The sequence below is a fragment of the Lissotriton helveticus genome, chromosome 7 (genome assembly GCF_964261635.1).
Source record: "Lissotriton helveticus chromosome 7, aLisHel1.1, whole genome shotgun sequence".
Classification (NCBI taxonomy): Eukaryota; Metazoa; Chordata; class Amphibia; order Caudata; family Salamandridae; genus Lissotriton; species Lissotriton helveticus.
The window spans coordinates 1915746812-1916027003 of NC_136068.1; the positions used below are offsets into that span (position 1 = coordinate 1915746812).

The 280192-nt window shown below is 45.9% G+C and overlaps 2 protein-coding genes across 3 annotated transcripts; one reads left to right on the forward strand and one right to left on the reverse strand.

Moving 5' to 3' along the window:
* Positions 1-141131: 141131 nt before the first annotated feature.
* Positions 141132-181914, reverse strand: LOC144770891 (uncharacterized). The gene is made up of 8 exons (XM_078655680.1): positions 181685-181914; positions 175094-175220; positions 174329-174433; positions 173196-173297; positions 171607-171717; positions 158428-158544; positions 157585-157704; positions 141132-142437 (listed from the first exon to the last, which is right to left on the reverse strand). The coding sequence occupies exons 1-8, from the start codon at positions 181724-181726 to the stop codon at positions 141485-141487; spliced, it is 1677 nt and encodes a 558-aa protein (XP_078511806.1). The 5' UTR covers positions 181727-181914; the 3' UTR covers positions 141132-141484.
* A 574-nt stretch (positions 181915-182488) lies between these two features.
* On the forward strand, positions 182489-219803 carry LOC144770892 (zinc finger protein 786-like). 2 transcript variants are annotated; one of them, XM_078655681.1, is made up of 6 exons: positions 182489-182768; positions 202104-202230; positions 202622-202735; positions 204274-204372; positions 206506-206601; positions 217012-219803. In XM_078655681.1, exons 1-6 carry the CDS (start codon positions 182727-182729, stop codon positions 217740-217742), a joined length of 1209 nt encoding a protein of 402 aa, XP_078511807.1. In that variant the 5' UTR covers positions 182489-182726; the 3' UTR covers positions 217743-219803. The 2 variants fall into 2 exon arrangements, with proteins under 2 accessions (XP_078511807.1, XP_078511808.1); XM_078655682.1 differs by having other exon boundaries at positions 217015-219803.
* Positions 219804-280192: the final 60389 nt, after the last annotated feature.

A 280192-nucleotide genomic window follows, 5' to 3' on the forward strand; every position in this document is an offset into this window, starting at 1 on the left:
CGTAACGTATTGCCAGAAGCTCCTTCTTGGCTATGGTGTAATTTGCTTCGGCCTCGTTCAATTTCCGTGACATGAACGCAATGGGATGTAAACAACCAGTGGTGTCTTGCCTTTGTGAAAGCACTGCCCCTATAGCGACGTCCGAGGCGTCCACCTCTACTATGTAGGGCAGGGCTGGATTCGGATGGGTGAGAACTGGAGCGGTGGTGAAGGCCATTTTAAGGCGGTCAAACGCCCTCTGGGCTTCGTCCGTCCAACAGAATGTTGTTCGTTTCCGTGTTAGCTTGGTCAACGGGGCCACATGTCAGAGAAGTCTCTTATGAACCTCCGATAAAAGTTCGCAAATCCCAGCAGGCTTTGGACTTCCTTGACGTTGTGCGGACAAGGCCACTCCTCTATGGCTTTTACCTTTCTCTCAGCCATAACTTGTCCAGAGGGAGTAAGCATGACACCCAGGAATTCCACAGTAGACACATGGAAATCACATTTGGTGATTTTGCAGAACAAATGATGTTTTCGTAACGCCTGTAGGACTAAACATACGTGATCCACATGCTCCTGTTCTGTGGCCGAATACACTAGTATATCGTCGATATACACCACCGTGAAGACATCCAAGTATTCTCTTAACACCTCGTTTAAGAAGAATTGAAAGGCCGCAGGGGCATTACATAGCCCAAAGGGCATCACCAAATACTCATATAGCCCGTACCGCGTCTTGAAGGCCGTCTTCCACTCGTCGCCTTGTTTGATGCGGACCAAGTGGTACGCCCCACGTAAGTCCAGTTTAGTGTAGATGGCCGCAGCTCTCACCTGCTCCAGGAGCACTGGTATGAGAGGAAGGGGATACCTGTTCTTGATAGTTATCTCGTTAAGCCTCCTATAGTCGATGCAGCATCTCAGTTCTCCATTAGCCTTCGGTATAAAGAAGAGGGGAGAGGCAGCTGGCGATCTGGATGGACGGATGTATCCTAGTCGTAAGAACTTATCCAGATACTCCCGTAAGTGGGCGTTTTCCGGCCCCGTGAGGGAATTAACCCGACCACATGGTATCTCCGACCCTGGTACTAGGTCAATCCGGCAATCGTAGTTTCTGTGTGGTGGTAACACCTCGGCCTTGGTGTCATTAAAGACGTCAGCAAAGCTTTTATAACATGAGGGCAGTGCTACTTCTTTTTCGGCAGCTGTAGTAACATGATGTTCGCTACGGCCTTTGCCCTGTTGTTGGGTCGTGGCTTGACAATGGTTCTTGCAGTACATAGAATCGAACTTGAGTGTCTTTTTTCTCCAGTTCACCGACGGTTCGTGTTTCTGCAGCCACGGAAGGCCTAATATGGCTCCATACAGAGGGGCTTGGATTATGTTGAATGTTATCGTCTCCCGATGATATCCATCATACGTCATGTCACACCCCTCGGTTTGATACAGGATGGGTCCGGAAGCCAATTCCTTTCCATCCACAGCGAATACCAGTTCAGGCACTTCTTTCTGTACGAGGTTCACCCCCAGACGTGACGCTTCTCCTTCGTCCATAAAACACCCCGTTGCTCCCGAGTCCACCATGGCTGTGATGTCTTGGGCCACATTCCCAACCATGAGAACCAGAGGGATAAAGAAATGTTCTTGCTCACTAGAAACTCGGATGTTTAATGAAGGGACAACACAACCGCTCGAAGAACCCCCTTCTGTGTCCTTCAAGCTTTGTCGTTTCCCTCCTCCTTTCCAACCTTCAGAACCACCGCTTGTCCCACTTTTGTTCTTCCGTACTTCGGTTTAACGGGACACTCCATCAAAAAGTGACCTTTTTTGCCACAATAGAGGCATAGACCTTGTTTCCGTCGGTGATCTCATTCGCTTAGCGTCAACGATGCTCTTACCGTTCCGATATCCATGGCCTCAGCTGATCCAGCGGCTTTTTCTGTAACTGTGGTTTTTTCACTGTATGGCGTTACTCTGTCCTTTCCTTTGCTCTCCCCACGGCGTTCCCGCAGACGATGATCCAGCCTTAAAGTCAACTCGATGAGCGCTGAACACGTCGCTGGTTGGGGATCTATCTGGGCTAAGACGTCTTTAATTTCTTCCGTCAACCCACGGTAAAACACAGCGGACCTCTTGGCTTCGGGCCAGTCGGTTTCGGCAACCAAACGCCGAAAGCTGTTCAGGTATGTTACCAACTCCGTGTTGCCCTTACGTAGTTCCAGTAGGTCTCTGTCAGCAGAGAAAGTTTCCGCCCTTCTATCAAAAGTGCGTTCGAAGCTGGCCCTAAACTCATCCCAGTCGTATAACAAAGGGTCATCTTGGCGTACGATAGGAACTGCCCATTGTGCCGCTTCCCCACCCAGATAGGAAATGAGGAAAGCTACCCGGGCTTGATTGGTGGAAAACAGCTTAGGTTTGCATGTGAAATGTAGCAGTACTTGTGTCAGAAACACCTGGACCTTTTTAATGTCCCCATGGAACCTCTCGGGAGGGGCTAGCGGGACCTGTACTGGCATCTCTACTACTACTGGGGTGGGACGAACAGTCGCCCCAAAGTCAAAAGGGTTTCTCTGCAACTGGTCTACCCGAGCGTGTAACGCAGTGGTTTCTTGGCGAGAGGCGGTCAATTCCGCCTGCACCAATGCCAAAGCTGCCACCATGTCATCTATGGTAGCCATCTTACGTGACACACAACCAGGAGGGATACAATTCTTGGGCCGATAATTCTGTCAAGGCCTTCCGAATGCGGTTCCTCAGGGTTGTGTGATGCTCTATGGGGGCCCACCTCTGAATCGACCCAAGTCCGGTTTGCAATAAGCACAGACTTTTGGGCGCGATTGAGCGGGGGAAAAAAGAAGGGAGGGGACTGCGGGGGATGGAGACCTGCAAGGGCGACAAAAGCAGACAACAAAGATCATAACCTGCACACTCCTGTCCTGACTGTTCCCACCCTTAGTATGTCAGGGCTAGGCTCATACCTTGTACGGAAAATAGAATACTGAGTAGAATGAGGAGAAGAGAGAGACTGCAATCTCTGATTAATTCTGGTCTCTTTACTTCTCCATACTCAAAAGTAAAATGACAATGGAATAAGAAGGTCAGTTCCAGGCAATAGAGGTTGCTGTCTTCCTCAGTTAGTTAAGTCATATTACTTTAGACAGTAGAACCATAAAACCTGAATGCACAAGTTCTGTTAGCTTTGAACAACTTGAAAACCAATGTTTCTTTCCCCAGCAGAAGCTAATCCAAAGCAAGTACGTAAGCCTAATGAGCTCTTAGGAATACGTGTAAACAACACAATATAGTCACGAAGAAGCTGTAGAAACGAGGGGGCAGCTTTTCGCGGGTGTCTTTACCGCCCTGCAAGCGACCAACCGGTCTCAGCCAACAGAGAGGTAGAACTACCCAAGCGCCTCTATGTGCGCACTCCTCCTCTGCACAAGTACGCAGGAAAGTAGCGTCTCTGCCAACAGAGGAGAATAAAGCTGCCCCTCAGGATACCTGATATCCAGGAGCCCGGAAGGAAGAGGGTCCGAGAGCATCCGATGTCCCGGCGTCCCCTGGCCAGAAGTCTCAGCAAAGTAATCCTATAGGAAAAGTTGAGCAAAATAACGGAGGTCCGAACCCAGGAGTTTTCGTAACCGCAACCTGCGAGTTACACAAGAATTATCGGCAGCATTTTTGGCTGGCTTGCCGTCTTTTGTGCTTCCGTATGCGTCATTACGGCATCACGTGGTACGCCGCCTATGCTCTACGCTTGGAACCCGAGGAACATGGGAAATGTAGTCTTTCCCATGTTTCCCGGCTAAGTCCCACGCAGCTAGCGTGGTAACCGGCGCGTTGCTAGCGCGGTTCGTGACAGCACCCATGGATAACAAAGTACCAGAGTTACCTATCCCAGGGAAGCCGGGTGCATAGGGCTGAAGTGGTGTTGGAAACCGCAGTCGTTCTCAATGGGAGTCTATAAAGAAATGCCACTGCTGGACAGAACAAAAGTGTCCGGTGGAACCCACAGGTGGATTCTTGATGGAAGGACTGTAGTTAAGACTAGCCAGATAGCTAGTCCAGTCACGCACTGTTCACGTGGTGTTGTCCCACACCTTTAATAATGTTTAAACTCAATCAATAAATTGTTTCAATAACTTTTCATACATTTAATTTTGCTTAATCACATCAATTAGTTCACGTTTTAAATCACATTATTTGAATCAATACCAATGAATTTTATAACCACAGTTAATTCCCAGAGAATCAATTATCATCATATTTTTTCAATAGTTTCAAGCGACTTAAGAACATAACACATCTTTGTTGCGAGCCTGATGCATTTCGGTACTCAAATGGTACCTTCCTCAGGGCCGTTCTGGAATGAAAACATAAGGGATGATATATTTGTTGTGTATGCCCATGGATGCTGATGGTATATCTAAATGAAATATATGTAGTCATACCTGTAGTCAAGTGAGTTGCTGTACTGTGTGAACCTCTGCAATGAAGAGAAACCTAAATGAGGCAAGGCGCAATTTACTACACTCACTTTGTTGAACGGAAGCGTTTTTATATGTATATATCTTAAAGGTTTCTTACCCGTTATTTCACGGATATGTCAGCGATGTGTACTGTGAATAAAAGTAGACAATCAATGTCTAATGAATATATGAGAACCAACTGTTTTGATAATAATAACCTGTACATCTGAAGTCACGATGTCCAACGCAAATTATCAATTGTCATACCTGATTGTGTCGACTTTTGACACTCGATCTAAAAAACGGCAGAAAACAGTAAAAAACCATGTCAGCTACTTAAATAATGCTCAATAAACGCTGCTCTTTCTGACCAAATGTTCGAAACACATACCTTAAGTATGTTCTGTTCCCGAGTCTACAAAATAGAGAAATTAAAAAAACGACGTAAGTATCCTAGTACAAAACTATTCATGTGCTAAGAAACAATGACCAGTTAACGGTCTGGTTCGTACCTTGATGCGCCGTAACCACACTAATCCCGAGGCGCTCTAGTATCCAAATACCACCGCGGACGCCATATTGTAACGTAACCTAACCGGTGTTGACCCTAGATTAACTTGTATTTAAATCCCGGCAGTCAGTGTAAGGTTCCCGTTTCCGTCCAAAATGTATTTTTGATTGCGTGGTGATTTCGAAAAACTCATGTTACGTAGTGGCTAATATCTGTCCATTGTCAGCCAATCGGCCGCGACTGATTTTAGAAGGAATTTAAATGAGATGTCAAAAGCGATCAGGAAAATAAATTGCGGTCTAGTAAATGAGAGATAAGAGGGAATTAGATATGAACTGCCTAATGAGAGCAAATGGATATATGTTGTTGTATAATATTATTGTAGTGTGGTGCCTAATGTTGTTATGCCATAAGATATTGTGTGATATCTTGCTGCCCAAATACTTATAATGCGTTTCATATACGGTAATACGCAACAATACAAATAACTGAAAATTATTTCAACTTGATATTACAATGAAACATTGCATTATATATCTAGATCGCATTTACATTTGTATTTCATCCTATTGAAATTGTCTACAGGTAACACGATAAATCATATCTATCATTGAGCCCTATGGGGGACATTGTTTTCAATGTTTTGATCCAATATAACTCCCCTTGGAGTAATTTCTGTCGACTGTCGACTCATTGTTTAGGTATGACTTTTTCTATAATGAAGAAACGTTAAAAAAAAGGGCTACAACCAACGCAACAGCCAGGAGCATCAGGCGAAACCGCCCAACTAGGAGAGGAAACGGCAGGCAAATCACTGCGGAGCGGAAGGACGTGGTCTAAAAATAAATATTTCATCCACAGAGTTGTCACACCATCAACTTAAAGTTCTTAATAAAGGATTGACGTTTGTACCCACCACAAAAGCTAATGAAATTGAAACGGAAGCGGCTCTATATCGATTTATGTGAACTTTGCGCTTACGTCATTTCTTCACCAATGTAGTTGATACAACTCTTCAGGAGACACACGAACAAGGAAGACGGTTTAAACCTAAAAGCACATACCAACCACCAGTGTCACACAAAATGATTGATACGTTTGAAATTATGGTGAAAAAGGACATAGAGGCATTGGATTTTAAGAAAAGAAAACAACAAAATCTAACCAAATTTGAACTACACACTTTACAAAATCTAGCAAATAATCTAGAACTTACAATACACCCTGCTGACAAAGGTGGAGCAATAGTGGTCATGGACACTCATTACTACAGAAAAGAAGTTGATGAACATGTCTTGGATGTAAACACTTACCTTCCACTTGAAGTGGAACCTACTCAACAAATACAACAGATGCTCAGTGAACTACTACAAGAAGCAATCAACCAAGGGTGGATAGATGACAACACTCGAGCATACCTCACCACAATACATCCCAGATGTCCAAAACTGTATATGATCCCCAAAGTTCGCAAAAATCCCATTGACCCTCTATTCAGACCAATCGTCTCGGGGTGTGGGTCAGTTTTTGACCCCCTCGGACGATATTTGGATTACTTCTTGCAACAATTCGTACAAGGTTGGACCTCGTACATTAAGGACACAACTGATTTTCTTAATAAACTTTCAGACTTGACTCAAGATTATGATGAAAATTGGATTTTGTGTACCATTGACGTGGTAGCACTATATACCTCTATTCCCCATTCAGCTGGCATAGAATCTGTAGAATGGGCGTTATTACAGATGGACGATTTACAGACAAACAAAGTTTTTGATACTGCAACTACTTAAGTTCTGTTTACAAAACAGCTATTTCGAGTGGAACAACCAACATTATGCTCAACTAACGGGGACATCGATGGGTTTTTCGGGGGCACCCGCATATGCGAACATTTTCATGGCCCAATTTGAAGCGGAGAACTTGATGACCACAGAGTGTTGGACTAACATCAGGATGTATTGTCGATTCATCTATGATATATTCCTGATCTGGAAGGCATCTGAGGAAGAATTGGAACAAATGATAAAGAATCTGAACATAGTGAATCCAAGAATACAATTCACACATAAAATTGACAACCGAATCATGGATTTTCTGGATGTGAGGATTGTCAAAACTGAAATGGGCTTCCAAACTGAACTATTCTCAAAACCCACGGATCGGAACAATGCATTAGCTTACACAAGTTTTCACCCGAGAAGTTTAATCAGAAATCTACCTTTTTCACAACTAATACGCATAAAGCGGATCTGTTCTGAACCACAAACTTGTTTGACGAAAATTGAAGAACATCAGCTGAAATATAAAGACAGAGGATATCCAGAAGAGGTACTGAGACAAAGTAAGGACAGAGTCTTGAACATCAACAGACAGGACCTTTTACAAACTAAAGTCAGGACTACTAGCAAAAAGATGGTTTTCGTGTCCAAATACACAACTCAGTCTAAAGCAATCAAGAGAATAATTAACCAGAGATGGGAACTACTATCCACTGAACCTGATTTCAAAGGCTTATTTCAGGAGGAACCAATACACACATATACAAGAGGTAAGAATTTGAAGGAACTATTGAAAGGGCCAACATTGGCAGCAATAAAACTACGCACAAAGGCACAGTTCGATGTCAGAATTGCATCCATTGCAATAATGTTATCATTGGCAACACATTTAATCACTCAACAACTGGCCAACCGGTAAAACTAAGACACACGAGCGACTGCAATACGCAGAATGTGGTCTACGGCATCAAATGTCCATGTGGCATGATGTACGTGGGCAAAACGGAACGTAAATTGAAAATCAGAATTACAGAACATAAAATAAAATTAGGAACCAATCGTTGGCATCACCACTAGCAGTACATTGGAAGGATTTGAAACACTCAATCTCTCAGTTACGTTTCTTCATTATAGAGAAAGTCATACCTAAACAAGGAGTCGACAGTCGACAGAAATTACTCCAACGGGAGTTATATTGGATCAAAACATTGAAAACAATGTCCCCCATAGGGCTTAATGATAGATATGATTTATTGTGTTACCTGTAGACAATTTCAATAGGATGAAATACAAATGTAAATGCGATCTAGATATATAATGCAATGTTTCATTGTAATATCAAGTTGAAATAATTGTCAGTTATTTGTATTGTTGCGTATTACCGTATATGAAATGCATTATAAGAATTTGGGCAGCAAGATATCACACAATATCTTATGGCATAACAACATTAGGCACCACAATACAATAATATGGAGGTCATTATACAACAACATATATCCATTTGCTGTCATTAGGCAGTTCATATCTAATTCTCCCTTATCTCTCATTTACTAGACCGCAATTTATTTTCCAGATCGCTTTTGACATCTCATTTAAATTCCTTCTAAAATCAGTTGCGGCCGATTGGCTGACAATGGACAGATATTAGCCACTACATAACATTTTTGAGAATGTTTATGTTATGTATGAGTCTTTCCAAATCACCACGCAATCGAGAAAACATTTTGGACGGAAACGGGAACCTTACACTGACGGCCAGGCTTTAAATACAAGTTAGTCTAGGGTCAACACCGGTTAGGTTACGTTACAATATGGCGTCCGCGGTGGTATTTGGATACTAGAGCGCCTCGGGATTAGTCCGTCGTTCATGGCATGAACGGAGGTGACGCAACATCACAATCTAAAGAGGAAGCAGAAGATGGTTAGTTACGAAGGAGTTTGGCATTGAAAGTAGAGCGTGGTTACGGCGCATCAAGGTACGAAACAGACCGTTAACAGGTCATTGTTTTTTAGCACATTATTAGTTTTGTACTAGGATGCTTACGTCGGTTTTTTTTATTTCTCTATTTTGTAGACTCGGGAACAGAACATACTTAAGGTATGTGTTTCGAACATTTGGTCAGAAAGAGCAGCGTTTATTGAGCATTATTTAAGTAGCTGACATGGTTTTTTACTGTTTTCTGCCGTTTTTCAGATCGAGTGTCAAAAGTCGACACAATCAGGTATGGCAATTGATCATTTGAGTTGGACATCGTGACTTCAGATGTACAGGTTAATATTATCAAAACAGTTGGTTCTTATATATTCATTAGACATTGATTGTCTACTTTTATTCACAGTACACATCGCTGGCATATCCATGAAATAACGGGTAAGAAACCTTTAAAATATATACATATAAAAACGCTTCCGTTCAACAAAGTGAGTGTAGGAAATTGCGCCTAGCCTCATTTAGGTTTCTCTTCATTGCAGAGGTTCACACAGTACACCAACTCACTTGACTACAGGTATGACTATATATATTTCAATACCATCAGCATCCATGGGCATACACAACAATTATATCATCGACCAGAGGTCACGGGCAAGAATGCCCCACCCTACCTCTACTTCTGGGGTTCTGCACCCTCCCAGGGAAGCACCCACCAGAACACAACTCTCCCACCACTTCAGGACCTCTCTCCATCAACTGGTCTACCACCTGGGATCTGGAAACTATTTCACTTCGGATGTACAAAGCACACAGCACAGTCCCTCTTCAAGCAGGTGGGGGGACACAGCACACAGCAAGTCCCCTTTCCTCTACCTTAGTGGAAACAACAAACTGCAGGTGGGCCCCAGAACACACAGCAAGGGCAGCCTCCTCAGTCTCTTCAGCTGGTCTACTTTGGCAGAGATTCTTTCTTGACCTGGAAGTTTCCTAAATTCCCAACCTAGGATCTAAACCCTCAGGTTGCACCGGGGTCAGAAGTAAGGAAACCGTCCCTCTGCACCCCCTTCCAGAGTTCTGCACCCTCCCACCTTGGAGCGGTACCCCTGGAAGCCAAAACCAGTCAGGACACTGATTACAGATGCCCTTTCCTCCAGGTCAGGCTGAACCTGAACCTGCCCCCCCCCTTCTCGGGGAACGACCTCCAGAGGCCCCACAAATGGTCAAGCACTCTAGACGGTCAAATGCCCAGCGAACCAGGACTTCTGCGCCCTCCACTTAGGAGCGGTACTGCCCAAAACCAGGACCGCCGGAGTACTGGTTACAGACACTCCCCGTCCTCTAGACACAGGAAGATCCTCCTCAAATGACCTGTAAGTACAGCCTAGGCCCCTGACCTGGCGCTCCCTTAGGGAACCCTCCAGGCCCTGAGACAGGGTTTTGGGCCAACGTGGGACACACCGCCCCACACTCACTCCACCTCCACTGAGACAGGACGTGAGCCCCTACACCCCTACCATCCTACTGGGACCTAGCTGGGCTACACATGAACCTCTTCCCCTACACAGGATCATCAGATACACAAGCCACTACTTTTAGAATCACTCCCCAATGCCTCTGCAAGACATCTAGCACACCACCAGACATCCACCTTCTCATCCAGTGCCTCTGCAGGACCTCCTGCACACCACCAGAGGTAAACCTCCCGTGCAAGCTTATTTTATCACACAGAAAAAACCTCACACCAACTCCTCCAGTTCAACACACCACTCATCCACACACTCCCCCTCCAGACTGGTGAGACAGTTCCTCACTGTCCCTGACTCTCAACCTGTACCCCTCTTACTGAGCACCAGGCACCATACTCTGGGAACTGGGAATGGGACTACATGCACTGGACACATTTTAGCTGCCACCACTGGATCCTACCATACAGGGGAATCCAGACACACACACTGCACTCAGGAGATAACCACCCTCCAGAGCAAGCCATTTCTCCTCCACACTCCCTCTCTTCCATCTACCCACACAAGGACAGGAACAGGGATTGAGCACGCAAGGGATTCCTAATCTATGGGAACCTCCCCCTCTACTGGCGTCCCGCCCTGTCATTTTCTCTCATCTGCCACTAAACATAAGCGCAGGAACACCATTTGAAAATGACACTCTTGAGGAAAAACAAAATCATAAACAATAATCCCAAACATGTGAAAAATGCAGAGTTTTGTAATGTAGCCAGTTGTTGCTGTGGCACTGCGCAAACACAAGTCCTAATCCCACCGCTGCCACCAATGTTAGAACTGGGATTTCTGGATGGCTAAGGCTGACGCCAAAGCCAGGCAGAAACCACCATTCTAGTCAGGGCAAGGGAGTCACACGCCAATATTCACAAGGGATTATGTACAGGACATATGGGCCACTGTCATAATCAACACTTTTAGAAATAGCACTTTTAGAACTTAGAATAAGTGTAGCACAAAAGAACAATTATAGGTCACAACCAGTAACTACTGGTAAAGGTAGGTACACACTACGCAATACTAATAACCATAGGCCTAGATCACGCATGGACACATAACCTCTCTAGTATAACTCTACTAGGCAAAACACAACCACCTAAGAATAACATACATTTAGGGGTAGAAGCAAGAACACATTACACATGATGCATCACAACATTCAGAGGTGTAGGGAAGGAAAACACATGATGCATAAAACCACATTCAGAGGTGTAAGGAAAGGAAACACACGATGCCCAAAACATTCAGAGGTGTAAGAACAAGGAAGACACATGATGCCTAAAAACATTCAGAGGTGCCAGAACACAACTCAATAGCGCAAAAACACATGATGCCTAAAAACATTCAGAGGTGCAGGAAAAACCACACAATTGCGCAAAACTACATAAGCCACCACCTGTGGCAGTCCCTAGGCCAACTGGCCTTGTTGGGGCTAGGACGCCCTGTGTCCAAAAGTCAGGGGCCTAAACGTGGCAGCTGCCCACGAAGTGCTCGGCAGCTGTGATGGGGCCAACGTTGGAGCCTTCCAGGCTCTGAACAAAACACTTGTGTCCCCCAAGAGCCTCACTGGGTTCTAACATCATGTGGGCGGTGAGTCCCTCTGGACTCTAAATATAAAATGCCCTCAAGAGCCTCTCTAGGTTTGAGCAAACAACAATGGGGGCTGTGAGCCTCTCGGGGCTCTCTAATAAATGCTGGTGCCTTCGGTGGAGCCCCCCCTCTGGGGGACTCAAAAGAACAAATGCCCCCGGAGCCCTCTCAGGGCTCTAAACAATATTGCAGGCAGGGAGCCTCTCGGGGCTCTCAGGAACAACTATCTCGCAGGCAGGAGGGGGCAGGCACCGGCAATGTGCCCCGACGCCCCCTCTAACTAAAATGGCCCCCGGAGCCTTCTCGTGGGCTCTACTAACAAAAATGCCCCGCAACAGTGGGAGCGGCACGCTATCAAGTGGGGCCGCTCGGGGTGAAGGCACCGGCAGAGCTCCACCTCACTCCTTCTCCCCCCCAGCCGCCTTTGACTCATCGGCTTCCGTGGGGGGGGGGATCTTCTCTCCTTGCTCCGGTCTCTGCTCCTCCTCACCTGCAGCTGCGGGCGGACTCCTCTGCAAACAGGCCGCGGGCCGGGGCTCTGCCCGCACACAGGGCTCTTCACTCGAGCCCCGGCCACGCTACCTCTCGGCTCCTCTTCTTCTCTCGGGGCTCCCTCAGCACACGGGAGCCCCGCAACAGGCCACACTTCCTCTTCCCTCCTTCCGCCTCAGGTCCCGGGCCGGCAGCCAATCACAGCGCGACCCGGGAATGACGTCACGGGGGTGTCCCGAGCCGGCCGGCGGTGATTTCTCGGGGAAGTACCGAGAGGTGGGCACCCTCAAAATCATTTTAAAATATAGAAGCGAGGTGGGCACTCGCTAAGGGGCCTATAAACGGGAGAATACCCGTAATTATAAAAATAAAGTACACACAAAGCACTCGGGGTCACACAAAGGGCAGGAGCGCTTCACCCCTGGGGTAACCACAGCGCTCTGCCTGAAAATGAAAATTAAGCACTCCAGTGCGCAGAGAGAGACCCAGGGGCATTTCAAAACAACGCCAGCACTCCCAAGGTGCTGGGGCAGCCCCCAAGTCCCTAGGGCTACAAGCAGCCCAGCAAAACGGTTCCAGCAGTCCTGGAGGGTGTAAGGTGGAGCAAAAAGCAGCTCCCAAGAAAAAGGAAAGTCCTCCAGCCTCCAAGTCCATCAGGCATCCAGGGGCTGGGCAGGGCCCAGGGAAGCAAGCCTTCCCCTGGGCCCAAGCAGCAGCACGCCCCTGGCAGGATTCAAGTCAGAAACAAGAACATTTTGTAAGGGGACACAGCCCCTTTTTATACCATAAAATCCTTTGTCTAGCAGGGTGCAGGCAGTGTGAGAACCAGCTACAACTGGTTATAGGGAACTCCTTTCAGTGTGAGGGGCAGAGGCGACAGCCGCCCAGCAGGAGGTGGAGCCGGCATTGTGGCAGGCAGGCACAGCCCTACTCACTCCCAGGTGCTATCTCCTCCCACCACTCTAGTTGCAGATGCAGTCATTCAACCAAGGGCTGACTCAGACAACCTCCTGGGGGCTCCCCAGCCCCTGTCACCCTCAAACCAGACAGTCATCCACAAGCAGGCCCAGGCACACTCCTGGAGCCAGGCTCCAGCCAATCACATGCCAGCAGTTTCACTACACACGTGCACCCATGTCCAGAAGTGGCACTTCCACACTAGACACATCCATGACACATACATCGCTACGCAGCATTCAATCTCACGAGTTCGCACATACCAAACTCGACCCTGCACTCCCCACACATCAGGAACTACCATGGTCACACATATTCCCCATGCATTCCTATGGGAGGGCAGGTCACTCACCACACATACACAGAGAGCTCACGCACTTTACACTGTACCACAGTGAAAAAGTGCGCAAAGGCCTAAAATCACCAACACCAGGTTCCAGAAACAGGCTAGGGAAAAGCAAAAAGTTTCGGCGTGAACCTGCCAAAAAGGGCCAGGTCCAACACATCTCTTATGTTTTCATTCCAGAATGGCCCCTGAGGAAGGTACTATTTGAGTACCAAAATGCATCGGGCTCGCACCAAAGATGTGTTATGTTCTTAAGGCGCTTGAAACTATTGAAAAAATATGATGATAATTGATTCTCTGTTAATTAACTGTGGTTATAAAATGTATTGGTATTGATTCAAATCATGTGATTTAAAACATGAACTAATTGATGTGATTAAGCAAAATTAAATGTATGAAAAGTTATTGAAACAATTTATTGATTGAGTTTGAACATTATTAAAGGTGTGGGACAACACCACATGAACAGTGCGTGACTGGACTAGCTATCTGGCTAGTCTTAACTACAGTTTATCCAAGGAGTGACAACCCTTAACAGTCACTGCACCATTTGATTAAGAGAGTTTGAGTTTATTGAAATTGGAGTGCTCCTCGCACACATCTCTATTATTATTCTTGATGGAAGGAACCAGAAAGCAGAGAGGACAGAGTCTGGGTCACTCAGCAGTGACCAGGGGCTAGGTAAACGAATGCCCACCGATGTCGGGTGCTTCGGGTATGAAGAGGGATTCCTTGACTCTACAGCTGCAGGGACCAGGAGACATCGAGGATGGCCAGGAGCCAGATACTAGCTGTCCCGGGAAGGATGTCGAGTGCAGAGGGGTCCGTGTCCGGCAGGAGCACCAACAAGCCTTGGCAGCGGCAACCCAAAAAGGCGGTCAAAGAAAGTTACATTCTGGTCCAGCAAGGACCAGAGGACTTACCACAGCAAGGGGAGTCATGGCAGGCCTGGAGCAACCAGGGGAACCCAAGTAAATCAATGTTGTTGTCCCTCAAGTGGACCCACAGGCCGAAGACACAGGAGTCGCGAGGGGACCGCTAGCAGTTTCATGAAGTCACAGCTTGCAGGGCACAGAGTGCGAGGAAGCCAAAGTACTTTGTACAAATTGAGCACAGAGGTTGAGGCTATCGATAGCCCAATGCACTTAATTGGGGAATACCAAGAAGCATATGCACTGGCAAAATTATGCAGTGCCAGGGGTCCAGGTTATGCGGGCCCCACGAGAGATACTGCCCTCAAACTCAGTGAGAAGGCAGCTCAACCTCAAGGAACTTTGTTGCTGCAGCCTTCGGAGTCCGCAGGAGCCCAGAATCAGCAGACCGGTCAGTTGCGTTATGATGCCTGCAAATGCAGGGGAGTGACTCCTTCACCCCAGGGGAGATACTTCAGTTGTCCTTGATGTTCCACAGGTCCTGCACGGAGCCTGTATGGTGCACAGGCACAGACGATGCTTTGGATGGAGAGGGAGACAAAATTGGGCCCAGTCAAAGTCCAGCGAAGTCCAGAGTGTCCAGATGGTCGAAGGTCAGTGGTTTCTTGATCTGAATCTTGTCAACGTTGAATGTAGGGTCTTACAGCCAGGTAAGCCCTTTTGCACCCACAAGAGAGGGTTGGCCAGATTCAGGGGGCCCTCCCAAGGGAGGGTCAGGACAGTGGGGAGGTTACTCCCATGTCCTTTGTCCAGTTTTGTGCCAGAGCAGGAGGCAACGGCTCCCAGGACTGGTTTGAACTGGAACAGGCACAGGGACACCAAATGTGCCACTCGTGCAGACTTTCAAGCACTTTGGAAGTGCACTGTCACACCTGCCAGTTTTCGGACCAACTCGCGCAGGTAAACAAAGATGGAAGCATGGAAACACGCATGTGCAAGGGGGTCAGGCAGGATTTCAAAGCCTGACTTCCCCGACACACCAGTGCTTCGCGTTCTAGTTTTCCACGAGTCTCGTGTCGCGTCACTTCCGCTTTAGCCGTTTTCACCCGGGGTTAGGAATCGGGCTTCGTGATCCCCCGTTCCTACAGCCTATGCCTTTGTCATAGGATTATCGAGGTTCTGAATCCTAGGCATTTCTGTTGTTGCTGCCGACCACACACTCTTGTTGGAGAGGTTTTTGCCCCTCACCCTTCGTTTCCGCTCTTGCTGCTAAAACGGACACGAAGTTCCCAGCTTATCCTCCTGGTGCCGGCTATCTTCTGCTCCCTTTCCCCCGGGAGACTAACCTGCTACTCCCGGTTCCGCCCGCCGGCCGGACTTATTGTTCCGTTGGTCGGCCGGACTAGGGCAGAGCTAGTGTTTAGTTCGTCCTGGGGCATTGTGGTAGTTGTAGTCCGCCCAGAGACCCCTTTTTTGTATTCTACACCTTTTTTGCCCCTTATATTTTGGATATCCACTGGTTCTGGAAACTAGATGAGAGTCGGATATCAACTGACAGTAGTGCACACAGACCTCGCCAAAACTTGGATATAAATTAGGATCCCCTGTCGGTGATTAATACAGAAGGGAGACCATGTAGCCTAACCACCTGTTGGAGGAACACTGTTGCCAACTTCCTTGCAGTGGGAAGACCCGTCAGTGGTATAAAATGGGCCATCTTGGTGAAGGTGTCTACAACTACTAATAGGGTATTATGTCCCCTAACTGTGAGGGGTAGTTCTGCAATGAAGTCTAGGGTAACCGTATGCCATGGGTTCGGGGTGTAGGTAACGGACGCAAAAGCCCTGCAGGGTTCTGGTGTGAGGTCTTACTTTGGGCACATACGTAACAGGTCTGGATGTATTGTTTGGTATCTTTTCCCATCCCTGGCCACCAGAAATACCTTTTTAGAGTTTCGATAGTTTTCTTATATCCAGGATGACCTGCTAATTGATGAGCATGACACCATTCAACAGCCTGACGCTGTAACTCTGCTGTCGGGAGAACAAGGCCACAGTTGACATAATACTTGTCTTCTAGGGTCACAACCTCATGATTATGTGCGATCTGTTCCATCTCAACTGACTCCTGCTCGGTCTTCACCTTAGATAAAAACTCTTCTGCAGAACAAACCCCTCCAATGAATCGTTCAGGGGTTAGTATGAGAGGAGGTTCTACCTTTTCTTCAAGGGAATCATAGCCCAATCTCGAGAGGGCATCTGCTTTGCCGTTCTTGTGTCCTGCCCGATATTTGATTGTGAAATCCACCTCAGTTGTCTCATTGAGAGAGCCCTGGCAGATTTAAGGAATTGGAGGTTCCGGTGGTCGGTTAACACTGTCACTGTATGGTTTGCCCCCATTAACTACTGCCTCCACTCCTCAAAGACTTTCTTTATGGCCAGTAGTTCCTTGTCTCCTACACAATAATTGATTTCTGCAGGGGAAAGCTTGCGTGAAAAAAAAGCTACTGGATGATAATTCCCGGTCTCTGGGTCTGCTTGTGAAAGGATCCCTCCTACCGCGACTTGGGAAGCGTCTGCTTCTACCAGAAATGGGTATGCTGGGTTGGGATGGCGCAAGATCGGGGCCTGAGAAAAGGCTGTCTTTAAAGTTTCAAAGGCTGTAGTAGCTGCGGAAGTCCAGTGGAAGGAAACCCCTTTCTTTAACAACTGTGTGATGGGGACCACTATCTTGGAAAAACCTTCTATAAATCGGCGATAAAAGTTAGCAAAACCTAGTAGGCTCTGAACTTCTTTAACACACTGTGGAATAGGCCATCTATGGATTGCTTCTACCTTTTGGGGATCCATACGTAAGCCCTCATATGACACAATGAATTCAAGGAAAGCTACTTCCTGTACATGGAACAGGCATTTCTCGATCTTGCAATAGAGATTGTTGTCCATGAGCCTTTTGTAAAACCTGTCGTACATGAGTTATATGATCCGACTCAGAGGAAGAAAAGATGAGTAGATTATCGATATATGCGATCACGCATTCCTCCAATAGGTCTCTCAATACCTCATTTATGAAGAATTGGAATGCCGCGGGGGCATTACAAAGCCCAAACGGCATTACAAGGTACTCGTACAGTCCATATTTGGTACAGAAGGCCGTCTTCCACTCGTCCCCCTCCCTGACGCGTACAAGATGGTAGGCTCCCCTTAAATCCAATTTCGTGAAGATGATGGCATCCTTCACTCTGTCAAGGAGGGCTGAAATCAGGGGAAGAGGGTACCGGTTCTTAATGGTTATGCCATTCAATGATCTATAATCGATGCAGCACCTCAGGCCTCCCTCTCTCTTAGAAATAAAGAAGAGAGACGAAGAGGCAGGAGACCTAGATGAACGGATGAACCCCATCTTAAGCATCTTATCCAGATAGTCTCGAAGGTACAGGTTCTCTTACTCAGTGAGTGAATACACTCGACTGCATGGAATCCTTGACCCCGCCTGGAGATCAATACGGCAATCATACGATCTATGCGGAGGCAGACTCGTTGCTTGCTCCTCATCAAATACTACCCGAAAGTCATGATACGCGGAAGGAAAGGAAGAGATCTCAGAAGAGGATCCGCTGTCCTCAGATTGTAGTTCACATATAGCCCCTACAAAATGATCCCTACAATCCTCGGAATCGAAGACTAAGGTGGAGGCGACCCAATCTATACGGGGGTTATGTTTACGGAGCCAAGGTAACCCAAGCAAAACGGGGAACTGAGGAGACTGTATTAGATCGAATTCTAAGCTTTCGCTGTGACCGTGTACTAAGTCCATTTGTAAGGTGATGGTCTGGTGGGTGATAGGACCAGAATGTAATGTGCTACCGTCTATGGTGGTGACTCCTTCACAGACCTCCTTAAGCTCTTGATCTATATGGTGTTGCAGAGCCCATTCCTTGTCCATAAAATTCCCTGTAGCTTGAGAGTCTAGCATTATGTGAACCTCCACCAGTCTGTTACCCCATGTCAAACTAGAAGGCACTGAGAAGTGACTAGTACATTCTGTTTGCACATCGATGGAAGAGACTATCAAACCGGAATTACCCGAAACCCCAGTCTCACAAGGCTTCAGGCTCTTTAGTTTTCCGACTTCTTAGATTGTGAGGGTTTGGTGGGACAGGTCCTCAGAAAATGACCGGATTTTCCACAATAGAGGCAAAGCTTCTGATCCCTTCTCCTTTGCCTCTCTTCAGGACTCAAAGGTTCACGTATGGTTCCAATCTGCATAGGTTCCACTTCATCTAGGGTCTTGTCAGTCTCTATCTTTTTCTCATGAAAAACATAAGTTTTGGTGTCAGACCGCCCTCTCTCTCTCTTTCGTTCTTGCATCCTGTGATCCAGCTTTACAATTAGATCTATGAGTTCAGGACAGCTGTCAGGTGGGTCAACTACCTGTGACAAGGCGTCTTTTAAATCGTCTTGCAACCCCTTGTAAAACAAGGCGCTACGTTTCTCTTCGGGCCATCCGGCCTCTGCCACTAATCTATGAAAGGTGGTGATGTAAGCCAACAGTTCTTTAGAGCCCTGTCTTAAGGACAGCAATTCTGTATCAGCAGAATGAGTAAAGGTATGTTTGTCGAAGAGTTTTTTAAGTTCCCTCCTAAAAGCTGAGTAGTCCTGTAACAAAAGGTCATTCCTTTCTATTAGGGGTATAGCCCAATTAGCTGCTGACCCGCCTAGATATGACACAAGAGGTGTAGGGGGGACGGGTTGGGCTTGTCTACGGTTCCTGGCACTCCTGCAGAAACGTCTTGTGTATCCTTACATGCACCCACCGAGTTCCAATACTCTAAATCCTGCTTGGGAAGTGGTCACACCTCCCTCTGACAGGATGCCTATTATTCCTCTGCTCGAGTTTGGCTCAGCACCAGAAGGGCAGAAATGTGTCTCTGGTCTGCAGCAACCATTTTGTGCTGTCCAGGTATAGAAAGCTGGCACAGGGAAGACCAGGGACCCCACAAAGCTTGCTTCTGAAGGGTGGAATCATATCTCCCACGCCGGTTACCGGTGTGAAGGTATTATTCCAAGTTGTTTGATACCAAACACAACATGGTTTGTTGCAGCCGTTTTTGAGATAGCATTTTCGTGAGCATATGATGCACCTCTACCTATATGTCTGGCTGCGTCACTGACAACTCGGGAGAATGGTCTCCGAAAGCTGCAGGTGTGCTCTGCTCATGAAGGGGCACCCTCTCATGTAAAACCCAGCACCCTGCCTTCAGGATTGTCAAGGCCTGCTATAGGAGTGACATAGGTTTTAAGTGTAGTGACCGATAGATATAGTAAACATATATCTGAAGTAAGTGGTGCATGCACCATCTTACACAGGCTGCAATGGCAGACCTGTAGTTCCATTTTGCATGGCCTCTCATGGGTGGCATAAAACATGCTTCAGCCCATGGGAGGCCTCTGGGGTACCTAAGCCCTGGGTACATGGGTACCATTTACTAGGCGCTGACAAGGGTACCCCAGTATCCAATTTGGAGTGTGCCTAAGTACAGGACATAACATTTTAGGGAAAAAGCAGACAGACTGGGGTCCTGATTAGCAGGATTCAAGTCAGACTAGTCAAAAACAGTGTAACATCAAGCAAAAAGTGGGGTGACCATAAGAAGCAGATCATACTTTCCTACAATCAGTCAGCTCTAACAGCGGTAAAAACTGATTGCTACAAGGGAGAACATCCTCAGAGGGGCACGAGAGCGATGAAGAAGTTACAGCCAAATTAGGGGTTCTATCTAAGGCCCCATTTTACGGTATTGATATAGACTGTGTATTTGATTTTACAAACATACTGTAAGTTTGAAGTGTTTGACATAAGGGGGCTCGTAGTTGGTAAGACAGCGGGAACCAAAGATGAATCAGGAATTAGCGACTCTTCTCACTCAACCAAAATGCCATGTATTCGATGGATGGCACAATTGGTCCCTGCCGCTTTCAGTGCTTTTTTTGTTTTATTAGTTCTCGAAGAAACGCTTTCACCCTCCGAAGCTTGTCTTTTGCCCATAGTGGTACAAAAAGATGGAACAGCGAAAGACAAAATAAAGTAACGGCTTTCCAAAACCAGAAGGAAGGCCACCCACTGGTAATCACACAATGAAGAAAGCAGTGTAATCTTTGCGGGCGTCCAATGGGCCAGCCAGGGAATCACCTTGAGTGCACCAGAATTATTTCAAACTCCAACAGTGAGAGAGTACCTGTTCATAAGAAATTGGAGCACAAAAGAAGAATGTACCTTAGGTGACAAACATTAGAGGGGTGGCCCAGCCCAGCCTCCTCTGGGCTCCTCCAGGCGGAGCAGGCATGCAAAGCGTTTTTCAGCACGTCGTCGGAGGCCCTTCCCCCCTTCCAGCAACAGCATGCAGGTGAGACCCCTGCCACGATGAATATTGGGGGGGGTGGGAGGGTTGTAGTCCCCAGCTCAGATGAGGGTCCGGGGGGTCACAGAGCCCAATGCAACACACCAAGGTCCTTTCAACTAAAATGTCCCAGAGATGGGATATGTTGGTTTTCAGTACAAGCCAATAGGTCTTTTGAGTCTGCAAATGGTTTTTAGCCATGCTGCAGAACATGCCTGATGCTGTGCAGCATGGCTAAAATAAAAAAATAAAAAAAAGAAAGGGAAAAAATACCTTTGATGCGGCAACCAGCGTCATTGTAGATGCGCACACACCACAGATGCATGTGCCTACAAAATTATGTGGGTGGTTTTTTTTTTACTAAAAAGAAAATTCCCAACAGCATTTATTTTCTTGATGAGGGAGAGGTTGGAGGAATATGGAAGGAACATGGAGTATGTGGAGGAAAACTGAAACAACACCAGGAGGCTGTTGGTTAATGTAGAAGGAACATGGAAGGGACATGAAAGCAACGCAGGAGGGCTGGAGGGGGTGCAAAACCACAGGAAGGGAAGGAGGGATTTGAAAGGAAGACGTAGGGTTAGATTAAAGCAATACAGAGGGCACAGTGTGAGGTAGAAATGGAGAGATACACACAGGTGAGCGCAAGTGGTAGGTGCAGGGAGAAGCAGACGGGTGACAGAGAGAAACACAAAGTGCAGGGGAGAGACATGCCTGAGGCAGAAGGATGGAAAACACATGCAGTCTCATGGAGTGCTTAACACAAAAGAAAAAGTTAGTGCTTGAAAATTAGGCAGAGAAAGCAGAAATGGCAGCCAAACAATGGCATTTTCCAAATTATCCAGACCATGACATTGACTAGGTCATAAGTTTTCGAGCCATTTCGAAGGAATGTTGCAGAGATCTGTGGATGTCTCAGTTTTGAACAGCTGTATGCAGTAGATCCGCAAAGATTTACATGATTATTAATGCTCTGCAAATATCGCTGTGGAAATTGGGAAGCTAAAGGGATTTGGTGCTTGGGACTGTATTGGTATCTCCAGGAAGGGTGATCTGCTTGAGGGGGTGCCCTGATATCCTTTTCATCCCTCAAGAGGGAGCATCAACTGCATGATACGCAATGCTATAAATATCTACAAATTAAACGTGCGTGGAGAGAAGAAAATGTCTCCTAGAGTATGCACCCCAAGAAGGTAGGATCTTGATGGGGGAAATAACGGAGAAGGCAGTTTCCCAGTATATAAAATGATTAATAATAATGTGCCCAACACCCAAAAGAAACTTAGGGGCATATTTTCAAGGACGGAGTTAAAATTATCGCCGCTTTAGCGGCAGGAAACTGCCTCTAAAGTGGCGATAATGGGCTTGTTAATATGCCTTTGAGAATTCCAATAGAAGCCCAGGTTCACACCAAAACATGGGCTTCTATGGGAATTCATAAGGGCAAATTATCAAGCCCATTATCGCCGCTTTAGCAGCAGTTTCCTGCCGCTAAAGCGGCGAATATTTTAACGCCGGTTCTTGATAATATGCCCCGTAGTTGTAAAATTGGAGAACAAAATGGAGGAAGTGGATGACATTGACCGGGAGGCTGCACTAATGCTCCCAAGAGAAATAGACATTAAGCCCAGGCTGAAACTTATCCAGTTCAAACTCCTCCACTGGATTTACTAATATAGGGCATGTCTACATAAACTCGGAAGAGCAGTTTTCACATACTATGGACCTGCCCAGTCATACACTCATTTTGGCAAAAATTGCTTCTTGAACCGAGTAAAGTAATAGGGACATCATAATCTAAAGACCCTAAATGTGTACATCTAGGTGTGCCTAATGATCTGGACCTGCCACAAATGAAATTACTATTCTGCAGCTTGGGACTGATGCTAGCAAAGAGGGATCTAGCCAAACACTGGGGGGCCCCTGAGATAACAACTAAGATGAAATGGAAAACAGGAATGTCCTTATACATGACAGTGGGAAGAGATACATATAAGAGCAGGAGTTGCGCATGCAGATTCCACACAATCTGGGGTAGCTGGATCAAATATTATGAGCTGGATATCTAGGAATTATGTGAGTGCCTTCTCAACCCAAAACAATCCCTGAGCCTGATTTATTATGACCTGTAAACTTGCTATTGATTCTTTAACTTCTCTTGCATTGTTATTATTGACTGATGTGAACACACCTGAGGTACTGATGCCCTTCTGCTTTGATTTCTTGTTTGTATTTGGCACCTGTTTGTGCTCCTTTTGTAATAACTCTCAAAGCCAAATCAAAACATTTAAAATAGAATGCCCTGAAAATAGTAGTGGGATATCAGCACATGCTTATGTTCAATATAGTACAGAAAGGATTTGTTAGAGTTCTGTGTATGCACCAGCAGGAAATGCTGTGAGTGTGAAGGGCGTCCTCTATCTTGCAGGCTATTGGATATTTCAGAGCTACAATCAATTTAAAAGCACAAGTGATCGGCGGGCCAGATAAAGAGCCTTGAAGGGTCACATGAAGACTGGCAGGCCATGTGTCAAACATGCCTGCATCACAGTGTTGATTTTATGGATCAAGAGGTTTTATAAAATAAATCTATTTGACTGTCAATAAATACTTACTTCTGAAGACCCATCTAACTTTATCCAGTGTTATTGAGGGTACCAGAAAGGCAACAATTTAGAGGAGACAGTCAGGCTGTGGCTGTCACATTCAAAAGGATTTCTACAGAGGTTTACGGTCAAGACCAGCGGCGGCTCATCCGCTAGGCGGAGGAGCACTGCCCCATCGCTTTTCAGCAGTGCAAAAAAAAGAAATATAAAATGACAATAACACAATGTTATTATCATTATTTTTTCTGCAGTGCCTCAGTTGTAGGTGCGGGTTGGGCAGTCAAGAACAGGGGGAGGAGTGGTGGGCACTCTCTAAGTGTGCATGACAGTTTTGCCAGCCATATTGCACAGCTTAAGTGGAGAATATGCACAGGCTCCCACTCCCTGTCTGCCAAATTACAGCGTTCAGACCAATCACAACGCTGCTAACAGCAGCATTGTGATTGACTAGGAGAGCCTGCTTCTGGGAGTCATCAGGAAGAGAAGCGGAGGAAAGACAGGTGGCTGTGAAGAGGGAAGTGTTAATATACATATATTTTTTCACTCCTGCCCTGCCTACCCTAATCCTTGCCAGACACCACTGGTCAAGACCCTCTTAGACCGGGCCATGAAGTCATTATGAGCACACTGTAAATTGTGACAAAATGTCCTACCATAATACGTTGATTCTGTGATTATTTTAACCTTTGCTTTACTCAAATCATCATACATCACTAATGGCAAGTAGGTACCTAGGGTGAGCACCTACGGTAAACACCCTGGGTGAATATCCTTTTAGCCTACATCATTCTACATACAACTCTGAGCGTAGAGGTTGCTACATTTTTCAATAAATTGAAATACTATTCATTATTTATTAAAACAGAGCCACAGCCTGAAGGGAATGGGCTCAGATTCTGCAGGGCATCAATTCACATTATAGATACCTTTAGTTTATTTTATTGTATATATTGTATAGCTCAGTTTCACCAGGCAGCATTAGTATGCTTTATGTTCAAGTGGGCAGAAAGGGAGATTATGCATGCAGAGTTTTCGCAATAGAACAGTGCATCAATGGAGAAGTGAGTAGGAATTTAGTGTATTTAGGATCTGTAAAATCACCTTTATGGGTAAGTAGCCGATCAACAGATCTTTAACTTCCTTAGGGTACGATAAACAATTGGGGATTAAACATACTGAAAAGCATAACAAGCTAGTTGCTTTAGATGTTCACTTTGAGTAAATCTATCTTCAATCCAAGTATAAGACACGAAGCTTTGCAGATGCCTCAGTTTCTGACAGCTAGACATATGAGTGTTATAGATCAGCAAACATGTACATTACCAATGCTCTGCAAATATCGCACTACTGGGATAGCTTTGCATGCATAAAGTATAGAATGACTCTGTGAGTTCTGAGATGATCAGCAATAAATACAAGGATGAGGGTGTATTGTTAGTAGTCCCGGGGGGTGTTTGCCAAGTTGCGCTACGCGGAACTCCTCAAAGTCGCCCAAAAAAACTCAGCCGCACTGCGTGGAGTTCCGCTTGCATGTGGAGTTTCCCGGCTCACCTGTTTGCGTTGCAATGGAAATGCAGAGTAAGTTCTCACATTTCAAATCACAAATGAACTGCATCACACAGTTCTCATGTGCGCCCTAGCATTCCAAATAATGCACAAACGGCACCACGCAATCTGCATGGGCATGGCCATCTTCTTTTTCTGCTCTCTGTTATGGTGCTAGGCCTAAATCGTAATCCCTCTTTATTGACTTTAATCCTCCCCCTTGAAAACAAATCTACTCCTTATTTTTATTTCTTATATTAGTTTGTGTGTTTGTGTATTTTACATTTTTGGGAAATTGCTTGGATGTTTTTGTGACTTTTTTATTTTGTTTATTTCTCCCCTTCCCTCCCCTCCTCCCCCCTCACCTCCTTCCCTTCCCTTCCCTTCCCTTCCTTTCCCTTCGATTTCTTTTCCTTCTCTACCCCATCCAGTGCCATGGTTTAGGGACGCCTCCCTTGTGGATGGAGGCACTGCTCAGCTGTGCAGCCTCAGGCGATCTTTACTGAGGAGGAGGTGGCAGCATAGTTTTGTTTGTGCAGCACCACCTCCTCTCCATGCTGGTAGCAGGTGACAGGCCCGGCAGTGGATACAACTAGCAGGAGTATCGGCTGCACTGGGTAAGGGTGCACCAGTGCTTGCGGTGCACCAGCCACGTTCGGTGCACCATGCAGCAGCTGACGCACCGCTAGGCGGATATTTTGGACGACGAACAGGACCTGCCTGATGAAAATGCTTCCCCTTTGCCATTACCCCTGCTAGCTTATAGAAGGAATAAGAACCTCAGGGATATGCTAGTGCATACCCGGCAGGTAGAAAGTTCTTCCTCAGATGGCTTGCGTTCCATCACGGGCCTTCCTGCTGTTTTGGGTAACCACAGATGTGGCTCTTGCCACGCCTGTGATTCAGCTATCACATCTGAGGTCATCAAATGTAATGATAAGGAAATCAAACTGCGTCATTTGACAAATTGTTGTAGTAGTAATATCATTTATATTCTGTTCTGCAGTTGTGGTTTGGCCTATGTGGGAGAAACAGGCCGGGAATTTCGTCTCCGATTCAGTGAACACAAGTCTGCCATCAGAACCAAGAAACTGATGGCACCCTTGGTTCAACATTGTCGAGATATGAACCACAATGAGCAAGATATTAAGTGGTCTATCTTGGAAAAGGTGCTACCAAGAACAGGCCAATCAACTGAAAGTATTCGGAAGAAACGCGAAACCTTTTGGATCTACCACCTTGATTGTTTTAAACGTGGCCTTAATGAGGAGATATCTTGGTAGGTTACAAAATAGATGTCCTCCTTTTATACATAGCGAATATCTGTAATTCGAACTTATTTGAGCTATTTTGGCTTTTTTGAGCTATGTTAACATGATTGACATCTTGATCTCCCCGCAATTACTGTTGTGCACCTTTTATAGTTAGAGTGGCTCATTTGTCCAGTATCTTTTCTGGACACTAGTTATCATACGAGTGTATCCCAAAAAAAAAAACTTCTTTTGGAGTCTGCATTAGACTCGTAAGTCCCGGAATATATAGCATCATATAAACAATGGCAATTTGAGACTCTTCTTTTATCAACTCATGGTCGTTATGGTTCCTTAGAAGCGGTCGTTAGGTGATTTATGACATCCGTTTATCATCTTGTTGTTTCTTTAAGGATAATCGACATTGTCCTTAATGGTTGCCCTTTATATCTGTCGATACCTTCGCGACGACATAGAGGTGAATTGCAGTCCCTCATTTATTTTTAGTTTTTCCACACGCTCGAGATTGCGTCGGGCAACTGGGTAGTATCGCGTTAAGACATGCTTCCGTCCAGGGCTTAAAAGTTTGAGACTCAGCCTAGAGTGCCGTTTGCAACAAGGATATCAGGCGGAGGAGAGCGTTGACCTGCACGACGTATAATATTTTGGTAAGCAGTACTCTTGCGGGGCATAAGACTGGATAGATAGAACTATACTTTTCTGCCGTATTTAAACTCGCTTTTGAACGATTAGTGCAATCCTCGCTCTTGATTTCGCGTTTCTTCGTCCTTCGTGATACATATTTTGTTTTCTCGTTTTAGATTTCCGACGGGCAGAGCAAGCCATCTTTGTCCCCATCAACTTAATACATTTTGGAACACTATCTTTAATCTGAAATAGAGAACGGAATCCACTGCTTGGTTAAAAGGTGTGTTCCCTATTATACGTTATTAGGTCATATATGATAGTAAAACGTTTGCGAGAAAGCCATATAATCCTAACTATTGGCGTATTTTTGTTCTAGTTGTATTGCCTTGTTGAAGACGAGACATGCATTATCACAAAGAATTGATTTGATGTTAAGATCTGGCCCCTCGCTGCCTTTAGATTTGGTAAGAACAGGCTCCAAAAAGAAGGGCGGGCTTTGGATGCCTGAACTCATGTGATTAAATGATTACTTAGAGTGGGGCATCTCTTTCTGTTTCTTAGGTGTCTCAAACACGATCTTTACGACTAATCATTTAAGTTGGTTGTCTTACATGAGAATATTATTCATGGGATAGGAACAACAATTTGTTTTTAACCGTAAGTAGACCCATGTTCTCTCATAACATGTTGTGTTTCATGCCCTCTGGTGGAATTTCATAGAAATAGATATCTTTTTTTCTAAAGATATGTACTGCAGCAGTGTCTGTAGAAAGGTGTAACTATCATAAATATTGTCTTACTGATTAGCAGAACATTAGGTGTCTTCACGATAATTCATTATATCTCTCATGTACGTTTGATAACTTTGTCTTATGCGCATTCTCTGTAGTTTGTGGTCATGTGAAGAGCTACTATGTTAATCTGAGCAATGTTTTTTTACCTTGTAGACTTAGTCTTTTTCTCTCACTTCAATGAGAGAATATTTGGTGACAGTATATATTTTTTTATATATATATTTTAGGTCCCCTGACATCTCGGATTAGACTGTATGAAAGAGGTCCTGGGGAAGGTGGCCTAGAGCCGCCGAAACGCGCGTCGACCTGGTGCGGGGTCTCATACTGGTTTTTGAGACCTTTAAATTGGCGTGAAGATTCTGCCAACTAAGACTCAGTTCTTCCTTTTTTTTCCTTTGATGGTGTGGTTTGAATGAAGTATGGGTGTGAATGTGGTAGTATTTTGAGATTGTGTGTATGAGATCAGGTGGTGTTTCTCTGAAGTACATTGTGTTATTTCTTTGTATATATTTATTATCTTTTGTATTTGGTATGAATTTTGAAAATGTTTATAAAATTGAATTTGTGATTAAATGTTTTTTACAAATTAAAAAATAATGAATAATATTAAATGTTGGACAAATTGAAAATAAAAAAAATTATAAAATAAAATATGACTGTCATATATCTGTCACCTAGTTCAGATTAATATTAGGATGTATACTAGTATTTGAAGATTAGGGCCAGTGCTGGAACAACCTTTTCGTAGTGATGTCTTTCTCTTCCCCTCTGTTCCTTGGCCACTTTTAACCTTTTGAGGGGGTCCCACCATACCTGCTATCAGGACCTGCTTGACCAGCTAGGCGCGAGTTATAGGGGCACAGTGAGTATTAATTTTTTATTGTGTTTGTGTTCTACAATTCTAACCTTTTTTTAAGAAAAAAATAGTATGCTGCTCACATTCAGAGGTAAATTATGTTTAGTTTACGTAGATCATTATATGATCCAGTTTCTAATTTCTGCTAGGCTGGCGCTCAGCAGAAATACCTAATCATGCTCATTATTAGCAATTGATTTGGCTGATTAATTAATAGGCCATTGCAGACTGTTCTCTTGTCACCATAGTGAATTAGTGATAGCTGGGAGTTAGAGTTCTCTCCGTGACTTTGTTTATGTAGCTCATACAGTCCCAGGCTAACAGAGATGTGTCGTATGCATCTATGCATTGCAAAAAAGAGAGAGTGAGTTGGTCCATTAATGGGGTTGAACTTCATTTTGAAAAATGAGAATAGAGTCAAAGATCATTCATTGCAATGCATTACTTCGGAATGTGCTTTTTGTTAAGGAAATCTCTAATAGGGATTTTACGATTAGAATGGGCAACTCAATGATAGTCGGTAGTCTCAAAACTAGCACTATAGGTGACCTGTTTTAGAGAAATACAATTATGGGACTACGTTTACCGGTCATAATAATCTTTTGGTGATTAACTGAATCACTAATACATTTTTGTAAAATCTAAATATTATCTTACATCAGCACCCAAGGGCACAAAGAGGGACGTTGTCGACGGTCTGGAATAAGCTGTTCAGGAGGTGCTGACCACCAACCCCACTCCAGAGGGCCCTGCTAACCTTGCTAAGTCCTATTATTTCCCTAATGTTGGGTTTTGTTAGGATTGTTGTGAGCTCAGGGCAGAATCAGGGGCTAAATTGGATTGCTGGTTCCAGGATGAGATTTGCTTACTGGAGGCTGGTGAGAAATAAAGTTTCTGACACCATTACCTGCAATCTTCTTTACATGGTGACAGAGACAGGATACAAACCTATTTGTGCAAAGTACAATGGATTCAATTTTTGATCCATTTCTGTTATCCCTGTATTATCTTTTTTTTTCTTGAATGGCTTTCTTTTTTGGCAGCTGACTTTTTTCGGTCTCTAGTTAACTAAGCTATCTTCTGCTTTATTGGCAATCTTTCCCTCTCTCCTATATATCTTCTGGTACTGTAAGAGTAAGACTAAGAATAACACATTTGTTTGGTACCCTACTGTCTACCATGAAGATTGCAAGCCCAAGTAAGCTAGTATTATAAATAATATTCACCATGACAGAAAGCTTTAATTTTCCTGCTCATGCTCTACCAGTTGAGTTCACGAGAAAGTGCCCATGATCTCATGGACCTCCCCCCCACCCCTATCTTGTGTGCTGTCTCGTTAATTTTCATTCATTACAGCAGTTTTCCATGCCAGTGCAGCATGGCTGGAAAAAAGTATGAGGACCCACTCCCATTGCAGTTGCCAATCAACGCCATATGTCTTTCATTGAGCATTATTCCAAATCTGGCTTGTCTAATATTGTGTGAACCAACCAAATGCCCAAAGTGATACTCTTGTTAGAAGATAGTGCAGTTGTAACCAAACTGTAGTGATGTATTTAAGTTGTATTTTTTGATTGAAAAAATTAGAGGGTGGTGTTTCAGGCATCTAAATATGTATAATGTTTTATTCTACCCACACAGACCACCAGTGACGCCGGCTCCAGTGACACTGCAGGAGGCGAGTCATTTGGAGGAGCAGAAGCAGCAGCAGGAATGGGCACGAGTAAGTCACATAACTGTTTGCTTATTGGCAATTATTCTCACTAGCTAGTACCAGGGCTTCTTCAACATGTGACCGTGAACTGCCCCCAGCTTTACCAGCTGCAGTGGTGGTTGAGTTATTATGGCCTTTTCTTTCTGCAACTCACCAAAAGCTTGCATAATGAGCATTGATGGCTTGAGGGAAACGTGAAATAAGGGAAGGTTAAAAGAAAGGATAATGGTATATGAGTGAAAGGGTGGGTGGGGGAATGGGTGTTTGGGTGGGTAAATGGATGAATGGGCAAAAGGATAGTTGGAAGAAAGGGTGGGTATTGAATAGATGGATAATCGTTTGGAAACTTTGGTGAAAGACTGGATGAGAGAAAGTAAAGTCTAATCATGGTGGCCATGGGTGGATTAGAATGAAAGGATGAATGAATATGTGCATTGTTTAGATGAATGAGCAAGGTAACTCTTCTCATCGAGAGAGGCATGCACAGGCGAGTTTGGATTGCGGAATCATTTAGATGATGCCCTTCTCTGAGCCTGCCTTGAACAACGGATGGGAGAGAAAGCCTCATGCCCCCATCGATACCTCATTATTTCGGATATGTGAAAGACATAACCTATGCCTATGCTGTGAGGTGCTGCTGCAGAGTCGTAGCACGATAACCGCCCAGAAACCCCACCCTTCTGGAACCGGCACCTTGGTGCCTATTAGACACCGCTGAGCCGCTCTTCCCCCCCCCCCCTGAGACAGACCCGCACCCTACAGGACCTCATTCGCCCCATGCTTTCACCCCGGAGTTGGAGGCTTACCTCCGCAGACACACATTGACACTCTTCTCAATTCACTAGCCCTCTTCCCTCGTCCTCCTTCTTTAAGTTATCTTTTCTTTTAAGCCTTTCCCCCAACACCCCATAACGTTGGAGAGCTCTTTCTCTTCATTTTGTCCCACCTTAATCTCTCCCTGTTGGTTAAGTTCGGGTGTCAAGGCAGTTTTACCTTCGACATGCCGGTTACAAAGTAGTGAATATTGTATTAGTTACCAATAACCCTCTACCCCGCAACATTCTTGATACGACCTCATACTGGGAGATACACTACTTGCTAGCTATCGGGAGAGACCCGGGGATGACGCGCAATCGCAAGAACATGCCGCCTCACATCACATCTCATCCCCGTACCCCAGGCCACACTGCTGTCAGCACCATGCGACATCACACTCCCTAAAGCCTCCATTTCTTTTCATGTATCCCATCAGCTTTGCCGAAAGCACTGTGATATGAGTTCAATAACCCACTATGTATTATCATTATGCTGTGTTGTCGCTATGATGTTATACAGGTTATGTGTGCCATTTCCCCTTGCTCAATACATAATTGTGTACTGAAAATAATGTGTTGAAAACTAATAAAATATATTCAGACAAAAAAAAAATCGAGAGAGGCATGCTGCTCACCTACTTTGCTTTCTTGGCTTATGTAGGGTTATCATTCTAAGCTATAGTTCTAAGTGCGGGGTATTTTTTATTTTTTTGTTCTACTCCTTTGACTCAATAACATTTTAAGTAATTCAGATGTATTCCACCCATCATTCACCCCCCACCACCCATGATATTTGTGACACCTATGACTGAAGTGTAGTATGGGTCAGTTTGTGACTGCAGTGGTGACTGTGAAATGTATGTCTGTTTCAGTTAATGCGCCATTTACAGAGTTTGTAATGCATTGCAAGCCAAGCACACAATGTGTGTTTCCCTTCCCCACTCAGTCACCTCTTAGTTCGTCACTCCTTAAATTTTTCTAAGTTCTTCCATCCCAGCCTACAAAAAATTGGAAAATCCATTCTTGACATGTGGCACATTTGATTTTACCATGTGAAGTGAAGTGATTCCAGAACATATTTCATGGTTTCTTATTACAGATTCCTTTAACACCTGCTCAGATTTACCCTTTCGATTTCCGTTTTCTAGTACAGTGACTGAATAAGCCGAAGATGATGAATCAATGATCAGTGTATTGACCCCTCTATTTTTTATCAAAAGCTATACCCTACCCTGCAGTAGAATACATCAAGTTTCCTCTCCTTACTTAATGCCCAGCTAATAGATTTGTCAGAAATAATATGTGGTGGTGGGCGAGGCGAGTGAGTAAAGTGGGAGTAAGTGCATGATTTGATGTCAAGTTTGGTGTATGGGGTACAGTGTGAAGAACGTACCAAATACAATCTATATAGCCCGTTCCTTTCCTGTAGTACAATCCATAATTTTTCCCAATGTCTACTTACAGCAAACAGTATAATATCCGATTTCATATGTGAGGTGTGTGGCGTAGTATTTCATTTTTTTTATTCATCTGCCTCTTTGGAGTAAGGCTAGAAAAGGAAATGTATTTAGAGAAGAGCAGGGCCATCGGAATAAAAATTAAAACTATAGCTGCCCCAGCTGCAGGCAGTAGCAAAATACCTGCTCACTAGCAAAGAGCATGGCTCTATTATTTTAGCACAACACACAATTTGTACTCCATAGTGCATAATGCTGCACTCATTAATGAGAGGTGATCTGTTTTTCTGCTCAAAGTGTCTGTTTATTCATACTTACCTGGAAAAGCCTTTAGGAGAAGAAAAAAATGAAATCATTTTTTTTTAATCCGGTGTTATTCTGACTTAATAATGTTCTGCCACACAGTCAGTGCTTTCAAGGCATGTGTGGGTAAAACAAAAGTGGCCATGTGATTCTCCTAATCATGATCACATCAATAATTTTCAATGGCCCCAGGGGACCAGGAATGTACTGCTCCTGTGCCACCCACTAATTGAAAAATTGGAAAAAAAAGTGTTTTCACATATCAATATTTACAATTTGTCTTTTTATGTTTTTTTTACAATATAGCTACACCTGCTGGCCCACCCTTAGGTCCCATCAGGCAGTAGATAGCAGCCCATCTGGAGGCTAGAGCATATACAGTGAGAGTACTTGCAGCTGATGGTCCTGGAAGGGGAAGAGGAGGAAATAAATGCCTCTCTGCTGGTCCCGCTCTGACTACAGCATTCCGGCCATCCCCTGCCAGCCATCTGCTGCCACCCCCTCCCACACTGACAACAGCAGGACATTAATGCACTGTATCCTGCAGTGGCTGCTCACCACTTGAGGTGGTGCAAATCTGACTGGAACAATGTAGGGATGCTGCAGGGGATTGGACAGTTTGAGATGTTGCAAGAGTGCTTGGCAGTGTTCGTAGTGGAAACAGCTTGGGGAAAAAAGTTGGTTGTGTCAGGCAGTGCAGGAGGTCAGGAAATAGGTGCTAAATTGGATGAGGCTAGAATTGGGCGTTTATATATTTGAGTAGAGTCACAGCACGAGAAAGGTCTGGTAGGAAGGATTACTTGTACGCCAATTTGGAATGCCAGTACTAGTAGATTCACTTGAGTAGGACCTAGCACAGGGGATATGGAGTTGGAGGAAATCTGACAGAATTGCATACTGGATATTGGGACTGCCCATGTAATAGCGATCTCTGACTTGGCTTGACTCTTTCGCTGTTTGCTGGTTTATTAAGTATTCATTGCTCTGATTTATTTGTGGTTCTCTTGCACCGATGTTGATGCATTGTAAAAAGCAAATGCAGTGTGTGACTCCTTGCCATGCCTGAAGGGTATATTGTGTTGTGTTTTGGTGCTTGGCTTCCACTTCTGTCTTAGTGTTTGCCAAAATGAAGGTTTTCTTGTCTCCGATCTTTGCTGCCTACGTTTGTGCCGTTCATGTTTCTAATTAAGTGATTTTATTGTGTGCCTAAACAATAATTGCAATTAATGTTATGAGTAGATTTTCATGAACTGTCTGAAGTTTGAGTGTAGGTCTTGCATTTATATAGCGTTTCTACCCCTGAAGAGATGTCGAAGCACTTTTTTGGCAAGTTGGACGCTATTCCAGAAACCATTAAGGATTAGTAGTGAAATTGCATAGTGAAATATGAATGTAATTAGAACGATGGATATGTTAGTCTGTTATTTGGACTGAGAAGGATAGTGTAGGGAAAAGGTTTGCATTTATACAGTGCTTGCTAGCCCTGATGAGGTGTTGATGCACATTTTAGGTGAGTAGCATGCTACTCCGGAACCCATAAAGGAGTAGGGGTGAATTAGTATATTGAAATATGAAGTAATATGAGTGGTGGATATGTTAGTCTGTTATTTGGATTGAGAATGATAGTGAAGGGATAGAATAGGGAAAAAGGATTACATTTATATGGTACTTGCTACCCGTTTCTGAGGTGTTGAGTCACATTTTTAGTGAGTAACAACCTACTCCAGAACCCATAAAGGATTAGTGGTGAATTAGTATAGTGAAATATGAAGGAATTTGAGTGGCGGATGTGTTAGTCTGTTATTTGCCTTGCGAAGGATAGTGGAGGGATAGAATAAGGAAAAAGAATGTCCACTACTCAAACTATTTGCATATTTGGCTATGCTAATTCCTACTAATCCTGTTTGGGTTCCGGAGCAGCATGCTACTCACTAAAAAGTGTTTCAACTCTTCATCAGGGATAGCAAGCACTATATAAATACAAATCTTATTTGTGGAGGGATAACAGAGGGAAGGGTCTAGTTTTTTTTTAGGAGTTTAAAGTCATAGGAGGGGTTTGGGAGGAGTAAAGGGGAGTTGGAAGGGAGGTACTATAGGTAATTATAAAAGTAATGTGAGAGGTGAACACGTTAGTCTGTTATTTGGATTGAAAGGGAATAGTGGAGGGACAGAAGAGGGAAGGTGGTGTAGAAGACTGAAGGATCTAGAGTTCCTTTGTTTTAATTCATAGGTGTAGGAAGGGTTTGGGATGAGTAAAGGGGAGGTGTAAGGGGAAGAGTCAGAGGGAAGGATTTGGAATGGCTTGTTTATGGGATCTCAATAATAAAAGAGGAATGAGATGATGCAAGGATGGGTAGAGAAAGGAGAAGTCTAGAAAGGGCTATTTTGGGCATCATTGTAGTGGTATGCAGTTTGGGATGAGAGAGTGGAGGTAGAGGATATATTGAGTGTCAGAGAGTTGAGGTAGACGATATATTGAGAGTGGCACAGGGTGAGAAATAAGGTAGTGCATTGGATATGCTGATTTAGAAGAAAAGTAATACATATATAGATACATAAGTACATGGAAGGTATATATATATATATATATAGACATACACACACACACATAAGGAAGGTAATATATGTAGATTAACGATGCATTTAATAAACTCTGGATTTCAAGTGTTGTACTTAGAAAAAATGTTGGGGTAATTCAATAGTGAAGCAATTGTATATAAATAGTTATGATAAAAGATTTACTTATTTATACAGTCACTTATATACCTGCTGAAAACATAGAATAATGTAACTATAAGTCATATGACTGGAAAAAACAAAGATTAAAGGGATGCTATAGTTAGGTGAAAGTGTCAGTCAAAACGTACTGCTTAAATAACAAAACCCCTGAAATCCACCAACTACAATTATCTCAAGCATCTACAACTTGTGTCCCGACTCCCGCCTAAGCCGTGCACAGTGTTGTCATCAATAATGTCATTTCAGATGTTGCAGTGATGTTATTAATGATGTCATAGAACATGTCAACAGTGATTAAGCATGGGCGGATTTTGCGGATCCACGATTCACGAATTTGCGGATTCACGGATCGTGGATCCGCAAAATCCGCGGATTTTGCGGATCGGCGGATTTGGGGGCGGGGCTTCCTCGAGTGTGTGGGCGGGGCCAAACGGACGGGGCTTCCATGCGAGCGCACATGCCTCTTGTGTGTATAAAAGGTCAGAGACCGATCAGAGCAGCAGATTAAGAGACAGAAGCTCCTGGTCACAGGAACAGCACGGGGATTGCGCTCGTGAAAGTCAAAGATGCAAATGCCTCTGGCCAGCATCACAGCGGATTTTCGATGGTATATTTGGGAAGAAGGCACACCTGCCCAGCCCCCACAACGCTCACGATTGTTTTTGGGCTGATGAATGAGTCACTGAATTAAAGCTTCAACTAGGGCACATGCTTTATTGATATCCGCAAGTGTTTCCTGTTGAGGTTTATTTTTTGTGCCAGGACCGTCGTGCCTGAATGAACCCTGCCCCTCATATTTATTCGAGAAGACACCTCCGTTTTTCACCATTGTACATAATTTACGATGGCGCCGGCAAGCTGCCGGCGCCATCCTGCAAAAGTTACTTAATTAGCTTCAACAGGAAGCTCCAACTGATAAAATAAAGCAGGCGCTCGAGCCCCTGCTTTATCTTATCTATTAGAGCTTCCTGTTGAAGCTAATTAAGTAACTATTTGAGGATGGCGCTGGCAGCTTGCCGGCGCCATCGTAAATTAGGCTGGCTTGAACTTTTGACCGCAAAATCCGCTCCGATCGCGGATTGCGGATTTTCGGTAAATTCGCGAGAGTTCGCGGACCGCGGATTTACCGAAAATCCGCAAAATCCGCGATCGGAGCGGATTTTGCGCTCATGCTTAACAGTGATGTAATATGTGAGATAATAACTAGTGCATGGCTAGGGCAGGAGTTATAGTTACCTTAGATCATGATCCACAGTCACCTGAGACAACTGCAACCGGCCAATTCCAGTGGTTCTGCTAGTCAACACATTGTGTTTCAACTGACAGTTTTACCTAACTACAACATCTTTTTCTTTTAACAAAATGTTAATTTGTTTTCAACAAAGAAGGCAAGACATCGGACAGTGGAAGTCCACAGATTTCCCCCATTCTGCAACATGACCTAATACACATTGTAAAACCAAAGGGGATGATGGACGGAGTGTTCAACATTGCAAGCACTCACCCCCAGTCAACTGATCTGGGTTTAATCCATCATCAATGTGATGGTGGGCGGTCGGCTGGCTGGAAAAGCAGGCAAGGAGGCCAGATATAGCGTGCAATTGTGTGGTTTATTGATACACTGACAATCCGTGCAACAGAGTCCAAGGGGTGTGAGGGAGATCAGAAGTGGGATTCGAGTTTTGCGAAGAAGGGACGGATCTTGGGATGTAACTCCGGGTCCTCAGATGCAGTGCCGGGTCTCGGGAGTAGTGCCGGGTCTTGGGTGTAGTGCCGGGTCTTGGGTGTAGATCCGGGTCTTCCTCGGGGAGTCCACCAGTCCTCGCACCACTCGTCTTCTTCTCCGCCGTAGTCTCCGCTCACTTCTTCCTCTCCGGTCGCAATCTCCTGCCACGATCTTCCGACCCCTTCTGGTCCTCTGCTTCCGCCTTTTCTGTCTCCGGCCGGCGTCGGGGAGGCTGGACTTCCGGGGTCAGATGGTTGTACTTCCGGTTCCTGAACGTTCCGGATTGGTTCCTGCAAAACAGAGAGGGGAGGGGTTCTGGTTTGACAGGGACGCCGTTGCTGCCGGATCCGCCGTGAAAGGTGAGAGTTTTAACGGGGGTAGCCCCGATGGTGTATGGGACAGGGTCCCGGGGGTCGTCTCCCGAGGGGCCATTTCACAATCATTCTTTAGCTCACTCCGCCACCCCAGTTCAGACATGGCTATATGCAAATCAGTCTGACCCTGTGCCTCGTGGGAACAGTCTAGCCCGAACTGCCAAGCCATGTCTTCCCTGGACCAGAAACAAGCATCCTGGGACCGGTTTCTGGCTAATCAGCCATCATCAGCCAGGCTAGCTTGAATACAGTGAGCAAGGGACCCACGTCTGGGCATACCCTGCCAACTTAGGGAGAACAAAGCAAAACCGAAGGGGATGATGGACGGAGTGTTGAACATTGCAAGCACTCACCCCCAGTCAATGAGGCACAGGGTCAGACTGATTTGCATACTCCAAAATAAATCAAACTGAACATATCGTCTAGTGTTAAGTACTGGCGCTAAGAGACTCCTTCAGATGAGAACACCACCAATCGCCTTGTCAAAGATGGCATCCACCCATCTCAAAGCTCATCAGCAGGTCCACACCTCTCAAGCTCCGTTCACCTGGAGAGCCTCAGAATCCCCCAGGGAAGTCACCAGTGACAGCGGGTCCAGCTTATTCAGGCAATCAACAATAGGTTCTCCCATGCACATGCCACATCAAGGAATCCATGACCACGCTTCTCCTCCCTCAACAGCACACCACTTTCAAATCATGTCCACTTTACAAGCGCTCTGCACCATTTATCCACCCTGAGTCCCTGATTGGCCTTTCAGTTCAGTGTGATCTCACGTCCTGTAAGGACCATGGCCAAATCAATGAAGCAGCTACCATCCCAGTAAACATATGCCAGTATCTTGCAGAAGGGACATGGTGTGAATGTATATTTATAATTTGTATGAGGTTCTATTCATAGACATGCAGCAGAATCGGTTTGGTTCTTTTTCAAGTGTCCTCTCAAACTCCCTGTCTTTGTGTAAAGTGACGCTTATTACAGCTGGTAGCACTGGGGCTGGATCCAAGCAGGAGTAGACACAAAATGTGAACAATTAAGTCTGAGATCTCTGCAAATGGCTGTCATTCACCTTTCTGAAGCAGCTATTAGGGACCGACAAAGTGTAAGCCTGACCTAGAAATTTCACCGCCTTGAATAAAATAAACTACAATTGCACACAGAAGTGGTTCCCATGCTCACTGTGGCGTTAGAACCAAGCAGCAGCTGACTGAACAGCCCTAACTAGGGCCTGACTGGTCTTGGGCTTCTTGTGTTCTGGTACACAGAGGACTTGGCTTGGCACTTTGGGCTGGCCTGTTCCTACTGCAGCAGGATCAAGACTGATTTCAATATAACTGGTTCTAATCATAGGTGACTTGGTAGGTGGTGATGTGAGAAAAATAAAAGATGGACTAGAAAGCAGCCCCAAATGATTACCAATAGGTGAGATTAATTCAAGCTAGCCACCCATTACTATTTTATTTAACTCAGTACAAAGGGCATGCCCAGATGGAGATCTCATGTTCAGTGTTGATTGTGGGTTTCTAATTGTGGGTTTCTAAAGCACTAGAATCGACTCCCGAAGGAGTATCTCTGCGCAGTAGACCGCTGGGGAACCCGTCCTGGCTTTCCCTGTGAGATGGTCCCTACTGGGTATCTCCAAGGTGAAACCAGGCATCCCCGGCGTATGTGGGGGGCCATTGTGGAGATGAGGCAAGCTAATGCCCAGAGTTGCCGAGTGTGATCCCTAGTTTAGAGTAGGCACCGAGGCGAGAATTATCAAGTCCGCTGACCCTGGTCCACGACCCTGCCGCGTCAGGAATTGAACCCTGGTCCCGGGCCATCCTCTGCTCCCGGGTCTGCCGCCTCTAACCAGTGAGCCACACCACTCCATTAGAAGTGCCACTGGAACCAGTGATGAAGGGCGCCTAATAGGGGGATACTGGTCTTTAGATGCTTGCGTTCCGTTTCAGAGAGGACCTGACTTGGCAGTTCGGGTGGACTGTTCCTATTGAGCAACATCAAGGGGTGATTTGCCCAAGGCCCAGTCTAACCTGAGAGGGCATGGTGGCCTAAAGAAGATGGGCTGGGAATAAAGCTCTGAGTCATTATTTTTGCCATATATTCCTAATGGTATGCTAAGGAGGTTACCACTGCCTTAAAGCAGAGCCTAAACCTCTTGATATTGCACTATAGATGTGTCTAGCCATTACTTTATGCTATCAGACCTAGAGTAATCACTTGTTCTTTTAAAAGCGGTGGACTAGGGGTAGCCTTTTAGGGGACAGACTGATTTTAGTGCTTATCAAAGGACCTAATATAGCACTCTCTCACATGCAAATAATATTGTTTTCTTCTACTGTTCTCCTCCTCAGATTGCACGCTCTCTCAGAAGCCTCCTCTGTATTCTCATGAAAATTGAACTTGACTTAAAATGTTCATTTGTTGTCTCTCCTTATCTTTCACCAGGCAACACAGAGAAATTCCCATTGCCTCCCAGAGGTGGCACATTGTAAAATGCTGTTTCTAACATTCATTGAAGCTGACCTCCCAAGAAAAAGGTAAAAGGCAATCCTACAGTGGTTTGAAAAATGAATATGCAGCATAAACAAAGTTTGAGACTAGGTGCCAACTGAACTACTTGGGGCATATCAACAACGAATAGAGATAAACATCGCTAAGCGTGTTTAGCGATGTTTATGCTATCGCTGGATTTCATAGCCGTGATAGCGCTGTATCAACAACACTTTTCACATCGGTGATAAGAAATCCAGCGATAGCGGAGAAATCGCCGTTTGCAGGGAACATCGCTGGTTTTCCAGCGATGTCCCATGCAAAACAGCTATAACCTTGCTGATGTGGCCGTATCAGCATAATTCACCCCCTATGTTAAGCACAGGTAAGTCAGGATTTTAGCACACGTTAGTTTTTGGTGAAAACCGCAGTTTTTGCCGAAATCTAACATGTGTTAAAATCCTGTGTGCTGCCTTGCAAATATTGCGATGTGCACATCAGCGATATTTTACAAGGTAGTCCATCAGGGGTACGCCCAGTGACGCCCACTTTGCATCTCACTGGAGATGCAAAGGGAGGCGTCAGGGAAAAGGGTGCTAACATGCAATTATGCATGTTAGCTCTCTCTTGTAAGTAGGGCGATAGTTTTATCTCCGCTTTTTTTTACTTTGAAAGCCAAAAAAGCGGAGATAAAGCCCTGGTTAATATGTCCCCATGTTCATGGTGACTCTGCACAGCTCATTTATGGTACATCACTTGTAAGCAATATAACAACCTGTTGCACCTACAAAAAAAGCACTTGAATTTCTGTCTCACATTGTTTTTCCATTCTGAATGCATCTGTGCACCTTCTATTGCATGTCCTTCGTCAGCCATCCCAGTGTGGTTGCAGGGTGGTTTATTTGCACTTCACAAATCAAATTAAAAAAATACCTTTTGTGCCCAAGGCACATTTGCTGTTTACATTTTCTAAATAAAGAATATGAAACTTTGTCAACATGCAGACCTCGACAGTCTTGACTGGTTGCTCTAGTGCTACACAAAAACGATGAAGACAATAAAAATGGAACAACATACACACACTCCTAAGCTGTGTTGCTTTGGAGGTTCCTGTACAGGTGCAAATGCTTTTCCCAAGGCTGGCTGGCGGTTCACAGCCTTACCAGACACAAAAGTTACAAATGGCAGTCATGACCCCTTCAGGTGTGGTGCAGTGACCTGGACAGCTGACTTGGAGCACAGAGCTCACGGTTCGATCCCCGGCTCCGGCGGCAGCTCAGCTCAGCACCATGTGACTCTGGGCAATAGCTCACTTAATTTCCACAACAGACCCCAGAGCCTTGAGACCCGTAAGGGTGGGTAGTTTGCACTTTACAAATACGGATTTACATTTATTTTATATGTAAATGCCTCGCAACACGGGCTGCACCCTGTCATGTTTAACTGTGCTGTAGTCACGGTTAACATTAGCGTGAAAGCTAGAAACAAATAGATATTAAAAAAACAGAAAACCCACCATAAATAAAATGTGGATGGGGCCTCTGCTCTGCGTGGCCTACCTGAGGAAAAAGTACCAGTGGCTACGCAGTTTCCGCCATACCAAAAACTCTACACAACATTCATCCCGGGTGACAGGGAGGGTAGGAAAAGGAAGGGGGTCGATAAGAGGAGGGAAATGGAGCAGCAAGAGAGACCAAATAGTCCCTCACATGCAATGGCTCTGCAAAGTCTGACGTCAGCAGTGGAATGGCACCCCAATCAAGGGATTGATTAGATCTTGGTGGATGGGGGTTACTCCATCACAACGGTGACAGATGTCCCATCCGTCGAAATATAAATCCCATTATATCCTATCCTTTTGACAGAGCGAACCATCTGCACAGATCTAAATCAATCCCTAAGACTGAGATGGTTCTGAGTAGGACAATGCCAAGATTAGGTGAGAAAGCAATCTACTCAACAGCAGGGAAGCGAGACACACAACAAGGCCGTCCAATCAAGACCAAGTAGCTGACACAAAGTCTACTCTATGGAGCTGTAATGAAGTGGAATGAATAGATGAGGCCAATATATAGCAAAAAACGTCTGGAGCGGATGCCTAATGAACCTCCAGCTAAAGGAAACCTGCAAAACTGGGGTACACTCAGCACCTCCACCTCTTCAGTCACAATGAAGGATATTCAGGACATCTCATTGTCATATTCTCTGCATCCCCAAAAAGACTATCTGGGCTCTTATCATTACTGCACACGATCGTGAATTGTCCATTTTTCTGTATCTTATTTCACGTGTTCCTAAATCATCATTTGAGTTCATGACTTGCAGGTTTCTGATCCATAGGCGCGATTACGTAGCACCTTCCGCTGCTGGCTATTTATGTTTTCAGCAGGTCAGGTAAAACTTCCCTTTCAATAAGCAATTTTCTATGTGCTGTCAGTATGGCTTCTCAATGTGACCTGCTCTTCATGGTAAAAGGTTTCCATTGAGCATGGCACGTGCAGAAACAAACAGGCATTGATGAAGACAATATGGCTTGGCTTGAAATGCATTATTTGATCTTTTCGCTTTGCCAATGGATGGTGCCAATAATGAACTGCAAAAAGGTCAAGGAGGTATTTTGTAGAGGGGCACATGAGACAGCAATATCGAGCAGAGGGCTGGAATGTTTGGAAGGGGAGAGAGCATACGAGGAAGACAGGAACATGGAGCACAGGAGCTGAGGGTGGTTTGTGTGAGGAGAAGCAAACAAGGACAAGAGAGCAACAGACGTGCAGTCTGGGTGGATTGCAAAGGGGAAGCAAAACAGAACCCATGGGTATCAGTGGCAGTTTTACAGTGTGGAGAAGCACAAGAGGGAAAGAGCAACACAGAGCACAGGGATATGTAGGTGGAACCCAGCTGGAGCATGGGCAGGATTGCTGCAAGGATAAGCACACGAGGGAGAGAGCTGGAAAACACATACACTCTAATGGAGTGCTTCAACAAAAATTAAAAATAAAAGTGAACAGTGGGAGGATGCAAGTCTACCAATCATAAGGAATGTAAGGAGGCTCTGCTACTGTGGAGGGACAATAGAAGCAAACAAACAGAAGTGACCATAAAGAAGGTCAGTGGTAAGCAATGGAGGAATGTAAGTCTTCTGTAAGAAACAAAGGATCTTTTGCAACCAGACAGCTAGCCCTTGCTCCTAAGTAAACCTGAAAAGGGTTGTCAACAAGACACGGAGGCAATTTTCTCTAAGGAAAACATATATTTTATAAATGTCAATACAGAAGGTCAAAGAGGTAGGCCTGAGTTGGGATGAGATCAGCAACTATTATGTGATTCCCATTCATGGCCATTATGAGGGTGTACATGGAGGGCAGTGGCAGATGTATGCTGCAAGTTAAAAAATATCTGCTTCTCAGAAGGTGGCGGGGGTAATGCAGCTGAAACCTTTGCTTCTAATTGTAGGTGGGAAGGAGCTCTATTATTTCTAATCTCAAATCAGGAAGTTGCATCATCGATTGTTAGACACTTAGGGCCCGATTATGACTTTTGTTAGTGGGGGAGGCAGGTGGCATGCCACCACCATGACCCTGCACCGCCAAGAGTTGCTGCCGCCCAATCACAACTTGGGGTTCTGGTCTGGTGAGCGGGCACCATGACAGTTTCTGCAGCGGTGCCTCTTTCAAAGATGCAATGGCAATGCCACACATGATTCCTGCACAGCATGGACTGTAACGCCCATGCCATGCAGCAACTGGTGTGCATGCACGTGTTGTGCTCCCCTGTGTGCATCATTATGACGTAAGGCACCAGGGGGGCCCCTCCGCCTGCTCTCCGCCATTAACTACTGTGTTCCCGCCAAGCATATTGCGGCCTCAGGATCGCTGCACCACCTTTAGGGTATGTGGTTCCCTGAATGTCGTGGTCCCATGGTGGTCAGACCACCCAAGTCATAATGGAGCGGTGGGATCGCCAGTTTGGCAGTGGCTGGACTGCCACGCCACCTTGAGTCTGACTGTGCTCAGACGGTCAGACTCGTAATTGGGCCCTTAGCCAAGGCCCATAAATCAAAGTTGGTGTTTGAGGAATGCTAACTCTGTCAAAATTTAGAAGGACTGAGAAGGCTTTGATGCGGGTGGGCCCTCTACTTCACCAGACTTTGAACTAGACTTGGCGAAGTAAGTACGATCCCGCTAACTTCCCAAGACTGCGAGATCGCTTTACCAACTAAGACCACTTTCTAATACATGAGATTTAGTCCCTCCTTTTTCTTTCTGTGTGTGACTACAAGGACCGACCTCCCTTGTAAACCCCAAGATGCCTTAATAATAATCTAGCCTTGTGGATGAATAGTATTTGTACGGTTGTGTGTCTTTTAATTTCACTTTTTAAAGTCTTGTGAAATGTGTGTGTTTTTATATGTTTTAAACATTTGTCACTTGATGCAAAGAGGGGCATTTGACTGGTTTGCGGCATGTTTTTTACTGCACGATAATTGGTGCCACAAGCAACGAGACATCCTAATACAGAATCTATATCAACTCTTTTACTGACATATATTTCTTTTTCAGCAATGGCCATACCAGAAAGAGTCCCAGCAGTATGGTCTGTATCTTGCGTGCATGCTTCATAGAGAAATTAGATAAAGGCATACATTTATGATAATTAACCCTTTTTGTGCAGGGTAAATTATCAATTTAGGTTCTGAAAAAAGCCGACTGACCCTAATGGGAAATTATACGGCTGAAACATGTCGATCTATGGATGTTAAGGATCATAGAATCCATACAAACATTTCAATGCTTTAAACCTTGCCCTAGACCTCATACATCAACACTCTAACAGAGGACCTATGGGCATGTTTAACAAACTTAATTCCCTGCACATACCTCCTAAAGAGCTGCACTTGCAAACGTGTAGAGCCTGCCCACTCACACTAGGTGATCTGGGTGTGGGTCTATTGATGAAGCAAGCCACAGGTGGTGCCTGTGGTTAACGACCCAAAAATATATATACATGTATATCCAAGAAATGTGGCTTGTGCACTAATTTACCTGGGTGACATCCACACAAGCGCTTGTGATATCTGAAACATCCACGCATACCACTCTACAGTAGGTGGTATAGAGGATAAATGGGGTGTACCCTCCCTTATGTTAGTTCTAGAATGCTAACACTGCCCTAACCCAAGCATGAGCTGGACTTCCTCCACAGACATGTAGAAGCGTTCTTCTGCCTGATGTGAAAGCATGCAGGTCCCATTGTCACACTGACCCCTGTGGGACACCGCAGCCTAATCTACTCTCTGTCAGCTGGAAAACAGCATATCGAGTGAAGCAGCTAGCCTGTAAACAACATGTTGGTGATGGTCTTCATTGCAATGTTGTGCTCAGTGGTGTTGAAGGCGATTTGAAGCTCTAAAAGGATGAATGCTCCAACATTGCCCCTTTGAGCAATTTGTGAAGATCACCCGTGACAGAGCACCACCACTTCTCTGCTGTTGCTTATGCAGGCATATCTGTCATGGCTGTAGAATCGAGCTTGATGTCAGTCACCACCTGAGGTGACTGCTGCAACCCAAACATTATGTTAGATAAAGAGAGAAGGATCCTAATGGATATTTATGATTATACTAGCTTACCCGTCGCACGTTGCTGCGATCTCCGAAGAAAGGAAATTCAAGGAAACTGTTTATGATAACATTCAATTTACACTGTGTCATTTTTATTGAAACGTATTCATTTTAATATGGAAAACATTTCAAGGTGTCGTTTTAATTCTATTTATTTATTCGAGTGCTTGTGGATACACGATTTTTTGTTTTTCCGTCTGGTGCGTACATCAGTATTTGAAAGATAATGAGGGCCCTGGGGGGCCGATATTTAAAAAAATGTATGCCAGAAACCTTCGCGGGAGTGTACTCAACAACTTCTTAAAGTTTCCTGGCGATCGGATGAATGCTGTTTTAATTCTATTTATTTATTCGAGTGCTTGTGAATACACGATTTTTTGTTTTTCCGTCTTGTGCGTACATCAGTATTCGAAAGATTATGAGGGCCCTGGGGGGGCGATATTTTAAAAAGAGTTATGCAAGAAACCTTTGCGGGAGTGTACTCAGCAACTTCCCAAAGTTTCATGGCGATCGGATGAATGGTGTTTTAATTCTATTTATTTATTCGAGTGCTTGTGGATACACAATTTGTTGTTTGTCCGTCTGGTGCGTACATCAGTATTCGAAAGATTATGAGGGCCCTGGGGGGCCGATATTTAAAATAAATTTATGCCAGAAACCTTCGCGGGAGTGTACTCAACAACTTCCCAAAGTTTCATGGCGATCGAATGAATGGTGTAGTAATGCATAAAGGACAAACAGACAGACAGACATACTTTAATGTTTATATATATAGATTAAAGGTTTAATGGCATAGTAGAATATATATCACATTTTACAGGCATGAGGAGGTGGGGCATATTGAGTTTATTGTGTTACACATCTTATTGCAGCATAGTATCTTTGTTCCATATTTTCTGTCTAATTTGTGTCACAGCTCTTTTTACATCCTTGTTTCATAAACTGTAAACAAAGGGATTCAATACAGGAATGACAACAGTAAACAGTATAGCAAAGAACTTGTCTTTTTCCAGTGAATACCCTGACGTGGGTCTCATATAAAGACCAAGCTCAGTCCCATAGAACAACAAAACTGTAGTCAGGTGAGAGGAACAAGTGGAGAATGATTTTTGTCTCCCTCTGGCAGAAGGCATCTTCATTATATTTGAGATAACCAACACATATGAAGTTATTGTTAACATAAATGGACCCAGTCCTGAAATAGCACCTAAACAAATGGTTGCAATATTGATATAATATGGATCCGAGCAAGAGAGTTTCGAAAGAGAAGTGAAATCACAAAAGAAGTGTTTGATTTCATTGGATCTACAGAATGATGAATTTGTTATAAACATAGTATGTGGGATGATGTTCAGAAATCCAAGCACCCAGGAGGCAACAGCCAGCAATGCCACAACTCTCTTGCTCATTATGAATGTATATATCAAGGGGTTGCAAATAGCAACATACCTGTCTAGTGACATGACTGAAAGCAAGAAGAACTCTGTGCTCACGAAGGAAAAGCAGAGATAGAACTGAAGAATGCACGCAGAGAAACTGATAGATTTGTTGCCTGTTGAACAGATTGACAACATTTTTGGGATTGTGACTGATGTTAATCCAATGTCCAGGATAGACAAATTCATGAGAAAATAATACATGGGTGTTTGCAGATGTTTATCAAAACATATTATGGCCATAATGAAAAGATTTCCATGCAGGGCCATGAAATACAGGAGCGAAAACATAATAATAAGTGGGACCTGAAGCAGAGGATGTTGTGATAGCCCCTGAATCAAAAACTCTGTTAACAAAGTTTGATTAAATAGTTCCATAACTCCAAAGTTTCTTGGTTATACTTCTCTGGTTAGAATGAAGACCTGGGGATATAAATAAATCACAACATTATGAGACATGAAGAAGATTTTATTATTCCCAGAAGAATATTTCCAAATAAGAAGCTTAATCACAGTGTGTAATCTACTGTTATAAATTTAGAGAAACAAAATGTGCATAGCCAGCAGATGGTACACAAAGCATCTAAATTTGAAACAAACTTTTAGGTAAATGCATTTGGGGAGCTGAAATCCAAATTAAATTGCCTGTCACAGAATCAGAAATGGAAGACATTTGCTCTTGCAAATGGAATAGTAGAACATGTACATTTTGTTGCTGTTGAATTTGTAAAACAGCACATATGATAGTAACAGGTTTCTGGGAATTCAAGGTAAGTCCTGGATATAAAAGTAGATGACATGGAAAGGCGGCAAACAGAAATCAGAGCATGAAAGCAATCAATTAAAAAAGTTATCCCAGAATTGAAACTCTACAACCGTAGAGCCATGAACATTGCATATAGAGATTGGTACATTGATTATGTTTAGAGTCAAAAGAAGTCATCTACCCTCCTCATCTTAAAATTCTTGGTGGATGTCTAGAGGTAAAGATTAATGAAGAAAAGTATGAAACCTTTTATATGCTTAGTAGCTGGAGAACAAGAAACAGGCCCCATCCATTGTCCCTTCAAAGAATTCGTATCTTTTTTCTGAATTATGCGTTTCTTGCAGTAGAGCAATCTGACACTTAGCCTAGATAAATGGGTTGGAGCATGCTTGTTTTTAATGGGGTTACATAGACCCTTGTTAAAGTCTAGACCAATATACAAAATCTTTCCAAAGGGGACAGGTCTTTACAGGATAGTGAGCGTGAAAGGAAAACTCACGGAATATGATTACAATACAGTGCAACTAATATGGCTACACATTGATCCACTTGACTTTTTCATCTGAGTTTAGTAGGTTTTAAATTATAAGTTCAGAAACAAATCAATGTAGATCAATCTCAAGAAAAAGTACAAAAATATCAGCAGAAGTCTGAATCGCCTTAAGAGATGAACCCTAAGTATGCAAAGCAAATGACTAATTCTAAGATGATGACACAGACAATCAGGAAAAAGAAATAAAGGTTAAATTGCATCAAATTATTCTCTTCAATGAGAATGAGCAAACTAGCTTTCCACGCATGCAGCGTCCTAGGTCTAAATGAATGAATATTTAACTTGTAGAGCGCGAACAAGGCCTAAAGGTGTCACGGTGCTGCCCTAAGATTAACTCTCTCCCTCACTAAACATGGCACATAATATCAACTGCAGTAAAATTGACAATCCAACGTGACTTCTTCTTGAGAAATTTACCATAGCTCTGGCACACCTTGATACATTTATCATCTTTCCCACCTAGATAACGCATATTCTCTCCTCCTCCTTGGTCATTCCTTTCCCATGAGAACTCATCTCCTCGCTTGTTACTGCGATTTCCTCAGCCTACACTTCTTCTCATGCTTTACTATTTACTAAGACAAAACTCTTTTAATCTAACTAATGAAGATTCCCCACCCCTGCAGTAGAAACAAAATGTGACTAAACATTCCACAATCAAGGCTGAACGTAGACAAAACATTAGATTACAACGTGGGCTTGTACTGAAACAGGGAACGTTGGGGTAAAATGAAATAGCACATGAAATTAAGCTAACATACACATTAATCCGCCCTTTAACTGCCAGCTTTGACTAATACGCTGAAATACAATTATATGGCAATTTTTACAAATGATATGCATTAATATAATGCTACAACTACAAAAGTGTCATTATAATTATACCTTGCTCACATCCTAGTTAAATATCTCACAAAATGACATTTCATGTTAATTTCTCATGTCCTGTTAATATTTAAATTATCATGTAACTTTATTGATCATGTTCTAAACACATATACTTCAAAAAGAGTACTTTCAGTATGGAATACTCCACTCTTTTTAGTACATTATTTACAACAGTGTATATTCTAATACTTGCTATGCTTGAGTATGATGCACTCCTACATTATCTCAGATGGGATCAAAATTACACTTCTTCACCCTTTACATTCACAAGACAATGCATAAATTACTCAAGTTATATAATCAGGAGGAAAAGAATATAACTCAACTTGAATGATCATAGTTGAGAACAAATAGGAGACCATACAAAAGGCAGTCATAAGGAAATGCATTAGAAATCTAGGAGACTAGACTAAGTGGATAATGAAAGAGAGAGTCAGGATAGAATAGAAGAAAAAAGGATAAAGGGGGTAAAAGGAGATGCAAGAGAATTTGGAGAACTCCCATTTTTTGAAGTCGAAGAAATGGCAAAAAGCTGAAATACTTTAACCATGTGGGCACAGAGAAAAAAGTAAAAAAAATAGTAGTAAACATGGAGGGTTGCACAGTTTATATGTGGAGGATGTCCAAGGACCCACCACCCTGGAAAAAGAAGACAGATATAAAGTAAGGTAAGGTATGGCTAGGACAAACGTTCGGGTGATATACAAAAATATATAAATATATACAGGAGCTCCTATCAATACAAGAAACACAACATAAATTGATGTGTGTAGATGTGGGGAGACAATAAAAATCAAGACCACAGGACACAGCGATCCAACCTCAGAGACATACAGAGGGCCTGTAAAGACAAAGAGAATAAAGTGATAGCACACACTGTATGACATTATGGCAATAACAAACAAACACAACTTGAAGAGATTTATAATGAAGCATGACAATAATACGATAAACAATTTCAAGGTTTTCCATGATCAAATCCTTCTACTTTATGAGTATGGATGAACTTCTTTAGGTCCTCTGGGTTTTCAAATATGTAGGACCTGTCTACATGACTTTAAACAGACAAAGGTGAAGGAAGCCAACATGAGCACGCATGGATCTCAGTGTAGGGCAAAGATCCAGAAACTCCTTTGGTTGAAGAACCATTGAATGGCTACTTCTTGTGTAAATAATATCCTCTGACCTGATCATAACATTTGCTCGCATTGTTTTGAGGATGAGAGCCCAATCATGAGGTTCGAGTATTGTTGAAAGTATCCTATGGGTGAGCAGAGTTGGATTTAAAATGAGCTGGTGAGCCTACACGAGGATCTCACTGTATATTAAGAGTGGGACTTCCCTTAATTTTAGGAATAGTGAGTTGTAGGCAAGAAGTCATGTTGGAATCCTCGTCTTTTTCAGGAAGGCCATATATTCTGAGATTATTATGTCTAATATGGTTTTACAGGTCCTCATTGTGCATTTTGTGTTGAGAGGGATAGCCTTCAACATGAAGTCCACTCGAGCCATAGCATCTTGGGCATCGCTGATTCTTTGTTCGGTGTCAGAAACCCTTGAATGCAAATTGAACCACTTCTCCTCAATTTTTTGAACTGTGGCTTTAGTTTCAACAATTAAAGATATAGAGTGTTTTTAAATTCACCTTTTTTATCCTCCAGAGTGAGGGGAAAGGAGATTTAGTTGGTGACCCAGTTTTTTTTTTGCCCATTTGTTAACATTACCATTTTGTTCCCTCTGGGATGTCAGTGAAGGGCTAGGAGAAGAAGGGTATTTAGATATAGATGGCAGCTGATGATCCGTGGTTAACAAAGTATGCCCACTAATTGCGTATGAAAAGACGGGTCATAATTAATTCATTATTGAAAAAATTGAATGAGGACCCAAGTGGGTGTGGCAATGTACTTAACATTTCGCCATTTTGTGGTGAGTTCATGTAGAAACAATGACCAAGAACTTTGTCATTAAAAGTGAGTCACTGAAGCTGGAACACAATGTCATACTATAATGTCATGTTGCTAGAATCAAATAAATATATCTCCCATTAAAAATAAAGGCACCACATGCAGCGGTTGAAAAGTCAGTGATTGCTCATTTAGGGAGTGACTGCTGAGGAGCTCTGATTAAATGAATAGAGAAACATAATGGCAGCCCTTGATGAGGAGCAGTGTCACCAGCATGTTAGTAATGAGGCAGACCTTAAGACGGTCTGAAAACATGCCTCTCTTGAGCTGTTCCACAGTCACCAAAAGATGCCAAACTCCAGCGAGAGTATCGCAAACAGGCTGCTTTCTCTGGGGCAACAGGAGAGCTAAGCCACAGCTTCCATCTTGAGGTGCTCTGACCACACGCTAATACTCTTTTTACTGTAGAGAAAGAAATCAGGCAGGTACTAACCATAGGTTTCATGGGCGTTATAGTTAGTTGGACATTTCACTCGTACAAAACCATAGAAATTCCCCTTTTATAGTTAGTTCAGCTAAGTATAACTCGTGCCTCCACAATGCACTGCTGATGATGTTAGATATTACATCACTCATGACATGGTCAGTGACATCACTGATGAAATCTCAAATAACATCACTGATGACATCATCCATGTGATAATTTCATGCATCTTCCCTCACCCTAATCTAACTTTTGATACACCCACTCTAAATTACAGACTGCCATTCTCAAAATCATATATTGGTGTCAGGTTATGGAAATCGATTCAGTTTGCAGGACCCGATGAGGCTTGCGTCTTGGAACATTCAGGGGTAAGCGTCTGGGCATCTTTGTGGTTACTCGATATATAGATTGGATAAAGAAAGGGAATAGTCATTTACACGTATTTTTTATCCGATAGCTGAACTTGTCTCAAAAACAGGACTCCACGAGCCACTGGATATTGCATCCATGAGTTTTTCATCCCTTATTTAAAAATAAACGGTTCTAATTGTAAATAAAATTTAGTTGGAATTGTGGTTATTTTTACAATGTCCAATAGTGCTTTTTTCACATTGTTTTATAGGCTCCTTGTGTTTGAGTTTGACACACCCTCTTTCTCGATGAATTGCATGGGTTAACTGATATGATGTGTAAGTTCTAGATGTTTAAGTAATTAAATCTCGGCGCCATTTTGAATACTCATGATACAAAACACAGGTTACTAGTGCAAGGATTTCGAATGGCCCAGTGACATAGTGCGTTCACTATTCATCTTTCTGTCAGGTTCATTCTCACATTAAATGTTCAGCTTGTATTCATCTTTTTCTTCTTTCCTTTTTTGAAAATCGGTTTCATTACTTTTTTACTCGTAGTCTTTCAATGAAAACTGTATTGAGTGACACTATTCAGCATACATCAATTGATGATGACAGTGTAATATTGATTGAAATGCTAAATGCTGTGTGTTTTACCTATTGCAGAAAATAGGCCCCTGATGAAGGGCAGGGCACGAAATGCATTGGCCGTATGATTTGAAACATATGATGAACACAATCATTGTTTAAGAAATAATTTGAAGACATTTCTGAATAAAGACATCAAAGGAAAATTGAAGAAACAACTGTTTAAAAATTATTGAAGTATTTTCTAGAGTGCATCTTGGTGACGTTTTCCACTACATTGAATAGCACAAGTCACAGTATATCCAAAACCCTTGCACTCAGGAGGATCAACCAAGCTGCACCAACTCACCATTATTACAGGGTTTATATATGTTTTACCAAGGAGTGCGATTGTTCTAAACTAACTGGACCATTTTTAGCTTACTGGAGGTACCTGGTGGGCTAGTTGTCCCCCAGGGACCTCCAGTATAGAAGGGAAATTAATTCCCCAATTTAAAATGCACCACAGGGTGCGTTTGCAGAGTATTGCTGGGAGGGGCGGGGTCTCCGGCACGATCACGGTCTTGTCTAAAAAATGTTTTTAGATGGGGGCTGTGTGGCCCCCATTCTTTTTACTTTCTTTGGGCCCTTTGAGACCCCATCCCCCAGGGCCTGACCCCTTTTAAAACAAAATATATGAACGGGAAGGGGACGTGTGGGTGGTGGTCCCAGGGGCAGCAGGGGGGCCATGTGCCCCCTCACATATATAAAAAAGCCCCGGTGGTGGGGGTCCCTGGGACTTGGGGGGGCAGTGTGCCCCCAACCCACATTAAAAATAACAAGCCCCAGGGGGTGGCAGTCCCCGGGGCTGCCGGGGGCCGTGAGCCCCCCGCAAATATTTAAGGAAAGCCCTGGGGGTGGCGGTCCCCAGGGCTGCGGGGGCCTCCTTGGGCCCTCCCAATTACAAGATTGCATGCCCCCGGGACTTGGCCCACCCGGTTGCTAAATAATAACAAAGCGCGGGAGCCGAAGATTTGTTTTTTTTTTATTTTTGGCCGAAATCCGCTCTGGGTGCGTGAATATCGCTGTGTTTTTTTCTTTTTTTAAATGCTTTTTGTGCCCATGGGGGTCCTTGTGGGACCCCCTGAGTGGGCCTAGGGGGTCAGGGTGTTTCTACCCTGCCCCCTTTTCTTTTTGTTCACCTTTGTTTCACTGTTTTCTTATGACTCAGTTCTACTGAGTCACAAGATGGCTGCCAACACTTCCTGGTTTGGAGTGTTGACAGCCAATTAGAATAAAGCTCGGGTTGGGAGGGTCCATGGATTCTAAATATCAAAACTTTTATTTTTTGATTTTCTCAGCAACTACTGAACAGATTTACACCAATTAAAAAAAAGGGCGCTTTCTAAACCAAGCACTAACTTTTTGCCAAATTTGGTGTAATTCCATTCAGCAGTTCGAGATGTAGCTGTGTCTAAAGTTCCTATGGGAAATTCATTTTCTGAAAAAAAAAAATAATTTCTCAGGAACTACTGAATGGATTTACACCATTTAACAAAAAGAGTTCTTTCTGAAACAAGGGCTACCTTTTTGCCAAATTTGGTTAATTCCGTTCATAAGATCGGGCTGTAGCCATGTTTAATGGATAAAGAACCGCCCGCTTTCCGGGGCTCATGTCGAGCCTTATTAGCATGACATTTTCACAGCGCTACTATCTGAAGATGAAAGAACGGACTTCGTCTCCCAGAGGGCAACATACTGCTCATACAGAGCATTCAATTACTGGCGTATGATATGGCTAAATAAGGAGGCATAGTTTGACATGCGCTGTGAGACTGTACTGCCACTGAAGAGAGCCCGCAAAACACGTCGCGCAGCAGGCTGATGCTTTTAAAGTTACTGTAAAGCTGGTCAGTTTTGTACCAATAAAAGCTGTTTGGGGAAAGGCTGATTTGTGTTAGAGTGCGGCTCTACTGTTGGACATTCACCCTGGAGCTGAATATATATATGTATATATATATATATATTCACTGAAAAAACCATAGGTTTTAGGGGTGTTATAGTTGGGAATTAGCTTTTAAAAAACTTTTGAAATTCCCTGAAAAAAAGCATAGGTTTTAGGGGTGTTATAGTTAGCTGGACATTTCACTCGTACAAATCCATTGAAATTCCTCTGATGTGGTTAGTTGTATTAACTATAACTCGCGCGCCCGCAATCCACTGCTGATTATGTCACATATTAAATCATTCATGACATGGTCAGTGACATCACTGAAGACATCACTGATGACATCTCAAATGACATCACTGATGACATCATCCAGTGAATGTGGTTTGGTTTCATATTTAAATAAGTATTATATATTTATAGCAATGTGCATTGAAGACTCAGTGGATGTATAAGTGTCTTAGTGGAGGATTTAGTAGTACTGTGATTGACTGTCTAAGTGAATAATTTAAAGTATTTTTCCAAATATATGGGATAGTGATTAAACAATGTGAATATCTATATCACTCCATCTCTTGTTGCGTAAACTACTACATAAGTTGGTTACCAGCTATTTGAAAGTCTATATTACTTATTAATTAGTTAAGTGAGTATTTGTATGGGATAGTGAATGTGTGTGTAGTTGGGTGGGAGGTGTTTGACTGTCCAAAGATGTGTAACAAAGCCCCTAGTTAAGGAAGGTCGTCAAGGGTCGTGGAGGAAAGGTACGCCGGAAGCCTTTGACATTGCCTTTTCACCCTTGTTGTTGGAGGGGGAGCTAGACAGCAACAGGGCCTTGGAAATATGGGATGGAGAGGTTCAGAAGGCCCTGGACAGCATCGCCCCGCTAAAAGTAAAAGAGAAATCGGCACCTGCGCCCTGGTACTCGGAAGAGCTTAAAGCAGAGAGGGGTAGATGCAGAGGCCTGGAAAGAAAGTGGAAAAAAACAAAAGTCCTGGACAACAAGTTAGCTTTCATTGTGGCACACAGAGCCTATTTAGACCAATCTAAAATGGCTAGAAGAGAACATCTGAGTCGGCGGATAAGTGAGGCTAAGACCTCGTCTCAGGAACTTTTCAAGATATTAAAAGAGTTCACCAACCCTATAGTAATTAGGGCGGCAGCCCCCCATACCCAACAACTCTGTGACAATCTAACCACACATTTTAGGGAATAGATAGACAAAATATATAACTCGCTGGGAGGAGCAGAGACCTCTAGTGTGCTTACTCCACAGTCAATAGATCCCTCACAACCTAACCTGGATTCATTTGCCACCATCACCGTGGAGCAAGTAGAGGAGGCACTTGCATCAACAAAATCAGGATCAGAGTCAGACTGTGCCCCGCCTTTCATCATGGTAGAGTTAGCCACGAGCTTCGCTGCCTCTCTTTCGTCAGTCTGTAACATCTGCCTGGACACTGCCACCTCCCCGAACAAGTGGAAGAGAGCCTCGATTAAACCTCTCCTAAAGAAATCGTCTGCAGACCCAGCAGAGATCAAAAATTATAGGCCGACATCTCTGTTGCCATGTTGCTCGAAAGTCATGGAGAAGATGATCAATAAACAACTGACTGATTATCTAGAACAACACCAATTACTGGATCCTGCCCAATCAGGCTTTTTCGTGCAGGTCACAGCACGGAGGCAGCCTTAATCGAAGTCACGGACAGCATTAGGATGTCCTTAGATAAAGGGATTACCACCATGCTAATGCTCCATGATCTCTCTGCGGCCTTCGACACCATAATACATAACATCCCGCTCTGCAGATTACAGGGTATCGGTGTCGGAGGTCCAGCATTGGCCTGGCTCCAGAGCCTCCTGGCAGAGAGATCTCAGTATGTTAAGCTAGACGCATTTGTGTCATCCGTCACCCCACTTGACAAGGGAGTACCTCAAGGTTCCATCCTAAGCCCCACTATGTTCAACATATATGTGGCCCCGTTGTCCGCTATCATAAGAGCACATGGCTTTGACACCATCTCTTATGCGGACGACACGCAGATGATCATTCCTTTTGATTCAGACCCTGCTGTCACCAGATTCAAGTTCAGGACCTGCATGTTGAACATAGCTGAATGGATGGGGGACAATTTCCTCCAATTGAACGCCAATTGTCCTGTTTGGGAAGGCAGAGGATCTTTGGTCACAGGACTGGTGGCCTACAGAGCTGCGGGAACCTCTTTCCCCTACAAAGCAGGTCAGGAATCTGGGTATTCTACTGGAGAGCAAATTGTCGTCTGAAGACCACATAAAATCACTTTCTGGCACTTGCATTGGAATTCTGAAGATGTTGAGAAAGGTATTTCCTTGGATTCCCCTGGGTGCAAGAAAGACCCTGATGCAGGCACTTATTGTAAGCAGGTTGGACTACGGTAATGCCCTATTGGTCGGAGCCAAGGAAGAATTGTTCACAAGGCTCCAAGTGCTGCAAAATTCGGCAGCAAGAATTGTCTTGAACAAACCCAGATGTGACCCTTCGCGACCCTTGCTTCAAGCCCTACATTGGCTGCCCGTAAAAAAAAGAGCAGTCTTTAAACTCCTCACACTGGTGTTTAAGGCAACTCGAGACCTGGGGCCAGCTTACTTAAGGAAGAAGACGAGGCCTTATGTTCCCACTCGCCTCCTCAGGTCAAGTAATCAAAACCTGCTAGTGCCTTGCAAAATTAATACATCCAGAATGGGAGGGCGTGCATTTTCCTATCTGGCCCCCTTCCACTGGAACAGGCTACCGGAAGAGATACGTCATTGTACCTCTCTGGGACACTTCAAAAAAAGCTTAAAACATGGATGTTTTAGGGGTCTGCATTGCTCTTGGTCTCTGTCTGTTGTCATGCCTAGGTGCCATGAGATCCCCCGGGGATGATACGATGCGCCATACAAATGTTAAATAAATAAAGAAAAGATGTGTAAATAGTTGATTTAGTAGGTATATGAGGTCAAGACTGTATGTGGAAACAGTTGTTTGGATGAGTGAATGTCTTTATGGATGTGTTGATGAGTAAATATATTTCTCAATGATATATGTCCAACAAACTAGAAATATAAAAGGCAGTGTATGTGACAGGTGTTGTATATAAATAAGTATACATAAGACTCAGTGATTGTATTAGTAACTGTACCAAAAACTTTATACATGCAATAGTGATTTCATAACACACTAATTATGAGTTACTATCTGAGTTACTTTATGAATAATTAAAGTTTAGTAAAAGTAAATATGATCAAATATTTGCATAAGTGAGTAGGATGACTGCATAAGTCAATATGATGTGTGCTGGTGTGTCGATGTAGGTGTATAAATATATTTAATAGTGTTCTATTGATCTTTGTTAACATGTATGAGTGAATCTGTAGGTAAGTGTTTAGATGTGTGTGTAGATGTAGTAATCACTGAGTGGGTTTTTAGAAACTTGTATTGGTGTGACAATGGTTTCAAATATGGTACTCCATATTTTATAATGCGTGTTGGAAGGTTATACTAGTATATGATGAGATGTATCAGATTGTCACGTGGATGATGTCATCAGTGATGTCATTTGAGATGTCATCAGTGATGTCACTGACCATGTCATGAATGATGTAATATGTGACATCATCAGCAGTGGATTGCGGGCGCGCGAGTTATGGTTAGTACAACTAACTATATCGGAGGAATTTCAATAGTTTTGTACGAGTGAAATGTCCAGCTAACTATAACACCCCTAAAACCTATGTTTTTTTCAGTGAATCTCAAAGGTTTTTTAAATGCTAATTCCTAACTATAACACCCCTAAAACCTATGGTTTTTCAGTGAATTTCAAAGGTTTTTTAATTGCTAATTCCTAACTATATCAGGCATCAAACCTACGGTTTTTTCAGTGAATTTCGAAGGTTTTTTAAATGCTAATTCCTAACTAAAACATGTCTGAAACCTTTGGTTTTTTCAGTGAATTATAAAGGTTTTGTAAATGACTAATTTTAAATGTTTTAATTGTTATATTTATTTTTTGATACTGATTTACTACAATTTTTAACAACATTTATTTTTAGATATTTTATTTTTTAAATTACATTATAATTACATTATACATTACATTACAAAATATACCTTCTCAGAATGATTTACTTTAGTTTAAATACTTGGGAAATAGGCAATAGACTTTTAAGTACAGTACTTACAGTTGTTGCAATGGGCAACACGTTTTCAAATACAATGCAACATTGAGCTCAATGTGAATTTCTAGTGAAATGCAATTAGTTACTTTATGAATTATTTTTCTAACCACAGGACTGGATCCTAGATTCAGTCCTTGGACATCTCCTGTAAACAGTTGAGTAAAAGCGTTTTGGTTACAGTAGTGATTTTTAAGGAATATTATTGTATTTTAAAAGTTGACACTTGAAAACTTTTTCACATAGAATTACCAATGTAATCCTATGACAGGAAATTCAATTAGCTGGTAAGTAGTGTTATCGTTACTTTTTCTTACTCAGTGGTGGATCCTAGATCCAGCACTGATGCATCTCCTGTAAACAGTTGAAAGAATGCGTTTAGGTCATACAGGCGATTTTTAAGGATATTTGTAGTTAGTGAAAATCAACACTTAGAAACTTTTCTTGTGAAAACCAGACAATTGATTCCTATGGAAAGAAATACAAGTTACTGGTAAGTACAGTTAGAATTACTCTTCAGGTTCAGTGCTGGGCTAAAAAAATGCAGCACTGGGTTCTCTCCTGATAACAGGTGAGTAAATCAGAATTCGTTGATCGGATGATTTTAGGTGAATATTTCAAAGTTCGAAAACTCCACACTTGGAAGAATTTCCAAGTGAAACCAATCAATGTTAGCCAATAGAAGAAAATTCAAGTTACTGGTAAATATGATTAGAAATACTTTTCAGGATCAGTACTGGGCTCAAAGATGCAGCACTGAGGTCACTCCTGATAACAGGTAAGTAAATCGGAATTCGTAGTACATCCAGTAAGCTCCACAGAGCTGCGTAACAGAGAGATGTAAAAAGGGGCACGGCCTGCACCACCTCTCTGCAACGCAGCGCAGTGGCACTTCCTGGAAGCACCTGGTGGGCTACCTGGCCCCCACGGGCCCTCAGGTTTGAAGTGGAATTTTTTCCCCAACTTAAAACGCGCGAAGGAAGGGGGCATGGACTGAGGTGATATGTCTGCAAACACGCCATGTGGCGAGTTTTAAGTTAGAGAATTAATTTCCACCAGAACCTCCAGTATGTGCCAGGAGGCAGCATTGCAGAGAGGTGTTCAGAGGCCACACCCCTTTTTACAACACTCTGCAACGCAGCTCCATGGCGCGTACTGGAGGTACCTGGTGGGCTAGTTGGCCCCCAGGGACCTTCAGGATTGACAAGGAATGAATTCCCCAACTTAAACCTTGCCACAGGGTGTGTTTGCACACATGTGAACTCAGGCCCCGCCCCCTCACTTCACCACTGTGCAAACGCGCCCCGTGGCACGTTTTAAGTTGGGGGATTAACTCCCCTTGAATACTGAGGGTCCATGGGGTGCAACTAGCCCACCAGCTACCTCCTGTAAGCGCCACCGAGCTGCGTTGCAGAGAGGTGTAAAAAGGGGCATAACGTCAAAACACCTCCCTGCAACGCAGCTCCCTGGCACATACTGGTGGGCTAGTTGGCCCCCAGGGACCCTCAAGATTGAAGAGGAATTAATTCCTCAAATTAAAACGCACCACAGGGCAGTGGTGTTTGGGTAGTGTAGGGGGTCGTGCCGGGGGTAGTGTTTTAGGGTTTAGGGTAGCGCATTGGTGTTTGGGTAGTGTGGGGGGTCGTGCCGGGGATAGTGTTTTAGGGTTTAGGGTAGCGCAGTGGTGTTTGGGTAGTGTAGCAGGTCGTGCCGGGGATAGTGTTTTAGGGTTTAGGGTAGCGCAGTGTTGTTTGGGTAGTGTAGGGGGTCGGGCCAGGGGTAGTGTTTTCGGGTTTAGGGTAGCGCAGTGGTGTTTGGGTAGTATAGGGGGTCGTGCCGGGGGTAGTGTCTTAGGGTTTAGGGTAGCACAGTGGTGTTTGTGTACTGTATGGAGTCGTGCTGGGGTACTGTTTTAGGGTTTAGGGTAGTGCAGTGGTGGTTGGGTAGTGTAGGGGGTCATGCTGGGGGTAGTGTTTTAGGGTTTTGGGAAGTGCAATGGTGCTTGTGTAATGTATGGGTCGTGCTGGGGGTTGTGTTTTAGGGTTTAGGGTAGTGCAATGGTGTTTGTGTAGTGTAGGGGGTCATGCTGGGGGTAGACTTAGTGTTTAGGGTAGTGCACTGTTTTTATGTAGTGTTGGGGGTAGATTTAGAGTTTAGGGTAGTGCAGTGTTGTTTGTGTAGTGTAGGGGGTCATGCTGAGGTAGTCTTTTAGGGTAGTACAGTGGTGTTTGGGAAGTGTAAGGGGTCGTGCTGGTGTAGATTTAAGGTTTAGGGTAGTGCAATGGTATTTGGGTAGTGTAGGGGGTCGTGTTGGGGGTGGATTTAGGATATAGGGTAGTGCAGTGGTGTTTGTGTAGTGTAGGGGGTCATGCTGGGAGTAGTGTTGTAGGGTTTAGGGTAGTGCAGTGGTGTTTGTGTAGTGTATGGGGTAGTGTTTTAGGGTTTATGGTAGTGCAGTGGTGTTTGGGTAGTGCTGGGGGTTGATTTAGCGTTTAGGGTAGTGCAGTGGTGTTTAGGTAAGGTAGGAGGTCATGCTGGGGGTAGATTTAGGGTTTAAGGTAGTGCAGTGGTGTTTGTGTAGTGTTCGCGGGTTCGTGCTGGGGTAGTGTTTTAGGGTTTAGGGTAGTACAGTGTTTCTGTAGTGTAGGGGGGTCGTGCTGGGGGAGTGTTTTAGGGTTTAGGGTAGTGCAGTGGTGTTTTGGTAGTGTAGGGGGTCGTGCAGGGGGTAGTGTTTAAGGGTTTATGGAAGTGCAGTGGGGTTTGTGTAATGTAGGAGCCGTGCTGGGGGTAGATTTAAGGTTTAGGGTAGTGCAGTGGTGTTTATGTAGTGTAGGGGGGTCATGCTGGGGGTAGATTTAGAGTTTAGGGTAGTGCAGTGGTGGTTGGGTTGTGTAGGAGGTTATGCTGGGGGTAGTGTTTTAGGGTTTTGGGAAGTGCAATGGTGCTTGTGTAATGTATAGGTTGTGCTGGGGGTTGTGTTTTAGGGTTTAGGGTAGAGCAATGGTGTTTGTGTAGTGTAGGGGGTCATGCTGGGGGTAGACTTAGTGTTTAGGGTAGTGCACTGTTTTTATGTAGTGTAGGGGGTCGTGCTGGGGGTAGATTTAGAGTTTAAGGTAGTGCAGTGGTGTTTGTGTAGTGTAGGGGGTCATGCTGAGGTAGTATTTTAGGGTAGTACAGTGGTGTTTGGGAAGTGTAAGGGGTCGTGCTGGGGTAGATTTAAGGTTTAGGGTAGTGCAATGGTATTTGGCTAGTGTAGGGGGTCGTGTTGGGGGTGGATTTAGGATATAGGGTAGTGCAGTGGTGTTTGTGTAGTGTAGGGGGTCATGCTGGGAGTAGTGTTTTAGGGTTTAGGGTAGTGCAGTGGTGTTTTTGTAGTGTATGGGGTAGTGCTTTAGGGTTTATAGTAGTGCAGTGGTGTTTGGGTAGTGCTGGGGGTTGATTTAGCGTTTAGGGTAGTGCAGTGGTGTTTAGGTAAGGTAGGAGGTCATGCTGGGGGTAGATTTAGGGTTTAGGGTAGTGCAGTGGTGTTTGTGTAGGGTTCGCGGGTTCGTGCTGGGGTAGTGTTTTAGGGTTTAGGGTAGTACAGTGTTTCTGTAGTGTAGGGGGGTCATGCTGGGGGAGTGTTTTAGGGTTTAGGGTAGTGCAGTGGTGTTTTGGTAGTGTAGGGGGTCGTGCAGGGGGTAGTGTTTAAGGGTTTAGGAAAGTGCAGTGGGGTTTGTGTAATGTAGGAGCCGTGCTGGGGGTAGATTTAAGGTTTAGGGTAGTGCAGTGGTGTTTATGTAGTGTAGGGGGGTCATGCCGGGGGTAGATTTAGAGTTTAGGGTAGTGCAGTGGTGTTTGTGTAGTGTAGGGGGTCATGCTGGGGTAGTGTTTTAGGGTAGTGCAGTGGTGGTTGGGGAGTGTAGGGGGTTGTGCTGGGTTAGATTTAAGGTTTAGGGTAGTGCAATGGTGTTTGGGTGGTTTAGGGGGTCGTGCTGGTGTAGTGTTTTAGGGTTAAGGGTAGTGCAGTCGTGAATGGGTAGTGTAGGGGTTCGTGCTGGAGGTAGAATCAGGGTTTAGGGTAGTGCAGTGGTGTTTGTGTAGTGTAGGGGGTCGTGCTGGGGGTAGTGTTTTAGGGTAGTGCAGTGGTGTTTGTGTAGTGTATGGGGTAGTGTTTTAGGGTTTATGGTAGTTCAGTGGTGTTTGGGTAGTATAAGGGTTCGTGCTGGGGTAGATTTAGGGTTTAGGGTAGCGCAGTTGTGTTTAGGTAGTGTAGGGAGTCGTGCTGGGTGTAGTGTTTTAGGGTCATGCAGTGGTGTTTGTGTAGTGTAGGGATTGTGCTGGGGGTAGTGTTTTAGGGTTTAGGGTAGTACAGCTGTGTTTGTGTAGTGTAGGGGGTCGTGCTGGGGGTAGATATAGGGTGGTGCAGTGATGTTTGTATAGTGTAGGGGGTCGTGCTGGGGTAGTGTTTTAGGGTTTAGGGTAGTGCAGTGATGTTTTGGTAGTGTAGGGGTCGTGCTGGGGGTAGATTTCGTTTTTATGGTAGTGCAGTGGTGTTTGGGTAGTGTAGGGGGTCGTGCTGGGTGTAGATTTAGGGTTTAGGGTAGTGCAGTGGTGTTTGTGTAGTGTTTGTGGGTTTGAGCTGGGGGTAGTAAAACATGTCCTCATTTTTCCTTCTACTGCACTAACCATAACTTCTATGACAAAATAAACCCCCTTATTTTGTTCCTTTTTAAATTAAATGTTTTAAGTGTTACCAGTTTATTCCAATCGAGATGGCTTCAGGTGTGCTATATTTTTGTCATAAGTAAGGCTGTTAGCGCTCTAGTTGTTCTTTAGAACGCTCAGGGAAGCTGCAGTAGAACACAAAGAAATCAACTGACAGTCTCTGCCCTTGTTGGATGTACATGTTTTACTGAGCATGTCAGACTTCGTTATCACATAACTGAGAAAGATAATGTGAATTTACAGAAAATATGCTCTCATTTTAGCTTCTGGAGCACCTTCCAAACCTCTATGGGACAAGCATGAGAAAATAGTTTTCTCTCAAACATGATTCATGATATCCCAGCAGAAGGCTTTTTCACATGGTAAAATCACCTTGGAACACACCGCAATTCCTAAAATGAGTATGGTACCATCAACAAATGATTTATAATGCAACTAAAGTCTTAAAACCTTCTATTAACTGCAATGCTTTTTAATGAGGTGCTACCATGTAAATTGGTCCCAAGATGGCTGCCAACACTTCTTGGATGAAGTGCTGACAGCCAATCAGATCTCACAATGAGATGTGTGGAGAAGTGTGGCTCACTGGTTAGAGGAGGCAGACCCTGAAGCAGAGGTCAGACCCGGGACCAGGGTTCAATTCCCGACGCGGCAGGGTCTTGAGCCCAAATGTCTACGGACTCGATAATTCTCGCTTCGGTGCCTACTCGAATCGTGGGTTCACATTCTGCAACTCTGGGCAATAGCTTGCTTAATCTCCACTACGGCCCCCCGCGGCGGGATGCCTGGCTTTCCCCTTGGGGATTATCTCACAGGGAAAAGCCAGGACGGGTTCCCAAAGCAAGCGCCTTGAGACCTTGGGGTGATAAGGCGCTATATAAGAACCTTTGACATTGACATGTGTCGTTAGGCTCTGCCCAGATATATATGTACTTTTTCCATTTAATATCTCAACAACTACTGAACAGATTGACACCATTTAAGCAAAAGGCACAAGTCTGAACTGAGGACTACCTCTTTGCCAAATTTGGTGTAATTCTGTTCAGCAGTTGGGGCTGTAGTTGCGGCTAAAGGTCCCTATGGAAAATTGCATGGGGAAAACACGTTTTGGGATCCCCTTTTTTCTCAACCCCCACTTCACGAATCACCCCGAGACTTTCAGGATAGGAGCGGATCAGACCTGGACATTAGTTTTGAAACTTTCGCGAAGATTGGTCAACCGGCGCCAAAGTTACTCCAAATAGAATGTTGTAGATTTCCTATGGAAAATAGGTCCTAACTATATCTACCTACTGGCGACCGCAAGTAGGTAATTAATATATATATATATTCACTGAAAAAACCATAGGTTATAGACCATATATAGTTAGGAATTAGCATTTAAAAAACCTTATTTTACTCACACAAAACCATTGAAATTCCATATATAGTTAGTTGCACTAACTATATATCGCGCACCCGCAATCCACTGCTGATGATGTCACATATTACATCATTCATGACATGGTCAGTGACATCACTGATGACATCACTGATGACATCTCAAATGACATCACTGATGACATCACTGATGACAACATCCAGTGACTGTATGTTTCTGTAAAGTTAAAATATGTCTTACATATTGAAGAATGAGTGGATGTATAAGTGTCTGGATGAAGGATTTAGTAGGTGCATGACTGACTGTATGAGTGAGTGATTAAATGTGTCTCACTGAGTGCATGGGTTAGTGACTAAACTGTTTTAATTTGTGCATCATTGTGTCTGTTGTTCTGTAATCTGCTGCATGTGTTGATCATTAGCTATATGACTAACTATATGGGTTATTGATTGGTTGCCCAAGTATTTGTATGGGAGACTGAGTGTGTGTGTGGGTGGCTGGGAGGTGTATGACTCTGTGCATAGATGTGTGAGCAGATGTATGGGTTCAAAAGTGCACGTGGAAACAGCTGTATGGGCGGTTGACTGTGTGCATGAGTGTATTGGTGAGTGAATGGATATCTCAGTGCTACATGTCAAAGTAAGTACATATGTAAAACACAGTACATGTGAGAGTTGACATATATAAATAACTGTGCATAAGAGCCAGTGAATGTGTGAGTGGCTGTATGGATCATTAATAATAATCCACATTTGTAAAGCGCACAATCACCCGTAAGGGTCTCTAGGCGCTGGGGGCCGTCGGGAAGATTAAGCAAGCTATTGCCCAGAGTCACATGGTGCTGGGCTAACCTGCCACCGGAGCCGGGGATCGAACCCGGATCCCCAGATTCCAGCGTCAGTCGCCCTGGCCGCGGCGCCACACCTCTCCCCTCATCATTGTGAACTTGTATCAGGGATTGTATAAGAGAGTAAATATGTGTTAGTATATGTTTCAATAAGTAAGGTGAGTATAACTATATAGTTGAGGAAATGGAGGTGTGATTGATTCTTTGCAAGACTGACTAGGTGTGTGAGTAACTCCATGGATGAGTGACAGTCTGTGAGTGTCTGTTTACACTGAGTGTATCTAAGGTTATATTAGAGTCTGAAGAGGTTCATCGTATCATCACATGAATGATGTCATCAGTGATGTGATCAGTAATGTCAAATGAGATGTCATCAGTGATGTCATCAGTGATGTCATTTGAGATGTCATCAGTGATGTCATTTGAGATGTCATCAGTGATGTCATCAGTGATGTCACTGACCATGTCATGAATGATGTAATATGTGACATCATCAGCAGTGGATTGCGGGTGCGCGATATATAGTTAGTGCAACTAACTATATATGGAATTTCAATGGTTTTGTGTGAGTAAAATAAGGTTTTTTAAATGCTAATTCCTAACTATATATGGTCTATAACCTATGGTTTTTTCAGTGAATTTTCAAGGTTTTGTAAATGCTAATTCCTAACTATATATGGTCTATAACCTATGGTTTTTTCAGTGAATTTCAATGGTTTTTTAATAGCAAATATCATAAGCTGTCGAATGTCAAGTACGTGGTAAGTGAAAACATTTTCGTGTTTATGCACACTGATCTGCTTTGAATGGTGCCCCCCCCCCCCTCATTTCTATTAGGAGTACTCTCTCTTTGCAGATAGTGAAAGGTAGTTAACGCAGGCCTTTGACCCAGGTTGTAATACGTCGTGCCTGCTTCTCTCTCCATTTGATTGACTGTTATCCAAGCATTTACTGTTTTAGAATTGGTTCTCTTTGGTTCATTCTCTATTTACAAACAAACACAGAGTCGCAATACTCTGTTTAGTCTTTGCAGATAACGAAAAATCGTGTAAAAAAAAAGAAAAGGAATCGAGCAAAATCAGTAGGCCACTAATGGGATCTCTTTTTGACCTCGCTAAAATAGAAACATTAGGAACAACCCCTCATGACAAATACAAAACTAGTGAGATGAACTGAACTCCACACAATGATGGCTGCAAAACAGCTTGGCTCCGCCACCCACCCCGCCCAAAATAACGATAAAGAGCGGCTGCCATGATTGGTTGCGGAATGGCCACGACAGAGCTACGAAATGGTGGTGCTCTCATGCTAACCCCAGCTTCAGTCTGAAACATCCAGAAACACTGTAGACTACCAATTCGATCAGTTCCGGTAGCGCCCCAATGTAACCCGGTAGAGAAGAACTAGCCCTCCCCTCTTTGACTGATGGTTCTTGTTGCCTGTCCCTTCTGTTGTCATTTAACAGAACTATTTAGCCTGCTGAAAGGGGTTGTGTTCCGACCGCTGGTTGGTGGAGACATTTTGACTATATTCTGGACCTGCGTTGTCGCGTAATGCGTCATATGACGCGCCGCGTTAGCACATCCGGAAGTCATCCGGGGCGCGACGCGCAGCGCGTAACGTAAGCATAACAAGTCATGTGACTTGTTAATAAAACTTTTCATTGGTTCATTTTACTTTTCTTATTCTAATGATGAAAGGCTTGGTCATATGACCTAAAAATTACGCTTTTTATTACTTCCGAACATTATTTTTTCTTAAATATATGTTATAATGTTCCAGGCTAATGTACTTTCCCGGAAAATTTACAACTGTCCTGCAAGTAAAATATATTCTTTTTTCGAGAAAAAGAGCGTTTCTTCGTCCCATGACGGAGCCGTTGAGCAAAAGAGTGTCGACCTGCTGTCTTAGTCGCCGATACGCCTGAATATGAGATTCTTATCGATCACTTTATGTTGCAGGAGTAGAAAACACAACAGCCCTTGACCATTTATCTTTACTGCGTTCCTGCGTATTATACCTTTTACCCTTCATGTAATTGGTCTGCTTTATTTCACTTGCCTTTTAATGATTCTAAAACAGTGACTATTATTAAAAACTTTACCAATGTATATACTACTACCATGTTTTCTTTTAAAAACCTTTATTGTGAAAATTTCATTATACAAATACGAGCCTATAACCACGTGGGCCGGCCACGGAGCAAACTGTAATCGTATATGATGAGTAGACATTTACACTGTAGAGGAACGTAACGGGCGGGCCATTAGGTTGCAAGAACTAAGGTGTCTAACAGTTGCGGAATCGGTGGACGTACATTTTATAATTAAAATACGACAGGGCCAGTTACAATAAAATTATCTAGATATACATTTGCGGGCAAGTACCATGGGTGACGTTAATTCGAACTTTCAATAGTACAGTAATCAATAACACATCAGAACTTAATATCAATAGGGATGTCGAAATATTCAATCAATTCTCGTCCCCGCCCGCCATATGCTTCAAAACTGCATACGTATCTCGTGATTTCAAGGTTCTGCAACCAGTACACAACAAGGAGTTACGAGTCCCATTTATTCTGGCGCCATTTTGGGCGAGGACGGGCAGGTCCAGGATATAGTCAAAATGTCTCTACCAACCATCGACTATGATGATGTTCATATGCTGTATTTATTAGAGTAACACTCATCTGTCCACATGAAATTAATTTGCCACAATCTAAACATGTAATTTTAATCTTTCCAAAGTTCTAAATATTTGGGACCATTTCCCTTGCCTCTGATGCTGTCAGTGCCACTTCTTTGATGAATGTACTGGCAGGTCGGGGGTTCTCCTCCAAATCTCTCTTTCATGCAGCACTATAATTAATTGGTGCCACCTCTCCATATGACGATGCATGGTATAGTTACCATAACTATATTTTTTTTCGGTTCCTCTGGAGAGTACATCGTGGCAGATGAAGCGTGTAACGTACCGGGAATTTACCTTTTTTTGCATGTACAGGAAAGGAAAAAAAAAAATCGAGCGTCCGAGTTCTAAAGTGTCCCAGGGCCATTTTAGTACACCAGGCCCAAATCCAAAGAACAGGCCGCCATTTTGAGAGTCCTGTTGCAGCCGCCTGTCGCTGTAGCATCAAGAGCGGCCGAAACTCAGCTGAATGGCAACTGAAACAGTAAAGGGGCACCCCACTACAGCAGACGAGCCTCCACCTAGGAAGGCCCGTTCACGCCGCCTCTCCCCCCCCCCCTTCGGGCACCCCACGCCGTTATTCGGAGCAGTATTGTAGGATGGCCACACCAGTGCGGCAACTTGCTAGACATCACCTCGGTGGTAACCGAATCTCAGCGCCTTCTGGTGTCTTCTCTTCAGAAAATATTCTTGCGCTACCTTTGCCCCATTCGCACATCGGTCCGCTACTGACGCCATCTCACAGGCTAATGGGGCGCCCCACGCCGAGTTTCAGCATTGTAGGATGACCACACCAGTACAGCAACTTGCTAGACATCACCTCGGTGCTATCCGGATCTCGGCGCCCCACTGCAGATGAAGTGCCTCTCAACTATGAAACCACCACGGTGCCATCCGGATCTTGGCGCCTTGTGCTGGTTCCGGCCTATTCACACATCGGTCCGCTACTGACGCCATCTCACAGGCCAACGGGGCGCCCCACGCCGACTTTCAGCATTGTAGGATGGCCACACCAGTGCGGCAACTTGCTAGACATCACCTCGGTGCCATCCGGATCTTGGCATCTCAACGCCTAGTGGTATCTTCCATACAGAAAATATTGTTGCGCTGCCTTTGGCCCCATTCGCACATCGGTCCGCTACTGACATCATCTCACAGGCCAACAGGGCGCCCCACGCCGACTTTTACCATTGTAGGATGGCCACACCAGTGCCACAACTTGCTAGACACCACCTCGGTGCCATCCGGATCTTGGCATCTCAGCGCCTTGTGGTGTCTTCTATTCAGAAAACATTGTTGCGCTGCCTTTGGCCCCATTCGCACATCGGTCCGCTACTGACGCCATCTCACAGGCCAACGGGGCGCCCCACGCCGACTTTCAACATTGTAGGATGGCCACACCAGTGCACCTTACTAGACACCACCTCGGTGCCATCCGGATCTTGGCGCGTTGTGCTGCCTTCGGCCTATTCGCACATCGGTCCGCTACTGACGCGAACTCACAGGCCAACAGGGCGCCCCACGCCGACTTTCAGCATTGTAGGATGGCCACACCAGTGCTGCAACTTGCTGGACACCACCTCGGTGCCATCCGGATCTTGGCGCGTTGTGTTGCCTTCGGCCTATTCGCACATCGGTCCGCTACTGACGCCGCCTCACGTGCCAACGTATTTTCTCCGCATTTTATACCCTATGCCGCATAACAGGTCATGTGACTTGTTTATAAAACTTTTCATTGGTTCATTTTACTTTTGGTTTCCTAATGATGGAAGGCTTGATCATATGACCTAAAAACAACACTTTTCATTGGATGAAAACTTTTTTTTTTTCCCAAACGATGAAAGCCCCACCTTGTTTCTGGATGTTTCAGACTGAAGCTGGCGTCACCATGAAAGCACCACCATCTCGTGGCTCCGTCGTAGTCATTCCACGAGCAATCATGGCAGCCGCTCCCCACCAGAAGCCTGCAGGAGTCGGGGGCCCCCAAAACTTTTGATGAATCCTCAAGGCGGAGGGAACGCTTTCGAGAATGGGGTCCAAGACCTAGCAGACAAGCGTCCGATTTCCAAGGTGTCCCAGGGCCATTTCAGTGGACCAGGCCCAAAAAGGAAACAGCCTGCCGCCATTTTGAGAGTCCTGTGACAGCCGCCTATCGCTGCACCGCAAGAGTGGGCGCAACTCAGCTGAATTGCGACTTTTGACACAGTGGACCAAAAGCGGACGGAATGGCAACTGAAACGGTAAAGGGGCGCCCCACTACAACAGACGAGACTCCACCTGGAGAGGCCCGTTCACGCCGCCTCCCCCGGGGCGCCCCACGCCGTTATTCGGAGCAGCATTGTAGGATACCAAAACCAGTGCGGCAACTTACTGGACATCACCTTGGTGCCATCGTTCTGCTGCCTTGGAACTATTCGCACAACAGTTTGCTACTGATGACCCACCCCCCGCGACGCCCCACGCCGGATTCCGAAATCAGTGAAATCTGGACGTTGTGCTGCGTTGGGACTATTCGCACAGCCGACCGCTACTTCGTTGTTTTTCCCTAAAAATGTTTATATGTTATTACTGTTTTTGTTTTCTTGTATATATTTATAAGTTATTAAAGTTTTATAATCTTACTACTTTGTTGGAGTGCTATATATTTTTAATGTGACACATAATTGTAAAAACTTTGATGTACAAAGAGTCATCCCTGGAATCTTCCGCTTCAGGCTCGGTCCCCTCCCCAATCACAATACAGGATGGTTTTCAGATAATAGGAACGCGTCTGCTGTGACGGATCTCATCGAGTGTGGGCCTTGATCTACTATAACTCCTTTGAAGAGGGGTGATTCTTTACAGCTGGGGCCATAAACTACATCTGCAGGGCTAGCTGATAGCCTAGGACCGGCCTGGACAATCGGACACAGAGGAAAAGGAGTGTCAGAGGGTGCGGTAGTGAATAGGGCGAAAGGGAGGTGTCGGGCGGGCACAGGGTGTGATTCTCAGGGAAGAGCAGCGCAGATGGGGGGTGGTTTATTACCCATGCATAAGACAGAGAGCGGGGGTGACCACTGCCTGGGGGAGATGCTTGCGAGGGTGGGGAGCCATGCTAAGGATCGACAGCGTGCAGAGAGTGCGTCTGGTCAAGGCATCTAAAATGACTGCCGTGCACGACAAAAGTGTGGCATTTGAAAAAAGGCAAGATGGCGCAGACAATGTTTTTCAACACTTCCTGATTTCCTTCCACTCGAACGTTAACAGACGTTGGGGCATATTACCAAAGTTAAGCGATATTTATCCCTAACGATGCTTAGCAACGAATTATTTACCTCTAAGCATCTTCAGAAATTATCGCAGATAAACCTTGCTATTATCAAGGTTTATCGCAAATACGATAAAAAACGACCGCAATGCATCAATATCGCTGAAAACTCAGCGATATTCATGCATTACCGAGCTAATGCTCTTAGCCATGTTATCCACCTCCCATTGGATAACATGGCTAAGAACTGCTCAGGGCAGGTGGTAGCTTTTGGAGATATTCGCGCTTATCGCGAATATTTCCAAAATTTGGTAATAGGAGATAGCGATGTTAGCGACTGTTTCCAGTCGCTAACATCTTGGCATGCCCACTTTGCATGTCATTAGTGATAAATATCACTCACATGCAAAGTGGGGCCCAAGATGGTCGCTATCTCCTACTAGCCGTCGCTAACTGGTGTTAGCAACAGCTAGGTAATACAGAGATAATTTTATCTCCGCGAAGCGGAGCGCTGTTACAGATATATATCTTGTTTTTGAACGTTAATTTCTCAAAATCCACTGAAGCACATATATTGAGACCTAGCAAAGGCACATCGAGCTACCAGTCCCTACAATTTTGCCAAGTTTCGTGCAAATCCATTCAGCCGTTCGATTATTATTATTATTTATTTTTTTGCCCCGCGGGGCCCTTTTAAAACCTCCACATCAAACCTAAGAGGTCAAGGAGGATCTACTATGCCCCCTTATGGTCATTTGCCCCTTCGCTTTGGCCTCCTCTTGTCTCTCGATCCTACCGAGAGACAAGATGGCGGCCGCTACGGACTGTTTGCAATGTTTACAGACGCCGGAGAACCAATCAGCTTCGCAAACCTCCGTTACGCGAAGCGGAGCGCTGTTACAGATATATATCTTTTTTTGAACATTAATTTCTCAAAATCCACTGGAGCACATATATTGAGACCTAGCAAAGGCACATCGGGCTACTACCAGTCCCTAATATTTTACCAAGTTTCGTGCAAATCCATTCAGCCGTTCGATTATTATTATAATTTTTTTTTTTGCCCCGCGGGGCCCTTTTAAAACCTCCACATCAAACCTAGAGGGTCAGGGAGGATCTACTATGCCCCCTTATGGTCATTTGCCCCCTCGCTTTGGCCTCCGCTTGTCTCTCGATCCTACCGAGAGACAAGATGGCGGCCGCTACGGACTGTTTGGAATGTTCACAGACGCCAGAGAACCAATCAGCTTCGCTTCACAAAGCTCCGTAACGCGTAAAGTCCGCGAACCGGAGCGCTGCCCGGTCCGCTGTTACAGATATATATCTTTTTTTGAACGTTAATTTCTCAAAATCCACTGAAGCACATATATTGAGACCTAGCAAAGGCACATCGGGCTACCAGTCCCTACAATTTTGCCAAGTTTCGTGCAAATCCATTCAGCCGTTCGGGCTAAAAGTGAGGCCAAGCGCCCTATGGAAAACTCAATGTTAAAAACACGTTTTGGGACCCCCCTTTTTTCTCGGCCCCCCCTTGACGAACCCCCCCCCAAATTTTCAAGGGCTGCTCAGAAACAAAATGTGCCATTTTCCTGAAACTTTCAGCCAATTCCGTCCACAAACGCCAAAGTTATTAGACATAGAATTTTCAAAAATCCCATAGAGAAAAAATCCTAACTATATATACCTACTGGCGACCGCCAGTAGGTAATATACATGTGTATATATATATACATGTGTATATATATATATATATAAATATATATATATATATATATAGAGAGAGAGAGAGAGAGAGAGAGAGAGAGAGAGAGAGAGAGAGAGAGAGAGATAGATAGATAGATAGATAGATAGATAGATAGATAGATAGATAGATAGATAGATAGATAGATAGATAGATAGATAGATAGATAGGTAGATAGATAAAGATATGCATCACAAGACTCAAGCAAATTCACTGCCTGAGAAGAAAGCCCTCCAAACGAGAATGGTTTGTAGCAGCTTCTTTTATTTATAGCAGGCAGCTATGTTGCGGTCTGCCTGCTATGATTAAAAGAAGCTGCTACAAACCATTCTCGTTTGGAGGACTTGCTTCTCACGCAGTGATTTTGCGTGAATCTCTTGATGCATACATTTAGCAGTGACGTCCCTATCAAGCCCCGATCAGCCAGGATGGGTGTCTGTTACCATCAAGGATATATATATCTATATATATATATATATATATATATATAGATATATATATAGATATATATATATTGTCCAACAAAGCAATGAGAGGGCACACAACGGCGTTCTCCTTCAGTGACAAGCCTCGCTGCAGCTCGCCTACCCTGCTCCCAGTAATTATTTCACGAAGCTGATGCATTACGCCTCTTCTTCTTGGGCTGGCAAAATTACACTGTGGGCACACCATTTCAAGATTTCTTTTTATTGGCATAACGGCTCTTAGTAGGAGTGGCACATTACATTTGCCCAATAGTATTCAATATTCTCCTTTAGTAGGTCCAGTGCATAACATTTCTCTTTTATTATCCTTTTTACTTCCTTAGTAGGATTGGGTTCAGGAAAGTGAGCTTTTTTTCATTCATGAGAGCGCCGTGCTATATGATGTGGAACCGTTCCACTCCACAGCCTTTTCGTCGTGTTTGGAAGATGGTGCTCCTCCCCATGGTAAGAGGTTCCGTGTAATTATTTTGTTCTACTAAGAGGCGTTAGGCCAACAAGTTAGTTTAACAAACCGCGCGCAGACACTGCAGTACAGGCCTAAGTTCTCTCTTTAGGGCTACTTGTGTGGGTGTCACAATTAGTGCTGCAGGCCCACTAGTAGCATTTGCATTACCTGCCCTGGCACACTCAGTGCACTTTACTAGGGACTTTACTAGTAGGACAAACATACCAATCATGGACAAACAATTACCATTACACTTTACACAGGGAGCACTTGCACTTTGACACTGATCAGCAGTGGCAAAGTGCCCAAAGCATCTAAGTTGGCAACACTATGTCAGAAAAAAGGTCTAGGGGGAAGGAAAAAAGTTTAGGGAACTTTAGCCAAAAAGGGCCAAGTCCAACAGTGGGGATAGACAGAACACACATATTATCTTCTAGGGCCATCAAATAAGATCCCTCAATGTAGTGGGAAACATGCCCTTCATCCTAAAATAACACTCACGGGTCTGTTAGTTTACCGCCCCCCTGGGCCTGCAAATGCCTGGGCTTCTCAATTGACTGATTTTATTGCCTCCTTTCTCACCAATTCTAACACTCTGTTGGTCGTAGGTGATTTTAATATACATTTGGATGACCCCGGTAACACTATTGGCAAAACCTTGATCGCCGATCTGGAGGCCATGAACATTACTCTACATAATCACGGCCCCACTCACAAAGGTGGTCATCTCCTTGATCCCATTTTTTCTAATATACCGCTTTTACATTGTCCCCCTGCCTCCCCTGTTCTTTGGTCCGACCATTACTTAGTCAGCTTCACAGTTACCACCATGGACGTGTCGCGCCATTATAGAAGCACTCACGCTGTAAGTAGGAGGGAATGGAAAAAGCTGGACATTACCTCACGTGCTTGCTACTCACCTTCCCATTGACCGACTTATGTCGGCTGACGTTGAAACAACAGCGGAGATAACTAACTCTTGGCTTCTAGATGCCATTGACATCTGCTTTCCCGCCGCCCTCAAAAGGATGCACCCCATAAGACTCCAGCCCCCTAGTATACCGAGGCGCTAAAAACGGACAAGTCCCACTGCAAAAAGCTTGAACGCATTTGGCGTAAAGACTATTCCCTTTCAGCAGCATGTGCTTATAAAAGTGCCTTAAAGAGCTATCATAAAGCCTGTGCCTTGACCAGGGCCAGCTTTGTCACCAAAACTATAACAGACGCAGTTGACAAATCGAAAGTACTGTTTGGCCAGGCCAAACATCTCGCTGGCTGTTCTAACACAGCAAAACACCCTCCTTTGTCCAGCAGCAGATGTGATGAAATTGCTCAGTTCTTTATTAGCAAGATTGACAAGATTCACCAAGACATTTCCCTGCAAAGTGGCAGAAACAATCTTTTAGCTTTATCCACCAATTTAGTGGGCACCAACTTCTGCTCGGTTTGCACCTCTGGTCCTTTACTTGTTTGGCCTGAATTGCTGCCTGCCGCCCTCCATGAAACCTTGGGCAAGGTAAAATCTGGCTCCCCTATTGACCCCCTGCCCATCTCTATACTTCGGTCATTAGACTCCCCCCAGCTTTCTTTGATTTGCACCACTCTGAATCTTTCTCTTAGGACTGCTACTGTCCCGGCAAGGTGGAAGCATGCTATGGTTACGCCATTGCTGAAAAAGCCTACTGCGGACCCTAAGGTCCTTTCCAATTATTGCCCCATTTCCTTGCATCCAGGTTTTTCCAAGGTCCTGGAAAGACACATTCACCACCATTTGTCTCAGTTTGTCACCACCAATAAGTTATTGCATCCTTCTCAGTCCGGATTTCGTCCAGGTTTCTCTACAGAAACTACGCTTCTGGGTGTCACAGAGAACCTCCGGGCCCTGCTAGACAGAGGCGAGACTGCCTCGCTGATACTACTCGATCTCAGCGGGGCGTTTGATATGGTCTCGCATAAGATTCTTCTCGAATCCCTAGCCGTCATGGGCATTGGAGGTTTAGCCCTCGATTGGTTGGCTTCATCTCTAACTGACCGTACGTTCCAAATTTTCTCCCACACAGCTACCTTTAATATCTATCCCCAACCTCACGGTGTTCCCCAGGGTTCCATCCTTAGTCCTTTACTTTTTAACCTTTATGTTACTCCACTGGCCCACATCGCTGACAGCGTCGGACTAACCTTGTTCACGTATGCCGACGACTCGCAGGTTGTCTTCTCTCTTTCTAAATCTGACAAGGCTTCCACCTCCCTCCTTCAGTCTGGTCTGGGGGAAATCGCCAGGTGAATGAACCAAAATCTTTTCAAACTGAATGGAGGGAAGACGGAAGTCCTCGTCCTTGGGGCAAGCAAGACCTTTCGACCTCTAGGCACTGGCCTTCAGGGCTAGGCCCGCTTCCATCTCCATCGGAGCATGTGCGCAACCTGGGGGTGCTCATAGACAGTGGTCTGACAATGCATTGTCTGGCTAATAAAGTCTCGTCCACCTGTTTTACCTGCGCTGGCTGAAGAAGATTCTATGGATGCTGCCAGCTGATACTCAGAGATCTGTGGTGAACGCCTTGGTCACCTCCCGGTTGGACTATGGGAACATTCTCTACCTGGGGGTGACCAAGGCAGTCACTCGACGCCTCCAACTTGTGCAGAATGCCGCGGCACGACTGCTTAGTGGCTGTCGCAAAACTGATCATATTACGGGACGTCTCCGTGACCTTCACTGGTTGAGGGTGGACAGTCGAGTGAAATTTAAGGTGCTCAGCTACATGTTTAAGATCAGGAAGAACATTGCTCCTAGTTATCTTCAAACACTTGTAAATATCTATTCTCCTTCTCGTTTCCTTCGTTCCTCCTCCCAAAATATTTTTACTGTCTCTAAGTTCAGACTGTCCAGAATGGGCGGTAGGTCGTTTGCTTTTCTAGGGCCTAAGTTATGGAACTCCCTTCCTCTGGATATTCGGTCCGAGGACTGCTACGCTAGTTTTCGCAAAGCCGTTAAGACCTGGATTTTTAATCAATAACTGTGTTTTCTCTTTTCGCCTTTCTACTAGTTGCAATTTCTCAGCGCCAGGAAACCCTTTTGGGTAGCTGTCGTGCTTTAAAAGCCAAATAAATAAATAAATAAATAAATACAGGTGTGGCCAGAATGCTACATTTGACTGAGACCTGTGTTTTAGAACTCTCAGTGATGCAAAAACAGAGAGAAGCAGTCAACAGATGTTACGTGTTGGCGCAGGTGTGGAATGGCCTAGCGCAGTAAGAGGAGGGCCACTGAAATTATGCAGAACTGGAGGCTGAAATTATGCAGTAGGGTGACTAAATTATAAGGAAAGGGAAGCAAACTATGCAGTAATAATCTGAGTCTTTTCTCTTAAAAGCAGCTCAGCAGAGCAGTATATTTCTTTCTTTATTTCTTTATATCTTTATTTCGACAATTTGTTTGTCATAAAAGAAGAATTTACAAACATGTATTACATCTAAAATAGTTAAAACAAGGATAAAAAGTTAAAACAATTCAACAAATCCATGTACATTAGACGGTAGAAAGTGCATGATACATAGTCTCTCTTACCCCAGCAGAGGTAGGAAGGGCAACCCCCAATGGTCCAGTCAAATAGCCGCAATTCAAATCTCAGAGGGTAACCAACAGTGTCCTCCTCATGTTCCACATTGCTACTATATACTTAGTTACAGCAAAGACCACAACCGACGAGAGATCGGACTGAAGAATCCTGTATGCTTGGGCACAGTGAGTTAACCCCAGATTTTTACATAACGGGGCAACCCACTTCCTCCTTAGCATAAGCTGGGCAAAAAAAGACAACATGGACCTCACTTTCTAAATTGGCTGTACAACCTGGGCAATTCCCAGGGGATGAAGTGCTCCACTTTGAAGTCAGCGCTCTAATAGGAAGAGAGCCGTGCCGCCATTGTAGGAAAAGCTTCCTCGCAGATGCGGGGCCCATATCATCCAAAACTTGCTCATAAAAATAGCAGTCCTTTATTGCTAAAAACGTGGCTGTAAGTGTCCCCTTTTGGTTGTTAGACAATAAACGTGCCTTTTTATTTTCCCGGTGTCATATAGCTACTGTATATCTTTATAATGCGTTAAGTTAGCATAGGCTCATTACAAGTTTAAACGCCATTTTTTCCTTTTGCTGCTTCTGCACACGCCACTTAATTGTTGATTTAGCTTTCAACCTAGTAGTTCGTTGTGGTTTACACGAGAATATTATGTTATTACTCTGATATCAGCTTTGCTTAATAAACTATGTCTGTACAGAGAGTGCTGAAGCTTCAGGAATAACACGATACAGAATTGTTATGAGGTATGATCTTCGCGCCTTCATAGACATAACATAAGTGCAGCTTCTGCCAACTTTAGGCTTTAGGCGGGTTTTATATTGCTTTGCTTGAAGCACAAACACACACTTGATGCTGTTCGCATGCAGAGAGAGAGCTGGTGTATGCTGATGTGATCTCTTCATTCTAGGATCCTGAGGTATGGGCCCGCCCTGCTAAAACCCAAAGAGACCTTCTTAGCTATTAATATAATATGTGTGTTAGGGAGGGTGAGAAATAAGTGTTGTTAACTCTTATTCATTACAGCATGTTAACATGCTGTCACCATTTGCTTTCTATGGACTAGTAACTATGCTGATAACTTTGCTTCTGATAATATGTTTCCTTGTATTATCTAAGATACTGCGCCTGAGAAGACGGCATTAGTAAATAAATATTTCAAATGTGCACGTTTCCTCATTTACTCCACGTTCTGGTTTGAAATGATTATATAACGAAAGAGTGCTCATGTGTTCCACGTAACCTGAGGTATTGTAAGCTCATGTTCTGGTTTGTCTAAACATTGGGAGTTTGTTATGACCAATGAGACACTGTAGCTAGCTCGGTAAGGGGTTTGTTGGGTACTAAGGTGAGTTTTGGGTCACCCTAATTCGCTGAGGTTCCAATCCTCTGTGCACAGTTCTGTGGGAGAACAGAAACCCTGCTACATGGCGCCCATACGTTGGTGGACTTATATCATGACACTCGAGTAGTATATCGTTCAAACCTTAACCCCTTCACTGTCGTTTCCGGAAAACGGTGGTGTCGGTGAAACCTACCTATTTTTTGAAATAGGTCTTTTCAAGCTTGAATCTATCTAAAACGGTTTCTTTGAATTACTACACAGTTTTGCTACAAAGTTTCCTTTGTTTTTCAGTAATTCCGGTGCAATCATGGCGCAGGCTGTGGCCATCCCGCGGCATAGTCGCATTGCGGTGCGCAACCATTTACAGGCTTTCCAAGTCCCGTTAGATGGTTTGGCTGTGATTTTAGTGGTGTGTGCAGATCCGGCGTACCCTTTCGAACTGTTTTATTCGTGGGTAACGTTTCCGGGAGTGGACGCACATTCTGGTGTGTTCCACACCTACACACCATCACCTGTACCGGCTGAATATACACCGTACAGGGCACTGGAAATACCTATTGATCATTGGCAGCATCGCGTTTGGTTTGATGGCGCCCTACCCCACTCTTTGTCCGCTGCGAGGTTGGGTCCATTGTCCATTCCAGGCACAAATTGGCCTGCATTGGGTGGATTCACACCGCACCCGAATCACGGCGCTTGTCCCTTAGCGGATATTCGCAGACTACATGTTGTCTCGATTGCCGTGATTCGTGCATTAGTGCAATACATTGGTCGTCATCTCCCGGGTGGTCCCCCGGGGGGGTCCGGCCGTTCAAACGGAACATGGCGGTTTAAGGCTCAATCCGGTTATGGTCAATTCGGTTTTTGGTAAGCGTCCCGATGATAAAGATGATTTCCCTTTCTGGCTTGCCGAGAAATTTGACCAACTGGAGGCTGTGTTTCCGAATTCTACTCCTGCTGATAAACATAGAATGTTGACGATTACTTTGCCTAAGGATTTAACTCCTGAACTCGTTGACTGTGAAAGTTGGGGGAAAACTTTTGTGGCCGTTTATACGAGGTGTTTCGGCACCCCGTCTATGTCCGTACTGCCTACGATCGTTAAGCGTGTTCAGGATGATCACGGACCGGAAGCAGCGGTTGAATTGGGTATGCGCCTGTGTGGTTCTTTTGAGATTGTTAGCGATCTCATCCTCTCCAATATAAAGGGAGATGCGGTGAACTTTCAGGTGTCGAATGCTTTGGCTGCTCTGCCCGATGCCGAAAAACCCCGACAGTTAGCGAAGATTGTTGTGGCCGCTAATAAAACTATAGGTCGCACAAGTAAAGGTCTGAAATATTTTCCTATCAAGGAGAAAAAACCACCACAAGGGCAGCCTGCTACTGCAGATGTCCAGCCCAAGTCCAAAAAACAAAATTGGCCTCAAAAACAGAAACAGGGGAAGCAACAACAGCAGACTCAGGATTCTTATCCTGCGCCACAAGTTCCTGCGCCGACAGAGAGAGTTTATGATTTGCGCGATCGCGCAATGATTAAATCACCTGATCGATTTCAGGTTTCTGAAAAACGCTCTCCTCGTTCCTTTCAGGACTCATCGGCCCCGAAGACCGGTGGAGGAGGAGGCGGTAGGGGGCGTGGTGGCCAACAAGGACGTGGCCAGTCCCGCCAGACAGACGGCGCAGCGAAGCAGGAGGATTCTATGCCAAAGAGACCGCAGTTTGCGAAAAAGAAAGTCGCAGCCTTAACAGCGCATCGATATGCCACAGATAGTGAGAATGCGGCTTCGGAATCTGACGTGGGCTCTGACCTTGCTGGACAGCGCGGCGGAGATTACCATAGTGAGAGAGGCGCTGCGTCCACTACTGAGGGTGACAGCGACTTATGTCTACGTTGTAATTGAAACAGCCGATACGAGACTTGCTCCCCCTGAAAGACTTTATGAAATTGTCCTGTTAATTGAAGGTGACATACAGCGTACCATTAAAGGGGTATTTTGGAAAAATCTTTCTTCTACGTATGATATTTTGCTTTCGGAGGCTGACTGGCCCCCACCTTTTGTGCTCGCGGCGCCGCGAGGGGAGGAGGTAATCCTCCCCAGTTTCGCGAACACTGTCTCGAAAGAGCATGCGCAGCATTTTGCAGAAGAGTGGGCTCGAGCTCTCGCACCGGCTCTGTACCGTAACCAATGTGGTTGGGATAAATTGTCCCCTTACCACGAAATACCCTTGCTGTCTCAGGCGCAGCCTCAACCTCAATATCCCATTTGGCGTGAGGCAAAAGCTTCTGTCGCGGAAATCCTTGAACAATTGGAATATCATGGAGTTATTGAAACATGTGTGTCACCGATGAATAATCCTCTTTTTACTGTGACCAAGCCTGACGGATCAAATCGTTTGGTATTGGATTACCGGCATTTGAACTCGCATTGCCGTAACTGTGCAGTACAGAATACTCACGGCTCTGCCTTAGTGGATAGTCTAGTGCATAAGCGTTTTAAAACAACGCTTGACATATCCAACGGTTTCTATGCCCACAGATTGGACAGCTTTAGCTCCCAATGGACCAGTTTTACATGCGCTGGGGTCAAAAAACAATTCCGGCGTCTCCCAATGGGCTATAAGAATAGTCCTGGTATATTTACTGCACGCATCGTCTCTCTTTTGGAGAGAATTGACCCAGATGCTTGTTCGTATGTGGATGACATATATCTCACAGACAACGAAATTTGGGAGCATCTGTGTCGTGTTAATTCAATTATTTGTAACTTTGCAGATATGGGTTACAAGTTTAACTTTGCAAAATCTCACATTGCTGAGTACACAGTGTTGTTCCTGGGCTATGAGCTCAACAATGAAGGTAGAGGTTTGGCTCCTCACTTCTTGGAGAAATGCGCACATTTGCGCGCTCCTACAACACTGAAAAAATTACAGTCTTTACTGGGCTTTTTGAATTTCGGGAGGACATACATTCCGGAATATGCCCAGCGTATCAAGCCTTTGTATGCTTTGATACAACCAACTTTTTCCAAATCATGCTGGCTGCCTGAGCACTCAGCCATCTTGCAGTCCTTGCAGGCTGATCTGCTCGCTTCTAAGTTCTTACTGACTCGTGATAACCATACCAACCTGGTGATAAGAATAATACCGGGGACAGTGGGTTTCACGTACCTCACTTTTAATGAAGGAGACACAGTACCTATTGCTTACAAGTCACACTTGTACACTTCGGCTGAGATGCGGTTTCCCACTGTGGAAAAGGTTTTAACAGCTGTGCAGATGGCGATTCTTAAGGAACGGGCTCTGTCACAGGGGAAACGCATGTTGGTTGTGACACCCTGTCCTCATTTGGAGGCAGTCACGAAAGCCAGTGTACCAAATTCAAAACCTTTGCACCCTCGGTGAATTCAGTGGGCAGCGTCCTTGACGTCCACGGATGTCACGTTTATTTTTGACGCCTCGTTGCGGTCGCAAGAGTACTTGCAGTATGAATTTGTTCATTCTGCTCCTCTAGCTATGCGACCTTTGGAGGACTTCCATTGCATCATTTACACTGATGGTTCGGCGCAGGTTGCGCATGGCTCTAAACATGCCTACGTTTCCGCATGCGCCATTGTGGTCGGTGCTATGTTGAACGATCAGTTCATCTCCAGGGAAGTGCACACGCTGCCACTGGGAGATTGCACCGCACAATTAGCGGAGCTTCGTGCTCTCTTACTAGCGTTGGAGTACGCTGATCCTAGTGTTACTACTCTTATTGTAAGTGATTCTTTCTACTGTGTCCAGTCTTACAATGAAAACTTGTTCTTTTGGTTTCAGAATGACTTTCGTGATTCCAAGGGTAGCACAATAAAACATAAAATGATCTGGGTTCGAGTGGCGGAGCTTAAGGCTACGTTGCCGCTCATTTTTGTAATTCATACTCTTGGCCACCAGCGTGTTGGAGTCCACGCTGTCGGTAACTCGCTTGCTGTTGAAGCAGCGAAATCAGCGGTGTCTACATACTTAGTTGCAGCAGTTACACGGTCCAAAAGTAAGATTGATAGTGACATCTTGGCGGCTGTTGCTGCCACTGAGAAGGGAGGTAAACATCCTACGGGGTTCCCTTCGAAGTACACATACCACTTAAGTCCCGAAAAGGTTCCTTTTGTGAAAATTCCTGATGTTGGGGAACGTTTGATTCCCAACTCGGATCGCAGGGCTGACTTGATTACAGCGGCTCATGAAGGTGTGGCGTCTGCGCATGCGGGCGTCTCGGCCACTGTAACTCAATTATAACAACGTTTCTGGTGGCGGGGACTGTACAAACAGACGCGTGATTATGTCCTTCTTTGTGACATTTGTCAGCAGATTAAACCTTCGACTGCTGCGCGTCCGCCACAGACACAGTTGTACATTTCTAATAAACAGCTAGGTTGTGTTTATTTAGATCACTGCGGTCCTTTTTCCTCTGATACTGCGTATAAGTACATCTTAGTTGCAGTTGATTCATGCACACGCTTCGTGTGGGTCTGGCCCCATCGCAGCGCTGATTCACGGACTGTCATTAGAGATTTGCGCATCTTTGTAGGGATTTTTGCCTGTGGTACCTTCCATTCGGATCAGGGTCCGGCTTTCGCCTCTAAGGCGTATAAGGATGCCATGAATTCGATGGGGGTCCAAGTCAAGTTTTCGTCTCCCTACAGACCTGAGGGTAATAGTGTAGTGGAGCGAATGAACCGTGATTTAAAGCAATCTTTGACAGCTCGAGTTATAGGCACTGGCAGAAACTGGCTGACCCACCTCAATGGCGCGCAGCGTGCTCTTAATAATCTCTCTAGAAGGTCTCTGGGTGGGCGGACCCCATACGAAATGCTCTTTGGCATCAAGATGTACGTCCCTGACCTTGACGGTCTAGACGGCGTGGCTCACGCCACAACCTTTGACGTAGATGAACATTGTGCTGTTTTACAGGATCTACAAAAGACCAGAGACAGTCTTGCAAAGGAACACTTGCCCTCCACGTCTGATGCTGCGTTGCAGATCCCGGTAGTCGGCTGGCTACCCCAAGTTGGTGAACTGGTTCGAGAGAAGATCGATAACAAGAAAGAATTTGGTCCTTCCTATCGAGCTCCGGTTCCAGTTCTTGGAGTGAAGGGCACGAGAACAGTCATTTTACCACCATTTCCTGGTCGTAAGGAAAACAGGTTTATCTCAATTGACAATGTCAAGATACACAGAGTGGCCGATTCTTCTTAGCATGACACCGGCTGTTTCCTGTCCTTCCATTGTGAGAAATTCAGTTTTGCCCACTGCTTCTAATCATGAAACTGAAGTGGCAATCGAGTTGCCTGCTATTTCCAGTCCTTTATTAAGTACTTTGCCCGGTACGGACCTTGCTGAAATAGACTATACTTACCCCACTGACTTGTCCATGCCTGACCTGCAAGCCCGTTTGGCCACAGAATCCAGATTTTCATTTGACACTGTTTCCAATGCCTCGAAGAAACCCTCACGTTTTGCAGTTTATGCCAGCTTATTTAAAAAACATGTTTTAATTCCCCCTTGGACATATATTTGGCTGGTGCTTTTTTCAATTTACCTTTTTATGTCAATTGGGTTTGTGTTTTATTTTTTCCGACTTATGAATGGACACTATGTCGAAGAAAGAACATGCATTCGACATCTAAATGGAACTTTTACCCCCTTTTCCTCATCGCATTCTGCACACAGATTGAAAAGAGACTTGACGTTAGTTAACATCACTGCTTGGCCTGTCCTTGATGGGATAGTGTGGGATGCCGTTAGGTTTCAAATCATGGCCCTACCGAGGTTGTTAGTGTCCCTAATGTGCTCAGAGTTAACATGGGTGATGTAGTGAAACAAAACATACGTTCTGATGATTGGGATGTTCAGGCCGTAGAGTCTTTGTTTTCTGATTTGAAATACTATGCTGCCTTTTATGCTGAAGATTTGTACTTCGAATCTGCTAATTATGGTGATTTGTTTTGTTTTCAACATTTTGGCAATCACTTCTTACATAAAACCACTTCTAGAAGGAATTCTGTAAATTATACACAATGGGAGCATTGCCCAGCTCCTAAATAAGGCAGTTCAAGTACTTTTTTAAAGAGGTACACTTATTTCACTGACTTCAATCAGTCTAATCCCGAGTCCTTTTATTTCAAAATGACACAGAAGCCTATGTCCAAGGTTAGACTTACCGACACCAAATTAGTGTACTCGAAGTCCTTTATTGATCAGCTGGCTATTGGCGGCTATGAATTATGGAAGGAAACTATTGACTTAAAATCTGTTTGGGGTTCTAAAAACTGGCAGGTACAAGGCACAGAGGCTTTGCACCGTGCTTGTCTCATCCCGAATCAAATGTTGTTTTTGAATTCTTCTATTTCACAGACAACATGCTTTGGATTGGCTGCTTCTAAAAAATTAAATACTCCAACCATCCCTGAGTTAGAGGAATATTCTGGCTGGGGTAATTATACTCAGTTTTCGATTAGGGACTTGCAAAGCCTATTGTTAAATTCCTCCTTTAACATATCCAGTATGGATCCAAAAGGTTGGCTGGTGTGGCACAGAAGTGCTGATTTATGCCAGCACCGTTTTCTGGGTTTATCTGATGGCTTTACACAGGTCAGACCTGATCCACTTTTTGAAACCGAGCATTCTGTCACAACTTACTCTGTAGGCAAATTGTGTCAAAATTGGCTGAAACATTCAACATTGTCTGCAGTTAAGTTACATCTTGCAAAGCTAAATGATGATGTAGATTTAAACGATTTCATAAAGGGCCCGGCTAGTGGTAGATCAAAAAGATGGATATATGCTGTTTACAATGAAATCTGGAAGACATCACAGATTGAGGCTGCGACACGCCTTAGAGCTATAGATCAAGCAAATCTAGAAAAAGTGCTTGCTGTGGTAGATAATAGTATTAACATGCTTTCTTCCCGCATTTACACTTTAGATAATATTGTGTCTTCTGTAGTAGATATTGTGCATGATGAGGTGTCTGTGTTATACCATGGTCAGAATCAATTACGTTCTATCATGCAATTTGCATGGACCCTTCAAACGTTGAAAGCTGGCAAGGTGCCATGGACCTACATGAACGTTTCTTCTCTCTTTGCCCCTTTTAATTTGACTGACAAGCAGCGCTTGCTTTCCATGCGAGATGCTTCGTTTTCTATGTTACATATTGAGAGATTGGAGTCCTTGCCTTTTTCTGTGGCAGAGGCCAACGATGCAACGTGGCTAATCCACGGTTTGATAACTTTACCTTTTGCATTGTATAAGTTTACGAATTGTATGAGATATGTTGCCATAGGTCGCTATGAACCCTTGGGTAGCGCGTTTCTCCATGAAGTCTGGTCCCTCCCTTTCACTTATAGATGTTTGAAAGACGGACAGGAGGTTTATCTGAATGGGGAGGAGTGTACAGAAACACCAGACCATTTGCTAATGTGTAGGCATATACAATTGCACGGTTCTTGTAACCAGGACCGGCCTAACTTAGCCTGTGTTTTGAAAGGGACTCCAGTTCCTGCAATCGCCCCGACTTTTAACCTGTTGGGAAACGCAAGTTATTTGCTTTTAAATAATGAAGATTGTTGCGGGTTAATTAAAGGTGTAGCTTATGTGGTAACCGTAACTGAGCGTGTAGTTTGCTGCAGAAATGTCCTGTACCCACCCACGCATGAAAATAGGGCTGTTTCCATCTGGCCGCGCATCCCAACCTTGAAAGCAGAATTCAGCGGCATGAGCAGAATAAGGGCTCTATTGTCCCAGAAAGAAGTGGCCTTGAGTTCGGCTAGGGAGACTTTCGTTCTTCACATAGCAAATACACGGACTGAGGTTCAGGCCCTTTTAAATACTGATTTACCGTTGCATTTCAGCGAGATGGTACATTCTATCTTTAACGTGTCCTCCACAACTGGCCTGGCGCATTTTTTTAAATCTGTTAGCAGTGGTCTTGTAACTTCATTTGAAAAAATCTTTGGAGTCATCCCTGCTTTCTTCCATTCCATTTTTTCGAGTTTGTTTGGTGGATTCCGGGTTATCCTGGCACTAGCGGCAGCCGTTCTAGTGATTGTTTTCTTCCTTAAATATGGATGCCCCACATGTGGAAGGAGCAGCCCAGCCCCTCCTGGCGCTGTTTCGCAACCGGATGCTTGAATATTATGGCACGCTGCCGCTTGCGATTTTAAGCACGGCATATGGATTATCGTTTCGGTTTTCCTACTTCACCTGTGCCCAGCCTGTGTTTCATTGCCTAAGCTGTGATTTTGACTGGGCCATTGATTTGTGTCTCTGCGGACCGGTTTCTCCTGAAGTCGACTTTAATCAGCTGATGAGTCCCATCGTTACTCACGAGTTGGTTTGCACTGGCGACAGGATTATGGCCTTAGCAGCGATACATGGACTAATGGGTCCTTGGAATATTCTTACAGCAGCGCAAGATTTCTTGGCACTGAGCTTTCTTGAAAACCCACCGAGTTGTCCTCTGATGGTGATAGAGGCTCCAGTATTGGGAGAACACGTTTGTTCTTTTCCTCTTTTGAATTGGATGGCTGAACTGTTTTCGGATGAAGACGGTGATTTCCTGTTGGAGGCTGTTGCTGCATATTTTGCATATTCTGTCTTGCCTTGATGAACCTTATTGGTTTATGATGATGCCCCACTTTTTTGCATTTTTTCACCTCCCAGTCCTATTGGCTTGAGTGCTGTTGAATTCTGAAATTGACATTTTTAACATTTTGATTTGATTACTGAAGTTTTTTATACTTATAAGATTGTTCATGGTTCTTGAACTCTGCTTTCATGAAGTTACCCTGATCTTATCTTATCTTATCCGTCCTCGGATCATGGGGGGGTGTCATATAGCTACTGTATATCTTTATAATGTGTTAAGTTAGCATAGGCTCATTACAAGTTTAAACGCCATTTTTTCCTTTTGCTGCTTCTGCACACGACACTTAATTGTTGATTTAGCTTTCAACCTAGTAGTTCGTTGTGGTTTACACGAGAATAATATGTTATTACTCTGATATCAGCTTTGCTTAATAAACTATGTCTGTACAGAGAGTGCTGAAGCTTCAGGAATAACACGATACAGAATTGTTATGAGGTCTGATCTTCGCGCCTTCGTAGACATAACATAAGTGCAGCTTCTGCCAACTTTGGGCTTTAGGCGGGTTTTATATTGCTTTGCTTGAAGCACAAACACACACTTGATGCTGTTCGCATGCAGAGAGAGAGCTGGTGTATGCTGATGTGATCTCTTCATTCTAGGATCCTGAGGTATGGGCCCGCCCTGCTAAAACCCAAAGAGACCTTCTTAGCTATTAATATAATATGTGTGTTAGGGAGGGTGAGAAATAAGTGTTGTTAACTCTTATTCATTACAGCATGTTAACATGCTGTCACCATTTGCTTTCTATGGACTAGTAACTATGCTGATAACTTTGCTTCTGATAATATGTTTCCTTGTATTATCTAAGATACTGCGCCTGAGAAGACGGCATTAGTAAATAAATATTTCAAATGTGCACGTTTCCTCATTTACTCCACGTTCTGGTTTGAAATGATTATATAACAAAAGAGTGCTCATGTGTTCCACGTAACCTGAGGTATTGTAAGCTCATGTTCTGGTTTGTCTAAACATTGGGAGTTTGTTATGACCAATGAGACACTGTAGCTAGCTCGGTAAGGGGTTTGTTGGGTGCTAAGGTGAGTTTTGGGTCACCCTAATTTGCTGAGGTTCCAATCCTCTGTGCACAGTTCTGTGGGAGAACAGAAACCCTGCTACACCGGAACAGCTGGACCAGCTGCAATCTCGAAATCCCTGCACATGCTTGCTCCGGGTCGGACCACATTGCCTCAAGGCCTAGATTCTCGAGTTCCCCTCTAACATGCTTAAGCCAGGGTAATTTAGCAGCATTAGTTAGTTGCAAAATCTCAGTTAACTCTCCCCTGTATACACTCAACTCCGGAGACACCCAGGGCCGCCTCCAAAAAGTTAATGGTCTTAGGGCCAGCTCTTCTTCTATTGGCCGTAAGCCCAGGTCAAGTCTCAGTGGGACCAAGGGCGTGCTTGGAGGTAGAGCTACCAGCTGCCTAAGGAATCTGTTTTCCGCAATTGCAATTCTCGGGGCAACCTTGAATCCCCACAGCTCCGCCCCATAGGTCACTGCCCCACGTGCTCTCAGTTTATATATTTCAAGATGGGGGCCAAGCGGCTTAATTGATGATTTATTCAACAGTTTGAAAATGCCCCCGGCTATCTGGGTCAGCTTAAGTTGTGATCTTACTTGGTGATGAGCCCAGTTAAATGATTCATTGAGGGTCAGGCCGAGATAATCAAAGGTGTAGACCCTTTCAAGCCGTACTCCCTCTACGACAGGGTTTGGACAGGTTTTAGCAAGCGGGTTAAAAATCATGAATTTAGTTTTTGTAGTGTTGATTTCAAGGCCCCGGTCCTGACAGAAGGAAACAAACCCGTCCAGGACTCGCTGAATACCCATCGGCGTTTTTGATAATAGCAGGGTATCGTCCGCGAACAAAATTGCGGAAATCCTGGACCCTGCAAGCTTTGGGGCATCGGTATCCGCTACGGACTCCAGGTGTGCGATTACCCCGTTGACATAGAGGCAGAACAGGGTCGGTGCCAAGACACAACCCTGTCTTACCCCCCTGCCAACGGGGAATCGAGCTGTTAAAGACCCAGCACTACCAGATCTGACCTGGGCATAGTTTCCTGCATGGAGGCAGATCAGGATATTCAAAAGTGAAGGCGGGATCCCTAGTTCGCCTAATACAGTCCACAGCTTCCGGAGTGGGACTAAGTCGAAAGCTGCGCGAAGATCTACAAAGACTGTATAGAGCGAACCTCCAACAGCCTTCACAACCTCCCAGAAGAGCATATTGAAGCGGAAAATTTGATCTGTTGTGGACACATTCTTCCTGAACCCGGTTTGATAGGGGCTCAGAAAGGATTGTTCCTCGGTCCAATCTAATATGCGATTTAGAATTAGCCTAGCAAAACGTTTTTGAGGCACGTCGATAAGACTAATTGGCCTATAGTTGACTGGGAGCAGAGGCGATCCCTTTTTAAAAATAGGGACGATCTCTGCCCCCAGCCAAGTATCAGGCACTGACATGCCTCCCCATATTGCGTTAAAAACAGATGCTAGATAAGGTGCCCATACCCCATAGAAGGTCGCCAGGAACTCTATCCAGCCCCGGGGCTTTCCCTGACGGTAGACTTAGAACCGCCATCTCCACCTCCCCAACGGAAAATTCGCCACCTCTAGTACTACTTTGGTGAGGGGGGACAAGTACTTGCCACTCAGGGTTATCACAGACATTATCTCCCTGGTAAAGGTTTCTATAATGCTCTTCCCATACCTCCGCGGCGATGTTGGGTGCAACAGCAGCCACAGGATCGGCTGAACCTGTGTTTACAATTTGCCAAAAGTTACGGGCATCTTTCGCTGCCAGCGATGCAACCAATTTCACCCAGTGGTCCACCTCCCACTCTTTTTTTGCGTGGTGAATAAGATGGCGATATGATGCCCTTTTTACTTTAATTTGGTCCCTGTTTTGATTATGCTTCAGAGCATGAATAAGTTTGGTTTTCGCCTTCTTGCACGCCTGGTTATACTAGGAGGGTTTTCTACCTGGCTTAGTCCCTCCTCCTATGGTGTTAAAAATCCCTGCAAGGTTAGATGTCAAAGCCTGGTACAGTGCCCCCAATTCGGCAAACAAGGAAGGGGAACTGCCCCTGGAAAGCAAGGCACCAGCAGCTTCCAATGCCGTAACTACATGGCCATAAGTCTCAGCCAACAACTCTGGGCGGGTTACTGCTTTATCCCATCTAATCCTTCTTCTATTACTAGATAGGTTTGTTCGATTGCCCAGTCCACTCTCTAATTGGGGGCTAGAAAAGGCAGTAGTAGGGAAATAAAAAAGTAGTATTAAAGCGTTATGGTCACTATCACCTCGCTTTTCCACCCTAAACTCTTTGACCCTGGCCCATGCCTTCGTCTCTACGAAAATATAGTCCAGGCGCGCCTTCTGTCTAGGCTTGTTATAGGTGCACCTGGCTGGGATATCTGGGGATACCCGACCATTGCACGCCCTAATTGAATGGGCTAAAGTCAGGGAAGGTAATTGTACATTCAAGGGCGCCCAGGATTTTGGCGGCTGGCCCACCACCCGGGGGATTTCCCAATAATCGTCCTCTTCCAAGATCAGCCCATCAAACTGATCTACCAGTGGCTCAAAATGTGAATTGAAATCACCACATACCAGAAGGATTGCATCCTGGGGGACCTTATCTAAAAACCTAGAGAGTTCGTCAATTGTTTTTGACTCTGCCGTGATGCTCACCGGCCTAGAATAAACATTAACCACTGCAAGTTTGGATAAGTTGGGCCACTCCAAAAGGATACATTATATATCCTCAGAGGCGGTATCCACGTTCTTAATACTACAGCCTAGGTGGACTTTCACCCAGATTGTTAAGCCCCCTGACGGCCTTCCTCTCCCTCCCCACTTCCCTGGAACAAAAAAAGAGACAAAACCAGAGCGAAATTCCTCCTCTCTTGCCCAAGTCTCCTGGAAGAGGCAGATGTCATTATTATCGATGAATGACCCCCAATCTGGGCATGCCACTTTGTTGCCTAGCCCAGCGATGTTCCATGACAGAATTTTTAAGGGCAATCTAGCTATACTGGCCGTTGGAGGCCTTGGGGGGGTTCTCAGAAGAATATGTTATTACCCTCGGCAGAGAGTTAATGATAATAGACCCACAAGAGTGCTCCTGCACCTCCCTCGGGTCTTCAGCTATGGAAGTGACAACTGACAAAATGCTTTGCGAATAGGTACAACCCCCCTCATTAAGTGAGCCCCTCACACTCCTCTGGGGTTGATGTCAATCTACCAGATCCAAGGTGGAGTATCTATTCTCATGAAGATAGGTAATTGGCGGCGAAGGGGCGACATAATGAATTGACCCCGTCCCCCCATGACGCCTTAACCGAGCCACCCTCGTCCAGCCATCTTCCCTCTTACTGTCAAATACATTGGCCGGAGTAGGGTAGAAGTACGCCAGAGGTCGGGTCTGGATAGAAGTATTCCCTGCAGCCCCCGCCCAGTTGCAAATATGGGAGACAATACCTTCGTTCCTAAAATTGACCAAAACATAGTCCCCTTTAATATTTTTAGTTGTACATCCCACCCATGGTACCCTTCTAGCCATAACTATTTCAGTCGCTTTATGTGAAGGAAGGGGCCTGTGTATATTTAACCAGCTAATGACTTTATTCTTTACGGAAGGAAAGGATTCTGGAACAGAACCAGTAAGCTCGGGTACTCCGGTGAGTACCACTACCAAAGGGGCAGCCGCAGGGGGTAAGTTAACAACCTTGTTCCACCTCACATTGCCTCCCTCAGCTATGGGACACATCTCCTGGTGGTTGCCCATATCCGTAGTACCACCCGGGTTGGCCCCGTCGCCACCAGCCGTCGCTATATCCACTGTGGAGATAAGTGGTGAAGCCCCATTTACTACTTGAATGGAGGGTCTAGGTGCAATCAGCCCCTCCCCTGTAATACCTTTGGGCCTTTGGATACTAGGTGCTGAATTAAGATGATTCATCATCTCTCCGGATGCCTTTTCCAAATTTTTTAGGGTGCATTCGATGTGGCTGAGTCTATCCGCCACAGGTTTGAGGAGGGCTTTAAGCGTGTTACCCATGGCAAGAAGTAAGTCACCCTCCCCCTCCCGGACTAAATCCCCAAATCTAAAGGTAGTAGGTTGAGTTATCAGGTGTTCTTCCGATACCGGAATTGGAGGATCCTCAGTTATAATGGGGGTTGCCCTGTCTTTTTGTATGTCTGAAGGGAGATTTGATTCACCTCTTGTATCTATCTTTGCCTTTCCCCCCCCCCCTCATCTGTGGGCCCCGTTTCCTCTTTTGGACCGCACCTTCCCTTGTACCCCGGGACTGAGATTTTGCAGAATCCACCCTATCACTAGGAACCCATGTAGATACACTAGGGGTTATGGGCGGTGGTAATGCCTCAGAAATAGGTAGCAGCAAAACTCTAGCACCCCTGGGATTGCTGCCAAGATCTTGTAAAACAGCAGTGATAGCTTGGTCAATGCTACCCAAGAGAGCATCAGCAGATCCCCCCTCCTTATCAGGCGTCCTAGCACTAGCTAGGAGGCCAAGTGATGATCTCCTTGCACTATCTATGCCAGCGGACAAACGTTTCTCCACCACATTAAGCTCATTGTCCAATATCGAACTGGCCCTTATTAGGAAATTGTCTAGAGTACCTGCAACCACAGTGCTAGACGCCGTGGCTTTGCTTCTTGTCTCACGGGTTACCATGTCTTCGTCAGGGACTAATATCCGCACTCAGATGATCCTTGTAATCCTCGGAATATTCGGAGCCAAGAGGGGTGGCCCGGTCCGGTCCCGCCCGGTCTGTAACGGGCTAGAACGGGCCCGCCCTTGGCCCGGGCTTCGCCCGAGCGCGTCCCGTGGGCCGGATATGGAGGTGTGGTTTAATAGGATGAGGAGACACGCCCCTTTCAGCAACACACAGGTAAGCACAGTCCAGCCCACGATTTAAGTGCTCAGGGAGGAGGCGGGAAGAGGACCAGGTGTGGCGAGTTAGAGCACACTGCCCGCTGGTCCTCGCAGTCCCGCTGTGGGCCTCGTTGGTTTTAGCCCCAGGTCCAATCCAGCCTTTATCGGCGCAACTCCCTCGATGACAGCACATGAGCGGCTCCCGCGAAGCGGGGGCCGCGAGGAACGGGTTCTGAGGCACGAAACAAAATCCACAAGGGAGTCAGAGTCCGGGACCTATGCAGCACGCCCCTTTCAGCAACACACAGGTAAGCACAGTCCAGCCCACGATTTAAGTGCTCAGGGAGGAGGCGGGAAGAGGACCAGGTGTGGTGAGTTAGAGCACACTGCCCGCTGGTCCTCGCAGTCCCGCTGTGGGCCTCGTTGGTTTTAGCCCCAGGTCCAATCCAGCCTTTATCAGCGCAACTCCCTCGATGACAGCACATGAGCGGCTCCCGCGAAGCGGGGGCCGCGAGGAGCGGGTTCTGAGGCACAAAACAAAATCCACAAGGGAGTCAGAGTCCGGGACCTATGCAGCACGCCCCTTTCAGCAACACACAGGTAAGCACAGTCCAGCCCACGATTTAAGTGCTCAGGGAGGAGGCGGGAAGAGGACCAGGTGTGGTGAGTTAGAGCACACTGCCCGCTGGTCCTCGCAGTCCCGCTGTGTGCCTCGTTGGTTTTAGCCCCAGGTCCAATCCAGCCTTTATCAGCGCAACTCCCTCGATGACAGCACATGAGCGGCTCCCGCGAAGCGGGGGCCGCGAGGAGCGGGTTCTGAGGCACAAAACAAAATCCACAAGGGAGTCAGAGTCCGGGACCAATGCAGCACGCCCCTTTCAGCAACACCAGCAGTATATTACATTTCAGGTTTATGATTTACGTGTCTTGCTAAAGTAATTAAGGATTTCAGAGAATAGAAAAAGATGAAACATATAAAACATCATTTGTCTACAGTCTGAGTGTCTATGTAAAAATAACTGCAGTTTTGAGATTGATTTTAAGTTAAAGAACAAATTTAAAAAATCTTGACTAGGGAATCATCCTATCCACCGTGTTTGAATTACTTTTAAGTACTACTTGTTTTTGTTTCCTGCTGCAGACAAAAAAAGTGCTTTCTAGGTTCATCAAATGGGGATCCTTACAAGTGCTGAACCACACTAACTTTTTAAATAGTAGTTTCAACAAGCAATGACTGAAGGCGAGCAGTTTACATACATCGACAAAGTGTCTGGGGTAGACACTGCATTTCGTGTCAGGAGCCTGTAATAACTTTTTATCCTTTTGAGGTAGAAACTATATTTTTGTGCAAAATGCAGCACATTAATATTTGTTTTGCTTGAGGATCTTGCTTGAGCCCCACATTATTTGTTTCCCTTGGCCCTGAGTAATCAGAACAGAGACTATTGTGCAGGAATTTGTGAAAGAGACAAGCCACAGTCAGGAGCCTGAACCGCTAGAAAATACAGTGATGGACTCTGAGTGACAACCAGAATTAAAAGTGCCTAAAATATTAAGTGCTGGAGGAGGACTTTACAGAAACATTCCAGTTTAATGACTTATTTTAACCTTAATGACACTTTGCATTTGCACAAAACATGCCAGCATTCTTTGCACAAGGGCACACCTGTCACCTCACAAGGCAGTAGGACTCGCAGCAACTCTCTGCCAAAATTCCCCACTGAGGATAAACCAACTCAGGAAGCAGGAGCGACCCGCCAGAAAATAATGGGAATCATAAAAGGTGGTTGTAAAGTGAGTGGGGTTACAGATTTGGGTCAGGCTAGAAACTAGACCAAAGTAGAGGAAAGCAAGAGAGGACATTGCAATTGGCAGCAAGAGAAGGGAATACACACATTTGGAGAAGGCACAAGAAACAGGCATAAATAAAGCTAATCTAACACAACTGCCTCGCTGGAGAGAAACAGCCTTTATGCAGTGGGAAGAGAAAACGAGTGGGAACAGACATAAGAAAGGAGACTATAGAAAAAGGTCTTAGCCCAGAACAGGTCAGGAAAACAAATCAAGGAAACCCAGGAGCCTCTCCTAAGCATCGTCCCAGCAGGGGTGGCCTTAGGCATGTGCAAACTGTGCACCTGTACAGGGCCGCCAAACACCAGGGGCCACCACGCCAATATATATCCTTAATATAATAATCCTCTGAGGATGAATACATATTTGCGTGGCGGCCCCTGGCAGGGATTTGGTGGCCTCCAGCTCTGTTCCACTACCAAACACCTTCCTGAGCTCCGGAGGGGGGGGGGGCTATGCTCCGCCCGGACCCCCTCTTCTGGAGCCCCCTACCTATGCTCCCTGCCTAGGGCCGCCATGAGCTTAGAGCTGCCCCTGGTCCCAGAGCTGAAATAACCAAGCGTGCCTTCACTACGGACTGTGTGAGTCAAACACAATACTTCCTTGAAGTTGACAACGGCAATAAGTAAAGAAAACAAGCATTGGCATAGCCGATAGGTCTTGCTTTTGGGACCTTATAAGTATTTAGTTATGCAGCATAATATCCTTGGTGCAACAACATCAACTGTTGCATGGCTAAACACTATCGGCTATGGCAATGCTTGTTACTCTTCACAACACTCACAAAGGTCGTAAAAAGGTTACTTTTAATTTTGCAAGTGAATCAACCGTTTTTAACTAGATTATTAAGACTATGTAAATCCGTGGTGAGCAATACTTTTAATCATCAGTTGTATACCTCACTTTCAACCTGCTATTAGTATGTCACCATAGCACATCTCGGTGGTAGCTTGCAGTGTACGACTTTCCAAAAACGTTCATTGTTTTACACTGATTTTGCATGCTGCCTGAGTTGGTCCCGGTTGAGAGAGGTGGGGTTGTTTCTCCAGGTTCTTTCCATGGATCTAAGGTGTCTTCTTTCATCATTAATGTCAGTGGAGAACCAAGACCTGGAGGGGATGCTTCTGGGTTTTTTTTAGTTTCAGAGGTGCCAGCTGATCCAGGATGAGCTCCAGGTTGGAATGGTAGAGCGAGGCGAGTTCCGTGGTTGAGAGGAGCTCCGTCGAGTTCGGGAGGAGTGAGCTAAGTCCTTCTTCTAGCTTGTCTAAGGGGACTCTCGATGTGTTTCTGACCCACTTGGGGGAGGTTTGAGTAGGTGGGAGGGATAGGGCCGAATGGTTGATATGAAAGAGAATGACGTGATGGTCTGACCAGTCCACCGGGATGATGTGATCAATAGAAATTGCATTTTTGTCCGCAATAATTGCATCCAGGATCGCTCCTCTATGGTGTGTTTCCTCTGAACAGTGCTGGATCATATCGTAGTCTTGCAGAAGGGTGGTGAGAGATTGGATGAGCGTGTTTTTGGTTTCATTCCATCTTAGGTTGAGGTCGCCCAGAATTATTCTGAAGTCGCTATTGAGTGCGGCTTGAGTGATCAGATCCGCCAACTGAGCGCCAAATTCGATAGAGTTGCCTGGAGGGTGGTAAAGGAGAAGGCATTGAAGTGGACTGTGGTAAGGCAAATTGAGGTTAACCAAAAGGCATTCAAATGAGTTATACAGGTAGGAGGGAGATTCAGTGATGGAAAGGTCACTTTTGTGAATAATTGCTATGCCGCCACCTTTGTGTACAGGCCTGTCTCTGTGGATAATTGAGAAACCGGGCGGCACCAGCATGTCCATAATGGGGAGGGATAGAGTGTTTAGCTACGTTTCCGTGATGAAGGCTACATCCAGGTCATGGGAGAGGATGGCTTCGGCTATTTCCCTTGCATGTTTGATGGCGGATCGGCTATTGATAAGCATACAGTTAATGGGAGGGTCTTCATTTGATTTCAGATTGTCAGGTTTAGCTCTGGGTATGGAGGAGAAATAAGTTGGGGGTCTAGCGGCTTTTCGGTGGGGCGGGTCCCTACCCACTCCAGTGATGACTTGAATCGAGGAGTAGGGAGAAGAGTATAGGGGTTGGGCTTGGGCTGGCTGGTTAGAAGGGGGTTTGTAAGATGAGAAAAAGGCGCTCACTTCCTGGGGGGAAAAGGAGGGAATAGTTCTTCTAGGACTGTCTACTCGTGACTCAGTCCGGGGTTTAGTGAGTGGAGGCCGGGAACCTTGAGGGGCAGGGACCCGATAGGGGGCAGAGAGTCATTCCTAATGGGAGGCGGATAGATGTGGGGTGGTGCGACGTGAGGGGAGGGCTGCTGGAGTTTCTCTAGGGAGGATAAGGTTTCCTTCAGGCCATAAATCAGGATAGCGATCTGCGCTTCTAGACGGTCAAGGCGTTGCGTCAGCTTGAGTGCTGGGGAGGGGAGGGGAGGGGAGGGAGGGTGGAACTGAGCCCTGAGTGAGAGGGGCATTGGGGCAAGTCGCTATTGGGGGGTATAGTAGGAGTTGGAGGATCAGGTTCAGGTTTAGAGTTCGATTGTGAGAGGGCTAGAGAGGGAGAGAGGCTTTGGGGCGAGTAACTGTTAGGGGGATAACAGGATTGGGAGGATCTGATTCAGGTTTCGAGTTCGATTGTGAGAGGGCTAGAGAGGGAAGGGGGTTGTGGTCCCTTTGGAGGTGATAGTGATCTTCACTGAGGGGGAAGATCTGAACTAGTGGCGTGGGGGTTGGCGCAGGGGGCTGTGACTCGGAGTTGCTAGGTGGTCTGGGATCTCTAAGGGCGGGAGACTGAGAACTGGGAGTGCTTTGGGAGACGTGGGGTGGAGGGTTGGGAGTCGAATGGGTAGGAGGGGGGCAGAGTTCTGGAAGGTTGGGTGAAAAGGGAGGAGGCCGGGGGTTGGAAGGTAGGGGGGGGCTAGGGCTGGGGGAGACGTATGACTGGCGTAGAGACTAAGCACGGGGGATGGGATCGTTGAGGTGATGGAAGCATGCTCAGAGGATTTGGAGTTTGTAAGGAGCCGATGGGGGGGGGAGGTGAACGGCTGGTGAGGGTAGTGAGCAGTAGCCATCTTTAGTGTGGGGAAGAGGGAGTCGAAGAACTCTAGCTTCTCGTCTTTTACCTGAATTAGAATGGTGTCATTCACGAAAATGGTGATTTAGATGTCTCCGGACAGGGACTGTTGGTTCAGGGGGGAGATTGTTAGTTTACGGTTGTGTTCTGTGAAGGTGGTTTTGGAGACAGCGAGGAGTGAGTTAAAGATAGTGACCCACAGGTCAGGCCTGATGGCATGGAAAATGAAGTCCATTTTCCTCTGCCATCTGGATGAGCAGTGGTAGGTGTCAACAATTAGTGCCAGATGTAGATATCCAAATACCGGTCGGTAATGGCCGAAAATACCGATTTTTGGCCGTTACCGACCGGTATTTGGATACTGAGATGTAGGGCCACCCAAAATACAGATTCGGTCAAATTACTGATTCTGTAAAATTACCGAATCTGTATTATGAGATGTAGGTAGCACTGTAATCAGTGCTACAGGGCTTCAAGAATTCGTAATTTACCACCAGCTAGAAGTTGGTGGTAAATAATGAAAAGCCTTGAAAAAAATTTTTTTTGCTTTTCAAACGCTGCCATGTGCAACAGGCGCACCCATACACGATTGAGGGGTGCAACAGGGTGTCAAAGTGACACCCTGCCACCCTTCAATGTTTCCCCCACTTACCGAATCGGTATTTACCGAATCGGTAATTGACATTCATTCCTATGGGCCTCCAGGCCCATAGGAATGAATATCAATTACCGAATCGGTAAATACCGATTCAGTAATTACCGAATCTTACCGATTCGGTAATTTAAAAAGAGAAATTACCTACATCCCATTTACCTACTCTTAAATACCGAATCGGTATGATTCGGTATTTAAGAGTAGGTAAATCGAGATTAACTACATCTGGCCCTTAGTGTTTCGGGGTGTTGCCTAATCAAATTCTGTTTAAAGCATTTTTTTGCTTTGAAGGAGAGACGTGTGGGAATGTTATAGCGGAGGTGTTCTGTCCAAGTGAGGACAAGTGGTTGAGTGACGGGCAGGGATGCGTGTCCATTTGCACGGCCGAAGGCATCCTAGTAGGACTAGGGGGGACGTGGGACCTCAGATGGGGTGGTCTGGAGGTGGGAGGCGAGGAGGGCGGCCGAATACGTAGGCGGAGGGGGGGAATAGGAGGAGCGGTCAGGGGGCCTCTCTGCGGGCGAGCCCTGAGCTCCAGCAGGAAGAAGCCCTCAGCTTAAATGGGTAGCTTAAGTGGTCAGCACAGAGATCGGGTAACACCTTTGAGAGGGTGGGAGCTGGGACTGAGTGACCTGCTCCTGACCTCACTGGTCGCGTGGGGTGGGGTCGAATTGTTGGTGCGGGGATTGGCGATCAAGAGTTCGAGGGGGAAAGCAACGGGCTTCTAGCTCCTTGGACGGACACTTGGAGTCTAAACAGGTCGACTCTTTACAGTCGGGCGACCAACCTGCCTAGAGAGCTTGAGGACGACGGGCGTGGCGGTGCGTTAGTTGTAGGGACAGGTGGCCCTTGGGGAGTGAGGCCGCTAGGTAATTGGAGTGTCCGGCCTTGTCAGTAGGGGGGGTCTTTGCTGCAAAATCAGGAGAGAGAAGCTCAGCCTGAGACCACCATTGCACCTACATTGGGAGAGGATATTCCGCCTCTGAGTTAAAGCTCTTTGATTTGAGGAATCGGGCAGAACATGTCCGATGTGGCGGCCATTTTAGGGATAGGCCTCCTTTAAAGTGTGAGGTGAGACAGGATCATGAGAGGCCAGCGTTTCCCATCAGAGCGAACTCTGCAACCTAGTCCAGAGAGGAGACGCTCCCTTTGTTAGGAGAAATTACTATATTGAGGTTGAAGCAAAGAGACACTTGAAATTGGGCAGAACAAGTCCGCTTTTCAAGTTGATGTGATGTCCGAGGAGGCGGCTATATTGGCGCCAGGCGGCCCTTAGCAGGTGAAGATGAGCTGGTACTTGCGTGGGGGGCAGGGTAGGGTGCCCCTGTAGATCGGCGCTTGGATCCTCTGGTCGCGACGTCAGGCTGGCGATGCGGGGGCCCAATTGGTGTAATTATTGCTCGGATTCGCCTCGTTAGCCTTTAGCTTCAAAGGCGGGCGGCCATCTTAGAATCAGGCAGCCCCGGCGGTTTGTAGCATCGCAACGGACCGGCGTAGGGCCCACGGCATCTAACTATGGACTTCCCTTGAGCAGTCGCAGCGAGAACCAGCGTCCCTCAGCTGCAGCTCCTAGCACTCTTCCCGGCTCGGAGCTCTCCCCCGCTCCCGCGGAGTTGCGAGCCCGTCCGCGCCACTACCGGGCGCCTCACCGTCACCTCTTACACCGGTAAGTGGAGATTACTCATACCGGAGGGAGGCTGCTGCTGGTAGGGGAGCGGGGCAGAGCTCCGGAGCAGGACCAGGTGGGGCGGAGGTCTCTGGCGCATCCTCTTGACCCTAGGGGCGGTTCCTGGATGCAGGACGACAGCCGGTTAAGGGTTCTTTCATCGGAAACTTTGCTCGCCGTGCCTTAGTCAAGAGGGGGATTCGGTGGGGTCGCTCCGGTCGGGATTTGCACAGAAAGTGATCCCTTGACCGGAGCTCATCCCAGTCACTCCCTCCTTGCGGCCATCTTGAAGAGTAACAGATCACTTTTTGTGGCTGCTTCTTGGATGTCTGCTCCGTCAGGGGGGCTACGATGGTACCATACCCCTTGACAAACCGGTGGTAATATCCAGGGAGGCCGAGGAAAGCTCGGACCTCAGTTTGGGTTTTGGGGGCTCCCAGGCCATGATGGTCTCAATTTTGGCCTGGAGCGGTTGCACCTTACCCCCGCCCACCAGGTGTCCCAGGTAGACTACAGATCCCTGTCCAATCTGGCACTTACTGGCCTTGATGGTGCGGCCAGCGCGTTGCAGAGCCTGCAGCACCTCCTGGAGATGCTGCAGATGGTCCTCCCAGGTGCTACTGAAGACAGCTATGTCGTCCAGGTACGCCGCTGAGAAGGACTCCAGGCCAGACAGCACCTGGTTCACCAACTGCTGGAAGGTGGCCGGAGCATTCTTAAGCCCGAAGTGCATCACCCTAAATTGAAAGTGGCCCTCAGGGTGGAGAACGCTGTCTTCTCCTTTGCTCCGTCGGCCATGGCAATCTGCCAGTACCCTGATGTTAAGTCGATGGTACTGAGGTACCGGGCTGCTCCCAGCCGGTCAATCAACTCATCCGCCTGTGGGATCAGTGACAGAGTTCAATACCCGATAGTCCACACAGGACCGAAGTTCTGGTGTGGTGCCCGGTAGGGCCTATTTCGGCACCGACACAATCGGACTAGCCCAGGGGCTGCTGGAAGGCTCGATCACCCCCAGCTCCAGCATTTTGGCCACCTCAACCTAGATGCTGTTTTTGACTTTCTCGGACAGCCGGTAAGACTTGGTTTTTACAGGAGGGCTGTCCCCTGTGTCCACATCATGGGTACACAGATGTGTGATTCCAGGCGTGAGGGAGAACAACGAGGCGTACTGCTCCAACACCTGTCGGCAGTCCCTCTGTTGCTCTGGGGTCAAGGACGGGGAAAGGACCACTCCCTCCACCGATCCTGAAGGTCAGGAAGAGGCTCACTCTCTTCCTCCTCGCTCGCATCTGTTACCATGAGGAGAGCAAGCTCAGATCGCTCATGGTGTGGCTTCAGGCGGTTGACGTGGAGCACCTGATGGGGCTGTCGGGGTGTCTTCAAATCGCAGACATAGGTGGTCTGGCCTCGTCGCTCCACAATCTCGTACGGACCAGTCCACCGGTCCTGGAGGGCACTAAGCCCCCCAGGCTCCATGACCCACACCTTCTGTCTAGCGTCCAACTCCACCGTCTGAGCATTGCGGTCATACCACTGCTTCATGACGGCTTGACTAGCCTCCAGATTGTCTTGTTGTAGTTTGACAGCAATTAAGTTGAGCGTTAGCGAAAGAGTTCTGACTGTTATCTTGACGTTTAGCAGCGTCCATTTTGGATTCATGGCGGCCATTTTGTCTGCCATATACTGCCTCGTGCCAACCATGTCCGTTGTCCTATCTTTCTACTCACGGCCGTTGAATCTGCCCGGCAACAGGCTAATAATAGCATCTCTATGCTTTGCCGCTGACCGTTAGGGTCCACATCTGCTAATGGTTAGCCCTAGATTGGAATGTGTTAGCCGAGACCCCACGACTGTTAACTCCTCCCACTGATCGATTGTGCTTCTCGATATTACCTTGTATGGTCATAAAATGTGCTCTTGTGCTTTGTACCGCCTTCTTTTGAGCCCCTGTGTGGGTATAAATAAACCATGTGTCCGGTAGCCCTTTGTGCTACTTCTCATAGTGCCGAAGGGTACTGTCTGAACTTTAGCACCACTTCATGAAGTTTAATAAATTCTATGTTTTGCATTTCCAGTTTCCGTGCCAACTTTTTCCTTTGGGTCTGAGGACTTTGTGCGCAGAAGGGTGAACCCTTTGCACTATCGGGCCAGGCTGAGGCCTGTACGACAGTCTGAGGCTTCCTTCCACAGCTTGGCCATCTGGCTGCGGAATGCCATCATGTAGCTGACGACATCACAGGGAAGCTTCGTGGAAGTCTTCTCCCACCCCTCCTTTACAAGGCTATGGGGCCCCCTAACGGGGTGGCCATAGAGCAGCTCAAAAGGCTGAACCCGACTCCCTTCTGTGGCACCTTGCGGTATGAAAATAGCAGGCAAGGGAGGAGGACGTCCCACTTCCGTCTCAAGTCCTCTGGCAGTCTCTGGATCATCCCCTTCAGAGTCTTGTTAAAGCACTCTATGAGCCCGTTAGTCTGGGGGTGTTAAGGAGTGGAGAACCAGTAGGTCACTCCGCACTCCTTCCACATGGCCTGCATGTAGGCCGACATGAAATTCGTGCCCCATCTGACACCACGACCCTGGGGAATCCCACTCGGGTAAAAATCCCCATCAGGGCCGCGCCACCAAAGGTGCAGTGATATTCCTCAGAGGGATAGTCTCCGGGTACCGAGTGGCGTGGTCCACTAACACCAAAATGAAGCGGTGTCCCGAAGAAGTCAGAGGGTCCAACGGTCCAACAATGTCAATTCCGACCCGCTCAAAAGGGGTCCCAACCACCGGGAGCAGTTCCAAAGGGACCTTCACCTTAGTCCTAGTTTTGCCACTCACCTGGCAAGTCTTGCAGGTCTAAGTGTAAATAACAAGGACCCCCTGGGTAATGCTATAATAGACTCCTAGGGCAGGGTAAACAACCTGTGTGCAAAATTTCCTAGGCAGTCAAAGGCTTTCAAATAAAATAAACAAGTGAACGACCCAAGACAAGGACAATTGAATAGCTGAAAAAACTGATCTAAAATCATCAAATTTTAATAAAAATGAACATATAATTAATACAAAAACAAGACACCTGCGGTGAATCAATAATAATGAAAACTAAATAACACAATAATAAAAATTACAAATAAATAATACATTTAAAAACATGGTACAGTAAAAAAATTATGACAGGAACACCAATCATGGGGGTGTCCAACCGAATTAACAATGCAATACTCAACGCGCGTTTCGGCGAATTAACGCCTTCTTCAGGAGCCACAAAGCAATCTGAAATTATACAAAACATAACATAAGATACAATACACTTTACATTTCTGAATGTGGCAATAATAAAACTACGAATGAGTACCCAAATTCGCATATTTTGATTATCCTAAAAAAGTTTAATTTAAGGACCATTACATCATAACAGCTAGTACAGTGGCCTTGGAGCGATGGGTCTATAATCTAAAAACTTTGTTTATTTTATGTTCATTGATAGACACATATAGGCTAATAGTCTAAGAGTACAACTCACGCATTGTCCATTAGGCAGACTATTGATATCACGTATCGCATGTCACATATTTGATAAAAAGTACAATCATATAACCAATTTCACTGATGATACATTCTCTACTTACTTCGTAAAAACCAGGGATTAGTTCGGGCAATGCTCATAAGTAAAATTTGATATACCAAATTGGATCTAGATAGAGAAAAATGCATAACATCATTCCAATGTTCCCATTAGTTTGAATAAAAGTGAATCAATTGAGCACAAGTGATGCCATCGATATAGGCAAACAAGAACAGATGTCGGGTTTAAAACACACATGTACGATTGCCAAGGATCGTCATACATATGAAATAGCTAATCGGTTCTCCACATGTTTAGGGGAGAAAAAGCAGAATGAGGATGATGTACACCACATGTTAGTACCTGATGTAAATACACGTAGACTGCGATCCTAAATAGGGTATGCTGTCTGTTGGAGGTTCATATTAAGAGCCCGAATAGGGATGAGTCTGTAAGAAGGTAGAGAAGTATCCATTTTATTCTATATACTTTGGTCGTCTCGAGATTAATTGGGCACACAAAGTGATGGCACAATAATTCAATTTACCTATAGAACGATGTTTCTAAGACTGGACACTTCTTCTATGGTGGTGCCGAAAACGATAATCACGACGTTTAGATCAAAAAGACTAAAAACACCTAAAGGCAAATATCAACATATTACTGGATGTATATCACAGTTTGATCATAAAATAGCAGAAATTCAATGCACATGATAATGTGAAGTTATAAAGAGAATGATAAAAAGCGGACTAGGGCACGCGAGAGTTCAACCTATGAAAATAGGTAGTAATATTCCACATAGTTAAAGCGTGCACAATGTCTCTCTGTTGTTAAGCTATTTAGGTAAACGATATTTCTAAAAGCTGACAATAGTCGTTACCTCTCAATGGAGTTATAGTGTTCGAGTTCAGTTTATTCGAGTTGAAATTGATCCAAACAATATGAAAAATAAAATGTCAGGATCTGTAGCGGCGGATAGGACCTGCAAAATATAAGTAAAACTGTCGGTATGGAAACCATCCAACAAAAGCGTCTAATACACAACGTGGTCTTAGTTAATGAAAGACCGCTAGAGGACTTAGCAGTATCTGTCGAGCACGGGGGGCGGAAAAGGAGAGAATTCTCACCTGGCTGATGCAGGATACAAAAAGTAGATGCGTCTTCCGTAGCGCGAGTGATGCGGCTTACCGGGTGTCGGGTAGTGATCAACTGACACCCGGATGGCGATTTATTTAAATATCCTCCCTCACCTGAAGGGCTACTTAATAGGCGGGGCTTGCTACACTCGGAGCAAAATAGTAAACATAGATGAAAGACTCCGTCATCTGTGATGTTACAGTCTATACTCGAATAGTAAATTATGAATAAGAAATTCGTGCAGTATATAATTCCCACTACCCGCTACGGATCCTGACATTTTATTTTTCATATTGTTTGGATCAATTTCAACTCGAATAAACTGAACTCGAACACTATAACTCCATTGAGAGGTAACGACTATTGTCAGCTTTTAGAAATATCGTTTACCTAAATAGCTTAACAACAGAGAGACATTGTGCACGCTTTAACTATGTGGAATATTACTACCTATTTTCATAGGTTGAACTCTCGCGTGCCCTAGTCCGCTTTTTATCATTCTCTTTATAACTTCACATTATCATGTGCATTGAATTTCTGCTATTTTATGATCAAACTGTGATATACATCCAGTAATAAGTTGATATTTGCCTTTAGGTGTTTTTAGTCTTTTTGATCTAAACGTCGTGATTATCGTTTTCGGCACCACCATAGAAGAAGTGTCCAGTCTTAGAAACATCGTTCTATAGGTAAATTGAATTATTGTGCCATCACTTTGTGTGCCCAATTAATCTCGAGACGACCAAAGTATATAGAATAAAATGGATACTTCTCTACCTTCTTACAGACTCATCCCTATTCGGGCTCTTAATATGAACCTCCAACAGACAGCATACCCTATTTAGGATCGCAGTCTACGTGTATTTACATCAGGTACTAACATGTGGTGTACATCATCCTCATTCTGCTTTTTCTCCCCTAAACATGTGGAGAACCGATTAGCTATTTCATATGTATGACCATCCTTGGCAATCGTACATGTGTGTTTTAAACCCGACATCTGTTCTTGTTTGCCTATATCGATGGCATCACTTGTGCTCAATTGATTCACTTTTATTCAAACTAATGGGAACATTGGAATGATGTTATGCATTTTTCTCTATCTAGATCCAATTTGGTATATCAAATTTTACTTATGAGCATTGCCCGAACTAATCCCTGGTTTTTACGAAGTAAGTAGAGAATGTATCATCAGTGAAATTGGTTATATGATTGTACTTTTTATCAAATATGTGACATGCGATACGTGATATCAATAGTCTGCCTAATGGACAATGCGTGAGTTGTACTCTTAGATTATTAGCCTATATGTGTCTATCAATGAACATAAAATAAACAAAGTTTTTAGATTATAGACCCATCGCTCCAAGGCCACTGTACTAGCTGTTATGATGTAATGGTCCTTAAATTAAACTTTTTTAGGATAATCAAAATATGCGAATTTGGGTACTCATTCGTAGTTTTATTATTGCCACATTCAGAAATGTAAAGTGTATTGTATCTTATGTTTTGTATAATTTCAGATTGCTTTGTGGCTCCTGAAGAAGGCGTTAATTCGCCGAAACGCGCGTCGAGTATTGCATTGTTAATTCGGTTGGACACCCCCATGATTGGTGTTCCTGTCATAATTTTTATACTGTACCATGTTTTTAAATGTATTATTTATTTGTAATTTTTATTATTGTGTTATTTAGTTTTCATTATCATTGATTCACCGCAGGTGTCTTGTTTTTGTATTAATTATATGTTCATTTTTATTAAAATTTGATGATTTTAGATCAGTTTTTTCAGCTATTCAATTGTCCTTGTCTTGGGTCGTTCACTTGTTTATTTTATTTGAAAGCCTTTGACTGCCTAGGAAATTTTGCACACAAGTCTTGCAGGTCTTACAGTAGGTGTCAGAGGCGATTCTCATCCTGGGCCAATAAAAATGTGGAACCGACCGCACAAAGGTCTTGTCCTGGCCCAGGTGTCCAGCCAAAGGTATCTCAGGCGCCAATTCCAATAGGAAGGCCTAGTAGCATTGGGGGACCACTAAGGCCCTCGAAGATCCATGCATCGGAACCTTAGGCTCACTGTAAAGGAGGCCATCCTCCCAGTACACATGATAACTGCCGGTCTCTTGGTTGGTCGCTTGGGCTTCGACCTGCCGCCGCATCTCTTCCAGCATGGGGCACTCTCTCTGTGCCCGACAGAATTCCTCCCGGGTAGGCCCTCTTTCCACATGCCACTCGGCAAGGGTCGGCAAGTCCCCCATGGGAACAACCTCCACCTCCGCGGGTACCTACGCGGGCTCCCCATCCATCACACCGGGTGTGTCCTCCACCACATTCTCTTCTTGACCAGCATTGCGTTGGGCCGTAGTTTCAGGCTCCCACCCGGGTTGAGTTCCTTGCCGGGCAGCCATGGACCTCGTAACCACGCAAGTCCATCCTGGTAACCCCAGCATCTCACTGTGGGCTTTAAACTCCACTTCCTTCCAGGTGGTGTGTTCTAGATCATTTCCTAGCAGACACTCCAAAGGCAAAGCAGGGCTTACAGCAACTCTCAACGGGCCTTTGACCCCTCCCCACTCAAATGGAACCTGAGCCACAGGATAGTGACTCAGACTGCCGTCAGCCAACGCGGCCGGATGGAATACGTCAAGGATCACTTGCTCAGGGGACACCAGTCGCCTCACCACGGTGGTCATGCTAGCACCTGTGTCCCTCAGAGCCTCCACCTCCTGTCCGTTAACCTGGACCCTCTGCTGGTATTTAGCAGTGTTCAATGGTAAGGGCGCCACTGGGACCATCTCTCTATCCCCGACTGAAACCAGGGTCAGGCCTGTCCACTCCCCTTCCTTATCTAGGGGCATCTCCATCACAAGCGCTACACTAGCCACTCAGGGACTCTTGGCTTCTGTGGGGCCTGGGGGTCTCTTGCGACACTGGGGATCCCCCTTGTAGTGTCCAACCTCCCCGCATTTGTAGCAACGGACAGTTCTTGGCTGTTGACCCTTGTCAGGGTAAGTGGGCTTTGGGGAACTGGACTGAGGTGGGGTACCTACTCCTTTCCCAAACTGTCTATTTTGTGGGCCTCGTGAGAACTCTTTCTTTTTATCTCCCCCCTCTCTCTTCTGGGGGAAACCCTGTCTGCCTTTCGGGCCATCTCCCCCGGGGCCCTTGTGAGACTAACCCAAGTATCCACCTCCTCCGCAAGCTCACGGGGATCGGTCAGCTTGCGGTCCACCAGATGTTGGCGCAGCTCCGGAAAACACTTATCCAAGAGGTGCTCTCTCAAAAATAGGTTGTACAGGCCCTCATAATCATGCACCTCGCTGCCACGCACTTAACCATCCAGAGCCTTTCGGGCATAATCAATTAAATCCACCCAGTTTTGCGCGGGCAGCTTATGGGCCTCGGAACCTCTGGCGATACCTTTCTGGGTTGAGGCCAAACTTTTTAAGTAGCGCCTCCTTCATGGGGGAGATATCTGAATTGGTCCGCCTTATCTAAATACAGAAGGGTGTCCCTTACTGTGGGAGGTATGTATCAGTACAGGCCACCTCCCCAGTAGTTCTCAGGCACCCCATGGGCTGTCATACGCCTCCAACTACCTGGCGATGTCATCCCCCACAGTGTAACTCGCTATCACCTCTTTGGATAAATAAAACTTAGGCTCATGTAGAGCCTCTGGTACGCTGCCACCATTAGGCAACTCCAACTCCTTAAGCTGAAGCTTGTGCGCCAGCTTCTTCTCCTCCATTGCGAACCTTTGATCTTCCCTTTCTCTCTCCCTCTCGTGGTCCAGCTTCGCAAGCTCCCATCTCAATTGCCTCTCCTCCCTCCTGTCCTCATATTCTTCTGGCGACGCACTCCTCCTAGACACTACACTACTGCCTGCCCCGGAACATCCCTGGTAGCAAGTTTTCAGTAACATCAATACACAGAAGGTCTAGCTCTTCCTATGTGCCCGCCTCCTGTTGTGTGCCCTGCCCCTCCTGTCACCCATCCCCTCTCCCCTTTGGGTGGGCCCTTACCCATGCCCTCAAGGCTGTACGGAGCTCCTCTCCTTTGGCTCTCCGCCCAACAGGCACCCCCACCCCCTGACAGAATTCCCTCAGCTGCACCACTGTATACCCTTCAAGGTTGGCTAGCTGGAACTCCATTTTGACAGGTGGGGACCCAGATAAATCAAAGGGAAAGACACTAGGACGTAGGTAACAGTGTCAGGTCAAACCCGGAATCTGCACACTCAGTTTAGACAGTGGGGGTCAATTGATTAGGCTTTCATACACAATAGGTGTCTAGTCTACTTGTGGCACACACTGACTCACGGGAGGGTGCTGTATAGCCACAGGCCCTTATCCCACCGCTGCCACCAATGTAGGAACTGGGGTCTCCAATCCCACAGTGGGTAGCTTGGCGCGAGCAGGTAGGCACCCGAAAGCTTAGGTGTAAAGTGACCATACAGCACACACAACCACTGAGCCAGTAAAGACACAAAATGACTGACACCACACCAGTTCGCTTGAGTAAAATCAATAAGCTTTTATCTAGAATCAAAATCTTGCTGGCAACTCATTCAGGGCAATTTCAGTAATCAAGGTAGCAATAACTCAATAGTTCATCTCATTGGGGGGAGTAACTATTTCATCGGGCAAGAGCAAACCATTTCATCTGGTAAAGATAAGAATCTCATCAAGTAGGAATAAAACATTTCATGTGGTAAAGATAAGCATTTCATCAAGTAAGAATAACGATTCCAGCAATCAGGAATACACGTCATTAGAAACCAGGCACCATCTCAGTAAGCCAAATGCAACCTTCTCGTGGGTCAGAGCCCAGCCGTAACTGGTATGATCTAATCCCCCAGCCAGGGGTTAACTCTAATCAACTTAGGCCCCAGGGGTGTCTTTTGGGGCTCTGGCCCAGTTCCAGCGCTTAAAGGGGCCAATTAGGGCCAACGGGGCCCAACTTCAGCTTCCCCTGGGGAGGGGCGAACTTGGGGCCTCCTTCGGCCTTCCGCCCTCCTCCCCGGGGGTTTACCTTGTCCTTCGTGCCTCTCCGGTCCCTTGCGGCGGCTGATGGTGGGAAGGGAGGACTCCGGCCTTCCCGGAGGCCTCACGTGGCCTGGGGTTCACTTTCGGCCCCTCTGGGGCTTGCGCCGGCTGGTGTGGAGGGCCTCCGGTATCAGCAGGCTGTTCCCGGGCCTTCCGTGGCTTCCAAGGCCCGGGAACCAATCTAGAGGTGGCACAGGAGGGACCCGGCCTCAGCGGCCAATGGCAGAGCAGCTCCTGGGGGCGTGGCAACGGCAGCCAATAGCTGCGCGGCGCTGGCAGGGCCGGTGACGTGGCCGGCACCCCCCGTCACGTGGGGCTGATGTCGGCTTCGCGGGGCCTATTATGGAAAAGGTACTCGATACCAGGACCGCTCCAGTTCCAGTACCCACATATTTCATTATCGAACTCCTGAAAATAGCCATGATAAAAAAAAAATTATGTTCCAACAAGAGTTCTTTTTACAAACTAAGGGAGTAGCGATGGGGGCTACCTTTGCCCCAAATTTGGCTATACTATACATGGACGACTACGAGAGCCGGGTCATCTTCAGTGACATGAACCCTTTCGGACACCACATGGACATGTGGGTCCGATACATAGATGATGTGCTCTGTCTATGGAATGGCGCCAAAGAAGATCTTATGTCATTCCATACATGGCTTAACACACAGAGCATGGACATACAATTCACCCTTGAGGCCAATCAGGCGAAGATCGCTTTTTTGGACAGAACCATCTTTGTTAATCCTGAGACCAAACTCCTTGAAACAACCTTGTTTCGCAAACCCACTGAGCGGAACTCATTACTTGAGTATAACAGCCATCACCCCAGGGGACTACGGGATAATCTCCCTGTGGGACAGTTCCTCAGAATTCGACGAAATTGCTCCTCAAAAGAGAACTATATGGTGGAATCACAAAACCTGACAGATCGATTAACAGCACGGGGTTATCCAACACGTTTAGTAAAACGGGCACGAAAAAGAGCCTGGTATAGCCCCCGGGAGCACCTATTGAATTGTGAAAGCAAGGCAGAGTCAGCCAATGAACGTGTCATCTGTGTTACCACATTTTCCACCCGCAGTAATGACATTAAGAAAATTATCAATAAACACTGGCGGTTGGTAGCAGATGACATTGGACAACAATCACCACCATTACACTCTTTCAAAAGAGCACGTAATATCAGGGACCAGGTTGTACAATCATTTCTTCCAACACCTCCGAATCCTACCATCCAAACACTATGGCACCTTCCACCGGTTGTGGGACACTCCAGATGTGGATCATGCACGGCGTGCGCAACCACAATCCAAACTAAAGATCTGACGTACAGAGGCAAAACTTACGCATTGAAATCACATACTAACTGTAATTCTTCGAATGTAATTTACTGGATCAAGTGTCCGTGTGATTTAGCATATGTAGGTCAGACCCAGCAAAAGGTCAAAGCCCGCATTTTACAACACGGCAGCAGAATCAGATGTAGAGTTCAGGGTGCCCCCCTAGTAGATCATTGCACTCTGAAAGGCCACACTCCAGAGACCTTACGGTGGCTGGTATTAGAGAAGATCAACCTGGGCCCCAGGGGAGGGAACATCGCACGAGTTTTGACTTTGAGAGAATCCAAATGGATGACCATTTTGGATACTATCCGAAATGGCCTGAATGAATCAGAGAGTAGCCATGCTCAGTTAGCTAGTTTCGGTCGCTAACCTTAGACAGCGACTGCCAACTCCCCTTAATGGTACTCCAGGAGGCTGCCGGAAATGTTTGCTTTTGACCCTCCTGTGTGAGAGGTCCTGAGCATTAAAAGATGTACTTGTCTTAATCTTGCTTTCAGAGTGATACATGTATCGACCTCCTCTACTGACCAATACAGGATAATTGTTAACATCTGATATTTTAGATAATGTACTCCAGTGTTAGTTGTATAAAAAGAGATCTTCACCCTCATGCCTGAGAGGTGCATCCTTTTATTAACATGTAACTTGCACTGAGTCGACTGATATCTGTATGTACATCTATTATACAGTGTTCACTTTTATGAGTCAAAAGAGACACACTTACAAAGATACGATGTTTTTAGAAATCACAATTCAGATATATTGTTTAGTAGAACACGGAGTTTGATGACATTTGATTTTTATCGTACGGTGACCACTCCTGATATTGCATCTAGGACATTTTCACGAATTTGTACGTAAGACACTGTGATCAGTTCAAATGTTGAGGCCGCCAGTCCACTTTTGTGACTGCGAACTCAGAACGGCACTTTGGGCATACATTTGCTCACATTGCATCTAATACCCTTGAAGCAGTAGGTTGCTACCAGCAACAATCCGGGTGTCCCTCCTTTGTCTTTACGATCCTTCCTAAGTAGCCCTTTAAGCATCAGGTTGCCCGGAGCAACGCTCGTGACTCCACGTCCGTTTTCTCTTGTTATAACCCATCAAACTGGCCCCGCCCACTTGCTTGCAGTCTGCAACCGCGGGAAGGCTACGATGCAGAGCTCCGTGTAATTCACTAAGAAGGTGAGATTATCCCCTCTGTTTAGACGCCCCACACTACCGAGGAGGTCTTACTTCCCCACCGGTTCCTCACCCGTTTTACTCCCTTATAGATGCGGCTGACTTGATGCGATCCGCTGGGACGCACCGCCAATGTCCATTAACGACATAGGATTCTCCCTACTATCGCGGGCTTTTAAGGTAAGCCCCTTTCCCCACTGGATGTCGTTTATTTACTTATGTAATCGTAGTCAGTTCGGTAATAATAGTCCCTTCACCCACAGATATCACGTGTGGAATCGATGTGAACAAAGCTATGCGACTTGCTCGACTCGAGCAGGTACGTTTTTCGGCATTCAATTTCATTTAGCGACTTGAGCCCTCGAGTTTGTTGCTACAGCTCATTCAGATTGTTATAATCATTGCATGCTAATCTAGCCTACCAAATAGATGCTTTTATGACATCATAAACCACGCATCGTATACAGGTTAAGCGAGACAAAATACTCCTAATTGGACCGTTGGTTCCCCTGGCCGTGTCAGGATGTTGGTGTTTGTGTATGTTTACCAATACGGTTTTTGAATAGTTACCATTTATTGGCCATACAGAATATGAGAAATATTTTTAATGGCATAACCCTTTAGATTTATTTCGTTTTTATAAAATGTGTACATATTGTAACAATTGAATAAGTTGCTCCACAATGTCTGTCCGAACGCAACCATGGTAATACTAGTAGTAATGTGTTTACCGCTCACTACGGTAACTTTACATTGAATGTTGGCCCTCAAATTTATACCGTATTATTTTTATATTTCTAGATATTGTAGTGCTCCCCTGTTGTTTACCCTGTCCTGATGAAGACCCCGATGTAAGGCACTAGATACGCCTACACATGTAGCGTGGGGTCGAAACGTCGACGGCTACCTCCATCCTTTGTTCAGTTGACACTCCCGCATTAATTTGAATATTCCTGTGTCAACAGAAACTGATTTACCTTTCGGGATATGTTACGATCCCTTGTTCTTCGGCTCAGAGATCTGAAGCCATGTAATCTGTATTGTAATTTGAATTAATTTCGCAATACATAAGTTGTCACCAACTTTATTTCCTCACTTTCCTCTTCCCTCACAGCATCACGCTATCCCACCCCCTTTCCTCTCTGGAGCACTGTCATTTACCAAATAATATGGGTTATTCATTGTGATTAAGTGACATTGTTTGGTATTTAATTTTTACTGCTCTACAATAAATTTAATCAAAATGTACTGATTTCCACTGGGACCCTTCTTTACTACACCAGGGCAGTCCAGGGGGCACAAACTGGGCAGGGGAGCGTAGAGATGACACAGCGCCTTTACCTGGTTGATCCCCAGTAGTCCTTGATAGCACAGGGGTTCTTCTTGGCGGTTGGTGATTCATGCGCCCTTGGTAGATAGTTTCTTAAAGGGGGGGGTTAGTTGGTGGCTGAAGACAGGTGGGTCCTTGTAGGTCACTGCAGGTGGTCCCTGGGGTCCCCTCCCGCCGGGCCAGATCAGTGGGCTAGATCAGAGTCCCTTACACAGCTTGGCAGGCAGCCCCTAAGCCCTGTCACTCCCAGTGGTATAGGTCCCCCTCTAGGCCCTACTGCCTAAGTCTCCTGCGTAGGTTCCCCCAGGTCAGTGATGCCCCAACTGACTAAAAAGTTTCCCTCCTTTCCTTGTATATGCCCAGGTCAGGTGACCAAACTCTAATGCGGCAAAAGCAGACCCCTCCACTGTTCTGGAACTTTCCAGGAGCTTCCCTAGGCTAGCTATGGGGAAAAAGACGGGCTGGGGTTGCAACAGTATCTAGGGTCTCAGCCAGCTCCTGGCAACTAGGGTGCTACTAAAAAGACCACTCTGCAGTAGCAGGGGCCTGTGGCCTGTGGCAGCCATGTTGGAAGAAGAGAGAACCTGCACCTTAGCAATGATCAGCATGGGAAGGCGCTCGGAGACCTAAGGCCAACGAAAAAGAGGGTGGGAAAAACGAGGCAAGGGTGATAAAAACAGGGAAAGACCACCCTAGGGCTGACAGGTCTAACAGGCTGTAATGACGAAGCGTAGACTGATGTAGGAGGTCATAGGTTTATTCATGGAAAAGAGCCGTCCAGCTTGAAGGTGAGAAGAGCAGCTGCAACTGCCGCACAGGGAATCAGGGAAAAGAATGCTCTAGCATAGGAACACTCAGGTCATGAGGATACTACAGATTACATCATAGAATTCCAGTAATAGAATTATAACAAATGGTAACTAGAACAGATCACCACACACCTCCCTCCTTTTTGAGAGAAAAGAAAAATTCCTGTGGATAAAATGGTAGTAAATAAAAAAATTTAAATGTAATCACGAAACTTGTTTGGTCTAACAGTTATTCTTGAACTTTTTCTTAAACCATTTCCAACATCAACAATTTTGGGAGAAAAAACAGTTGTACGGGAAGGATCTTTGGCAACACGAGAAGTACTCCACCAATTACCATTAGACAATTTGACTGCATTTTTGCGAACTTCGACCACCTGTTGAGAATCAAGAAACTTTGAAAAACCTTTCTTAACAGTGACAGGATTCTTGATTCTGACCCAATCACCTGCTCGAATATTGGGAAGTAATTTTTTGCATAAATGTTCATTATTGGGTAGAGAATTCAAAGATTTTTCGTTAGCACATTGCCACACTTTTTCTAAATCACATCCTTTGTGGGAACTTTTGGCCATCCAAAAAGGGAAATCTTGGGAACAAGCTTTTCTTCCTCTCATGAGCTCGAAAGGAGAAAAACCAGTGGCAACATGAGGAGAAATACGATAGGACCAAATGAGATCTTTTACAGACTGAAAAATACTATTGCCTGACCTGAAAGCAGCTTGTACACATTCTACAATAACTCTATTGAATCTCTCAGTTTTGCCGTTGCTCTGGGGATGATATAAGGGAGTTCTAGTATGTTTAATACAACAATTTTTTAAGAAAATGCTCATTTCTTTGGAAATGAATTGTACCCCGTTGTCAGTGAGAATTTCTTCTGGACAACCCTCCCTCAAAAATATTTTACTCAAACAGTCAATGACACTTCTCGAGTTGGGAACATTAATGGGTTCAACTTCAACCCATCTGGAAAGATGATCAACAAGGACTAGGAAATACTTCGAAGTATTGGGAAGTACATGAAATGGACCTAAAAAATCCAGACCAATTTTCTGCCATGCTCTAATGGGAGGAGGAACAACAGAATTGCTAACACCCTCTAAAATAAGAACTTTATCACTGGTATTGCACTGCGTGCAAGCTTTGATGGCTTCAACAATTTGATTGTCCATTTTAGGCCACCAAAAATTTGACCTGACAATTCTCTTGGTAATAGTGGCTCCTAAGTGTCCAGAATGCGCATTATTGATTATTTTCTCCCGGTAAACAGAAGGAGGAATACATTTATTGCCTCTAACAACTTTTCCATTTTCTAATGAAAGTTCAGGATTAATTTTCCAATAGATCTGAAGTTCGGGAGAAAGAGATTTTTCTTTGGGCCAACCTTTCTGAATAAAAGAAGATACATCTTTAAGTACAATATCATTTTCAACTGCTTTGATCCAATCACTTTCGGCAAAGGAAATAGAATCTTCAGAAATGTTGGCTACAAAGCATTCTTCAATCTCATTTTCCCAATCTTTATCTTCAGAATCTTGTATAGGTAATCTGTACAAACAATCTGCCCGTTTGTTTTTGCCACCTGGAATGTAAATGACTTTGAAATTGGATTCTAATAATTTGGTAGAAAGTCTAGCCAAACGTGCAGTGGTACGATTGATGTTCTTGCCTGACAATATATCGACAAGGGGTCTATGGTCGGTCTGAAGAATAAATGGTCGGCCCCATAAGTAGGATTTGAATTTCTCTACGCTCCAAACGCATGCTAGGAGCTCTTTCTCTATTACTGAATACTTTCTTTCAATAGGACGAAGAGTCCTGGAGGCAAATCCCACTGTGAATTCTTTTCCGTAAGCTAATTGAGAAAGAACAGCTCCTAAACCATATTCACAGGCGTCAACAGTGACTACAGTTTCTCTATCACTATTGAATGGTTGAAGAGCAGGAGCTTTAGTTATATGTTCTTTGATTAGCAAAAAACCTTTTTCACATTCGTCAGACCAGCTGAAGATAGCGCCTTTTTTTTGTAAAATTCTAAAACATTCTGTAGTTTTGGCATAGTCTTTCATGAATTTCGAGTAAAATTCACAAAGACCCAGAAAGGATAAAAGCTGTTCTTTGTTAGAGGGAGGGGGAGCTTCAATAATGCTTTTGACTAAACCTGGTCTGGGTTGAATGCCATTTTCGGAAATGATATGACCAAGATATTCCACTTCTCTCGTTTTGAATATACATTTAGTCTTTTGTAAAGTTACACCTCTTTGTTCTAAGATGTTGAAAACTTGGTCAATGACTTTCTCATGTTCAGTCTCAGTTTCAGTAAAAATGAGAATGTCATCTTGGAAGACCACCACATTAGTGAGACCTTCAAACATTTCTGACATAATTCGCTGAAAGACAGCAGCAGCAGAAGCCAAGCTAAAAGGAAGGCGACGAAATTGAAAAACACCATCTGGCGTTACAAATGCAGTGAGATGTCGTGAAAGAGGATGTAATTCAATTTGATGGTATGCTGCTTTAAGATTAAGTTTGGAAAACCAAGTAGAAGAGCCTACCTTGGTTATTAAATCTTCAATACGGGGAAGGGGAAAACCATCAACCCAGATGGCTTCATTAAGACTGCGCAAGTCCACACACATCCTAAGATCACCAGATCTCTTCCTGGCCAAAACAATGGGAGAAAGCCATAACGTGGATTCTACTTTCTCAATGATTCCTTGTTCACATAGTGATTTGAGATGTTTGGATAAATCATTTCTAATGCTAAGTGGGACATTTCTAAGTTTATGTTTGATTGGGGTAATATTGTCTTTAACCTTAATGAAATGTTGAAAGTTGGTGATTTTGCCAAGGCGATCTTCAAAAATGTTCTCATATTTACTTTCCCACCATTTGTTGTTTAAAATGTTGCATATAGGAAGAGAAAGTGAAGATTTAGAACAAGGAGGATTGTACCCTTCAATGAATACAGGGTTCGGTAAACCAGGTTTAATGGTAATACCGAATTCAGCTTGATGTATGAGACCGAGGACATTAATGCCTCGTTTAGCAACGTAGACCTTCCCTTTAATATGTTTATTAAAAATTGATATTTCAGCCCAGAAGTATCCTAATAGATTAATTCTACTTCCTTCAAAAGCTACAGTAAGAACATCAGGAGGAAGTAAACATTTGTCTTGCCAAAAATGAGAATATTTGTCATGAGAAACAATAGTAATGCGAGCTCCAGTGTCTACAAGTAATTGAACGTGATAATTATCGATGATAGTGTCAACTTCGGGATCAGGAACATGAAGTGTAAAGTTGGAGTTATCACTATTTTTTACCACAACAACATATTCTTGATTAGTTACATCACAATCAGGATTATCAGTTGAAAGTATTGGAGAATTTAAATCGGAGAAAGAATCATTTTCATTCATAACACAACGCACATTGTCTCTTTTGCCTCTCATGCAAACTTTTGAGAAATGACCATGTTTTCCACATTGGCTACATTGTTGGTTAACAGCAGGACAATTTTTGAAATTAGAAACATGGTAAGAAGAACCACATCTGAAACAAAAAGTGCTTTGACTAAATTGTCTATTAGGCATAAAAGGTCTTCTGGTACCCATTCTTCTAAAGTAGCCACGTGAGTCACGAGGAATGAAGTTAGGTGTTTTGATGGGAGTAGGCATTTTGGTAGAAACAGCACTTGAAATAGACGTATTAGAAAGCGAGACTTCTAATTGTTTAGAATCTTCTAAAGATGTTTCTATACTTTTAGCTATGTCTATAGCTTTATCTAAGGAAGGATCTTTGCAAGATAACAATTTTCCTTGAATTTGTTTGCAAGAGCAACGGGCAATAAGTTGATCCCTAATAAGTTGTGAGCTGAAATTTTCAAATTCGCACTTGGAGGCGAGGATTTTCAAGGCAGTTACAAAAGTGTCAATGCTTTCTTCAGGTTTTTGAACTCTAGTGAAAAATTTGTAACGGTGTACTACCATGTTTTTGGTTTTGACAAAGTACTTATCTAATCTGGCTATTGCAGTTTCGAATTCATCTGGAGTTTCACCAGGAGGTGGGGTGTAAGGAGGTAAATGATCAAAAACATTTTGACCTTCTACGCCAAGGTGATAATACATTAGATTCTTTTTTCTTTCTGCACGATATCTTAGGCCATCAATGGCACCTAAATAAGCCATGAAGGATCTCAACCATAGTTTCCATTCGAGAGGAGGATCGCCAGGAGTCTGGAGAAATGGAGCTGGAGCAGTAACACTTTGCATTGTAAGATTCTCTATTTTTGTTTATTTTAGTTAATTGAAGTGAGAATAAAAAAAATTATTTTATCTCGTTGAGAAGCTGTGCGCATCAGCGTGAAGAAGAGCTGTGCACACCAGCGTGAGGATGTTGCTGTATAAGACAAAAACTGTGTGTATCAGTCACTTTATAAATTGAAACTTGTACAAGTACGTTGTTGATTTGATAATTAAATGTAAATTATTTGCTGTGTGCATAAGCTGTGCACGTCAGCGTGATAAAGTTCTTTTTAGTAGTAGCAGAAGTTTATATACATGCAGCTGTGTGCATGTGTTTTGATATTTAAATGTAAATTATTTGTTGTGTACATAAGTTGTGCCCATCAGCGTGATAAGGTTCTTTTTATTAGTAGCAGAAGTTTGTATACATGCAGCATTGTATACTTGAGCATCAGCGAAGGTGTAGTATTCTTGATTGGCTGTGCACAAGATATAAAATGAATTTGAAGACAGTAGCTGTATAATGAAGTAGACAAAGCCTCTGTGAGGATAATGGAGGTTGCAGCTGAGACTTTTTGTGCCGAGGCTTTGTGACGTTTAATATTCCAGGAATCGTGCTGAGGCTTTGTGACGTGGTAGAATGACAAGCGTGGGCGTCGTCGTCTATGGCAACCGGTGTTTGTAGCAAGCGTCGTCGTCTATGGCAACCGGCGTTAGTAGTCATCAGTAAGCGTGATGACGTTGAGTCTATGTCCGTTAGGACGTCATCAAAACAAAGAGTTGCTCGCGGTGAAAGGAGCCGGTAAATTAAATGTGCACAGTGCGGTAAAAGAAAACAAAGTAAGTTTTAGACGAACATCACAGCTTGTTGCGCAAGTCGGTAAAATAAATTGTGAGCGCTGGTTCGTGTAGCTACATTTTGTAGAATGAATTGATATGAATGACTACGCGCGCTGGTTTGAGTTATGCGCTGTTGAGCTAGGCGTAGATCAGCTGTGACGGCTCTCGGTGAGTACGGCAGGAGTTGTAATAATTGAAAAAGTTACTCACGTACTCTTTGTGGAGATAACGTCGTTTGAAAGCGTGAAGCTCTGATTGTCTTTGTTTTTAATTCTTACGGTTTTTGACGGATGATCGTCGTAGAATCAGTAGAGAAGTAGCTGACCATCCTCTGTCGCCAGTGTAATGACGAAGCGTAGACTGATGTAGGAGGTCATAGGTTTATTCATGGAAAAGAGCCGTCCAGCTTGAAGGTGAGAAGAGCAGCTGCAACTGCCGCACAGGGAATCAGGGAAAAGAATGCTCTAGCATAGGAACACTCAGGTCATGAGGATACTACAGATTACATCATAGAATTCCAGTAATAGAATTATAACAAATGGTAACTAGAACAGATCACCACACAGGCCCATATACACATTCAGATTTCCTGACTGTTTCGCTGGGAGTCAAGTTTAATTTCTTTGATCTGAATTAGTCGATACTTCACTAATCTTCACAGACCAACACTCTTCCTTTGGTCAATGGACCATTAGTCAAGTAGTTGATGGTGATATTAACAAATTCATTGGTTTATCTTATAACTTTTCAATAAAATGATCACAGACTCCAAGTAAGATTCAATGGATTTTATCTAATGATTCAATCAAAATGAAAACTAATTTCTACAGATTCACAGTGCAAACTCCATCAACTTTCATGAAAGAGAAAAAATTCATTTAACAAATACATCGAATTCCACAATTCAATGCACTAGGAGTGGATAGATGGAGAGACAAAATAAATAATTAATCATACATTTACAAAAGATATGCAGATTTAAGACAGAAATATATTTATCCAATGGTGAAACAGGAAACCCAACCCTCTGGCCTAAGGACTGCTGGAGGTCACCTGAATAAGAGTCAGGAGACAAAGATTATAGGACAGGTGCATGATAGATTTCTAATTTCTACACTTCTCTAGAACCCGACGCACCCGAGCGCATCACTCTCTTACACTCTCTTTCACCTGCTGTGCGCGGGGAGGGGGCCGCGCACGGCACTACCGTGCTTGTGAAGAGCTCAGCTCGTCAAGCTGCACGGTGGTGCTGTGCTCCACACCCGTTTTCGAACGTTCGCACAGCGGGGAAATTATCCCCGCGTGCGAACATTCCAACGGTCAAGATGCACAACGTGCAGGATTAAATAAATGATAATGATCTTACAACTACTATTTGGAGTAGATATGTGGATGGAGGGGCACTTGTAAGCTCCCGGTAGGAATACACAGAAAAAGATGGCGAGACAGGTGGTGACTCGCGTTTGTCACTCTTTATATGTTACGGTGATTCCCGGCATGATAACTGGAAAGCCTCGAAGTTCACTGGCTTTCTCATTTATGGAGCCCTGACGAAGTTCCCTCTTGGAACGAAACGCGTTGGCTGTGCCGTTCTTGCTACGAGGCATGCGGTGCATCAACCAGGTTCGGCGCTCCCTGCAGCAGCTGACACACTGCTGCGTGCATATCTTGGACCGCAAACAGAACCTGCTCGACCTGCTAGGCGTTGAGATTTTGGGGCTCGGTGAGTATTCTTAATTTGTTGTGTTCTTGTTCTTCAATGCTAAAAAAAAATTCCTGAATAGCATGCTGCTCACTCTCAGAGCTAAGTTATGTTTCGTTTATATTATGTGATCTAGTTTCAAGCTTCTGCTAGGCAGGTGCTCAGCAGCACTAACTAATCGTATTCATTATTGGCGCTCCCTTTGGCTGATTAATTAAGAAGCCACTACAGACTGTTCTCTTGTCACCATAGTGAATCAGTGATAGTGGGTTAAAATTCTCTCTGCGTCCTTTGTATGTACAGTCCCAAGCAAACAGCGATGGTTGAGTATGGAAACAGTATGGATTGAAAAGGAGACGGAGTTGGTTCATCAAGGGGGTTGAACTTGAAAAATGAGATTAGAACCAAAGATCATTCTCTGCAATGCATTACTTCCAAATGTAGTTTTTGATAAGGAAATTTGGAATAGGGATTTTAGGATTAGTATCGGCAACTCAACAATAGTCAATAGACACAAAACTAGTACTATAAGTGACCTGTTTAAGAGAAGTAAAATTATGTGACTGTGTTTGCCTGTCATATTCTGTTTTTTCCCCATCTCATTAATTTCTTACATCAGCACAAAAGGGCAATAAGAAGGATGTATTCATTATTTCCCTTTGGGTTTTGTTATGATTTTTGTGGGTTTAGGGTAGAATCTTGGGGTATATTGGAATGTTGGTGCTGGGTTCCAGGATGGGAGTTGCTGCCTTGAGGCTGGTGAGAAATAAAGTTTCTCTAATACCCTTACCAGTCGTGTTCCTTTCATGGTGACGAGGACGAGATACAAACCCACTCGTGCAAAGCACACTGGATTCAATTTTTGCTTAATACCGGTCATCCTTGCATTTTCATTTTTTTCCCTTATGTTATATGATTATTTTTGGGGGGATGTATAGAGTTGAAGGATATCTGGCAGAACTGCGTACTAGAAATTGAGACTGTCCATGTAGTAGCAGTTCCTGACTTGGCTTGACTCATTCGCTGTTTGCTGGTTTATTTCGGTATTCATTACTCTGATTTTTAGGGTATTCTCTTGGGCCGATGTTGATGCATTGTAAATAGCAAATTCAGTTTGAGACTCCTTGCTATGCCAGAAGGGTATCTTTAGTTGTGTTTTGGAGCTGTGTTCAACCTCTGTTTTGGTTTTTGCCACGATGAAGGTGTTCTTGTCCTGGTTATCTGCTGCCCAGGTTTGTGCCTTTCATGTTTCTCAATAAGTGACATTTTTGTGTGCCTACGCAATAATTGCAGTTAATGTTATGAGTAGATTATCAGCAACCGGCTGAAATTTGTGTGTAGGTCTTGCTTTTTCTCCTATACTGTGCCAGTTATCTTGTAGAAGGGACAAGTTGTAAAAAGTATATTTATATTTTGTACGAGCTTCTATTCATAGACATGCTGCAGAATTAGCTTGGTTCTTTTTCAAGTGTCGGTCTCAGATTCCCTCTCTTTGTGTAAATTGATGCTTATTGCAGCTGTTAGCACTGGGGCTGAATCCAAGCAGGAGTAGACACAAAATGTGAACAATGAAGTTTGAGATCTCTGCAAATGGCTGTCATTTCTGAAGCAGCTATTATGTTAAGTGCATGCCTGGCCAAAAAATGTCACCACCTTGAATAACAGAAACTATAATTGCACACAGAAGTGGTTCCCATGTTCACTGTGGCACTGGAACCAAGCTGCACCGGAGTGAACAGCCCCAACTAGGGCCTGATTGGTCTTGGGTTGCTTGTCTTCTGGTACACATAGGGATTGGCTTGGTAGATTCGGCTGGACTGTTCGTACTGCAGCAGGATCAATGCTGATTTAAATAGGACTGGTTCTTATCAGAGGTGGCATGGTGGGCAAAATAAAAGATGGTCTGGAAGGCAGCCCGAAATTATTACCAGTGGGTGATATTAATTCAAGCTTGCCACACATTACCTATTGTTTAATTCAGTACAAAAGGTATGCTCAGACGTGGCTCTTATGTTTAGTGTGCCACTGGAACCAAGCTGCACCCGACTGAAGAGCCCACAACAAGGGTGATACTGGTCTTGAGATGCTTGTGTTCCATTTCAGAGAGGACCTGACTTGGCAATTCGGCTGGACTGTTCACATTGAGCAGGATCAAGACTGATTTGCCTAAGGCCCAGTCTAATCTGAAAGGGTACGGTGGGCTAAAACAGATGGACTAGGATGAAGCTCTGAGTCATTACCAGTGGTTGACTTTAATTCAAGCATTCCACCCATTCCTTTTTTGCTTACTTAAATGTCAAAACCAGGAGGTGCCAAATGGATCAAACTTTAAGGGGGAACATCTGTTGTCCTCAGCTACAGAATTTGCAAAATATCCTTTTTGATTTTTCCATTATTTTCACCATATATTCCGGTTATGCTCATGAGGTTTCTAATGCCATAAAGTAGAGCCTAAACCTCTCGATATTGCCCTATATATTTCCGTTCAGCTATTACTTTATGCTTCCTGCCCTACAGTTGATCAGCTGTCCTTGCTAAACCGGTGGGCTAAGGGTAGCCTTTCAGATCAAAGAACCCAATATAGCACTCTCTTGTAAATAATATTGCTTTCTTCCACCGTTCTCATAATCAGATTGCATGCTTTCTCAAAAAGCCTCCTCCAATGAAAATTGAATTCGATTTAAAATTTCCAATTGTTGCCTCTCCTTTTCTTTTAGATGAACGTCTTCTTACTTTCTATCCGCTTCATGGTTCCTCACTCTGAGATCAACCTACTCCAAGCCACATGACTTAATACCTATTATTGTATTTCTGCAAATTGTTCACGTCTCATTTAGAAGATCACAACTTCTCCTTTAAAGGTCATACTCCTGCTGCCTAACAATAACTAATCTCATATAGCTCATCTATTAATACCACCAATCATTAGCATTAATTAACAAACTCTACTACATAGAAATTAAATCCCATGTATGGAATAGCTTTCATAAGAGCATAAGACTAAAGCCAATAAACAACAACCACTGAAAAAACTTCTAACCATAGGTTCGGGAGCAGCATTATTTCTGGGGTGAATCACTTCAACACCTCGTCAGGAGTAATAAAAGCTATAGAACATGTTTTATGATTAGACCTACTTCCAAAAGACTGACATTCGGTTCCTTGTACTTATTAGACTAAATATGTTGGACCTTAAAACAGCTTCAGAGCTTCCCTCTTTTCAGGAAAGAATCTGATGTTTAAGAGCTGTCAAGTTAAAGTTCAGGGGAAAAACAATTCTTGCTCAGACGCCAAAAGAGACCAGAGAGCAGAGCTCTAAAGCACCGGTCTATGGATCATTCTTCAGAATCTATTCGTAATTTGATGGATAATCACATTGACTTTTTCTCATCCTCAATTCTTCTGGGGGGGATCTTCAAGGACATGGGATGGTTTGAGATAATCTCATTGATGGGAAAAAACATGTCATTGGGAGGTAGCAACATGACCAAAATGGTATTTTAAACTGCGGCACACACTTATTAGCTCTAAAAGAATGAATGAATGAATGACATTTTGTACCGCGCATACTTTGCCCCAAGGGGCATCAAGGAGCAAACAAACAAACAGAAAAGTCCAGGCTACCAGATAACAGGACCAAAAGACCGCTAGGAGCGCAATCCCTTGTATGCCTGGGAAAAAAGCCAGGTCTTCAGATGTTTCCTGAAAACCGCCAAAGAAGACTGGCTAGAAAGGTCCAGGGGGAGGGAGTTCCAAAGTTTTGGAGCCAAGGTGGAAAAGGCTCTACCTCCCCATCTCACCTTAGCGAATCTGGGAACCGAAAGCATGTTCCTAGATGATGACCGTAGGGTTCTCGAGGGGGTGTATACACACAGAAGAGACCTGATTCCCTCCTAACCTGAGCCATGTATAGCACTGTGGGCCAGACAGAGAAGTTTAAAAGAGATCCTAGATGGAATCGGAAGCCAGCGAAGGTCCCTTCTGGCCATGGTTACAGAGGCGAGTCTAAGAAGGTTTAGAACCATCCTGGCCGCTGCATTCTGTACCATTTGAAGACGGTGGATGGAGCCTTTGCTGATGCCACTATAAAGGGCATTGCAATAATCTAGCCTAGATGAAACTAAGGCAACTGTTGCTCGTTTCCGAGCTACCAGGGACAGGTAGGGGGCGATTTTCCTAAGAATTCTAATTATGCCACAGCAAGTTGACACTGTCCTGTTTACCTGGGAGTCGAATGATAGAGCAGGGTCAATTAAGATTCCAAGGTTCCTGGCGGTAAGAGTGGGGCAGGGGCATTCTCCCAAAGACGGAGGCCACCAGTCTTTTGACCAAAGATCTTGACTCCCTCCAAAGACCATGATTTCAGTCTTTTCGCCGTTTAGTTTAAGAAAATTATGGACCATCCATCGGGAAGCTGCTTCCATACATGCTCTGAACTTGGGGGCAACCTCGCTAGCTGGCTGAGTGATAGATACCAGGATCTGAGTGTCATCGGCATACGAAAACACATCAAGACCAAAGGATCTTACCACATTAGCAAGTGGGGTAACATAGATGTTAAATAGTAAGGGGCTTAACGATGAGCCCTGAGGAACCCCACATTGCACTTCTTGAGAATCAGAAAGAAAATCGCCCATTTTAACTCTCTGCTCCCTATGATGAAGGAAGGAGGAGAGTAAACTAAGGGCAGAACCCTCTAAACCGATTTCCTTGAGCCTGGAGATCAGGATTGACGGGGACAAGGTGTCAAATGCTGCTGTGAGATCTAATAACACTAGTAGAAAAGAGTGTCCCTGGTCAACCTCAGACCTGATTTTATTAGTCACAACCGTAAGGGCAGACTCAGTACTGTGGGCTGCCCGAAATCCATGTTGAGAGAAATCTAACAAGTTAGAATTCTCGATGAAAGCAGATAGGCCTCCAGGATCTTAGCAGGGGCAGGGAGTACGGAAATTGGACGATAGTTTTTAAGTATTGCCGGGTCATGAGAGGGCTTCTTAACAAAGGCTTAGCAACGGCAGTCCGCTAATCGCCATGTTCATAACCTCTAATAGAGGGGGAAGAACAGATCCTCTACAGGTCTTCAGAATTTTTAAAGGGCAAGGGTCGAGGGGCGAGCACGACTTGGTGGCATCAAGTAGGAGATTGAGATCATCTAGGGACAGGAGAGGGAAACACGTGAGCTGCGGTTTAGGTGGAGCATCAACCTCATCAATAATAGGGGGGGGTGGTAAAAGGAGGGGACCTGCTGTGTTGGCATCAAGCTCAAGATTGCTACTTTCAAGTGAACTATAAATATCCGCAATCTTAGAATGAAAGAAACTTGCTAATTTATTACAGAGTTCCTGTGTTTGGATGGTGGGATCGGCTGATTTAGGTGCCGAAAGAGAGTCGATTATATTGAACAGGTCTCTTGAAGATTTAAGGGAGGCCGTGAGGTTGTTAAAATGGCACCTTTTTTCTTCAACAATCGCCTTCTTGTAATCTCTGAGTAGGGATTTGTGCAAGGCTTTTCCCTGTAAGTCAGGGCGAGCATTCCAATACCTCTCTTGTCGCCTGCATTTCTGACGCATAGATCTTAAGCGGTCGGAAAACCAGGGTTGAAAGATGCAGGTATGATTTCTTGAGTTATAACCACTTTATAGGTCGATCACAATGCAGGACATATGCCTAAGGGTGCTTTAAAGGAAAAGCAGGATTCCTGGAATCTTCATACTTCATAAAAAAGGGTTACTGTCACATAGGTATCAAAGTGCATGTAAGCACTTTTCAACAGATAGTAAGAGGTCAAAATGGTATTGGAATTGAGTCTATTTTGCTTTCATCCAAAAAATGTACGTTTCATTATTGCATTCAATGTGTGCTATTACTAATAATGTTCTTTATGCCTGACAAACCCATGCAATTCAAAATTACATGGAAATCAGTTTGGAAAGACTTTAAAATAAACATCATGTAACAATGACAGCACCTATAGGTAGACTCTCAAATGAAATATATATTCTGGCACTATTTAAAAAGTGACATACTAGAACAAAAAAAAACAAATGTACATTTATTGAATATAAATAAATAACACAATGTTCAGTGTTCAGTTGTGGGAGACCTCATGTTTCAGGTGGGACTGACATTTTAATTGTCTCAAATTACACAACACGATTTTGATTTTCGGGTAGTAACAAACCATTACAAAATAGTTGCATACATTACTCATCTTGACATCAGTATAGTACAATTTTCTTTTTAACAGGACGTTTGCTTTACACACATAGCAGCACCTTTAATACAAATGCCCATTCTGAATTGTCTCAACCTTGGAAAGCATTGTGTGGAGGCATGCTTAACATATTCCATTCATGTAAAGGCAACACACAAAATATTCCACATCCAGTAGAAAATGTTCACTTCATCATAATATTGCTCAATGGAAGTTGTCAGTTTGGTATAACACATAATAATTAAATGTAACTATGTTCAAAACCTAATTCAGGTGTAGAAGGGAAAACAAGAAGTACACATTAAACAGTAGATAACAAAAGTCAAATATGTTCCTTAGTTAACATGTACATTAAGGTGCTACAATGGCATTTATGATAACAGCCTACTTTTTACAACTGGTTATAAAGTGCATTTAAATTAACATAAAAAGAAAGGCTACATATATAGCCTTAGTAATGAAATCAGATCAACTTAAAGCATACTTCTATGTGCAAGTCCAACAATAGACCTGGAATATCAATTTGACTTCCTTGACACATTAGTGAGAACCAGGCTGCACTTGAGCCTAATCCTTGCCTCTGCCCACAATGTATTGGGGACAGTAACAATGGGACCTCGACCACAGCGGGAGGGAGTATGGTTACTAGGAAGAAAGAGGGTGTGCACGGTCACATTGTTGAAGCAAAACGTAAGATAACCCTGTATGACAGTCAATGGATTATGTAGCATTTAGTTCAGCCATACTTCTTTTTTCCACAAAAGATAAGCACTGGGCTGGATAACACATTATTGTGTCTCCTGGTTGGCTTGGAGTCCTGAGTTCTTGCTTCCCCCCCGCCCCCATATTCCCTCCCTGATACGCCAGTGACAGCACACCTTCCCTCCTGTGAGTTCAGTGTGGAAAGGGTTGTACTTGGCCCAGTTTGCAGAGCCACAGTAGGCCGGTCATTCGAGTTCCACTGGTAAATGATTTCAATCACCATTGTAAGGAACCTGTGGCCCTGCCTATCCCATCGAGGTATGGTAATGCTGTTTAACAATTAGGACTCATTTGAGCCTCGTCTAACCTCCTAGCTTGCTCTTTTAGTTACCTTAGCACAACAAAAGGAAGCGTTGAAAAATCCAGTTGATCTCAGAGGTAAAAGCTACTGGCTTTGCTCACGGCACATTCGCCGGTCTCTGCAGAATCCAATCCTAAGGGAAATGATTTGAAAGACCCTCGCTCAAAAGGGTATGTTAAATAATTAAAATATAAATGATGCAAGGGTGAAATATCACACACGTTCTAAGATTTCCCAGCTGGACAAGCCTCAGTGTAACATGAACTCAGGTGCTTGTGTACCAAACTCTGCTTCCGTTCCTGTGGAAGCGTCACCTTACTGAATGTGGAGACGACTGCACTGTGAGCTGCAACTTAAAATGCTACGGACATTATAGTGTGTCTGGGGCCTGAGGTCTGACTAAATGCTGCCTAATCATGCCTATGCCATTGTAGGGATTAGGGCAAAGCCTGGAAATTCAGTTCCTCGCAGCACAGGCTGCACCATGTAATGTTTAACCGTGCAGTAGCCACGGCTACCATTAGTATTCAAGCTAGAAATAAAAAATAAAATAAAAAAACACAACAAGGAAAACCTACTATAAATAAAATGTGGACGGAACCTCTGCTCTGTGTGGCCTATCGGAGGAAAAAGTGCCAGTGGCTACGCAGTTTAAGCCATATCGAAAACTGAACTTCTCTACTTTGTGTACAACATTAATACTGGGTGGAACGGAGGGCAGAAAAAGGAAGGGAGTCAATAAAGAGGGGACCGAGGAAATGGGGCAGTAAGAGAGACCAAATATTCCCTCACATGAGATTGCACTGCAAGGTCTGACATCAGCAGTGAAAGGACACATCAATCAATTAAAACACTCAGGACTTGATTTAGATCTCAGCGGACGGGTTACTCAGTCCCATTATATCCTATCTGTTGTGACAGAGTAACCCGTCTGCCAAGATCTAAATCACGCCCAGAGTCTGAAATGCTCCTGAGCAGGACAACGCCAAGTTTAGGTGAAGTGAAACAGACAGCAAAGCAATCCAATCAAAACCAAGCAGCTGACACAAAGAAACAATGAATTTGTTAGCAGCAGAATTCTAGACAGAGCCACAATCTCCATGCTACAGTTTAATAACAAGGCCTTTCTATTATAAAGTGTGCTCATGATACTAAACAATTGTTCAACTCCCTGTTACATTACTATGTCGGTATCAAATACATTATATCCTATTTTTTTAAAGTTGGATATTAGAATTTGTCCTTGGGCCATTGCACATTCTGAATGACTGTCTTTTTCTGGCCTCTATTGCCATCACTTTGACTTGTGCCCTTGGACTTTTGGGTGCCCTGAGTTAGCACAATATGTACTAGGGCTCCGTGTCTGAGAGCTACCAGCACTTGGTGGCCAGCAGCAGCTATTTTGGCAGTAAAGTAACACTTGGCTTGTAATGTGAACCATCTGCGTTATAACAAATATTTTAATATTTGACGGTAGTAAAGTTGTTACTATTTTATTGGACTGTGGTGATTTAACTTAAGCTATAATAAGGTTTTTAGTTGCTTCGTCGAGATGCTATTAATGGAAATTGGAATTTGGTGAGACAAAGGACAAGCAGAAAGCATTTCTGGTATTTTACTGACCTCTACTCGACGTATTCTATCAAGACAGTTGAATAGAGGCAGTTGAACAGGAAAAAAAGTCCCTAAGCAGATAAGTCCTAGGGCTGATCTCTAGAGCCCGCAAAGCACATACACATATAAGTGTATACTAAAGTATATACAAGAGGCCTCAAATGTTCGACCCAAAAATGAATGTGAAAATTAACAGCAGATTTGTTTCCTAATGCAGAGTTGTACAATACACACAATTTCATATTTAGAAAACAACAATGTGAAGGAATTTCACATGGTCTCTCAGAGATATATCTGGAAACCTGAAACTGTTTATGAGCGTTCCGAGTATACCTATGAGCATGTTTGAATTCGAACAGTTAGTTAATCTGAACCGGTTCATAGTATTACTGCTACGAGTGCACATTTTCTACTTTTTTAAGTTTCTCGGGCACCTGCTGATGAAAACACCATAATGTTCTCTCAAGCCAAAGTCTTATGAATAGCTCAATACTGCAGTCTTTTCCATGCAGCTGGAAGTGGAAATCATATCTTTAACCATTAGTCTTATTAGAATGCTTGTTTGCTCTTATATGCATGTGATAGATGGCTGCAGATGAACACTTTACTTACAGCAAGTGAGAGGAAGAGGAGGAGTAAGGCGAGAGGTGGAAGAGCAGAGGGTGCAGCAGAGTAACGGAGCGCAGCTGGAGCGAAAAGCCGTAAAGCCAAAAAACTGAAAAAGCCAAAGCCGTAGCGAGAGAAGGCGGCGGGCAGCGTTCTTTTCCTGGCTGACATCGGCAGGCATCAGTTTTCAGCGCGGGGGTCCGCTTCCCGCACTCCATGCACCTTGGACTGTGTCCCCGCCGCCATCCCCGCCGTCCGCCGTCCTTACTGCACCAGCACTGGCGTGCATCGTTTATCGTTCAGTGGCAAGAGTTCAAGCTTGGTGTGCCGCGCCGGGAGCCGGAGATCGAAATTCGGAATTTGGAGGAGTTTGGAGGAGCTCGGCAGAGAGCGTGGCATTTGAGCGGCGTTCAAGCCGAGAGGAACCGAGAGCCACGGAGCGGGGTACCCCGGTGGGGGGTCCACCAGGCGAGAGCAGCAAGGGAAGCGAGGTGGGCCAGGTGTGAGAGGTGAGCCATTCCATCCATTCTATCGTACTGCCTCCCCCCGCAGCACAATCTCGCCTCACCACACAGAAGCATAGAAGCACAGTGCATTAGCAAATTCCCCTGACAAGCGCCGCCCGACCCCCCTCGACCCCCCTTGACCACCGGGAAATGTGCACGGGGGCGGAGATCAACTGGCTACGAGCAGTGAAGAGAGCTGTGACACAAATTGTTACATAGACTAGCCGTGGATTTGTGACACCAGGTGGCGCCTGTGAGATACATTTCCTGCTCACTCGATCTTTTTCTTGACTTTTCTTTGACTTTTGAGATTGACCCGACGAGTGGCAGAAGGAGACGTGGTGAGACAGCCAAGGGCTGGAGACGCGCCATCAGCCCTCAGCCTAGCAGGCCCTCCAGCCTTGACAGCCAGCCAGCCGGTGGCGCATCTCCTCACTAGTCACTAGTCACCAGCCCCACCCAGTGAGGCTAGAGAGGGTCGGCGCCGGTGCCTGAAAGCTAACGGCGGCAGGAACGGGGCGTTGGCAGCTTGCCATGAGGTCTGGGAGGGAAAGAAAACCTCCAGTGACACAGCCTAATAAGCGGAAACGGAACAATACAAGCACATCCACAAGCCCAGCGTCAGCCTGCATGACCAAGTTGACCCCCTGCAGGAGAAAGGCTCCCGACAATACAACAGGGCATGCAAGCTCGCTGGATGGATTCGATAAAGGACCCAACATCAACACCGGCCTGCTTGGCGATCAAGTAGAACAAGTAGACCAAGTGGAAGGACTAGGACCAAGACTAGGAACAGAGGTCAGTCCCCCCCCCAACATTCGAAAAGACCAGAGACAAGAAAACAAAAAATAGCCCATCCCCAAAACAAGGGAGGCGCAGAAGTCAAAAAAGGAAAAATAATCATAAATTACTTAATTTTCCGGAAGACCATAGCGATACAAAATACAATTTTCAGCCAAAAATCTACACCAAATTTAATTCCCTAAAAAACCCAGGGAATTCAATCTATTCTACAAACGATACCATCACAGGCCTCAAATCCCCTCTGCAACCGATTAGCGAACTCACCGCTTGCCCCGCTACTACAACCCACACCAGAGTGCAAATACATACGGTATCAACGCCAAACGAACCAACTAACAAATCCGATCACGGAGTAGACATTAGGCGCGTCCTGGCACAGCAACACACTGGAACACCGCCAAAAGAAGACCGCGCCAGCCAGTCACTTCTACAAGCGGGCTGTTCAGGGGAAATCCGACCAACGAGCCCACTACAGTCACCCGAAATATCGAACAACCAAGCAAAAGGGGAAGACGGGAATACAGGGTCTCCCAGAAGCAACACGCATTACCAATTTGTAACAACAACCCACTCCCTACACATCGAAGACGCAGTAGCGGAGGACGAAAAAAATCGAAGAAATTAAAGATTACCATGAACAAAACACCCATGTAACTATAGAATCCAAGCTTTACAGCAATAACAGGGCTTCCAACTTCCTAGAGCAAAAACTAGAAGACGAAATTTCCATCTCGACTTCCTCACCAACTAAGGATATGACCTTCCTAACCTCGGAAGAATGGATTGACCTGGAGACAGCCTACAACGGCAGCCAACCCACAAACAACACCAGGGAAGAAAGGGCACATCTGCCACCAGAGAGGACTACGGTCCCAGCCAACTCTTTTTGGTCTACTCTTCTCAACACAGTACAGCTATCTTCAACGGCTTTACAGTACCAATCTGACAAGATGGATTTACAACTAACTGTCCTGCAAAGTTTAGCAGAGGCCACAATGGGGATAGACAGGAAATTGGCAGACCTGAATGGACTCATAAAAAGAGGTCAAGAGTCAGTCAAATTAATCGAAATCAACAGAACTAGCTGTACCTGCCCGCTAATCATAGACAAGTTATCATCACTACCCACGATGCTGAGCAACCTTTTGGATGAAGTTAAACAAAAAGCAGAAGCAAGTTTGGAGAGACCCAACCCAAAAACAGACGTGGAGCAGTCATCTCTAACTAAGTCAGGACCTACGGAAAAAATTGTTGATATGCAAAAATTAAACTCGCTGGGGGTTCAAACTCAGAATGTCACTCCCACAACAGCTAAGGTCACCCAAAATACTCTCACAACAGGACAAACCAATGAACCAGGGAGCCCACAGAATGCACGGACTCGTCGAAAGCAAAAAAGGAAGGGCCGAAACAGAAAGGTCAACGAGGACTGTAAAGGAATAAACTGGAAATCCATAACATCGGAAGGCATGAGGCCTCCAGAAGACGGAGAGCCCAAAAGAAAAGATAATCTCCCACAAGTGAAATCAGAAACCCCCTTGCCCTCAACGGGACCACATACAGAAGGACTAAAAACCCTTATCACTAGCGTGGGTCTAACAAACCAACTAGAGAGAAAACAAACAGTAAACAGAAACAAGTCAACCGGCCAACTTCGAACAGAGCCGGTACTTGGGCACCCGGATGGCCACTCAACAGCAAAAAATAAAAACTCGGAGGAAGAAATAGAAGATAAGGATGACCCAAAACACACTAAATACAATGCGATATTGGACGGTCACTCAACAGTAAAGAACAATAACTCGAAGGAAGAAACAGAAGATAAGGACGACCCAAATCACATCAAAGACAACGCGACATTGAACAACTTAATAACACGGAGCACCTGCAAGAAGGAGACCACGACATTCAGCGATACAAACCCTCGGACTCCATGCACAGAAATCACTGGAGACAATCACTCAAGTGATCAATCTCAGTGGGATATCTTGGAGCGTAAACCAATCGACAATAACACCAAACTCTCACAAGGAACACGCAAAATTAATGAACAGCCCTACCAGAAATCGCTGCCCCCAAGGGAAGTAGATACAGAAACAATCTTCTTCATTCCCGAATACAAATCGAAGGGAAGAGTAGACATCTTAAACAGGGGCAATATACTAAAGTTAATCAACTTAATAGACAATCTGAAATTCATAAATACCTCGGACTTGCTTCTAATTGAATTCCAACCTTCAACAATCCCACAAGGGAACGAGATAACAAGGGCAACATGGAAAACTAGGGAGGTAGCAAAATCAATCATGGAGAATGCTCTCAGTTTCTCCCAGTGGGGAATTCAGCTTGAACCAGAAATAAAACCAGCTTACCCCACACCGCTACTTGAAGGACGGAAGGAAGAACGATCTCTAGCGGCCAAGTCAATACTTAAAGGGGCACGAAGCTATTCGCCAACACGGGACGAACATCTGGTGAAATTGCAAAACCCATTGTTTCAACAAACTGCACCTTGTAAAGAAAAAATAACTCGTACAATAACAGGGAGCAACACCTACTTCCAACAAATAGCCCCCAGCAAAGAAAAAACAACTCGTTCAATAATAGGGAGCGACATCAACTGACAAATAAAGTCAACGTCAGCCACTAAAACTGTGGCTTCCCTCAACAAAAAAAACAAACTTAGTATTTGTAGTTGGAACATCAACGGATTAGCCGACAAATTAGAGGACCTCGAAACACTGAGCTATCTGCAAACCTTCGACCTGATTCTCCTCCAGGAAACATGGGAACTCAAAGATATAGCCCTACAAGGATATACAGCTTGGAAATACCCGGCCCGTAAAGAATCACAGTATGGCCGTTGCTCTGGAGGCCTGGTAATCCTCGCATCAATATCAGTTATAGGAGAAATTAAACCAGCAATTATAAATATTACACCACCGAACGCAATACAGGCAATATCACTCAAAATCGAAAATAACCAAGAAAGCCATCAGCTACTTGTGGTAAATGCTTACATTCATCCAAAGAATAAGCCGACTGGGGTAAACGAACTAGTTCAAGAACTCACAAGACTCATAGAGGATGAGGAAATGGACAACATACTCCTGGCCGGCGACTTCAACCTCCATCTATTTGGTGACCCGGCAACTGATGACATGACACTGGAGATGGACACAGTATGGAAAATACCAACACAATCTACCCCCTCCAGATACAAACACAGCAATATTGCTTCACAGTTACTAAAAGCGCTGGAGCAATTGAACCTGCGCGTTCTCAATGGACGATTCAAAGAGGATATTCCCCCAGCACCAACATACCACTCGTCAATTGCCTCATCCCACCTAGACTTTATGCTAGTCACTCTCCCGTTGTACGACAAACTACAATCATTTAAGATAGGAGATAGAGCCCAGAGCGACCATCTGCCACTAGAAGCTCACTTAGCTCTGACCTGTAAGATTGAGGCAACAGAAACAAGAAACATATGCACAGAATATACTGCTAACTACAAGCGTATAAGATGTAAGATCACGGACATGGTAACACTAGCAACCAGCGCAAAAACAATAATACAGGATATATCCAATAGAACCGACAAACCCCTTGACCTCTGGGAAGATTTTACAGCGGCACTAGGAGCAAAACATGCGACCGCGAAGAAAACTCAAAAAGGGAACACCACAAAGTTCACGCTTGGCAAAGTAACAACAGTAGAAATAAAAAACATCAAGGCCAAGATAAAGAAGACCCTCAGACCAACTCCGCCTAGATCCAAACAACTCGGACAACCAATTACAACTACGCAAGTCAAAAACATTGTTAAAAAAGATAACTTGGGAAAGGAAAAGGCAATTGAATGAAGAACTCTGGGCAAAAATTCTACATAACTCCAAGCAGAAGAATAGCTCCAGATTTTGGAAGATCATCCATAGGCTCCAACGGCCAGAACACAACGGTATTTACTCAGAAATATTGGAATCCGACTGGGCCAATTATTTAACAAGTCACTTTAATACAATCAACCCTGCAATGAAGGAAGCCGTAGTGGTGGATTTGGAAGAGGGAGCTCTCCAACAATTGGATAAAACTGACACACAATCCAAAATAGCTAACCAAGCGCCCAAGAAAAAAACAACCGGGCCCCACACTCCAACAAAGGCAGAAGCCAGACCTAGGTCAGTCGAGCATAGGAAAAGCGAAAACGAATTACTAATTCAGGAAATAACAGACACCATCTTCAAAGAAATTTCTAAGGGAAAACTTGAGGGGGCTCCAGGACCAAACGGGATCCCCCCGATACTATACAAACAGGACCCAGGCTTTTGGAGCACTATTCTTACCCCAGTATTCGACGAAGTAAGGGAAACAGGAACAACACCAACATCATGGAGCGGCTCAATCATAAGCCCAATATATAAAAAAGGTGCGAGGACCGACCCAAGTAGCTACCGTCTGATTGCACTGATAGACGTAGAGGCAAAGTACTAGGCAGGCCTTATATTGAAGGACCCAACAACTTGGGCAGAAAAAAAGAACATCATTCCAGCCACACAGACGGGCTTCCGGAAGGGCCAGGGTACCCTAACAAATATCATGGCATTAACCCTACTGTTTGACGCTGCAAAAACAGCAAAGAGCTCCCTGTTCGCGTGTTTCATCAATTACAGCGCCGCATTCGACCACGTAGACCGGCACAAACTATGGCGGAAGTTGAACACATGGGGAATCCCTGGCCCCCTGCTACAGCAGTTGGTTAGGCTACACACCGATACCTGGGTCCAAATAAAACTGGGATCCGGCACGCATCTATCGAGAAAAATAAAGACCACCAAAGGACTAAAGCAGGGCTGCGTCCTAGCCCCAACGCTGTTCAATCTCTTCCTCGCGGACCTGCCCGAAGAACTAAACACAGTTACATCTCACGCACCTCGGCTTGGAAATATTACGCTCTCAAACTTGCTCTATGCAGATGACCTGGTCCTCATCAGCCGGTCGCCCATCGGCCTCCAAAACCTTCTGGATAGAACTAATGCCTTTTCGAAAGCAAATTCCCTAACAATCAACTTAAGCAAAACTAAAGTCATGCCAATGAACTACTACAAAAAACGGAAACCCGCATGGTATTTGGACAAGCAAAAATTAGAACAGGCGACCTCATATAAATATCTAGGAGTCATAATTGAGGGCAACGGCTCCACCAAACAACAACTAGAGGCCATCCGTCGGAAGGGCATGACCTTTCAACTATCAACAAGGCCCCTTTAGAAAGCTCTCCCTGACAGGACATTAGCGCCTCTCCTACAGGTAATAAAATCTCGCCTTCAGCCCATGCTCTCCTATGGCAGCGAATCAATGCGAGGCAAAGATGCAAGCACACTGGACAATACAATCAGTCGCGCATATAGGGCAATTTTCCACCTCCCTAAAAACTCTTCGCCCGCTCAAATTCGACTCGAATTTGGACTGCAGAAACAAACTGTGGAGAGGAAAGGCCAATATATAAAAAGTTGGCGCAAAATAAAAGACGCTGAGGAAGGTTCGCTAAACGCCAACCTATGGACCGAGCTTAACGCCAAAGAAAACTCACCTGCAAGGGCCTACCTAACAAACTCATTGGAGAGCCTGGGACTAAATACGCTCTGGGAAACAAGAACGGATTTCGGGACCTTTAAAAAAGCAGTGTCGAAAACCACCAAACTGGTCTCTTCACTTGAGGACAGAGCCACCCTAACCAAGAGAGCGCACGGATGGGTTGTACTCGAAGGGTACAGAACCGTAAAGCCACAAGAATATCCATCAACGGGCCTCACACAAAAAACAAAAAACAAGTTTCTAAACATGCGTTTGGGCAGCATACCCATTGCTCGTCATCTGGCACCATGGAAAAGGCCAAATCCATCAAACGCCTGTCGCCTCTGCCAATCCGCGAGGGAGGATCTTATACACATCATTTGTATCTGCAAAGCACTTATGGGTATAAGGCGCTCCATGCTACGGCCTTTATGGAACCAGAAGGGGGTAAAAACCTGCAGGCAAGCAGTGATGCTCTGCTTCAACCCCGAAGGGACTCAGTTGAATTGTAGAACAGTCAAATATTTTGACCTAGTGGCCAAAAAACTAAATGAAATCACACTTGGGCGGGACAACCCTACCACTCTACGCGAATAGTAGACCTCCCTAATGGCCTCAAAACAATAAAGACCCATGAGTAATTAAGCTAAAGTAATCAGAACACAATATGAAATTACTTACAAAACAAACAGAAAAGATAGCTGGGTGAAAATACGGCCTTACCACCAAAAGAACAATAAGGATCAAGGCCAAGTCTAACAGGAAAGACTTTTAATTTATTATGGACCTCCTGTGATTTTACCAAAGCGCTATACCTTTTTGTATAACCTTTTTTAATATAGTCAAATTACTTTCTTATCTATTGTCTATTAATTGTGAGTTTTAATTAACTGTACAATAAACAAATTCTAAATTCTAAATTCACTTTACTTACAACATTTACTTTCACATGGCAATCAATATCATCCCTGCAATAGTTAGTAAGCCACAATTAAATGATATATACGTTTTTAAAAGAAATGCTACAATGTAGGTTTTGTAACATCTATTTGTAGAATGTATATATTTGCAGCTAGTTTTAGTGATAATAGCATGTTTTTACAAAAATATCCTCTGCACTTAAGAATTCGCCCGAGAAAATATTCAATTATCTAAGACTGATTCATTTTCGATTATTTTCTAAGTGTAATCTCGAACATAGTGCAAAGTAATTAAGGAATTCTGTTTCAGACATGTGTAATTGGATACTCTATTTGTACATCCTATGTATAAGTGTACATTTATTGAGTATTCCATGCCTAATCCCATTCTATGTTTTGCCGGACAGCAATCTGCAGAGTCAGATAACCCTGTCCGTGAATGCCACTTAGGCCCTTCTGCAGATGCTTATCTTGAACTACCAACTTGATGGGTGCACTTCCACTAAGACTTCTGGCCTACTTTCTTTCAAGTGTGTTAGATCTCACCATCCTAAATCAACTGTTTTCCTCATTGGAGGTTTCATTATTTTGCTAGGAATTGGCCACAAGTATTTCTTTGTAATTCAAAACTTCTGCCACTTTTCCTCTGGAATAAGTATCTCAAATTCCTTAAGCTGATCTATATGGTCACATTTAATTAACAGTAAAATATATACACCATGGTCACTATTTTCTCTTTATGGGAGGAATAGTGGTTGTACTTCAGTTTGAAAAGAGCTACAAAAGATTATTGAAACATTTGTGCATGTATTTCGGGGATAGACGGAAACTAATATTCAGACATAATTAAATATAAAGGTTATCACTGAGTAAGAGAGATGGGTGCCGCAGTAAATGCATAACCCATATGTAGGACACTGGCAAATTGCATTCTACTTACCAAAGTGGTGTGTGAAAGTTATTTGCCAGGGTCAATAAACCAGTTACTCCACAGCATTTCTATTCAAGTTGGTCTGAGTGAAACAGCCCATTAGTTTAACGATACAACTATCATCATCATCGGACTTCTAGTTATGTCCTGCACGGCACATGATATTCATAACATTTAGCATCTACTGGCTATTATTGATGTTGCGTATCTGTTTGTTCTCCTCTCACCCCCTTATTCATAAAAATAATCTTGCTTTTCTATAGTCTATTGCTTTTCCGAAGAAATGTTTAGGCAACCATGTTGGGCCCAAGAATGGTAGATATACTGTGATACTTCCAATTACGCACACATCTACATTGTTTTATAAATATACAGATAACATATTCTTTGATCTTATTGCAACAGTACTTAGAAATTATCATATGTTTTACTCAACAATTCAGTAATAATCTTTGGTTTGAGACATCTCTCATTTATTGATAAATTCCCAGAGAGTTAACTCAAACCCTTCCACAACCATAGCATGCATGTTGGGTATAAAGTATTGTCATGTATGCATATCCTTAGAATATAAAATCGGTCTATGAGCCTACAAACATGCATCTTTCTTAAAATAGTGCAGCTTCATGAAATGTTGTTTTAGTGTAGACTTTATGTGAACAATAATGAAAATATCCAATATTTCTCTTGGAATGGTTAGTGAGGTTCAACATTGCTTGGGTGGACACCACCTCTAGACTGAAGTGCACTGTTGAATCAGTGCAAGGCTTTCTTCTGAATGAGAACTCTGGTGTCTAAAAAGGCTTATTCTTTCATTAAAACATTTTCCACATAACATTGATACGGCTTCTCACATGAATGCGTTCTCTGATGCTTAGTGAGATTTTGCTTCTGAGTGAAGCATTTCTCACACTCAGTACATTTATATGGCTTTTCACCGGTATGAGTTCTTTTGTGCCTTATGAGGCCAATTTTCACACTGAAGCATTTTCTACATTCGCTACATTTATAAGGCTTATCTCCAGTATGCGTCCTCTGATGTGTTATCAGATTTCCTTTGTTGATAAAACTTAGATCACAGTCAGCACATATAAAAGGTCTTTCTCCTGTGTGTGTTCTGGTGTGGATAATAAGTGATTCCTTCCTAGCAAACCCTCTTTCACAATCGGTACACCGGTAAGGCCTCTCACCTGTGTGAATTCGCTGGTGTTTTATAAGACTATCCTTATGCCTGAAGACCTTTTCACATTCAGCACATACAAAAGACTTCTCTATATTATTTAGTTTTGGTACTTCAGCTGGTATAACAAAGGTTTTTTTGTAATGCTGATATGTATAGGATTCTACTTCATTATTAACATCTGATACTTTGTCACTTGGAACATTACCCACAGGGTCACTGGAATTGTTATCGTATTCATTAAACATAGGTGAACTCCATTCTAGGTCTGGTTGACTTGCACAAACATTTACATTCCTTGACTGACGGTTTCGTAATATGTTGTTTTCTGAACTTGCACCATCATGTGCTTGAGAATATAAACAAGAAGGCACTTGCAAATCGGACCAACTTTCACAGTGAATAGTTTGCTCTTCTCCTAGTTGCTTGTTGCTCTCTGCTCGTAAGTGAGTTTCAGAATGTGCTCCATCTTCTGAGATGTTGGCCATCCTGGAGAGGTTCCTTCCTGACAACGCTCTACGTGTTCTCCGTTTGTCATAACATATTTGGTTATTTTTTTTGCTCATATTTCTGCAATCTGTTGGAAGAAAAGAAAACAGCAAATGACCTTTCAATTCAATTCAAATATTTATTAAGATATGGAACTCATATGAAGTCCACTTAAAAAAGAGCATACAAATTGCAACAAAAAGAAATTAAACAGAACAAAACTCATTCCACGTTTGAAGTTAACAACAAACAGAATAAAGTGGCAAGGCATATTGTAAGAAATACAAAAAGTACGAGAAGTAATAGGTAGCAGCTAGTTCAAATACTTGATAAAATCCAGATTTCTTCCTCAGCAAAATGTTCAGCTTTAGCAGCAAGAAAATGGATTTTAAAGCGCGGCCTAATATGTGCAAACAACAATTCAATAGCAGCAGTACATGTGCAAAACGCAATCAAGAATCACACTCTGGGTGAGTTTTTAACTTGTCAGCAACACAAAAGTGGGAAATGAACATAGCATCTCCCTCTTGTGCAAACAGCAGCAAAAAACAGCAAATACAATATAAACAAACTCCTTAAAATAATTAAAAAGTTTTAGACACACTGCTTCATTTTTTGGACAAAGTAAAAAATCGCAGGCTGAAACTACATTTTAAACACTATTTAGTAAGAACATTGGCCGAAACCAATGACGGTGGTTCGAGGCCAATGCTGGACATGCAAATAAAACATGATCCAGGGTCTGAGAACTTAGGGGTTGATTCTGATGGCGGACGGATTGCCTCCGCAGGGCTGGCGGGGGCAATCCGTTCGCCATTCTCCCTGAAATTACCCCCCCGCCACATTAGGATGGCTGGGGGGGTCCGTGGCGGACGGCAAGACTGTCCGCCGCTTTTCCGCCGGTCGCATTCGCGACCGGCAGAAAAAGTGCTCACATATGGTGGCGGTGTCTGCGAGACACCGCCAACCATATTAAGATGCTGGCGGTCCAATGCCTTTCCACGGCGGCATTGCCGCCATGGAAAGGCATACGGTCTTTGCTTTGGGGGCCCGTTGTGGGCCCCCAGGGTGAAGGGGGATTGGGGGGTGCACATGGGGGGTACCTATGGTACCCCCCTGCAGTTGCATGCACAATGCGGCTGGCACCGCGCGGCGACTGCCGCTTTGTGCATGCAAATGCACAGCATGCATTTTTAACTTTGCCGCGGGTGCTGCTTAAAGCAGCACCCGACGCAATGTTAAATATACGGGATGTGACCGCTAGTGTGGCGGTCACATCCTAATTCCAAGGGAGGGAACGCCGCTGCCCCTGCGGACGGTCCCTCCACCTCGGGGTGGCGGACGGACGCAGGTCCGTCCGCCATCATAATCGACCCCTAAGTTTGCAAAGGTTGCAGATTTTTCCATTTCCCAAATTTAGGGACCAGTTTGCTGTTAGATCATTTAAAGGTAGAAGGTTCATGCGACAAAGTGTTAAAAATGTCTTGTACCATGTTGTGTAAAGTTTTTGTCCTGGTTACTAGCTTTAGTCTCTTTTTGGATTTACAGAATTCAATATCTCTATCAAAACTAGTCTTATCACTGGAGGTTTTTAGGAAAGATTTCAATTCTGATGGAAGGAGAGTAGTCACTAATTCTTCTTTAACGGAAACGTTTTTTAAAGCAAATTAAAAATCATAATAGAAGGAATAATTACTTGTCTGACCCCCAACTATTTATTGACACATGAAGCTTCTTAATGAGTCTTGCTCGCTATTTTTCAAGTGGTATCCCCAGCGTAAAACCCTAGTTAGACCTTGAATATAAGAACTTATTAAGCCGAACTCCAGCCGTTGGGACTGACGTATTAAAGTTACACAATTTTTGTAATATCTGACCTTCGATTCTATTCCAAAAATTCCAATCCTGGACAGGGATGGACTCGATGGCATAGAACAGTGTTGGTGACATTTGTACTTTAAAAACCATTAATACATGTAAAAAGTGCCTTCTACCCGTAGCATTATAAAAGATACGCAAACCATTGCCATGAGATAATACTTTACAGGTGCTACCTTTCTAAATTTGAAATAAAAACATGCATATTACTGAACAACATGCAACTGTTGTGCTAAACTAGTTCACTGGCAGAAGGGCAAGTGAGAGATGCACATTTGAAGTAGATGAGGACAATGACGGCAGTGTTGCATCCGCTGTAAGGTGAGTAACTGTACACCAGGAAGACGAATTACTCTAGCAACATGCACAGACTAGTCAGCTGGTGGCTGAGGAGAGCGAAGGGGAGAAAGTAAGTAGGCAAACAAAGATTTGTAATATAACAAAATAGGGAACATATACAACCTGCCCTGAAAGCACTCTAGTGAGTACAGGTTAGAATCCACAATATTAAACATGATTTATGGTTCTTCTAAAGTAAAGGGGTTAACAAGGGTAGTCCAGAGGTGGAGATCTGCTATCTGGAAAAGCTTCCAGTAGAGGAAATGCTTGCATAACCTAGTAGTGTAACAATAAGGTCTTGCCCAAATACTCCCATTGGGAAACTCAGCAATCTTGATGTCTCGTGCCAGGCTGTGTATCCAGGGTCAGACAGGAGAGCTTATTGAAGTCCTGCAGAGCGGGATATGAGGTTACCCCACCAGCCCAGCCTGACAGACCACTAAGGGCCATCACCCTGAGGTTCCGTGATCATTTTTGCTCGTGTTTGTAACATTGTCGTAAATACATAATTTTGGTATCAGTGAACCGCAAATGGTCCATTTAGTATATCCTGGTATTTTCGCTATGCTACGAGCAAGAGCACTCCTGTTACCAACACATTTGTGATTTACCCATGGCATCCATCTTAGATCACGGAAGCCATTTTGTATTCCTTGCCCTCACATAGTCAATGGACACGCACTGACCTCTTTTTCATTAAGGACACGTAGGCTTTAACCGGCAATTCACCTTGCTAGTGACACGTGCACCTTAGGCCAGCAACGCTGTGGCAGCATGACTCGGCAAGAACTGCCTTCCCAGCCTGAGGCCAGTCCTGCTATACTGGTTCTTGTGTTCGTTGGCCTGATCATGATTAAGCGGCCGAAGCTGGTAACCGTGCCCATTTACGACCCACAAACATTTCTTATCCTGTCTTTCTATCTTCCACACCTGGCTCTACTCCTTTCCTTCTGGGCCTTTATTAGGGGGAGGTAACGAAATTTACGATGAGGCGGTCCGGGTCTTGAATGAAGAATTGACATGGGATTATGATGGACTAGTGGGAACCCCTCATTCGTAATGTTTTGACATCAGATACTGTTGACGATTCCTGTGCAACGCCAAATATTTATTGTTTAAGACACAAATGTTTAGAACTGTGGTAACATGTAAAGAATTTGCCTGAAGCCCAATATTTAGTATATAAGGAGCAATCCTCTTTGTACAAATCGAACAGGCTCCTAGATACTGCCCATGTGTAGTTTCTGTGACTTCTGTGTCCCTGCAGTAATAAACCTTTGGTCTTTGACGCCACCATCGAGAAGCCCGTGTTTCTGTTTGTTTGTGTACCAAGACAGGTTGAACTCCGGGGTCTTCGGGTGTTGTCCCTGACACCTCTGGACGGAACTAAAAAGTCCAGAACTCCATTTGGCGCCCAACGTGGGGCGACGTCATTCGGTACCGGTCCAAAAGCCTGAAGAGTTCGAGGAGCTTCGTGTGAAGATTTCAGAGGGAGGCGCCCCACTTCATCGATCCCGGCATATCGCAAAAGTGGCCCCGACGTCCTCTTCCACGAGGGTTCCCGTTCAGACGGCTGCAGTGCTCCGTTGCCTTGACCGTCGCCCTGTCTTGGACCCGAGGTGCAGTCCTCAGTACGGCGAAACGTGACGGGTTTCTCCTTGGTGACGTCTTCAGTGCCTCAGTTAAGTATTCAGTGGTTGCTAGTTAAATATTTTGTGAGGATTGCTCCTGTTTGGATAATCCTTTTAGTTCTCAGTTCAGTTCAGTTCTGTAAGATTATCGCTGGTTATTCTGGTTACGATAATCATTCTGTTCAGTTCAGGTATCGATACATTTGTCAGTTCTGGTAGGCCTAAGTTCGTGGTTCGAGTGCGCATCTTTTCTGTTTGTGTCTTGTTTGTCTTGTGTTCCGGATTATAAAATGGTAAGTCGGAAAAATTGTATGTTGTCTTGTTTTAGTTGCAACAGTGATTCCCGGTTGGAGGACTCGTGTTTGGTTCCCCCGATTGGAACTCCCCTTTATGATCTATATTGCAAATTTGGTGTGGGCCCTATCTCTTATAATGAGGTATGGATCCGCTACACAGAGAAAGACGGTGTCCTTAGTTGGCCACTGCATGGTAGTTTTGAACCTGAAGTTCTCGATAATCTAGAAAGAAGGTTGTTTAAGAAGAAAGCCCGGCCGGCAATGTTTGATTCTTTCCGTTATTGGCGAAAAGAATCTAAACAGAGAGAAATTAAAAAGTTGAAGAAAGAACAGAAAGAGCAAGAGTTGACTTTAGAACAGTCTGCTAGGCAGCTGCAACTCAACGAGTCTGAGAAAGCGATGGAGATGGCCGATAGAGAGCGTAATTTAGCGATAGACAAGTGCTATCCTGCTTTGCCATCGAGTACGGCTAAGACAGTAGAGGACCCTGAAAAGGATCCCCTGTTGTCTTACTTGTTACGATCACCCCCACCGTATGCCCAGGGTGCTACGGCTCCACCTATACCGAATGTTCAATTACCGGTTGCTGGACAACCTGGTGTCCCTGTTCCCGCTCCCCTGAATCTAGTTCCTGTACCTCCTGTGGTCAATATTAATGTTCCTTCGACAACCCCTCTTCTAGGGTTGCCGGCTTCTTTTCCTATGCCTGTGTCACTCACACCTGCTACTTCACAAGCTATCTTGCCTGCTACTCCTACTGTTCCTGATCTATCTATTCCAACTACTACTCTATTCACTGCCTCTGCAAGTATTATGACTCCGATTTCTGTTCGACGAAGAATCACTGATTCTGTCTCCAATATTCTATCTCCCTTCTATAAAACTCTGATTAAGACTCCTACCTCTGACTCTGTGCAGAGACGTAGTCAGCTTCCCAGTACTGAAGAAAGAGGAATACTAGATTCCACTGCCCTTAGATGGGTTTCGAAAGTTGGAAGATATAATGTACAAGATGTATTAGATACATTTATGCAATGGAACGAACCGACACAACGATATGTGTTCGATGAAATGTGTTTCCTTCTACGTGAGGAATTGGAAGAGGATGACCCTGAATCAAATTTAGGAGAATTAATTAATGTTCAGAAAGAGTTTGCTACAGGTATGATAGTTGGTCAAAATATAAAAGAAGCGATGGAACTAATTTTAAGTTATAGATCCGACTCATCCCTTCTTTCACCGAGAGAGTTAGAGAAACGTAGTACGAAACGAAATCGTCAATATCCAATGAGAGAGGTTCCACCAATTTGGCGCGAAGCTGTGCAAGCTAACGCAAACCTTGGTATTGCAGCCGCTCCGGCCCAATTCCAGAGAGTCTGGATACATATTCCATGGAAACGAGCTGAAGTGTTAGCGGTAAAACAGGCCTTGCCAGATCCGCGTAAAAATCCTGCAGGGTACTACAAAGAGTTGGCTCAAACAGTTGACGCTTGTGTATTGAATCTTGCTGACATAGATCTGCTATTTGGTAACGTAGTACCGCAACCAATTTGGGCTAAAATTCGTAAAGAGAATCATCCAGTTGCCCTAGGTGGTGACTGGGCAGCTATAACTGCAGCGGATGGTCAACAAATAGGTGGTTCCAAACCTGAACCTTTAATTGCTAACTTGCCTGGTAGAATAATCGATTTAATGAAAACCTTAATGCCTGCATTACGCGTTAACTGGGATAAATTGTCCGCATGCAAACAAAAGAAAGACGAAAGCGTCTCCGACTTTTTCACAAGATTCGAGGAGACTTTCGTGGATCATAGTGGTCAGGATATGAGCACAGAAGGAGGCCAGAGATTATTTGTCGATAAATTTGTGCACAATCTGTTGCCAGAACTTAGTAGTAAATTAAAGAATTCTGAAAGTGCGTGGGCTGTCTCTACGACTGCGCAAATACTTGCGACTGCTCAGTACTACGAAAATAGGGATAAAGAAGAGAAGGAAAAATTAGATAAAAAGACGAAAGATTTAAAAACTAAAGTACTTTTACAGCAAGCTTATCCGCCTCGCATGAATCAAACTAATATGCAGCAAGGGTCATATCAAAGAACGGATTATAATTTTCAAAGGCCACAATACCAATGGAATCAATGTGCTTATTGCAAAAAAGAAGGTCATTACAAGAGTGATTGTCCAGTTCGGGCGCAAAATAATGATGCGGCAGCTCAGAGAGGTCGTGGTAGTTCTATGCAAAACTCTAGAGGTCGAGGACGAGGTGCTATGCCTCCACAGACAAGTGATCGCCCCTCTAATTATTTCGACCAGCGTAATGGACAATCTGCCCAACAGAATAGGTCTCCACAGTATCATGTTGAAGACTATTATGAAGCTAGTGAGGAAGGTCAGCAAAGTGAATACTAGGACAGCCATGGACAAAGAGAGGGAGTAGTATCAGTACCAGTAGATCAGAGTGGGCCTTATGTCGCGGTAGCAACATCAGGTATAGTCGAACCGTTTCTGTTGGATACTGGTGCAGCAAAAAGTTCTATCATACATGCGAAACTCCCTGGCGCACCTTTGTCTGGCTCAACAAACGTTTCAGTAGGTTTTTCGGGCGCCCCTGTTCACAACCCTGTTTCTGGTCCTTTGTCTATTTCTGTTGGACCCCGTCAATTGAAAGCACCCCTGATTTTGACGACAGGTTGTAACGAAAATCTGCTTGGTTTAGACTTGTTAAAACGCCTGTACGCGACATTGTACTGTTCTCCAGCAGGAGTACAGCTTACGTTGGGTAAAAGAATAATCTCTCCGATGTACTTGTCGATGGATGCGCTCCCACCAGAGCTGCGTTCACTCCCTGATACTCTTTGGGCGACTGGTCCTAATGATGTAGGCCTATTGGAAATTCCACCCTATGTAGTAACTTTGAAAGCAAATGTCAAACTTCCACGAATTCCACAATACAGAATCTCTAGTGAAGGTGAGCGTGCGCTCCTACTGATAGTGCAAGACCTGATCAAGAAAGATGTTGTAGAAGAGACTAGAGGTAATGTCTGTAATAGTCCTGTACTGCCTATTTTGAAACGAACTGACCCTACAAAGCCTCCAGTATATAGGTTCGTAATTGATCTTAGAGAGGTTAATAAAATTGTGATCCCACAGTTTCCAGTAGTACCAGACATTACTGCATTGTTAACGTTGATTCCTGCTACAGCAGCATGGTTTTCGGTTGTCGACTTGAAAAATGCCTTTTTCAGCATTCCGATAGCCGAGGAAAGCAGAGATATCTTCGGTTTCTCTCTAGGAGGACGAAGTTTTAGATTTAAACGCGCTCCACAAGGTTATTGTGAAAGTCCATCCATTTACAGTCAAGCATTAAAAAGCCAGTTAGATTCCTTCGTACTTCCTAGTGGTTCTGCTTTAGTACAGTATGTCGATGATCTTCTAGTGGCTGCCGATGACAAGGAAACTTGCAAAACAGCTACGATGTCTTTATTGCATCACTTGTCAGATTTGAATCACAAGGTGTCACCTTCAAAAATGCAATACTGCTGCCAAGAAGTGACCTACCTAGGTCATCTCTTGGCAAAGGAGGGAAGGAAGTTGACCCCAGAGAGAATAAAAGCAATTACACAGATGAACGTTCCTAGCACGCAGAGAGAAGTACGTGCCTTTTTAGGTATTACCTCATATTGTAGGCAATGGATCCCAAATTTTTCTCTTTTAGCAAAACCATTGGTAGCCTTGACTGGGAAAAATGTTCCGAGTCCGGTACCATGGTCTGCTGAATGTCAGCAGAGTTTTTCTGAATTACGAAATACACTGTGTTCAGCACCTGTATTGGGTACACCCGACTACAGTAAGCCATTCACGCTCTATGTCCACGAGAGAGAAGGTTGTGCATTGAGTGTTTTGACGCAGAAATTCGGTGATAAACAACGCCCTTGTGCGTATTTTTCATCAACGTTAGATCCGGTAGCTAGAGCATTGCCTAGTTGCTTGAGAGCTACAGCCGCAGCTGCAGCTTCCATTCGACAATCTGCTGGTTTAGTAATGAACAACATGTTAGTAGTCATGGTTCCTCATGCTGTGGATACACTCATGAACCGAACCAAGACGCAACACCTTACCAGTGCTAGATTATCAGGTTATGAACTGACACTGTTAGCTAGTCATATTCAGATCAAAAGATGCAATGTATTGAATCCAGCAACATTGTTGCCGACTAGCGAAGAGTCGAGTGATTCCGAACCACACGACTGTTGTTTCAGAACTGAGGAAGAAACAAAAGGACGAATCGACCTAAAAGACACTCCGTTGTCAGAACCAGATGGCACGTTGTATGTTGACGGGTCTTGCTTCAAATTGGAGAATGGTGATGTGACTGCTGCTTATGCAGTAACGACTTTGAGTACGATTGTGGAGACTGCAAGAGTGAGTCAGAATTCTACCCAGGCTGCAGAATTGATCGCGCTAACAAGAGCGTGCGTTTTAGCTAAGGGAAAGAGAGTGAATGTGTTCACAGATAGTCAGTACGCGTTCGGCGTGGCCCATAGTTTTGGCCGTTTGTGGAAAGAGAGAGGTTTCATTACGTCCCATGGGACTAAGATTCAACATGGTCAGCTAGTTAATGACTTGTTGGAATCTCTAACCTTACCGACTGAAGTTGCGATTGTGAAATGCAGTGCTCATAAAGCAATCACGGATGATGTTGGTCGTGGGAATGCTTTTGCTGATGAGATTGCAAAACAGACAGCTAGAAATATGATGAGTAGAATGTATGTTGCAACGTCTGCAAGATGGATTTCTGAGTCTGGAATGTGTGAAGACACAGTGGAAAGCGTGAAAGAAATTCAGAAAGAGGCGACTGAGGAGGAAAAACGTGCATGGAGAGAGAGCACGGGTAAATTGGACTCGAGTGGGTGTTGGATTGACTTGTCGGAACAACAGCGTTGGATGTTGCCTGATGCGTATGTGCTTGCAGTAGTAACGATGGCGCATGGATCAGCGCACATCAGTTCAAAAGGGATTTGTAAGATGTTGGCTCCGGTCTGGAAGAATGACGGGATTAGTAGGTGTGCAGAGAGAGTGGTGAGGAATTGTATGGTATGCTTGATGCATAATCCTGGCAAGGGAATCCCCACACCTGCAGGTCACTTCGCTCCTCCTTCCTGCCCTTTTGAAGTGATCCAGCTAGACTTCATTCACATGGACCGTTGTAATAACCTGAAATACGTCCTAGTGGTAGTTTGTGCTTTTTCCAGATGGATCGAAGCATACCCACTCAAGGACAATACTGCCTTATCCACTGCCAAAATTCTTCTTAAAGAATACTTCCCCAGATACGGAATGCCACGGATTGTATGGTCAGATAACGGAAGTGAGTTCGTAGGGAAAGTTATGCAGAGTGTGTGTGCCGGCCTAGGGATTAGGCAAAAATTCCATAGTGCAAATCATCCCCAGTCCGCGGGTTTAGTCGAGGGTTACAATGGCACCCTTAAACTGAAACTCGCTAAGATACAAGCATCCACGGGTTTGTCCTGGCCAGACGCATTGCCTTTGGCTTTGCTATCAACAAGAGCAACTGTACATTCTAGAGTAGGGCTTAGACCCTACGAAATAGTTTTCGGTCGTCCTGCAAATGTTTGGGGGGTACCTAGACCGAAAGAATTTAAGCAGCTGGAATACCCAATGTTAATTGATTACCTTTTCGACTTGACTGCTAAATTAAGTCTTATTCACCAACAGGTTTTCGATGCATTGCCAAAGCCATCAGAGAGTCCAGGCCATCAGCTGAAACCGGGTGATCAGGTGGTCATCCGAAATTTTGCAAGAACGAAAAATCTTCAGCCCAGATTTATTGGCCCGTTCCAAGTCCTGCTAGCAACGAGAACTGCTATTCGTGTGGCCGGAAGAAGAAATTGGATCCATACAACACACGCTAAACGTGTGCCTCTGCCACTTCCTTACGACAACTGGGTAAAGAAAGGAATCGGTGCCTCTGAAACGGAACAAGTCCCCAGGTTCATACCTTTCAGCGATGCAGAACTGATCACGGATTCACCAAATTCTGACTCTCCTCCTGAAAATGCTCTTTTGAACCCTGAACATTTGTCATCTGCACCAAAAGAACATTTGCCATCTGCGAACGTGAACATTGCAACGTCAGCTGAAAATACATTGTTTCCAGATCAGACAGCTCCTGCAAAACTGAGATACAACTTACGTTCTCGCAATATGGACAAATAAAGCAGGAAACTGCCTATTTTCATATTTGAATTTGCTATACATTGCCTCCAGCCAGGAAGTTTGCTAATACTTTGTATTGTTTCTTTTTGTTTTAAAAATTGCCTTGCCGTCTGGGTAGCCGTAGGGTCGTGGCTGTGTGCCTAGTTGAATCTGCGGGGGTCCGACACAAGGTCGACCTTTCTGTTAGTTCTGGGAACTCCCAGGGCTGATAGAGGCATTTTCATCTACGTACACATCATCAGTGGTCGCGAACGGTCGTAGAAGATGGAGCTTCCTGAGCTACAACGAGAAAATGTAATTTATGTTCGCAGAAATAGACTGTACAGAATACTTCACAGCAAATGCTTTCTAATACAATGTGCAGTTACATTTTTAATTGTTTTAATAACGTTGGTGGGTGGAATCATCTTTTGCATACATTTGATTTTTATGCCAGTAACTACAGTGCCTCCCCTTAATCCTGTTACTTCTACAGTTTCTTCTATGCATTCTTTTCACTCATTTCCTGAACACGAACAAGCTCGACGCTCAGAATTTATGAACAATACATTTGTACAGCTCTTGCATCAACACCAACTGATAGTTAATACTACAGACTGCTGGGTGTGTGGGTTGATACCTCACACTATGGATAAAGGCATTCCCTATCTAGTCTTGCCTTTTAGCTATAATGGATCATTTCAGGCCTTTCAGACCATTTTTTCATATGCCCTTGAGACCTATCCTCCGCGTCCACCACGGTCCACTAAATACAACTCAGCCAACAAAGCTTTAGTCCAGGGAATTATTGATATGATTAAAGACGTCAATAATACTCCATCTTATCCTAAAGATGAATTGCTGGTGTATTTGACTTGGAACTCTACAGAGTACCGCCTTAGTTTGGGAGAAAGCAAGCGTAAAAGCTCCACTTCAGTTTGGGTCGTGCCTCACCGAGGTCAGGTCTGTTTGCAAGGAAATGGGAGAAATCCGAGAGCTCAGCTAGGGAGCAGCGAGTGCGTTGAGACTTACGTATTTCCGTCTGACTCCTCCCCTGCCTTTCTGACTGCTAGGGGTACCTACTTCATTTGTCAGGACAGAGCATATACATGGCTGCCTGCTGACTTTTCAGGTTCATGTTATATTGCTCGATTGTTACCTCCGACATACACTGCTCCTTCAGATTATCACAAATCCAGAGTAGCAAGAGGTGTCTTCAGCAAGGAAGATACCGCTGGTCAAGAAGCTGGAGACTTTTTCAAAGGTTTCCTTCCGTTTTGGGGGCCTATGGCCAATAGTAGAAATCTACGCCAACTAACACGGGTAGTTGAATCTACTATTACAGAAACTGCTGGTGCCCTTAGTAACTTAACAGCTGAGCTTCAGGCGGATCGTCTCATGACGTTGCAGAACCGTATGGTTCTAGATGTAATACTTGCAGATCGAGGTGGGGTATGCAGAGTGATCCAATCGAGCTGCTGTGTCTTTATTCCTAATAATGCTCCAACAGTCTATGAAGCAATCTCTAAGTTACATAAGATTTCCGACTCTATACACATAGATAAGGGAAACTGGTCCTTCATGGAGTGGTTTTGGACTCTGGTATCAGCGTGGGGATGGAAGGTTCTAATGGTTATTGGTGTCATCCTAGTATTTCTGTTCTCGTGCTGTCTTATTATCCAGTGTGGTCCCGCTCTGTGTAGTCTCTGTGCTGCAACCTGTTTCAGAAAACCACCTGCATTTGGAGAAAAGGCACGAGGCAGGATGATGACACAACGACATGTCGCTGACCTAATGAGCATAGAAATGGACTCTGACTCTGATATAGACTGAGTAATTGCCTAAGTAAGGGCAAAAGGAGGGTCTGAGGTTCCGTGATCATTTTTGCTCGTGTTTGTAACATTGTCGTAAATACATAATTTTGGTATCAGTGAACCGCAAATGGTCCATTTAGTATATCCTGGTATTTTCGCTATGCTACGAGCAAGAGCACTCCTGTTACCAACACATTTGTGATTTACCCATGGCATCCATCTTAGATCACGGAAGCCATTTTGTATTCCTTGCCCTCACATAGTCAATGGACACGCACTGACCTCTTTTTCATTAAGGACACGTAGGCTTTAACCGGCAATTCACCTTGCTAGTGACACGTGCACCTTAGGCCAGCAACGCTGTGGCAGCATGACTCGGCAAGAACTGCCTTCCCAGCCTGAGGCCAGTCCTGCTATACTGGTTCTTGTGTTCGTTGGCCTGATCATGATTAAGCGGCCGAAGCTGGTAACCGTGCCCATTTACGACCCACAAACATTTCTTATCCTGTCTTTCTATCTTCCACACCTGGCTCTACTCCTTTCCTTCTGGGCCTTTATTAGGGGGAGGTAACGAAATTTACGATGAGGCGGTCCGGGTCTTGAATGAAGAATTGACATGGGATTATGATGGACTAGTGGGAACCCCTCATTCGTAATGTTTTGACATCAGATACTGTTGACGATTCCTGTGCAACGCCAAATATTTATTGTTTAAGACACGAATGTTTAGAACTGTGGTAACATGTAAAGAATTTGCCTGAAGCCCAATATTTAGTATATAAGGAGCAATCCTCTTTGTACAAATCGAACAGGCTCCTAGATACTGCCCATGTGTAGTTTCTGTGACTTCTGTGTCCCTGCAGTAATAAACCTTTGGTCTTTGACGCCACCATCGAGAAGCCCGTGTTTCTGTTTGTTTGTGTACCAAGACAGGTTGAACTCCGGGGTCTTCGGGTGTTGTCCCTGACACCTCTGGACGGAACTAAAAAGTCCAGAACTCCAACCCAGTGGCCACCACCTATTTTCACTTGAGGGTGCGATTGTGCATGTTACTTTTAGTACATTTTCTAAGTGATTTCGGCTTGTTCATTCAACAGGTAAATCTCAATGCAAGACAAATTCACAATGCTATTTGTATATTTTGCAGATCAGATCTAATGAACATACTGGATAACAATGCTAATTAAGGATAATGCTTTGCGCATAGGTGTTTATCGAGACCTTTCTTTCAAAACTAAATAAAAGAGGAAGTAAGTCATGTAGCTGAACTGAAGACAGCGTGACTTAAAAAACCTGGGCCTAGATGTATCAAGCCGTTTGCGAATCGCAAAGGCCGAAATTCGCAGAATTTCGGCCTTTGCAAAATCGCAAACGGTCTATTTGCATGTTTTGGCGTGCATCAAAAATTCGCAAAATAAGGAATTGCAAAAAATTGCGATTCCTTATTTTGCCATAGCATTTAAGGAATCGCAATTTTGCGATTCCTTAAATGCTATGTATGTAACATTTTTCAATTGCGAATTTTGGTTAAGATATCGCAAATTAACACCAACTTGTAGTTGATGTTAATTTGCGAATTCTTTTAAAAATGCACTATTTGGCATTTTTTAAGGTGGCATGTGACGCACATACATGCCCATAGGGCATGTATGTGCGCCATATGCACACACATGTACATTTCAGGGGTGCAGCAGGGTGTCTTTGAGACACCCCTGCACCCTTGAAATTATTCTCAATTTGCGAATTCGCAAATTGAGAATTACTTCACAATCATTCCTATGGGTCTCCTGGCCCATAGGAATGCATGGGAAATTATTCCTTAATTGCAAATTCGCAAAATGCGAATTCGCAAATAAAAAAGATTAAGGAATCGCTAAAAAATAGCGATTTCTTACATACATCCCGTTTTGCGATTTCTAAATAGCGATTCCTTAAAATTCGCTATTTAGGAATCGCAAAGGGGTATGTTGATACATCTACCCCCTGGTCTGAACTCTAGGCTTCATCTCTATGTCTCTGAATAATGTGGTACTAGGTAAACAACTTTATCGCACTGCACCACACTGTTACTAAACTGCAAAAGTTAATTGGTCAAGAGTCTGCCTAATAAAAACAAATCGACTCATACATAACGTAATAGAGTGAAATGGTGCTCCGTATGCTTCATTTACCATTCATATATCCAGGTGCTGGCAGACCTCCCCCCCTCCTGCCCCCACAGTAGGAAACTGTTCACACAACTCTGTGTGCTACTTTGATCTAAAGCTAGGTTTGTACCTAGTTGCTGAAGTAGGTGACCAGGAAAGCAGAACAAACACATTGGCAACAACTTGTGATGGCGCTCCATCTTAGGGATTTGTATGTTGGGTGTATTTTCTTTACATCTGTTGGTTCAAGGAATGCTGATCCCCCTCCCCCATACTGCACTGCTTCAGAAGGGCTCATGGAATAAGGCCATCCCCATCCCCATGATCAGATGCAGTCCTGAAAATTCCTGAAAATTCTTCTAACACTAAATGGCTCATGAAAAAAAATAATTGAGGTCCAATACTAAATGACTCAGACAGAATGCCTTCTTGACATCCTGGTATGGATGAGAAAAGGTTTTGTGAAACTGCATTTAGCAAAGTCAAGTCAGAAGTAATGCAAAGTGAGCAGAAGGACAGATCAAACTGATTTCAGTCATCCACTCAATTCACTGCAACTCTACTGCCTTGTGGAAATCACCAAGAGACATCAGCCTCACATTCAATGACAATACAGCCGGCAACAAGGTAAAGTGCTGCACTTTGAAGATAATAACCGGTAGCAAAACACGTCTATCAATATCCTAATGGCATTAAAATGCCAGTGGCAATCCTTATAGTTGCTTGGATTACTACAATTCGGGATCATGCTAACAGTTTTAGTTATGGCACACCAAGAGAGACGGTACAATTCTTCAGCCACCAATCTGAAACTTTCCAACCGGCTCCCACAAGCTTTATTCTATTCTATCAGCACCAGGTTCAGACTTGTTATGCAGGCAAGGTTAATGAGAGAAACCCTGATTATTCACCTGTGCTGCTGCTGCTGGTGCACTCTGTTCTTTCAAAGACCGAATGCTCTTCAAAATTGGACTCTTCCTCTTTTTCTTCCTTGAAGATGGGGGATATCGCTGCCTTTGTAATCGCATGGTCTGATACAAAAAACATATCAAAGGAAAAAACACAAAAACTAAGAACAGGCATGTTTATCCTTTATAAAATATTGGAGAAACAAGAATCTGTTTAAACCATCAGAAGGTAACATCAGGAGAGCGAAACAAGACGAGGAGGCGCGAGCATCCTGCAACGCGTCTCAGCAAGAGCTCGTGAGCGGGATGCTTAGATCTGATCCATGCTACAATGGGCATTATAACAGCGAGCAATTGGGCATTGTTTCAAGAATCGGAGAACTATAAGTATTTTAACAAAGAAAGATGGAAGGCGTCAGAGGGAATGAGCTATTTGCAAACGAGGAAGCATGAGAATGTGTTTTGTGGAAAGACCAATATTTTAATGTAGCAATGTAATGAAAAGGGTGGGCCCATATTTTGTAATAAGAAGCAAATGCAAATTAGATACATTAAAAAAATATTTAAAAAAAGGCTGCTTTTAAATGGAAAAAATGAATGGTAGCAGAAATGTGGAGTACATTTGTAAAAGCAAGGTAAAGAAGAGAAGCTGGACAAGACAACGTTACAGTGCAAATCTAAAATAAAGGAATCATGATTGCAAGACAGGGTTATCTTGAAAGGGGCTAATCAGAAGTTTTCAGCAGGAGTCAAAAATCCAGTTATAGGTACACCTAGAGCAAATGAGAGGTGGTTCAGCGCTCTGCAATCACAACAAAGTACAAATTCAGAGCAATAAAAACTGACCTGAGATGGAGTCGTGACATCTTTTGCTTGCTTCAAAGTTGTGATCGTGCAGCATTCCTTCACCATCACTCTCCTGCTCAGTTGCCGGCAAAAGTTTGGAATTAGGAACTTTGATCCCTGGTGCAGCAGATAAAAAATATGCCATTTTAAAAGAAAGAGTCATTATTACTAGGAACTTCAAAATACATTTCTACCAAAGTAATTTGGTTATCCCAGAAGAGGGTTTACATTTTCGATATGAGGTGCCGGGTGTTCGAGATCAATGCTTCAGGGCATTTCACACCAGCTTTCTTGAATTTCTTTACTTTCTTAAATATGAAGAACACATACACAGAACTTGAAAGCAAGTGAGGACTGTCAAGTATGTGCTTACCGCTCTTGACGTTTTCGCATAACTTTCTAACTAACGGTTCCGGTGTTTTGGAGGTGTAGCTCACTTTAGGAGAGGTGTGTGGATGAGGCAGAGTGAAAGAACTGTCTCTTTTCTGCGTGGTCATCCTAGATATTTCACCTTTTGCTGGACCATATAGTCTTGCTGGCTTTAGAAATTGGTCAACTTTAACCCTGCTTTTCAGTAGTAAAATGCTTTTGCTTCCCATTTAAACATGGTCAAATTGGCATATTCACGATTAATGTATTTAACTTACCCATAAGTCCCACGTATATGGTACAAGTTGTACGAGCGACCCGGAAGTTAAATGCCGTACTTCCATTCCATACGACCATTTGACAGGTCAAGACAAGGGGTGGGCGGAACTCACGAAATTTCACTCTGCGAAATTCCGTAGAGTTACATAAAAATTCAGCGAGATTCTATAGAGTTCTGTCAACAGACAGAAATAGACATGATACGCAGCTGGCGGTTGTGCTGAGTGGGAAGCCAGACCTTGAGGCCCCCAGGTTCAGAGGAGGGCTCTTGGCGGTGGCTGACTGGATGACAGCCAACTGCCTTCAGTTGAACGCTAAAAAGACTGAGATACTGGTTGTGGGTAAACATCGGGACATGTGGAGTGATGAATGGTGGCCCCCCGAGTTAGGTGTTACGCCTACCCCGGTTTTGGAGGTAAAAAACTTAGGGGTCTGGCTAGACTCTGCCCTCACTTTTTGCGCTCATACTAAAAGAGTTGCAGCCACTTGCTTCGGGATTCTTCGAGGACTCAGACCCATTTTGAAGTTCTTTGACGCCTCTACGAGGCAGTTGGTTAGCCAGGCCACCATTTTGTCTCGGCTTGATTACGCCAGTTCGCTCCTGTTAGGGGCGAACCGGGCGGAAATCGCCCGGATGCAGCGCATCCAAAATGCTGCGGCCAGAGCACTGGTGGGGCTTCCGAGGTCCTGCTCTGTGAGTGCAACTATTCGGTCTCTTCATTGGCCACCTATGGCGCAGAGGATCGATTTTAAAACTCTGTGTCTGTCCTTTAAGATCCTCAAGTTGTCCTCCCCCCAGATCCTTGAGGATCTGCTCACACCATATGTTCCCTGTCGCGCCTTGAGATCCGCCGGTCAAAACTTGGTGGTAGTGCCTCGTTTCAAATTGTGTACAGCTGGAGGCCGGTCCTTCCGGGTCATGGCGGCTAAACTTTGGACCTCGCTTCCGCCCATATCCGTGCACTTGACAATCTGCTTACATTTAGGAGGGCCATCAAAACGCATTTGTTCCCTAAAGATTCTTAATTCTCTCCCTCTTGCTCCTGCCCGTATTCTGTGCGGTGTTGTGTTTGTTATCTGTCTGTTCAAAAGCGCTGGGACGCCCCTTTGCTGGGGCAGCTGTGCGCTATAAAAATCAATTTAACATAACATAACATAACATATAATGCCAGTAGCACTTTCTGCGCTGAAAAATCAGTGCAAACAGCATCACACCAGAGGGCACAGCTACTCCAATTGATTTTGCGGCAGCTCAAGTATATTTTCTATCTGACAAGCAGCCTTCTGATCGCAAAAGGTCGCGACCGTCAGCGTTGGAAAAGTCTTTTTGTCCTCCTCGCAACTATATATCGTGCTAGGAGATGCAAATCTCAATCGCCAATTTACCGTTCTGGAGTTGTGCACAAGAAAAAATACCACCATGCAGTAAAAGGCGGAATTTGGCCGGAACTCCGTGTTACAAGAGTAACGCAGAGTCACTAAAATTAACGGAGAGTCACTAAAATTACACCAATTCTGCGGGTGGTACTGAATATTCTGCCCCCTCTAGTCACGACGCCTAATCTAGATGTTTATATACCTCCCCCATGTAGGCCTTGCAGCCCACAAGGCACGAGGCATGATTTGGAGACCTTGATAGGCTGACAAAGTGAATCATCAAAATACATTAAATCACAAATGACTGTCCAGACTTGTTTTCAAGGCTGCAAATTGGGGATACCTAAAATATAGTGCCAAAAAGAAGGGGCCCTATTAGTCATCAATTCGATTGGTTATTGAAAAAGCATATACAAGTCTTTTCTCAATGTGTGAAAACTTTAATTTATATCACGTTATTCATACCCTTTTTTTGCAGGAAAACACTATGAAACTCCCTTTTATTACATTACGGCCTTTTGAATAAAATGATCCTGCTAATTCTTTTTTTTTTTTTTCATTTCATAAACTTTTATTCGATTGCCACTTATTATTGCAACCATAAAAAGTACAGAAGCATTAAAATTATACATTTGTAAAAGACGTTTTAGGAGCAAATCCATCATATTATATACAAGATGAATAAAAAGAAAAACACATATGCTATAGAAACATTAACTAAGATATGAATTACTCGTAATTACGTCGATATTTAATACAGGCTTTTAAAAAATTGCCTATGTACTTCGCTATAAAACTTGACTCAAGAGATTGTAAAGATAAGTATGCAGGTCGACAGGTTCTTAAGCCTATTAATCTCAATAAGGGCAGGATCCAAACCTTCCTAGGAAAAGAATAAAATTTACAAAAGAAAAGGGTATGTATTGTTGATCGGGGGGAAAGATCATCACAAGGATAGGAAGTGATTGTGGGAGACCAGTCTTGGACGTTTGGAAAGGTTACAAGCCGAAAGAAGGAATTAAAACGAAACCTTGTTAGAAGGTACTTTTCGTGGTTGTTCAGATGGAAGGTCAGATATGGTTGAATACCCAGATGAGTCTGAACAGCAATGATTTGAGAGTTTGTGGGTTTCACCAATTCTACCGAGCAACTAAGAGCTCTTAAATGGCACAAACACAGCTTTTTGAGTTCTTTCCTCGAGATGTCACTCATGCTGGGAGGGTCCTGGAAAAAGTTGCTACGGTCCATATCCCGGCAAAAATTCCTTATGTATACTAGCCAGGGTATTTTTCCCCAGTTGTCGAGGGCTGTGCAATCCAAGATTAATGAACGCGTTAAGTGGCATTCAATGAACGTGTTAAGTGGCATTCAATGAACGCGTTAAGTGGCATTCAATGAACGCGTTAAGTGGCATTCTAAATCAAGCTTACTCAATATCTGCTAATATTGCCACCTGTTTTTTAAAAGCTCTTTTACGGAAGAGGTAGCATGATACTATGTACGTGTTCATATTTTTGTTTATAGAGCTCACTTCAGACTGCACAAATTATTGTATGTAAGCATTTCGTAAGGGGTCCGTCTGTAGGAGAGTAGGATCTGCTTACTATGGCTACCCCCACTTTTTGCTGGTGTTTCACTGTTTTTCGACTTTTGTCTGGATGGGGCCCTGCTAATCAGGACCCCAGCCTAGCTGCTCCCTCTCTAAAATGATTGCATGTACTTTAGGCACACTCCAGATTGGTTACTGGGTTACCCTTGTGAGTCCCAAGTATATGGTACCTTAGGTTCCAAGGGCATAGGTACGCCAGAGGCCTACCAAGGGCTGAAGCATGTATTATGCCACCCCTGGGAAGCCTTCCAAAATGGCACCACAGGTCTGCTACTGCAGCCTGGGTACGGTGGTGCATGCACCCCTTACTAAGATATAGGGTACCTATATCTACCTTTAAATCACTGACATATATAAACCTTTAATTAACACCTATAGCAGGCCTTATCAATCCTGAAGGCAGGATGCTTGGTTTTTGTGTGAGAGGGTGCCCATGCATGAGCTGGGCCTCTCTGCAGCTTTCGGAGCCTATTCTCTGAGGCTGTTCTGTGATGCAGCCAGACCATATACTCTTAAGTGCATTATAACCTCGCTGTACATGCTAACTTTGGAATGGCTGCATGGAAACATGTTGTGTTTGGTGTCAAACACTTTGGAATCCTACCCCCCTCCCCCCTGCCAGTCCTGGCAGTGGGGGTAGAATTCCACCCTTCTAGAGGGAGAGACATGTACACACTGGTCTGACCGGTAATATTTTTAAAAGAGCCCTGGCATCACAAAATGGATGCCACAGACACGCGTCTGACCTCCTGCTGCTGGGCGAAACTCCAGCAGGGGAGGCCTGGACAATGGGTTTCCTGTCAGAGGGAGGTGTAACCACCTCCCAGACAGGCTTTAGTGTATTGGGGTGGGTGGGTGCATTCAGAGAATGCTTTTCAGCCAGTGCTGGGGGCACACTTGGTGTCCCTGTGCATACCTCAGTTCAAAACGGTTGCAGGGGCACTCAGCCCCTTCTCTGGCGCAAAACTGGACAAAGGGACAGGGGTGTAACCACCCCTCTCCTCAGACCCTCCTATAGGTGGGTCCCCAGAGTATGTCTAACCCCCTAACTTAGTATAAGTATGGGACCCCAATCTTAGGACTTCAGATTACACCTGGACGAAACTCTGCAACATATATCCTGGAACTTCGACATTCTACACAACTAGACACCCTTGGGGTCAAGGAGTGACTCCCCTGTTCAAACAGGCACGAAGAAGCATCTTGCCAGTCTGCATTTCCTGCCGGACCCCGAAGTATTTGCAATTCAGGACGCAGACTTTCAGACTTCTCAGAGGCCGACACAAGATCCCAGCAAAGCTGAGACCCGCAGCCCTCATGAGTGACGTGGGACAGGAACTCCTGGACACCGTGCACATTTGCTAGTACATCGACTTCCCGAGCTTTCCCAAAGTTGCGCATTGGGCTACTTGTAGACCAAGCCCTGAGCACCATCTGCACCGAAGATTGTGGGCCTACACTCCACGAGAGTTCTCTGAACCCGCTTCTAGCATTTCTGCTTGAGGCCCCTTCGCGATCCCTGGTCCGTTGACTGGTGGGTCCCCACGAAGGTAACTCTTCTTTCCTTTGGGCTTCCCTGGTTGCTCCAGACGTGCCCTGATTCCCTACCAAGAAGTGAGTCCCTCAGATCTTGCTGGTCTGCACCGAAGCCAATCTTTGCTTTCTGCATGGGTTGCTGTTGCTAAGGCTTGTTGGGTCCAATCCGGAAACCGACACCTCAAATCCAGCTCCTGGTCATCCTCGACGCCTCCTGGTCCTTGTGGCTGAAGAGTCAAGCTTCACCTTCTTCACCTGAAATCACCCGACATCGGTGGGCATCTTCTCATCGCTTTCCTGGTCACGGGCAAATGACCCAGACTCTGTCCCCACTGCTTTCAGGTTCTTCACATCTCTGATTCACCCTTGGATCCACCCGGACACTTTCCACTTGAAGGCCAGCAGCACTTTGCAGCAGCTCTCCATTGAAATCGACAACGAAACCCGACACGAAAAGACACCTATGCACCCTGCTTCCCTGGGTGAGGTAACTCGAGTACTCCAGTGCTCCCGTGGGTGTTGACTCTAGAACCTCCTATTTCTAAAGGGGTTTGCTCCAAGTCCTCTTCTAAGTGTACATAATCTTTAAAATTCCAACCACTACTTTCCCCATAGATGTTAATGGTGATCCGTGGCTGTGTTTAGACTGCACGCGTCCCCCGTGGGTCCCCTGTGTCACCATCTTGGGTGGTTCCTGGTGGCCCCAGCAGTTCTGAAGGCTCTAGGCCTTGTCTTTATATCAGTCGTGGTTCTTATACCACTTTCCTAATATATGGTGTGGTACGCCCCCAGGGCTCAACGTATATTGTGCTAATTTACTGTGTGCTAAATAAGTTTACTGAATGTACTTTTGCCTCCTCTAGCCTCATAAAGAGACTAGAGGGATGTGTTTAGAATAAATACATATATTTTACATATATACCTAGTGTGGTTCTCCTTTCATTTGGTCATTCATGAGATTCTAGACTGGTAAAACAAGCTGCTTTACATTCATTCAAGACTTAGCCTGAAGACTGCTCTCCACAGCTTTCTATATAGATTGTCTTTAAACCTACCATCAATAAGGGTCGTTTGGACTGGTGCAAGGTGCCCACTAGAATAGTGGACAGCACATGCCAGGCCAACTTCTCACTCCATATAGCTGAGTTAACCAATCGCGGTCCGTACCGAATACCCTAGCTGTTAAAGATTGCTTTAAGTCACAGTTCATATACTCCACAACAGAATTGCACTCAGGAAGATATGGAGGCGAGAAATGCACCTGCACTCCCATGGACATAATCGAATCACGGTAAGCCTTAGAGGCAAAAGCCAGACCTTGGTCTGAAAGAAAAGTGCTACAGGCATAAGTCCCGCCAAAGATATGCAAATATTTTATAACAGTGCGAGCGTCAGCAGAGCACTAGAGCCAAACCCAGAGGAAATTAGTGCATGAATCCACTGCAACCAAAATATATTTGAAAGCATTATCGGATGTTAATGGACTGCAATGATCAAGATAAATACACCCAAACGGGTGGTTAGAAATGAGAAGATGTGTCTGAGGTGGACGCGACACAGTAGAACTCTTAATTTGTTGACAAACATCACAACAAAGCACATATTTGTGAGTCTGCTGGTATAAACATCTCCATCAGTAGCACTGCTGTAAAAGAGAAACTGTAATGACCCTCCTGCATGAGCAGAAGCCAAGCCTTCATGGTAGGACACAATGAGTGATAGTTTGCGATTATCATTGGGAATCAAATGATCACCAACCATAGAAATAGTTACAAATGGTACTTTGTCAGTAGTCATTTGATGAGTATAACATGAAGGGAAACCCTGGGGGAAAGGAGGACCCTCCTTAGATGCGACTATAGCCGCCAAAATGCCATTGTCAGTTTTATTCATTGACTGCTGCTACTTTAACTGTGATTACTGCTGCTACAGTAACTGTGGCTACTGCAGATGTGGCTGCTTCATCAGCCATTGAATTACAAACAGCATGCGCCCACGCATGTTGATGTCCCAATGTATGGACAACATGTGTAATTGGCAAACGGTCCTTCAAAGCAGCCACTTAGATCCAAAGCGTTTTATGCTTGATTGTGCCAGAAAATCATTCTGTTTACAGAAAAACAAATTGTCATTGAAAGACTGTACACAATGAAAAGAGTCACTTACAACAAGGGTGGGTAATTTAGGATCAGCAAATTCAAGAGCTAAAAGTAAAGCTCATAACTCGGCCAACTGGGCCATGCAGTCCCCAAGGGACTGCGTATGAACTAAAGTAGAACAAAAAACCCTGGCCACTACTACACCTACAACAATACCACAAGCTGCAGAATACGCTTGTTTAGAACCAATGGCCGGTTGAGCCGAACCATCAGTGTAAATGATGCATTTGTACTGATCAAGAGGGAGAACCGACGAAGGGAGAGGGTGAACATGTTCATACTAAAGAAACTCTTGAGTTTGTAAAGATGGGTCAAAAACAAAACGGACATCAGAGACGTAGCCCACTGTATCTAAAGTGTATGTAGAGCTTTACAGTTAGGAACATTAGCTTTTGTGTATGCCTCTAAGGCAGGAACTGGAGATACAACAAAAATGTGTTTACCTTGAGCAAAAGGGCGTTCCTTCAGAATAGCTATCTGCACAGCAGTAAGAATTTTCTCAGTAGAAAAAAAAGCAACTTTGCAGGTGAATACAGATGCAATTTGCAGGCTATGGGAACCGTGTCACCCTCATTAAAAGTCACGCAAGTGAAACCAATTGCTCCGGGTAAAAACCAGATGATCAAATTGGTAGTACTTACTCTAGTATGTAAATATTGTGGCGCAAGCAAATCTGATTGTAATACGTGAAACACTGCAGTGTGTTCTGGAAGCCAAGAGGAAGCAGAAAAGGAAGAGTGCATCAATGCGTAGAGTGGCTTGATACGCTGAGCATAGTCAGGAATGTACGTTCTACCAAAATTTCTTAGTAGGGTACACCTATTGCTGTAGGTTTTTCAAGCCTGAATTCTAAAAAAGGTTTTTGACCCTTGTTGTGCTACCGATAGATGCCTTTCTTACTTTTCGTAATGGCCCAACAAATTGCAATTCCAGCACATTGCCGCGCGGAGGTCACACAACATATATTACAGAATCCGGTCCCCAATGTCGAATCTCCTGTGGTCCTTGAGGTTGAAGCAGACCTAGCATACCGCTTTGAAGTTTTTTATTTAAGGGTTACATTTCTCGCAGTGGATGCAAATGATAATTCATTTCATGCTTATACGGTTGCTGTGGTTCCGGCAGCGTATCATCCTTATGCGGAGGTTGAGTTCCTCTTATGGCCTGCGTGCACCAGATTTGGTTTAATGGTGCCCTTCCCCACACTTTCTTTCGTTCGCATGGGGCCCTTAAGTATTGATGGGGCAAAATGGCCTGTATTGGCCGGTTTTACTCCGCATCCCAATTATCCTAATGCTAATTTGGTGAAGGTTTGTTTACTGTATGGGCAGGTAGGTCTTCAGTATAGACGCCTGATTAAATTTATTTCACGTGCCTTCTTGATGGCTCTAACTGGGGCTGCGCCTCCGGTACAGACGCAGGGTGAGAGCCTTGTGATTAGCCATGTTCTTATTAATGGGTAAGCGTCCTCAGGCTTCTGTTTAGGATTGCTCAGAAGATTGAACACATTGATGCTGTCTTTCCTCACACTGGTCCTGTGGAGAAACACAGGATCATTACTATGTATTTACGTAGTGGTCTGATTCCTCTTTTGGCAGAATGCAATATCTGGGGGACAGGGGTTTGCCTCAGAGAATACACTTTGTTTTGGCAAGCCCTCCATGAGCGTTCTCCAGAGCAGTCTAAAACAAGTACAGAATGAACACAGGGCGGGTGCAGCCCTGGATTTGGGGATGAAATGTGTGGGTATTTTTACCATTGCCTCCGAAATGATTCTTTCACATATTAAGGGTGAAGCAGTGTGCTTACAGGTTTGCCAACGCTTTTCGGTGGGGCTGACATTGATCGTTTACGTGATTTGCCGATTATTATTGCTGATGTTTTAACATCCTTGCTTTGTAATTATGTGGGAGTCATGCCATCCTCTCAGGGTAAGCCACCTTTTGAAATGGAGGGGCGTCCAGACTTTCCTAAAATGACATGGGACAAATATAAACAGCAACAGAAGACTAGGTCTCATGCTGGTTCACCACCACCTGACTCTTCTGAACGTAGATATGATTTACTTGATTGGTCTAAGATTAAAACTTCATAGAGGTTTCAGGTTCCTGGTCCTCGTTCCTTTCAGGAATCATCAGATCAACAATTTGGAGGAGGACAGGATTATTGCAGACCAGGCGAGTCCTCGCAACCTAAGCGGGACTCGCAGTGCCAGTTTGGGGTGAAAGGCAAAAAGGAGGAACCACCTCTGTATTGAGCCCCATTTCAGAAGAAAAAAGTTGCTGCTTTGACAGCAAAAAAAGCCCCAGACAGTGAGAACCCTTCTCCTGGACAGCAATTGGGCGGCGACTCTCCTCAACAGCATGGCGGAAGTTACCATAGTGTGGCAGACATTCTGACAGTTTCTGGAGGCAGACCTAACTGACACATTTGTAACTGTTGAAACCGCGGTCACCCGCATAGCTCCCCCTGATAGACTTTATCATGTAGACCTTCAGATCGGATATTAAGCGCACCATTAATGCTATTTTTTGGACAACTTGACATCTTCTTATGGCATTTTACTAGCAGAGGATTGGCCTTCCACATTTGTTTTTGGTAGTCCTCGTGGGAAGTAAGTGATTATTCCTTCTTTTTCGCAATATTTCCCGGATGAGACTAAGAATGCCTATGCTCTTAGTGGGCTCTTGCCTTAGCTCCTGCCATTAACTGCAACCAGGCCAGTTGGGATACGGATTCACCTTTACATGTTCTGCCTGTTCTCACAACCACAATATCCAATAAAACGTGACGCAAAAGCATCCGTTAAAGAAATTCTCACTCAGTTGGAATACCAGGGGATAATTACATCCTGTGTTTCTGCGATGAATAATCCTCTTTTTCTAATTTTGAAATAAGATGGTTCATATCGCATTGTTTTGGATTACTGACATTTGAACAGCCATATTGTACCTTTGCCGTACAGAACGCGCATGGTACAGCACTGATTAATTTTATTGTGCGTAAAAAGTTTTAAACTACTTTGGATATTTCAAAGGGATTTTTCTGTCACAATTTGGCTCCAGAGAGCTTTGACTTATCCGCATTCAGCGATCTCGGCTCTCAGAGGGACTATGCGAGATTGTCTATGGGGTATAAGAATAATCCTGTGGCTTTTGCGGCACATATTGTGTCCCTTTTAATGAAATTGATCCGGATGTTTTTTTATATCTCGATAACATTTACATGATAGATGATAAATTAAATCTGCATCTTGTGCGAGTAGATCGCTTCATCACTTGTTTCACCGCCTTGGGATACAAATTCAATTTTGCGAAATCGCATATATCCTTTTTGGTCATTCTTTTTCTTGGCTATGAGCTAACCAATGAGGGTAGGGGTTTAGAACCTCACTTTATGGAACAGTGTGCTCAATTGTAACCTCCATCTACCTGTAAGAAATGTGAATTACCAGCCCTGGCACACATAGTGCACTCTACTAGGGACTTTACTCATAAGACAAACATACCGATTATGGACAACCAATTACCATAACACTTTATACAGGGAGCACTTGCACTTTGACACTGATCAGCGGTAGCAAAGTGCCCAAAGCATCTAGGTGAGCAACATAATGTCAGCAAAACGTCTAGGAGTAAGACAAAAAGTTTAAGGAACTTTAGCCAAAAAGGGGCAAGTCCAACATACTGCTCCCTTGAAAGGACTTTGGGGTTTACTTGGTCTTACAAATTACAGTTGAAAGTTCATTACACTCCACTCCAAAGCAAAAAAATGGGGTGCGGAGAATACCAAAGAAATGCTGTAAGTTTTCTTAAGAAGAAGTTATCTGGTGCCCTGTGTATAGCACAGCATGAAAGAAATAACAAAATATTTTTGTAGAAGGGACATTGTGGTTCTTGACTAACAACGGTATTACACTTAAAAACATAACCAAGCCAATACAGGTATCTTCTGTAGTAGAATGACCGTATCAGTTGTGTGTTTTGTACCTTTACCAGAAGACTTTTTAGCAACTGCGTGGATGCTTTAGCATTTTTGCAGCTTCATTCATGGGGGAAAAGTCATAATAGAAACTGTCCAACAATCTTTATAATATTTTCAAAGTAATCAAATTGAGAATGGTAAATGTACCAATTCCAGATTCACCAGCTGACCTTTAGCCATGCCATGGTTTCCTTTAGAAATCAGGTATGCACAGCCAAAGGATTCACCTATTTTCTTAACTGCACTGCAGAGTCTAGCCCAATGGGTGCATACCTACTGTGCATCAAGATGAGTGTTTGACCATCTCCAAGAAGTTGGGAATGAAATTGTAGATGCCAATGAGAATACGTGGAGTAAAAAGCTGCAGATTTATATTATTAAGACCCCAAAGTATTGAAAGGGGGATTGCAGGCAGATTCATACGTATCACTTAGAATGAACAGTAAATTAATGGGGTCCCAGACTGGTAAGAGAACTTTGAGATACATATACAACATAGGCACAGCAATCTATTAAACATACATGTAACATTCAAGTGTAGTAAAAAGTACAATGAGTAAAGTAGGAAAAAAAAACTAAGTGCCACTAAACTATTCTGAAAGTCACTCAAGAGGTGGTATGACCTCAACGTTCATGGTACAATAGGAAGAAAATTCCAAAAGGAATTGATACTTGTGTTGCGGTCTCAAAGTAGTTCCAACAGGGTTGCAGTCTAGAGGCCAGCTCCAGTTCTAGAGTGTGGATTATTTACTCAAATTGAGGAACTATTGTACACCTCTATTACATATGCATGGGCAGAGGCTGAAGTACTAATCTGTCAAATAAGGAACCCCAGACACTTCCAACAATTTTGCAAGGACAGTATTCTTAATGGCATTTGTTGACTTCACTGTGGATGAAAGTACCAAGAATGACACTGCTCAAAGTTTCTCCCATGGAAAACTGAAAACTATGGTTTACAGGGTGTGCCCATCTCTCCCATAACCCACAGATTCAGCTCAAGGGCAGGTCCCTGTGCAGCACAGACTTGAAACAAGGAATAGATTGGGTCTAAGAGGCAGGGAACCGTCACACGGATTCTCTGAAGCAATTGAACCCTTATTTATCTAAATGTGAAGTATGCAAGAATGTCGGGGTCTGGTGTACCACACACGAAACAGCAACTGAACACTAGTTCACAGAAGCGACATCGGAACAGAAGTGAGAGATGCTCGGTTGATACAGAACAGGTTTCAAACAGTGTTTCCATTACACTTATCCACGTGCTGAGATACCAATGCCTATTCAATGTTAAATGCAAAGTTAAAAAGAGGCCATAAACGGCACAGAAAAGGCCAAACCATAGGACTGGTGACCATCCATTACCAAAGGACAAACCCTCCTCATCTCTACTGCAACAAGCCCATACAATGGATGGCATCTAACAACTGAGGAAGTGTGTTCTTTTCTGTTATCCTGCTACTGCTTCATGGAACGGTGGGGTTAGGGATTCGATGTGATGGAGGTTTGGAGTTTGAAGAGGCGGCGTCTGTTAGCTGTGTCTGTCGGTGACTGCGTACAGTGACACTTCAATGAACTCACCTGTTTTACAATTTCCACAGTGATTTGGTGTTTGTCCGCCAAGAAATATTTGGCGACGAGCAGGAGGGGCGCTCACCGTCTCAATAACTCACGTTATGTGACCCACAGACGGAGTCGGTTCTACGTGGCCTTTCTCCAATTGATTAAGGTAAGAGAGTCGTGCTGTCTAAAAAATTTGGTTTGTTTACATTATCTTTGTTCACATCCAACTATAATGACACCCAAAATAAGAAGTCACAGTTGAAATTATTGAGCTTAAGAGCACTTGTGTCAAAGTTTACTAACCTGTAGTACTTCTGACGTGTTGGCCACTTGCAGAAAGCTCGCCATCCCTAGAAGAGGTCGCTAACTCTTCTTTTATAACACAGGACTCTACAGGTGTAATCACAACATCTCCTGGGTGAAAAAGGAATGTGGTAACGACCTTAATGTAAACACATATTGGAGGGAAATAAGTGTTGAGACAAGAGAACATTAAACGAGACATAACAATCAAGGCAAGGCTACTGGGAAAACACCCCACTTTCCCCCACATTTGAGGCTACTTCGTATAACAAATAATCTACTATTTGCATCATCTGCAAATTGTAGCTCAAAGGGATTAAATGTTTTAGAAGTGCTACATAAAGAGTGTAACACAGCACCTGGTAATCTGTAAAACTGCAGCTGATCTCGGTTTTAAGGCTTTTAAAGAGGTAACCTACACATATCCTATAATATCATCTACTGATGGACGAGGGAAGACGTTTTGTCTATGGCATAAACCATTAGGACTACATTGGATCATCTAGAATTGCTCATTAATACTGCAAGAACCTACAAGGGCTTGCTGGCCTAATAACGGGCCAGGTGAAATATTACAAATACGCATATGTTGGATTTTTATCGTGTGGTCTCATCGTATATATTTTTATATAAACATATACTTGTTTTTTATGAAACTCGTTTGGAGTCCATTTGTGGTGTCAACATTGGGTTACTGAGAGCAGGGTTGCAAATACTTTACACATTTGCCTTGGAGATAAGCCTGGTTGTTTGTGCCAAGCTATCGAAGGGGGTGAGCAGGGGCTATCTGAGAAGGTGTCCTACCTTTCCCTGACTTAGAAGCAAGGCTCCCTATTTGACCTAAGGTACCTACCTCAGACAACTAGTGACTCTCGGCTCTAACAAAAACCAAGACAGGGATAATTGTAGAAGTACCTATATCACCCTGCTGAACAGACTTTTACATTGCACATGTACAATGTAAGTCTCACTGAAGGCTCTGTGAGCTTCAGGAAGCCAGACCTCTGAAAATGAAATGTTTGGGCTTTTTCTGCACTCAGGTGGACTATTCAAATAAATGCTGCTTTGAGAACACTGGCACTGCTGTATGAATGCATTTGCATGAATAAAGCATACATTAAATGTTTCAAAGCAATCACAGTGTACTGGCCTCTCACATTCACTTCAAGAATAGGTCTAAAGTAAGTGGACAGAGAAGGGGCGGGGAAATTACATAAGGCTAGGTGCAAACCAAATAGGAAAGGGCATACAGGAGGAACAGGGAGTTGGCAGTTACATACGAAAGACTATACTGGTAGTTACTGCCAGCAAAGAAAGCCTTCTTATTGGCCGATGAGTGTACAAAGTTCTATGACAGGTGCTAATACAATCATATAATTGTGCCCGATGTAATTACACACTGCATGAAGGAAGCAGCTATCATGCACAAATTTGGATGACAGATCTAATTGTCCCTCAATTCTCCAGAAGTAAGGCGGAAACCTTATCATTATTTGCTGGCCACACCAGCTGTCAGACAATAACAAGCAGTGGAGTGAGGAGGGGTGAAGACTGCAGAGAAGCAGGGAGTAAGTATCAGTCTGGCTTACCTGCATGGCTGGGTTCCAGTGGATCACACTGCACTCTGCCACAGACGCCCTCCTCTGCTTTGATTCTTAGTAAAACATCAGGATTGATGGATTCAAAGCAAGCTAAGCATAGGAGCATAAGGTGTTCAATATATTAATATATTACATTAACTGTCCCAAACAAACTCATGGCACAGTGGTTATCGTGTTTAACTCAAGCCCATGTTGGACTCCAGAACAAGTCATTCACTAGAAACAACTACTAAATAACAAGCAGGAAACAACTGGTCAGAGACTCTGATAGAATGTGTAAAGAAGCAAAAAGAAAATGGAGCAGTGCAGACAGCACATTAGAATGCTCAATGTGTAACTCCCAGAAGATTCTAGCTTTACAGAGAGAAAAATGAACACTTTAAACACAGTTTTTAAAAAATGTTTGTTGCTATGCTGGTTCAAGACGAATATAGCACGTTACAATGCGTGCTATTACCATGCAGGAGGTAACAACACGGTCGTTACAACGACCGCGTTGTTACCACGCGAGGCATTACATCGCAAGTCGTTTCTACGACTTGCACTAGGTGGCGCGCTGGACTTAGAAATAGTATAAATTCCTACTCCTACTAAAGTTACAACAGCAGGGAAGGTGTTGGATTTGGACTTGCAATGTAATTCCAAGCGTGTTACCTACCTGCGTGGTAATAGCAGGTTTGTAAACGCTGTTTCTCATACCAGACAGAATCATGTGTCGCAGAGTGTCTTGACATTTATGGGACAGAAAACTGAAGCAGAAACGCTGTGTTTTTGTGCATGTCGGATGCAGAGTCCAGTAAAGTAAAGCACAGCCTAGATAAGGAGTTCATGGGCCCTACAGCATATCTAATCTTCACCACCATAGTCAAGCTTCACGTACCAGATGTAGTTTACAAACCGATCAAGGAATTTCTAGTATTTGATTGGTTTCAAACTAGACCTCAGGCACAGATGTAGTGGTGTTATGATCACAAAAACTTGAGCTTATGATACAACGACCAGTAGGCATGTTCATTCGAACAGACAAGTGGCATAATACTTATAAAGGGCAAGGGTAAAACCGAATCCTGATAATTTCACATGGTTCAAACAAAGGCTCTTCAAAAACCAATTGTACTCACATGTAATGGATTCATTAATCCCTAATCTTTGCTTTTTGTCCCAGGCTTTCACATCTTCCCTTCTATTTATCCTGAGTAACAATCTGCGATTGACAATTTGGTAGCCTAATTTAAAGAAAGAAAAAGAGAGATAAATATTAGTACATCTGTCTAATTTTTTCTACATCAACAACATAGGTACAAACTGGGGTAGCAGGGATTTCTATTAGGGATGTGAAAAACTATAACTGCAGCAGTAACATGAAGTTTAAAATCTGTTTAATTTTTCAATTATTCATCTTGCAAAATGTTGCTATTTTTGCAGAACTTTTATCATACTAAGAGTCGTCCAGAATGGATTAGAAATATATATATATGTGATCAAGGCCCTTCGCGGACTGAAACGCGTCATGGCGGATTTGGTGTTTGGGCTCAAAATAAATTAAAATTTGCACCATTTGCGGGTTCGTCTCGTCCTGTCTTATCGACTATTGAAGACGTCTTATGCCTTAGATATATATATATATATATATATATATATATATACAGATTATTTATGTATTTTTTCCAACAAAATATTCTCTTAAACCCCTTCAAGTGCCAAAGGAAGCACTACTGTTTAGTAAAGAGATGGAAGAATGGACCGAGGAAGGCAGGACAATATCTATTACTGTCTTTCACACTGCAAGAATATGGACATAATGACATGAAACAAAAACACTGATAGGGAAACTCAAAGATGAGCATCTTTAAAGAGCATGGAAATCTCAGTAAAAGTATAGTTACCTAGCGCAATCAAGGCTCTGTGTATTTCTTTCACCACATTCTTGTAAAGTTCCTTCTGCCATCCCTGTAAAACATTCCACTCCTCTTCCGAAAAACAGGCAGCAACATCATTGAATATGACTGGAACCTGTGAAAAGCCGTAAATCACATGCTTAGTTTTTTGTTTCTAAATATCTGACAACACACAGTGAAGGTATGGAGAAGACCTAAAGTTTCTGTTGCTTTCTCTTTTCCAGGGGTGTGGAATTTAATAAAATATCTACTTGTCTAAGGGGCAGGTTGCATCATAAATCTACTTGTCCTGTAACAAAATCCACTTGTCCCTTTGTGTCAAGTAATGCGGCGACAAATTATGGCAGCAATTTCATTATATAAGAGCTCTGATATAGCCTCTCTAATTATGCCAGGGATCATACCATAATAGTGTTTGAATACTTGCAATCCCCTTATGTTGCCACATTTCCAAAGATCTACATATTGGGGATGAAGGCAGTGGTAAGCAACAGTTCCAGGGTTATAATGCGCTTTTAAGTCTGTGTAAACCTACTAAGTTGCATGTTTTAAGGGTTCTCAACAAGCCTTCTCCAATCTTTTCCCATACTGAGAAATTGTGGAAATTTACTCCTGACAATGGCAGACGTAAACCTTCTTCCAGAGTTGTGAAAAAAGTGGTTAGACGGAAAGTGAACTTACAAAAGCTCAGATTTTCACATGAGCAAATCTACACATGCATATTTGCTCATGCTAAAATGTAGTTCACAGATATTTTCTAGGAATACTATTTCTTGCTCTACTTCTGTACGTTTTTAGGAATTTACAAAAGGCATATAGCTACACTTAATGCAAGGACATATACCATGGGTGCACTTTTGGGACTTTCTTTAATAATTGGGCCCCTAATTTGGTCTAGCATCGACCATGACCGTTTGTGTTTACTAAAAATTCCGCCGCTGTCTCTCTCTGTGTATCGGATGGATTCACTGTGAGTGACAGCATTTTGCCCTTTCACGAGGAGCATATCTGCACACAAAGTAGTTTTGTTCAGTGCAAGTAACTACACCATACCAATAAGGTTTTACAAAAACCATGCCAATACAAGTCATACATTGACAAAACTAAACAGCTGACCACCAATTTCAGGCGCACTGGCTTTGCCAGTGCTTGTTTATTTTTGTTTCCCATAATCTTATTGAAACTGGTTACACTGATTACCCATTATGAATATTTTTCTCTTCTGGACATCTAATAGTTTGAGCTCTAGGGTAGCTGTGGTCTTCTGACTAAACCTTTGATGCATGCTCCCTACTGTAAAACTCAAAGCATGGTTACCCTAAATCGGTCATGCAAACACTTTTGACTCATTTTTATGGGCATAGGTTTTTTGTGCAGATTTATGAATTTCCGCTATATCGTGCAAGAGTAAAGGAAAGCCTTATCCTCTTGCACAGAAAACAAGAATGTGCTTTCATGAACATATTTCTTGCAGCAAGGCTGGCTGCAAAGCATGCAGTAAAATGTGAAAACTCGATTGAAACGCTTATCACTAACCTGGATACAGGAACCCTATTAGGACCAACAAAGCAGTACATAGGTGATCCAAACTAAAAGTAATGTAATGATGAGATTGTGATTTCCAATAATGGTTTATCCAATTATAGAGTTCAGCAACAAGGCAGCTACGTTCCTCACCTGCCTCCTTTTAGTTTTCCAATCAATCCCCCTCACCTGGTAGACAGTAGAGGTTTCTATTTCCAAGCATGTTGAGACCAGTTAGCAGCCAAATCAAAGGTTTTAAGTAAATAAGCATTGGCACAGCCAATTGGTCTAGCCTATGCAAGAACTATTGGCTTTGTCAATGCATGTTAGCTATGCAATGCAGCATGAGTGAAATGCAAGCAACAACACTGGGGGGACGAGGAAAGCAACAACACAGGAGGGGGGCAGAAGAGACTGGGTAAACAATGCAACACAGGAGGGAAGTGAGGCAAGCCACAATGCTGGAGGGTCTGGGGAAAGCAAAACAATACAGAAGGAAAGGGCAAGTAACACAACACAGGAGGCGACAGGGCGGGACAGGGGGGGACGGATGAAGCAGCACCACGCGGGGGAATGGGGCAAGCAATACACGAACAACACGAGTAGAGTAGGAGGGGGTGAAAAACACAAGGGACATAGGGAGGAGAGAGAAAGAGAGGAGGGCAGGAGGGAGGGAGGGAACAAGGAACGTGACAGGCAGCAGGAGGAGGGTGAAAGTGGGCAAGAAACACCAATGATAGCGGAAGCGGGGCAGTATGAGGCACGCAACACGAAGGTCAGTGGAAGCAGGTCTGGAGGGGTCAAGCAACATGCATTCTTATGGAGCACTCCCATAGTAAGAAAAAAGTAGCTCCAAAGCGCAGGCAGGGGAAAGACACTGAGCAAGGAAGCAGTACTTCTGCTATGCTCCAGGGGAAGGCCCAACACAAGAAGAGGAAGTTAAGACGGCACGTACTGACCAAAGAGGAGCAAGCAAATGAGAGTGACATTGAAGTCAACTAATAGTAACAATGGGAGGAATCTACCTCCCCCCCCCTCCCCCCACGCCCAGTAAGTAAACAAAATGTCTCGCAAGCGACAGGGCTTGCGCTGTCTCAGGTAAGAGCTAAAAGGGGAACTAGCATACAAGTGTTGAGTGGCCCGAGCCAATAAGTTAAACGTTCCCACATACACCACACATATATTAATGTGATGAGGTCCCAGTTGCAATAGCCTCCCAGGATATTGTGTATTTTAAATTCCATGCCTAAAAAGTCATATTTCAATTGATAAATCTTCTAGCAACAGTGATAGGGACTAAGTTCTCCCAACTGATCAATGAATAATTTGGCCCAAAAGAATCTGAACCAGTGATGAAGCATTCATTATGAGTTGGATTCTGAATGTTTGCTCTGATGTGCACCTGTGCTTAAACCCTTGTTCCATGATCCTCAAGAACAATTATTTAATGTTTAAACACCTAAGACTCAGCTTCGATCTGCCCCCAAATCCTGGGCACCCTTTTTACTCCGGCTAATCCAGCTAGAAATCTGAGAGACATCTTCAACAAAGGCCTATCCTTTTTTCTTACTGGCTAGATTCATTACCAAAAACATATTTTTAAACCCTCACTGCTTAGAGGCATACCCTCTTGACTTCAATTTGTGGTTGATTTGCACTTGCCATAGCTGTAACCCTATCATGAAACCTTCACCTTTGTGGAGCTCGACTGACAGACGTGCTTCCTTTTCAAAATCAACTGCACCATCTACAAATTCATCACAACAGACAGTCCCACCTATCTGGCAGGCAAGCTCACCACTTCTGGTGGCTCTCGGACACTAGAAGCCAAGACACTATCAGACAGAGAGAAAAAAAAGAATAATCAAGGCAACAAGTCTTTTTAGATCTCGCCTGAGCCAGCGCACGCGCTGCACGGAGAGACATTTTGTAAGCGGATTTTCACAGTGCTATCACAGGCTTTTGGCGGCCCCAAGCTTGCATGCACGCGTGCAGCCGCCATCTGTCTTTCCTCCTGGCCGCCTTGCTCGCGATCACTTTCGCACGCACCATTTGCTTGTTCTTAACTTTTGCTACAATCGCGGCACCGGCACGTTATCTTTAAGTAAAGTGCTGGTGCCGCAATTGTAGCAAAAGTAAAGAAATAGATTTTTTTTCTATTTCTTTACTTTTGCTATAATCGTGACACCTGCGCTTTACTTTTAACATTAAAAGTAAAGCGCGGGTGCCCCACTCCTTCTCAAAACATCTTAATAGTCATTGCGAATCCCAGTTTTTAGGTGTGGCTAGAGTAAGCTTCATCTGTTTGCCAATAGGTCTGGCATAACACTTATAAGTTCCCAAAGGCGAGACCTATTGGCTATGCCAATGCTTGTTTATTCTCGCACCCAGGATCTACAAGGACATCCTGATATCAATGAGGAACACCATAACCCGGCTCTGATTGAGTAGATATATAAAGACAGGCAACTCCTAAGAACACAAAATCACAATGCAGAAATAGTCCAGTCCCTCCTCCAGAACCCAGACACCCTTCCAATTGCTCATTGACTGCATTTTTGCCTTTGACCTTGTACAACAATTTGCTTCCTTTGGTGCAGCTTTATGTTATACAAATAGCTCTTACACATGTACATATATTGTTGCTCTAAATAAAAAAAAGAGGGTTGAGATAGTCCCCATCCTGTCTCAGTTTCCATAAGACTAATTCCAATGACAATAAAATAAACTTTCATGAGTCAAGAATTAAAGTCAAAACCATAATAGTATGTTCACAATTAAGTTCATTAGAGTAATCAAAAAAATGTTAGTTAAATCAATCCAGTGGAATCAGCAATTAATTCTTAATCAATATAAACCAAAATAAGTAAAAGGTCAACATAAGGTTATCTCTAAAGCAAGCACCAGTTAGAACCAAAGTCAGCTGAGCAAGAAGACTGACAGAGTCTGCCTCGAAACCAAGTGTCGAAAACTTGACATATAAATAAAAAGGCAAACTAGCGTCAAGTCTGATTGGATAGAAAGTGCAAAACGATCTAAGTATACATAACTGGACAGATTGACACGAAGTCTGCCTTCAAGGAAAGTAAGCAAACGGCTGGTGCATATATTAGAAACATCATCTGTTGTAGGGTTTTAGGAAGAGAAACCCCACTCAGTATGATCACTTATGAGGTAATAGGGCTGGATGAATAATGATTCATCATGAGCAGCAAATCCTTACTCAAACGTTCAAGAATATATCATATAAGATACACCTAGTAAATATCAACTGCACTGCAGATTTATGAACGAGGAAGGCACAGAAAATAAGGTAACACTTTCACAACTAAACAAAATACAAAAGCTACTTCTAACAATGATTAGCCCCATGAAAGACTTGAGAAAAGGACCTTGTATTGTTACAGAAGGCCACATGTATCAAAAAAGAGTTTTGCGATTCTCAAATTTAGATTTTTAGCGAATCGCAATTAGAGAATCGCAAAATGCAATGTATGTAGGATTTGATAAACATTTTGTGAATCCTACATATTGCTTATTTGCGAATCACAAATTGAGATTAGCAATTAAGGAATACCTTCCCATTCATTCCTATGAGCTAGGAGGCCCATTGGAATGAATGGGAAGACACTCAATTTGTGATTACCAATTAGAGAATTGCAAATTGAGAATGCAATTTCAAGGTTGCAAGGGTGCCAAAAGGACACCCTGTTGCACCCCTGAAATATGCATGTGTGCACATTTTGCGCACATACATGCCCTAAGGGCATGTATGTGTGACATATCGCACATTTAAAAAATCAAACAAGTGCTTTTTAAAAGACAATCGCAATTTACCACCAATTTGCAATTCCTTATGGGCAAATAGCAAATTTCTGGTGCTTCCAGAATTGCATTTAAGGAATCGCAAATTTGCAATTCCTTAATTGCATTTGCAAGATAGAGAATCACAAATTTTGCAATTCTCTATTTTGTGATGGCCTTTTGGGATGATGCATCCCAAAAGGCTTTTTCCAATTCGCAATAGGGCCGATTCTGAGAATCTGCCCATTTTCAAACGGGAAAAAGGCTTGATACATATGGCACAGAGAGAAGAACATCCTGGACATAGCTTCTTCGGGAGCATCGCAAATTTATACAACATTGTTCACTTTATAAGCAGAGACCACAGCTGAGGCTGCATTTAAAATGATTTTCAGAAATGGAAAATAACACAGAGAAACATGCACTTGGTAAGGCTTGTTCATGTAAAATAAAATACAGTTTCTTTCTGCAACTATGAATTGATGTCAATGTGAGGCAGCTGCGACCATGTCATGCTACCTTAAGCACATCTGAGTTAGGCATTACTTTCCGACTATTCAGAATGTTCTAACTTATACGTCTTGCAATGGTATATGTGAGGGTTCTAATGCAAATCACTAGGTCAGCAACATAGCGAACAGAAATGTGCTGTTCAACTTATCTTCAGAAAACAAGATTCGGGCACCACTACCGCAATTCAAAAATGTGTGCAGTGCTGCCTAAGGAGAGGATCGATTTCAAATCCCTGTAACTGATGCACAAATCAGTTCACAACACAACCCTAGACGACTTCTTCATTCATTCACCTGCAAAGGATAGCTTCTCCCTGCATTTTTACAGCCAGCTAAATTGAAACCGTTTGGGGGACATCAAGACTCTTACCTCTGGAATTCCCCACCACCCCTTACCCAGAGTAATCCTATCAGCATCTCTATCCGAAAGCAACCGATGACAGGCCTCTTCCTCCACAAGGGTCGTGCTCTGTGAGGGTAATACCCCACCTGTCACCCTAGCCCTGCTCCTGGGTGTCTCTGTAGCATTCCTTTCCTAGGGGGGCAGTATAAAACGTTAAATAAACAATGCAATGGTATTGTTATACAAAGGCACACTGTTCACACCAGGGCAGGGAGTGAGAGGGCACTGCAAGGACATAATGGCCCTTTGGGAAGAACAGCTGAATGCCTCGGTTCTAGATGACGAGCTGTGTTTGCCCAAAACAAATTACAGCTCTTTGTCGGGGATGGGACTCACCTGCGCTGGTTTCTCACTGCACATTTTGTTTCTGCTTCTCATTGTAATTGATAGGATAAGGTCTTTTATCTGAAGGCATTAAGAGGGTGCGTGGCGTGCATACAGTATTAGGTCTCAACTAAAATAGCTCGAGACGCTTCTGCTTGACTTTCTGCACATGCCCAGGACGGGCGAGGGGTCCAGGGGGCAGAGAAGAGACAGGGCAAGGAGGAGACATGTTCACCCAGAGGCACTGCTCAATGCGCATGCGCAGGACACAATATACCTTAGTGCCCAACAGTGGCAGCCCTGCTGCGTGCGCATACCCGGAAGTATGGATATCGCAGAGACGCGCGCGCGCACACCCGGAATCAGGGTAAACAGCAGAGATGCGCGCGCAAACCCGGAACACATAGGAGATGGCTAGCTAGTCTCAGCAGGGACAATCGAGATGGACGCCGCCCTTGAATCAAACTGCAACATTTTTTCTATATTTATTTGTTCGGATTAAATTTGCAGTTTTAGTTGTCACTACTAGTAATACAATTGCGTCCATAATTGAATGTGCACGAATACTGAAAAATAATAGGCATACTGGTAGTCTCATATTTCAACTCAATGGTATTGTCAATGACGGATTCAATTGTATCGGTTGCTTTTTCTTATACGTTATACAGTATGCTGCGAAGTCGCCCTGGCACTAACTGGAGAGAGCGTTGTTTTGAAATGGTGACTGGTTATTGGACTTCGTGACGTCATCCAGTGGACTCCACGCTTTGCGCATGCGCTTTATGCCCTTTGGAACACAGATCCCTGTGCGCATGCGCAGTGCTATGGGTGCCTGGCTGCCTGGTGGTAGTGCTAGGTATACCGGAAGGTGTTAACCTGTCATCAGGGGGCTTTCACCACAGCTTTCCAGCGCCCCCCCCCCCCCGTTCCATTGGTTTGTGTAGGGTCCCTGGCTTGACCCTCGCAGGGCTTCACTTTTGGAGATATCCATTTCTTTATTTCCACCGCACTGTCACGCTTTCACCAAAGGCTTTGGCTGTCTCTGGAAATTACAATGACAGGCAGCACAGGAATGCCCCTGTATGACCCAGAAAAGGTGAGTCGTCTGCTGAACATGACCTCTTTGTATATTCTCTAATAAAACATTAATATGTATATAGTTAACTTACATATAGGTTTCATATTGCCTTCGAGATTCGTTGTTCAGTCGGGCCTTCTACTAACCCAATTTTAGTACGGCTGTTCTGAAATAGGGGGTTAGCGAAAATAAGTGATGTATATACATGTTTATATCTTGCACGTGCATGCAAGTTTTCTTTACAGTTGCACAACTGCCTTTCGTTGCCAAGGATGCAACAACTAAATTGTAATGTGACTTGGAAGACTGCCATCACCCAGTAGAAGCGACTTTTCTAATAAGATTCCCTCTGCAGAATGGATAAATACAAAAAGTATGGAGCCAGTCTCTTACCGTCAACGATGTCTGCCTGCTTTGTGCTTTGTCTGGCTATATTTATATTGTATGAATATATGCAGTGGTCGAAGTGCATGAACAAAAGTGTGGTAACTGTGATGCTATACGCTGTGGGGGCGGTGGCGACTAAGCGTGGGGACTTGGGCAAAGGTGTGACTAAAAGTAAAAAAATAATCAGTAGCGTTTTTCAGGCCTTCACCTTCAGGTAACTGCATATAAAATAACTCCCTGCTCAAAGCAAATTTACATGCAAATTATGTTAATCAGTGGGAACTGCACTATCGTACATTATGAAACTAGTTAGTGCACAGCACCAGAGAGCCACACAATTGAATCCTGGTTGGTGCAGTGGAGAATAGTGACTTGTGTATGTTTAGTGCTACAGGGTCCCAGTCTGTGACATAAAGCACTGTGAACATATAACTAGGGTCTTTTAAAAGCACACACGTTGCAGCTTAGTTGGTTGCTTCCATACAATGACTCTCAAATAGAATGAATGTGTGTCATCAGGAAACTTCAAGTGATTCCATCAATTAATGCCAATACCAGCTTCCAGACACCCTATACATTTGCAGATGTACCAGTTGCTCACATTTAATGTATTTCGGCCAGCATCCAACCTGGAGAGAAGGCTTCTTTAGCTGTCTGTCCCTCTCTCAGTGTCGCAGCACAGGAGACACCTTACCGTACATTTCAACTCTCAGAATTAGTAGGGAACTGTTTTTCTCAAATAAAAAATGTATAGGCACACTGTGCCCTTCAGATGCCAACCACTGGATTTATGTGTGTCTCTGTGTGCGGTGTGTGTCTTGGTTAAGTCCTTAGGTACCTGTATGTCTTTTGGTCTATGTTTTGTCCTTGAAGTAACTAATTCAATGTTCTGCAAGTTCACAGAATTTTTTTTTTGTATTAATTCCGAAAAGCACATGGGGTCGTCTTATACAAGTGCCCCGGGGGCACAACAGACATTTGCGCCTGCTTTGTGTGCCCCTGTGGCACTTTGATATTACAGATGGAGCCGCAGGCGCTTGTGCAGCTCCTTCTGTAATACTGAAAGCGCTGGCGCACATACAGCACCATCCTCTTCATCAGAGAGACCTGGCTGAACCCCTCATTGGCTCCCAACATCACTACAGCAATTCCAGCCGGCTACAAGATCACTCACTCAACAGGGTCGCCTTCACAAGCCAGGAGTACTCTCTTTCGTCTACAAGGAATCCATCAAATGCACAACATCCACAGAGAACTCCACCCCATTAATGGAAAACCTCCACTTCAAGCTGCAAATCTCCAAAACATTCACCCTGAACGGAACTCTTGTCTCCTGACCACTCGGATCCCGAGTCACCTTTTAGCAGCCTCATCACCGACTACGTTGCTCCACTCCAGAGCCTATATTCTCCTCAGTGAACTGAACTTTTACCTGGAAGACCGACACGACCCCTGCTCCACAGCACTCCTCGAAAGCTTTAACAACATTGTACTCTCCCAGCTTGTCACAGAACCAACTCACACCGCAGGACACGCACTGGACCCCATCGTCATCATAGGCAACATCCTCAAATACAACTCCACTACACAGCTCACATGTACCTACCACTCCATCATTCACTACCAAATCAATGCTTCTCAAGTCAACACACCTACCAGGTTCAACACTCCAAGCTACAGCTGGAGCAAAGTTGCAGAAGCAGACTGGCTCGGCACCCTCGTCACTGATCAGCTTGGCCCCACAGACAACCTCAACAAGGACATCAGCAACTGGATCAAGAACTGCATGGACTCACTTGTACACATCAAACCCAGCAAGTGTAGTAGATCAAACAAGCAGGCCAGCTGGTACACAGAAGACTTTGTAACACCAAATGACACTGTAAACAGCCACAACACCACCGACAGAACTACCTATAAGGCTGCACTCGGGTGGTATCGCCAGTACATTCGAGACACATAGAAAATAGCACTATTGGACTGCATCGAAGGGAGCTTCATCACCTGCAAGGAGATCTTCTTGATCATCATAGATTTCACCTCGGCCTCAGCCACTGTCAACAACAGTGCTGCTTCACAACAACTCTGCTACAACCTATCCAACTTCTTCCACAGCAAAATTCTAAACATCTACAGCAACTTTGCACACCAACCCAACCTCAGAGAACTCATCGCTAACCTACCCACCACCAACCAAGACAGGCACCTGACCAAATGCACAACCATCACCAGAAAATTCACAGTGGCAGTCAGGCGGACCATCCACTCAGGGGCCCCAATGCACACAGACCCCCACCCCATCCACAGCCTGTGAACATCACCAGTCAGCACCACCCTGACCTAAATCATCAACATCTCCATCACATCTGCCACTTTCCCGGATGAATGGAAACGTGCAGAAATCAACACCCTCCTCAAGGAGCCCTCAACTGACCCAAATCAACTGAGCAACTTCCGACCATGCTCCCCTATCCAGCCAAAGTGATTGAGAAGGCCATTAACAAGCTACTCACAGACCACCTTGAACGTCACCATCATTTAGACTACACACAATCATGATTGAGAATGAACCACGGCACCGAAATAGAACTCATTGCGACCACATACAATCAAAACATCTTGCACTGAGGAGATACAGCTGCCTTCTTCCTGCTCGACCTCACCGCTGCCTTTGACACTATCTTCCCCAACACCCTCATCAGAAGACTCCACAAGATTCGAATACAAAGATACCCTCTCAGATGGATCTGTTACATCCCCAAGGGAAAAACCCAAAGTGTCTGGCTGCCACCCTTCACACCAGAGACCAAGAAACTAGTATGTGGTGTCCCACAGGGATCATCCCTCAGCCCCAGCCTTCTCAACATATACATGACCATGCTCACCGACATCATCTGATCACAAGACATCACTGTCACTGCCAACACGGATGATGCCCAATTCATCCTCTCCCTGACAGATAAGACAAACACCACCAGAAACAAATTCACCAACTGCATGACCATTGTAGCATACTGAATGCAAACCAACTGCCTGAAGCTCAACTCAAGAGGTAAGTACTGGTCTTCAACAACAACAAGACCTCTCTATGGGATTCCACCTAGTGGCGGCCGTCTGTGCTAGGATCAACGACCCACACTCACAGAACACCCAAGAAATCTAGGGATCATCCTAGATGACTGTTGGACCTAGCCCTTTTGGCAGGTTCACCCCGAAACTTTTTGCTTTTGCCTAGCCTGTTTCTGTAACCTGGTGTTGGTGATTTTAGGTTTCTGTGCACTTTTTCACTGTCCAGTGTAAAGTGCGTGCGCTCTCTGAGTGCGTGTGTGAGATTGACCTGCCCTCACATAGGAATACATGGGGAATATGTATGACCATGGTAGTTCCTGATGTGTGGGGAGTGCAGGGTCGAGTTTGGTATGTGCGAACTCGTGAGATTGAATGCTGCGCGATGATGTGTGCGGCTTTAATGTGTCTAGTGTGGAAGTGCCACTTCTAGAAGCTGGTGTGTGTGTGCAGTGAAGGTGCTGGCTTGTGATTGGCTGGAGCTGGCTGGTGTGCCTGACTCCTGGAGTCAGGATGGGTCTGCCCCGGTGGTGAATGGGGAGATCTGCATGTTGATGGCAGGGAGGGGCTGCACCTGGGACCTGAATAGGGCTGGGCTTCCCCTCCACAATGCTGGCTCTGCCCCCTGTGGTGTGTCTGATGTCCCTGACCCACCCTGTGAATAGTCAGAGGGGCTGAGCAAAACAAAGTGCTCATAAACCAGTTGCATCTGGTTCGCCCCTTGCCTGTACCTTTGGAGACAAAGGATTTCTGTGTATAAAGGGAGGCTGTAACCTCATGTTAAATGTTCTTGTCCTGTATTCGAATCTACCACGGGCGTGCTGCTGCTGGGGCCCAGGGGAAGGCTTGCCTCCCTGGGCCCTGCCCAGCCCCTGGATGCTGGAGGGCTTTTCTTTGCTGTGAGCTGCTTTTGCTCCACCTTAATCCTTCCAGCACTGCTGGAACCGTTTTGCTGGACTGCTTGTAGCCCTAGGGGGCTGCCCCAGCACCTTGTGAGTGCTGGCGTTGTTTTGAAATGCCCCTGGGTCTCTCTCTGCGCACTGGACCACTTTACTTTCACTTTCTGGCAGAGCGCTGTGGTTATCCCGGGGGGAAGCGCTCCTGCCCGTTTGTTACACTGCGGGTGCCCAGCCCGCTTATTTCAATTCGTTATGGGTGCCACCCCGTTTATGGCACCCTTAGCGGGTGCCCACCCCGCATGTCCAGGTGTTTTTAAATTGCCGAGGGAGCCTACCCCTCCTTTTCACAGAGATCGCCGTCCGCGGCCCGCCTGATTGTGGGCGGGTCCGCCGGACGGAAGTCCCAAGTGTGCCCTGAAGTTGGAGTGGAAAGAGAGGAGGTCGGGAGCCCACCCCGCCTCCTCGAGCCTCGCGGGAAGAAGGGACGTCCTCCCGCGGCCCGGGGCTCTCGTGAAGTGGGGAGAGCCCCAGGGCCGCCAGCCGCAAAGAAGCCGAAGGGTTGCGGGGCTCCCGTGTCCTGGAGGGAGCCCCAGCGGAAGAGTCAGCGCGGAGCCTCGCCGGCCCCATTTAGAAGTCCGGCCCGGGTGTAGTGAGGGGGCGGCAGCGGCCGCCATTGGCAACGCGGGGCTCCCAAGAGGAACAGGGAAGCCCCGCACCGCAAACAAAGTTGGCCGCCGGATTCCCCTGCGAGAGGAGACATCCCCGCAGCCAGCAAGCAGCCCAGTGAGTTAGGGCTGGGCTGGGGACGGACCGTGCCGTATGTCTCCCCCCCGCTCCTCGAGGGAGCAGGGTTAGTTTTCGGCGCCCGTGTAAGGCACCGAGTCAGAGCGGCCCGCATGTCCCGTGGGCCGCTCCAATAGTAGGGGCATATTGGTTAGAGGGGCCCTTGTCTCTCTCCTTACCCCAGCGCCAGAGTGATGACCGTTTCCCAAGCGGCCCCAGCTGGCAGAGGGCCGCTCCGCGTCCCTGTTGCTAGAGCCCACAAGGCTCCCGGGGGCATCGTTGTATTTAGAGCCCGTGGCTCAGAGGCCCCAGTTCTGTGCAGAGCCTAGAGGGCTCCCCCGTTTGGCGCATGATTTGTCCTAGAGCCTAGAGGGCTCCGCTGTTTGCGCAACATGTACTTCTAGAGCCTGGAAGGCTCCCACGGGGCGCAGTTTTGCTCCTAAGGGCCAGTGAGGGTCCCTGTCGCAGTTTGCTTTCCAGCTGCCCAGCAAGTAGTGGGCAGCTGCACCGTTTAGGCCTTTCCTTTCAGGGGACATGTCTTTGCGGACCTAGGAGTGAGTCGCACTCCTTCGCCCCTACTTTGGCCTTCCCCAGCTGCGCAGCACTTCGTGCCAGCTGCAGCATTTAGGCCTGTTCTTGTCCTCAGCTGCCCAGCAAGTAGTGGGCAGCTGCTATGTTTAGGTTTTGGTGCAGTGGCGCAACCTGGACCCTAATGTGATTTGTGTACTAGAGTGAGGTGGTGCTAGGAAATGTATTGTTTATAGTATGTTTTGCGCACACTGTGTTTTATACCTCTAAACTGTGGTTTATCATTATGAGGCTATGTTGCATTCCATGTGGTTATGCTAGTGAGATGGTGCTTCACTCTGTGATTTACGCCCCTAAATGTGAGTTATGCGTAGGGGGTAGGGTCTAATGTGTTTAGACTAGTGAGGTTATGTGTCCCTGCGTGATCTATGCTTATGGTTAGGAGTATTGCGTAGTGTGTACCTACCTTTTATCAGTGGTTACTGGTTGTGTTCTACACTTGTTATTTTGTGCTACACCTATTCTAAGTTCTAGAAGTGCTACTTCTACCAAGTGCTTATCCTTGACAGTGGTCCATGTGGCCCTGTCCCATGTAAATAATCCCTTGTGAATATTGCCTGTGCAAGTTGGCACAATGTTTATTGTGTGATTACTATCTGAGGTATTTTGACAATACAAAAGTTATTTTTATATAACCTTGTGTGGAGTTCCTTTTGTAGTGTGCCTGGGATGTTGTTGCTGTGTGCGTGCGCAAATGCTTTACACATTGCCTCCGGGATAAGCCTGTCTGCTCGTGCCAAGCTACCAAGGGGGTGAGCAGGGGTTATCTTAGCGTGTGACTCCCTTGCCCTGACTAGAGTGGTGGTTTCTGCCTGGCTTTGGCACAAGCCTTAGCCAACCAGAAATCCCATTTCTAACAATGACAATCTTAACATGACGGCTCAAGTCAATTCAGTGTGCACCTCCTCCTTCCACATTCTACACATGCTGAGAAAGATATTTAAAAGGTGTATCAGAACATTAGACTGACTGTCACACAACCACAAATTCACCAGCAGGCTGGACTATGGCAACACTTTAAGCCAGAATCTCCTAACAACTCCTACACGGACTCCAGATCATCCAGAACGCAGCCACAAAACTCATACTCACCCTCCCATGTCTCACCAAATCACACCGCACATCAGAAATCTTCACTGGCTCCCGATTCACAAGCGCAGCTAATTCAGACTTCTCACTCCCACATACAAAGCCCTACACTGCACAGAATCAGAATACCTGAACAACCACATACACTTGGAACATCCCACCTGACACCTGCGCTCTGCCTCACTCTCACAAGCCCTGCATCTACAAAAGCAAAACTGGAGCGTGCTCCTTCTCCTACATCACTCCCAAGACATGGCACTAACCTCCTCAACACCATAGAGCCCCCTCCTTACTAATTGAGTTCCACAAGAAGCTGAAGACTTGGCACTTCATGTAAGCACCTTTGGACCACACACCTATACACCTTGCCCAAGCGCTTGGATTCCTCTTGGGTGATGAGTGCACTATACAAATCAACATAACATAAATATGTTTTCTCTATGCAGACAAGATGATAACTCCTCAATTCTCCACAGTGATAATGGCATTCATTTTGGCGGAGAAGGATGAATTAGACTGTAACAGTCTTTCCAAACAATGCCAATGCACCTGTTCACACTACGGGACCTGATGCGGAATGGACTTGCACATCAAAGACATAGACTAACGAATTACCAGCCTTACTGCAAATTGTAGAGTCCCACACACATGATTGGAATAACTCGAGGCTGATAATATGGCCTACTCGCCCAGATTTTGTACTCAAAACATACATCAGCCATAGATATTTGGAATTGGCCCATATGAAGTCTGCTATGACTGTAACAGCAAGAGACGAAACGTGTTGGCTAAGGGAATAGTTTGTAATAATGAAAATAAAGAACTGTTGAAACCATGACCTCAACTTTTGGATTTCTGTGTGCCTGAAGAACTCTGCTTTTGTACAAATCTGCACACTAAGGGGTCGATTCCGATTCATGAAGGAAATCGTTGTACCCGACACGGACCCGTTATTTTTTTCGACCTAATCATACACACTTCTTCTGAATGTGCAAGTACGATGTGAAGTGTAAAAGTTCCTAACAATTCGGTCGGGTAATAAACTTTACGTACGATTCAGTAGGAAAGGAGCCTGTCGTGTCAGACTCGTACGTGGAAGCATCGAGATGGCCAAGTGACAACCCGAGGCAACAGACACGACAGACTCGTCCGCGACCGATGCCACTTAGTCCATTATTAAACAGCACATTAGACCGTACGCTGCACTGTCTCGTGCTGGTTTTTCGTGTTCTGGTGCGATTTCGAGCATCATTATGCCCCGTCCGAATGCTGAGACTTGCGGGAGGCGGAGCCCTGTACGACGCGTTTTCAATACGCATCGTACTTGCGTATCTGGAAATGTGTTGGTTGGAGCCTCCGTACGATGCGTCCTACGTGTTTCCTGAGCCTGTTAGGTACTGACATAGAGCACGAATCAGACCCCGTGATTCGGTCGGAATTTGACTGGAATTCGCATCGTACTTGCACGTTAGGAGAAGAAAGCTCCGGATACGATTCGGTCGTCTGGTAATCCTCCGAATAGCATTTGGAAGGCATTTTTTCCCTGAATCAGAATCAACCCCTAAATGTTGTGTGTGTGTGTTACAGAGGTGCTGCTGGTGCATCTAGTTATGGTTTAGTCCACAGCAACTTTTCTAGTCTGTGATACATTTTTATCTTTTCAAATTGACTATGCAGCTGACATGGAGAAGCCTTTGTGTCCTCCCTTTTTAGGTTTCGCCTGGCGTTTACTGCGCAAGCAGTATCGCGCAGGCGAAATCTCATGTCCTACAGTGTGGCTGGGAATCCGCCCCTCTGTTTCATTGGCTACCTCCATAAATGGAGGCTAGCCATTGGAACAGAGATGCGTCACTCATTCCCCGAGCAGATTCGTGGGCGTTCCCACGATTTTTACTCATCCCGCCCATTTTCGTGCGTCATTGCGGCGATGGGCGGATGTTGTTTTTTTTTTTTTCGAGGCCATGTTTTCATCATTTGCCGAATCAATGTCCAAGTGAGTGCGCCCCCCTCCCGCTGTCCGTTTGCCCGTTCCCGCCCGCTGTCCATTTGACCCCCCTTCCCCCCTGTCCGTTTGCTCGTTCCCACCCCCCCCCGCGCTGTTCGTGTGCCTCCCGCGCCACTGCCCCCCCCCGCCACCGTCCCGGCTGCAATACATTTGACTCCCAGTCGCGCCATGAAATTCAGTTACACCCAAATGCCAGGATACGAGGAAACAAGGGTCCGCCACCGGCCCTCCAATCCCCCCCCTGCCCCAAGTCGCATTCGGTCTCCTGATTTGGCGCAGTTAGTGCCCGTTCCCGCCCCCCTCCCGCTGTCTATTTGCCCCCCCTTCCCCTCCCTGTCCGTTTGCTCGTTCCCGCCCGCTGTTCGTGTGCCGCCCGCGCCACTGCCCCCCCCCCCCCGCCACCGTCCCGGCTGCAATACATTTGACGCCCAGTCGCGCCATGCAAATTCAGTCCCATCCGAAGTACGAAATCACTCCCTATATAAAAAAAATACTATGACAATGAGCTTTCAGATATCACTACTGGTGGCTCACCACATTGTTTTGCAGTTTTAAAAAGCGTGAACTCAGCCCAGGGGCACTGACTCGAGCGCTTTACATGAGCATCAGTTGCTTTCTTCATCATCCAGTCAGTTCTGCTTTACTCCCAGCAATGATATATTATTTACTGTTTGTTTACAACCATACTCCATAAATGTAGTTGATTTTCTTGTGGGTATAATCAGATTTATTTAAGCTACAACACTCCTCGCCAATTCTCAAAATTAATACCCTCTTCCTGCTGCATTAACGTTCGGAATAGTGGGGACGGGTATCTGTAAAAAACTCTTCCACAAAAAATATTCACCGTCGGAACAAATGAGGCAGGTCGCGTCGCAGCTTTTTATTTTGTTAGCTGTGTAGCGGCAACACAGGGCATGGATGTGATGTTTTCTTTGGACGCTTGTTGGCCTTTTTTATGCCCACCTCAAAGAGCGCTAATAAAACAATGCGTCGTCCGCCCAGTCGCACCATGCAAATTCAGTTACACCCAAGACTGACTGGAGTCACAACGCCCCATGCCCTATCAAATGCCAGGATACGAGGAAACAAGGGTCCGCCGCCGCCCCCCCCCCCCCCCAAGTCGCATTCAGTCTCCTGATTTGGCGCAGTTAGTATTCCCTGTTGAGCGTTGCAAAGGAGACGTGGGGCGACGCGGGACCGAAGAAGATGCCTGGTAAGTTTAATTCATTGCATTAACCCACCCCTCCCCGCGCGGTTTTCCTCCCTTTCCCCCCAGCCCCCTGATTCATGCCGGCCGTGACTGGAGTCGTTCCGCCGGCCGCGACTAAAGAAGCAACTTTTTCATGAACCCTCGACGAAGCAAAGAGATTTCCGCCTGACTTGATGGATCCCTTCTAACTTATTCTCTCCGAGACGGCGTACTCGCTTGATATTAAAGTAAACACATGTATGCAAAGTGACCGTTAATAATTAAGTATTAATTGTTGTGAATGTGTGGGGCTCACTACTGGAGTACGACCCCTGTAAACATGCAATTTTGCGGCGTTTCCGGCATAATCTTTGATTTGCCACACTTGCCACATAATCCATCACCGTTTTGCATAACTTGCTGATTTTGACAAAAAAATAACTTTTTCTAGCTCAAACAGATCAAAATGTATTAATAAAAACGGTGCCGCCTGTGTTGCTGCGCAGGGGCAGGCCTTCTATCGCGCGGCTGCAGGTCACCTCAGACCTGTCAGTTGCTGATTGCTATATTTAGATATTCAACTGATAAAAAGGTGAAATGTTTGCCCATACGGCGTTAATATATGCAGCAGTGGCAAAACAATGAGATAGTGCTGCTTGAAAGTGTGCCGCATTAAGCTGCATAATTTGCTTTGGTTTGCCTACTTTTGAGGACTACACACATTTTAATGGTAAATGCCACTATCTGAGGGAAAACTCAGTAAGAGTTTAATACCCGTCTCTAAAGGGCAGGGATACTGCACGTTACACGAGGCACAGATTGCAGGTGTGTCCGTGATTAGTCTCCATGATTACAGGGGAGCTGCTTGCGGGATGAGCCACAGATAGATGTCAGGAACATTCGGTTGGCAGTATGAAGCTCACAGCCTCAGCTGCTTGACCCGACCTCCTAGCCATGGGCCGCAAAGTCGAAGAATCCCATACGAAGCACCCATCTGCTGGTGTCATTTGCAGCATTATTGCCACAGTGCCTTTGACATTGTGTTTGTTCCTTTCACAAGTGGAAGTAATATTATTGTTAAGTTAAAGCCCCCGGGGAGCCAGCCCACACAAATATCTTGCTGCTGATTTGTTTCCTGCTCCAGCATCAGCAGGAGTTTATTTTTCACAAGTGCAATACCCCTGATATTGTGAGAGGCATAAATGGTGCAACATTGCAGTCGACCTCATTGATATTAAAGTATTGTGTAAACAGTACCATAGATAACTACGTAGGCCGATCTCTGAAATTAAGGCTGACTTTACCATATTTTGTGCGGAGTATTTGTAATCATGTGTCCCACTCTACTATTGTTTCTGCAATCATGCACCACACGCAGGTATGATTTCTGTAATCATGCTTCACACATTGCTGTGATTGCAAACATCTTGACCAACACACAGGTATGCCCCCTTAATTGCTGAATAACGATGCTCCTCACTGGTGAAGGCAGTCATCTTTTTCTGAGATGTTCTCTTTCAGGATTCTCCTTTAGTGGAGGGCTGGGCATCCCTTTTGCCTTCCTCAGTCCATTTGTCCGGTGGCTCACACCCTTTAATGAATAGTCTTTGGTAGCTCACACAGTACAATTCAGACAATCTTGACATGCAAATGGGTGTAATGTCTGATATTTATAGGTTTCCCTCGTCGTCAATGCTTGATGTTGCTCTCCAGAAAGTGTCACTCATAGTCGTTAAAATATCACTCATAATTGCACTGAAATTATGAAAATGTCCCACTATGAATCTGATACCTTGGCAGCTATGCTTTGCTTGTTGTTTTTCTCACTAAACTTTTCCTATTGCACAGTGTAAGACTTGCAGTAAGCTCAGCTGTGGAAATGTAAAGTCAAGGTTTCTAAGTCGATGCAGAGACCATGTGGTAAAAAGGAGGGAACCTCATGACTGAGGCATCCCTTCATACTCCCTTAGTCCCCTGTCCTTTACACAATTATGGACACACATTATGGACAAAAGTCCCGCCTCTCACCGCCTCTCACTTCCATTGGCTAGCTCCATAAATGGAGGCTAGCCATTGGAAGTGAGATCTATCGTTCAAACAGCAAGAAGTGAGATGTGGGCTGCCCTGCCTCTGGGTGGGTGTGTGTGTGTGGGGCTCTGGGTGGGTGTGTGTGTGTGTGGCTCTGGGTGGGTGGGTGTGTGTGGGGGGGCTCTGTGTGTGTGTGTGTGGGGGGGGCTCTGGGTGTGTGTGTGTGTGTGTGGGGGGGGCTCTGGGTGTGTGTGTGGCGGGGCTCTGGGTGTGTGTGTGTCTCTGGGTGTGTGTGTGTCTCTGGGTGTGAGTGTGTGGCTCTGGGTGTGTGTGTGTGTGTGTGGCTCTGGGTGTGTGTGTGTGGTAGTAATTGCTGTCTGCTGAGCTCGTCCGTAGGGTACAATAGGTCTCACATTGCGAGAGATTAAGCTAATGGCAATGTAAATGACAAAACCAACACATAAATACAAAGTTTGTCATTTACAATGCCAATAGCTCTAACTTTTCCAAAGGCGAAACCAGTGCATTGTAAATGCTTGTTAACTCTTGGCTTTTATAATCCTGTCTCTTTCCTGTCTCTTTTAGCCATTGGTTTGAGAGTTTGTAAATCACATCTTGGCTCAGGTGATTGGAGTATTCATCTCTCAGCTAAGGCTGTTGGCTATTTGGGCTGACTCCACTCAGTACTCGCATCGTCCTGCATGATGAACTACTTTACAACTATAGCACTCTTTGTCTCCTCTTCTGGTGACTGCCTTCCATATGTCTCGCTCTAACATGGTTATGCTACATGTGTTAGCTTATTAAATCCAGGCATATTGACTTTGCCAATGCTCGTTTTATTTTGGAGTGCATTGTTTAGTTTTGCAGACCTAATTATATATGAGTTTATGAATTATTACTTGAACATTTTAAAATTCAAATCAAACAACTAGAGAAGGAAGAGGGAAAGTAAATAATCAGTGCTGGTGTGTCAGTAACAGGAACTCGTAAACACATAGAGGTTACATCGAGGCACATAAATGCACACAGATCACCACACATGCAGACACCCATGCACGCACACAGAATGTACCCATCTACAGAGCAAACATGCACACAGTAGCCAACATAAAGAAAGGTACCACGCAGAAAGACCAACAGGCAGACATGTACATATAGGCCTCCAAGGGCACACAGAACGAACCTGCGCACACATTCAGGTTTACATTTACATCCAAACAACACACGGGGAGCATATATATATATATATATATATATATATATATATATATATATATATATTCACTGAAAAAACCATAGGTTTCAGGTCATATATAGTTATGTATTAGCATTTAAAAAACCATTGAAATTCACTCAAAAAACTATAAGTTTTAGTGGTGTTATAGTTAGCTGGACATTTTACTCATACAAAACCATTGAAATTGCTCATATATAGTTAGTTGGACTAACTATATTTCGAGCACCCGCAATCCACTGCTGATGATGTCACATATTACATCATTCATGACATGGTCAGTGACATCACTGATGACACCTCAAATGACATCACTGATGACATCACTGATGACATCATCCAGTGACTGTGTGTTTCTGTAAAGTTTAAATATGTTTTACATATTGTAGAATGAGTAGATGTATAAGTGTCTGGATGAAGGATTTAGTAGGTGCGTGACTGACTGTATGAGTGAGTGAGTGATTAAATGTGTCTTACTGAATGCATGGGTTAGTGACTAAACTGTCTGAATGGGTGCATCAGTATGTCTGCTGTTGTGTAAGATGCTGTATGTGTTGATCAGTAGCTATATGAGTGGCTATATGGGTCATTGATTGGTTGCCTAAGTATTTGTATATGAGACTGTGTCTGTGTGTGGGTGACTGGGAGGTGTGGAAACAGCTGTATGGGCGGTTTACTGTGTGCATTGGTGTGTTGGTGAGTGATTGTATATCTCAGTGCTACATGTCCAAGTAAGTACATATGTAAAACACAGTGCATGTGAGAGTTGGTATATATAAATACCTATACATGAGAGCCAGTCATTATGCAAGTGGCTGTATGGATCAATGTGTACTTGTATCAGTGATTGTTTAAGAGAGTAAGTATGTGTTAGTATATGTTTGAATAAGTAAGGTGTTGTGTGTATAACTGTATAGATGAGGAAATGGGAGTGTGATTGATTCTTTGCATGACTGACTAGGTGTGTGAGAAAGTCCATGGATGAGTGAAAGTGTGTGAGTGTCTCTATAGGTGTATAAGTGCATATGATAGTATTGTATTGATGAGTGACTGTATGTATGAGTGATTGTATGGGTGAATGAGTGGATGTGTGTGTAGACCTAGGTTATATTAAGGTTATATTAGAGTGTGAGGAGGTGCATCGTATTATCACATGAATAATATCATCAGGGTAATATATATATATATATATATATATATATATATATATATATATTACATACTGGCGGTCGCCAGTAGGTAGTTATAGTTAGGATTGATTTCCATAGGGAAATCGCAACATTCTATTTGGAATAACTTTGGCGCCGGTTGAGGAATCAGCCTGAATTTTTCAGCAACTTTGCCTCGCGGCTCTCCGGGGGGGGATTCGTCAAGCGGGGGCTGAGATAAAAGGGGGGTCCCAAAACGTGTTTTCCCCATGTTAATTTCCATAGGGCGGTCTGTCGCACTTTTAGCTCGAACGGCTGAATGGATTTTCACCAAACTTGGCAAAATTGTAGGGACTGGTAGCCCGATGTGCCTTTGCTATGTCTCAAGATATGTGCTCCAGAGGATTTTGAGTAATTTAGGTAAAAAAAAATGTATATATCTATAGCCGCGCCCCGGTACGCGTACCGGGGAGCTCTCCGGGCGCGCCACGCGACTTGCGCACGGGAAGCTGATTGGTTCTCGGGTGTCTGTAAACATTCGAAACAGTCCGCAGCGGCCGCCATCTTGTGTCTCGGTAGGATCGAGACACAAGAGGTGGTAAAAAACAAAGGGGGAAATGACCAAAAGGGGGCAGGGTAGACCCCCTCTGACCCCCTAGGTTTGATGTGGGGGCCATAAAAGGCTCCACGGTGCAACATTTTTTTTTTTTCGATTTTCGCGGGGGGAGCGCTCGGTACGTGCACCGGAGAGCGTACCGGGGAGCGTAACATGGGGAAAACCCAGTTTTTTTACTGCGTCACCTCTACGACCCTTTTTTGTGTCAATACACCCCTTTTGCATACATTACACCTGACGTAGGTATAATGTAGCGCAGGGGTTTACAAAAGTGATGCATCTACCTAGATGCGTCACTTGTAAATATGACTGAATAAGGTGCATTTTTAACAGCACTGGTGCCTCACAAAAAGTGACGCACTGGTGGCGTAAAAGTGACGTATGGCCTCATAAATGGGGCCAGGCCCCATGTGAAACGGCCTGCATCAGTCTTACGCCTGCTGTGAAACAGGTGCAAGATTTGGACGCAACAGCGTCATAAAAGTGACGTAGTTATATCTCACAGATTTTACTGCGTCACCTCTACGACCCTTTCTTGCGTCAATACGTCCATTTTGCATACATTACACATGACGTAGGTATAATGTGGCGCAGGGGTTTACAAAGTGACGCATCTACCTAGATGCGTCACTTTGTAAATATGACTGAATAAGGTGTATTTTTAACAGCACTGCTGCGTCACAAAAAGTGACGCACCGGTGGTGTAAAAGTGACGCATGGTCTCATAAATGAGGCCTTCAGTCTTCTAGTCATGCGTCATATTAAATATATGACGTATTATGTCGCAAGTTTTACAGATATGTCAGTATTTCAGACGTATCTGTAAGCGCAAAAGTGATGCATTGCTGGAGTGTGTCACAAAAATGATGCAACTCCAGCAATGCATCTTTTCTTACCCTTCCACACTCCCGTTCCTTTTCTACATTTTCTTTGAATAACCACATTCCCCATGTTCACTCTCCTTCTCCTTACTTTCGTTCCCAACACTCACCTTCTTTCAGTCCCCCTACTTCACTTCTTTTCTCCTCTCATACCTTTCTGTTCTTTCTTACTCATTTTCCTTTCCTTAATCAATGTACTCCACTTCACTTACTCTTTTTCAATTTTTTAAGAATATAGCTCTTTGATGAGAATTGGAGGTAGTTCTGAAAAGAACTTTTTTTTTTTTTTAGAACAAAAACAGGGAATCGAAACTGCTCAACAGGAGCAAAAAAAAAATTAAAAAAAATTATGGCTGGGAACGGCAGCGATGGTTCTCCAATGATCGAACCATGAGCAGAACACTTTGCTCCCCACATGAAAGTAGCTGATCACAGTCTTTGCATTTAAGGATGCCTTTGTGAAATGCAGGTTGAATGTTCGGAACCAACTCTTGTGATCTCCCCCTCACCGATGGTGTTCGTCCTCCGGTTGATGTAGAGGCCCCATCTCTGGGAACCTCTTGTGCCAGAGCCCTGACACTTTCCCTGGCAAAATTCTGGGGGTGCCTTCTCTGCGCATGGCGAAGCCTTGTGTAGTTCCCAAAAGAATATTTGTTAGTGGGGTTACCCCGTGACAGGACTGTGTGACAGATCCTGCACTCCACTTTTGGAGCATTTACCTTCTTTTGGTCAGCAGGTATGGAATTTTTTTTCCAGATGAAATGTTCTTTCAGTTTTGGCTGAGGAGGCTCTTCATTGATGAATTCATCGGAGTCATCTTCACTGCTGGCTGGTCTGGCAGCCATGATAATCCAAGATATCCAACAAAGAACCAAGAGCAAAAAGGGAGGTCTTTCAGTCACAAAAGTGAAAGAAGAAGTGAAGGAAATGGGTGGGGATTTCATTCTTTATAAAAAAAAATGTTACCAACCAATGAAAAGTGTTATTTTCAGGTCACATGACCCGACGCGCGCCCGGGGCAGCGTAGCGTAAGCGCGTCAGGACGTTGCGCGATCGTATGTGCTCGCGTGCTTCCGGGTGCGCTTACGCAGTGCGTCATATGACGCATCACGCAGTTACGCGAAACGTCGCGATGTTGTTTTCGTTCGCGAGCATAGCGCTAACGGAACGCTTCCCGGTACACGCCCCGGGGCGCGACGCAACATTGCGCTTACCTGCGCGTTCACCGGTACGCGCCCCGGGAGCGCACAAGGGCAAAAAAATAAATAAAAAAATTATACAATATAAAATTTGTTATAAAAAATATTACATTTTATACCTATAAAGATTTGCTATTAAAAAACCATTGAAATTCACTGAAAAAACCATAGGTTTCACACCAGTTATAGTTAGGAATTAGCATTTAAAAAACCTTTGAAATTCACTGAAAAAACCATAGGTTTCACACCAGTTATAGTTAGGAATTAGCATTTAAAAAACCTATTAAATTCACTGAAAAAACCATAGGTTTCACACCAGTTATAGTTAGCTGGAAATTTTACTCGCATAAAACCATTGAAATTCCCACGTTATAGTTAGTTGGACTCACTATAACTTGCGCGTGCAATGCACTGCTGATGACGTCACATATTACATCACTCATGACATGGTCAGTGACATCACTCATGACATCACTGATGACACCATCTTTGTGACAGAGTGATAGACCTCCTTTCACTGTAATGTAACCCTTGAAACACATATTCAAAAATAGAAACTACAATTTTCAAAAAAATGTAGATACCCATACCACTTACAACAACCAATTCAATAATTCCACCATCTATATACACATCCACTCATTCACCAACAGTTCTATATAGTCACTCATACATATACTCACTCATCATATGTAGTGATACACCTATACATCCTGTTACACACCGACAGTCATTCAAAAGTTATTCACACACATACTCACACATGCAAATAAACTATTGAACATCCATTTATTTGCATATACAGCTATACACACACAACCACTTTACTTCTAAGGAAACTTACACATACTTACTCTCTTAAACAATCACTTATAGAAACACATACTTATTTAAACGGGAACTATTACAATCCCTCACTCTCACATATACTCACTTATATACATCAATATTCACATATACTAGATTAAAACATATGTAGTTACTGATAAAGACATTAGTGAGATAGTCATTCACTCACTAACACACACATATACACACTCATCCACCCATAAAGTCCTGCACATATGCTGTCTTTAAAACACATACAAAGAGAGAGTCAGTCATTCATGCATCTATGTGCTAAGTAATACCCCCACCAAACCATACAAACACTCATACTGATACAAAGAAAAACATCTAATAACTCATATACATACACATGTAGCTACTCACCAACCCATGCAGCCACTTATACACAAAGTGAAACACTAATCCATATATTTAAATATTTAAACATTACTCACTAATATATGTATTCACTAATATATTCAATAACATATACATATATAACACATTTATTTTTCAGAAAGACACACATTCACTGGATGGTGTCATCAGTGATGTCATGAGTGATGTCACTGACCATGTCATGAGTGAAGTAATATGTGACGTCATCATTGAACCAGTTATAGTTAGCTGGAAATTTTACTCGCATAAAACCATTGAAATTCCCACTTTATAGTTAGTTGGACTCACTATAACTTGCGCGTGCAATGCACTATTGCACGCGCAAGTTATAGTGAGTCCAACTAACTATAAAGTGGGAATTTCAATGGTTTTATGCGAGTAAAATTTCCAGCTAACTATAACTGGTGTGAAACCTATGGTTTTTTCAGTGAATATATATATATATACGCGACATACATGCAGGCACACATCACACATTTAACTACAGATTTCTTGCATATAGGCACTCACATACACATGTAATAAATGAATGCAGGCTGATCATCAGGGAGTTGGGGATATCTGATTGTTAGTGGGCACATGTGGGTGGATATATGACTGATAATCTGGATGGTGAGTGTTGTGAAGAGTGTAGTATGTGTGAGTGGGTGTGAAAATTCTTACACACACACAATGAAGTGTCATTTTCACTTCAAAAGCTAGTTATTTTAACTTTGTCCATTGCTAGCGTTAGAAAGTGCTAAAGTCTAAGATTTGCCTCTTTGAAGAATTCCCAGTGTTTTCATGTAAGGCATCTGAGGCTTTTAGTGATTGGATGTTGGTCAGTGGTGGAAACTGGAAGATTCCAGGCTCCAGATTTCTCTTTTTTTTGTTTTAGCCAACATACCTGTCTGTTATGTACCAAGAAGGAACTGTGAGGGATCAGATGAAAGCTAATATGAGTGACCACCTGCATGCTTGAAAGATGCAAGCACAGTTTCTGACAATATGATGTGTATCTCTTTGCAGACACCAGTTACTTTCCGTGATGTTGCTGCCTGCTTCTCAGAGGCTGAGTGGCGGTTCATTGCTGACTGGCAGAAGGACCTTTACATCAGTGTAATGAAAGAGATTCACCAGGCACTGCTGTTGCTGGGTAATGGAGTCCACCAGTACCTTATTCATAGACTAGTTTAAATGTGTGAGGATGTTATTTACAACCTTTTTGATGTACATAACAGGTCCATCTGTCTTGTATCAGGGTATAGCAGAATGTTCCAATACATATGCTTTTCTTTATACTAATAAAACATTTTTTGTTATGGTGTTCGGTGATTGGTTTTGTGAGAGCTATCCCCTAAAGACTGTTCTGATGCAGTTGAGATATTTTCCACATATTAGTGACTGTTAAAATATACATTTTTGATAGAATGTCTGACAACCTCTATCTTGGTTCCTGTGCTGCGCCTCAATTTCTTATTGCAAGGATGAATGTGTGAGTTCCCTCTCTGATAATGCTGTATTTACTTCTCTCTTTCTGGTGCCAGGCTATAAAATAACCAACACCAGCACCCTGCTTCGCATTCATGAAGGAAACGATTTGTTCATCAGACCGGACAAGGGTGAAACGAGCCGGCCATACTCTGAAGACCCCTCCTCATGTAAGTAAAGTGCTTCCACCATCCCTGCTGGGTCTGCTAAGACATTCATATAAAAAAAGCCTAGTATTTGTTAAGTGTTATATAGACTTGTCCCTGGCCCCCATAAATCTATTCATGCATTATGGGCGTTGCTACAGTACGGCCATCTTTTGGCTGGTTGAAGAGGAGGAACACTGCATGTAAAGTAACAAAGCGGCTGTAGGTTAATGATTGTACACCGCGACAGTGATAGGCCTAGAAGACACTGCTGATGAGATCAAGCCATGACGTAAAGTAGTAAAGTGAATTCCTCAGTCCACAAACTGAGAAAACATGACATCTAGAAAGCTTAGTAGGAGAATGATAGATTAAAAATCAGAACTGAATGAGGAGGGTTTTGAGTACATGAGATTAAAAAAATGCATATTTTGTTCAATATTTGATTGATGTAAAATGGGTGAGAGCATAAGAGAGGAAAGTGAGGTGGGCCTTATGCACTTCCTGCATTTAAAGAGCCAGGCAGAGACTGCTATCCTCTGGGTTGGCACCAGTGACCTTACAGGGGAATAGGAGGTCATGTATTTTTATTTATTTATGTTAAAGGGGGAAGTGTAAGAAACTAGAGTGGGGAAATTTACACTCCAAGAGAGGATTACGGTCGGAAGGGAAACCTCGTTTTTACTTATAAGAAAGGGGGTGGAAGAGGGCCTAAAAGACATGGCTTGCACGAAGGATTTTGACCTAATTTAAGTGGCTTCACCCCCTCCAGATGTTGGTGATCCCTGCCCCATAGCTAGAAAAGGAGTGAATGGAGAGGCAGGTGGGAAACATCATTAACCACGAAGGCATTACCACTACTAACGTTTACCACGTGACACTTACCACGCAGGGTGCCTTCCACGCAGGGTGCCTTCCACGACGTCTTTACCACGGGCTGGGGGGGAGACGTGGTATTCCTTCAAGTCGTTCTGCGTGGGCTTGGGGGGCAGAGGGGGGGGGGGGGGCTCGGAGGGGGGCTGGGGGGGGTCTCCCCCCAAAAAAATAACAAGCAGGCTACTTAAAAAAAAAAAACGAACATAAATTTAAAAGAAAAAGGAAAGAGCCTCCCCCAAAGACGTGCCGTGTACGTCAAAAAAGCAGTCCTTTTTTTATTTTGGTATACGTGTTTTGACGCTTGTTTCAATGGAGGATGGAAGTAAGGGCTCGTAGAGAAAGACGTGCAGGTAAGACGTTTCTAGGCGTAGTAAAATCCTACGTTGTAAATACCAGCGTGGTGAAGCCACTTGCGATGTAAAATTCGCGTGGTAAAGCCATGCGTGGTATTTGAAATCGTGGTATAATCATATATTCGAGGCAGGTAGGGTCATCCAGTGTGAGGAGATTATGGGGGTCATATGGAGGCGTGAAATGTGTGTAATGAAAGGTTGGAGTAACATAACTCTAAGAGGAGCTTAGGTGTTAAAGAAAGGGGAACGTTCAAAGCTTGGGTGGATGGGGACAAGTAAAGAAAGGCAGGAAGAGATTGATACAAATATTTCATTCTGTATCTTGTCATCTAGGCATTATCCCCGACCTTTTGATAAGGATTGACCACGAGAAAGAGATGGATAGAAGTCGTGCCTCTGATGAAATAAAAATGAAGCCATTTCCTAATATGGGTGAGTTGGACGTTTTCTCTTGATTTTACATGCCATTTCTTGTGAGTAAATATGTCGGTTCCCTTTTTCTTCTCCCAATATGTAACACTTGCAAGCCAGTCTGTCATCTCTCAAATTTGATATCTCTTTACACTAGGGGAATACATTAATTTTATTTTAATTTTCGCAGTGGGGAATAATTCTCACAGAAGACCTATTCCTGCTGTCTCACCTTCAGAGGCAGATTTCTAAATCCCAATGTAAATATACATTAGGTATGCTGCCCTGCAGGCACTTGCCCATGGGCAGTGGGTCACATGGTAAATAAGGCATAGCTCATCAGTTGGGAAATAACCAGCAGAAATGCACATGTTTAATCCTGGTTGATCTACCTTGATACAAAGCTGAAGTGGTTAGATTGAAATTCTCCATCTTTGTGGCCACTCCCCGCCCGAACCCTCGTACCAAAAAGACTTCAAGTTGTAAACATGGGAGTCTAAGAAAATCCTAGATTTCCAGCGGTACTCTCTGCCCTGCTTGTGTACTCCAGTGCAATTTCCCCATGGCAAAAACATTCTGGGTATGCATGGCAGTAATGTATAAAAGCACATTTTTTCCTCAACAAGAAAAACCTTTGCCTCGTTGTAGAAGGTAATACTGCTACTCATCAAGGCAGTAGCTTCCCATGGTTGAAAAGAACTTGCAAAATGTTTTTGTGAGCATTCACAGAAGGGTAAATTTGCGTGTGCTTTCCATCTTTTTGATGGACATCCAGGTACGAATGTGCCCTTTAGTTTTGGTAGGAAATGATCAACATGCTAGAGTAAGTCCAAACTGTAACAGATCCTTGTGTCGGGTTGTGGGAAATTACACTATCGTGAAAAACACATTGTGAATTGCACACATTTGTTTATTAATTCTGAATGAGTCTGGGAATATAGAAAGGCACTATAAAATGAGTATGCTTCATTTTGTATGTTTAGATTACTTTTTGTCTAATTTTGCTGAGATTATAGTCAATTAATAAGAATAAATTGTGTAACACTAATTGAATTGAAGTATATTTCTTTGAAAGCAGTCTGTCCAAGTTATACTGTAGTTGTCCCATATTCCTTGGTTTTACTGGCAGACTTGCCGCAATGTGATATAGATATGGTGAAAAGTCATAGCCTTAACGCAGATATACCTACAGGAATAAGCTCTAAGATGTGATTTTGTGTTTTTAAAAAAAAGCCCTTGTGTTGTCGTTAAAGAACACACAATAATATGGGACTACAAAATCAACCCTAATCCTGCCACATTTTGTTTTATTTTTGCTCGCACTCACAAAACCAGTCACTCTGCATTCTTTAGCTCACACTTTCCGCTTGTATGTCCAGCTCCATGGACCTGTGCAATGCCTTCACAATCTTCTGACCTACTGCCACCTTGAGCTATCTTGGACCTGTTGCTATGTGGTGCTGCACGATAGAGCCCTGAGGCCACTCTAGTCCACACCGACGCCTCACCCGCTACCCATCCACTCTAACAAGTGCCACATTATTCTCTCCTGCGCATTATGCACACGACATTCACTGCTCTTCGCTATCTTGTGGGCTACACTCCATGGCCCTCTTAAGGGTATGTTCTACCTTCTTCTGGACTGTCCTCTACCGTGTCCTCAGACCTGCTGTGCCACGCACCAGGACAACCTTTGCCACTTAACATCACCTTCTGGGCGTGATGTCCCACCTATTGCACCCTTTCACCACCCTGTGCATCACTGTGCATAACATGTGTGTCTGCTGTGCTCACTCCCTTCTGCTGATGTTGCTCTGCTCCCCTCAGCAGCCTCAACTGCTCTACTTACTCCATAGCTTCCCGCCGCAGCCCCCCCAGGCTGTGTCTCTGTTCACGACCAGGCCCAGCTTTGCTGTTGTTGCCCCACACCTATTGCAGAATCTGTAAACTGGGGCAAGGGATTGCCATACAAAGTTGTCTAAATCATCTCATGCATTGTCGTGGAAACTCTCCACATAGTTCTACATAAATGAAAATTGGTTTAGTGAAATGTTTGTATCTTTGTGATGAAAATAGTTTTTTATACACCATGTAGCAGGTTGTTGTAGTGTTTCACTGTTTAATCTGAGCTCTTCTTAAATGTATTTTATGCAGGCGATCCATTTGTTACATCCGTGTATTCCTTAAGCATTAAACAGGAGGATGAAACACATTTCCAGGAAATAGAAGCTCCTGAGTCCATAATCCGTGGTGAGGTTGTTTTCTTTGCTAGAGTTGTGCATGTAGAGAGGAGGGAAACAGTAGCTTCTGAGCAAAACTTGTAGACAACCCTCTTTATCAAAGTAGTAAACATTAGAGGAGCTGGATGACTGCAGATTTATGCAAAGGAACTGAAAGCTGTTCTGAATCAAATGTAAACATTGTCTCATATGACTGCAAATTTCTGAGCATACGTAGAAGTACAAAGGGATCTGTGTACAGTCTGAGGTCTCAGACTCTCTTGCACGTCCTCATAATTCATCTGAATATTAGAGCAGTAAGATCATCTTTCCAGATATGCTAGGTGACAGCACTGTTTCATGATGGAGGTATAAAACATACTTATAAAACCTGCTGTCCACTTGCTACTTCATGACTGTTATTCTGCAGTGACTTCTTGCACAAAGCTCTGTTACGTCTGCTTAGTAAGTACAATCTTTACCATCACATTATAGCAGGAATCTGGTAAAATCTCACTTGCAAACCACACTCATTGTCTCCTATGGAGTGTAACCCATCCTGCACAGGGTGTCGCACTGCTATCAGCACACTGGCTTTTAAATAAATGCTGTCCCCTCATGCTCCACCTTTAAATGCTTTGTAATAGGACTTCAAGTCCCGCCAGCTTAACATAAGAGACTTAATATCCCAGATCCTTCAGGAAGACTGGCAAATAATCCATTGCACATCTAATTTGTCTACTCAAATATTTGTATGAATCTGTTAAATTGCATCTTTCCTCCCTCCTTGTCCTCTATCACGGTGAGTTCCCCCAACTCTTGTCTTTCCACCCTTTTGTTCAGTCTTGCCTCACTCTTGTCTTGTGCTGTATGTATTGCCTCATGATCAAAGTCCCTGCCATATCTGCGCCCATCTTTATTTCCACCATTAGACCTCAAGACCCCTGATCTCCTGATTTTATGTCCAATAAAGGAAAATGTTTAGTCAGCCTCCCCTCAGTTCTCCACAGCCTGCAAACTCCTGTGAAGCATTGGCTTTTGTGGTGTTCGCCAAATGCTGCTGGCCAAAGTACGGGGTGGCGAGGCTGGCCTCATGCTACTCTGATTCTGTTTCTGCTCCCTTTCCTGCAGTATCGCCTTGTTTTGTGGATTTTACATAAGTCGAATGATGCTTACCACCGAAGCAGCTCTACTATCGGATATAAAGGGCGATTGGATACTTACGGCATCAATTGGTCGTCTTCGTCAAAAAATTGGTTACCCTGCCGGGTTGGAATTATCACCGGACTTAGGCCCTAAAAGATAAAGATTCAGCCATTGAGCCCTGAAGAGTTATAGTGTCTATGATTGTATTGACCTATAACGAAACACGTGTCGGCTGGCTGTCAATTTCTATAGGTGTGACCATCTAATAAAAGGAATGACACATCAAAATTTAAAGAATCGACGTTGGATTGTTGTTTTCGTAAAATACATATATGAGTACTTAACTTGTTGATACTTAAATCTGTGTGCGCGGGACTTTGTTGCAGCTCTACTATCGGAGCCATCTCTGGGGCAAAGAAGAACTAATACCCCCTTTTCTCCTCTGATACCCCAAGCAGCAGAGGTGTATGCCTCAAGCAGAGTGAATACCTTTCAGATACAAAAAAGGGAAAGGTGTCTGATTTTGAGGTCTGTATTGTGACTCTCTTTTATAGCCCTTGCTCGATAGAGGAATCAAGTTGAGCAACCCATTCAATAGCATTAATCTCATATTTGCTGCGGTACAGGCAATAAAGGGGAAAATAAAGTGTTGGTTAAAAAATGTAGTTTTAAGTAGAGAAGCAACCGGGAGTTTGGGAGAACAGACGTATTGTCCATCTTTGCAGGAAGCAACATCACTTGTTTCCATCTGCCTTTCCCTCCACCTCACCCACTTTAGTCAATTCTTCAGGGTACCCCCATCTAAGGGATGATACAGACATGGGCATCAGCTTTTTAAAGATGTTTTAACCAATAAGGCCCTGAGGCCAGGATCCCTGCTCCAGGTAAACTAGCTCATCATGTGCCTTACAAACAATACATTTCACCTCATTCACACGCACTCTACTGGAACACACAAACATTTTCACCACATTCACACATCTAATGCATCTAACTTTATATACATGCTCACTACAAAAACAGCTAACACGTTTCGTTCGAAAGAATTGAACTTCCTCTATGTAAATAAGACAGATTCCTTCTTCAATACATGGTTTCATGAGAAGTTGCTTTAGAATGATTGCCACATGTTTATCATACAAATCGATCATCATCCATGTTGTATAGGGGTCACAATCACCCCAATAGCGACAGCTAAATCAGCGCCCATCATTGGTAATACATATTGTCCTACATACGCGCCAAACACATTTGCAATGTTTTATCGTTCACCATGTATTAAAGAATGAATTTGCCTTATTTACACAGAAAAGCCCTGAGGCTGTTTAGTTCTTTTGAACAAACTTTGTTGGCTGTTATCTTGGCTGTTTTGATGGGAAACATCACATTTCAATAAAGGATGCTATAAACATACAAAGGACTGTTGACTTTCCATTTTGTGGGTGCACCATTCCGTGTTTTGATTTTTATGTTTTTTTTGCCTAGCAGCAGTATCACGCTCCGGCTGGTACTGTGAATGAAATGCACCAATCTCTAACCAAAAGGAACTGTGTGAAAGGTCTGGTTCCAAGTGTCCACCGTCCTTGCTTGGGTTTCTACATTCTCACTACAAAACACAATCCTACCCCCACACTGCACGTTCAATTGACGCTCATCAATCCACACTGCAGTCATATATGTTCTGAAAATAGCCAACACCATTGTCCAACAGAACCTAGAGGCACCGCATACCCCAAACCTGCTTTATATCCTCTGCCGCACACTGCCTGGATGTCCTAATCTCTGATGGCTGTAACATCCAAAATATAAACGAACACTCAAAACAGGAGAGGGACTTGCAGATGTACACGTCATAATATACCACGTATTTGTAAAGTGCATGTTCACTCTGAAGGGAATCTTGGCGATGAAATAAAAGATGTGTATTGGTACTTAACTCAGTGGAAATCCTTTTATTAACCTCAGAAGGATTAAAGACTGAGTTGACCTCCTGATATTCAAACCTGCAACCATGATGTCAAACACAGATCCTTGTAGTGGATGCATTTCCACTGAAAACACCAGATCCTAACATGGAGGTCTTGCATTCTTAGCAACACTACTACATATAAACCTTTTATGGTCCTTTCCTGCCACTTCCCTCTTTTATGCTTCTAAACAGCCTCCTCACATCTGATCGACAGACCTGTACCAAACATTTCATAGAAGAAACATCAGACCTCATCACCTCTGCCTGCAAACAACACACCAGCCCCACATTCCTCAGCGACTTTTGCCTCCCTGGCAACATAAAATGGATAAATGGCTCAACACCCGCTCCGTCCACAGACATGCCGTCGAACTCTGGAACCTCCTCAACACAACAGCACCGGACGTCGCCTTCCTCACGGAAACCTGGATGAACGCCTCCTCAGCCCCAGACATCGCCATAGCCACCCCGGAGGGCTACAAGATCACCCGGAAGGACCGCGTCAACCAGTCCGGAGGAGGCATCGCCATCGTCCACAAAAACACCATCCCAATTACGACCAACTCTGATGACACCCTCACCGCCGCCGAGCACCTTCACTTCCAGATACACACCGACCCCAAGACCACCCTCAGAGGCACTCTCATCTACAGTCCCCCTGGACCACGCACACAATTCAGCGAAGCCATCGCAGACTTCGTCAGCCAGCACGCCCATACCTCCTCAGACTACATCCTCCTAGGGGACCTCAACTTCCACCTGGAGAACAACAATGACAGCAACACCACCACCCTGCTGGACAACCTCGACAACCTCGGACTCAAGCAACTGGTGGACACCCCACCCACTACGCCGGCCACACGCTAGACCCCATCTTCTCCTCCAGCAAGCACATCTCCTTCAGCCACTTCACCGGACTCCACTGGACAGATCACAGCTGCGTCCACTTCAACTTCAGGAGAACAACGAGCAACAGGCTCCCCGCAGAAGCTGGACAAAGATCACCACCGACCAACTCACCTCCTCCCTCAGCCAGCACCCTCCCAACAACACGAGGGACCCCAACGAAGCAGCCCTCAACCTCACTCAGTGGCTCACCAACTGCGCCGATGAACTCGCACCATTGAAGAACCCTCCCAGCAGACCCGGCAGCAAGAAAACCTCGTGGTTCACCAATGACCTCAAAAACTCCAAGAAGACCTGGCACACTCAAGAAAGCCTGGCGCCACGACCAAACAGAAAACATGACAGCCCGCAAGCACGCCATCCGCAAACACCACCAGCTGATCCGCACCACCAAAAGGACAACATTCAAAGAACGTCTGGACAACAACACCCACAACAGCAAGGAACTCTTCTGCATCGTTAAAGAGCTCTCCAACCCCAGCGCCTGCAACAACGACATCACACCCTCGCAAGACCTCTGCGACTCACTCGCCTCGTTATTTCACCGCAAGATCGCCGACATCCACAACAGCTTCAGCGCACAGACCACGCACCCAACCACTGAACCAGCGCCCCCCACCACCACCCTCTGCAACTGGACCCCGGTCAGCACCGAAGACACCACCCGCACGATGAACACCATCCACTCCGGCTCCCCCACGACCCCTGTCCACACCACATCTTCAACAAAGCCGACTCCATCATCGCACCCCAACTCCGGTACATCATTAACAGCTCCTCCGCATCCGCCACCTTTCCGGAGAGCTGGAAACATGCCGAGCTCAGCGCCCTCCTGAAGAAACCCACCGCGGACCCCACGGACCTCAAGAACCTCCGCCCCATCTCGCTCCTCCCTTTTCCTGCCAAAGTCATCGAGAAGACCGTCAACAAACAACTCTCCGCCTTCCTCGAGACAAACGGATCCCTCGACCCCTCGCAGTCCGGCTTCCGTGCAAACCACAGCACCGAGACCACCCTCATCGCAGCCACCGACGACATCAGGTCCCTGCTCGACAACGGGGAAACAGCTGCCCTCATCCTCCTGGACCTCTCAGCAGCCTTCGATACCGTATGCCACCGCACCCTAACACAGCACCTCAGCAACACCGGAATCCAAGGAACGGCCCTGGAGTGGATCATCTCGTTCCTCACCGGAAGAACCCAGAGAGTCCGCCTCCCCCCGTTCTGATCCGCGGCCACCGAAGTCATCTGCGGCGTTCCGCAAGGTTCCTCGCTCAGCCCCACCCTCTTCAACGTCTACATGAGCCCCCTCGCAGCCATCGCACGCCAACACAACCTAAACATCATCTCCCTTGCTGACGACACCCAGCTGATCCTCTCCCTCACCAACGACCCCGACACCACCAGAGCCAGCCTCCAGGAAGGAATGAAAGACGTCGCGGAATGGATGAAGCTCAGCCATCTGAAACTGAACTCTGACAAGACAGAAGTCCTCATCCTGGGACCATCCCCTGCCCTGGGTACCGCCCCCAAGCCAACGGACCATGCAAGCAACCTGGGCTTCATCCTGGACTCCTTCCTCTCGATGACCAAGCAGGCCAACGCCGTCTCGTCATCCTGTTTCAACACCCTGCACATGCTCCGAACGATCTTCCGGTGGATCCCCACCGAAACCAGGAAGACGGTCACCCAGGCCCTCGTCACCAGCTGACTGGACTACGGGAACACCCTCTACGCTGGCACCACAGCCAAACTCCAGAAAAGACTCCAACGGATACAGAACGCTTCTGCACGACTCATCCTGGACATCCCCCGTTACAGCCACATCTCTGCCCATCTGAGAGACCTGCACTGGCTCCCCGTCAGCAAGAGGATCACGTTCAGACTCCTCACTCACGCACACAAGGCTCTCCACGACATGGGCCCCAAATACCTCAACAGCCGCTTGACATTCTTCACAGCTTCGTTCTGCCAGCCTCGCCCTCGCCACCGTCCCACGGATTCGCAGAACAACCGCCGGAGGAAGATCCTTCTCCTACCTGGCGGCCTAGACATGGAACTCCCTCCCCATCCACCTACGGCGGACCCAGGACCATCTCTCCTTCAGGAAACAACTCAAGACCTGGTTGTTCGAGCAGTAGCACCTCTCCCTCCCCCCAGCGCCTTGAGACCCTAGCGGGTGAGTAGCGCGCTATACAAATTCTCTGATTGATTGATTGATAAAGGAAGCATACTACACACTTCCTAACACACTGGAAGTAAAAGAATTCCTCAACAATCAAGCCCACTGCAAAGATAACACACTGGACCTTATCATGACAATGTTGTCTGATATTCACTACTAGACATCTGTTGCCTTGGACTGGATTGACCACTTTGCTATTGTATATATCGCACCTCAGCTTTAAGGACCTCCGAAAAAAAGGAAAAATACCCTTTAGATCATCAAAGACGTCAATCTAGAAAAATCCAAGTAAGGCAAAACAAGTTGCTGAACACTTACAGCCTGCAACAGTTATTGGTACTGTTCTTGACATTAACAAGACCTCATTGAGAACTCACGTTGAACGCTATGCTCCAGCGGAAACCCATTCCAGCAAGCCAAAGCTGTCAGCACCCTGCTACACTAAAGAACTTAATGAAAATAAACACACTATACGAAGATCGAAGAAGAAATGACTAAGCTTAAAACTCCAGATTACCTCACCCTACTCAAAAAACTCTGCTCTAATTTCCAATCCCTCATTATCACACTAAAACCTCTTGCTACAAGACCACCATGAGTGAGGCAACCAACAAAAACAAATCTATCTTCAAGGCTTTCTCCCCAAACTCACAGTCCCTGCTTAAGTGGTCAGATGGAATGCCATCAACCTCTTCTTCATGAAATCAACATATTCAGATCAACATCATTACCACCTCAAGGACCTCTCACCAGTATCCCACCACCAAGTGGACCTCCTTCAATCTAGTCTTGCAGATGAATCTCACAAAAACCCTGCACTCTCCCAAGGCGAACTCCCATGAAGATGACACCCTTCCTTCTTCCATTATCAAATCTCTCAAAGAAGCGGCCTTCACGCCCAATATACACATTGCCAATGCCTCACTAAGCCAAGGCACATTCCCAGATGCCCTTAAGACCGGTCTGATCCTTCCACTCCTAAAGAAACCCTTGTTTTGCCCACTTTTCCTCACCAATCCCCCCAGCCCCCACCCCCTATTAAAATCATTGATGCTGTGGCCCAATTGAAGTGAGCGTTGTGAGCTCTCGGGCTTTGGTGCAGCTGTTGGGCCCTCCGTTCACTTCCTGGGGTTCAGAATGTGTGGCTGCCACCATTGGCTGAGTTGGCTGTCCCCCTCTGGGGCTGTGGGTTGGGGCTGAAGATCCGGTGATACAGCAAGAATGGAAATGGTGTGGACTGCACCTGACATAGCCAAGCCTGGAATTTAATATAAAAGCCCCAAGGGCCCAGCATTGCAGGTGGGTGGAATCATCAGGAGAATGGCACACATTGTTCGGGAATTCCAGCGCCTGGTGCTCTATGTAGTGGGCTTGAGAAACACCGCAGTTCAAAGACCTTCAAGTGTCTTCGCAACAACCTGCGGAGGATACAGTGGACCTTTGAGACTATAAGCATGCTTCACAATGACCTCAGTGAGAACAAATCGGGCATCCCTTTGATTATGAATGTGTTGGAGACAATATGACATGGGCTGACTGGGAGAGAAACATTTTCAGAGTAGAATCAAGAGAAGGTGGACATGGCAATAGGCACTAGGAGTTAGAGATTTGGACTGTGGTAGCCTCATAAACCATGTCTACATGAGAACAGGCCCCAAGTTAGAGGTGCTGGAATATCTCTGGTAAAGTATGGTGTTTCATATCTTAGGAATCCTTACCAAGATAGAGAGTAGTGACCTAAAGGTTGATGTTTACTCTTAAGAGCCCATGGTGATAGGGCTCCACCCCTGATATGAAAGTTCCATATGATATCAAATAGACACTCAAGGCCTGGAGAAGTAGCTGGACGCATTGTGATGGTGGTCTTGGGATCTACTGATCTCATGGAAGCTCACTGGGTGAAGCGAGTAAGTTCACAGAACATCTACATGCCGGGATTCATATCTTCCTATATTCATGAATGTGATTCCTTTCAGTCAGTGAAGGAAAATAGGCCATGGTTTCCAATAAGAGAGACTTCAGCAAATAAGCTTTTCACACTTAGCAGATGAGGTTTTACGTGGAATACCGGGAGAAGGGTTATTGATTCACCCAGGCAGAATCTGCCAGAACCTTCAATGAAGACTTCGGGTAGAGAACAGGAAAGAGTAGATGGAGTATGTGTCTGTTGTAGAGGACAGGCTCTAGCAGGGGCAGGTTGGCCTGGATCCATTTTCCTTGCCGTGTCTGTGGGTGAGTAGATACCCTGGAGGATTTTTCTGTTAATTTTGTTTATATCTGCATTGCTCCCTTTCTGCTTTCTCCCTTGCCCTTGTAGGCCTCAGCCACCCAGCAATAGTTTTAGTTAAATAACGATTTATGATCATTTGTGATGGTGTATATTTTCCTTATGTCTTTGATTTTCTGCCTGCCCAAGGGGTATGTTGGAAGAGTATATTTTCTTTTAAAAAATAGTTGATCCATAAAATGTGGCTTCTTTATGACCTCAGGACTATAGAGTCTTTGAGTCAGCGGCTTTACATGATTCAAAGCTAGCCCAAGTGGTTTGAGGGGGTAGGCACACTGGAGTCTGATCTAAAGGCACAGAGTATGGGTCCACAGGACTACAAGGGTGCATAGGCGACCACGAGAGCCCGCCGTGTGGCCATTGGACAAGCCAACCACATGCTGGACCTCTACACACGCAAAAAAAGAACAACAGTTGATACAGCGAATGTGCTCACCAGGCAGAGTCACCACAAGGCTCATCTCTACTTGTAAAGCTTCTTTCCTAAGGCAAGACCTTTTGGCATGCTGTACACATCTCGGACCCATTGGTCTGGCTGGGGTCTTCCCTTCAGGCAAGACATCAGCAGTTGCAGACCAGGGCCTTCAGCCGGCTACTTTTTTCAGCCTAGCTCCCAGCTAACAGGAAATAGACCATACTCAGCTTCTCTTTTTAGAACCACACTAGCAACAGGATCCAAGCAGGTCTGTTGTTGAAGGTCTTCACTAAGCTGGAGAGCAGCGTCAGCTTATTTTGGCAAGTCCTGGCAGTTGTTCAGCAATCCACTGCCAGTCAGGTTTCAGCCTTAAAGTTCAAGGGTTCATTCAACCATGTTTCCTCCTCGGGTGGCATCCTGGAAATGTCACCCTAATTGTCTAGCCAGAGTCTACTATGATGGCAGGCAGCTGTGTACACCGTACTTGAGCCTGCTCTGGTGGGACCAGTACTGACAGATTCTGGAGACAAAGAAATAGGACGATGTGGATAATGGGTAATTCATGTTCTGTGAGTAGAATCTATACTCCCTTTTCAAATGTCATTCTAACAAATGACTATCCCCTGTTTGTGCGCTTTTCAATGTTCATTGTCGTTATTGCAAAACCAATGCATTTAATTTGGCAAGCACTTGCTATCATGCAAAAATCAAACCTGGACATCCCCCATCTGCCCAAGCCCTTACTTTCAAATGCATCACCTCAGGAAGCATCTAGCGTGCCCCAACTTGTGATTTTGCCACAAGCCATAATGGTTCAAGGGGGACCAACTTCAGGGTGCACCAAATGGTGTCCCGGATAGATAATGGATCTGTAATTTAAAGGGCTGCTCAGGGTCGGGCGTCCCACAAACTGGTTTTGTAAAATACTGAGGGTAATGTAAGCTTTAAAGAGAATTCTAGCTGGAGTTTTGCAACTGCTCAGATGGTCTGGGGTTTTCTTACTGACAGTGAGGTGCATTTGCCATGCGTAGAAGTTCAGGCTCTGTACCTTATCTGGTAGGTGTTGTTTTTGTTCTGCAGAGCCGGTGCATGGAGGCAGTACTATTGATTATGACGGCGTGCACCTGCTGTATCGAAGGGTTATCCCCATGCTGTGTCTGTAGGGAAATAAATTGATACATAAGGGTCTAAATGCATTGTGTGTTCCTGGCTGTTCTACAATACAATCCTGCGGATGATTTATCTTATAGTCCAAATGGGGTTTAGGCGTGTTTAATTATTCTGCTTATTGTTTAATGTTTTGTGAACAATCGGATTCCCATAAACTGTGTAACTGACTTCTGCGTTAAAAATGCTGATGGCTTTACATGTGACGTTACTGCTTCACTCTTTCTTTCTAGTTTCATTGAATCAGTGTCTCATTACTGGGTGCCATTCTGCAGGTTTTGATCTTCTACAAAATTCTCACGTGTTCTGTTATTTTTGTGTCACTGCTATGTCTGGCTTACTAAGCTTATGAGTTCCTGTTTTCAGCAGGTATTTGCAAATCAGCAAACTTCAAAGAACAGCAAGAATCTTCCCGAAAAGAGATGACATCCACTTGCACTGAATGTGGTAGAAACTTTGTTCTGCCTGCAGATCATTTTGACTGTTGCAATAGTGATTGGGAACAGAAGAAAGATGTATGCAGTGAATGCAAAAAAAGAAACAGCTGGACGCTGCATTTGGATAGTAATTCAATGACCCACAAAAGACGAAGCTTAGATACCAGCAGTGGGAATGACGTTAATGATTCGTCATCGCCGATCCCACACCAGCCTTTAAAGCAAGAGAATAAACCATACAGCTGTATTGATTGTGGCAAGCATTTCAAGCATGCATCTGCTTTCCTAATACACCAGCGAACACATACCAGAGAGAAACCTTATGGGTGTAACTATTGTGGAAAGGCCTTCAGTCAGTCTTCTAGCCTGATAACACATCGGCGAACACATACCGGAGAGAGGCCAAACATTTGTCATGAATGTGGCAGGAGCTTCAGTGACTCGTCAAACCTAATCCGGCATCAACGAGTACACACTGGCGAGAAACCACATAAATGTAATGAATGTGGAAAGTGTTTTAGTCGCTTATCACACCTAACTGTTCACAAGCGAACACACACAGGTGAGAAACCGTACACCTGTAGTGACTGTGGGAAGAGTTTTAGTCAGTCAGCCAGTCTGAGAACCCATCGGCGAACCCACTGTTTTGAAAAAAGTTGACCTCAATTATATGGGAAATAATCATTAAATCAGCGCGCCACTTTGTACATTACCACATACAAATATCATACTTTGAGTACTATAAAACAGTTAACAGTCTTACCTTTAATGATTCCTGTAGGACTTTCTTTATTACGCTATTGTCGGCCTCTTGAATGCAGATGAATCTATTGAGTGTGTATTCTCTGTGAGTGGAAGCTTGTTGGCATTATGCAATTGTTTCTTAGTAAAGGGTTGTCACATGCCCTCAGTAGATGACCTGGCTGCATACGTAGGGCAATGGTTGCAGTTTGGCTGCTGTTTGACTATTAATCATCGCTTTTCACTATGATGCTTGTCTGATACTGTTGCGCTCCCCCCCTTATATTATGTAGGCGGGACACACGGATACCTAAAAATGACTAAACATTGAAGATGGCAAGATGTGTAATGACGTTGGCCATTCTACTGCATGGAATCCCAACATTGCAAATGAAGGGCTCAGAGGTTTAGCATTTGGTCCCCATGGCTACTGGATGATCCTTAACTGCACTTCTGAAGCGTTGCTGCTTTACAAGCTTATGTACAAGAAAGTAACTGGTTGTCGGCTTTGGAGCAGGTGATTTTTCTCCCTTCTTTTTGGGCACTTGGGCGAGTTAGCTAAGAGTTTAACCACAATAGTTTTTAGTTTTAGGGTGGGGTGTTTCTAATAAGAAGTGCATTTCCCCAAGGGAAACCCCACATTCAATTGAAGAAATAGGGGGTACATAGGGGAAATACCAGACTGGGGAAAAATCATGATGGACTCAACAAAATGGGCTAATGTTCCTAAAAATAGGGAAAGGGGCTCAAAAGGTAGAGAATGCCCGGACTAGGATCATGGATGGGGACAGTCAACAGGACTGTTTCATGATGCTCTCACAACTCTTCTAGAGGATGTCATGCTTCATCATATTCATCATAGGTCAGTGCTCCTCCTCACTGCAATGCCCTACGGATCCCTGAAGAATCACTTTGCCGGAGACCTTTTAAAGAGGCTGCCATATGATGAGTGGAAGTGAGGAGATCCGTGATGTGGAGTAGTGAGGTATGATTAGAGGTTAAAACTGGTAAGTGGGATCCTGCACTATACTTTAATGAGGAGATCACCCTTCCAGGGATAAAAAGCTATGACAAGTGAGTGCTACCTTGGGTTTTGAAAGGAACCCTGGAAGTCAGTATAATGAGACTAGACAGAGGAAGTATCCTATTGTCATGGGAGGGGGAACCTAACTCAGGCTACTCCCTCAAAGGTGTGTCAACATGTTTCGTGCCTGGTGTGGTTGTAAGGATCCGTGGCGCTTCGTCAGGACAACAAACATATAGTGAACAAACTACCCCACACTGAGTTGGTGCCCCTAGGTGCTACCTACTGTGTGTGTTGCTCAGGGTCTGACTTAAATGCAAGAGGATTTACGGCCACATTGGGTGGCACGGAGGTGCTGCGCTGAAGCGTGCCAAGAGTTAAGGTGTGCGGACCGCGTGTCTGCACCTAACCTGCCCGTCTCTGCATCCCCCGGGAAAGTACTCCCGATGAAGAAGCCTTTGAGGGAGTAACCGGAGTTTGAAAAAGAAAAGATCTACAAACCATTAAATGGTAATATGCCTGTAAATTATTGATCATTAAAACTTTGCCAAGAAGCACAAGACTGTTCTAAGAGAGAAGCAGCAAAAGTAGAGGGCAGCTGAAACATATCGGATACTGCACCAATATCATTAGGTCCATTTAACCAATATGTATAATAACATCACACATTTAGTAGTGTTGTTTGGGGTGTGGCTGGTGGTGCTAGTGCCCAATCTGAAATTGTGTGACCCCCACCCTTGTGCTCCACCACCAGATGACAGCTGCTGTCAGCAAAAACAGACACTGGCCTGTAAGCCTGGAAACAGCGATGTTGTTCCTATTTATATTTCATGTTGTACTTACTCTTGAATTCCTACAAATATTTGATTTTATTCAGGAAATTGTGTTTATGAACTGATTGTTTCATGCTACATATTACTCGGGTATAGTGTGTACTGTAAAAAGAGCTGGCTCTATGTAGCTGTGTGAGTTCATGTTGTGGATGGGTGTTTATAACTGTCCACAATTATTAGCTGTGCAGTTAAGGCATAAGGCAGAACACATTTTTCACAGTGGTTCATAAAGGGGTTCAAAATACATGTTCATCGAGTCCTTGGCCTCTTTGCAGAGCACACAAAGTAATGGTCCAGTGTGGCAGTTGTCAACGTGATTCTGTGCAAAAGGGTGTTAAGGAGGTGAGCAACAGCCAAATAATATTGCCAGGACATAGGATAAAGAAAAGGCAGTGCTTACAGTTGAGTGGGTGGATTTGTGTGTGTGAGAGTGATGTGAGGGGAAGGAGATGCAAGGAAGTATGTGCACGAAAAAAGGGGAAAGAGGAAAAAGATGAAATATGAGATGGGCAGATGGATGATTTCAGAAAATTATCAAGAAACAAAGGGCATAAGAGTCTAACTGTGAAACTGCAGAAAAAAGTGGTTCCAAAGCTTTGCGCCGGGTTTGTGTCACAAAATGAACGCAAATCCATCGCAAAGAGTGGTGTTAGCATTATTATTCAGTTCAAATCAAGATTTGCATTAGAAATGTCCTCCAAGTAAAGCTGAGTCACGCTATTCACTACATTGTCTCAAGGTAGCATTATTTGGGTGGTACATGGGCATTCCCATGCAACCACCCATGCGTTTTGGTGCAAATTGTTATCGACTAAACTTCGTACACAGGGATTTGTGCCAGAACTAAACGCCTTCTCAAGGCAGGTGTAACTTGGAGAAGTGTTTTCATTGCTGCCTATTTTTCCTACATTGCTTGTGTGCTGCAATGTACAGCTGTTTCAAAGAGAACTGAAGTGATTGAGGCACTCTGAAGAACACTACCCCGTCCACAGACCGTAGTAATGTTTGATTTACTGTCTGTTTAATATATTTAAACGACTTAGTATGTTATGTGTGTGTACACACACGCACACATATATTCACTGAAAAAACAAAGGTTAAAGTAATGTTATAGTTAGGTGAATATGTCAGTGACAACATTAACATTTTGAACTCCAAAAATGTCAGAAATGGGGTTGCCACTTCTCCAGGGGGTAGCACGGAACCGAGCGGGCAGGCCAAACTTCGGAGGACATGTGAAGCATACACGCAGTACCCATATACGACTCACCAGGCACACCACAAAAGAGGCACGACACCAGCTTGAATTGGAAAAATAATAAGTTCTCTATTGTCTCCAACCTGCAAAGGCAAACATAACATAGGCCGTAATCACAACAAGGCGCTAGCGAGCGCCAGGGCAGTATATACCCAGGGGGGATTATTTACAAGGTAATTGGGAACAAGGCTGAAACGGTAAATAAGTCCAACTTGTCCAGCTGAAATATAAAAAGGTTAGCACTTGGCATGTGACGTCAGCGACATCCATATGGGGGAAGAACACACTAGGCGAGGAAGCCCATTATACATAAAATCAAACATTAGGGGTAATAACCCAAAATAGCTGGCATTGGCGTCTCCTGCAAAAAGAATAGGAATCCCACAGCATTAACATCAGGCAGGAACACCTGTAATAGAAGGCACATCCAGGTTTACTCCTCCATCACCCTGTGGGAATAAAACACTAGGCTGCTTGTGATGCCTCAACCTGTGGGGATCCAACATTATGTATAGGTCTCAATCCTGGGGCGGGACACCTGTAATGAACACATCAAGGCTCCCTCACTAGCATGGAGCCTAACAATGGGCCTGGAATAACACGTCAGGCCAGCATAGGGGCCCACCAGGCCCAAACCTGTAAGAAAAGGCACAATCACCTGCACGGTGGGCACAAAAGCATACAATCAACCATCAGGTGTAAAACATCAGTATACCTTGGCAGGGAGCATAACCAATGGCATGAACCTTCCCTAAGCATCAGGCAGTAGGTTGGCATCACAATAAGCATAAAACATCAGGGTGTACACACAGCCAACCCTCTGCATGAAGATAAACATTAGGCATTGACATTATGGTGTGACGTTAAGCATTAAACCATGAGCATGAGCCTACTCCTCCATACTGGTGCATTATTTAATGAATGATCCCTAGGCATCTGTTCCTTGCCGGCCCACTTAAGCCAACCTCTACGGGGGCGTGCCCTTAGGCCCACTTGCTCAGGTGGGCCTGATGACCAAGCTCTGGGTTCTATATCTACAATAGGGGATGATGCTTTCCATCCTGAATAAGGGCAACCGGCTTGCTCCCGAGTTGTCTGGTGGGGCAGTTAAGTGCAGGAAAGTCAGGGCAGTTCAACACCTAAGGTGCCCAAGTTGCAGGTGCCCTCTGCCAGACGGAGCACCTGATAAGGTAAAACAGTCCCCGGGGCGGGCACCGGCAATGTACCCCGTTGCCCCCCCTCCACCAGCTCAAGACCGGCCCCACTCACCGGGATTCCTGCGAGTGCGGGGGCTCCTCTGCTGCAGCTCCGAATGTTCTGGAACGGGGCTCTCCCGACTTCTGGCAGTCCCGCAACAACGTCTGCCAGCTTCACCCAGGCCCTTCTTCCTCACCGGGGCCCGGGGTTTCAAAACGGCCTCAGGGAGGCCACAGGGGACGACCGCGGTGGCATGGCCCGCGTGGGGGAAAACCCGCCTGGCTTTCCTCCGCTCCCACGGGGCTCCCTTGACCTCCCGGGAGCCCCGCAACGCCGTCGGGTCGCTTCTCCTGGCTGCCCGACTGGCAGCCCGCAGGGGTGCTTTCTCCGGCGGCTTCAGGCAGCCGCCTCCATTTCCGCAGGGCTCTCCTCTTCCCGGGATTCCCGCCGGCCCTCCTCCGCACGAACGGGGCTCCCTCCTCGCCACGGGAGCCCCGCGACACTGCCGGCTGGCTTTTTCCTTCACCCGGGCCCCTCCTCTCTCATGGGGACCCGGGACTTCGAGGCTGCAGGCTTCTCTCTTCCGGCACAATCGGTGCTCCCTCTTCACCACGGGAGCCCCGCCAAGAACTGCTCTCCCCCTCAGATTCACCCGGGCCCCTCCTCTCTCACGGGGACCCGGGGCTCTCACAGGAGGCCGCCTCACTCGGGCATACCAGCACAATCGGGGCTCCCTCTTCACCACGGGAGCCCCGCAACTCCGCCGGAGCTTCTTCCGGCCTCTTCAGGCTGCCCGGCCGGCAGCCAATCTCTACGCGGCCCTCGGGGGGGCGCCCGCTCTGTCCAATCCGTGCGTGGCTGGTGACGTCACCGGCGCCTCAGCCACGTGATGCAGGCCGCGTTGGCTTCAGGGCCTATCGCGGCCCTCTCTTCACTTCGACGGCCCTCTCCTGGTACCGGGGGCTGCCACAACGATGCCCATCACAGCGGGGGGGTCTCTTTGACAGCGCCGGGCCGCAGGGGTGATTTTCGGCGGCTGTAAGGGGTAGGCTCCCTTTTATTTAATTATTTATATCACGGGGTAGACACCCCCCTAGGTCACGGAGCCAGAAGTGCGCCAAAACGCGGGGTAGACTCCCGTGGCGCTATTCCTCTCAGCAAAAGGGCGCTATTCACGGCGCACAGCTTCTCCCTCGGCCCACACAGCTCTCAGGGCCCTGGAGCTTCAAGGGCCAACAGCACTTCGGGGGCCACAACAGTCACAGGCCACAACCGCTAACAGTTCCTTGGGGCACCAACCTCCCCAAAACAGCGCTTTTGCAGCACAGCGTCTGGCAGGCACACCTCGCAAGGGGGCGAACAGTTTCACAGCCAGCCCCAGGGGCACACTCCTCACCTCCAGGGGGCTTCTTTCGCGCAGCGCTGGCGTGGTTCACGGTCCCCCACAGTGTCAGGGACCTAGGGGGGGGGCTCTCCTTTGTCAGGGGCCCGGGGGACAGCAGAGGGGGGGGGGTTTGAGGGGTGCAGGGCCCAGCGGTGACACCTCGCAGCAGGTCCCCTCACGTTCCTGTCCCAGGTCTGTGTGTCTCTGGTGGCGCATCCCCTTCCTTATACCCTCCCAGTCAGTGCCAGAACCTTCTAGAATGTTAGGGGCAAACTGGTCTAAACTGGCTCAAGGGGAGGGGTTGAGCACCCTGGGTGCCAGGCTTCCCTCCAAAAGCTAGGGGTGGCTGGGTAATAATATCTAGACCGCTGACCTACGGCAGTCAGGTGGCCAAACCCATGGCCATGGCATCTATTTTAAATACAGAACATTTCAGTGAGGTGCATTTCTAAAATGGGGGGGGGGTATTTTCTGCACACCATTTCGTGACATTACATTTTAAAACAGGGCAACTCTCACCTCTCATGGCCTATACAATAATCGTTACCATGGGGGAGACATCCTAGACAAGGGGGTCAAAAGCGAATTTTTTGGGGGTGAAAGGGCCAAGTCCAACAAAAAAACAACAGAAATTCACTAGTTATAGTAAGCAGAGCTAACTATATCTTGAGCCTCCTCCATGCACTGCTTATGATGACAACAAATATTGCATCGCTCATGACATGTTCTCTGATATACTTGATGACATCACTGACATCCCAAATGCCACACTGCCCCTTCCCCTATTAAATACTTTGGGTTCCAGGTGATGGGGTCCTTGAATACAACTTGGGAAGGGTGTGTGTGTGCCCTCCCACCTAAATAATTAAATTGGGTCCCGGGGAACTGGGTCACCACGTCAAAAAATGGCTCAGGGAGGGTGATTGCGCCACCTCCACTCCCAGAGCTGCTTTTGCCCCCGGGGATTCAATCCCCGGGACCAAATGTAATATCCCCTTAAATCAGTGGTTCTCAAACTTTTGCAACCAGCGACTCCCTTGGCTAATTGGCCGGTAGCCGCGGCTCCCCATTCTGTTAACGGCTTGCAATAATTCAAAGTGTCTGCAAATGTTTTACAAAATTAAATAATACTAAAATTAATCAATTAAAATAAACAAAATATATACAAATAAAAAGGCAAAACAGTACATTTTCTATATTTGATTTTGAATTAAATAAGTTGTTTCAATAGTTGAGCATCAGTTTGGATTATACTTGTTTTTGTAATTTTTTTTAGTATACTTATTTTTTGCATTTTTATGTTGTTTTGAGGTTCAAATCACAGTTAGGCCAGCTGACCCTGGCCTCCAATAATGATTCAGCGGGAGTCCACACGTCAAAAGGTTAAGGAACGCTGTGCTAATGCATGCCAACACAGCATAATAGCTTGCAAACAAATTATGTTATAAATACCGTTTGCCTTTGTTAGCACATACAAGCCTGACGTATTGCTTTTCCAATGCTTGCTTTCTTCTGGTGTCTTGTGTGTCCCCAGTTTTTACTATTTAGGGGGTTAGACAAATGAGATAACACCTGCATTACCGAGACCAGTGAAATTGTATATAAACTTGCTGGATCAATTTTGTATGATTTTGTACTAATTGCATAAGGAGTTCGCGAAATATCCCCCCATTTATAAGAGTCTGTGAAGTACTCAAAAACTCCAGAGTCAAGTCATATAAAGCACACCCTCTCTGCGATTTAGTTTATATTTCAAAACATTAGATTGCAGTACTTATGCATTATTGGCTTATCTTATGAACCTTATGACATGACTTAATAAAAGTGCTTGAAAAGGTTTCACTTCTAAGGGTTTACATACTTTATGTTCTGTAGTTTGGTATAGATAGTCTTCATGGCTTAGATGGCGTCCGGCTGCTGCCTGCCTTACAGAGAGACTTCTTGTTTCATTTTATACACAGCATTACTCGTTGTCTATCCACAGGTGTTTGGGCGCATATTAATAACTACTGTATATTGCACTGCGCATTACTGACTGGCATCAATGAACACTGGGCTTTAGAAGTAGTCCCCCGTTTGAAGAGTTTTTTTGTCAACTACAAAATTCATCAAGGTCTAGACATCCCGTCTTTTTTGCAAGTAGTTCCATATGTATCTTAACTAACCCTGGGCGTACTTCGCGAAGTAGTGCTACGCGAAGCGCACTTTGCACTACACCAACTACACGTAACTACACGTAGCTACGCAAACTGCGTAGTGCACTGTGCAAAATGCTGTTCGCACTGATTGCACAGTGCCGGATGCTTGTCCGCATAGTGCAAGCAGTGCAAACTGCATCTTGCCCAGTGCAAGCGGTCGTTTTCTGCCACTCGAGTAGATTTCTACTCGAGCCGCAGGTTTTTCAACGCGGACTAGTAGCTCGCGAGCATACGCGGCCACTCGCAATGAGAAACCTGACCTCCCCGCATAGAGAATCTCGCCGGGAGGTTTATTTTCCACGCTCGCGATCGGCAACTTGATGTTGCTGATTGTGAATGAGGAAAAAGTCTTGCTGGGATGTCATTTTGCTTGCTCGCGGTCGCCAACTTGACATTGAGGACAGCGAGCAAGCAAAAAATTACCGCTACGCTATGCGTGTTTGCACTGTGCTACGTGCAATTCGCGTAGTGCGAAGTAGCGCAAACTTTGCAAACTACGCGAGCGTAGCGTAGTGCTTTGCCCAGGGTTAATCTTAACTAGACCTTCTGTTCATTCATCTTCCTTTTGGAACTACGCAAGAAGTTTTTTGTAGCTTTTTCCTGATAAAGGCACGGATTAAGCCGGAACGCGCGTAGAGAACTACATCTATGTTATAGCCACCAATTGTCATTCAATTGTTTCACTTTTTTTTTTGATTATATCAGACCAATATTCATTGATCTTTATAAAAGAAAAAAATCTATCAAAAGATTGTAACTGTTTGTGTCTTATCTTTGTGGCTGTCTTTTGCACCTGTTTTCATAGTGTAGAATGACTTCAGAATGAATGCAGATATGACTGACGTGTGAATGTGAATTATATATTTATCAGGACTTGTTTGAATAAAATTATTTTTGTTTCGGTTTATAATATGGTGTTGTCTCTTAAATGTTGTAAAGTTATATTATGTTGATACAGTAAAATATTTTAGTTGCCCTAGGTGTTTACACTGTTAGTTTGGTGTACACATCAATATTCATTTGTTTCTGTGATATTTGTTTTATTTGGCCTTGATGGACAGCTGTAAAGAATAAGCCAACCTCCGCAGCCAGCTTATTTTCCATTTAAAAAGTATTTCAGTCATAATAAAGTTGCAGTTTTGCTTAAACAAGAGAGCATCCATTGTAGAGTGCAGTCACAAATAAAACCAGATTCAGCACACCTGGCATGCACCACCGGCATGCACTCTAAGTGCAGGCTGGTGTCATTCATAAGGGTCTCGGCTTAGCAATTGCGACCCTTGCTCACTGGCGTAACAAAAAGTGAGGGGGTCTCCCTGCACGGTACTTAGAGGGGCCCCCTCCGGGCTCAATCAGGAGCTCTCCGGACAGAGTGCAGTGCTGAGGGGGCCCCTTGGAGCTAGGGGCTCCCCGCACTGTGTGGGCTGCGGGGGCCTGTGTTACGCCCCTACCCTTGCTGCTTTTGGTGGTACACAGGGGTGCCGCTGTGCACAGTTTGGGAACTACTGCCTTAAATAAACCTGGCACCGGAGGATGGGGCTCCCCATGTATTTAAATGGCAGGAGCCATTTTAATTTTAAAATGTATTTATTTGCCTCAATCTTGCTGGATCCCAGCAAACTTTGCAATTTATTTTTACAGGAGCACAGATGCCACCTAACTGGCCGCATCACTCGCCGCACCGCCCTTGACTCGACCTTACGGACCTCAATTGCCCGGACTGTGCTGTGCTGCCTGGCTCCTATGGTCCGAATACTGCAGGCTGTCTCACCAGATCGTTGCTTTTGTGTGGTTGCTGCACTCTACTGCGGGTCTCGTGTCATGGCCCCTATTGTGTCGGAGATTCTGCTTCACTGAGATGATGACGGGTTGGGGAGGGAAGTCAGTGAAAACGGGTGCCGCAGGACTGCTCAGCTCGCCTCGGCTGGGGCCGCCATTGGAAGCTAGCCAATATTAACATCTGAGTGAGCCAAGGAACTCCAGCAACGCGAAGGTCCCTGCAAATATAACCGGCACACTGGAGGAAAGAAAACTCCTCTGAAGACATTGGATTATGCAGTGCAGTCGGAAGATGGGTCCATACGACCATCTGTAGTATCCTTGTTTGCCTCTTCTCTTGTAATGGACCTCCAAAATGGCATCTCAAAGATTGGAGATGATAGTGGTATCATGCACCCCATGACAGAAGTCAGTAAAAGAGCAGGGAATAATTGTAGTAGCACTAGCTCTAGCCTTAAGCTTCTTCCTCCTCCAGCACCCCCAAAAGCTTTGTTCATTTGGGAAAGCCCTGAGTGACCTTACTGATACAGGTACTACTGACGGAATATCGAGCGGTCCTCCAGTTTAGGGAGCAGAGGGAGGTGAGAAGGTGGGGGAGAAATTTGACACCGGTTCTATGAAACTGATCATGCCTATTAGCTCTGGCCCCTTCAGCATCAGCCAGCAACAAACTCATGTTCTACTCCCAAGGTGCGTAGGGAGAGGTTTTTTTGATTAACCGATGGTTTGGACTCTTCTAATCAAAGTAACGCCTCCATAAGTAAGGATGATACTTTGGATTAAACCGGCAGCATCTCAACGGAGGATTTGCGATTAACCCAAATAGAAAAATCTTCAAATCAAAAGAAAAAAGGGAATACGAAGGGGGAAATCAACTTAAATGGGGTTACTCGGCCACTCTGCTAACATTTCATGGGCATGATTTAAATGAAGCTGATATTCCGAATATTGGTACATCGTCTGGGACAAAGGAACCCTCCCTTACTACAATTTTATTATCAATAAAACAAATGCAGGAGGAGACCCGTAATGAAAGCCACCGGGCGAGAAAAGTCTCTAAGAAGCTACAAGGAGGAGATCCGGAAGCTGCACCAAACCTGCGCAGAGATTGCTGACCGATTAACAACTGTGAAAGGCCGAGCAGAGACCCTTGAGATAGAGGTTGACTCTCTGAAAACGCAAAGTGCCTCTCAAGGAGTAGCTATGTCTAAATTTATGTCTAAGCTAGAGGACCAGGAAATTAGACAGCAGAGGAAACTTTACACTTCCTTGGGATCCGGGAGAGAGTGGAGGGGGCAACCCCAGAACCTTCATTGTGATTTTACTGAAAGGTGCAGTCCAAATGGAATTGGGATGTGGAAATCGAGCGAGTCCACCGATTCCCTTTAATTTTGATTAAGAACTCGAGGAATGAGCTAGAAAGACTCGGAGCAATGCTAGTGTCTTTTGGTAACTTTTTACTGAAGAAATTTGTGTTTGAGCAGGTTTACCCAAATGCCAAACAATCGCACAAAGGGGTGTTTTGTTTTAAAAATCTTTTTTATTAGCAGGATAATTAAGTGCATTTGCAGGTATCAACTTACAGTCATATGTTCTACAGTCTGATGTTTACACATATCCTCAGTATCAGGTGCAACAATTAGACATTTTCATTTTTATCCAAAGAATTCCATGTTAAACTCCCCCCTCCCTTGCCCTCCCTCTCCCGGCACGCGTAAATAGTTGTAGCAAGACTTTATGATACATGGCTCTACTTATCACTGCTAATTTTCAATTCACACCCCATCATAGATCAAACAGGGACTGCATACAAATAGTTACGTAAGGTTTCCATTCGGTGCACCTAGAAATGTATTCTCCCATCTGAGTGTAAGTTAGCGCCAACTATACATTAATCTACACATATTTCAGGCACACTACCCTCATCCTATCCGTCGGTGGATATCGAGTCAGACTCTGTGTCTCCATTCGCTTCAAACGCCCATAACATAGCATACCAATCTAAGGATATTGGAGCCTTCCTGAGACCCTTGCGCTCCTCGCGCTGCAGTGTTTCGCCTTCCGCTTTTCCCCAGCGCACCACCTCTGCCCTCCATACCTCTGGGTCCGGTGGTCGAGCCGACTTCCACCTCATTGTGATTGTGCGTTTCGCAAGCAGCATGGCCAGATCAGTGAATCGTGTAGCTACACTTTTCTGCCGCTCTGCAGGCCCCAGTCCCAGTATGGCATATTCTATGGTGTCTATCGGCCTGGAAGGAGCTAGAGCAAGCAGCGTCTCATGTATCGTTTTCCAGTAGTAACCTAATTTCGGGCAGTCCCATATCATATGTATTAACCTTGCGTCATCCGCACCACAATGGGGGCAATTATCAGTTGCGGTGGGGAACATAGCGTGCAAGCGGTGAGGTGTTAGGTATGCCCTATGCAGCACCATCAGTTGTATGAACTTAAACTTCGGGTTTCTTGACACTTTCTTTGGAAATTTCAAGGATTCTGTCCCATTCCTTATCCCGGAGCGGTCTGCCGATGTCTCCCTCCCATTTGGCTTTTAGGGGCTGTAATGATACCGCCCTCCCCGTTCTAATACCGTTCGTAAGCCATTTAGTCAGGTGGCTGCCCGTTCCCATAAGGTATTGCATCGTCAACAGCGGGTTTGTAAGAGGTTCTTCTCCATCCGGCGCCCATGTCTTTGCCACATACCGACGCACTCCGGCATGCAGGAGGAACAGTCCTCCCGGGGTATGATATGTGTTGCGAAAGTCCTCTGAGGACATCATCCGGCCATCTGCAAACAGATCCCCGATTTGTGTCACTCCCGCATCATGCCACGCTGTGAGCGCCTGGTTCGACAGCAGCCCCGTCCCCAGCGGGATTCCCAGAAGTAGCATTGTGGGAGCGTAGGAGGACGCAGGTAACGTGTATTTCACTGCTTTCCTCCAATAGTGTATCGCGAGTCGCAGCAGCGGGGGCGTCGACACAGGAACCTCCGAACGAGGTAGGAGCAGTGTGTGGACTTTCCCCTTTGACCAGTCCGCTTCCAACATGTCAATTTCGTGCAGATTTCGTCCCGCCAGCCAGTAGACCAGACACTGTAGTTGGCAAGCATAGTTGTATGCCCGGAAGTCCGGTACTCCCATACCGCCCGTTCCGGTAGTGAGCTGTAGCTTGGTCAAGCCAATGCGCCTCCGCCCGAGCCCCATACCAGTTCCGTTAGGACTGTATTCAGCACCTGAAACGTTGGAGCCGGGATCACGAACGGTAAGCTCGTGAAGTAGTAGATCAGGCGGGGTAGTACAACCATCTTAGAGTTGGCCACTCTGCCCGCCACAGACAGTGGCAAAGCGGTCCAGAAGTGTACTTGCGATTTCAGTGCTGTTATTGCCCTTCCCAGGTTGCCATCAATCATGTCCTCAGCTCCTCTATACACCTGAATCCCCAAATAACGGAAGGTTGTTTCCGCCATCTGGAAAGTGTGAGGCGCAAAGGACAGTGGGGTGGTCGCACCAGCAGCGTTGAAGCAGTAGCCATAGGACTTAGGCTCGCTAATGGTGAGGCCCGACAATGTTCGAAAGTTCTCAAAAAGTTTAGGCGGCATGGGGTCTAGGTCACCTCTCAGATCCCGCAGGTATAGAATAATATCGTCCGCGTATGCAGACACCATGTGAACTGCTCCGGCTCTGTGTATGTCCCTGTGATGTGCCAATTTCCGAAGTTTACATAGCAGCGGCTCAAGCGCTAGAATAAATAAGAGCGAGGACAGCGGGCAACCTTGCCTGGTACCCTTCGCAATGTCCAGCTGCACCGAGATGCACCTGTTCGTACGTACACGGGCTGTAGGGCGGGTATACAGGAGCCTGACCCAGGCAATATACTCGGGCGGTATCCCAAATTTTTCGAGCGTCGCAAACATAAAATCCCATCTAAGGGAGTCAAAGGCCTGCTTCAGGTCCAGGGAAATACAACCTTCCGTTCCCTTGCCTGCTTTCTCGTCCAGCATGAGTTGGCTTTACCTCCGCAGGTTCATGGCCGTACTTCTGCCAGGCACGAACTCACATTGGTCAGGGTGTATCAAATGAGGGATGCATTGAGCTAGTCTCGTTGCCAAGATCTTACTCAGTATTTTATAATCCGTATTCAGTAAGGATAGAGGTCTGTAATTAGCTAAGTGCATTCCATCCCTACCCGGCTTTGGGATGGAGACTATCAGCGCCTGTAGGGATGACTGTGGCAGCGTCTGGGTGCGCAGCTCCTCTTGATACATCACTTGTAGGCGCGGGGCAATAAGGTCGGCATAGGCCCCGTAGAACTCTGCTGGCAAGCCGTCAGTCCCAGGGGTTTTATTCCTTGGGAGCGCGCGTATGGCCTGCCGGACCTCCGCAACCGCAATAGGGCGCTTCAGGTCCTCTCTTTGTCGGTCCACAAGTTGTGGCAGGCCTAGTCCCTCCATAAACTCCTCGAATGCCTCTGTCGAGAGTTGCTGGTGTGGGCCGTACAATGTGGCATAATAGTCCCTAAAAGCATTGTTAATGTCTATTTGAGTCGTGGCCGTGGACCCCCTTGATCAGTAACCTCTAGTATGGGCAAGTGTGCAGGGGCATCACGTATGATGCGGGCCAGTAAAGGGCCCGATCTTTCTGCTTGTGCGTGTTGCTTGCAGGTGTATTCCCTATAGTCCAGTACTCGCAGTTCCTCTAACAGTTCAGCATGGCGTATGTGCGCCTCCTGTAGCGGCGTGAAGGGCAGGTGGGTACCCGCAACCTCACTTTCCATCATTGCCAGGCGATCCTTTACCTCCCGAAGGCTTTCTATCACATCACGTCTCCTGCCCACCCGTGCGCCCATTGCCACCCCTCTTATCGACACTTTAAATGCATCCCATTCCACTTGCCGGGAGCTAGCAGAACCTGTATTTATGGTAAAGTAAGACGTAATAGCATCTGCAAGTGACGCCTTGAAGACAGTGTCTTCCAGCAGTTCCACATTGAGGCGCCATGTCGGTATTGGCGTCGAGACCCTACCCCTCTGCAGTGCTATTTCCACCGGGTTGGGGTCAGAGAGGGTCTTACCCATATGTTCCGCTGTGAGAACCGCCTCCCACAAGGGTTTGGTACAAAAAACTTGGTCTATTCTAGTGTGCAATCTATGGGGCGGGGAGTAAAAAGTGTTTTCCCTGTTCAACAAGTGTTTGTTATGCCACGGGCCTGCTAAATCCCATCCCTCTGCCCACTGCGCTAGCGCGTCTGCCTGCCTCCTACTCAGTGGCGTGTAGAGGTGGATGTGACCTGGCCAGTGATATATCCAGTACTGCGTTAAAATCTCCGCCTATAATCCACTTGCATTCCGCCCAGTCTGCCAACACACCATTCATGCTAGCTAAAAAGTCAGATTGACCGGAGTTCGGTGCATACACACTGCCAAGCACAACAGTGGAGCCATCCAAAAAGCCACGTACAAAGACATATCTGCCCTCCTTATCGATCCTCTTCTCCACAACCTTAAAGGGTATTGAATTCCTAAGCCAGAGTGCCGCCCCCCTCGAGAATACAGAGTAAGAGGTAGCAAACAGCTGTCCCTTCCATTTCTTGAGCAGTTTAGCGCTCTCCGCATTGTTCAGATGAGTTTCCGGGAGGCAGGCTATCCCGATACCTCTCCGGTTAAGTTGTGCCAATAGTCTGTGTCTCTTGTGAATAGACCCCATGCCCCGTACATTCCAGGTGCATAGTTTGTAGGTATTAAGGGTCCCCATGTTTGTCAGCAGTGGGCGTATCCATCAAGCCTCGAGGCCGGAAGGCCATGTGAAAGGTATGCAATGATCTGAGTGCCATTAAAACGTGTAACCCCCTAACTTTAAGGTCCCCAAGCAGAAAAACCCGAGGGCCAAACATTGTTACCCAACGTGGGCAGAAGTCAAACCAAGACATGTCTATACGTTGGGGGGTGTTGTCCACGTACACCTGCCAGGTACCCGTTGGTGTGGCCACAGCATGCCCTAGGCTGGTGTGTCCCCATCACCCCACCACCCAAGTTCGTCCCTGTGCTTGAGTTTCATACATTACCACCTGCAGTCTGCCAAGGGTGCAGTCAAAGATCATCCGCCATTTGTCCCGTGATCTTGGGGAAGAGCTGCAGGCTGTCCGCAGAGCCGGACACCTCCGTGCGCGTGTGTGAAGTGCTGCCCATGTCAGCCATGCCCCCTGCATCGTGGGCGGCCAGAGCTGCCTCCGTCAGTTGGACCACTTTCGACCTTTTACCAGACCGGTCTGATCCTGATCTCCTTCCCTCTGACGAGTCTTTCGCTTGCTCGTCCCTCGCTTTGTTCTGCTGATAATCCTCTTGGTGCGAGGGCCCTCCGCCTCGGTCCTCCTCAAACGGGTCCTGTGTATTCTGCGGCGTGACAGTCACCTCCATCCACTCCGTAGCCTCCTCAGGGGTGTCAAAGAAGTGCGATTTATTCTCATACAGTATTTTGAGACGAGCAGGGAACAGCAGGGCATATTTCAAATTCCTGTCCCGCCACTTTCGCTTCACTCCAAGGAATGTGGATCTGGCTCGTTGCACCGCCGGGGTGAAGTCCGGGTATATTGAGATGGTTTTATCCTTAAACCTGAGCGGCGCTTTTTCTCTTGCCACTCGCAGTACTGAGTCCCGGTCCTTATAATGTAGGAGACGTGCTATCAGTGGTCGCGGTGGTGCCCCCGGCTTGGGCGGTCTTGCAGGCATTCTGTGCGCACGTTCCACACTATACAGCGGGGTTAGGTCCTGTGGACCAACGACCTTTTTCAGCCAGTATTCAACGAACTGCGTGGGATTTCTTCCCTCACTTCGCTCCGGAATTCCCAAAATTCTTACATTGTTGCGGCGGGCCCGCCCTTCCGCATCATCCATCTTGTCCCACAGCAATTTATCTGTTTTTCCATGCCTTCTATCTTCATAGAGTGGTCCGTCTGCTGCGGTATCAGGTCGTCTAGCGCGAGCTTATGTTCCGATACCTTCTCAGCTAGTTTGTTGTGGTCTGCCCTAAGGAGCGACAGGCCAGTGGCTATATTATCCATTCGCAGCTCCAGCGCTTCTCTTGAGGCCCTTATCTCGGCCAGTATGAGGTCCAGCTTTGCATCCTGCGTGCCCTTGCCCGTCGGCGGTATAATGTCCATGTTAGATGAGGCCAGCGGGTCCTCCGAGCCAGTGGACTGCATGTCCGCATTCGCGCCCTGGTCCTGTGTTTTAGTCCGATTCCTCCCCATGGATCTTGTGTGCAGGGTGGTGGTGGTCCGATCTCGTTTGCCCACGCGGCGCCCAGGCAGGAATTGCGTGGCTTCGGGCGTTCGCCCACTCTGTGCAGGCAGCACCCACCACACGCACACCCAGCAGCCCAGGGGCAAACGTGCTTCAATCCCAGAGGCGCCTCGGACGCAGCTGGCAGGTCTCGTCGGCAGCACAGGCCGGCACCCGTGCAGGACGTCGTGGTTTTGTACCCCCCTTCCTCTCGTAGGGGCGCAGTGTGTTGCAACGCTCAGCGGGTCAGGCCGCAGCCACTCACCATTCGCCTGGGAACCACTTGGTGCCCGGTCGGGGGTTGCAGCTTCTTGTTTCTCCGCCGGTGCCGACCCACGAGGTGGTGGCTCAGCATGCAGCACAGGGGGCACGCAAGGAGACTCCTCTAACGGGATGTGTCTTGTATGGTGCTGCGGTAGTGTCCGCCGCAGTGGTGGTGATCTCACGTGGACGCCGACGCTCCAGTCCGTGGGCTTTGCCTTTTGTGGCGCGAGGCCGCCTCACCTCCAGGGCCTCAGTGCCGGCCCGTGCTAGAATTCCAAAATGCCCTGTTCCCATCATGCCCTGGGACAGGAACAGACTAATTTGCATACAGCCAGGTTCTGAAACTGGGATGGTGCATTGAGCTAAAAAACGGTGTTGGATCTAGCCCTGATCTCTTGACTGGGTGAGAGTATTCTGCTTAATTCAGAGACTCTGTCCCTCACCACCCCTTGTTGTAAATATTTTTGTCCACCCTAAGCGTGGAAGGGTATACTCAGACATGAGTCCCTTGCTCATTGCACCATCAGGATTCAAGCAAGCCGGGCCGAAGACGGCTGTAATGCCAGAAACCAGTCCCCGGAAGCTTGTTTCCTTCCCAGTGTAAGAATTGGCTTTTGTAGTTTGGTTTGCCCTGTTCCCATCATGCCCTGGGACAGGAACAGACTAATTTGCATACAGCCAGGTTCTGAAACTGGGATGGTGCATTGAGCTAAAAAACGGTGTTGGATCTAGCCCTGATCTCTTGACTGGGTGAGAGTATTCTGCTTAATTCAGAGACTCTGTCCCTCACCACCCCTTGTTGTAAATATTTTTGTCCACCCTAAGCGTGGAAGGGTATACTCAGACATGAGTCCCTTGCTCATTGCACCATCAGGATTCAAGCAAGCCGGGCCGAAGACGGCTGTAATGCCAGAAACCGGTCCCCGGAAGCTTGTTTCCTTCCCAGTGTAAGAATTGGCTTTTGTAGTTTGGTTTGCCCTGTTCCCATCATGCCCTGGGACAGGAACAGACTAATTTGCATACAGCCAGGTTCTGAAACTGGGATGGTGCATTGAGCTAAAAAACGGTGTTGGATCTAGCCCTGATCTCTTGACTGGGTGAGAGTATTCTGCTTAATTCAGAGACTCTGTCCCTCACCACCCCTTGTTGTAAATATAAGGATTCCAAAATGGCACCACGCGCCACTATCCGGGTGCGGGAGCAAGCGCCTCCTCCGAGCGAGCCACAGTATTTGTCCGGGCTCCGTGTGCACCTTATAGTCTTCAACTGGGGACCCTGCGCTGCCCTCAGTGAAACCGCCGGATGCCCAGATCATGTGCACAGTCGTGGCCCCCCGGGCGGCGGCGCGCCGGGTGTTCTGCCCGGTCACCCCTAGCGTCCGTACAGGGCCAGGCTAGAGGGCACGTCCACTGCGACCGGCCTGCGCCACTCTCCTGCAGGTATGTGCCGTGCCAGCGCCGCCCTCCAGGTGCCACAGTCGGGGCGTGCTGCGCTTCGCACCTCCGGCTTCCACTCGGTGCTGCGCCGGTCGCCGACAGTCCGTTCGGCACAAGCGATAACTCCAGGCCGCGGCTCGGCTCAGAGATCTAGGCCGCGGCAGCGCAGACAGTTGTACCCGGTCTCAGTTGGTGGTACGGGACTTGCGGTCACCGTCGCTAGTTCTCCGCACCTTCGGCGTCCACACGGGGTACAGTTGGGTGGTTGGGCGACCTCTGACCCTGTTTACCAGGCAGGTCGCTCCCCTCACCGCCACACAGCCCCCTGTGTGACCACTGACCGCTGCTGCATTGTGTCTGCCTGCGTTAAGAGTGACTGTGCCCTCCTTCTCTTCTGTACCCACGAGTGAGTGATTCTCCCCCACTGTACCTGTGTATGTTGCTGCCTTGATTGTTCCCCTTTTTCTTGGTGCCCAGATTGTGTCCCTTTTTTTCTTCTGTCATTCCCCGCGTCTCCCCCTCGCCGCCCGTTTCCCGCCGCCGCGTCCCATAGCTCCGCCCCCCTCACACCCTATTGGCTGCCCCGCTCCCACCTCCCAGCTGCTCCTCCCTCCCTCTCCCACTCATATGGAGGCCCCGCAGCGGACGCGCGCTGCGGGCGCGCTGCTGGTGCGCCGAAGGCGCGCCTAAGGCAAGCCCGTCTGCGCCCGTCTGCGCCCGTCTGCGCCTGGCCCGCGCCCAGTGCCAGGACCCCTGTCTCCCGCAGACACCAGCCCGCCCGCCGGACCTACGACGCCACCGAACTCTACGGACTCAACGCCGGCCGAATCCCGGGCTGCTATCGAGCCACCCCGAGACGCACTCACGGACCCTTCTGCTGCCACTCCTGCAAGTTCACCTGCATCCGGACCTGCACTACACCAGCACCGACCAAGCCGAGCAGCAACCACCTCAAGTGCATCCTGCTCAACACCCGCTCCATCCACAGACACGCCGTCAAGCTCTGGAAGCTGCTCGACACCACAGCCCCAGACATCGCCTTCCTCACGGAAACCTGGATGAACGCCTCCTCAGCGCCCGACATCGCCATCCCGGACGGCTACAAGATCATCCGGAGGGACCGCGTCAACCAGACAGGAGGAGACTTCGCCATCATCCACAGGAACACCATCCGCATCACGACCAACACCGACGACACCCTCGCACCCGCCGAACACCTGCACTTCCAGATCCACATCAACCCCAAGACCACCCTCAGAGGCACCCTCATCTACAGACCCCCAGGACCACGCACTCAATTCAGCGAAGACATCGCCGACTTCATCAGCCCGCACGCCCTCCTCTCCACTGACTACATCCTCCTCGGGGACCTCAACTTCCACCTGGAGAACAACAACGACCGCAACACCACCACCCTGCTGGACAACCTCGCCAACCTCGGTCTCAAGCAGCTGGTGACCACCCCCACCCACTACGCCGGACACACACTCGACCCTGTGTTCTCATCCAGCAAGGACATCCCCTTCAGCCACGTCACCGGACTCCACTGGACGGACCACAGCTGCATCCACTTCAGCTTTCGAAGGACCACGATCCACCACCACCAACAACAGGTTGCACGCAGAAGCTGGAACAAGATTACAGCCGACCAGCTTGCGACCTCCCTGAGCATGAACCCTCCCACCAGCGCAACTAACCCAAGCCAGGCGGCCACCAACCTCACGAAGTGGATCAGCAACTGCGCAGACGACCTCGCCCCTCTGAAGACCCCGCCTAGCAGACCCGGCAGCAAGAAAGCCCCATGGTTCACCGACGAACTTAAGAGCTCCAAGAAGAACTGCAGAGCACTCGAGAAAGCCTGGCGCAGAGACCCAACACCGAACAACATGACTGCCCTCAAGCTCGCCACCCGAAAACACCACCAACTGATCCACGCCACCAAGAAAACTGCATTCAAGGAACGACTGGACAACAACGCACACAACAGCAAGGAACTCTTCAACATTGTTAAAGAGCTCTCCAACCCCAACGCCGGAAACAACGACATCACCCCTTCGCAAGACCTCTGCAACTCCCTCGCCTCCTACTTCCACAACAAGATCGCGGACATACACAACAGCTTCAGCACTCAACCGACGCACGCCACGACTGAACCACCGCCCCCCACCACCACCCTCCGCGCCTGGACCCCGATTAGCACCGAAGACACCATCCGCACGATGAACTCCATCCACTCCGGATCTCCGACCGACCCCTGCCCTCACCACATCTTCAACAAGGCCAACGCTGTCATCGCACCCCACCTGCGGGACATCATCAACACCTCCTTCAACACCGCTACCTTCCCGGAGAGCTGGAAGCACGCCGAACTCAGCGCTCTACTAAAGAAGCCATCAGCCGACCCCACCGACCTCAAGAACTACCGCCCCATCTCGCTGCTCCCGTTTCCTGCAAAAGTCATCGAGAAGACCGTCAACAAGCAGCTGGCCGCTTTCCTCGAGACGAACGGATCCCTCGACCTCTCGCAATCTGGCTTCCGGGCCAACCACAGCACCGAGACCGCCCTGATCGCAGCCACCGATGACATCCGAGCCCTGCTCGACAACGGAGAAACAGCGGCCCTCATCCTCCTAGACCTCTCCGCGGCCTTCGACACTGTCTGCCACCGTACCCTAGTGCGGCGCCTCAGCAACGGTGGAATCCAGGAGAAGGCACTGGAATGGATCATCTCGTTCCTCGCCGGAAGGACACAGAGAGTCCGCCTCCCCCCGTTCAGATCTGAAGCCACCAAAGTCTTCTGCGGAGTTCCCCAAGGCTCCTCGCTCAGCCCAACCCTCTTCAACGTCTACATGAGCCCCCTCGCAGCTATCACACGCCAACACAACCTCAACATCATCTCCTATGCCGACGACACCCAGCTCATCCTCTCCCTCACCAACGACCCCGCCACCGCCAGAGCCAACCTACACGAAGGGATGACAGACGTAGCCAAGTGGATGATGAACAGCCGCCTGAAACTGAATTCGGACAAGACGGAAGTCCTCATCCTGGGATCTTCACCCTCCGCCTGGGACGACTCCTGGTGGCCCCCGCCCTGGGCAACGCACCCAAACCAACAGACCACGCACGCAACCTGGGCTTCATCCTGGACTCCTCCCTCTCCATGACCAGACAAGTCAACGCCGTCTCCTCGTCGTGCTTCAACATCCTGCGCATGCTACGTAAGATCTTCCGGTGGATCCCCACCGAGACCAGGAAGACGGTCACCCAGGCCCTCGTCACCAGCCGTCTGGACAACGGCAACTCCCTCTACGCCGGAACCACTGCCAAACTCCAGAAGAGACTCCAGCGGATTCAGAACGCCTCTGCACAACTCATCCTGGACATCCCCCGACGCAGCCACATCTCCGGACACCTGAGAGATCTGCACCGGGAGTCAGTGCAGAGAATCACCTTCCGTCTCCTCACCCACGCACACAAAGCCCTACCCGGCTAAAAATGATATTTAAAGGACAAACTTTACTTCCGAGATTCAAGCTCATGAAAACTTAAAAGAGGTAAGCACGGGCATTGTAGCAGTAATCTGTTGAAATGAAACATATGATGATGTTTTCTCAATGTTTATTATCTGAGGGATGCCAGAGGTTTCTAGATAGTTATCCTCTTTCTTGGGCTTGAGGGGTGGGGCGGTTGGGTAGTGGGTCAAATGCTCATCGCTCAGGCTTTGCCTGATTGCTCGTTTATTAGGGGGAGGGTGGTTGGATGGATGGGTTTTTCATACACAAGGAAAGGTTTAGGTTTTAAGGGTCACATTTGTTTTATTGGTTGTTTTTTCTATTAATCGACATTAGTTTGCATAACAGATTGAGGAATGGGATGGGGCCGAAGGGATTGTGGTTGTTTTGATGACAGGAATGGGAAAATTACGGATAGCCACACTGAAACAAGAAAAGGCAATGGGTTTCTCAAGAGCTCCAAATGTTGTAAGCAAATGAATCATGGACATTTGTATAGCGCGCTACTCACCCGGAAGGGTCTCAAGGCGCTTGGGGGGAGGGGTCTGCTACTGCTCGAAGAGCCACGTTTTGAGGAGCTTCCTGAAGGAGAGATGATCCTGGGTCAGCCGGAGGTGGATCAGGAGGGAGTTCCATGTCTTGGCTGCCAGTTAGGAGAAGGATCTTCCTCCGGCGGTGGCTCTGCGGATGCGTGGTACGGCGGCGAGGGCGAGGCAAGTTGATCGTAGCTGGCGGGTGGACGCGTGGAAGGTCAGGCGGTTGTTGAGGTACTTGGGGCCCCGGTCGTGGAGGGCCTTGTGTGCGTGGGTGAGGAGCCTGAACGTGATCCTCTTGCTGACAGGGAGCCAGTGCAGGTCTGTCAGGTGGCCGGAGATGTGGCTGTGTCGGGGGATGTTCAGGACAAGTCATGCAGAGGCGTTCTGGATGCGCTGGAGTCTTTTCCGAAGTTTGGCTGTGGTTCCGGCGTAGACGGTGTTTCCGTAGTTCAGTCGGCTGGTGACGAGTGCCTGGGTGATCGTCTTCCTGGTTTCGGTGGGGATCCATCTGAAGATCTTACGGAGCATACGCAGGGTGTTAAAGCATGATGATGTGACGGCGTTGACTTGTCTGGTCATCGAGAGGGAGGAGTCCAAGATGAAACCCAGGTTGCCTGCGTGGTCCGTTGGTTTGGGAGTGTTGCCCAGGGCAGGGGGCCACCAGGAGTCGTCCCAGGCGGAAGGTGATGATCCCAGAATGAGGATTTCCGTCTTGTCTGAGTTCAGTTTCAGGCGGCTGTTCTTCATCCATTCGGCGACGTCTTTCATCCCTTCGTGTAGGCTGGTTCTGGCGGTGGCGGGGTCGTTGGTGAGGGAGAGGATTAGCTGGGTGTCGGCGTAGGAGATGATGTTGAGGTTGTGTTTGCGTGCGATGGCTGCGAGAGCGCTCATGTAGACGTTGAAAAGGGTTGGGCTGAGTGATGATCCTTGTGGTACGCCGCAGATGACTTCGGGGAGCCGCTCGCAGCCGTGTGAAAGGACTTGCCTTCCCTGTGCCTCCTCTGTGCTTATTTTAAAACCGGACCAGGAAAAGCGGAATATCCATTTCCATTGCCTTGGGGATATTATCAGCTGAACATTGACTGAGGGCGAAATCAGGAACTGTGCTTCACCGCGGCCAGGACTGCAAGGACCAGCCTGCACAGCGATATCATCTCCGCTGCAGCTGGGTCCTCTTCCCGCCCCACTCCCCTTTTTTTTTTTTACTTTAAATCAACAGTGACTCACGCGCATCGCGGGACGCGCGCGGGACTTAGCTCGGGGCTAAGCCCGGGCAAAGGGCGGGCCCTCTGAGGCCCTCCGAGACCTGTAGAGCCTGGACTGGGCCCGGACCCCTGTTCTTTTCCATCTGTTCCCCCACCCCGCTGTTGTGCTAGTCTATTGCTACGGATCTCTACTGGTACTATTTTATTTTTTTCTTACTATTACTCCTTTGCGCATTAAGTTCGGATTATTTCATGATATATATTATTGCGAGGTACTGTTAATTGCAACTGCATTTGATATTAATTCGATTCCATTTTTGTACCGTCTCCTGTTAGAATTGCTAAAATCATGTCTACCCGGGAAACTCGCAGTCAAACTGCGGCAAGCTCAAAAACCAAAAAATTAACAGGTACTTTGGATAATTTCATTCTTCGTACTAATTCTTTAATCGATCAGGGAATAATCCTCATGGAAAGGAGGGTTTCGTTGGACCTCGCCCAAGCAAAAAGGTCCTCATTAGGCAATATAGCCCTAGCGCGTTCACCGTCCAAAACTCCAAGCACCTCCGACTCTCATCCTATACAGTCAGATGCCAGGCCCCACACTCCAACTAGTACCCAATTATCCCCCGTTGACCCCCCACCCGTGACTGTACCAATCTCGACTCCCCTTTTGGTTAACAATCTACTATCGATACCAATTGTAGTTCATCATGAGACTAATCGATCCCAAGGGGGTAGTTTGGTTGGTGCAATCCCAAAAACAAACCAAACAATCCACAAGGCCAATACTGCCAACCCTGTCTCTCAAGAGATGCCGGGACATAACAATGATATGGCAGGTGCAAGTGGCTCCATCGAAGAAGGGAGGGACCATTTGGGTACCAACGACAATGCAGGGACTGATAAGGTTGAACGTGCATCCCACCCCCTACCATTGGGTATTCCAGACGACACAATCTCTAATAGTAGTCTGGTTAGCATCCCCGATGATAGTAGTTGTGACGAATCCTCAGTGAATCTAGAGAATAGGAATGCTTTATTTTTGAACTCCTTATCTGACCTTATCAATTCCTTACTTTTGCCCCTGGAAACTAGGCTGCAGGGCATTGAACACCAGCTTGAGGCCCTTCTTCTGGTACAACAACCTAAGGAAAATAATCATGTCCATAGGGCCCCCACTGTACCACCTCCTGCTCGTAGTCTTTTGACCAACTCCAAGAAGCATCCTGCAGGGGACATTCCCAACCCTAAGATCCGCCCTGCCAAACAACTTATCTCTAGGGGTAATAAAATTTCTACGAACCAGCCAACTACTGTTGCACCCACTAACCCTCAGAGTACAACTGACTCTATTATTCCAGCCCCCAAACCCTCCCTACCCCACCCTGAGAAGCCAAATTCACGCCGGAACATCAGTTTACCACCAGACGCCTGTCCATATGTGATAGTCTTGACAGGCGTCCCTGAACTTGCCCCGGCCATTTCTGAACCATTCTGGGCACTCAAAAATAAAATGTGTCATTGGTTAGACAGAAACCATCCTTCGCCACCCGGAATAAATAATAAAATGCTTATGGTGGAGAGAGCCCCTTGGGTAGGTGAGAAAAGGAAAAACCTAAAGGGAGATTGTGTTGTTGTCACGTTTGAGGACCCGCGAATGGTGGAGTACATTTGTTCTGGTCCCCCATGTGACAACAACACCACAATTTTGGTTAAACCTCTGTCGTACTTCTACATGTCCACGGAACACCATGACAACAGATGGAGTTGGTTGAGGTCTTCCAACAGTGGGAGAGGGAGGAAGGCGCGGGAGCTTCCAAACCATCAGATTTCCACCAAGTGGGGTGGGAACGACGAGGAAGGTTGGAACTTAGTACGAAGAAGAGCAGGGAGATCCTTCTTGGGTGGTCAACAGTCCAATGGGGATTGGTCAGGCCCTCAGCTTAATTATCCTTTATTTCCCTGCTACAATCGTTGCAGTGGACTGGAAGGGGTGGACTGACTCCCAATCCAGTCCCCTGGTCAATCTGGTATCAGAGCGGTGCCTGCTTCCCCGGGGGTACAAACTAACATTAGTAGGGATGGTTTAACCAGTTTAGGTACCACCAGTCCAGGCAGAGGAGAAAGGGAATTTAGTACACCAATCACACTGAATGAACTATCTGCAGCCCCTACCTCTATTAATATCCTATCCTGGAACATAGCAGGTTTAAAAAAAAATCTTGATAATCCTGATTGGAATGATTTTATAAACACTTTCCATATATGCATGTTCCAAGAAACTTGGTGTCCCCTGCCACAATATAAAAATGGGTACTCAACCTACTTTATTCCCGCAGTCACGACTGGGAAAGGTCGACCCTCTGGTGGCCTTCATATCTGGGTAAAGATAGACCTGAACTGCGCTACCACTTTCCATAATACAAACTCTAATGACCTTCTGCATATTTCCATAAAAAGCCCATCTGGGAGTATTATACTAGAACTTTTCTGTGTATACACAAGAGGTTTACAGGGTGGCCAAGTTTCGCCTACACTAGAGTTGCTAGATAGGAAGTTATCATCCCTCCCTCCAAGATCTAAAATATTAGTGGGGGGGGGATTTTAATTGTACCTTTGAACCCCTGGATGAAGAAGAGACATTAGGTTTTCCCGAGGATTGGAGACAGATTATACCATCTCTAGCCCTTGCCCCTATCAAGAAATGGACTGCCAGAGCAATCCAGTTAAACGCCCTGGTCTTAGAACATAACCTACAGGCCTTGAATGGGCGAACTGTCTCCGATCGTGATGGAGCAATGACCTTTAATAGGTTAGGTTGCCCTTCCCGGATTGACTATATCCTTTTGGACATTCAGTCATGGGCCAATCTTGTTGACATGAAGGTTAGGCAATCAACCGATAGTGACCACAATCCACTATGTATGGAAATGCACTGGGTAAATGGGATCAGCAAAAGTGGAAAGCCAGAGTTGATCACTAAAGAGGTCTTCCCCTCAAACTGTAATCGTAAGCTTAAGTGGAATGTAGTTAGGTGCGAAGAGGGGAAACTTAATAGTATTAAAGAGCTAGTTTTGGCTGAAACTCGTGGCTTGGCATCTGTTGCTCTAGCAGCTCCCCATCCTTCAGGACCAAACTTACCAGCTGTGTATAAGACCTTTACAGACAAAATAGGGAAGTTTTTCTCCAAAAACCCCCCGGGGATGTCATCGACACACCAAAAACCTAATAAGGGCAACCCCTGGTATACGGCGAACTGTAGGAATAAGAGGAAAGCAATCACGCTGGCCATAAAAAGTAAAGACCCCATAGCAGTGAGAATAGCTAGACTAGATTATCATAAAAGCATAACGGCAGCTCAGAAGGATTGGGAGGAGGAGCACTGGCAGGAGCTCAAGGCTGCAGCCTGTGGGAAAAATTCCATTCTCTTTTGGAAATTGATAAATACTCTTGATAGAAGAGGGGGGGAGCAGATTTTAAATCACATAACTGTGCACCAATGGTTCTCCCATTTTTTTTATTTGTATTGCGAGGTCAATGTTGAGGGCCAGTTGAAATCCCCAGATACGGCTATTGAGAGTGAGTCTGGTGTAGAGTTAGGCACCAATGATGAGTCTTTTTCACCTCGAGAAGTTCAGGATGCCATCCTTAAAATAATTCCGGGAAATGCGGCTGGCCCAAATGGCCTGCCGGGGGACCTATTATTGCATGACCCTAAATTATGGGCCGACCTCATAGCCAGCTTAATGAATTTAATCCAGTCCGGTCACCCTGTTCCCGAATCCTGGAAAGGTGCAGAGGTCATTACCATATTTAAGAAAGGTGATAGAGAGGACCCTGCCAACTACAGACCTATTAGTCTAATTGATACCATCCAGAAAGTAGTTGGCAGGGTCATCATAAACCGGACTAAGATATGGTTAATGGAAGTGGACATCTTGACCCACTTCCAGGCGGGGTTTAGGCGCAATGTAGGCGCCATGGATCAGGTTTTCCGGTTCTGTGCAGTCTATTGGAAGTCAGTGTCTATTACCAGGGGTAGTTTATACCTGGCTTTCATAGACTTGAAAACAGCTTTCGATGTCATCCCAAGTGTTAAACTCTGGGAGGTCCTCATGGATATGGGGTTTCCTAGTTATTTGTTGCAGTTTATTATTAAACTCCATGAAGAAAACTATGCTAGGATTCGATGGGGGAATCAGGGCCAATTGACCAGGAGGGTTCCAGTCAGTAGAGAGGTGCGGCAGGGATGTGTGATGGCCCCGACCTTGTTTTCTCTCATTATAAATGGGGTGGTGGACCATTTGAGGGAAGACCCAGCGGATGCCCCTATCCTTGCCGGGGAGAAAACACCCACACTCCTCTTTGCTGACGACACCCTCCTGATGTCCAAAACCCCCAAGGGCCTACAAAAACTGCTTGATCGTTTTAATGTCTTTTGCAAAGACCGTGGGTTAACGGTGAACACTACGAAAACGAAGTTGATGGTTATGTCTGCCAAAAGAAACTATAGGAAGGCTTCTCCCTCATTGAATGGGTCCCCCTTAGAGGTAGTGGATGAATTTGATTATTTAGGGGTTAGGCTCAGTAAGAATATGAGCTGGGAATCCCATTTGTGTAAAATGGTTTTAAATCTTAAAAGGGTCTCTGGTGCATACTAAAGAATCAGCGACTTTCAATTAGTAGACCAATAGCCCCCGCCCTGGCAGTCTATGAGGGGAAAGCATTAGCTTCTGCTGTCTACGGATCCGAATTATGGGGTGCCGAGAACACTAAGGCATTGGTAGTGACAGTGAACAAGTTTATGAGAGACATGGTCTCGCTCCCTCTCTCTACCCCCCTGAAACCATTATTTCTTGACATGGGCAAAAGATCGATCGCTGAAATAGTTCAACTCCGACCATTGCTATTCTGGGTGCGCCTTAGAAGGGCCCCGGAATTAGCGAAATATGCTCTAGTGTTGGACGAGCTAATTAGTCTGAATGTTCAAACAAAATAAAGTGGCTAAACAATTTAAAGAAGCTTGTGGTATCTATAGGCTTGAGTGGCTCCTGGGCCTCCCAATCCCCCCCACCCAAACAAACAGTAAAAAAATTATATTGGGAGTGGGTAGAGGCCAAGGATCTGCATAACCCAAACTGGGGTCCCCTAACGAACCACTTTTTTTAACACAAGCTCCTAGTAAAGTTAGAGCCATTTCTGGATTTTATTCAGACCCCTCGAGACAGAACCCTGTTTCTGAAATTAAGATATGGTACCCTTCCACTCAAAAATTTCATGGAGGGTTGGAAGGATAGGAGGGAAGATGATTTCAAATGCCCAGGTTGCCCATGTCCGGAAGAATCTCTAGGCCATTTTTTCTTTGCATGTAAAGCTTACAAGCAGGCTAGAGTTAGATGGTTGAAGCCAGTCTGCAAAGTGTTAGGAGTTAGGGACCATAGATCAGCTCTCCGTATTATTTTAACTAACACTACCTCTATGTTTATTATCTGCGGGGTTGCTAAGTTCTTGGCTAGCGCCTGGATTATTCGGTCAAAATTGTTGTCCCACCCATGTACAGATCACCCTTTAGTATGAATTTGAATTACGATATTTCCCCCCCAGCTCTTAAATGTTTGTATTGATGTCATGTTTTTAGGAGGAATTGTAATACTCGATAAGCTTTTTTATGTACCATTTATGTTTGTACTTTTATGATACATGTATCGAATAAAGTATTACAACAACAACAACACGACTTCGGTGGCCTCGGATCTGAACGGGGGAGGCGGACTCTCTGGGTTCTTCCGGCGAGGAACGAGATGACCCAATCCAGTGCCTTCTCTTGGATTACGATGTTGCTGAGGCGCTGTATTAGGGTGCGGTAGCAGACAGTGTCGAATGCTGCGGAGAGGTCCATGAGGATGAGGGCCGCTGTTTCTCCGTTGTCGAGCAGGGATCTGATGTCGTCAGTGGCTGCGATGAGGGCGGTCTCGGTCCTGTGGTTGGCTCGGAAACCGGACTGTGAGGGGTCGAGGGATCCGTTCGTCTCGAGGAAGGAGGCGAGCTGTCTGTTGACGGTCTTCTCGATGACTTTGGCAGGAAAAGGGAGGAGCGAGATGGGGCGGTAGTTCTTGAGGTCGGTGGGGTCCGCTGTAGGTTTCTTCAGGAGGGCGCTGAGTTCGGCGTGCTTCCAGGTCTCCGGGAAGGTGGCGGTGTTGAAGGAGGAGTTGATGATGTCCCGGAGATGGGGTGTGATGATGGAGTCGGCCTTGTTGAAGACGTGGTGGGGGCAGGGGTCGGTTGGCGATCCGGAGTGGATGGTGTTCATCGTGCGGGTGGTGTCTTCGGTGCTGACCGGGGTCCAGGCGCAGAGGGTGGTGGTGGGGGATGTTGGTTCGGTGGGTGGGTGCATGGTTGGTGCGCCGAAGCTGTTGTGTATATCGGCGATCTTGCGGTGGAAGAACGAGGCGAGTGAGTCGCAGAGGTCTTGCGAGGGAGTGATGTCATTGTTTCCGGCGCTGGGGTTGGAGAGCTCTTTGACGATGCTGAAGAGTTCCTTGCTGTTGTGGGCATTGTTGTCCAGTCGGTCTTTGAATGCTGTCTTCTTGGTGGTGCGGATCAGCTGGTGGTGTTTGCGGGTGGCGTGCTTGAGGGCCGACATGTTGTCCGTGGTCTGGTCGTGGCGCCAGGCTTTCTCGAGGGTGCGCCATTTCTTCTTGGAGATCTTGAGTTCGTCGGTCAACCAGGGTGCTTTCTTGCTGCCGGGTCTGCTGGGAGGGTTCTTCAGTGGTGCGAGGTCATCTGCGCAGTTGGTGAGCCACTGTGTGAGGTTGCTGGCTGCTTTGTTGGGGTCCGTTGTGCTGGCGGGAGGGTTCTGGCGGAGGGAGGTGGTGAGCTGCTCGGCGGTGATCTTCCTCCAGCTCCTGCGAGGAATCTGTTGCGGGTGGTGGTGGGTCGTGGTTCTTCTGAAGCTGAAGTGGATGCAGCTGTGGTCAGTCCAATGGAGTCCAGTGGAGTGGCTGAAGGAGATGTGCTTGTTGGAGGAGAAGACGGTGTCAAGCGTGTGGCCGTCGTAGTGGGTGGGGGTGTTCAACAGTTGCTTGAGTCCGAGGTTAGCGAGGTTGTCCAGCAGGGTGGTGGTGTTGCTGTCCTTGTTGTTCTCCAGGTGGAAGTTGAGGTCCCCTAGGAGGATGTAGTCGGCGTAGGGGATGGCGTGCGGGCTGATGAAGTCGGCGATGTCTTCGCTAAATTGGGTGCCTGGTCCCGGGGGTCTGTAGATGAGGGTGCCTCTGAGGGTGGTCTTGGAGTCGGTGTGTATCTGGAAGTGGAGGTGTTCGGCGGCGGTGACCGTGTCGTCGGAGTTGGTCGTGATGCGGATTGTGTTCCTGTGTACGATGACGATGCCTCCTCCAGTCTGGTTGACGCGGTCCTTCCGGGTGATCTTGTATCCGTCCGGGATGGCTATGGCGATGTCAGGCGCTGAGGAGGCGTTCATCCAGGATTCTGTGAGGAAGGCGACGTCTGGTGATGTTGTGTCGAGCAGGTTCCATAGTTCGAGGGCGTGTCTGTGGACTGAGCGGGTGTTGAGCAGGATGCACTTGAGGTGGTTGCTGCTGGTGCTCGGCTTGTTGGGTGCGGTGCAGGTCCGGAGGCAGGTGTATTTGCAGGCTTGGCAGGCGAAGGGTCCGTGGGTGCGTTTCGGGGTGGCTCGGTAGCAGGTGGGGGATCGGCTGGCGTTGAGTGCGTAGAGGGTGGCGTCGTCATAGGTCCGTCGTGTGGTGTGGCGTCGTCGGGGGCCAGGGGTCCTGGCACTTGGCACGGTCCAGGCACGGACGGGCGTAGACGGGCTTGCCTTTGGCGCACCTTCGGCGCGCAATCGGTGCGCGTACGCGTGTACTCCGCCATAAATGGCGAAGTGGGAGGGAGGAGCAGCGGGGAGGCGGGAGCGGGGCCGCGAATGGGAAGGGAAACAGAAGAAAAAGGGGCTAGGCCACGGGGGAGTAGCGGCAGGGAGCGGGGAGAAGGGCGGGAAACGCGGCAGGGGAAGGACACAGTAACGGCGCAAACAAGGAGAAAAACAAGCACAGAAAGAAAATACAGAGGCAGGAAATAAAATACAGAGGCAGAGACCAAAATATAGAGGCAGAATAAAAAATACAGAGGCCCAGGAACTCAGCTGCAGGGCAGCGGTGAAACTCCGCAGAAGCGGGGGAAGCCTGGGCTCCCTCACGGTGAGTGTGCGCGGTGCGAGGAGCGACCGGCCCAGAATAGGGTCAAGGGTCACTGCTCACCACCGCGTGCACTCCGCCATAAATGGCCAAGTGGGAGGGAGGAGCAGCTGGGAGGCAGGAGCGGGGCAGCGAATGGGAAGGGAAACAGAAGATAAAGGGGCGGGCCGCAGGGGAGCAGCGGCAGGGGCTCACTCACGGGGAGTGTGCGTGGTGCGTGGAGCGACCGGCCCAGAACAGGGTCAAGCAAACATTGCTTGCCATATAGAGGAGCCTCAGAAGGATGTGTTGAGAAACCTAGGCTATAGATTAGCGGGGGGAACAACCCAAGGGACAATTTTAAGCTGTAATAATACGCCGCAATTTAAGCAGACTCGAGCGGATCAACTGGGTCGAAGGATTATCGCTGGTTGTAGGCCTTCTGATTGTTTTACATTATGTTCAGTTTATGGCAGTATAATAGATGACCCGGAGGTATTCGACTGGTTATCCAACAAATTAACACACTGGCCTTTGCCTATTATTCTGTCTGGTGAGTTAAATATTAATTTACCAAGATACTGTTATGAGCTAGGGATATATAGGGAGATAACTGAAAGTATTTCAATCCGTAATGAATCTGTGCCTGACACAAGGGCGATGGGATGTGTGGTCTAATTTAAAACCAATGGAACATGGGTTTAAGTTTTATTCAGCCCCACATCAAAAGCATGTTAGATTGGATTATTTTTTGTATTGTCTCTGTTAATGCTGGAGAGCAAGGTTGAATGCTATCCCAGAATTTCAGAGATCAGATCATAACCTGTTAATCTTGGAACTTTTAGGGATGGGGTTAATTTAAAAAAACAAAAAAACAGGTATGTACTTGGAGTATTGAAAGAGCATTACTTTATAATGATGATTATTGGAGTAGTCATATGAAGGAGTGGATTCTAGAGTTCTTTATAAGAAATTTGGGAAGTACACCTATAGGAACAGTCTGGGATTACATAAAAGCTAGTATTCGGGGCGGGGGAAAACCATTCAGTTTTCCTCAAAAAAGGGGAAAAGATGAGAAAAAGTATTTTGCAAGATAACCAGCTGAAGCTAGCACGGGCTGAAAAAAACTAGTTATAGCACTACAACAGAAGAATGGGGTTGAGGAAGCCCAAACTCAAGAGGCATTAGCCAAGGCTGCAATTGGGGAAATCTTTGCTAAAAAATCAGCAGATAAATTAGAAGCTCATCAGGGAAAGTTATATGAATGTAGAGACAAGATAGGGCACCGACTAGCAATAAAAATGAGACAGTAACTCACTTGTAATGAAATTGTAACAATTGGAGATCCAATACTGGGCTTGGTTTCAGATCCCACTAAGATTCTGTCTGCTTTTCAGAATTTATTTTAGTGTTTTCTGAGGGACCTAAAGATAATATCTATCAAATGCAGGACTTAACTAGTAGGTATTTATAATCTACTGTATCAGAACGAATGACTAGGGAAGAACTGGAGCAGCTCAATGGCCCTTTGTCTTCGGATGAGATCCTTATAGCAATGTCGAGTTTGTCTGAAGGAAAAGCAGCCGGCACAGACCTAAGTCCCTCTGAATTTTATAAAATATTTGCGGATCAGGTAAAAGATGTTATTACAGCTTTGTTTAAACAAAGTTTTAATGGGGCTGATCCACCTAAATCTTGGGTTCTGGCCAAATATATTGTTTTCCCCCAAAAGTATAAACCTGGGCAGGAGCTTGGCTCCCATCACCTGATAGCACTAATCAATGGGGTTTCAAAAATCTACTCAAAATTGTTTGGTACCTGCTTATCCCAGGTGATTCACAGAATAGTATCCAAATGGCAACATAGATTTATCCCTGGGAGAGGCACGATAGACGACATTAGAAGGATAATATCTATGTTTGATTAGGGCTAGGTGTCAGGAGACCCTAACGCTGTGATTATGCTTGAAGCAGAAAAAGCATTTGATAGGTTCTCCTGACACTTTTCTCTGGGCTTCAATGCAAATGAAGGGCATTAGCCCCAATTACATCCGGGCAGTCAAAGCACTATGGGCTAGATGTAGGTAATAAATTTACAGATTCTAAAATACCAAATTTTACCGATTCGGTATTTTAGAATCACTAAATGCTATGTAGATAAAAATTTGGTAAGTATTACCGAATCGGTAATATATAGGAATGAATGGGAATTACCGAATCGGTAAATACCGATTCGGTAAAATAGGGAAACATTCAAGGGTGGCAGGGTGTCACATTGACACCCTGTTGCACCCCTGAATAGTGCTTGTGTGCACATGTGGCACACATGCATGCCCTAAGGACATGTATGTCTGCCACATGGCACTGTTGAAAATGCACAGATTTGCATTTTCAAAGGTATTCAGTATTTACCACCAACTAATAGTTGGTGGTAAATAACAAATCCTTACAGCACATAAGCACTCTTAAAAGTGCTTCCTACATGCCATTTACCGATTCGGTAAATACCGAATCGGTATATAACGATTTGGTAATTACCGAATCGGTTTATAACGATTCGGTAAATACCGAATCGGTAAATAATGATTCGGTAAATACCGAAACGGTAAATACCGATTCGGTATTTAACGAATCATCCCCTACATCAGAAATGGCTCAATACCTGTCGGTAAGCCTGAAATTTATCGAATTTCGGGATTACCGACCGGTAATGGGTCACCTACATCGGGCCCTATATGTGGAGCCAGCCGCAAGCATTTATATCTTCGGGGAAATGACCGACCAATTTAAAATTACACGAGCAACAAGGTAAGGATGCCCAAGTTCCCCAATGTTATTTGCGGTATATATTGACCAGTTTTTAGAAAGTCTGGAAATTAATCCGAATATACCTCTGATGATATTGCAAGGGCATGATACTAAAGTGTTAGCATATGTGGACGACATAGTCCTGGTGACTCCCAATCCCGGACTTGCTATTAAAACGGTAGAAGTAGAAGCATCAATTTTTGGATTTGACGGGTATCTCTTTAAATAAGGAAAAGACCCAGATAATTATTAATGAGTATACATCTGTGGAGGATAATAGAGTGGTCACAAGTGCAACCTATCTAGGGGTCATTATAAGGGTAACTTAGACAAGCTTATTAATGAATAATCTGCATCTGTCACTGGTGGGCAAATGCAATTTAATTAAGACGTTTTTTCCCACAAAGATATTGTATATAATGAGCGCTATTCCTCGTGTTTTTTCAAGTCAATGGCTGAAGAATTTGAGAGTATCTACTCACAATTTATCTGGGCTTACTAGAGACCAAGAAGATTGGCAATGTTTGCGTTAATCCCAAGAGAATGAGGGGGAATGGCCCTCCCTAATCTCAGATTTTACTATTGGGTTACCTCCTTAGCATATTGTATGATGTTTCTACAGAAACACCCCAGCAGCGAGGTGCTGAGATATTATTTGGTACCGAAGCTTGGGGGTGTTTATGGCGAAAAATAGACTTTGGAAACTTTAAAAGGGTATGTCTTAAGACCCTTTCGGATGCTTTCAAAGTTTGGACCTCTGTACGTCGACTATTGGGTATAGGGACACTAAACTTTTATACCCCCCTCCAGGGTAATAAGAATCTACCCGAGATCTTTGATTACCCATATATGATCCATTGGTTCAAGGTGGGGATTAATAAACTAGGGTGCTTTTATTTTATCTTGTATGATCTCTTACAATCATTTCAGATCAAATTTTTATCTTACTCATAGTGGATTTCTAAAAATCTTCAAACTAGGAATTATTTGCAGAAGAAGGGGGGAGGATCAGCTGGGTTTTGTAAAAATGAGCTTATAGGGAAACTGATTAAACTACCCCCCGAATAGATAGTATTTATAATTTTTTTAAATAATCTAATGAAAGATGACATGGAAAAGTGCCCTGCAAAGTGGCAAATAAAATTAGATATACGGCTGGCGCCTTTCATCAAGCCTTTTCATTAGCACGATCGATTTTAATGTCTGGCAATCTTCAAGTTCAGTTCTAGAAGACCTGCTTCTTCCTATGCTAAATTCCACATTGAAATGCAAATGGGGTGAAGGGATCGGAGCGCACTGTCCACGCTGTGCTCTTTATGGGGCAGATGCAGTGCATATGTTTGCAACTTGTAGTTCTCTCTCTCCGGTAATAGATGAAATTAATAATTTGTTAGAAATAAATTACTTATGAATAAAGCTATGACCCCTCTGTTAATACTACTGGGAATACAGGATAGCCTCAGTATGGAGGAGGGAGGGGCTCTGCTAAGCATCGCAGTGTCTATTATTAGATTATGGATTGCTTCAGCTTGGTTGGACATAAACTCATCATCTTTTCAACAATGGTTGGATCGGTTGTTAATGGCGTATATCCTGGAAAAAGCAATATATGCAGGAAAGGGCCAATGAGCCCAAAAAAGGACTAGAATAAGGAAACACCTATCAATGTGGGCCTTGAGCTGAAGATTAAGCCAAATAGATAGATTTATTCTGTATCTGAAAGTAGTTTTCAATTCTTGATGTGGACACTCTAGGGACATACTTTAATACCGGTTCAAAAAGGTTGTTTGTGGAGGGAATTGTGGAATTTCAGAACTAGAAGCCCACTGAGCTCTATGCCAGCAACCAGGAGTGAGGTTAACTGCACCAACAGGGTCACCAGGTACTATGGAATTATGTGGGGATAGCAAAGAAGAAGGATTTGTCAAAAAAGTGGAAGGCCTGGTATTCAGAGAAGCAGACAGATGCAGGGCGGAATCTTGATCCAACTGTGTGAACTGATCATGAGATGTAACTAAGACCCTAGATGTAAGTGTATATTTAGCCTCTATTCATTGACTGCCAACGTTTCTTCAAACCTTTCCTAGTTGGGCTGAGTCAAAGACATACATTTGAGAGCAATCTTCCTAAGGTAAAGAGAGCTGGTAACATGATTAGAACAATCCTTATAATAATCCTTTCCTCCCACTTTTGTAATAAACCTAGTCAAAGTATTGGTCCCTACAGTATGAGCCATTCAGTCATCTGCAGTTCTATGACCATCGGCAACAATTGCTACTGAAGCGCTGCGTGTACTGCTGACCAATGCCAGCTCAAGTTTTCAGGCACTTTTTATGGGGCTAACATTATTAGTCATATCAACAGAAGTATCAACACATCTGCCTACAGTGCATCAATATAAGAAGCAGTATCTTCTCTTTCCTTGTTTATTACACCCACTGCCCCCCCCACCCAAAAAATCAATTATTGAGGATGCAAAGCACTTGTTATCAGAGATGGTGAAAATGTGTTGCACTATGGCTTTCAGCTTACTCATATTGAGTTATCGAGTTAGCATGTGTTAATATCAAAAGCAAAAGAAGTAGTTGGAGATTTATTTGAAGGAACCAAGAGGGTTGGCTAATCCCACACTGCCTCACACGAGCTAGCGCTTGGTCCCTGGAGTTCACTTGGTGAAGGAAAGCGGACTGAACTAGAGGCACTGGGGATGTGGGTCAAATAGTCCCCATATTACATCCAAGAAGTCAAAACATGTGCCCCTTTCCTCAACCACCAGAGTCTTGTCTACCTCTTCCTCCTCAGTGGCAAATGGCAATTCAGGCATCCCGCACTGTTCTGAAGTGACTGCTTGAAATAGACCTCATAGTGCAGAGGCACAGAGTCATTATGAAGACAAATTTGCCAGTCAGTCATCTGTCAAAAATGTTCAACAATTACAGATGTTTTTTTTTAATTTCTTTATTGATTTTCAATAGAACGGTACATCATTAATAATGACATTTAAGATTGGGCCCAGTACATGGACAAATAGTTACAGTGCTGAGCTTTGATTTCTGTTTGACAATATAGAAAGTTGTACAATCAGTTTATCTTCCTCTTGCAGCTCTTTTTACTTCTAATGACACTCTATGACATCTCTTATTGCAATATAGGCTCCTTACTAAATTCACATGTCACTCTTACAACCAGACAACCAGACATTTAGCATATCACATCCCCTCAGCTACTCCTCGAGTTGGGAGTGTCAAGATGAAACAATGACTTGTGTAGGGTGCTTTGCATAAGGGGATAGGTCTCAGATGGTGCTTGATCCTCAGCTCTGCTGTTCAACAGCATTACTGTGGCATAACGATTTCAAGCCTGGCTCGCTACAGGGTCATCATCTGGGAGAGTGCGTGGGTGTGCAATGAGGTAGCTTGTAAGGGGTCCCCAAATGTCCCTAGGTTGGGAAGTGCGCGGGAGCAACTCTGCATAAATGGCCAATTGCTCTTGGCAGAATACCAAGTCGTTAAGCCAGTCCTTGAATTTGGGTGCCCTCCCCCTGCCCTAATGACTGGCGATGCGTCGCTTAGCCATCAGTAGTGCAATAGCAATATATCTTCGGTGTGGCATGGGAATTAGCTTGGTATATCCTAACAGTGCTAACAGCGGGGTGCGCTCAGTATTAGGTATCATCATTAATATTATGGCATCAAATACTTGATTAAAGTATTCATATACCACTAGGCAGTCCCAAGCCAAATTTAGAAAGTCAGCCCCCGGGGTGTTGCACCTATCGCATCTATCGGAATCGTTTAGTTTTTATGTATGCATCTTAACTGGGGTGTAGTATAGCCGGTGGAGAAATGTAAAATGTGTTAAACGTAGCCTGCTACTGGCAGAAATTTGCACAATTTGTGAGCAGCTGTATTCCCATTGGTCATCCGATAATTCATAGCCCAATTCCGAGTTCAATGTGCGCGTGAGGTGGTAGGAGGCTCTTCTCTTTGTGTGTGTACTGTGTGGTATATGGTGCCGACTAGGTGCACCGGTGTGGTTGCACTTAACATCAGTTGTAAGGGAGCAAGAGCCGGGGGTTCCCTAGTGAACTCCTGGATAACCGAACGGACGCCCTGCCATATATAAGAAGACATCTAAGGGAGATGACAGCAGCACATGAAATATCTGCTAGGATGTTCAAAATACAGATGTGTTTTTCTTCTTTTAGGGTGCACCACTGTAATGTGGTTGAAATGCTTTGTAAGAAATGTAGGTTTAGCACTGGCCTTCAATTTGTATAACATGGCTGAAAAAATGACTTGGCAAAAAAATGTATTGGGTAGTAAGAATAAAATATTTGTGTCGTAATCTTATGACGGCATGTTTGACCTCTTTGTTTCTTAGACTGTAAATGATGGGATTCACCATTGGAATGAATACAGAATACAATAATGTCAGTAACTTGTCATTATCCAGCGACTGAGTCGCATACGTGGAAGACGGCCGTACATATGTCGTGAGTAAAACGATGAACACCAAGCCAAGGGCAGTGAGATGGGAGGCGCAGGTGGAGAAAGCTCTTTGCCGCCCTTCTGCGGAGTTGAGTTTAACAATGGTCCAGAGGATGCAGGCATAGGAGCTCACGATCAGGAGGATGGAAGCGCAGGTGCAAAAGAGCGCTTCTACAAACACTGCAGTTTCTGCTGCCTTAGTGTTTGTGCAAGAAAGCTTCAGTAGTGGTTTCACGTCGCACAACAAGTGGTTAACCTCAAGAGAGTTGCAGAAAGAAAGCCTGGCCATCAAAACTGCAATTGGTATTGACATGAGTAAGCCAAAGGACCATGAGTCCACTGAGAGAATGACACAGAGTTTTGGGGTTACAATATTCAGGTAATGGAGTGGATTGCAAATGGCAACATAGCGGTCGTACGCCATCACGGAAAGCAGAAGAAATTCTGCAGCTGTCAAGGATGCATAGAAATACATTTGGGTAATGCAGCCTGCAAAGGCTATGGCATGGTGTCCAGTTAAGAAGATGTCCAGTAGCTTGGGGACACTGACTGAGATGTAGCAAATGTCTAAGAAGGCCAGGTTACTGAGGAAGAAGTACATGGGGGTGTGCAAGTGGTCATCTGCGCAGACCATCACGAGCAGGCAAAGATTCTCAGCAATGGTCAACGCATAAATCACCAAGAAAGGAATAAACAGGTGAATCTGCATCCGAGAATGCGTGGAAAATGCCAAAATGATGAAGCCTGTTGTGTTTTTCTTTTCCATTTATTTCTTCAAAGCAGAGCAACCTGTTGTAACAAAAAGACATTTGATAGAAAATAAATACTTTAGGAAAGTAGAAATAATTAAGAGAACCATCATAGAAAGAGAATGTGTAGAGTGAGCAGAATTCAATTTATACTTGGATCTTTATTTATGAGACTTTTTACATAAATGTATATAAACGTATATGGAGAGCAGAGCAGTCCATAACAGTATAAAGACACATGCAATGGATGACAATGGTGATTAATTAAATCAAATTCAAGAATGACTTTTCCAAGGTCTACAGTGTCCATAGCAACTATGATTAATACTTATATCAAGGGTGACTGGAACTGCTATAGATCGTTATAAATCAACTGATATTCCTTCAAAACCAATATAGCAGTTCTTTCATTAAGATGAATGGATTATAGACTGGAATAAGAATCACAGTATTCATTCTGGTGTTATTTGTAAGGGCCCTCAAAGACACTCTTAGTGAAATATGGAGATTATTGTAACATACATTTTCTTAAGAATCCCCCAACACCTTTGGGAGGTTCAGTTATTGTCTGAACTATTGATATATAATTCTCAATCTATGTCCCAATTGACATAAATTCTTTTTCACTTTCGTGTAGATTATGCTCTCCTTGTTCATAAATTCATAAAAATAACTCTGCCATTGTGCCACTGCATTTTTTGTCTTGTTTCACAGATTTTTTTCCAGATTAGGAATATGCAAATTATGGGCTGGATCACTTGCAATTTCAAGTGTTTCAAGTTTTTGCAGTGTTTATAAGATATTTAATTATTTGTTTGCACCAAACATGCATTCATGTTCTGTCTCCCAAATTACGTGTTGTTTTCTCGGAGCCCAGGCTTTAATTAATAAAACAAAATTGATTGATAAAAAGTTAGTAATTCCAGAGTTGGTTTCGTATGTGCCTTGTGTGAGTTGATTTTAGTTTCTACTGTAGTGCCATTTAGAACCATGATCCAATTTTCAGATCGACAAATCTTCGAGGCACACCTAGCTTTACCGTACAGGAGGCAGGTGGTTCTTTTAATGTAACTAAACAATGGTGTGGTAGCACGCTGTCATTTACAGAGAGGATAATTTCCATTGAAATTACCTCTAAATTTGCACAGACATGCAGTTTTACTGACTGCGAGTTGGTGCCGAAACTCGCGGACCGGAGACCCGAATGCAGTCTGGACAGTGGGTGAGTGCGCTTAGGTGATGTAGAGTGCGGCTATACTGCCATTTGCTGGAGGGAGCCCCTGGACCTGCCATATGCGACAAGTATACCAGCGCGCTCATTGCACTATACTTAGCACTCAGCGGGGGCCCAGTGCTGCATCCACGGGGAGCGTAGGAACAAGAGAACGTTCCACTCCCCACACCCCCTTTTAACAGGGGGGAACTGGCCAGTCTAAATTGGTCTGTCCCTGCTGTTGTGTGCTCGTGTGAACCGGAAGCACTAAAAGGGCTTCCGGTTCACCCCGCCGTAGCCGCCCACTGTAGGCCAATGGGGGAGGAGGGGTACTCCCCCCCCCCCTCCTTTGCTCCCGGGGACGGGCTCGACCGCCATAAGGGCGGCGCGCACTATTCTAGTGCTTCGCCTGTTCAAATGGCGGCCATGTCGGAAGTAACCAGTAGTTAAAAACAATTAATACTAACTCAGAGGTGTGATTCGGCGCCACTATAGCACTGTATATAACTTGTCAGTTCTCTACAGTAACATCACAAATCGGATCCACCAGAGACGCATTGGAGAAGCAGGGAACACAGCGTTATACCGCAAAAGAGGAAAAAAAGAGAAAAAGAGCGCGCTAGTGCACGGTTAGAACTCGGACGCATCGTGCCACTGCACTGCCAACCAGAAAAAAGCGCCAACGCCAGATAAAACCCGCTTGACCAGTTGGCACTGCTCTGACACTATATCCCAGGGGTCAGGGGCACTGCAGCTGGAGCAGGAACACAGCACCTGGAGCAGGAGCGCTGGGATCGGGAGCACGGGAACGGGAGTACCGACGCCGTGAGCATTGTCCACAGGAGGAGCCGCAGGATCGGTAGCACTGGAGCCCGGGAGAATGTCGAAAGAAGCCCGAGCCGGGCTGCCAGGACCCTCTCACATATGAAACAAGGAGTCGGAGACCAGCTCATCTGCCCCGCACACTGCACATCAGGTCCCCCTGTCCTACAGCCTACTGCCCCCGGTACTGCACTCTAGCGCTCCCTGCCCTGCACCCTGGGTGCCTCGGCGCTGAATCTAAGGACCCTGTGCACTGCACCCACCGGCCCCCATCCAGTGTAGTGCATCCTGCACCCAATAACACCCCGAGCTCCACTGCACCCACAGAGCACCCTGCACAGGAGAGTGTCTGCACAGCACTGCATGGCAACTGCAATTCGCCGGAGTTCACCGCCACAACACAGCACCTTGAAGGTCTGGAATACAAGCGCCAACACAAAGAGCTGTCCTGTTGGTAGCATAAGATGGAGAGATAGTGCTGCGGACTGTGGGCTTCATGCTGCCGATGCGGGGAATTCTACAACTTGGCCACAGTAAAGGAGGAATACAAACATCTCGGCACGCCTGACCCCAAAATGGCGGGCAACACCACATTCCTTCTTACAGGAGGAGTGCAGGAGGCTTCCCTGTAGTCCCTTGAGGGTACGTAGAACTGAATTAAAGCTACCTGGTTTGTCGTGGACAGTTGGGAATGAAGACTCAGGATCAGTGATACACAGGAGCACATACCCACTGCCTGACCTTAAGATGGCCGCCGTGTGACATTATTACCTCCAGGGTTCTTCCATTTCGGGCACTACTACTAGATGCTTATTGTTAATCCCCATCCCTTTTCAGTCATATAGCCTAGGGCAGACTCTGACAGGAGGGCGCTGAAGCCGGGGGGATAGGTGCGGAGCACACTGAACGCAATCTGATGCCTCCGGTGTCTCCCACTGCATCAGGGAGGCACCCTGGGTGTGACGAGAGCCGAATCCCACGAGTGGGAGATGTCCAGGAGAAAGCAGCAGAACCCCCAGCAGGTCATCTCTGACTGCGAGACTCCACCGGCTCCGAGTATGGCACTTCAGATGCCACCTATCAAGTTCAGGCAAGAGCCGCGCCATGACCGGCGCCCATGATGGAACTTTTTAACGATGCCCCGCTAGGCAGAATCTAGAACCCTCTGTATGTACTGCGGTGCCCGAGCAACATTTGGCCGATGACCGGTGTAGCTGCCCTATGCAGCTAAGAGGAGTTTAGCTTGGGTTCACCCCTCGGCCGTCACCTACCCAGCTGAACGTCGGACACTGTTTTTCCTCGTCTCCCCATTGTATTTCTCACCCCCTCCACCCTATGTTTATGCTATGCTTTTGTAACTCATGTAACTATTCTCCAGCACCTAGTTGGCCGTCACCTACATAGCTGGTCTTCTGACATTCTTTTCCTCCCCTCTCCGTATGTGTCTCCGCCCCTCGCCCTCCTCCTCCCTCTTTTGATCCTTTGATTCAAACTGATGTAGCTATATAACCCGTAACTGGTATCAATGTCACTTTCAGCGTCACAGAAAAAGGAGAATAATTTGGGACAAAAACCTGACCCTGGCACAGTTAGTGATCAATAAAAACAATTTTTATTTCACGCAAGTTCTATGTTCAGTGTCCAGACAACAGAATATAAAGCTCGCGGTTTTAAGAGCCATACACGGGGTGACTTAATTTTAAGATGACAGCAAAGGTTAAAACTTCCGGTTCCCACCGACCCTGTTTCGTGCCCTTATGTTGAGACTCACGTGCCAGCCAGTGAGTTAACTAATATGCTTGAGAAATTTAGGGGACTGCATGGTTTAAGTTATTTTAGGTCGTTTTGGATACGTGTCTGAAATTCGTTCGAGCATGGGGGTACGCTAATTTATTCAAATATGTTATGGTGATACTTCTGATTCTGTTTTTTGAAGTTTAGAGACCAATATTACTGCTGCACCATATGAAAAACAGTATCAGTAATCGATAATCGATGCTCTTCTGCCGCAAGTCACAATCTATATGCATAAAAACACTGTAACCCGGGGTGCTGTTAAAATGTCGTTCCAACCTTGGCGCATTTCGATGAGCCAACCACTACATTTTCAAAAAATAGTAGTTAATCGTGTTGGACGATTGCAGTCGTGCCAGATCTATAAGTATGCGTATTCAGCACAGGCGGGAACCCCTTGTTTCACAGTACCATTAGAGCTTTGATAAGTGAGAAATGACTCGAGGGAAGGCTGATTTACAAGACTACAGTTACTGTCAACATCATAAATCTGCAAACATTTAAATAAAGGGCGACATCACCGCCGAGCAAACGCGATCCTGGCAGGGACCAAAAAGCTCTTCTCAGTCTCGTTTTGTCAGGCAGACTCGCCCCTTACATTGGCTTTAGTGTAGAGCAATGCCCAGCTATATGTACAGTGGAGTATAGCATTGTTCCGCACATTTAAAACACGTTATATGTTTACGCCCTATAGTTTCAGAGGCACAGACAGTTAATAGCATTTGCCCAAGATCACACACAGCATAGAGAGGCTACGGTTACACGTTACAATACCGGACTTGTAGATAAATGATTCCCTTGATTTTAAGGTCATCCTAAGAACGCTTGCTGCTGTTCTAAAATGAACAAAAGGAACACAGGAAGAGAACACAAACTACTTGGTGTAAGGTAAGATTAACAAGCAATAAGGCGAGACCTAAAACTTGCCAAGAATCAATGAACCGTGAGCCCATTCCGAGACTGCTGACGCTGTTCAGGGTCCCCGGGAGCTTCGGAGATGATCTGGAGCCGACGGGGATAGGGAGGGAGGGAGGGAAAGTGAAGGAATGCAATGCTCGCATTGGAAAGTGAAAGCGCACCAGGCGCGCACTGTGTTGAAACGCCGCGTGCAAAGTGAAAGCGCGCCAGACGCGCGCTGTGTTGAAACGCCGCATGCAAATCACCAGTCTGTACGTGGGCACATCTCCAGTCCCCCTTCCGGGCAGAAATCGACAGCAATAGATCTCGCCAAGGCGGGCAGCGCATGCGCTGCGTCGCTCGGCAAGACCTAAAAATGAAACAGAAACGTTTAATTTTTCTTTTTTAAATGCAGCCCGTTTTCCTTTTAAGGAAAACGGCCTGCCTTTTAAAAAAAAAAAAACAGTTTTATTTAAAAAGCAGTCACGGCTGTGGTGGCGTACATATGGTCATAGTGACAAACACACATGAACATACAAACACACATTAATAACAGGCATGGACTCTGAGATGAACACACATACAGGAAGACAAACTGTGATAAATAAACACAGACACCAAGACACACACACACTCACACACCTGCAACCCTACAGTTCCCCTTCTCTTTGTGAGTGTCATGCCGCACACCCGAAAACCTGCAGACCTTGTATGAACTAAGAAACATCAATGCCCAAACTGTGCCACCTTTCAGCCTTTGACGGTGACGTACCCCCAAGCTGACACGAGTCACCTTTTCTTTGAGACTTTTATTGCAGACCAGTAAAGTGATTACCCAGAATTAAAAGTGCAGCCTTGAATCACCTTTGGTAGGGCCAGGAGCTCCGGTTCTGAGAAGGGGACAGCTGCCACTGAAGGCAACAGCCGGTGCCACCGAATATTTAAGCTGTCTGGGGCCCTCGAGGAATGCATTGTCTTCATCCTTCTAATCAGTGTGAGGTACCCAAGGGTTGGATCAACAAAGGTTCCTCCCCTGAGTACATGTTGCATTTTGTCGGAACCAGACAAGAGTTCTTTCCAGAGAAAGCTTTTACCAGACTAAACAAAATAAAATAAAAGCTTGTTTTTACATGGCGCCATTCCCAAGAGGGGTACATGGGGGGTGCTACAACCACCTGATGGAATGAATGGACCTCAAGGAGAGGCGGGGAGCCAACAGATTAATAGGGAGAGCCGAGCAAGAGCCGAGCCAAGGGTGGGCTCTACGAGCCATGCACAAGCCGAGCCATGGGTGGGCTCTACGAGCCATGCACGAGCCGAGCCAAGGGTGGGCTCTACGAGCCATGCACGAGCCGAGCCAAAGGTGGGCTCTACGAGCCATGCACGAGCCGAGCCAAAGGCGGGCTCTGGCTCTGCGAGCCATGCAAGAGCCGAGCTAAGGGTGGGCTCTACGAGCCATGCGCGAGCCGAGCCAAAGGCGGGCTCTACGAGCCATGCACGAGCCGAGCCAAAGGTGGGCTCTGGCTCTGCGAGCCATGCACGAGCCGAGCCAAGGGTGGGCTCTGGCTCTACGAGCCATGCAAGAGCCGAGCTAAGGGTGGGCTCTGCGAGCTATGCACGAGCCGAACCAAAGGCGGGCTCTACGAGCCATGCACGAGCCGAGCCAAAGGTGGGCTCTGGCTCTGCGAGCCATGCATGAGCCGAGCCAAGGGTGGGCTCTGGCTCTGCGAGCCATGCACGAGCCGAGCCAAGGGTGGGCTCTGGCTCTACGAGCCATGCAAGAGCCGAGCTAAGGGTGGGCTCTGGCTCTGTGAGCCAAGCACGAGCCGAGCCAAGGGTGGGCTCTATGAGCCATGCGGGAGCCGAGCCAAGGGTGGTCTCCACGAGCTAAGCTCGAGCCCAGCCAAAGATGGGCTCTGGCTCTGCGAGCCATGCAAGAGCCGAGCTAAGGGTGGGCTCTGGCTCTGCGAGCCATGCACGAGCCGATCCTTGAAAACATCAGGCATCTAAATCTTACAATAAAGGCAAAGATCACCTTAAAATGTGAGAAGATGTCTTCGAAAATCACAAAAATCATATTCCACACATGGAAGCGTTTCACCCTAGAATATCAGATAATTTGAAAAGTATTTACTACAAGTGAAAGATTTTAAACATGAACTGAAATATTCATGACCCCGCCCCGATGGCCATGCTATTAGTGAACGCAGAGGCAAGTCAGGGGTCAAGTGCGCCCTGTATGTGGCCTAGATTCTTTTTACAGATAGAACAACATTCCAGGAACAAGAGGTTTTTGTACAGCGCACCTCCCGAACTCACCGGCTTCAAGGTGCTCTGAAGAAATACCACCATGAACGACAAGGAGTTTTGGTGAAATGAAGCATTTGTCAGGATCACACAGTTTGGTACAGAAAAGAAGCTGGGATTGATTCCAGATTTTCCAGTTTCCCACTCTGCAATGCAGCCTCTAGCTGGGTGTCTCTTTCTGACATCAAAGATGAATGTTTTACCCCTAATCTTGGAAGAAGAAATCACAGTGAGGGTGAGATCTAGAATACACATTTTCCTTTTTCCTAGTTTTACATATCAATCAATCAATCAATCATTCAATTATTCAATCTGGTGTTTTGTAAAGTGGTACCACTTACCCGTAAGAGTATGAAGGTGCTGGGTGGGGTGGGGGGGGGGCTGCTGATTAGTCGAAGGCACTGTGGTTGAGTCGAAGAGTCAGGTCTTGAGGTCCTTCCTGAATTGAGGCAGTGACGGTGATGGCCTGAGGTGGAGAGGTAGGATGTTCCAGGTCTTTGCTGGGAGCTAGGAGATGGATATTCGTCCTCCATAGCGCCAACTTTACCCAGGGACATAAAAGTGCTTCTCAACAGGCACAGTCGCCCTTTTGATAGAGAGCTTTGCAGGATACATTGCAACGGAGGCCTGGCTCAGATGTGAATCTCGGTCTGCATGTTATAGGGTCTGCAGCTGTAACCACCAGGCCCTTCACTTCCCATGAGAACTCCTTTAAGCTTCAGATTCCAAGACTACCTCGAGCTGAACCAGAGCAAGGCATCAGGCTCCAGCTTCCAGTGACTAGCCCACCGCTAGCCTTGAGGTGCCCACCTCTAGCCTCGAGACGCCCACCGCTAGCCTTGAGGTGCCCACCTCTAGCCTCGAGACGCCCACCGCTAGCATCGAGACGCCCACCGCTAGCCTCGAGACACCTACCTCTAGCCTTGAGACACCCACCGCTAGCCTTGAGGTGCCCACCTCTAGCCTCGAGACGCCCACCGCTAGCCTTGAGGTGCCCACCTCTAGCCTCGAAACGCCCACCGCTAGCCTCGAGACGCCCACCGCTAGCCTCGAGACACCTACCTCTAGCCTTGAGACACCCACCGCTAGCCTTGAGGTGCCCACCTCTAGCCTCGAGACGCCCACCTCTAGCCTTGAGATGTCCACCTCTAGCCTCGAGACACCCACCTCTAGCCTCGAGACGCCCACCTCTAGCCTCGAGACGCCCACCTCTAGCCTTGAGATGTCCACCTCTAGCCTCGAGACACCCACCTCTAGCCTCGAGACACCCACCTCTAGCCTCGAGACACCCACCTCTAGCCTCGAGACACCCACCTCTAGCCTCGAGACACCCACCGCTAGCCTCGAGACGCCCACCTCTAGCCTTGAGACACCCACCGCTAGCCTTGAGACGCCCACCTCTAGCCTTGAGACACCCACCTCTAGCCTCGAGACACCCACCGCTAGCCTTGAGACACCCACCTCTAGCCTCGAGACGCCCACCTCTAGCCTCGAGACGCCCACCTCTAGCCTCGAGACGCCCACCGCTAGCCTCGAGACACCTACCTCTAGCCTTGAGACACCCACCTCTAGCCTCGAGACACCCACCGCTAGCCTTGAGGTGCCCACCTCTAGCCTTGAGACGCCCACCGCTAGTCTCGAGACGCCCACCGCTAGCCTCGAGACACCTACCTCTAGCCTTGAGACACCCACCTCTAGCCTCGAGACACCCACCGCTAGCCTTGAGACACCCACCTCTAGCCTCGAGACGCCCACCTCTAGCCTCGAGACGCCCACCGCTAGCCTCGAGACACCTACCTCTAGCCTTGAGACACCCACCTCTAGCCTCGAGACACCCACCGCTAGCCTTGAGGTGCCCACCTCTAGCCTCGAGACGCCCACCGCTAGTCTCGAGACGCCCACCGCTAGCCTCGAGACACCGACCTCTAGCCTTGAGACACCCACCGCTAGCCTTGAGGTGCCCACCTCTAGCCTCGAGACGCCCACCTCTAGCCTTGAGATGTCCACCTCTAGCCTCGAGACACCCACCTCTAGCCTCGAGACGCCCACCTCTAGCCTCGAGACGCCCACCTCTAGTCTTGGGATGTCCACCTCTAGCCTCGAGACACCCACCTCTAGCCTCGAGACACCCACCTCTAGCCTCGAGACACCCACCTCTAGCCTCGAGACGCCCACCTCTAGCCTTGAGACACCCACCGCTAGCCTTGAGACGCCCACCTCTAGCCTTGAGACACCCACCTCTAGCCTCGAGACACCCACCGCTAACCTTGAGACACCCACCTCTAGCCTCGAGACGCCCACCTCTAGCCTCGAGACGCCCACCTCTAGCCTCGAGACGCCCACCGCTAGCCTCGAGACACCTACCTCTAGCCTTGAGACACCCACCTCTAGCCTCGAGACACCCACCGCTAGCCTTGACGTGCCCACCTCTAGCCTCGAGACGCCCACCTCTAGCCTTGAGACACCCACCTCTAGCCTCGAGACGCCCACCTCTAGCCTCGAGACGCCCACCGCTAGCCTTGAGACACCCACCTCTAGCCTCGAGACGCCCACCTCTAGCCTCGAGACGCCCACCGCTAGCCTTGAGACACCCACCTCTAGCCTCGAGACACCCAGTTCTAGCCTCGAGACGCCCACCTCTAGCCTCGAGACACCTACCTCTAGCCTTGAGACACCCACCTCTAGCCTCGAGACGCCCACCTCTAGCCTTGAGATGTCCACCTCTAGCCACGAGACACCCACCTCTAGCCTTGAGATGTCCACCTCTAGCCTCGAGACACCCACCGCTAGCCTTGAGACACCCACCTCTAGCCTCGAGACACCCAGTTCTAGCCTCGAGACGCCCACCTCTAGCCTCGAGACACCTACCTCTAGCCTTGAGACGCCCACCTCTAGCCTTGAGACACCCACCTCTAGCCTCGAGACACCCACCTCTAGCCTCGAGACACCCACCTCTAGCCTCGAGACGCCCACCTCTAGCCTTGAGATGTCCACCTCTAGCCTCGAGACACCCACCTCTAGCCTCGAGACACCCACCTCTAGCCTCGAGACACCCAGTTCTAGCCTCGAGACGCCCACCTCTAGCCTCGAGATGCCAACCTCTAGCCTCGAGACGCCCACCTCTAGCCTTGAGATGTCCACCTCTAGCCACGAGACACCCACCTCTAGCCTCGAGACGCCCACCTCTAGCCTTGAGACACCCGCCTCTAGCCTCGAGACACCCAGTTCTAGCCTCGAGACGCCCACCTCTAGCCTTGAGACACCCACCTCTAGCCTCGAGACACCCAGTTCTAGCCTCGAGACGCCCACCTCTAGCCTCGAGATACCTACCTCTAGCCTTGAGACACCCACCTCTAGCCTCGAGATGCCCACCTCTAGCCTTGAGATGTCCACCTCTAGCCACGAGACACCCACCTCTAGCCTTGAGATGTCCACCTCTAGCCTCGAGACACCCACCGCTAGCCTTGAGACACCCACCTCTAGCCTCGAGACACCCAGTTCTAGCCCCGAGACACCCAGTTCTAGCCCCGAGACGCCCACCTCTAGCCTCGAGACACCCACCTCTAGCCTCGAGACGCCCACCTCTAGCCTCGAGACGCCCACCGCTAGCCTTGAGACACCCGCCTCTAGCCTCGAGACACCCAGTTCTAGCCTCGAGACGCCCACCTCTAGCCTCGAGCCTTGAGACACCCACCTCTAGCCTCGAGACACCCAGTTCTAGCCTCGAGACGCCCACCTCTAGCCTCGAGACACCTACCTCTAGCCTTGAGACACCCACCTCTAGCCTCGGGATGCCCACCTCTAGCCTTGAGATGTCCACCTCTAGCCACGAGACACCCACCTCTAGCCTTGAGATGTCCACCTCTAGCCTCGAGACACCCACCGCTAGCCTTGAGACACCCACCTCTAGCCTCGAGACACCCAGTTCTAGCCCCGAGACGCCCACCTCTAGCCTCGAGACACCCACCTCTAGCCTCGAGACGCCCACCTCTAGCCTCGAGACGCCAACCTCTAGCCTCGAGACGCCCACCGCTAGCCTCGAGACACCTACCTCTAGCCTTGAGACACCCACCTCTAGCCTCGAGACACCCACCTCTAGCCTCGAGACGCCCACCTCTAGCCTTGAGACACCCACCTCTAGCCTCGAGACACCCACCTCTAGCCTCGAGACGCCCACCTCTAGCCTTGAGACGCCCACCTCTAGCCTCGAGACGCCCACCGCTAGCCTCGAGACACCTACCTCTAGCCTTGAGACACCCACCTCTAGCCTCAAGACACCCACCTCTAGCCTTGAGATGTCCACCTCTAGCCTTGAGATGTCCACCTCTAGCCTTGAGATGTCCACCTCTAGCCTCGAGACACCCACCTCTAGCCTCGAGACACCCACCTCTAGCCTCGAGACACCCACCTCTAGCCTCGAGACACCCACCGCTAGCCTTGAGATGTCCACCTCAACCTCGAGACACCCACCGCTAGCCTTGAGACACCCACCTCTAGCCTCGAGACACCCACCTCTAGCCTCGAGACACCCAGTTCTAGCCTTGAGACGCCCACCTCTAGCCTTGAGACACCCACCGCTAGCCTTGAGACATCCACCTCTAACCTCGAGACACCCACCTCTAGCCTCGAGACACCCACCTCTAGCCTTGAGACACCCACCTCTAGCCTCGAGACACCCACCTCTAGCCTCGAGACACCCACCTCTAGCCTTGAGGTGCCCACCTCTAGCCTCGAGACACCCACCTCTAGCCTTGAGGTGCCCACCTCTAGCCTCGAGACACCCACCTCTAGCCTCGAGACACCCACCTCTAGCCTCGAGACACCCACCTCTAGCCTCGAGACGCCCACTTCTAGCCTCGAGACACCCACCTCTAGCCTCGAGACGCCCACCTCTAGCCTTGAGGTGCCCACCTCTAGCCTCGAGACGCCCACCTCTAGCCTTGAGACACCCACCGCTAGCCTCGAGACACCCACCTCTAGCCTCGAGAGGCCCACCTCTAGCCTCGAGACACCCACCGCTAGCCTTGAGACACCCACCTCTAGCCTCGAGACGCCCACCTCTAGCCTCGAGACACCTACCTCTAGCCTTGAGACACCCACCTCTAGCCTCGAGACACCCACCTCTAGTCTCGAGACGCCCACCTCTAGCCTCGAGAGGCCCACCTCTAGCCTCGAGACACCCACCGCTAGCCTTGAGACACCCACCTCTAGCCTCGAGATGCCCACCTCTAGCCTCGAGACACCTACCTCTAGCCTTGAGACACCCACCTCTAGCCTCGAGACACCCACCTCTAGTCTCGAGACGCCCACCTCTAGCCTCGAGACACCCACCGCTAGCCTTGAGACACCCACCTCTAGCCTCGAGACACCCAGTTCTAGCCTCGAGACGCCCACCTCTAGCCTCGAGACACCCACCGCTAGCCTCGAGACACCCACCGCTAGCCTCGAGAGGCCCACCTCTAGCCTCGAGACGCCCACCTCTAGCCTCGAGACACCCACCTCTAGCCTCGAGACGCCCACCTCTAGCCTCGAGAGGCCCACCTCTAGTCTCGAGACGCCCACCTCTAGCCTCGAGACACCCACCGCTAGCCTTGAGACACCCACCTCTAGCCTCGAGACACCCAGTTCTAGCCTCGAGACGCCCACCTCTAGCCTCGAGACACCCAGTTCTAGCCTCGAGACGCCCACCTCTAGCCTCGAGACACCCACCTCTAGCCTCGAGACGCCCACCTCTAGCCACGAGACACCCACCTCTAGCCTCGAGACACCCAACGCTAGCCTTGAGGTGCCCACCTCTTGCCTCGAGACGCCCACCTCTAGCCTCGAGACACCCACCGCTAGCCTCGAGACACCCACCTCTAGCCTCGAGACGCCCACCTCTAGCCTTGAGACACCCACCTCTAGCCTCGAGACACCCACCGCTAGCCTTGAGACACCCACCTCTAGCCTCGAGACGCCCACCTCTAGCCTCGAGACACCTACCTCTAGCCTTGAGACACCCACCTCTAGCCTTGAGACACCCACCTCTAGCCTCGAGACACCCACCTCTAGCCTCGAGTTGCCCACCTCTAGCCTTGAGACACCCACCTCTAGCCTCGAGACACCCACCGCTAGCCTTGAGGTGCCCACCTCTAGCCTTGAGACGCCCACCTCTAGCCTCGAGACACCCACCGCTAGCCTCGAGACACCCACCTCTAGCCTCGAGACGCCCACCTCTAGCCTTGAGACACCCACCTCTAGCCTTGAGATACCCACCTCTAGCCTCGAGACGCCCACCTCTAGCCTTGAGACGCCCACCTCTAGCCTCGAGACACCCACCGCTAGCCTCGAGACGCCCACCTCTAGCCTTGAGACGCCCACCTCTAGCCTTGAGACACCCACCTCTAGCCTCGAGACACCCACCGCTAGCCTTGAGGTGCCCACCTCTAGCCTCGAGACGCCCACCGCTAGCCTCGAGACGCCCACCTCTAGCCTCGAGACACCTACCTCTAGCCTTGAGACACCCACCTCTAGCCTCGAGACACCCACCGCTAGCCTTGACGTGCCCACCTCTAGCCTCGAGATGCCCACCTCTAGCCTCGAGATGCCCACCTCTAGCCTTGAGACACCCACCTCTAGCCTCGAGACACCCACCGCTAGCCTCGAGACACCTACCTCTAGCCTTGAGACACCCACCTCTAGCCTCGAGACACCCACCTCTAGCCTTGAGATGTCCACCTCTAGCCTTGAGATGTCCAACTCTAGCCTCGAGACACCCACCTCTAGCCTCGAGACACCCACCTCTAGCCTTGAGATGTCCACCTCTAGCCTCGAGACGCCCACCTCTAGCCTCGAGACACCCACCGCTAGCCTCGAGACACCTACCTCTAGCCTTGAGACACCCACCTCTAGCCTCGAGACACCCACCTCTAGCCTCGAGACGCCCACCTCTAGCCTCGAGACACCCACCTCTAGCCTCGAGACACCCACCTCTAGCCTCGAGACGCCCACCTCTAGCCTCGAGACACCCACCGCTAGCCTCGAGATGCCCACCTCTAGCCTTGAGACACCCACCTCTAGCCTCGAGACACCCACCGCCAGCCTCGAGACACCTACCTCTAGCCTTGAGACACCCACCTCTAGCCTCGAGACACCCACCTCTAGCCTCGAGACGCCCACCTCTAGCCTCGAGACACCCACTGCTAGCCTCGAGACGCCCACCTCTAGCCTTGAGACGCCCACCTCTAGCCTTGAGACACCCACCTCTAGCCTCGAGACACCCACCGCTAGCCTTGAGGTGCCCACCTCTAGCCTCGAGACGCCCACCGCTAGCCTCGAGACGCCCACCTCTAGCCTCGAGACGCCCACCTCTAGCCTCGAGACACCTACCTCTAGCCTTGAGACACCCACCTCTAGCCTCGAGACACCCACCGCTAGCCTTGACGTGCCCACCTCTAGCCTCGAGATGCCCACCTCTAGCCTTGAGACACCCACCTCTAGCCTCGCGACACCCACCGCTAGCCTCGAGACACCTACCTCTAGCCTTGAGACACCCACCTCTAGCCTCGAGACACCCACCTCTAGCCTTGAGATGTCCACCTCTAGCCTTGAGATGTCCACCTCTAGCCTCGAGACGCCCACCTCTAGCCTCGAGACACCCACCTCTAGCCTTGAGATGTCCACCTCTAGCCTTGAGATGTCCACCTCTAGCCTCGAGACGCCCACCTCTAGCCTCGAGACACCTACCTCTAGCCTTGAGACACCCACCTCTAGCCTCGAGACACCCACCTCTAGCCTTGACGTGCCCACCTCTAGCCTCGAGACGCCCACCTCTAGCCTTGAGACACCCACCTCTAGCCTCGAGACACCCACCGCTAGCCTTGACGTGCCCACCTCTAGCCTCGAGACGCCCACCTCTAGCCTTGAGACACCCACCTCTAGCCTCGAGACACCTACCGCTAGCCTTGACGTGCCCACCTCTAGCCTCGAGACGCCCACCTCTAGCCTTGAGACACCCACCTCTAGCCTCGAGACACCCACCTCTACCCTAAAGAAGTTCAGCTCTAGCCTCGAGGTGCCCTTCTCGAGCCTTGCGGTGCCCACCTCACATGAATGGATGGCTGGGTGGGCATTGCCAGGACAAGAAGCCCCAGCATCAGATGATCGCATGTGCCTATCGTTCCATTTTGCAAGCATATGTCAAGTCTGCTTCAAAACTTTTCCAATTGATGTGGTTCGTAATTCAAATTTTAAAAGTATAATTAGTGCTGGAGCCGGTGGGGTCTTTTAATTTAATACCCAACACACATCCATCCTGAATGGCCACAGTGGTAAATACGACCGCGTGTTGAATTTGTCAAGCCATACTTCAGGGAACCTGATTTAGCTCATCTCAGAGCTCTCCAAGTCTGTGCAAAGTGAGCCTACGCGCTATATACAAACCTTTATTACTTCTCTCAATATAGAGACTGTCAGGCATTTAAACAAGCACTAGCAAAGCCCGTAAACCTGGATTTAATATGACACCACATGCAACCACAGGCTTGCAGAAATTTGCTTTCCATTCTACAGAACATTAAAGCCTTGCATGTTGTCTTTGCCTGTGCTTGTTGGTGGTGATAGTGCATGGTGCTAGAGGTCGTGGTATTGCTAGTGGTGGTGTGCTAGTGGTGTTAATGAGCAGGTTCAGTAATGTTTGCTCTGGACAGCATAGTTAAATTCAGGAGCATCCCAAAATTACAATGTGTCAAAGCCTCTCTCCAGTCCAGAATGGATGCTACCGCTTGCCTTCTAGGGACTGCTTCGCACGTTGTTTCCTCAATTTCACAAATGATAATGATGATGTCATTACTGGTGGTAGTATTTTTGGTGATATTGATGGTGGTGAATGTGTTATCTATATATTTAAAAACGAATGTATGTCTGTCTGTCTGTTTGTCCTTTATGCATTACTAGCAGCCCGTCCCGACGTTGTCCGGGTATGAATTGCTGCCGGCCAGTAGTATATTGTGTTGTAGGATTATGTTTTGATAGCATTTCTTATCTGTGACAGGCCTGTGAAACGCTCCGATTCACAGTGACTTGCTGATGCACTTAAGAGTGCGCGTTCAATAGTGTGTGAACTCGAGTTTCCCTACTTTATTTTTCCTTGCAATAATATATAGCGCAAACTCGACAACATTGCATGAGCACAATTTACATTACAGAAGAACACATTCATTTGTGGTAGGCACGGGGAGACAAAGCGATTTGCCTGGAATCACAGGGTGTTGAGCTGATGCCGAGATTCGAACATAGCTCCCCAGCTCTAAAGTTCGCAATTCTAGAACTTGTGGCGGGAGGTGTGTCTAAAAGTGTATGTCGGTGCTGGCTATCAATGAGAGAGACCTGTCCATTTTTCAAATCGGTGGTGAAAAAATATGAGTATGTTGCTGGAGATGTGGGCCGCCGTGCCACGAATGTACTTACCAGGGGAGGGTAAACACTAAGCATGGGCGTAAAATCCGTTTTGCAGGCGAATTTGCGGATTTTGGGCAATTTCACGATCCGCGAATCGCGTGAATTTGCCCAAAAATCCGCAAATTCGCAAGCTGCAAATTATTTTGCTTGGTCACGCTTGAAAAATACAATATGGCGCGCGCGGCGTTGACTTACCGTGATTCTGAGTCCGCTGAGTTGTTTTTCTCCCGGTTTGCGTGTGCTGCGCCATTTTCGATCTTGCTGCTTGATCGCGCGAGAGTTTTTCGAACGCAATTACGTCATCGCGGCTTGCCATCTTGCACAGCGAGACTTTGACAACGTGAGTACGTCATAAAGTCCCCGATCACGCATTGCGGCAGTAAACAATGCCGAACACGTAGATGCGGTGCGCAGCTGACTTCCGGCTCGCGTTCCCGAAATTGCAATTCTGCACAAGAAATCCACCGCAGAAAGCATAAACCTTGTGAAAATGATGATTTTGATCAGAATAACTCCTCAGATTGACATTTGGCTGCACTTTTTGGTGCAAGGAGTCAATTTTTTGGGTGGGGGGGTTGGAGGAAGGAAGTGCCCCAGAGTCTCCAACTTCCTGTTGCTGTCCAGCAGGCTCCTCCCAGTGCTTTGTCTATGGCCTGGTCACTTTTGATTTGGATCTGGAGCTGGAAGGATTACTTTTTGTGGCTGTTGCTGGATATTTGTTTTTGAGGACTTTTTGGAATTTGGAGTTTGGATCACATTTGGACTTGAGATTTTACAAGTAAGTTGGTGTTGTTTGTTTGGGGCATTGCAGTTGAGGCAACTACAGTTTTAAAACGTACTTTTTTCACAACTTAAAAAAAATATATATTGTGGGTAGCCACAGTATCCAGTAGGCCCAGGGTTAGTCATGGGTGCATGATACAACTGTTTCTGTGATTTTTTTAAAACTTAATTCTCATTTATGTCAAGGAATATTAGCTGTTATATGTTGATTTTTTTTATTTTGGGGTGCCTGTAAATCCTCACTAGCCAGTAGGCCCAGGTGTAGTGAGTGGTGCATGGACCTAGTCTTTATGTGGGGTGTCTTGAATTTAAACATCATTGAAGTCATGGATGGCATTGGATTGTGGTGATTTTTGTGTGTTTTTCGACTTTTTGGGGTGTTGTTGGGGCCTGGCCATGTGGGTGGGGGCCATTTTGAGGCCTGGTACAGGCAGGGCCTGGCCATGTGGTGGGGGTCAAGGGGCCATTTTGAAGCCAGGCAGTGTGCTCAGGCCTGCACCCAGTTTGCCTTGCTTTCAACCATTATGCCAAGGTGTAGTGAGTGGTGCATGGGCCTAGTTTTTCTGTGGGGTGTCTTGAATTTAAAAATCATTGAGGGCATGGATGGCATTGAATTGTGGTGATTTTTGTGTGCTTTTCGTCTTTTCGGGGTGTTGTAGTCGCCTGGCCATGTGGGTGGGGACCATTTTGAGGCCTGGTCCAGGCAGGGCCTGGCCATGTGGTGGGGGTCAGGTGGCCATTTTGAAGCCAGGCAGTGTGCTCAGGCCTGCTCCCAGTTTGCCTTGCTTTCAACCATTTTGCCCAGGGGTACTCAGTGGTGCATGGAGCTAGTCTTTCTGTAGGGTGTCTTGAATGTAAACATCATTGAGGGCATGGATGGCATTGGATTGTGGTGATTTTTGTGTGCTTTTCAACTTTTTGGGGTGTTGCTGGGGCCTGGCCATGTGGGTGGGGGCCATTTTGAGGCCTCGTCCAGGCAGGGCCTGGCCATGTTGTGGGGGTCAAGGGGCCATTTTGAAGCCAGGCAGTGTGCTCAGGCCTGCACCCAGTTTGCCTTGCTTTCAACTATTATGCCCAGGGGTACTCAGTGGTGCATGGACCTAGTCTTTCTCTGGGGTGTCTTGACCCCCAGCCTGTGACAAGAAAGAAGGGTGCAGCTAGGGATTAACTAATACCACTGTCGTGGGCCCTGGCTGGCAATCTTATAAAACATTCCATCACAGGTTTTTTGAGACAGGCAGGCAGTCTTATTTCACCTGTATTTCCGCCTGTCCACTGGTATTCTAGTTAAAGGACTGGTTTCTCCCCTTATGTAGTACTGTGTTTTGTGTAAATGTTTTTCATGTTGCAATTGATTTTGGATGCAATTATTTTGTATTAAGTTTCATTGTGGTGTTGTAAAAACTTTTGAGCATTTATTGTGAATATCTGTACACTTGTATATATTGCGCACACAATTGTATGTACGTTTTTGACTTGACTGTTTTGACAGAATTTTTCCTTTGAAGACATTTTGGATGTACTAATGAAACTTGTTTATAAATGAAAATAAACTCTTTGTAATACAAAACGTTTGGGTCACGCAGCACACACGGGTTGTGTGGGTCCTAATTTTTCTTAAAATAATCCTGACTAGCCACTATGTTCTGTTTTGCATGTGGGTGGGGGCCATTTTGAGGCCTGGTCCAGGCAGGGCCTAGTTATGTGGTGGGGGTGAAGGGGCCATTTTGAAGCCAGGCAGTGTGCTCAGGCCTGCACCCAGTTTGCCTTGCTTTCAACCATTATGCCCAGGGGTACTCAGTGGTGCATGGACCTAGTCTTTCTGTGGGGTGTCTTGAATTTAAACATCCTTGAGGGCATGGATGGCATTGGATTGTGGTGATTTTTGTGTGCTTTTTAGGTCTTGGCTAGAAGCAAGAGCTCGCTCTCGCCAGAGACCTTATTGTTAGCGGCTCAGCTTCCCAGGAGGACAGCACTGGCCGCGCGCGCCGATTTGTTAAGGCCACGCGCACGAGAACGCGCTCGCGGCCAGGTGCTGTCCTCCTCGAAAGCTGCCCCCCTTCCCCGTGCAGGGCGGGCCGCCGCGCTGCCTGCGGCGACCCGGAAGCATTGCCGGCCAAACCGGAAGTAGGTGCTCCTCCCGGGCTGCTGCAGCCGGATGGCCATTTTCTCGATGGGAACCTGAGTGAGGCCGTCACGGCCCCAGACCTGGAGCGGGTCTTCCAGGAACAGCACATCCCCGTGGCCGGCCAGTTCCTTCTCAAGGCGGGCTATGCCTTCGTGGACTGTCCCGACGAGCAATGGGCCATGAAGGCCATCGAAACTTTCTCGGGTAAGGCCCTACGCTTTGCCGGCTAGGTTTCATTCAGCCTGTTTACCGCACACACACTTCCTCTACCACACTGCAGCGCCCTGGCCCTGTTCGCACTCACACGTGGTAGGAGAAGAGGGTGCTTCCTTGCATGCACACAGTCTGTGTACCTTCCGTATCGTGTCCCTTCCGGAGGTAGACCTTTCACCCGTAAGCGCCGAGAGTTCATGTGGGTTCCCGTCCCTGCAAGCCAATGCCAGCCACACGGCGCAGCCCCTCTCGCCCCCACCCTTTCCAGATATGTGTTGACAAGAAGGTAAAGTGAAAGGCTGTCGTAGGGCATCGCTTGTGTAGGAGCATTTTGTACCCACCCCCCTCGGAATCCTCCTCATTCGTTTGCGGGTTATTGAGCAACAACATCCGGGTTGGCTAGAGAAACCATGTGGTTGGGTGGGCTGTGCGCCTCCTCCACGGGGACCCCACATGTGGAGTGATAGGCTCTCTAGCAGGCCCCATCATGGCGAAACTTCGAGCCAGTGTTACGTTGGGGATTCGACCCTTACTTGAACCTATTTCGCCATATTCTGCCTGCAGTGTTTTCTATGCTGGCCCCACTAACCCCATGTAGTGGAGACCACTTTTAAATGGGTTGGATTGGTGAGTTGTTGATCAGAATGTTTGAAATCCAAATATTAGCCAGTGTGTCAATCAGCCTTCCGCGGGTGTAGGCACATTTTTCTGTTGGTTCTCCGGCCTTTTCAACAGCAAACCAACTAACCGGGACTAAATCCTCGCCTACTCTGATCCGCTTAAAAGAGACAGTAGAAACTGCCTATTGATTCGGGCCCCTTGTAGGTCCCCTCCTCACGCATGCTTACATTTAGGATGAGTGTGCAGAGTAGTGAGTGTGCAGAGTAGTGAGTGTGCAGAGTAGTGAGTGTGCAGAGTAGTGAGTGTGCAGAGTAGTGAGTGTGCAGAGTAGTGAGTGTGCAGAGTAGTGAGTGTGCAGAGTAGTGAGTGCAGAGTGAGTGTGCAGAGTAGTGAGTGCAGAGTGAGTGTGCAGAGTAGTGAGTGTAGAGTGAGTGTGCAGAGTAGTGAGTGTGCAGAGTAGTGAGTGTGCAGAGTAGTGAGTGCAGAGTGAGTGTGCAGAGTAGTGAGTGCAGAGTGAGTGTGCAGAGTAGTGAGTAGTGAGTGTGCAGAGTAGTGAGTGCAGAGTGAGTGTGCAGAGTAGTGAGTGCAGAGAGAGTGTGCAGAGTAGTGAGTGCAGAGTGAGTGTGCAGAGTAGTGAGTGTGCAGAGTAGTGAGTGCAGAGTGAGTGTGCAGAGTAGTGAGTGCAGAGTGAGTGTGCAGAGTAGTGAGTGTAGAGTGAGTGTGCAGAGTAGTGAGTGTGCAGAGTAGTGAGTGTGCAGAGTAGTGAGTGCAGAGTGAGTGTGCAGAGTAGTGAGTGCAGAGTGAGTGTGCAGAGTAGTGAGTAGTGAGTGCAGAGTGAGTGTGCAGAGTAGTGAGTGCAGAGTGAGTGTGCAGAGTAGTGAGTGCAGAGAGAGTGTGCAGAGTAGTGAGTAGTGAGTGCAGAGTGAGTGTGCAGAGTAGTGAGTGCAGAGTGAGTGTGCAGAGTAGTGAGTAGTGAGTGCAGAGTAGTGAGTGCAGAGTGAGTGTGCAGAGTAGTGAGTGCAGAGTAGTGAGTGTGCAGAGTAGTGAGTGTGCAGAGTAGTGAGTGTGCAGAGTAGTGAGTGCAGAGTAGTGAGTGCAGAGTAGTGAGTGCAGAGTAGTGAGTGCAGAGTAGTGAGTGCAGAGTAGTGAGTAGTGAGTGCAGAGTAGTGAGTAGTGAGTGCAGAGTAGTGAGTGGCTGGCCCTGTTTCTAGCTCAAGCGGCACCGGCACCTGTAGTCTAAAGATAATACCTCTGCCTCAAGTGAAGTACTCTGGTACCCAAGGATGACTAGCAAACAGTATTATTCACAACGTTGCTTACTATTCAGCAACATTTGACAGTTTGCAATCAATCTTTATAAAACAATTCAGAGTTTGATAACAAATTAATGCAACACATTGTAATATACAATGCCAATAGCTCAAACTTTAATGCTGCGAGACCTATTGCATTGTAAATGCTTGTTGTCTTTTTGGGATGTTGTTGGGGCCTGGCCATGTGGGTGGGGGCCGTTTTGAGGCCTGGTCCAGGCAGGGCCTGGCCATGTGTTGGGGGTCAAGGGGCCATTTTGAAGCCAGGCAGTGTGCTCAGGCCTGCACCCAGGCCTGCACCCAGTTTGCCTTGCTTTCAACCATTATGCCCAGGGGTACTCAGTGGTGCATGGACCTAGTCTTTCTCTGGGGTGTCTTGAATTTAAACATCAATAAGGGAATGGATGGCATTGGATTGTGGTGATTTTTGTGTACTTTTCGACTTTTTAGGGTGTTGTTGGAGCATGGCCATGTGGGTGGGGGCCATTTTGAGGCCTGGTCCAGGCAGGGCCTGGCCATGTGGTGGGGTCAGGTGGCCATTTTGAAGCCAGGCAGTGTGCTCAGGCCTGCTCCCAGTTTGCCTTGCTTTCAACCATTTTGTCCAGGGGTACTCAGTGGTGCATGGAGCTAGTCTTTCTGTGGGGTGTCTTGAATTTAAACATCATTGAGGGCGTGGATGGCATTGGATTGTGGTGATTTTTGTG

Bases quoted from the DNA above. Each gene is read 5' to 3' on its own strand.
- LOC144770891 (XM_078655680.1), bottom strand. From the start codon at position 181,726: ATGAGAAGCAGAAACAAAATGTGCAGTGAGAAACCAGCGCAG. The intron at 171,718-173,195 runs GTAAGCCAGACT...TTTTTCACCCAG, and splicing joins ACTGGAACCCAGCCATGCAG to GAGATGTTGTGATTACACCT. The intron at 157,705-158,427 runs GTCAGTTTTTAT...TTTTTGTATCAG, and splicing joins ATGTCACGACTCCATCTCAG to ACCATGCGATTACAAAGGCA.
- LOC144770892 (XM_078655681.1), top strand. From the start codon at position 182,727: ATGACAGGCAGCACAGGAATGCCCCTGTATGACCCAGAAAAG. The intron at 182,769-202,103 runs GTGAGTCGTCTG...ATCTCTTTGCAG, and splicing joins CCCTGTATGACCCAGAAAAG to ACACCAGTTACTTTCCGTGA. The intron at 206,602-217,011 runs GTGAGGTTGTTT...TCCTGTTTTCAG, and splicing joins TCCTGAGTCCATAATCCGTG to CAGGTATTTGCAAATCAGCA.